At 41.1% G+C, this 277,068-nt stretch overlaps 6 protein-coding genes, 1 long non-coding RNA gene and 1 pseudogene across 11 annotated transcripts; 3 read left to right on the top strand and 5 right to left on the bottom strand.

The window, feature by feature from the left end:
• Positions 1-16,100: 16,100 nt before the first annotated feature.
• On the bottom strand, positions 16,101-39,909 carry LOC110221843 (tryptase alpha/beta-1-like). The gene is made up of 8 exons (XM_078151706.1): positions 39,669-39,909; positions 38,824-38,987; positions 38,640-38,699; positions 18,973-19,033; positions 18,088-18,250; positions 17,313-17,578; positions 16,486-16,649; positions 16,101-16,356 (listed from the first exon to the last, which is right to left on the bottom strand). Exons 1-8 carry the CDS (start codon positions 39,907-39,909, stop codon positions 16,201-16,203), a joined length of 1,275 nt encoding a protein of 424 aa, XP_078007832.1. The 3' UTR covers positions 16,101-16,200.
• Positions 39,910-51,811: 11,902 nt separating this feature from the next.
• LOC110221844 (tryptase-like) lies at positions 51,812-57,517 on the top strand. The gene is made up of 6 exons (XM_021006508.1): positions 51,812-51,850; positions 52,400-52,448; positions 53,294-53,453; positions 54,627-54,883; positions 55,432-55,577; positions 57,353-57,517. Exons 1-6 carry the CDS (start codon positions 51,812-51,814, stop codon positions 57,515-57,517), a joined length of 816 nt encoding a protein of 271 aa, XP_020862167.1.
• A 24,262-nt stretch (positions 57,518-81,779) lies between these two features.
• Positions 81,780-133,805, bottom strand: LOC110221915 (uncharacterized). The gene is made up of 10 exons (XM_078151705.1): positions 133,120-133,805; positions 132,253-132,766; positions 126,166-126,313; positions 121,532-122,453; positions 100,838-100,962; positions 100,650-100,783; positions 100,090-100,182; positions 98,982-99,413; positions 95,604-95,751; positions 81,780-87,647 (listed from the first exon to the last, which is right to left on the bottom strand). The coding sequence occupies exons 2-10, from the start codon at positions 132,679-132,681 to the stop codon at positions 86,734-86,736; spliced, it is 3,345 nt and encodes a 1,114-aa protein (XP_078007831.1). The 5' UTR covers positions 132,682-132,766; positions 133,120-133,805; the 3' UTR covers positions 81,780-86,733.
• A 5,992-nt stretch (positions 133,806-139,797) lies between these two features.
• Positions 139,798-154,845, bottom strand: LOC110221912 (cytochrome c oxidase subunit 5B, mitochondrial-like). Its single transcript, XM_021006631.2, has 2 exons — positions 154,741-154,845; positions 139,798-140,352 (listed from the first exon to the last, which is right to left on the bottom strand). Exons 1-2 carry the CDS (start codon positions 154,843-154,845, stop codon positions 139,930-139,932), a joined length of 528 nt encoding a protein of 175 aa, XP_020862290.1. The 3' UTR covers positions 139,798-139,929.
• Positions 145,079-150,181, bottom strand: LOC110221911 (uncharacterized). Its single transcript, XM_078152592.1, has one exon. It carries the CDS (start codon positions 150,179-150,181, stop codon positions 149,360-149,362), a length of 822 nt encoding a protein of 273 aa, XP_078008718.1. The 3' UTR covers positions 145,079-149,359.
• A 22,009-nt stretch (positions 154,846-176,854) lies between the features above and the next one.
• LOC110221914 (zinc finger and SCAN domain-containing protein 9-like) lies at positions 176,855-200,059 on the bottom strand (annotated as a pseudogene). The gene is made up of 4 exons (XR_013485925.1): positions 199,962-200,059; positions 197,132-197,663; positions 192,892-193,039; positions 176,855-184,741 (listed from the first exon to the last, which is right to left on the bottom strand). The product of XR_013485925.1 is annotated as a zinc finger and SCAN domain-containing protein 9-like (transcript).
• An 82-nt stretch (positions 200,060-200,141) lies between these two features.
• Positions 200,142-222,323, top strand: LOC144456812 (uncharacterized). The gene is made up of 3 exons (XR_013485926.1): positions 200,142-200,254; positions 217,881-217,988; positions 222,098-222,323. It is a non-coding gene; the product is annotated as an uncharacterized LOC144456812 (long non-coding RNA).
• A 24,027-nt stretch (positions 222,324-246,350) lies between these two features.
• UBE2I (ubiquitin conjugating enzyme E2 I) lies at positions 246,351-276,636 on the top strand. 4 transcript variants are annotated; one of them, XM_021006699.2, is made up of 7 exons: positions 246,351-246,514; positions 253,625-253,703; positions 253,904-253,987; positions 256,721-256,793; positions 258,147-258,256; positions 258,416-258,495; positions 262,904-266,616. In XM_021006699.2, exons 2-7 carry the CDS (start codon positions 253,638-253,640, stop codon positions 262,965-262,967), a joined length of 477 nt encoding a protein of 158 aa, XP_020862358.1. In that variant the 5' UTR covers positions 246,351-246,514; positions 253,625-253,637; the 3' UTR covers positions 262,968-266,616. The 4 variants fall into 4 exon arrangements, with proteins under 4 accessions (XP_020862358.1, XP_078008717.1, XP_020862361.1 ...); XM_078152591.1 differs by lacking the exons at positions 246,351-246,514; positions 262,904-266,616 and adding exons at positions 246,903-246,986; positions 276,436-276,636; XM_021006702.2 differs by lacking the exon at positions 246,351-246,514 and adding an exon at positions 246,903-246,986.
• Positions 276,637-277,068: the final 432 nt, after the last annotated feature.

The following is a 277,068-nucleotide window of genomic DNA, read 5'->3' as shown; positions in this document are numbered from 1 at the left end:
TTAGAGGAGATCTCAATTGAAAAAGGGAAAGAGATAAGGGGAATAAGTAGAAGAGGATGGGCTTTGTTAACAGCAGGCCCAGTTCCAGAAACTATACCCTAGCCTTCAGCATTTGAAAGGGGATTAGGATAAAGGCCAAATTCCAATGCAAATTAGGAAAGTAAGATTTAGAGATTATAGGCCCCATATTCCCATAATGTATGTTGGAAAAACAGTTCTACAATTCTATGATTGTAGCAAAACCTCTAATTGACACTGGCGAGGAGGCCTCTGGGTATTTATGGGAACTCTGATAAATTTAAACAAAGAAGACCCGTGATAATTACAGGATTAGGAGGAAAAGAAATCCAAGCCAAACAAGTTACTATACCCATTAAAATAGGACAATTACCTTGTTGAGATTATACTGTAGTAATAGTACCCATTCTTGAATATATAATTGGAATAGACATTTTAAGAGGAATGACTTTGCAATTACGGATGGACAATAGCAATTTGCTGTTAGGGCCCTAACTATAAGGGCAGTGCTAGTAGGAAAATTTAAAATTTTTTTGTGTCTTTACCACCTGTGTCTTTACCACCACCCGTTAAGACCATTACTCTAAAGCAGTACCGTATACCAGAAGGGCAGGAGGAAATCTCTGCTACTATTAAGGAATATGTTGATGTAAGAGTACTGATTCCTACTACTACCGAATGGAATAACCCTGTATGGCCAGTGAAAAAGTCAGATGGGACATGGAGAATGACTGTTGATTATAGGCTATTGAATAAAGCTACTCCTCCTTTGTTTGGGCCAGTACCTGACATCATTACTTTGATTGAAGGTATTCAAAAATATTCAGGGCATTCATGTGCAGTGATAGACTTGGCTATTGCCTTCTTTACCATACCAATAGATGCAGCCCAGTGAGATCAGTTTGCTTTTACTTGGCAAGGGAGACAGTATACATTTACTCACCCACCACAGGGATATTTATGTAGGCCCACTATTTGCCATCTGATGGTGGTGGAACATCTAGATGAGTTGAAAATGAAAGGAGTGCAGATAACTCATTGTATTGTATTGATGACATCTCAATACAAGGTAAAGATTGGCAAAGGGTGGAGGAAAATTTGCATATTGTGTTAGAACATAAGAAAAATAAAGGCTGGGGAATTAACCCAAACAAAATTCAGGGACCTGCACAGGCAGTAAAATTCTTAGGGATTTACTGAAAATAAGTGGCACTTCCTAAGACTGAACAAAAGATAATAAATTTTCTTCCCCCACTAATAAAACTGAGGCCCAGAAATTCATAAGACTTTTTGGATATTGGAGAACACATATTCCCCGTTTAGGACAAATATTGCACCCACTTTATAAGGTGACTAGGAAGAAATATGAATTCAGTTGGGGCAAGGAGGAAGAAAAGGCGTTGGAACAAGCCAAAGCTGCAATCCAAACAGCATTAGATTTATGGCCTATGGAAAAATGGCCCTGTAGAATTACAAGTATCTGTCCAAGAGGGATATGCTGATTCAAGCCCATGGCAAAAAACAACAGTGCAGGAATGTTCCCTTAGGATTTTGGTCAAGAAAGCTGCCTGCCCTCTGCTGGGGGAAATTGTTCCCCTTTGGAACAACAAATTTTAGCCTCACATTGGGCATAGATAGAGATAGAACAATTGACAATTGGCCATAAAGTGGTCTTACAACCCAAAATTCCTATAATGCATTGGATAATGAGCACTCCTGCCTCTCATAAAATAGGACATGCCCAAGAAGCTAATATTATTAAGTGGAAATGGTATATTCACAATAGAGCAAAGACTGGGAAGGGAGGAATTTCTACACTACATGAAAAAGTTTCAGAATTGGGAATGGCACAAAATGAGATACACTGGTGAGAGCCACCAGGAATTCACTGGTAGAATGGGGACAGGGATATGACAGGTTAAATCCTGAAGGAAAAAGACATGTTAGATGAGCTAATAGCTGTGCATTCAGTTAGAAAGAATGAACAAGGGAAAGAATGCCCTGTATTTACAGATTCCTGGGCTGTGGCTAATGGATTAACTACTTGGATGCCCATATGGAATGAAAATGGTTGGCAATTTCATGGGTGGTATATATGGGGGAAAGAACTGTGGCAGGATATATGGGATTGGTTTCATAATACTAACTAACATTTCAGTTTTTCACGTAGATGCACATACTTCACTAACCACCCGGGAATGTGAGTATAATGCACATGTGTATCATTTAGCCAAAATAGCAACAATACATCAAGAAGATCAAGAATATTATTCATTAGCACAATGGGCACATTGACAAGCAGGACACCTCGGAGTCCAAGCCTTACACAGGTGGGCCTTGGACAGGGGAATTTCCCTCCCAATATCTCTATTAAAACTAATACAATCTGAGTATTCCATATGCCATATTCTGGGTATTGGTGGCATGCCCATATAAGAATGCCACTCAGAAAAATAATTGTAGGACTATAGATATCATTACTTTATATTATGGATCCCCTCTACAAATACAAAGTGACAATGGAACATGTTTTAAGGGAAAATAAATAGACCACTATTGTTCATATCATAATATACAATGGATTTATCATATACCAAATTATCCCCAAGCAGCGGGATTAATTGAAAAGATGAATGGGTTATTAAGAGAGAAACTTAGATAACTTGGCAACAGCTCTTATGCGCATCGGAAAGATAATTTATTGGAAGCTTTGCAACAGCTAAACAATAGGCCCCTAAAAGAGAACGATGACCCCTAATATTCACATAAGGATGCAGAGGCCGAAAAATCTAACATTATAATGGTGGGCTTGTGATCCACATGCCACACACCCCTTCTTAGGAACAGCCAGATCTGCTGATTACACTTTACACACTTTAAATCCTGTAGATCTTCCTGTAGGGAAGATAGTTATGGTTTCCACAGGAATAGGAATAAAAATCCCACCTAAGCATTTTGGGCATATACTTCCTCGGTCAAGCTTGGCTGTTAAGGGGATATATATCTTAGGAGGAGATTATGTGGAGGAAATAAAAGTGATCATGCAAAACCTTGGTCTAGAACCATTGGTTTGCTCTATGGGATCTAGAGTGGCACAATTAGTAATTTCCACCTATTTCAAGGAACAATGGGAGCACGTAGCAGAGCCACCTTCAATCACAAGCAGGTATGGAGGATTCAGAAGTACTGATTTAAGAGTAGGATCTAAAGTATGGGTTAAAACATATGCCTCTGAGATACCTCGAGCTGCTACAATAGCAGCTGAAGGCAAGGATGGTACCATGGTAGTGGCATTTGATGGAGATGACAAATTGTATCATTATCCCCCAAACACAATTATTTTTACATGAATAGTGTCTTACAGTTTATCTTGTACTCGTTGGAAGAGCAATGGCACAACGGGAGAAGAATACATTGGTGTGATTGGGAGAAGCAGTGGACCACAAGGAACATCCTCAATCCAGACAGAAACCTGCCACAGGACACGGACTGAATGAGACAGCAGAGCAAATGCCACAACCATACACTTCCTCCAGATATGTGTCCTCCCCGTTAATAATATCACCTGATCAAAAGACTTTATTGAATATTCCCTGCTTTTCCACAGGAAATCCATTCTACAATGTGACATATAATGAAAGCCAGTGTTTTGGGAGCATTTTAATATCCCTAGAAGGGAGGGCCCAAACTGGTCCTTTCACCTATTTATGTTTTAATAATGATAATCTTACAAATTTCTTGCCTAATCTTACACATATACCTTGTGATAATTCTACTCACTCTCCTATTCTATTTAATAGAACTGGTGTCTATATGTATTTACCTACTAATTATTCTTACTGGTTTATACTAAACTGCTTAACTTCTTTCATTTCAGCAAGGTTACGAGCTTTTTCTTTTTACAAGGGAAGCCCTTCTATTGGTTTGTTTTTTTCCATATGGGTGATGCTTGTGGCATGCCCCATAGGAGACAATGATCCCAACAGGATAGGTCAGATCTACAGGCCGACTGAAGGGTTAATGTATAAGATCTTCCCTACCCACATCCCAAGCCAAGGGACAAGGAACTTCCCTAACGTGTTGTTCTGGGATTTGTTTCAACCCAGACCCACCTTGGGGAACTATTCCTTAACCAGATCTTGAGGTAAACATCCAGGGACTTGGCCAGTTCCTGGGTATTGACCCGAGACATTTTTGACATAACAAAGATTGTTCTTGAGGTCAGAGAGTTTAGGCCAAAACTCTCAGGTGCTTAGGATTAATCACTTTTTTCCCTGGCTCCCTGCCTTCTTTGTGTAAGGATGATGAAAAGGATCTTTCTTGGGAAAGTGACTCTGGGAGTCTCCCTTGACAGGACGCTCTGCCGTAGGGACTTTCCCAACAGAGACCCTGACAGCTGTGATACAGGACTCCCCCAGCCAGATGTTCAGGAGTTAGTGTTTCCTCAGACTGGTGATGTATTTCTTCTTCTTTATCTCTCTATCTTTCTGTTAGTAGTCTTTGCATCTAAGATTGCATAATCATATGTAATCACACTTATGTGCATGTATGTTTATGATTATTATCATTATTAAATCATTTATAAGTTAGGAAAAGTGTGAACGTGTCTTTGTGGGTACAGATCCGAACCCAAATTAAATTAAATTAAATTAAAACTGCTGCACAGCCGGTAAAACCTTCCTGTTACACAAGCATAATTATACCAGGAATTGTTGTTCCTGTTTGTCTTTGTTCTTGAAAAGGACCGTGACATCAGGGAGGTGATGTCATGACTTGCAGGTGAACTGGATTTAGGTGAGGGAGGGCTCTGCAAAGTCACAGCTTCACTATCTCCCCTGAAGCCATGCTGGTGCAATAGCAAGATATAGATCAGGACAACTGGAGATGACCCCCATATCAGGAATAATAATGATAAGCAAAGTAATCAGTCTTAAAGGTTGCAAAAGACAAGGCCTTTCCTCCTAGACTATCTCTAAGGATGTGACCCAGGCACAAGGCCTCTCTAGCTGTTGTTCCAATCCATTCTCTGTCACACTGCAGACCCTTACAAAGCTTATACAAGGTTGATTTACAAGTTCACATTTACTCATGGAATGAGTGGGGAGGCTTCTGTGTGGCGTGAGGAGAGCAGGGCCAAGAGGGTACCACCATACCAACACATTCCCCAAACCATGACAAGACCTAAAATTCAAGTTTTGTTCTCTTGCAGCAAGATTGTGCCCCCATTCAAATCCAAGCCAGACCCAGAGGGGAAGAGAAGCAATGTCTGTGTGTGTGTCTGCCTGCTTGTCTTTTAGCCATCTTCCCTTTCAGCCCATCCATCTTTTAGCTCATTTCTCTGTCTTTTTGCCTAGCTCTCAGCTTACTAACATGAAGTCACTTGTGGGTTTCTGCTCAATCCCAGCTATTCCAACAAATTTCTGGATGCTCAGCTATCACCTTTACCCCTGGCATCCCTGGGGATTCTTGCTCCCCTGGAGTCTGCTGCTAACTGCCCTCCAGCTCACCAGGTCTGTTTGACCCATCATCTTCTGTCTGACCTTCCAGTCTATTTGCCCTCTTTACCCAACTCTCTATCCTCCTGTTACAGGCCAAGCCACAAGACTGCAGCTCAGGGCTGCAAATTAGCTGGGAATTACCAATCCTCACTCAGTATTGTCACTAGTGTCAGAGGAGCAGTGAGACTCTAGGGAAAGATTTCACTTGCATAAAGGGAATTTCAAACTTTGTTAAAGAGCCATCATTAGGAACAGAAAGGGCAGTCGAGGGAACAACAAAAATCCAGGGCAATACGTGGGCGTACCTAGCAGTCACTTATTCGCTGGTCAGTTTCTGATCTAGGTACAGAGACTAAGGCCAAGATAGGACAGAAAACCCCAGAGTAGGGGAAGGGGATAATGGGCACAATCTTGGCCTTGGTCATGCTCCATACTCAGCAAGAGGACTGTGACTGAGCACTGCTACAGGTTGGGAAATGGCTCAAGCTATGGGTTTTTAATGTTTCTTTTTAGGATCTATATGGAGGTAAGCAGCGTGAGATAAAAATATGGGGGACTCTGAGGGTCCTCAAATTAAAAGGAAGATGGTAAATAACCACAGGCAACATAGACAGTACAGTGGGGGAAGACAAAGAATATGAAGAGTTGTTCAGAAATGTTAATTACTTCCCCAGAGTTTTGTTTCTGCTTTGTTTTCTTTTGTTTTACAACTACAGGAGAGCCTTGAGATTTTCTCTTGGCTGAGAACAGATTTTTGACAAGGTATCAACTAGAGACACAATGTGCCTTTTCTGGTAGTTTGGTTAGTTTTAATGAACTATTTTCCCTTCCTTTTTACTGTTTGTAATTGGATGTGACTGACTGGTTCATGGCTCCTCACACCAATGGATGGCCCAATGCCTTCACCCCTTCACCTAGAACTCAAAGAATTTGACTAGGGAGCCCTGGGGCAGTAGGACAGAGTTCCAAGAAGAGGTAGCTCAAAGGCAGAGGAGATGAGAGACATAGGGGCAGAGGAGGCTCTGTTCATAGAGAATAAGTTGACCAGCTTCTCCAAAATTTCCCAGACCCGTCTTTTCTAACCTTGATTCAATTTCCCACTATGAATGAGTGAATGAACGAACAAATGAGCAAGTGAATCAATGAATGAATAACAAAGCATCTATTAAGCAACTATCATATGCTAGGCTCTTATTTCTGCACTTATAAAATTCAGAAATGAGAGAGACCTTGTATTCAAGTAGTTTACTTTCTAAAGCGGAGAGTGGAACAATCCATACAGAAAAGTAGCAAACAGAGAAAGGGGTTTTTTGGGCAAGTGACAGAGATTCTAAGCCATAGGGCAATTGATTATTATGTCCTTTCCAAATGCAATCTTACTTTGATTACTATTCTGACAATAAGAGCTAGGAAGCAGCAGTGCGGGATGTGGGGAAGGATACCCATGTGGTAGCAAGGCAGATAGCATGATGCCCTGGTAGGACCAGCTTTCCTGGTGAATAAATGGATAGGACAGGAATCATGGTCTGAGGCTAGCTAAATGGAGTGGGTTAGGTGAGTTTGTACTCACTGAAATTAACAAGAATGTAGTAAGTATCCACTGTGCTAAGCCCAGGGTTACAAAGAAAGGAAAAAAATAGTCTCTATTCTCAAGAAGCTGATAGTGTAATGGTGAAGAAAACATGAAAACAACTATATACAAACAGGATGTATATACAAGGGAGCTCAGCTGTCCTGGGCAGACTTTCAGTGCTAAGTTGCTCAAACTCCCCAGGGAGGGCATGGTTTCTGGAGGTCCAGGCTACAGGGGGCCGTTCCACATGAGGAGCAGTGGGCCATCAGCAGCATAGATTTCAAGATGCCTGGAAAGGTACACATTTCCTGGTGGTTGAGTCAATGATACTAGACTCAACCCTGCCTCCAAATAATGCAAACCATACGTCCATCAGCAAAACAACCAATGTTTATTAAGCCCTTGCTATGTGCCACCCTCCATTTGTGGTGCTAAGCACTGGCCTTAGTGAAACCGGTAGGATTCCAGACCTCGGATCAGATTACCGGTTGTTCTAGGATCTTCTCTCTTCCCTACACACTCTGTCTGGGAGAGCTCGTCTGTTCTTTCACTCTTGTTCTGTCATATCAGTCGTGTCTGACACTTTGTGACCCCTTTTGAGGTTTTCTTGGCAAAGATACTAGAGAGGTTTGCCATTTCCTTCTCCAACTCATTATACAGATGAGGAAACTGAGGCAAACAGGATGCAGTGACTTGCCCAGGGTCTCACATCTAGTAAGTCTTTGAGGTCAGATTTGAACTGAGATTGCGGCCAGATTTTTTTTTTTGGTTTTTTTTTCCTTTTTTTTAGGCAATTGGGGCTAAGTGACTTGCCCAAGGACACACAGCTAGTGTCAAGTGTTTAGGCTGAGGCCGGTTTTGAACTCAAGTCCTCCTGACTTCAGGGCCAGTGCTCTCTACACTGTGCCATCTAGTTGCCCCTGAGGCCAGATTGGAACTTAGGAAGATAAGTCTTCCTGACTCCAGGCTCAGAGTCTGTGCACTGTCGCACCACCTAGCTGCTCATTATTACTCAGTTATAATTCTCAGATCTGTACCTCTCCAGCCAACTTCTCAGAATTTCACTTCTCATTTTGATCCAGCACCTGGATATACCCAGCTTGGTAGATATCCACTTCTAACCCAACTTGTCCAAAATTGAAGCTATGATTTTCCTTTCTAAACTTTCTCCTCTTCCTGTTCTCTTTTGAAGGTTTGTCATAAGAGGGGAAAAACCTTGGAGTTATCCTTGACACTTCTGCCACCTCCCATCAAAGCTATGTCCACAGATCTCTAACATCTCTCTCTTCTTTTCCATTTCCATTGAAGCCAATCTAAAGACAAGCCTTCATTATCCCTTCCCCAGCTTTTATTTATTCTGTTCACCACGTCTGGAATGGGCTCTCCCCCCTCTCCAACCCTACCACATCAGGTGAAATCACCTAAAGATATCTTACACAACAGTAACCACCAAAAAGCATCTGGTACTGGTTAAGAAATAGACAAGTTACTCAACAGAACAGCTAGGTAAGCAAGATCCACTAGCAAACAGTGTAAGATTTTAGGACACCAATTATTGGGATAAAGGTACCCCTGGTCAACAAAAACTACTGGGGAAATTGAAAAGAAGCCCAGCAGAAATTAGATTTAGATCACTATCTTAGAACTTAAACCACAAAATGTTCCAAATCTACATATAACCTGAATATAAAAGATCATGTTAAAAAATTAAAGGTGAGGGGCAGTTCAATGGTGCAGTGGATAGAGCACCGGCCCTGGATTCAGGAGGACCTGAGTTCAAATCCAGCCTCAGACACATAACACTTACTAGTTGTGTGACCCTGGGCAAGTCACTTAACCCCATTGCCTAGCAAAAATTAAAAAAGAAAATTAAAGGTGAGTTGAAGGAAGTACTTTAATCACCTATGCCTAGGGGAAGAAATGTTAAGTAAAAAGGGAGAAAGGAATCATAAAAAAGAAAATGGACAATTTTGATTATTCTAAGCTGGAAAGCTATTTCATGAACAATAACAATGTAGCTAGAATGAGATGAGAAGTAGTTGATTTGGGGTGGGAAAGACTTTTGTTTTAGCTCTCTCTGAGAAAAGTCCAATACCCAACATACATAAACAATTTACACAAATTCCGTACAAACAAGGGCTGTCTACTAATAGGTAGGTGGTCAGAAGATACATATGGGCAGTTTTCAAAGGAGAAATAAAAGCTATCAACCAATTCATGAAAGACTGCTCCAAATAATTAATGGTAAGAGAAATGTAAATTAAAACAACTCTGAAATGTAAACTAAAACATCACTTTGTGCCCATCAGATTGACAAAGATGGAAAAAGGTAAACATGGTAAATGTTGGAGTGGACTGGGAAGACAGGGACACTAAAGCACCATCAGTGAAGCTGTGAGTTCTAACGATTCTGGAAAATAATTTAGAAATATGCTCCAAAGTTAATGGAATTGCATGATTAAGAATGTACCTAAGAAGGTCAAAGACAAAGGGAGATTTTCCCATATTTACAGCAGTACCACTATAAAGGTGAAACCTGGCCCCAGCTAGGGGCTGATTGGCAGGATAAAGTCGGTTATTGTTCAGTCATTTCAGTCGTGTCTGACTCTGTGACCCCATTTGACTCTTTCTTGGCACAGATACAGGAGTGGTTTCCCATTTCCTTCTCCAGGGATAAAGCTAGAGCAAGGCCAAGGACTAACGTTCAGTCTTCCCAAAGAGTTTGTGGTCCCTGCCATAGAGTCCAAGGCCCCATCACAGGGCTTGAGATGGTAAGGGCAGCAGGGAGATGGTATAGAGAAACTGTTCCCCCAGCTGGATCTTCAGGTCCTGAGGATTCAAGGAGCTGTCAATGGAGAGTAAAAGAAGCAGGTCAGAGGCCTAGGGGGGAAAGTGGCTTTAGTGTTGCAAAGCCTGGAGGCAAGCCTTAGTCTGATACCTACTATTTATGTGATACTACTGGGAAAGTCAGCCTGATCTCTTTGAGCTTCAGTTTCCTCATCTATAAAGTCAAGATAAATAATACTCATGCTGCCTACCTCACAGGGAGGGTGAAGAAAGCACTTTCAGTATCTTAAAATAGTATTGCTTATAAGGAGGCACCAAAGGGCAGTGACATAGTTCTCAGCCATTTGGGAGTTAGAAACAAAGACAGATATGAGAGTGAAGGACTTGGAGTGACAGAGAAGGTAAGATGATGATGATGGATCAAAACTATTCTCACTTTCCATTTGGCCTGCCCTTGGCTACCCTCTAGTGGTTGTCTAGCAATGAACAAGCCAGGAAGAGAATTCTGGAGAGAGTTCCAGCCAATGGCCATCTCTAGAAAACAGCTGGAGAAAGGATTAGAGGTTATTGCATACAAAACAAGTGTGAGTGAAAAGGGAGCACCATGGAGAGGGATGAACTTAATCTTTTTTATTGTAAACTTAATCAACAAATCAACAAACATTAAAAAACTGCAATATCAAGGCTGGGGCAGGAAAGGAAAGAGAGAGAGAGAAACCAAATCGTTACACAGTTTGTTAAAAAAAAAAACCACATACACAAATTCTAAAAATATATACATATGTATGTATATATGCAAACATACATATATGCATATGTGTGTATGTAGGTATGCATGGACATGGCATGTTCAGAGTCTTCAGAGACTCTAGTGGGGAAAGCTGTGGCTAGAAAAGTGCAAGTTAGGTGAACATTACATTCCACGGTCCTTAAAATCTTCCTAATCTTCCTGACACATTGCTTGAAACACTATCATCTCTTTCAGTCCCAGATTCTTAACTATTTTTGTGTGGTAGAGCCCTTTGGCATTCTGATGGATCCTATGGAACTCTTCTCAGAACAATGTTTTTAAATGCATAAATATATAAGATTAGAAAAGAAACAAATTATTCTGAAATACAGTTATAAATTTTTTTTTACATTCACAGATGCCATGTTAAGAACCTCTCCTTAGGATGTAAGACCACAAATCACCCTAGAAAGGGTGCTAGTCATTTATTCTCTCAGTTTAATTAGCTTTTAAGATTATTTCCAACAAAGCTTCTAAGGACTTCTTTTGACATAAAGAGAGCAGAGAGATGTTCAAGGTGCTGAAGCCCTGGCAAAGAACTTGGCTCCTGAAAAATAAGAACAGGAATTCCAAATACCAAATTATCCTTCACATCTCTGCCTTAGGTGGACCATCTTCTTTCTGAAACACCTTTTCTACGGCTTCTCTCCCGTCTTGGCTCAGCCACCAAACCCAGGTTAGAAATTAACCTGCTCTTGCAAACAAGATTAGAAGAAAAGTAGAAAATTGGGAAAGAATTTTTACAGCCAGTCTCTCTGATAAGGGCCTCATTTCTAACATATAGAGAGAATTAAGTCAAATTTATAAGAATACAGGTCATTACCGGCTGTGTGACCCTGGGCAAGTCACTTAACCCCAATTGCCTAAAAAAAAAAAGAGTACAAGTCATTCCCCAGTTGATAAATGGCCAAAGGATATGAACAGGCCATTCTCAGGTGAAGAAATTAAAGCCATCAATAGTCATATGAAAAAATGCTCTAAATCACTACTGATTAGAGAAAGGCAAATGAAAAGAACTCTGAGGTACTACATCACACATCAGATTGGCCAACATGATAAAACAGGAAAATGATAAGTATTGGAGAAGATTTGGGAAAATGGGAACACTAATGCATTGTTGGTGGAATTGTGAAATGATCCAACCATTTTGGAGAGCAATTTGGAACTATGCCCGAAGGGCTATAAAAATGTGTATATCCTTTGACCCAGCAATAGCACTTCTAGGTCTATATCCCAAAGAGATCATACAAATGGGAAAAGGACCCACATGTACAAAAATATTTATAGCAGTTCTTTTCATGGTAGCGAAGAATTAGAAATTAAGAGGATGCCCATCAATTGGGGAATGGCAGAACAAGTTGTGATATATGCATGTAATTGAATACTATTATGCTATAAGAAATGAACAGGCTGACTTCAGAAAAATGTGGAAAGACTTGTGTGGTCTGAGGCTAAGTGAAGTGAACAGAAGCAGTAGAATGTTGTACATAATAACAGCCACGCTGCCTGATGACTAATATTGATAAACTTAACCCTTCTCAGTAACACAACGTCAGAACTTGACCCTCCTGTAAAAGGAGAAAAGAACAAATGCAAAGAAGGAAGGGCAGAGCCCTGTCTACACTGGCCACATTTAGGGTGGCCTGGTGTCTGGGGAGACAGGCAGCTGACAACGGGAAGCCACTGCCACCACTACTAGGATTTCCCTCAGAAACAGTAAAACCATGAATTGAATGGTTCATGGTGGTTTTTCAGGGGAGAGAAGTCCTGAAACTCCCATCCCATCAGGAGGAGCACAGGTGTTCATCTTCAGTGCTTGTCACCAGGTACAAAATAATTGGCCAATGATTTTACCCAAAGATTTCTGAGCTATAAGACATAGACAGGAGGGATGCAAAGACTTTAAACACTTTCAGAAAGGTGATTTGTATTTTATTTTTTGAGGGGACAAGATAAATTTGAATTGTGAGTGAAAGGTTTTTCACTTCCTCCCTCTTTTTTACTGGAAAAGAAAATCTTCCCTTTCCTGGGAGACTACATAATTATATAGACAGAATTATTTGGGTAAGTATATGGGTGGATACTTCGGCAAGTAGAAAGCTCCCTGCTTTGCTAATAGTGAACCTGGCACTGGGGTAGATTTGGAGAGTTCAAATGGACAAATCCCGACTCAGTGGCAGTCTTCTGAAGATGAACATTCTGGTCTGGAGAACAGAAGCTCCCAAAGTCACACAATTAGTAAGTACCATAACCAGGACAAGCCCAGGCCATTCTTTGACAATCCATTTAGCTAAGCTCAGAAAACAATGGGCCCAAATCTGTGCCCCTCCAAACTTCTTAGGATATCACTTGGGAAACACACCTATAGTCATAGAGTCTTGGAAAGTCATAGTCAAGAAGGCTTTTAAAGACCCTATATTCCCTAGTATTCTTCTTTACAGATAAGGAAACTGAGGCTCACAAAAGGAGAGGTAACTGGATTAAAGAGACATAGAGAGTAAGTAGTAGAGAGAGGAGTAGAATCCAGGTCATTTGATATCTCATTTAGAGACCTGCCCCTAGCTTTTAAGGCCTTGGGCAACCAGACAGAAGGGAGTGTCTACTGCCAGTAGGACACCTCAATTCTATACCAAACACCATTATTCTCTCAGGTCATCTGGTCCAAATATTATGGGGAGCAAGAATCTCTTCTATGGTGGCCAGGAGAATTAGTGGGGGGGCGGGGCGCAGAACCAAGATGGCAGAGTAAAAGCACTGACTTGCTTGCTCTTCCCCAAACCCCTCCAAATACCTATAAAAAATGGCTCTCAACAAATTCTAATGCAGCAGAACCCACAAAAAGACAGAATGAAACAAATTTAAAACCCAAGAAAGCCTGGATGATGGATTAGAAAGGTATATCACTCAAGGCAGTGAGAGGAGCGCAGGTCAGCATGGGCCCTCAGCCAAGGCAGGCCTCAGAGGACTGAATCACAGGCAGCTGTGGCAGTTTCCAGAATTCTCAACCCACAAATGCCAAAGACAACTTAGAAGGTCAGTGGGAAAAGTCTGTGTCTTTGGTGAGAGAGAGAAGTGCAGCCCCAGCCACAGTCCCCAAGTTTGGTCCCAGGGTGACAGCTGCTTCCTGAACTTCTGGCCCACAGACTGAGGGGAATCGAGCAGCTGCTCAGAGGGAGATTGCAGGGATCTCTCTACCAGTGCAAGATTCTCTTGCTTTGCCCATGCTTGGATCTGAGTCATAGTTCTAGATGGCAGTCCTGGGGCAAAGAAGAGCACAGGTGTGGTAGAGCTTGTAGTGGTGATAGAGAGAGAATCCTCCTCCCAGTTCCAAAACAGAAAATAGTGTTTCTGGTCACTCATAGACCATACCACAGCCAGAAAAGGAGTAAATACCTTGCCCTTGATCATAGCACTTTGGAAGAACTGAAAATTTACAGGTCCCAAGAAGTATCCCTGAAAACAGCTGCACAAAACCCTGGAAGCTTGGAACAGTACATTCTCCACACTGGAAGCAGCCCCCTACCTTAACAAAGAGTTTATAACTCAAGTAATTGGTTGAGATCATGATTAAGCAGTGCAAAAAGAGTCAGAACATAGAATCTACTTTGGTGAAAAAGAAGATCAAAACATACAACCAGAAGACAACAACAAAGTCAAAGCTCCTACATCCAAAGCCTCCAAGAAAAATATGAATTGGTCCCTGGTCAAGGAAGAACTCAAAAAGGATTTTGAGAAGCAAGTAAGAGAAGTAAAGGAAAAACTGAGAAGAGAAAGGAGAGGGATGCTAGAAAATCATGAAAAACAAGTCAAGAGCTTGCTAAAGGAGACCCAAAAAAATGCTGAAGAAAATAACACCTTAAAAAATAGCCTGACCCAAATGGCAAAAGATGTTCAAAAAAGCCAATGAGGAGAAGAATGACTTAAAAAGCAGAATTGGCCAAATGGAAAAGGAAGTCCAAAAGCTCACTGAAGAAAATACTTCCTTAAAAATTAGAATGGAGCAATTGGATGCCAGTGACTTGATGAGAAATCAAGAAATTGTAAAGCAAAACTAAAAGGATGAAAAGATAGAGGACAATGTGAAATATCTCATTGGAAAAACAACTGACATGGAAAACAGATTGAAGAGAGATAATTTTAAAATTATTGGACTATCTGAAAGCCATGATCAAAAAAAAAGAGCCTAGATATCATCTTGCAAGAAATTATCAAGAAAAACTGCCCTGATATTTTAGAACCAGAGAGCAAAATAGAAATTGAAAGAATCCACCCATCACCTCCTGAAAGAGATCCCCAGAGGAAAACTCCTAGGAATATTGTAGCCAAATTCCAGAGTTTCCAGGTCAAGGAGAAAGTATTGCAAGCAGCCAGAAAGAAACAATTCAAGTATGGTGGAAACACAATCAGGATAACTCAAGATATACCAGCTTCTACATTAAGGAAACAGAGGGCATGGAATATAAATATTCTGGAGGGCAAAGAAGATAGGATTACAACCAAGAATCACTTACACAGCAAAACTGAGCATAATCCTTCAGGGGGAAAAAAAATGGTCATTCAGTGAAATAGGAGACTTTCAAGTGTTCTTGACGAAAAGACCAGAGTTAAACATGGTGGCCAGGACTAATAGTCATCTCTTCTCTGCTCAAAGAAATCCAATCAATTATTCTTAATCAATAATTCTATACATTAGACCAGAATGCAGAAAAACCTGGGTTAAAATCCTATCTCTGACACTCAGTAGATATATGACCTTGGACATACCTCTTATGATCCCCAGACCTTGCCTGTAAAATAAGGGGATTGGATACGATGCTGTCTTAAGTTCCTCTATCTCTAAATCTCTAAGTCTGGGACTTCTCAAAGAGATAGTTCATTTCTGTACAGTTGATTAATAAGTGTTTTTATCCTCACTTGAACTAAAACTTGTTTCCCTGTAACTTCCTTCCAAAGGTGCCCATCACTTTGTATTCCTTCCATATAATACCTGCTCCCTTGGCCAGAACAAACCCAAAGAAAACACATTCATTCCAAAGTACAAAAATCACACACAGTTTAATGAGATGGAAGCAATGCCATGCAAACCAGCCCCTTTCCCTCTCTCCTTCTTTGTCCACTCATCATCTCCTGAAATAATCCAAGTGTCCGCACAGAGCAGAAACATGGAACATGAAGTCACCAGAGTTTCACCCCCACTGTATTATATCTTGCACAGGTGAAAACTGAAACTCATACAGGGGAACTCAACCAAGGTCACACAATGAGCTAGTGGTAGAGCAGGACACCTGAAGCCAGGGTCCTGACTCCTAGTCCAGGGAACTTTGCCCTGCACTCTGCAGCTTCTAGAGCACTAAGAAGGCAGGGAAGGAGAGATACCTCAGGGAAGGAGGTGTTTAAAGACAGCAGTATGAGTCTGGTGTGATGGGGAGAAATAAGGAATAGTTCCATTGGTTTCCCAGCAGACGTGGAAGCTGGAATTATGGCTGAAGGTGATGATGTGATGAAGAAAGACAAGGAGGCATTGGGCCACAAGATCACTGGATGAGCTGATTGATCCAATCCACAAAGGCCGCGACACGAGTGAAGACTCCAGGTCTATGGGGAGCAGCACAAATCTCTCCCCAACTCACTATTCCAGCCTGGAACCAGCATCCCTGAACCTTACAGACCAGGGCTCCCCCAGAGTCACCCTGGAAGACAAAAAGAGGCTGTTAGGATGGCCCAAGGGACAGAGAATGCACAAGAGAACAGGACACCTAAGTTCAATCTAGAGTTAGGGGAAGGGCCTCACAGAGGAGCAAACACAGAAAGCCTCTCACCTGACAAGGGCCCCTGCCAGCTTCACCAGCACAGATCATGTCATCAAGAATAATCCTCTCCTCTTCAGGAATGAAGTTATTTTCATGGTATTCCTGGTCACAGGTTACGGCATCCATCACAGGGACCCTCACCTTCTGCAGGGTGAAGGGAGGGGGCAGGTGCTCTAAAGAGAGAAGCAATCATGAAGAATTACTGCGAGCTTAGATCAGAGGCAGGAGAATTCTGGGCACAGTGAGACTCTGGGTCTATAAACAAAGGTGAGGGTACAGAACATCGTGGAGGCCAACATCTGTGCTCTGGGAATAACTGATACTTAGACACCAGGGTCAGCAAAGAAGCATAGTCAGAAGTCGACTGTCAGGACAAAGTAGTCATTTAGAGCTGAGAGTTATTTCAGAGATCACCTAGTTCAAACCCTTCATGTGACAGAGAGAGAAACTGAGGCCCAAAGAGGGAAATGGCACATAGTACATGGACACACAGGTAGAAAGCAGCCAAGTTTGGAACCCTCTAATTCCATATCCAGTGCTCTTTTCACTATAGCCTTTAGCAATGACCTTAGACTGAGCCCCCAGCAGGCTGAGCTCCCAGACACAGGGGGTTCTGGGACACAGCATCACTGCTCTGTATAGCAAAGAAACAGGACTTGTCAAAATAATTTTCCTTAATAAAGAAATCCTAGAAATGTCATCTCTACAACCCTTTCTGCTGTCTTCACCACAGTCCTTGCAATGCCTAGTCTTGGCCTTGATCCTGGCCCTCTACTAACCCTGGGACATCCCAGAGCCCCACACCTCCCACCCACTCCCAGCCTCTCACAGCTCACCTTCAGATCCAATGTTCCCCCAACCAGAGACCCAGCATTCCATGTCTGGAGTGAAGGTCTGGGAGGCTTCAGGGAGCGTGATGGTTTGGACATTCTCATTCAGCTGTACAGGGAACTGGAGTTTTAGCAGGGCAAGGTCAGAGCCTGCCTTGAAACCAGTATACTTAGGGTGAATGATGATCTCTTCCAGGGGCACCAGGTTGTCATCTTCATATAGATTCTGTTGCCTCAACTGGACCATATATTGTGAAGTTTCCTTTCCAGATCTGGAAAAAAGAGGGAGAATAATATTCCTTAGAGGGGGCTACATGGCCCAGTCCAAGTATCCTGAGACCCAGTTGGACCCATCTGTGCCCTCTAGCTTCAACCATGGAACTGGGCATTTGGACCTTCCTGGAACTCCCATAGCCCCCCACCACCCATAACACGGGGAAGTTCCCTAGCTCTCCCTCTGCTAACTCTCCTTCTCTTTCCCCTGGATTTCCCATCTTATCGTAGTAACATTGTGCCATACATCTGTTAGGCACTTTGCAGATGAAAAAGAGATTTTTTTGTCCAATAGCCAAGTGAGGAACTCACGATAGGGATTGGTATCCCCATTTTAGAAAACGAGGCCCAGAGAAGGGAAGAGCCTTGTCCAAGGTCATACACTGTGTTAGTATGTGGCACAGTCTGAACTACAATCCAGATCCTCTTTCTCTGAGACCTGAGGCTCTCTCTGTCCCACCCCCCGATTCATGCCCCCTTGCACCTCTGAGAGGGGGAAGTGATTCACCTAGGAAAGCAGTGGGCAGCTGTCAGGATCCAACTGGGGTCGATGAGAGAGCCCCCACAGATGTGCTTCCACAAACCACCAACACTTTTCCTCAGACTGATCTGCCATGGCCATTCTCCCTCCTGAGCATCATCGCCCCCAACAATCCTAGTCTCCTGCTTGTCTGGATGGAGAAATGGGTGATTGTGCAAGAAGATCCATCAGTGTTGTGAATCCTCGCATCTAGTTCTCATGCCAGGATCTCATACATTGCCAGTGATCATTCCTGGCCTTGAGATTCTCTGCCAAGAGCTGGTTGGCAGCTGACGTGCCATCACCCATCTCCCGGTAAACAAAGTAACAGTAGCTGACATTCTACAGTGTATTAATCGTTTAAATTGCCCTTCCCATGAACTCTGTCCACTGATGATCCCATGTGATCCTTATAACAACTCTGTGGGGATAAATAGTACAGGTATTATCATTTTACAGATGAGGAAACTGAGGCTCCAAATGGGTAAGTATTAGAAACAGAAATAAGATTGCAGTTAGGGCTTTCCTTACCCAAAGTCTGGCACTCTCCACTACAACTTTCTGCCAATCCTTCAAGAAGTCTCTAGGGAGCACCCACTATGTGCCAGTACACTGTGCCATGTGCTCAGAACGCAAGGGCAAAGAATGAAACTACCCCAACTTGGAAGGAGCTCACATTCACACTGGGAGAAGCCAGAGTCTGGTCACCTGGAAACTACCTCTGCCCTAATCAAACCACCCTATCCCTAGGTAAGAGCTGAACCGTTCTCTCCTGGATCCCAGGAAATACTCCCCATGCGGCCACCAATAGGCTGAGCACTGGAAACAGGAATTCCAGGGTGTAGACAATACTTGGATGGGGCTATAACTCACCTTGAATCACAGGGACTGAGTTTCCCAGGAGGGGAAGGGTCAGAAGCAGCAGGAAAATCATCTGGACAGAGAGAAAAGGGAGAGGGCTCGGGTCAACAGAGAAGGGCTCCAGTTGCTAGAGTCTGGGGTGGAGCAAAGTCCTCCAGCCCAACATCTCCATCCAGCTGAGCCTGGGCTGGGTAGCCAAGGTCTGAGAATGGAGCAGGATCCTTACCTTGATCTACTTCTCCAGTTCTGTGCTTCTGCCTTGGTCAGCACCCTACTTATACACCCATAACAGGAAGTTCAAAAAAAAGAGAAGAGCGAGATTGCCCACGGGGGCATTTAGCCCTCCTCTGGGGATTGGAGGGAGAGGTAAGGTGGTGGAGCAAGTGGATTTGGGACACACACAGGTCAACAGCCAGTCAGATCCTGATGTTCTCATCTTCTCCTATTCCGTCCCCACCCCCTTTCTGCTCCTCAGGCCCTCTTCCCCATTTTTCTGGATCATTCAAAGTCTTGGCCTCTGGCACCAATCATAACTAGACCAAAGGTATTTAGGACTCCCTACATGCTCAGACTTTCCCTACCTCTATGTTGCTTTCTTCTCTCCAAGCACTATTCCAGGTATGTTTTGTTAGTATAGTTATCTGTGAGAAGCATGGCATATTGGATAGACAGTTGGCCTTGGTTTCAACACCCACATTTGACTCATATTCAGTGCAGGACCCTGCTGGAGTTCCTTAATCTCAACACCTTGGCATTCTCCAAAACCACAAATTACAGAGCAGGTCCCCATCTGTGCTTACAGGGGGAGTTGACTCACTTGCACTTCCCTATAGACCAATTCATAAATTCGGGAAGTTTTTCAAGTAGATACCTCTGTTTGTTTCTTAGTACCTTCCCTAGATTGTGAGCTCCCCAGGAGGACAGCAGTCCTCTTTTACCTAGGCTTTGCGCATTTCCCAGTTACCATCACATACTTCGTACTCTGCCCAAAATAAACACTAACAAAATAAGCATCAAATGAATTATTAAACGAGTGAGCAAATGAAGTAAGAGGATCATATAATTTCAAAATTTAGAGTGGGCCTCATTTTACGAAGGAGGAACTTGAGGCCCCTAGAGAGAAGGTGGCTCACCTAAGGTCACAGCTGTAATAAGCCAGCATCTGAACTCAGGATCTCTGATTCTATGCGCTCTCTCCACTATGCCTAGCTGCCTTCGCATCCAAACTCTTCATTTTACAGAATAGGAAACTGAGCCCAAGAGATACTAATTGACCTGCCCACAGTGACAAAAGAGTGCTATAAATATTGTTGTACATGTGGGTCCTTTCCCCTTTTTTAAAAATCTCGATCTAGTAGTCCTATTACTGGATCAAAGGATATGCACTATTTCATCGCCCCTTAGCCATAGTTCCAGATTCTGGCACCCATTTCTAAGCATGTTCTTTTATTCTGTTAAAGACTGGATGTTGGATATGAATTTTCTGTGACTGCCTGAGGACGTAATCATGAGCCACTGATACGTTTTATAACTATCGCCAAGGGCAGAAATGTTGTGAATCTGGCCATAGCTACCCCACCAGAATCACAGAACTAGACACCTAGTGTTCAGCAGAAATCTGCCTTCCTATAACTTCTGCCCTTTGGTGCTGGGTCTGCCCTCTGGAACCAAGCAAAACATATCTAATCCCTCCTCCATATTTCAGCCAATTAGATATTTGAAGATGAGGCTCAGGTCCCCATCAAAGACTTCTCTTCTCAGCTCCCTCCTCTGGCCTCCATTCTGTCCCTTGTCTTGCAGTCCAGAACCTGTTCCCAGCTCCCCTTGCTCTTAAAGGTCCAGAAGTAATCAGGAAGTGAGGGAGATGCTTGACGTGTTCATCTGCTCTGAGTGTCAGAATCAGAGAACGTGGGTAGCAGCTGGATTTGTGTTCACAGCTGGAGTGTAGTTGGAGTTTCCAGCTGCAGTAGGAGCTAGCTGCCTTCCAGTGCCTAGGGGATGGGACCAGACAGAGCTTCATCCTCCTTTTGGATTGACAGGGCCTGATAAGGCCTGGCAGCTCCAGCTCCTGACCTGTGAATGCCAGGGTCTGGCCATGGTTTGTACTGTGACTCCCCCATGATTTTATGCAAGGGCCTCTGGGTTTTCTGGAACAAAATGTGTTGAAGAAAGAGTTCAACTCTATGCATTTTTAGAGGGGTGCTGTCTCCAACTTTTGAGGTGAAATGAGAAACTTCAATTGTGGGTTATTGTTCCTTCTATCACCTCTCTCCAATAGCATCCAGAGCACTTAGTACATGGTACTAGGCACCTAATAAATAATCCCTTGTTGACTCCCTACCATTGGTTGGAGGAAAGGAAGATGTCTAGTTCCTTCCAGAAAATGCTACATAGTCATATCTGTTGCTGTGGGTGTAACAACATATTCTTGTACCTACCGTATAGCAATACTTGGGAGCTTTGTGGGATATCTTGGTAATACAATCTAAAAGATTTTAAACTAAAACTATTGAGAATGGACAAGATTTGACTACATTAAAGCTTAAAAGCACACCAAAACTTTGTTTTCTCTATTGTCTTCCACCATTAGAATATAAGCTTTTCAAGACCAGAGACTGACTTTTTTATTTCTTCTACTTGTATCTCTAGTGCATAGGACAGTCTCTGGTAAATAGCATGCATTTAATAAATGTTTGTGTTCTTCGCTTACGGATCTGAACTGTGCTCCGGTCAGACTACATCTGGAGAATAACTAGTTCTGGGCACTACTGTGTAAGAAGCACATTGACGGGCATAAGAATATGCAAAGGAGAAGAGCAAAGATTGTGAAGGGCCTGGACTCTATGTCATATGAGGATCAATCAAAAGGAAATGAAGGCTAATTTAGAGGAATTACAAAGATACAAATTCAGGCTGGATGCCCAGGGCCAGCTGGGTAGCACAGTGGATATAGTGCCGGGCCTGGAGTCAGGAAGGCACAACTTCTTTTGTTCAGATCTGGCCCCAGACACTTGCTAGCTGTGTGATGCTGAGTAAGTCACTTACCCTTGTTTGCCTCAGTTTCCTCATCTGTAAAATGATCTGGAGAAGGAAATGGCATACAACTTTAGTATCTTTGCCAAGAAAACTCCACCTAGAGTAACAAAGAATTGAATATGACTGTAATAATTCCACAACAACAATTTTCTAGTATAGCTTCAGAATCTTCACCCCCTACTTATATAGTAAGCACCAGGAAGGCAGGGCCTGTATCTTACCTAAACTTGGTGTCTTTCCCAGAGCCTAGCATAGTGCTCTCTTACAAATACTCAAATAGATTCAAGATTTCATTGATTCAGGAATTCCTTACAATAGTAAAGCTTGCAGCCTGCCTGCACCTGCCCTGCCTAGGTGATTCCTATCCATGACCTCCCCAAAACGTGCTGCAGAAGGTCCACCTGACATGCTGGAAGCCTTCCTCACTTTCTCCCGATGTTTCAGGGGTACCAGTGGAACATTCTAGCTGACCACCTGGAATCCAACACTCTTGTCCCAGGACTAGCCCATTTTTTCTTCTTGTCATACAATTCTCTGCTAATATCCTTCTTTCCTGTTCTCTGTTCCTCATCAGTAGAAGACTGCAGCTTGCTCCAACTCATCATCCAGCTTTCCACTCCCTTCAGTGGGATACCAATCTTTAGTTCTTCAGAGGCAGGTGGGTTCCAGGTCTTTTCCACCACAGAGAAATACTAGAAAAAATGGACCAGGGAGGTGGGAAAGGAAGGTAGTGGGGACAGGTATAGGGTTGGGAGTCAGGAGACCTGGGCTTTGAGTCTGGATTCTGTTACTAATTCACTGTTATGACTGAACCACTTCTTTCCTTTCTCTGGGCCTCAGTTTCCTCCTGTATAAAATGAAGTAACAGTACCTGCCCTAGCATCTTCACTTGGATGTCACATAGAAAAGCTCATCTAAGCTGTAAAGCATCATAGAGATGGCGTGGCCCCCAAGCCAAACCCAGCTGTTTCCAGGGAACAAGATCCTGCCTGCCTATCCCCTAGATGGCCAAAAGAGGCCACCAATCTGAGGGAACAGCATCCTTTCTTCGAGGACAAGCTGCCACTCCTGGTCTACTCTGCCACCCACTTTATCTCTTTCTCAAGGAGAATCTACAAGGCAATCTTCCATTTAGTTGAATCTTCCTTCTTCTTTGTGCTTTCCTTTCTACCAAGAATGCCATGGAATCATAGACTAAAGGTTGGAAGGCTCCTGAGGGAACACCTAATACAATGCCATCATCTCTATCCTAGAGACGGCTGTGTTAACATTAAAAACTGTTTTTATTCTGACATTAACAAATAGCAAATAAAATGTGCATTTCTTTACAGATAATAGAACAAAAAAAGAACACGGTAACGAAAATGCAGGTTTTTATTACGTACAGTTTTCAGCTTCAATTCTTCGCAGTTACACCCTGCAAGGTGGTTCAGAGAGAAGATGGTCCACCTAAGGCAGAGATGTGAAGGAGGATAATTTGGTCTTTGAAATCCCTGTTCTTATTTTTCAGGGGACAAGTTCTTTGCCAAGGCTTCAGCACCTTGAACATCTCTCTGCTCTCTTTATATCAAGAGGTGTCCGGAGCAGCTTTGTTGGAAATAATCTGATAAACTAATTTACGCTGAGAGAATAAATGACTAGCACCCTTTCCAGGGTGATTTGTGGCCTCACATCCTAAAGTAGAGGTTCTTAACATGGCATCCATGAATGTAAAAAAAAGTACAACTGTATTTCAGAAAAATTTGTTTCTTCTATAATCTTATATATTTATGCATTTAAAAACACTGTTCTGAGAAGAGTTCCATAGGATCCATCAGAATGCCAAAGGGCTGTACCATACAAAAATAATTGAGAACCTGGGCCTGAAAGGGATGATAGCATTTTAAGCAGTGTGTCAGAAGATTAGGAAGATTTTAGGGCTTGGGGCTTGAAATGGAATGTTCATCTCCCATCTAACCTGTACTTTTCCGGCCACATCGTTCCCCACTAGAGTCTCTGAAGCCTCTGAACATACTATGTCCATACATACCTATGTACACACATATACATATTTGCATGTTTGCATATATACATCTATATATGTATATATGCTTACAATTTGTATATATGATTTTTTTAACAAACTGTGTGTAATCGTTTGTTTTGATCTCTCCTCTCTCTTTCTCTTTCTCATTCCCTCCTCGATATTCCAATTTTTTTAATGTTTGTTGATTTGTTGATTAAGTTTACAATAAAAAAGATTAAGTTCATCCCTCTCCATGGTGCTCCCTTTTCACTCACACTTGTTTTGTATGCAATAACCTCTAATCCTTTCTCCAGCTGTTTTCTAGAGATGGCCATTGGCTGGACTGATCTCTCCAGAATTCTCTTCCTGGCTTGTTCATTGCTGCAACACTAGAGGGTAACCAAGGGGGCAAATAAAGTGAGAATAGTTTTGATCCATCATCATCATCTTACCTTCTCTGTCACTTCCAAGTCCTTCACTCTCATATCTGTCTTTGTTTCTAACTCCCAAATGGCTGAGAACTATGTCACTGCCCTTTGGTGCCTCCTTATAAGCAATACTATTGTAAGAAATGAAAGTGCTTTCTTCACCCTCCCTGTGAGGTAGGCAGCATGAGTATTATTTATCTTGACTTTATAGATGAGGAAACTGAAGCTCAAAGAGATCAGGCTGACTTTCCCAGTAGTATCACATAAATAGTAGGTATCAGACTAAGGCTTGCCTCCAGGCTTTGCAACACTAAAGCCACTTTCCCCCCTAGGCCTCTGACTGCTTCTTTTACTCTCCATTGACAGCTCCTTGAATCCTCAGGACCTGAAGATCCAGCTGGGGGAACAGTTTCTCTATACCATCTCCCTGCTGCCCTTACCATCTCAAGCCCTGTGATGGGGCCTTGGACTCTATGGCAGGGACCACAAACTCTTTGGGAAGACTGAACGTTAGTCCTTGGCCTTGCTCTAGCTTTATCCCTGGAAAAGGAAATGGGAAACCACTCCTGTATCTGTGCCAAGAAAGAGTCAAATGGGGTCACAGAGTCAGACACGACTGAAATGACTGAACAATAACCGACTTTATCCTGCCAATCAGCCCTACTGGCCAGGTTTCACCTTTATAGTGGTACTGCTGTAAATATGGGAAAATCTCCCTTTGTCTTTGACCTTCTTAGGTACATTCTTAATCATGCAATTCATTAACTTTGGAGCGTATTTCTAAATTATTTTCCAGAATCGTTAGAACTCACAGCTTCACTGATGGTGCTTTAGTGTCCTGTCTTCCAGTCCACTCCAACATTTACCATGTTACCTTTTTCCATCTTTGTCAATCTGATGGGCACAAAGTGATGTTTTAGTTTACATTTCAGAGTTGTTTTAATTTACATTTCTCTTACCATTAATTATTGGAGCAGTCTTTCATGAATTGGTTGATAGCTTTTATTTCTCCTTTGAAACTGCCCATATGTATCTTCTGACCACCTACCTATTAGTAGACAGCCCTTGTTTGTACGGAATTTGTGTAAATTGTTTATGTATGTTGGTATCGACTTTTCTCAGAGAGAGCTAAAACAAAAGTCTTTCCCACCCCAAATCAACTACTTCTCATCTCATTCTAGCTACATTGTTATTGTTCATGAAATAGCTTTCCAGCTTAGAATAATCAAAATTGTCCATTTTCTTTTTTATGATTACCTTTCTCCCTTTTTACTTAACATTTCTTCCCCTAGGCATAGGTGATTAAAGTACTTCCTTCAACTCACCTTTAATTTTCTTTTTTAATTTTTGCTAGGCAATGGGGTTAAGTGACTTGCCCAGGGTCACACAGCTAGTAAGTGTTATGTGTCTGAGGCTGGATTTGAACTCAGGTCCTCCTGAATCCAGGGCCGGTGCTCTATCCACTGCACCATTGAACTGCCCCTCACCTTTAATTTTTTAACATGATCTTTTATATTCAGGTTATATGTAGATTTGGAACATTTTGTGGTTTAAGTTCTAAGATAGTGATCTAAATCTAATTTCTGCTGGGCTTCTTTTCAATTTCCCCAGTAGTTTTTGTTGACCAGGGATACCTTTATCCCAATAATTGGTGTCCTAAAATCTTACACTGTTTGCTAGTGGATCTTGCTTACCTAGCCTGTTCTGTTGAGTAACTTGTCTATTTCTTAACCAGTACCAGATGCTTTTTGGTGGTTACTGTTGTGTAAGATATCTTTAGGTGATTTCACCTGGTGTGGTAGGGTTGGAGAGGGGGGAGAGTCCATTCCAGACGTGGTGAACAGAATAAATAAAAGCTGGGGAAGGGATAATGAAGGCTTGTCTTTAGATTGGCTGCAATGGAAATGAAAAAGAACAGAGAGATGTCAGAGATTTGTGGACATAGCTTTGATGGGAGGTGGCAGAAGTGTCAAGGATAACTCCAAGGTTTTTCCCCTCTTATGACAAACCTTCAAAAGAGAACAGGAAGAGGAGAAAGTTTAGAAAGGAAAATCATAGCTTCAATTTTGGACAAGTTGGGTTAGAAGTGGACATCTATCCAGCCAAGTGAAATTCTGAGGTGAAGTTGGCTGGAGAGGTATAGATTTGAGAATTATAACTGAGTAATAATGAGCAGCCAGGTGGTGCGACAGTGCACAGACTCTGGGCCGGGAGTCAGGAAGGCTCATCTTCCTGAGTTCAAATTTGGCCTCAGCCTCAGTTCAATTTTGAACTCAGACACTTACCAGATGTGAGACCCTGGGCAAGTCACTGAACCTTGTTCGCCTCAGTTCCTCATCTTTAAAATGAGTTGGAGAAGGAAATGGCAAACCACTCCACTGTCTTTGCCAAGGAAACATCAAATGGGGTCACAAAGAGTCAGACACCAGTGAAAAATGACTGAACAACAACAACAACAACAGATGAGCTCACCAAGAGAGAGTGCATAGGGAAGAGAAACACACCTAGAATAGCCGGTAATCTGATCAGAGGTCTGGAATCTGACCGGTTTCACTAAGGCCAGTGCTTCGCACCACACACACATGGTAGCACATAGCAAGTGCTTAATAATGTGTGCTGTTTCACTGGTAGATGTATGGTTTACATTATTTGGAGGCAGAATGAGTCTACTATCATTGACTCATCCACCAGGGAATTTGGACTTATCCAGACATCTTGATATCTGTCCTGTTAATACCTCCCTGCTCCTCATGTGGAATTGCCCCCTGTAGCCTGAACCTCCAGAAACCATGCCCTCCCTCCCTGGGCAGTTTGAGCAACTTAGCACTGAAATTCTGCCTGGGACAGCTGAGCTCCCATGTATACATGCTGTTTGTACATAGTTGTTTTCATGTTTTCTTCACCATTACAATATCAGCTTCTTGAGAATAGAGACTATTTTTCGCCTTTCTTTGTATCCCTGGGATTAGCAGAGTGGATAGTTACTACATTCTTGTTGATTTAAGTGAGTACACACTCAACCAACCCACTCCACCTAGCTAGCCTCAGACCATGCTTCGTATCCCATCCATTTATTCACCAGGAAACCTGATGCTACCAGGGCATCATGCTGTCTGCCTTGCAAGCACATGGGTATCCTTCCACACATTCTGCCCTGCTTGCTTCCTATCTCTTATGGTCAGAAAAGTCATGAAAGTAAGATTGCTTTTGGAAAGGACATCATGACCAATTGCCCTGTGGCTTAGAACCTCTGTCACTTGCCAAAACAAAACCCCTTTCTCTGTTTACCACTTTCCTATATGGATTGCTCCTCTACCCCTTTAGAACATAAACTACTTGAATACAAGGATTCTCTCATTTCTGAATTCTGTAAGAGCAGAAATGAGAGCCTAGCATATGATAGGTGCTTAATAGATGCTTTCTTATTTATTCATTGATTCACTTGCTCGTTTGATTCATTCATTCACTCATTCATAGTGGGAAATAGAATCAAGGTTAGGAGAAGACATGTCTCCTGGAAATTTTGGAGAAGGTGGTCAACTTATTCTCTGTGAACAGAGCTTCCTCTGCCCCTATGTCTCATCTCCTCTGCCTTTGAGCTACCTCTTCTCTGGGCCTCTGTCCTACTGCCCCAGGGCTCCCTGGTCAAATTCTCTGAGCTCTAGGGGAAGGGGTGAAGGCATTGGGCAATCCATTGGTGTGAGGAGCCATGAACCCATCAGTCACATCCAATTACTTGGGCCTAAGTGGGTACTTAGATGTCCAGTGAGAAATCTCTACCCTTGCATCAACCACCAAAGGATTTCAGGCAGCCTGAGAAATATGTAGAGGATGTAAAAGAAAGTAAAGATATAACAAGTGTTTTATCTACACCCCACTCCACCCGCCGTCCACTAGTCACCACCGTGCCCATCATGTAACTTGGCAGGTGGGCTGCCACTTCCTACTTTTGCCTCTTTCTTACGTGACCCATGGCTACCAACCACCGTCAGTCTGTCTTACCTGAAAAGTGAGCCACTAAAAATCTATCTGTGGCCAGAAGAAAGTTAGCCTATTTTAATTTTGACCCTACATACTGCCAGGTTGTACAAGTCTGAACTAGGCCATCAGAACAGATGATTTCAGCCGTCATTCCACCTCTCTTGTTTTGTCCGCACTGATCTTAGACAAAGAAGTGATCATAATCTGCAGCAAAATCCTTCCACTGGCTTTCACTGAGAAACCCAGGGGTCTCCACTCACTTCTTCTCCCATAAGGTCAGGTTGAGTCTGTGCCTCGGACAGCTTTGGACACTGAATTGCTCTCTACATTCTCTGGGGCTGGATAGCCCTGGAAGATATGGGCTCAGTCTGTATGTACTAGGATGAATTCAATTCAGTTTAGACTGAATAGAATTCATTTTTTTCTTTATTCTGGAGTCCCTGACAACTACTGGATCCCATGTGAGGGCTTTTTTGTTTCTTTTTAAGGGGTAGCTCAAGAATGTTCTAACCTCCAATGTAAAACCCCTGGCTACTTAGTTATTACCATACTAACAAAAGCTAGGCAAATCACAAGCCAGAATCAGTGAAAACATTTAATTGGAACAGAAGTGGAAAGGAAACAAACAATAAAAAAAATTCTAGGGTCAAGAAAGTTGAAAAAAAATCATGAAAAGCAAATGTTGTGGAATTTAAGGACTCAGAAGTATTCTAATTCTTGTCCCAAATTATACTCCTAGCCAGATCCACTGGTTCTCCTTCACTACTTTCTTTTTCCATATAGAGACTGTCTGAGCCATGGAGACATTTCTTTGGGCTCTGTCATCAAAGCTCCCTGCTGCTTGGGGAAATGAACACTAGAACCTAGGGTCTAACAATGTCTCTGGCTAGCTATGCAGGCAAGGTGACTCTCTTGTCTTTGCCTGTCTCCTTCATACCTTCATACCTCAAGACTCATTTACCTTCTCAAGACACAAAATCAGCTCCCTGGGTCTGCTCTCACACCTCCTCCCTTTTCCTTTCCCTGAACTTCAAAAGTCCTCCCTCAAATAGCCTTCTATACCTGATGTCATCGTGGACGCAAGAACTGCTCTGTCTTTTTCTTTCTCCAGTTCTTTTTTTCCAAATACTTTTTATTATTATATATTGTTTTAAATTATTTTCATTCCCCTCGCCTTCTCTGAGAGCTATCCTCTAAAACAAAAAAAAAGGAAAAAAGAAAAACAGTTCATTAAAACCAGCCAAACTGCCAAAAAAAAAAAAGGCATATAATGTCTTTATTTGATATCTTGCCAAAATCTGACCTCAGCCAAGAGAAATTCTCAAGGCTCTTCTCTACTCTTAAAACAAAAAAAAACAGAAACAAAACTCTGGGAAGTAGTTAACATTTGTGAACAACTCTACATATTCTTTCTCTTCTCCCACTCTACTGTCTACCTTGCCTGTGGTTCTTTGCCATCTTCCTTTTAATTTGGGAACCCTCACAGTCCCCCATATTTCTATCCCAGACTGTTTACCTCCATATAGATCCTAAAAAGAAACATTAAAAACCCATAGCTTGAGCCATTTCCCGACCTGTAGCAGTGCTCAGTCACAGTCCTCTTGCTGAGTATGAAGCATGACCAAGGCCAAGACTGTGACTATTATCCCTTTCCCCTTCTCTTGGTTTTTCTGTCCTATTTTGACCCTAGCCTTGGTATCTGTACCTGGTTCAGAAACTGACCAGTGAATGAGTGACTACTAGGTACGCCCATGCATTGCCCTGGATTTTTGTCATTTCCTCCACTGCCCTTTCTGTTACTGATGATGACTCTTTAACAAGGTTTGAAATTCCCTTTATGCAAGTGAAATCTTGCCCTAGGGTCTCACTGCTCCTCTGACACTAGTGACAACACTGAGTGAGGATTGATAATTCCCAGATAATTTATAGCCTTGAGCTGCAGTCTTGTGGCTTGGCCTGTAACAGGAGGATAGAGAGTTGGGTAAAGAGGGCAAATAGACTGGAAGGTCAGACAGAAGATGATGGGTCAAACAGACCTGGTGAGCTGGAGGGCAGTGAGCAGCAGACTCCAGGGGAACAAGAATCCCCAGAGATGTCAGGGGTAAAGGTGATAGCTGAGCATCCAGAAATTCATTGGAATAGCTGAGATTGGCCAGAAGCCCACGAGTGACTTGATGTTAGCAAGCTGAGAACTAGGCAAAAAGACAAGCTGAAAGACAGATGGGCAGAAAGGGAAGCTGACTAAAAGATAAGCAGGCAGGCACACACATAGGCATTCCCTCCCTGCCCCTCTGGGTCTGGCTTGGATTTGAATGGGGGCACAGTCTTGCTACAAGAGAACAAAACTTGAATTTTAGGTCTTGTCATGGTTTGGGGAATGTGTTGGTATGGTGGTACCCTCTTGGCCCTGCTCTCCTCACACCACACAGAAGCCTCCCCACTCATTCCATGAGTAAATGTGAGCTTGTAAATCAACCTTGTATACAGGGGGAGCTTTGTAAGAGTCTGCAGTGTGACAGAGAATGGATTGGAACAACAGCTAGAGAGGCCTTGTGCCTGGGTCACATCCTTAGAGATAGTCTAGGAGGAAAGGCCTTGTCTTTTGTGATTACTTTGCTTATCATTATTATTCCTGACATGCGGGCCATCTCCAGTTGTCCTGATCTAGATCTTGCCATTGCACCAGCATGGCTTCAGAGGAGAAAGTGAGGCTGGTAACTTTGCAGAGCCCTTCCTCACCTAAGTCCAATTCACTTGCACGTCATGACATCACCTCCCTGATGTCACGGTCCTTTTCAAGGAGAAAGGACAAACAACAGTTCCTGATATAATTATGCTTGTGGAGCAATACTTGGGTGCCCCATCACTCATGGGCTCTCAGAAAGCTACCCCCCGAGATGGAGGCACTTTGAGGATTGGCATCAACTCAAAACTGTGGTTCAGGAACTTCCATATTTGAATTTACTTTTACAAGGACGAAGGACACAGTAGTTCATAGAAGAAGACATCTATTCGAGTAGCCTGGAAAATTACAGATTAAAAATTAAAGTCAAGAAAAGATTCCTCCATGAATACATGGGGTGTCCTCTCCCTCACATTATCATGCCCCTGGTTGAGGAAAGTACGCATGTAGAGAACATATGTGATTAGGGAATGTATTTAAAGGGCACACATGTAAGGGAACACAGGAAGCTAGGCTACATGTGTGAAGAAGCTCCCACAGCAGGCCCACCTATGACTAGGTATATTAATGGAAGGCACACATGTAAGGAGAGACATAAGCCCAGAGTGAATGTGTGGCCAGGATAAGTTCTGCATCTAGTACTGTGGAGCTGCTCATGTCCCCTGGGGGTGTTGTTAGGCTGCCCTTTGCTGGACATCACGTTTTCTGGACATACCAGCTTTTCTCGTGTTTGCTGAACTTCTCTTTTCTATCATCTTCCAGGCTTCAGATACTCAGCCTCTTCAGGACCCTTTGCTGCTCTCTGCTTCCACCTCGGGGGGTACAGCAGTTATTCAGCTTCTTCCTGGCAAGGGAGGGCTAACACTCTTTTAGTTCTAGTGGCCACCTTCTCTAGCCAGCAGATTTCCCAGCTTAAGTTAAATATATTCTTTTTACTGCCCTTCTCCTGATTCACACTCAAAGTCCCTGATCTTACCCAATTCTCTGACTTTAGAAAATATCTTTCAATTCTTGTCAAATCCTTTATTGTCAGTTTTCTTCCACAAACTCATTTCAGGGACTCTATCTAGCAAGAACAAATGGGTGTTTTGTGGTGTCTTAGGCAATGAGGTTTCTCCAATACCCATGATGCTCCTTGATTGATATGAAGGTTTAACAAAGTAAAAGCCAAGAGGTCTAAGGGAAGCTCATTATCTATAAGAAACAGTGCATAGAGTGCCAGGCATGGAATCAGTAAGACCTGAGTCCAAATCTGGCCTCAGATACTTACTAGCTGCATGACCCTGGGCAAGTCACTTAACCCTGTTTGCCTCAGTTTCCTCATCTGTCAAATGAGCTGGGGAAGAAATGGCAAACTACTCCAGTATCTATGCTAAGAAAACCCCAAACTGGGCCACAAAGAGTCAGCTATGACTGAAAGTGACTGAATAGTGACAACAGCAACATGCAAAGTGCCCTCAGCTTGGACAGGACCCAGGTTACAAAAAAATTCTTATTACTAGGTAATCAGAACCCTGCCTTTATCTATCTGATACTTTTCCATTTTCCTTGGATTGGGAGAAAGGACATATTTGATTAACTGAATGGTTATATAGTAATATGGGTGGGTCCTTCAGGAAACCCTCCTTTGAGGCCTTGTTGTGGCCTAGAAATGATCTTGGGTTCTTGAAGGCTATGCCAGAAGGGCACAAGCATGAGCAGATTATCCCACTCTGATCACCAGCGGTTGCTCACTTGGTGATGAATTCTTTGTCTTACTCACAAAACAAAAATATAATATGAAATGGCCCTCCATCCTGTGGTGGGTCCCTTTTGCTTCTGCAGTGATAGTGGTAGAAAGGTGGAAGAAGACGGTTGTGTAGCATGCTAAGAATCACATAGTTTTAAAGCCTCCCTGTAAAATTTAACTTTGCTAGTGGTATTTGAAATGTGAGATCCTTGTCTGTCACCAATGTGCTTGCTGACTACTAGAGAAATTGAATCACATCCAGTTAGTGTGGTCAATTGGAAAGAGAGGTGGATTTGCATCCAGAGGACTTGGACCACAATCCTGAATCTCTCATGTGTTACCTACACGACCTTGGGCAAATCTCTTGGCCTGTCACTTCAGCTATAAAATAAAGGCATTGCATTAGGTGCACCGTCAGGTACCTCTCAACCTTTAGTCTATGATTTCATGACATTCTTGGTACAAAGGAAAGCACAAAGAAGAAGGAAGATTCACTTAAGTGGAAGATTGGCTCACGGATTCTCCTTGAAGGAGGAGATAAAGTATGTGGCAGAGTCTTTGTAATTGGATGTGACTGACTGGTTCATGACTCCTCACACCAATGGATGGCCCAATGCCTTCACCCCTTCCCCTAGAGCTCAGAGAATTTGACTAGGGAGCCCTGGGGCAGTAGGACAGAGTTCCAAGGAAGAGGTAGCTCAAAGGCAGAGGAGATGAGACCTAGGGTTAGAGGAGGCTCTGTTCACAGAGAATAAGTTGACCACCTTCTCCAAAATTTCCAGGAGACATGTCTTCTCCTAACCTTGATTCTATTTCCCACTATGAATGGGAATGAATGAATAAATGAGCGAGTGAATCAATGAATGAATATCAAAGCATTTGTTAAGCACGTATCATATACTAGGCTATCATTTCTGCACTTACAGAATTCAGAAATGAAAGATCCCTCGTGTTCAAGTAGTTTATGTACTAAAGCAGGGAGGGGAACAATCCATATAGGAAAGTGGTAAACAGAGAAAGGGGTTTTCTTTTGGCAAGTGACAAGAGATTCTAAGCCATAGGGCAATTGGTCATGACTTTCTTTCCAAAAGCAATCTTACTTTGATTACTGTTCTGACAATAAGAGACAGGAAGCAGCAGTGTGGGATGTGTGGAAGATACCCATGTGGTAGCAAGGCAGATAGCATGATGCCCTGGTAGGACCAGCTTTCCTGGTGAATAAATGGATAGGATAGGAATCATGGTCTGAGGCTAGCTAGATGGAGTGGGTTAGGTGAGTTTGTACTCACTTAAGTCAACAAGAATGTAGTAAGTATCCACTGTGCTAAGCCCAAGGATACAAAGAAAGGCAAAAAAAAAATACTCTCTATTCTGAAGGATCTGATAGTGTAAGGTAAAGAAAACATGAAAACACTATGTATAAACAGGATATATACATGGGAGCTCCGCTGTCATGGGCAGAATTTCAGTGCTAAGTTGATCAAACTGCCCAGGGAGGAAGGCATGGTTTCTGGAGGTCCAGGCTACAGTGGGGCAGTTCCACATGAGGAGCAGGGGGCCATCAGTAGCACAGATATCAAGAGAGGTTTCTGGCATCTGAAAACCAAAAAATGGCAAAGAGTGAACTCCAGTAACAAAGTTTCAGAAATCTTATAAAGCCAGTCAAGACTTTTGAGGATAAGGGCAGAAGCATCAGGAGTCATTTCTAGGTGTCACCTCATACCAAATAAGCCCACCATCACCACCTATTCTACATGAGTCTGTGGAATCTGACAATTTAGGAGTTTCCTGGGAGAACTGATGAGAACACATTGACAGCAGGGTTCTTGCACAAAGGAGAAGACAGAGCAGCATGGTGGCCAAAGAATGCAGAAGTCTGAAATTCAGAGCTGCTTCCTAAGAAGGTCAGGAGGTCTGGTCATAAGACAGGGTCAGAAATGCCTGCCATGCCTGGCTCTGACCCTCTGCCTGTAGGATCTTCCTAGAGAAGAATAGGCTAACTTTGGCACTAGTGTTAAGCAAGCAAACAGAAATAATGTATTGCCAGGATTTCCTCACATGTTGAGTTTAGAGTATTTAGCTGCAGAGAGTGTGTTCCAAGGGCTTTGAAACAAGTAGATGTGTGTCTAAAAGATTTTGCTATGAAAGATGTGAGAATTTAGGGGTTTTAGCTACAGAGGGTACTGTGTTCAGAGACACACCTACTGAGACTTGGGCTGCCCCTGACTTGGTGTTCTGGGGTTGTGCTGCATCTCAGTTGGTGTTCAGAGGGGTTTGCTGCTATGGATACTGCCTGTCTATATCTGTGCATCACCTCTGAGGGCTCAGGGAGTAGAGTCTGAGAGGGGGCAGTAACCACCTCCACTCTCCTGTTATGTGTTCTGTATCATAGAATCTGCTTTTGCAGCAACTTTCCCATGATTTCATTTTATTAACTTTTATTGTTATTGTTCAGTTGTTTCAGTCATGTCCGACTCTTCGTGACCTCTGTGATTAAGGAAGAAAAAATGTGGTTCACATTCATTCCTACAATAAGACACACTCCTAGAGAGAGAAGTGAAGATAGCTTTAATTAAGATCATAATATAGGTACAGAAAAGGTAGATTTACAGCAACATACAATTAGCTATATGACTATAGTCAGGCTAAGAATACAAAGAATAGCAATAATATAAGAAAACATCCCCAATTTGGGGAAGCACCAACACCTGAAGTCCAAGCTGGGGATTCCCTGGGTACAGCCTTCAGGGTCCTGATTGGGAAAGTCCTAGGCAGAGCATCCTCTCCATGGGCGAGAATTCAAAGACGGCTTTCCCTATTAGGATTTAAATAGGGCCTCTAACAGAGGTGCCCATGATTCTAGTAGATGTTTTTACTTGGTCCAGGAACTGGCCAAGTTCCTGGAGCAAGCAAAACATATTAGAATATTAATTAACTTGATATGTCCTGATGAACTGGCCAGGTTCCCAGAGCACATCTTTTCCTGAGAACTGGCTAAATTCTCAGGTCAACATAGATAACCACACTCTGGCTTATAGCCCAATGTTTAGAGTCATACAGGGGACATGGAAGATCTTTCCTTATAAGATTTATCAATCATGACCCCATTTGAGATTTCCTAGGCAAAAGAAACTGGAGTGGTTTGCTATTTCCTTTTCCAGTTCATTTTGCAGATAAGGAAACTGAGGCAAGGATAGTTAAATGACTTGCCCAGGGTCATACAACTAGTAAGGGTCCGAGACCAGATCTGAACCTCTAAAGATGAGTCTTCCTGACTCCATGCACCACCCTCTATCTACGAAAGCCACCTAGCAAAGGGATATTTAATGAGAAGACAAAGAAAGGAAATACCCAGTCTCTCTCCAATCCCTGGGGGCACACTCTGACCACCTTGGGCCCTGAAGAGAGAGGGCTCTAACTTACAGTAACTTCCACATAGTGTTTTCCTCCGCCAAGGTAACTTCAGAATGCTAGGATGAACCCCCGATCCCTTCCTCTAGGCTGCCTTCCATCCTCTTCTATGACAACTCAGGAAGGTGTCTCAGAACTTCACTCCTCACTGGGATTGACTACCCAAAAAATCTGCCATTGACTCTGGCTCCCTGATCTCAAACTCACTCTCCCAAACATTTTGAAGCTCACAAGGTCAGAACCTGACCTTCCTCTAAAAGGAGAAAAGAACAAATGCAAAGAAGGAGGGGCAGAGCCCTGTCTACACTGGCCACATTTAGGATGGCCTGGTGTCTGGGGAGACAGGCAGCTGACAACAGGAAACCACTGCTACCACTACTAGGATCTCCCTCAGAAACAGTAAAACCACGAATTGAATGGTTCATGGTGGTTTTTCAGGGAAGAGAAGGCCTGAAGCTCCCATCCCATCAGGAGGAGCACAGCTATTCATCTTCATTGCTTGCCACCAGAGTACAAAATAATTTGATTTTACCAATGATTTTACCCAAAGATTTCTAAGCTATAAGACATAGACAGGAGGGATGCAATGACTTTAAACGCTTTCAGAAAGGTGGTTTGTATTTTATTTTTTGAGGGGACAAGATAAATTTGAATTGTGGTGAAAGGTTTTTCACTTCCCCTTTCTTTTTTAGTGGAAAAGAAAATGTTCACTTTCCTAGAAGACTACATAGTTATATAGACAGAATTATTTGGGTAAGTATATGGGTGGATACACCAGCAAGTAGAAGGCTCCCTGCTTTACTGATAGCGAACCTGGGACTGGGGCAGATTTGGAGAGTCCAAATGGACACATCCCAACTCAGTGGCAGTCTTCTGAAGACGAACATTCTGGTCTGGAGAATAGAGGTTCCCAAAGTCACACAATTAGTAAGTACCATAACCAGGATGAGCCCAGCCTATTCTTTGACAATCCACTTAGCTAAGTTCAGAAAACAATGGGCCCAAATCTGTGCCTCTCTAAACTTCTTAGGATATCTCTTGGGAAATACACCTATAGTCATAGAGTCTTGGATAGTTATAGTCAAGAAGGCTCTTAAAGACCCTATATTCCCTATTATTCTACTTTATAGATAAGGAAACTGAGGCTCACAAAAGGAGAGGTAACTGGATCAAGGAAACATAGAGAGTTAGTAGTAGAGATAAGACTAGAATCCAGGCCTTCTGATACCTCATTTGGGACCTGCCCCCTAGCTCTTAAGGCCTTGGGCAACCAGAGAGAAGGGAGTGTCTACTGCCAGCAGGATACCTCAATTCTATACCAAACACCATTATTCTCTCAGGTTATCTGGTCCAAACACTATGGGGAGCAAGAATCTTTTCCATGGTGGTCAGGACAAATAGTCATCCCTTCTCTGCTAAAAGACATCCAATCAATTATTCCTGGTGGATAATTCTATACATAGACCTGAATACTGCAAAACCTGGGTTAAAATCCTATCTCTGACAGTCAGTAGATATGTTACCTTGGGCATACCTCTTATCATTCCCAGACCTTGTTTGTAAAGTAAGGTGGTTGGACCGGATGTTGTCTTAAGTTGCTCTATCTCTAAATCTCTAAGCCTGGGACCTCCCAAAGAGACAGTTCATTTCTGTGCAGTTGATTATTAAGAAGTGGTTTTTTCCTTACTTGAACCTAAACCTTGCTTCCCTGTAACTTCCTTCCAAAGGTGCCCATCACTTTGTATTCCTTCCATATAATACTTGCTCCCTCGGCCAGAACCAACCCAAAGAAAACACATTCATTCCAAAGTACAAAAATCACACACAATTTAATGAGATGGAAGCAATGCCATATAAATCAGCCTCTTTCCCTCTCTCCTTCTTTGCCCACTCATTATCTCCTGAAATAATCCAAGTACCCACACAGAGCAGGACCATGGAACATGAAGTCACAAGAGTTTCATCCCCACTGTATTATATCTTGCACAGGGGAAAACTGAAACTCACATGGAGGGACTCGACCAAGGTCGCACAATGAGCCAGTGGTAGAGCAGAACATCAGAAGCCAGGCGTCCTGACTCCTAGTCCAGGGCACTTTGCTCTGTACCCTGCAGCTTCTAGAGCACTCAGAAGGGCAGAGAAGTAGAGATACCACAGGGAAGGAGGTGTTTGAAGAAGGCAGTATGTGTCCGGTGTGATGGGGAGGATTAAGGAATAGTTCCATTGGTTTCCCAGCAGACATGGAGGCCGGAATTATGGCTGAAGGTGATGACATGATGAAGAAAGACAAGGAGGAATTGGACCAGAAGATCACTAGATGTGCTGATTGATCCAATCCACATAGTCTGTGACAGGAGTGCAGACTCCAGGTCTGTGTTGAGCTCCACAGCCAATTCCCCAACTCACTATTCCAGCCTGGAGCCAGGAGCATTGCACCTTACAGACCAGGGCTCCCCCAGAGTCACCCTGGAAGACAAGAGAGAGTCATTTAGGATGGCCCAAGGGACAGAGAATGCACAAGAAAACAGGACTCCTAGGTTCAATCTAGAATTAGAGAAGGGAGCACAAGTAAGAGGAGGCAGCTTCCTACCTGGCAGGAGTCCTTGCCAGGTTCACCAGCACAGATCATGTTATCTAAGATGATCCTCTCAGACTCGGGAATAATAGAATTCTGATGGTATTGCTGGTCACAGGTCAGGGCGTCCATCATGGAAACCTGTACGTTCCTCAGAGTGTAGGGAGGAGGCAGAGGCACTGTAGAGGGAAGAGATAGTGGAACATTTCAGCTGGCTTAAAGAAGAGAACAGAATGCATCTGGGCACAGTGTCTTGCCCTGTAGGATGGGGGTACAGTAGTCTCAAAGGCTAGCATTTGCGCTTTGGAGGGGACTGATACCTGGACACCAGGATCCGCAGAAGAACATAGCCAAAGACAGACTGTCTTTTAGCATGGGACAGTCATTTAGAGCTGGGAGGTATTTTAGAGATCACCTTTCATTTTCTAAGGGAAGACACTGAGGCCCCTTTGGGACCTCTTTTCCCCCTCTGTAGGGGAAATGACTTGTCTACAGTCACACGGGGGTAATCACCCAAGTTTGGATTCATACCTCTGATTCCAAATCCAGTGATCTTTCCTCAAGACCATGAAGCTCCCTCTCAAAAAAACCTCGTGCCTCTGCCCATAGGTCTGAACATCAAGGCACAGGAGTATGGGAGTGAAGGACAAGACGTCTAGAATACAGCATGTCTGCTGCATGCAGGGGGAAACCCAGAATATTCAAAATATTTTTCATTAACAAAGAAACAAGGGGAGTCATCTCCACAGGCTTTTCTGTTCTCCTCACCACAGTCCTTGCAACGCCTAGTCTTGGCCTGATCCCTGGGATGCCCCAGGGCCCTACACCTCCCACCCACCCCCCAGCCTCTCAGAGCTCACCTCCAGATTCAATGTCCCCCCACCCCGTGACCCAGCATTCCATGTCAGGGGTGAAGGTCTGGGAGGCTTCAGGGAGCGAGATGGTTTGGATGGTCCCGGTGAGCTGTACAAGGGCCTGGAGTTTTAGCAGGGCGAGATCAAAGCCCTCACTGGCAGCACTGTAGTTGGGGTGGATGATGACCTTTTCCAGAGGCAGTAAGTGATCATTCTCATATAGATTCTGTTGCCTCAATTGGACCATGTAATTTGAAGTGTAGTTTTTAGTACTGGAGAAAGAGGGAGAATAATATTCCTTAGAGGGGCTATATGACCCAAGAATCCTGAGACCCAGTTGTACCCAACTGCGCCCTCTAGCTTTCAACCATGGAACTGGCCATTTGGACCTTCCTGGAACTCCCATAACACAGCGAAGTTCCCTAGTTCTCCCTCTGCTAACTCTCCTTCTCTTTCCCCTGGATTTCCCATCTTATCACAGTAACAGTACCATACATCTGTTAGGCACTTTGCAAATGAAAAAGGGATTTTTCATCCAATAGCCAACTGAGGAAGTCAAGATAGGGATTGGTATCCCCATTTTGGAAAACTGAGGCCCAGAGAGGGGGAAAGACTTGTCCAAGGTCATACAGTGAGTTAGTATGAGGCATAGTCTGAGCTACAATCCAGCTCCCCTTTCTCTGAGACCTGAGGTTCTCTCGGTCCCACCCCTGATTCATGGTCCCCTGCACCTCTGAGAGGGAGGAAGGTGACTAACCCAGTAAAGCAGTGGGCAGCAGTCAGGATCCAACTGGGGTGGATGAGAGAACCTCCACAGTAATGTATCCAGAAATCATCAAGATTTTTCCTCAGACTGATCTGCCATGGCCATTCTCCCACCTGAGCATCATTGCTGCCAACAATCTTAACCTCGTTCCCATCTGAGTGGAGAGACGAATTGAGTATGCAAGAAGTGAGTGCTGTTAACCCAGTCCTTCCCCCCCCAAGCCTCATACATTGCCAGTGATCACTGAAACTCTCTGCCATGAACTGGCTGGCAGCTGGGATGTCACCTATCTCCCATAATCAAAATAATGGCAGCTGACATTCCTTAAGCCCTTTGAGCCCTGTGGTGCCCTTTCCATGAGTTCTAGCAATACATTATCTCATTTGATCCTTACAACAACCTATAGATTCAGGGGTCACATATGTTATTATTTTACAGATGAGGAAATTGCAACTCAAGAGGGTTAAGTGCCTAGGGCCATTCGTTAAAGTTAGATCTTTCTTGACCTGAAGTTCAACATTCTTTCCATTATATCTTCCTGCCAATCAATTAAGAAGTATTTATTAAGCACCTACTATGTATTGGGCACCGTGCAGGATGTTAGGAATGCAAGTGCAAAGAATGGAACTATCCCAACTTGTAATGAGCTCCCATTCTCCCCTAGCAACTAGCTCTTCCCTGAGCTCATCCCTAGGAAGAGCCAGAACCATTTTCCCCTGATTCCCAAGAGACATTCCCCATGAGGCCATCACAGGTCTGGGCACCAGAAACAAGAAGTCCAAGGGGCAGGAGAGGTTGGATAGAGCCATAACTTACCTTGAACAATGGGGACTGAGTTTCCCAGGAGGGGAAGGGTCAAAAGCAGCAGGCAAAACATCTGGAGAGAGAGAAAGGGGAGAAGACTCAAGTCAACAGTACTTGGGCCCTGGGTTCCAGGATCTGGGATGGACCCTCCAATGCAGAATCTCTGCACAAAGGGGCTGAAACCCAGGCTCTTTTGGCCTGATTGCCAAGGTCTGGGAGGGGAGCAGGATCCTTACCATGACCAGGTTCTCCAGCTCAGTCTTCTTTTCAGTCAGTACCCGATTTAAATACACAAGACCAGTAGTGGGAAATAGAGGAGAGCCCAAGGAACACTCAGCCCTCCTCCACAGGCGCTGGGACGCCTGCTGAGAGGTCAGGTTACTGCCCAATTGGATTCCTGTATTTCATTTTCTCCTATTCTATCCCCATCCCCCTTCTTCTCCTATGACCCTCACCCCAATTTCCCTGTCTGCTTCAAAGTCCCAGCTTCTGGGATAGACTGGGACTAGGCCAAAGGTGTTTAAGGAATCCTATATTTGTCCTGCTCAGATCTCATCTAGCACCTTGTTTTGCATTCATCTATATAATTTTGTGTAACATAATTAAGCATGAAAGCTATAGCATAGTGGCCTTAAAATCAATAAGACCGATGTTCAAAATCTGCCTTTGGCAAATACTCACCGTGTGACCCTAGGCATGCCTGGGTAATTCCTCAGTGCAGTGCTCCAGGGAACTTTCCAAGAATACAAATTGTAGAACACGATCCAATCTGTACTGGTGGATGGACTTGGCATACTTGGAGTTCTATCCTGTGGATGAAATCAGAGATTCAGTCTTCCTCCTCCCCAAAAGATATAGACATATGTTTGTGTGTTAGCCCCTTACTTATACCATGAGCTCCATGAGGGCAAGGACCCTGTCTTATTTAAACATTTCATATTCCCTAGTGTCCAGCACAATGCTCTGCCCGTAGCAGGTACTTAATAAGGACTGAATGAGTGACTGATGAATAAGGTTATAAGATCACAGGATTTCAGAATTTAGTAAAGACCTTAGAAGTCATCTAGTCCATTGTCCTCATTTTATAGCTAGGAGAATTAGAGCCCAGAGAGGGCAGGGTATTTGCCCATGATCACACAACGTGGTCATCCAGCATTTGAACCCAAGGGTTCTTGGTTCTCTATGCACTCTGTCTACTAAACCATACTGCCTCCTTAACTAATCCTGTCACTTTATAGGGCAGAAAATGGAGACCTAGAGGGTTTAATAGACCTATCAAATGTCGTATAATGAATGAATGAAATTACCCATAGAATTTCTAGCAGATCTATCTCACTCTCCCAGGACTATCCTGACCCATCATGATTCTCATCGATTCTATAATGGTCCTTAAAGGAAAATGGCCATGTACCCTAGCACTTAAGCACTACTACATACTAAGCACTTGATGCTTTTTCATTCATTCTTTCGTACATGTGTGAATTCCTTATTGGTTTCCGGCTTTGTGTACTCCATGTATATATGGAATTTTTACCTGTCACTTATTTTGCCACACAATTTGACTAAATGTCTTCCACTTTGGATTAATAGGTCCATTAGCTTTGTAAAAGCACATACATTAGTGGAGACTCCAGACCCAAAGTTTTGTGTGGACTCAAAGTCCAAAGGTGTGCTGGAGCCAGCTCAGACCAGCTAGCTATAGGCTACAGAACTAATCACTAAATTTTCATTACAAGCATTTACACGTCAAAAACTGGCAAATACTATAAATCAGGGCTTGATCTATTGATTTGTGGATTGTCTAGACTTAAGAAAATGATGGAGAAAATGTTAATAATGAAATTTTAAATTAAAGGTGTGTTATGTACACCTTTTTTGAAGAGCTGGTTAATAAACATTAACCAGCACACCCCTGATGCTGACCCACAAAGTTCCTGAAATTTGTAGGACCTACGTGGAAGGGGGCACTGGTGCTGTTGCACAGGTATTATTATCTTCAATTTGCAAGTAAGGAAAATATTCATCTCAAAGGTCACAAAGGGAAATCCTGTCATCCCAGTCTTTGAAAGACTATCACCTTGTGGAATGACATCTCTTTCTGCTGTTTCAATCCAATCCTAGCAGACCCTAGACCCTACAAAACTCTTCCAGGACTTCTATTCTCTATCTCTGTCTGACTCTGTCTCTGTATTCAAAGTTTCATTTCCACATACAGCAGGGATGCTTAATTTTTTCTGTGGCATGGACCCCTTTGGTATATATATTCGGTTTATCAACTCTCATTTCAGAACAATATTTTTAAATGCATAAAATAAAATACAGAGGATTACATTGAAATATAGTCTGTAGTATTTTATAGAGTTAGAAAAAATAATAACAAGATTCATTTGGAAAAACAAAAGGTCCAGAATATCAAAGGAACTAATGAAAAGAAATGCAGGGGAAGGTGGCCTAGCCATTCCAGATCTTAAATTGTATTATAAAGCAGCAATCATCAAAACTGCTTGGTACTGGCTAAGAAATAGAGAGGGATCAGTGGAATAGGTTAAATATGCAAGACACAGTAGTCAATGACTATAGTAATCTATTATTTGATAAACCCAAAGACCCCTGCTTCTGGGATAAGAACCCACTCTTTGAAAAAAACTGCTGGGAAAACTGGAAAAGAGTATGGCAAGAAACTAGGCATAGACCCAAATCTCATACCATATACCAAAATAAAGTCAAAATGGGTTCATGACTTAGATATAAAGGCTGATACCATAAGTAAACTGGGAGAACAAGGAATAGTTTAACTATCAGATCTATGGAGAACAGAAGAATTCATGACCAAACAGGAGATAGAGAACATTATGAAAAGCAAAATGGATAATTTTGATTACATTAAATTGAAAAGTTTTTGCACAAACAAAGCCAATGCAACTAAGATTAGAAGGAAGGTAGAAAATTGGGAAAGAATTTTTACAACCAGTCTCTCTGATAAAGGCCTCATTTCTAAAATATATAGAGAATTAAGACAAATTTATAAGAACACAAGCCATTCCCCAATTGATAAATGGTCAAAGGATATGAACAGACAGTTCTCAGATGAAGAAATTAAAGCCATCTATAGTCATATGAAAAAATGCTCTAAATCATTATTGATTAGAGAAATGCAAATCAAAACAACTCTGAGGTACCACATCACACCTATCAGATTGGCCAACATGACAAAACAGGAAAATGATAAATGTTGGAGGATGTGGGAAAATTGGAACGCTAATACATTGTTGGTGGAGTTGTGAAATGATCCAACCATTTTGGAGAACAATTTGGAACTATGCCCAAAGGGCTACAAAAATGTGCATACCCTTTGATCCAGCAATAGCACTTCTAGGGCTATATCCCAAAGAGATCAGACAAATGGGAAAAGGACCCACATGTACAAAAATATACATAGCAGCTCTTTTTGTGGTGGCAAAGAATTGGAAATTGAGAGGATGCCCATCAATTGGGGAATGGCTGAGCAAGTTGTGGTATATGAATGTAATGGAATACTATTGTGCTATAAGAAATGATGAACAGGCTGACTTCAGAAAAACCTGGAAAGACTTATATGGTCTGATGCTGAGTGAAGTGAGCAGAACCAAGAGGACTTTGAACACAATAACAGCCATGTTATACAATGACTAAGATTGTTAAACTGAACCCATCTCAGCATTACGAGGATCAAAGACATCTCCAGAGGCCTCAGGATGGAAAATGCTGTCCACATCCAAAGAAAGAACTATGGAAGTCGAATCGCTATCACTTATTTTTACCTTCTGTTGAGTTTTGTTTCATCTTTCTGATGGTTCCTCCTATTGGTTTTAATTTTTACTTACAACTTCACTAATGTGAAAATATGTTTAATGGGTATGTAAATGTAAAGCCTATATCAGATTGTGAGCCGTCTTGGGGAGGGTGGGGGGGAGGAAAAGGGAGAAAAATTTTCAACTCAAAAGCATATTGGAAAAAATTAAAAAATTTAAAAAATTTAAAAAAAGAAATATAGTCTGTAGGCATAAAGAATGCTATTATGTACAATATAGCTATGGGTCTGATAACTACAATAATTTCAAAGTAGTGATGAATATAAACAATATTTCCATATATCTCCAAAAACTATAATGTGATATGAAAATATTTATGATTTCTGGTGGTGACAAAGTCACATACAGTGCTAATACTACTGTGGTTTGTTGCCTATGTTCATAATTGAAGGAAATGACAAATGTAAATTAGAGGTTAGTGACAAGTAATTTTCCCATTCGAATTTATGGACCCCTTGAAATCAATCCATAGATCCCTTGGGCAGTCTGTTGGACCCATGTTAAGAAGTAGGGGAAGAAGGGGAAAAGCTCCCTCTCCAGAATGCCAAGTAGATACTTCAATACAAACCTACGTGCACCCAACCCCCACCCTCAACAACCCACAATGCTTGAAAGTCAAGCTTTGTTCATTTGTGATAATATGTTGCGCCCAAGACACTCCATCTCTCTCCTGACTCCATGTATTTTCACTGGCTGCCACCACCCCAACCCCAATACTTGTAAAGCTCTCTCTCTCTTCATTTTTGCCTCCTGGCTTCCCTAGATTCCTCCAAACCTCAGCTAAAATCTCACCCGCAAGAACCCTTTCCCAATCTCCCATAATGCTAGTGCTTTCCCTCTGAGACAACTTCTAACTTATTCGGGATACTTCTTGCTCGTACTTAGCTGTTTGCCTGTTGTCTTCCCCATTAGATCACGAGCTCCTTGAGAATAGGGATTGTTTTTGTTTTTCTGTATATCCTCAGGCCTTAGTATAGTGTCTGGCAAATAGTAATATTTGAGGATTGGAGGGAAGCCAGGAGTTAAGAAGTCCTGATGGCATTCTGGGAGAGGAGAAGAGTGAGAGAAGAGGAGAGCAGAAGAGAGAAGTGGAGGAGAGAGAAAAGAGAGGAGACAAAGAGAGAGGAGAGGAGGATAAAGGACAGGAGAGGAGATAAGAGAAGAGGAGAAAAGTGGAGAAGAGAATAGAAAAGAAAAAAGAAGGGGAGAGGAGGAGAAAGAAGAGGAGAAAAGAGAATAAGAGAGGAGATGACAGGAGGTGAGAGAAGAGGAGAAAATGGAGATGAAAACAGAAAAGAGGAAAGGAGAGGACAGGACAGAGAGGAGGAGAGAGAAGGAGAGAGGAGTAATGGAGAGGAAAGGAGAAGAGAGGAGAGGAGGAGAGAAGAGGGAATGAGAGAGGAGAAGAGAGGTAAGGAAAAGAGAGGAGAGGAGGAATGGGGAGGTTGAAAATCATAAACACTTGTTGATTTTGATGACTCTTCTACATAAACCCCACTCTGAGCATCTATCTGTCTGCCTTTTTACCCATTTTAGTCTATCTGCCTTTCTGCCACTGCTGATCTACTCTTCTATCTGCTTGGATCGCAGCAGCTCCCAGCTCATCCTGGGAACTTTTAGCTGTTCAGCCCCTGCCTCCAGACTGGAAGCTGCACCACAGAAAAAGCAACTTGTAGGTACTGTTTGTTGGGCCTGCAAAGAGGACACCTGGAATCATAGACTTAGTGCCATAAGGACTCATGGCGTCATAGACATTGAGCTAGAAGGGACCTCAAAGCCCAAGTTACAGCCCCCTCACTTTATATATGAGGACACTGAAGCCAAAAGAGGTTAAGTAACTTACCCAAGATCACACAGATAGTGAGTGAAAGAACAAGGATTCAAATTTAGGTCCTCTGGCTCCAAATCATAGATTGTAGAGCTGGAAGGGACACGAGAGGTCCATGGCTCTTTCCGCTGTGCCAAGCTGCTTCCCTTAGCTGATTTCCAAATGAGAATCCAGCTGGAGTCTGCCAGAATGATACCCAAGCATGGAAGGAATAGGTCCCTTTAAAGTAATCCTGATCATGGCATAGATGTCCAGCATGGATCCTGCAGCTGGCTCATGTGGAAGGGCAAGGGTAGACTCATTTGGGAAGGATGGATGAGATATCATAGCCCAGCAACTGACTCTAAGCTTGGGGAGGCGACACCAGGGTCTTACAAGGGCTATCAGAGACCCACAGCAAGCAAGGGGTCCCTGACATCTGTCACTACTTGCCTGGGCACTAGGGTCAATGTTGGAGCACATTTCTGCCTTATGGAAGTGGGTAGCCAAATGTCACTATTAGGTAAACCGTAGTAGGTCTATTGCCACCAAAATCAAATATAACATCCTCTATTTGACTTCTAAAGCTCTTCATGACCCCAGCCCTTCCTGCCTTTCCAATCTTTTTACACCTTATTTCCCTCCCCTTATTCTATGTTTCTGTGACACTGGTGTCCTTAATGTTCCTTTTTTTCCCCTCCCTCCCCACCCTGCACTAGAGAAGGCAGCCATTTCACTACCCTTGATGTTTCATTGGAGTTTATTGAATGTGGATAAAGGAGGCCAGGAGAAGGTGACACGGGTAGACCTATACTTTAGGAAGAATTTCACAGGTAAGTGGAGGGTGGACTGGCATGAAGGATGATTTTAGTCTGAGAGACCAACCAAAAGCCTATTGCAATAGTCCAGGCATAAAGCTGGTGGATCACTGGGCCAGGGTGGTAGCAGTGGCAGAGGAGGAAAGGAGAAATAGACAAGAGAGACAGGAGCTCCAAACTTATTATAATGTATACTGTCTTTCCTGCTTATATTAACTTCAATTTTGCTTCAGGTGAAATGTTTCCACTTCTGGATTACCCAGTGTTAAACAGAAGCCTAGGTGACATACACCTTTATTTCTTTTATTTTTTTTTTTGGTGAAATTTATTTTTTTTTCAAATTTAAATTTTTATTTTTTCCATATGCTTTTGAGTTGAAAATTTTTCTCCCTTTTCCTCCCCCCCACCCTCCCCAAGATGGCACACAATCTGATATAGGCTTTACATTTACATACCCATTAAACATATTTTCACATTAGTGAAGTTGTAAGTAAAAATTAAAACCAATAGGAGGAACCATCAGAAAGATGAAACAAAACTCAGCAGAAGGTAAAAATAAGTGATAGCGATTCGACTTCCATAGTTCTTTCTTTGGATTACACCTTTATTTCTTTAGCCACATAGGAGAGGACACAGCAGACCAGACTTCCTAGTTCCTGATAGCTTCTGCCTGAGATTCTCTGATGCAATCTTTCCAGGTCCTGTATCTCTATATCAACCTCTCTGCTCTTCTCCTCTCCTCTTCTCTCCTCTCCTCTTTACTCTTCCTTTCTGCTCCTCTCATCTCTCTTCTCTTTTTCTCTCCTCTCCTCTCCCTTTCTCTCCTTTCCTGTCTTCTCTCCTCTCTCCTCTTCTCCTTTTCTCTCTCCTCTCCTCTCTCCACTCCACTCCTCCTCGCATTTCATCTCCTCTCTCTTCTCCTCTCCTCTGCTCTCTACTTCTCTCCTCTCCTCTTCTCTCCCTCTCTGCTTCTCTCCTTTCCTGTCTTCTCTCCTTTCTCCTTTTCTCCTTTTCTCTCTCCTTCTCTCCTTTCTCCACTCCACTCCTCCTCACATTTCATCTCCTCTCTCTTCTCTCTTTTTCTCTCCTCTGCTCTCCTCTTCTCTCTGCTTCTCTCCTCTCCTGTCTTATACTTTTGTTCTCTCTTCTCTTCTCTCTTCTTCTCCTTTTCTCTTTTCTTCTCTTTTCTTCTCTTCTCTCTTCTGTTCTCTTCTCCTTTCCACTCTAACTCTCCTCTTTTTTTCTCTCTTCTCCACTTCTCTCCTCTCCTCTCCTTATCTCTACTTCTCTCCCAAAATGCCAGCAAGGCATCTCAACTCCTGGCTTCCTTCCAACCCTCAGAACTTGCCAGAGTTAATAAGGAGGAAGTGGTTAGGAGTCTGTTCAGACACTCCTGGACCTTCCTTAATCCTCTTCCCTTCTCAATTACACATAAAACACAGTGGAAGCTGAATGCAGTCCCTTGATCCAGATTTAGACAAAGGCCATATCCTGTCTCAAGCCATACAGAAAATGAAAGTTGGAGCTGGGATGAGAACCCAGCTCTTCTAGCCCCCAGACTGGAGCTCTGCTTTAGAATAGAAGCATCCATGGGGCAGCTAGGTGATGCAGTGGATAGCACTTTGGCCCTGAAGTTAGGAGGACCTGAGTTCAAATCTGGCCTCAGACCAAACATTTGAGACTTACTAGCTGTGTGACCCTAGGCAAGTCACTTAACTCCAATTGCCTTAAAAAAAATAGAATAGAGGTATCCAGTGCCTGGTTTCCAGAGCATGGGTCAGCAGAAGCTTCTTTTCCCAATGGGCATTTTGGGACTCAGATGGATGATGTGAGAGGAATACAGATCAGTCCCAGACTATAACTTCCTATGACGTCTGGATTCAAATACAAATTTCTCTACTTAGCATTTAAAGCCAACACTGGGTTCACAACCTGGTTCTAACTTAACTTTCCATTCTTTTAAAACATTGCTCCCCTTCATTCACTCTTCAGTCTGGCCAAATTGGCCTTCTTGCTGCCCCTCACACACAGCCCTCCATTTCTGTGACTTTGCACAGATCCTTCCCCATGCCTACCATGCCCTCCCTCTCCACCTTTGCCTCTTAGAACTACTAGTTACCATCAAATTTCAATTCAAATGCCACCTCCTGCAAAAAATCGTTACTGTTCCCTCCCAACTACTGTATCTCACCCTCCAAAATGACCTTATATTTATTTTATAGATACTGTAAAAGCAAAAAAAAAAACCAACTTATTTTGAACATATTTATGTAGGATCATAGATTTAGAGACAATCTAATCTAAAAGTTCTTAATTTTTTTTGTCCCTCTGTCTAGTAAAGCCTATGGACTCCTCAGAATGCTTTGAAATACATAGGATTAAAAAGGAAACCAATTACACTGAAATAGTTATCCAAAAAAAATTTTTAAGTTCACAGGCCCCAGGTTTAGAACCCCTGACCTAATCCAACACTTCCTTTTTACAAAGGAAGAAACTGAGACTGATGTGAGTTTAACTAAGTTGCCCAAGCTCACAGAAGTAATAAGCAAGCAGCAGAGGTGAGATTTGAACCCAGATTCTCTGATATTAAAGCCAATTCTTTTTCAAGGGCACCATGCTACCTCCCTTGTGGTTTACCCTGTAAAATGGAAATTTTCAGGGTAGGGGCTGTTCCATGTATGTGTTTGTATCCCCCAGGGCAGGGGTGGGGAACCTATGGCCTCCTAGTTCCTAAGTGCGGCCCTTTGAATGAATCCAAACTTCATAGAATTCCCCTTAATAAAAGGATTTGTTCTGCAAAACTTGGACTCAGTCAAAAGGCCACACCTGAGGACCTAGAGGGCCTCTTGGCTGCTGGTTCCCCACCCCTGCCCCAGGGCCTGTCATAGCATCCAGTAGGCATGCAATTAAAAAATTTTTTGATTGATACGAATGAAGTAACAGAGCATGCTGGGGTGAGAGGAAGAAGGCAGAAGGAATGCTGAAAGGAGGGGACAGGAAAGGACACGAGGGTGGGTCAAGTGAGGCTGGTGGTGGGGTAGGACAGCATGTTAGCCTCCTATGGCCTCCCAGAGGCACAATCTGATTGGATCGGTCTGTTCGCAGGGGTGCATAGGTGGGATAACTTGGGGGTAGTGACTGGCTTATGGCTGTGGACAGAATCCTAGGGCTGGGTGAAGGGGACAGGGAATCTTCACTATGCCTCAATCCCGCCCCTCTTCTGGAGTCCTTGGGTCTTCTTGCCCATTGTTCTATTTGGGCAAAAGGTAGGAGTGTGCTAGTAAATATTTAACAACCAGCTTCTGGGGAAAAAAAAAGTATGGACAACACATTTTTAAAGTTTAATCTGCATAATTAACACTTTCTGAAGTCTAGACAATCCACACAACAATGAATCATGCCCTGGTTTGTAGCATTTGCTGATTTCCAAGAAGTGAATGCTCATACTGAAAATGCTAATGAGCCGGTTAAAGCTGGCACTTGCCCCTTCCCGGCTGGGAGTGACTTAGCTTTGGCACAAGCCTAGGCCCACTCCTTTGATCACAACCATTAGGGAGATAAGGGCAAAATGGCTGTGACTTTGATGACATGCAAGAAACACTGCAGAATCCACCTTGGCTTTGAGCCTACAAGCAAAATCTAGAACAAAAAAAATGGGGCCAATTCAATTCTATAAACTTCCATTAAGCATTCCCTATATGCAGAGAATTACTGAACTGAGAAAGGAACAAGGATTGGAGTTTAGATAAAGCGCTGTTCTTGCCCTCAGGGAGTTTCCAGTCTAATAGGAGTCTTGATCCTCAGCCGCCTATTCTCCCCAGAACTCCCAGTCAAGGAAGGCTCTCTTTCTTCAGACCCTCTCACGATGACCTAGGAATTCAACACGCCTCAACCCTGGGCCAAACTTCTAGTCCCCCTGGGAACTGCGACCCTTCCTCTTTTGATCTCATTTGTTCAATCAAGGAAGAAGAGGTGGCTGCTTCCAACAATGACAGAGCTAAAGTAGGAGGGGGAAGTCAAGGTGCCAAGGGAACCAAATGATTTTAACTGAGCTATCAGTGAGAGTACAGACTAGGGCCTGAGAGTTCTAGCAAGACTCACTCATGGACATACTCATGTGGAGAGGACTTTTCCCCAGACAGGTAAAGGGAGTAGAAGAACGGGAAGTTCTGTGAGGGGGAGGCCAGTGGAGGCTGGTGGGGAGCCAAAGAAGCAAGCTAGATCCTCATGGCCTTCCAAAGGCTTGGTCTGGCTTGATCCTAATGACTTACAACATGGGGTCTTTCTATAAGAGGTGGGACCTTCCATTCCCAGCCAGTAGCTTGCAACTGATCTTCCCCTGCCTCTCCTCTAGAAACTCTGAAGAATCTATGTGAGTTGGGGAAGGGGGAGGACTTTGGAGACAAGAGCTACAGGGTTCTGTTCAGGGTTGCTGGTAGCAACAAAACTTGGGTGCCCTTTCTGCAGCCCTGCTCCTTTCAAAGTACTGTAGCACCAAGAGAGAACCCAGGGCAATAGGGGCTTCTCATACCCGTTACATTTGGGTGGCAGGTTGGGAGAGGGAGGAAGAGTTAGGATCTTTGGTGTGGTGGTTTGGAAGTCACAGGATAAAATCCATTAAACCCACTGCTTCAGAGGAGGACCCATAGTAGATCCTGGCTCACTCATCTCTGATTCCTCTCCCCCTCCAGATGCTACTGTCTTTACTGTTCTGGGGTCTTCTCCTCTTTGGGGAAAAAGGTAATTATGACTCCAATCAGTTAGGTTAACTCTCAAGGTCTAAGTCCTTGTGCTGAAGGGATATAGATATTGCTCTTCAATTTATAGGAGTAGGCTTCACATCTGGAGCCCAGATGTCCTGCCTCATACATTCTCATCTCACCTAACCCTGCCTCCAATCCCCTAAACACCTGTTCATCTAGGCTCCAGTCCCAACCCCTAGGAACTATCCCTAAACCCTGGGATTTTTCCCAGGACCATGGGCAGTGTTGAGGGGGAAGGGGAGTGGAAGGGGAAAGGTAGACCCATAGGGAGTCCAGAATCCAGAAGAGAGTGGATTAAGAAAAGGAAAAAAGTGTTTAGGCAGACCTGTCCTGTGTCAGTCTTCGCTGGGGGAGGGAGAAGAATGGGAGGAGGAGGAGAAATCAAATCACTCTCATTGTTTCCTGGTTTTATGCTTTTCTAAGCATGTTGGACTTCCAAATCAGAAGACTGGGTTCCAGTTTTGCCACCAACTAGCTGTGTGACCCTGAACACATTCATTCCTCTCACTGGGGCTCAGTTTCCTGAGTACAATAAGGGGATTAGAACAGATGCTAGCCTTAACATCCTGTGTTTTACATCCACTGTCTCATTTCTGAAGTGGGCAAGACAATGATTTTATTTGACAGATTAAAAAATGAGTTACAGAATATGGACATGACTTATCAAAGGGTATATCATGAATCAGGAACCCAGGGTTCCTGATTCCAAGCCTTGTGGTGGGTCCTCTTCAAAGGAAAGGATAGACAGGATGATAGAGAGGGATCAGGGGGAGTGGGGTGGCCTCATGGGCTGCTCTTACAGCTGATAATGTTTGTTGGCAGCAAACGGCATGTCCCCAGAGCCTCGCATAGCGGGGGGCTGGGCTGCCCAGAGGGCCCAGTGGCCATGGCAGGTGAGCGTCCAGGAGCAAGGCCAGCACGTGTGTGGTGGCTCCCTCATTGGCCACCAGTGGGTACTGACTGCTGCCCATTGTGTGTCCAGGTGAGTTGCCCCTTTCCCAGGCAGAGTGGGCAGGGCAAGGGAGGAGAGGGACATGAGCTGCTGGTCCCTAGCAGGAACTGTTCCTACCTAGATAAAGGTATCACTGAATAGGAGGGATGGGAATGACATTATAGAATGATAAAATGTCGGGACTGAGAGGGATGTTAGGGAGCATCAGATCCAACCGTCTCATTTACATTTACCCCTCATTTGAGGGCCACGGATCGGGGACTTGTTCCAGATCACACATACCTATAAGTATTCCATTCCATCTTTTCTTGTCTTCAAACAAAAAAAGGGCAAATTCTGTTCCCCATTATAGACATGCACAATTCCTACTAGAGTTACCAGGAGCCAGGCACAGTGAGGATCAGAGCTTAGCCATCCAACACTCTCATTTATAGAAAAGGGAGCTGAGAACTGGAAAAGTGAAGGGACCCGTCCAAGGTCATACAAGTAGTCAGTATCACAGCAGGAATTTGAAACTGGATCATCTGGCCCCCAGTTCAGTATTCTTCACCTTGTGCTGACAAGCACAGCAGAACTTACATATCCAAGCGAGCATTGTTCCTTTGGGCTACTGACTGAATGTGGTTCTGGGTCCGACTAGATGGAGTCCCGGCCCGGGAGTCAGGTTATCTGCACTCTTGTCCTGGCTTTGCCAGTGACCCTCTGTGTGACCCCTGAGCACGTTATTGTCCTATCTGGGTCTCAGTCTCCCCATCTGTAAAGTGAATGGGTGGGATTTGGTGATATCTTTGGGGCCCTCTAGCCCTGAGATTCTCTGAGTCTTCTCCTTGAAAATGCCCTGAGTGAGCAGCTTTGTGGGAATCCACCTGCAGCCTCCCACAGTGACCACTGGCGAGAGGTCATGCCTCCTTTAGGAGGACAAGTTTATGATCTGTTTGTTATCCATCACCATCATAATTTTAATCACTTACATTGACAAGGGCATTGGAAGGCACTCAAAGCTCTTTCCTCAGCCACCTGCAAGGTAGCTGACCTAAGTGTTACCTATCCCCATTTTACGAGTTACAGGAAACTGAAGCTCATAGAGGGCAGGGGACTTGCAGAAGGTCATATAACAAATAAATATCAGGTCTTGTGACTGCAGACGTGTGCTTTTTTTTGGCCTACTGACTATTTCCTGACTTTGTTACTCTCCTCCGACAGCTCTCTGAAATCCCAGGACCTGCAGATCCAACTGGGGGAGCAGTTCCTCTACACTAAGACCCGCTATTCCACCTTAGTCCCTGTGAGTCAGATACTACTGCACCCTCATTATGATGGGGATGCCCTTCATGGAAAAGACATTGCATTGTTGAAGATCAGACAACCTGTGCCCTTCTCCAAATTCATCCAGCGAATCACCCTGGCCCCACCTGGGACTCAGTGCTGGGTGACCGGCTGGGGGAATATCAGGGAAAATGGTGAGACAGAAGAAGGTAGGGGCTGTGGTTGGAGGGATCCATTCAAACCCTTAGACACAGCACAGGACTCCCCCTGCCCTGACCCCCCACATACACTTCCACATAAGATGTGATATGAGCAGCAGCAGGAAAGGCCTCCTTGGATTCCCCAAAGGAAGACCTCTTCCTCCTAGACCTAGCATAGTGATTACAACTCCATCATTAGCTTCAATACTTTGGGTTAAGATCATCTATTTAAGTATAATCTCCCTGGAAGAAGGACTTGGTATAACAGTAGCAATCTTCAGTACCCTAGTATGAGTTCATTGGTCCCCTAGAAACAACAGAGAGAAAAGGTGAAGGATAATTATGAAACTCAGGCACTCTGAAATCAAGACCTGAGAGAGAAATAAAACATAGGGAAGCAGAAGGTCATCCTCACAGCTTCTGAGCTGGCTCTGTGCCCCTGCTCCAGCATGAGCTCCATCGTGCCAGCTACCCCGAATGCTGGTCATGGAGGACCTTTGCATCGTGAGCCCACGCACCACATCTCCTGCCCTTGCCCACAGTGCCCCTGCCTCAGTCCTATGCACTGCAAGAGACAGACGTGTACATTGTGGACACACAGATGTGCCGAGTCCTCTATGATCCAGAGCCCATTGGGAACGAGATGCTGTGTGCTGGCTATCCGGGGGAGCGTAAGACCTTCTGCAGTGTGAGTCACCCCAAATACCTCTTCACCAGAAAGCTTAGCTCTCATCTTAGTCTACTTACAATGGACCCAGGGGTACTAGGCTGTTACGGCGTTTCCAGCTCCCTGAGGTCTGGGAACAGAGAGACCATCTCTAGGGGGCCCCTGGAGTCCATAGGACCACAGACCACAGAATCTGAATGGAATTTCAAGGTCACCTAGTCCAATCCCTCATTTTTCTGATGGGCTGTGACAGTAAGACTGAGGCTAAGAGAGGGGAAAGGATGCATCCAAGGTCACACAATAACTCAGTGGCTCCAGACAGACTCACACACAGGTCTTTTTATTCCTAGTCCAGAGGTCTAGTCACTTCACCACAGTGCCTCTAACCTTATAATTAATGATGATTAATTAATATCTGCCTAATCTCATTCAAGCCTGTTGTAATACCTCCACTTATATGATGCTTTAACATTTATAGGGTACCTTCCTCACAACTGTCCTGTGAAGCTGATAGAAAGTCTATACCATTTTGCAGATGAGAAAACCTATGCATATACCCCTTCCCTAGCATTGTGGGTAGATGGGTTTGGAAATCAGGAGATGCGAGCTCTAATCCAGATTCTGCCACTAATTTACTGTGGGATTAAGAAAAACAGGATCCCAGTTGAAGAAGGAGAACCAGATAGACTGCAGACCCACTTGGCATTTGGGCTAACTTTATCTTGCCTAACTTGATCTCTCCTCATTGACCCCTAGAGCTTTTAGAGTGGGGTACAATCTCCTCTCCCTGCTATTACACTAGTCCTGGTCTAGATATCCCCTCCTTCTCCTTAGCTCATCTGATGATAGAGAATAAGAATGTCTTTTTTTAATTATTTTAATTAGCACTTAAGGGAAATAAGATAAATCCACATTTATCCATTGTCAGGGAAGCCAGGACAGCTGAACTGTGGAAGGAGGAAGGCTGCAGCTGCTACTAATAATCTTTTGCCCACCCTGAGACTACATGCAGAAGCAGATAAGAAAAAGGAAAGACCAGTCTTTAGGCTGGTGTTTCTAAACTGGTATTATATCACAGCTATTAAAATGACTGCATGGGAAGATGGGAGTGTGAGGTATGAGGATCTCGAGTCCTTTTTTTATTCTCTTGGATCCTGGCTGCCAGAGACTCCAAACACTGAAATGAAGCATAGAATTGATGAATTATAGAACACATGGATCTTACTCTAATAGATCTCTTATCTGTCCAAAATCACTGGGACAGCTTTCTGGGATAGAATCCCTCCCATTTAGCTCCCATCTAACCCAATCCCTTCCACACAAACAAACACCTTCTTGACCCGAATGAAAATCAATGCCTATCCTTCTAGCTATACCTGCCACCCAACTCCTGGTTCTGCTCCCACAGAAAGCTACTGCCTTCCTGGTCCCTCTCACCAGGGTCTGCCTTCTAAGGATTAGAAGTCTCACACATTTTTCAAGACCCTATTCACTTCTGGGAAACATTCCTTATATTTCTTTCCCAGGAGAACTATTCACTGTGGTCCTCACAAGCTTACAATAGCCTATGCACATGCCAAACCAGTCCTACTCTCTTATGCAGTGGGACCCAAATACAATTCTTACAATACTAAGGAAAGTGCCTTCTCTTCAGGGTGACAGCAGGAAGCCCATTCCTCTGTCTGAGCCTTGTTTCCTTCTATACAATTATCTCTTCCCTGTCCATATCAGAAAGGGGTTTGAAGCAGGGTTTTGCAAACTGTGAAACGCTGTTCCTGTCTTCTTCCTTCTCCTAGGGTGACTCTGGAGGCCCTCTTGTCTGTCAACTTAGAAACAGGAGATGGGTCCAGGTGGGTGTGGTGAGCTTCATCAGAAGCTGTGCTGAACCACTACTTCCAGGTGTATACTCCAAGGTTTCCTCCTATGTCCCCTGGATCCGTCAGTATGTACCTCAGCCCTGAGATTCAGTGTGACTTCCACCTGAGCCCTGGTGACCTCAGAATCAAGACACGGTTTTCCAGTTGCTGGTCTTCCTGAGAACAGGATGAAGCAGGAGAAAGGAAAAGGGACAGGGCAAATGGACTATTGATGGGGCGGGTAAGGAGGGGCCCACTGTCTTCTACAAAGTGATTAAACTGTCTACAAAGAAACCTCCTTCTCGGTCAGCTCAATCAGCCATCTCCAGCCAGGTATTTCCTTAATGCTCCCAATGGTGACTTTGAGCCTTATTCAAATGGAAACGCCAGAACTAGTCACCCTTAGACTCCTTCCTCAAATCCCCTGCCTGGGGGATTAGAGTGTCAGGATGGGAAGAGCAAGAGGGCAGAAACAAGTAGGCATGGAAGGTAGACAAGTAGGTTGGACATATTCTTTCAACAAGTCCTCCCTTAATCCTTCCTTTGTGCCTAGCCTTGTGTTTTGCTACTGAAAGAGAACTAACTTCTTCACTGGGCTTTCTTCCTTGATAGTAGATACAGGAAGACCCTCAGAATCACGTTGTCAGACTGGAGGCTGAGAGACAGCTAGGCAGCATAGTAGATAGAACACAATTTGTGGAAATGGGAGGACTTGAATTCAAATCTCACCTCAGACAATTACGTTCTGTGTGATCCAGGGCACAGGGCAGATAGGTGGCACAATGAATACAGTGCCAGTCCTGAAGTCAGAAAGACTCATCTTCCTGAGTTCAAATCTGGCCTCAGACACTTACTAGCTGTGTGACACCCAGACAAATCACTTAACCCTGTTTGCCTCAGTTTCATCACCTATAAAATGAGCTAGAGAAGGAAATGACAAATTACTCCACTGTCTTTATTTTTTTTTATTTTTAGGCAATTGGGGTTAAGTGACTTGCCCAGGGTCACAGAGCTAGTAAGTGTCAAGTGTTTGGTCTGAGGCCAGATTTGAACTCAGGTCCTCCTGACTTCAGGGCCGGTGCTCTGGCCACTTGCTCCAGTATCTTTACCAAGAAAATCCCCGATGGAGTCATAAGGAGTCAGACATGACCGAAATGACTGAATAACAACAAACAACAACAATGACCCCGATCAAGTTATTTAACAGCTCTGTGCCTCAGTTTCCTCATCTGTAAAATCTGGCTGAACATGATGGTCTTTAAGGTCCCTTCCAGCTCCAAATCTATCTATGCACAAGGCTAGTTCTCATCCACCCCCACCGAACCTTGCCTTCTAAGAAACAAGGACCCAATGCCTCTCCTCTGTGCCAATGCCAAGGGCTTTGATCCAACGGAAGTTGCACAAATTAACACAAAAGGTCAGTCCAGGGAGGCATCCTGGATGTTAGAATGGTATCTGGAGGTGTCCCAGAACAAGCATCACACAGAAAGCCTCCACTTGGAACATACACTTCCTGGCATGCTGAGGAAACAGCTGTGATCAGATTTCTAGCATAAGCCAGACCCTTTCCTGTTGCTAGTGGAACAGTCTAATCCCACAAAGGGCTGAGTCTTTACCTGGTCCCTAAACGATGGGGAAGAATTGATTAAAGCAGGGACTATGATACGGATAGTCCACTTGGGGAAATAACCTCGTGAGTACAAGGGATTGTCAGGAGACTAGTTAGTCTGAAGGAGAGGATATAGGTGCAGAAAAGAAAGGGAAGGGGACATTAGGGCACAGTCTAGGGCTAGAATACAACCTAGAATTCCAGTTAACTTGGGGAAGGGGTTTGGGATTAATTTTATCTGTGTCCTTAGGTTAGGCCTTTTGACTGAGTCTTACAGAACAAATCCTTTTATTAAGGGGATTTGTTCTGTGAAGTGTGGATTCAGTCAAAGGGCCACACCCTGAGGACCTAGAGGGCCATACGTGGCCTTGAGACCACCCTTGGGATAAAAGGCCGTTAAATTCATTCATTTATTCAACAAGTATTTATTAAGCACTTGCTCTGTGCTGGGCTCTATACTAAGAGACACATAGACAAAAATGAAAAAGTTCCTGCCTTCCAGGAGCTTACGTTCTATCACAGGTTGTTGTTGCTGCCTGTCCTTCGTTCTGGAAGAGGACCACAACACCAGGAAGGCAATGCCATGACTTGTAAGTGAATTGGATTGAAGTGAGGGAGGGCTGTGCAAAGTCACCAGCCTCACCTTCTCCTCCAGAGCCATCTGGTTCCAGTGGCGAGATACAGAAAGTAAGAAACTGAATTGCCTGGCTCCCAACTGCAGGCCCAAGAGGAGATGGATTGAGGCGTTGAGTCTACAAATCAGTTGAACAGGGCCATGGCTAGGAAAAGCCCATGGAGACAAATGCCAGATCACCAGTCACACCTGTTCCAGTGGGACGGGCAGAGTACTAGTGGAAAGCTGCAGACGGTTTCCCTGACTATGGGTCTCCTCGGTAATCCTTATGTGGATGTCATTCCTGGAATAAAGGCTCAGGGTACTTTATACAGGGTGGTGTTCCTCTTTCATGGCTACATGCTTCCAGACAGAATACTGGGGAAATCTCTCTCTGGAAAGAAGACTTATTTAGTTGCTACCAACCCCTAGTTTAGAAGGCCCTCTAACCCCAATGTATCAGAAGCAAGTTCAATTCAATTCAATTCAACAACAACACTAATTAAACATTTCCTGTGTACCAGGCCCTTTCTTTAGGTGCTAGGAAATACAAAGAGAAATAGGACAAAGACCCTACTCTAATGGAGTTTACAATCTAGAAAGGAGAAAAAGGCATTCTACACATAGCTACAATACAATACATCAGGAATGTACAAACATAATGGTAAGTTATGAAGTGTCATTTCCCCTGGCGGTAATCAAGGAAGGCTTCCTAGAGGAGGTATTATTTGAAGGAAAAAATTAGAAGGAAAAAGTAAAAATAGAAAGTCTATGTCTTCCAGCATTCCATAACCTCTCAAGAGGCCTCTGGTAGCAGTATTTTCTACTTATAATCATAGAATCTTAGAATTTCAAAATTGGAAGAGAACTGAGAGGTCATCTAGTCCAAGCCATATCTGACATCACTGATAAATGGCCATCCATTCTTGAAAACCCCCTATGCCAGAGAACTCACTACCTCGATGTCCTAGACTCAAGGGGCTAATTCCAAAGTTTGAAGAGATAATCATTCTCCCCTACCCATTCTCCCATGTTTAACACTAAATGTCTCTAATGAATAATTATATGATAAACTCTACTTCTACAATACTGAAAAATGAAAACAAAAGCCAATCTACAACCCACATATATTCCAATGTGTTTTACTGAAGTGTGTATTTCAGCTAGTGGATTAAAGATGGACAGCCAATGCAGGGAACATGAAAGCTGCCAGGATCCCCTCAGGTTACTTGCTTCCAGGTGAGGGGTACAATCCACTGGCCTGTTGAGTCCTCCGCCAACCACGCACTATGTAAGCATCAGCATCCATACAATTGTCACAGGGTGAATTTTTGCTTACACAGAGAAAAAGCTACACTTCTCCACAATTTACCAGTAAAAGATTATCTTCATGATTGACCTTGAATATTTGGGAGCGTTAATCGCCCAGGGTATGTGCAACTGAGCTAATGACAGTCTCTTGTGAATTCATGGTTTGTCTTTAAGGCAGCTCAGCTCTGGGATAAATTCAATAACTCCACTGACCCCAAGAACAGGTGGCTCTTATCTTAGGTGGAGGCCCAAGATAAGATTGGGCACTTTTTCAAAATTAGCCTAAGGATAACACACATTCAGCAACCTTAGGAGGCAGCTGCTATCTCAGTAAAGACAGGTTTAGTAACTGATAATTATTCTGAGAATGACCTTGGAAGAAACAGCTATTATCCCAGAGTAAGGGGAGTGAGAGAGCAGAACCTTCTGGGAAAAGTTACAAAAAAAAAAAAAAAAGAATATTGAATGCTTACTATGCAACAGTGGTTATACTTAAAGAAAACTTAAATGCAGGAAAAAAACAAAAATAAAAAAAATAGTTGTTGTAAATGTTTCTTTTGCTTAATGTAATGTAAATGTTTCTTCTACTTAAATAGAAGAGCTTCCCAAAATAGGGAAGGTGTTTCTCCAATGGCTCTTCTCCTTACGAATGTCTCCCTTTTGTTGACCAGAAATCTGGCTCCCTATAATTCTCCATCCTTTTGCCACATTAGCCTCAGTTCTTCCCTCTGGTACCACGTCAAACATGTTTAGTCACTTCTGACCTTTTAAATCCTTGAAGCTGCTATATAACTCTAATTATAAGTTGTAATAACTCTGTTAGGTTCCAGGCTAAACATCCTCAGCTGATCAAATGTGGAGCCCATTTACCCTCCTAGGCTTCCTTCTTTAGAAATGTTCCTTCTTGCCAGTGTTCAATGTCGCAGCCAGAATGGAACACAGTACTCTAAATATGGTCTTCACAAGAAGAGGACTATGGGATTATCACCTCCCTTATGCTGGAGAACTAGAGTTTTATAAGGAATACAGTTCCAGGCCTTAGGCCTCACCGAATCTTGCAGGTTTCCTGGGAATTTCAGCTCCATCTTAGGGTCAAAATATCTTGGCTCCAAGTATTTCTCTTTTAATAAATTTGTAAACAAGCAGGCAGTCAGGAAAGGAGGTAGAAAGATAGCCAGGGGGACAGAGACAAGATGGCGGAGTAAAAGCAGTGACTTGCTTGAGCTCTCCCGCAAACCCCTTCAAATACCTGTAAAAAATGGCTCTAAACAAATTCTAGAGCAGTAGAATCCACAAAAAGACAGAGTGAAACAAATTTCCAACCCCAGACAACCTGGATGGTTGATAGGAAAGGTCTATTGCTCTGGGCTGGGAGAGGAGCATAGTTCAGCATGGGCTAGGGCCAGAGGAAACCTGGAGCAGCCCTCAGAGGACTGAATCACAGGCAGCTGTGGTGGTTTCCAGACTTCTCAACCCACTTTAAAAGTCAGTGGGAAAGGCCTGTTGGACCTGGGTCAGAGAGGAGCGGGGTCCCGCCCTGGCGCTAGAGCAGCCCCAGGGTGGTGGCTACCGTGGCAGCAGTTGCTTCTGGAGCTCTTGGCCCACAGATGGTGTGGGGATCTGGCTGATCAGAGAAGGATTGCAGGGATCTCTTTGCTGATGCTGAGGCAGGATTCTCCTGCTTTGCCTGTGCTTGGATCTGGGTCACAGGCCTGGGTGGCGGTCCTGCGGTGAGGAGGAACACTGGCATGGTGGAGCTGGTGGTGTAGAGCGAATCCTCCTCACAGTTCCAAGGCAGAAAACAGTGCTTGTGGTCACTCACAGAGCAGAGCACAGGCCAGGAAAGGAGTAAACACCTCTCTTTTGATCATAGCATCTTGGAAGAACTGAAAATTTACAGATCCCCAGAAGTATCTCTGAAAACAGCCACACAAAACCCCTGAAGCTTGGGACAGTACACCCTCCATACTGGAAGCAGAGCCCTACCTTAACAAAGAGTTAAAAAGTTAAGTGATTGGCTGGGAACATGAGCAAACAGTGCAAAAAAATCTCAGACTATAGAATCTTACTTTGGTGACAAAGAAGATCAAAACACACAACCAGAAGACAACAAAGTCACAGCTCCTACATCCAAAGCCTCCAAGAAAAAATATGAATTGGTCTCAGGCCATAGAAGAGCTCAAAAAGGATTTTGAGAAGCAAGTAAGAGAAGTAGAGGAAAAACTGAGAAGAGAAAGGAGAGGGACGCAAGAAAATCATGAAAAACAAGTTAACAGCTTGCTAAAGGAGACCCAAAAAAATACTGAAGAAAGTAACACCCTAAAAAACAGACTAACCCAAATGGCAAAAGAGGTCCAAAAAGCCGATGAGGAGAAGAATGCCTTAAAAAGTAGAATTGGCCAAACGGAAAAGGAAGTCCAAAAGCTCACTGAAGAAAATAATTCCTTAAAAGTTAGAATGGAGCAAATGGAAGCTAATGACTGTATGAGATATCAAGAAATTATAAAATAAAACCAAAAGAATGAAAAAGTAGAAAAGAATGTAAAATATCTCATTGGAAAAACAACTGACCTGGAAAATAGATTCAGGAGAGATAATTTTAAAATGATCAGACTACATGAAAACCATGATCACAAAAATAATCTAAACATCATCTTTCAAGAAATTATCACAGAAAACTGCCTTGCTATTCTAGAACCAGAGGGTAAAATAGAAATGGAAAGAATCCATCAATCACCTCCTGAAAAAGATCTCCAACGGAAAACTCCTAGCAATATTATAGCCCAATTCCAGAGTTCCCAGGTCAAGGAGAAAATATTGCAAGCAGCCAGAAAGAAACAATTCAAGTATGGCGGAAACACAATCAGGATAACACAAGATTTAGCAGCTTTTACATTAAGGGACTGAAGGGCTTGGAATATGATATTCTAGAGGGCAAAGGAGCTAGAATTAAAACCAAAGATCACCTACCCACCAAAATTGAGTATAATTCTTCAGGGGGGAAAATGGAAATCCAATTAAATAGAGGACTTTCCAGCATTCTTGATGAAAAGAGCTCGATAGAAAATTTTACTTTCAAATATAAGACTTGGGGCAGCTAGGTGGCACAGTAGATAGAGTTCCTGCCTTAAAGTCAGGAGGACCTGAGTTCAAATATGGCCTCAGACACTTGATACTTACTAGCCGTGTGACCCTGCACAAGTCACTTAACCCCAATTGCCCCATCAAATAGCAAAAAAAAAAATTAAGACTCAAGAGAAGTGTGAAAAGGTAAACAGGAAAGAGAAATAATAAGTTGAATAAAAGTTGAACTGTTTACGTTCCTACATGAAGAGATGATATTTGTAACTCATGTGAGTTGAATATGAAGGGATATCTAAAAAATAAAATTCAGGGGTGAGAGAGGATTATACTGGGAGGAAAAAGTGAGAGGTAGAATGGGGTAAATTATCTCACTTAAAAGAGGTAAGAAAAAGCTTTTACAGTGGAGGGGAAGAGGGGGAGGTGAGAGGGAATGAATGAATCTTACTTTCATTGGATTTGGCTTAAGGAGGGAATAACATACATACTCAGTTGGGTATGGAAATCTATCTTATCCTACAGGAAAATAGGGAGAAGGGGATAAAAAGAGTAGAGATGACAGAAAGGAGGGCAGATTCAGGGAGGGGGTAATCAGAAGCAAATACTTTTGAGGAGGGACAGGGTCAAAGGAGAGAACAGAATAAATAGGGGGCAGGACAGGATGGAGGGAAATATAGTTAGTCTTTCACAACATGACTATTATGGAAGTGTTTTGCATGACTACACATGTATAACCTATATTGAATTGCTTGCCTTCTCAATGAGGGTGGATGGGGAGAGAGGAAGGGAGAGAATTTGGAACTCATAAGTTTTCAAAACAAATGTTAAAAATTGTTTTTACATGCAACTGGGAAATAAGATATATAAGCAAAGGGGCATAGAAATCTATCCTGCCCTACAGGAAAATAGAAGGGGAAGAGGATAAGAGAAGGGGGAAGGGGTGATAGAAGGTAGGACAGATTGGAGGAAGGATATTTAGAATGCACTCCATCTTGGGATAGGGTGAGGGGAGAGATGGGGAGAAAATTTGGAACTCAAAATCTTGTGGAAGTGAACGTTGAAAACTAAAAATAAATAAATTTAAAAAAAAAAAGAAAAGACAGACAGGCAGCTAGACATATGGGGCAAATATGTGGGTAACATGCCAGCCAGATGGCCACTGAACATACAGACAAGTGGACATACTGGCAGGCAGAGGGGCAAGCAGGTAGACTGGCAGAACAGATGGACATGAGAACTGGCAGGCAGCCACAGAGACAAGCAGACAGGCAATCAGCTAATCAGTCAAACAGGCAAACAATTATCTATTTGGACAGACTGTACAATGGGCAGTCAGTCAATCAACGAGTATTTAGTAAGCACCTACTGTATGACAGGCACTGTGCTAAGCACTGAGAATACAAAGAAAAGAAAAAACACAGCCCCTGCTCTCAAGCAATTCAGACATACACAACAGGGAGAAAGAATAAGGAGCAATGGACAAACAGACATATAGACAGGTAGACAGACAGGGAGATGGTCAAGAAGGCACACAGAAAAGTAGTTTTGTTCATGACTCCATGTGCAGCTTTTCAGAGGGTTGGGTTTGTTTCCTAGCACAAATCTTGACTTAACAATCTGAAAGACCGTTAAAAACTAAAGTGTCTCTAGTGTCTGCTTCCAGTTGTCAAGACTGAGTGTATGCTAGGTCCCAGTGTCCCACCTGCAGAGAGATTCCAATTCTGAGAACATTGTTGAGAGAAGTCTGTCAGCTGCCTTCCAGCAGGTAGAGAATACCTCTCAGGGTGAAGACCCGACAGGAGCAGCTCCATGAAAATCAATGGCCCTGTAACTTGTGAGGCATGCACTGCTATTCACATGTGTGTCCTGACCACAGTGTACCTTGCATGATTGCCCTTCTATACGTACACGCTGGCCAAACATGTTCCCTACATATATGCCTTTTCCCACTCGTGGTATATGTATTTGTGGGAGAGTATGTGCCAGGTTAGTGGAAGAAGTTTTCCATTGCTACTTTTCTTAATTTGCTATTTCATTAAAAACCTTTGCTTTGCACTAATTGTGTCTTCTGGCCAACTAATGAAGATAAACATATCAGTGGGGACTCATGAGCTGTGATTTTTTTCAGTAGAATGAGAGGGTAAGGGTACAGACAAGAGGCCCAAACAAGGGAGAACATGATTAGACTCTCTGTCCTGCTCTCTTCATCCTGAGGCTGAGCCAGAGGGTCTCATTCCTCTTGTCTAGGCCAAGTCAAGAGTGCCTCTCCCTGAGAACTAAGGGCTCAAGTGAAAGCCAGCCTGAAATAGGGAACAGGATGCCTGGGTTTAGTAATAGGTTCAATTCCCAACCCTGGATTGGGAAGCAAAAAGCCTAGGTTTGGTAATAGATTTGGCCTAGGGCCTGAGGGCAGGATATCTGGGCTCTGGATAAGCTTCATGTGATGTGCTGGAAGGCAAGATGCCTAGATTCCCTGACAGGTTCATTTTGGGAGACAGAAAACATGATTTGCAAAGTGCTTTTCATACATTATGACATTTGATCTTTCCAGCGATCCTGTGAGACAGGTTTTCTTTTCCTCCATTTTACAACTGAAGAAACAGGCTCAGAAAGATTAAAAGAGTAGCCCATGTTCACACACTAGTGTCAGAAGGTAGAAACCCACATCATCTCACTTTACTAATCTGACTCAGGCCTTCTTCCCCCTCTTCCCCTCCCTCTAAACAATTAGATCATAAGCTTTCTGACGTCTTTGTTACTTACTTTCATTGCATCAACCTTAATCACCTCATCAGTACAAATGAAGGGGTTAGGCCAGCTCATCTCCAAGGTTCCTTCCAGTGCTGACAGTTCTGTGGCTGATTATGCACCTCACCCCAGGCCTTACCCCATGCTAGGCTGTAACTTCCTCAGGACAGGAATAGCATTCCTTCACTTCTGCACTTCATGCATAAATCACAGGATTCAAGATTTAGAGCCAGAAGGGACCTTAGAGGCCATGTACACAAACTCCCCAGTTTTACAGATCAGGAATTAAGGGCAAGAGAGGATAAGTCAATTGCTCAGGGTCACAAAGCTAGAAAGTATCTAAAGCAAGATTTGAACCCAGGACTTCTTTACTCTTAAGTTTAGTGTTCTATCCACAATGCCTCATCCTCCCACTACCATCATCAAATTTTATACAGGGTCCTGCACACAGTAGGTGCTAAATAAATACAGCATGTCCCAAAAGTCTTAGAGCAGTTTTAAGCTGTAATCACTTAAAATAATAATAAGCTTTAGTAGCTTTTAGAAAGCAAAACTGCACCAAGACTTTTGGGACACCCTGTATTTGTCGACTTTAATTGCACTGATTTCCAGGAGCGTGTATTTCACTAACAGAATCCCTAAAAGACCAAGAAAATGAACTATGGCCAGAGCAAATCTCCAAAGTCTCTTTTCCCTGTTTCTCATACTCCTCCACCTCCTACCTTTGCTCCCTAAATGGGGAATATTTATGAAATATTTGGCTGCTTCCCTAAATATGTCTGAGAGAGCCGCAATTCCTCTGGGACATAGTTCACGGCCCCAGGCACTCAATCAAGCCATCAACTGGAACTATTCACAGAATGTAGGTGCCATAAAGCAAACACCAACCCAGGCGCCTCATACCCCAAGGCTCCCGGTCTTCAATCTGTCCCTTGCCCCTTGCCTCCCACATCCGAAACCCAAGCACCCTGCCCTGCAACCATGACCAACAGGAACTGTTCAGAGTTCCCACGCATCCTGAGCCACAGCTGACCCTGGCCCTGACCTGATAGGACTTTATACTGTATTCAGGACTCGGCCTACGGCCTCCCCTCATGCTGTTCCCCTTCCCCTGCCTCCATGCTGAGCCATCAGATCCCAGTGGCTGATGCGGTTTCCACAGATGGACACCTGTGTCTCTTCTCTGAACGTGGACATTGTGAACTTTGCTCAGGTTTTCCCATCAGCTATGGGACTCTGGAGCTAAGTCACCTCTGCCCCATTATTCTGGGCCTGAAATTAATATCCTAACCCTAAAAAATAGTAAGTCTCAAACTGGTATCCCTCCTCTCTTTATATCTCCTACCTACATACCAATCTGGACTCTCCCCAAAAATCATCATGTTATGTTGGATGGATCCCTGGGTAGAGCAGAGGGGTACATTCAGAAATGAAGGGAATATAAAAGGGGGAAAGAAAGGGAATAAGCATTTATATAGAGAGTACTACGTGCCAAGCACTATGCTAAGCACTTTTTACAAATATCATCTTATTTGATCCTCACAACCCTGCAAGATAGGCACTGCTATAATCCTTATTTTACAGTTAAAGATACTGAGGCAGACAGAAGTGAAGTCACTTACCCAGGGTCACCCAGCTAATAAATGTTTGAGGCTGGATTTGAACTCAGCACTCTATCCACTGTGTCGCCTAGCTGCCTTAAAAAAAAAAAAGACAAATGCATTAACAAAAAAAAATTTAAGACAAAAATATTAATCAAAAAATAACAAAAAATATTAACAAAAAAATAAATTCTAGGAGGAAGGGCACAGGGCACAGGACCTGAGTAACACCTGGAAAAAGTGATATTGTCCAAGTTGGACTTTCAGCTGTCCCGTGCATTTCAGGCTTCATTGCCCACAGGCTCCTAGGTTCTTCTGGAGAAATCTCTCATCATATGTTAAATGAAACTTCTGAGAAAGGATTGTGGCCATGGCACATTGGAGCAATGTAGAGAAGGCATTGTAGACCAGCTGGGAAATGATTCAGCTCAATAAATACTTATTAAGTACTTTGCACAAAATTATGGACTGGGCTATATACAAGACTGAAGTGATATGCTTTTCTCTTAAAGATCATACAGTCTAGTTGGTACAGGAGGAAGGAGATGCTTTCATAAAACTCTTGCTTGACCCCATAACTCAGAGGCAGCTAGGGGGTGCAATGGATAGAGTGCCGGAAGTGGAGTCAGGAAGACCTGAGTTCAAATCCTTCCTCAGACACTTATAGCTATGTGACCCAGGGCAAAATTCTTCCACCCTCAGTTTCCTCATCTGAAAAATGGGGATAATAATAGCACCTACCCCATAGTTGTTGTGAGTATTAAAGGAGATAAGATACATAAAGCACTTAGCAAACCTTCAAGCGCTGTATAAATGATAGGATCTATAAAACCTATGATATCTAGATCCTGAAGCCAAGCTGAGGATCTCAATTCACATATCTGAGCTGAGTAAGCATTGAGCCTCATCACCCTGGTCTCTGTGAGCTAGCCTGACACCAGGGTTACATGACAGGTTGAAGTCCCAACATGGATCTAATAGGCGGGAGTCCTAGATTTGGTCCATTGCGGGAAGGAAGAGGTAGGATACCTGAGTTTTGTGATAACTTCACGTAATAGGCGAGGAGGGAAGATGCCTGGACTCTCTGCTAAGTTCATTTGGGTAACAGAGAATATGATGCTTTTCAGTTTATAAAGCGATTTTCATACATTATCATATTTGGCCTTCACAATAACCCTATAACAAAGTTATTATTCAGTCCCATTTTGCAGCTGAAGAATCTGAGGCTAACAAAGATTAAAAGATTTCTCCCAAGCTCAAGCAGTTAGTAAGTGTCAGAAGTAAGATCTGAAACCAAGTTATCTCACTTTACTAATCTGACTCGGCCTCCATCTCCCATTAGATTGTAAATTCCTTAAGGATAGGCTCTGTGTTGTGTGTCTTTTTTGCTCTAGACTCAGTGTCTTCACCTGTAAAAATGCAAGGGTTTGGCCAGGTGATCTCTTAAAGGTCCCTTCCAGCTCTAACAATCTATGATTCTAAGACTGTACTCTTTACTGTTTGCTTGACCCCATCCCTTCAATCAATGACTCAGTCAACAGGCACCTGTCAGATGCCTTGCTAAGTGCTAGGCACACAAACACTAGCAAAAAGAAAGCCAGTCCCTGCCCTCCCTTGCATTCTAATGGGGGAGAGAGGAAAATGCATAAAAGGGAACGAAAAAGGGGAAGAAGACATAGAAGCAAAGTCCAACCAAGATGGTTGGCCAGGGCCCTTCCTCAAAATGGAGGTGCCACGAACTCACCAATGAGAGAAGGAGCTAAAGGGGCAGAGGGATCTTCTGGGATGAGAAGGCAACTGAGGCTGGCAAAGGCCAGAGAGTCAGAAGCAGAGCAGGGAAAGGGATGCTGGGTGGCTAGCCTCAATCTAGCAGCAAGTATTTATTACTAAACTCCAGTGAACTGTACTAAGTCCTAGAGATGCAAGTACAAACAATGAAATCATTTCCTACTCACAAGGATTTATTTTCCAATGAGGGAAACAATAAGTACATATATAAGTGTACACAACTTAAATATTAAGTGAAAAATATGTATATACCCACACATATATGTGTGCATGTATACATGTGTGTGTTTATATATGTGCATATACATATATACATATGCACATATATACATATATACATATGCACATATATACATTTATATATATATATATATATATATATATATATATATATATATATATATATATTTAATATATATATATATATATATATATATATATATATACATTTATATATATATACATACATACATACACACAGTAGCTAAACACAAGGTAGTATGAGAGGGAAGATACATAACAGTTGGGATGCCCAGAAAAGGCATATACAAAATATGGTAAGGAGGGGTGCAGTCCATGCATGGGGAACAGCCAATGTAGAGACACAGAGCCAGGAAATGGAGTGTCCTGTGTGTGAAGAACAGAGAGATCACAGTGTGGGAAGGGCAGTAGTGTCCAGTGAGGCTGAATACATATAGTTGGGGCCAAATTGTGTAGAGCGCTCAAAGCTAAAGAGGGGAATTTATATTTTATCCTAGAGGGATAGGAAGCAACTGGAATTGATTAAGGAATCACATGGTCAGATTTGTGCTTAAGGAAAATTACTCTGGCAGCAAGGGGTAGTAGGATGGACTAGAATGAGGAGAGATTTGAGGCAGAGAAGCTAATTAGACAGCAATAATCTAGGTGAGAGGTGAGGAGGATCTGAACTAAGGTAGTGGCTGGGTGAGTGGAGAGAGAGATGCCATGAAAGTAGAAATGGTAAGATTGGGTGACTGATTGGATTTGTGGGGTGAGGGACAGTGAGGAATCCAGGATGGTGCTGAAACTACAAAATTTGGGATAATGGAAGGATGGTGTGCTTTTAACAAAAATTTTTAAAAGTCTGGAAATGGCGGGGCATTCAGGAAGGGGAAATGAGTTTAGTTTGAGACATGTCAAATTGAAGATGTCTTTGGGACATCCAGTTTGAAATGAGTGATAGGCAACTGGTGATAGAGGATGGAAGCTCAGAGGAGAGACAAGGAGGAGAAAGAGAGAGAGAGGGAAAGGGGGGAAAGAGAGAGAGACAGACAGAGAGAGAGAGAGACAGAGATAGAGGAGATGATGATGATGATGATGATGATGATGATGATGATGGAGATATACACATATATATCAATATATATGAGTATGTATTGAGTGTGTGAATCATAAACACAGAAATGATAGTTAAACCCAATGCAGTTGATGAGTCCTAGAGACAGAGAGAGGGAGTAGGAGAAAGGAGGGGAAGGGAGACAGATTAGAAAAGAGAGCCTTGGGGGACAGCCACACTTAGAAGACATGATATGGATGATTCAGCCAAGGAAACTGAGAATGAGAGGAAATCCATGAGTGGTATCACTAAAACCCAAGGAGAGGGTATGTATCTAGGAGCAGAGGATGGACATGAGTGTCTACTGCAAGAGATGTGTGAGGAAGAATGAAAACTGAGAAAAAACGGTCTTTATCGCCCCCTACTGGACTATAAGCTCCCAAGAGCAGGAATGAAGTTCAATTATTTCTGTCCCTCACTCACAGTTCTTCTGGCTCCCAACCACTACCTAATCCTTTCAATTCCCTCAATTTTCCCCCTTTGGATTATGGGGTAGAGGGCAGCCCACTCCCCCCATGGATCATTTATCTATAAGCCAAATCCATTGTGTCTTTCACAAATTCATAATCAGAATTACATGTCAGATAACAACTCAAGCTACTTAGAGGGCTCACAATGGACCAGTTTGGAGAAGGGAGATTTATATGTCACCAAGATTACCCAAAAAACTTAAATTTAAATGTAAACATCATGAAACAAAAGGCCAAAGCAATACAATAATTATCATCAATATTAACTAACACCAAATCTCCTTGTATCTTTAGTAACCCATTCCCAAAGTCCAAATAATCAGCCTATTTTGAGTCCCAAATGTCTCATGTAGCCTTCTGGTCCCTAGATATCTTCTCTCATACATTCTGGAATGACTTTATCCTCAGGACAGCTAGAAAGGAGGCTTTACTTCTCTGATTTCAAATCACTTGTAGAGGCCCCTAGGTAAATTCTCCCCAAATCTGCCAGTGACAAGACTTAATACAATTTAGTGCACAAAAATCTACAAAAGTCTTTGCACTGAATAAATGCATATTAAATTGAGCTGGTAACAGGATTCAGGGATACAACTGATTCTTTGACAGAAACCTTCCAAGACCTAGAGGTGAACTAGGACCAGTGCACAGCCAAAAAGCCTCCCCCTCCCTCTCATCTCATTATGCCCTTACCACCAGCTCCTGTCATCGAGGACCCAGGAAAGGAGGTGTTGTGTCTCCCAATCCTGCCCCCCTGGACCTGAGGGAATACAAGGATAAGTAGCAGTCTTCAACGAATGATAAGGGTCAAACAGGACAGACTGCTGCCAGTTCTGAATCCAACAAGCAGTAGTGAAATGATCCTGGAACCTAGGTGATCCCAGTTCAATGAAGCAGTTACCATTCGCAGGCCTCCTGCTCTTCAGTCCCCCAACACTCTACCTATCAGAGAACGCAGAATATCAGCTTCCTGTCCTGTCCCTAAACCTATTAGGAAACCCAGCTATACAGTCTCCTGAAGGTATTATAGAACTCAGGCACCTTCTACCCTGCCCTGAGACTCCACGCCAATATTAACTTTTACTACACCCAGGAATCCTGCCTTCCTGCCTTCCTTCTGGGTACTTGTCGTAATACAACTTTTCATGGCCTCATATGATCATAGGATCATACAGGTAGAGCTAGAAGTCTTTAGAGGATATTTAGTCACTCCTTGCCTTTTACCAATGAGGAAGCTGAGTCTCAGGAAAATTAAGTGATTTGCCCTAGGTTGTAAATGTCAGAGATAGGATTTGAACTCATATCTTCTGAGTCCAGAGCTTATGGGGTTTTTTTTCCATAGTACACTGATTCAGTATCCTTATCCACAAAATGAGGAGGTGATCAGGTTTATAACATTGAGGGGCTGCTACCATTTATTACCAGATTCACCAAGTCAAAGAATCTCAGATTGGAAAAGATCTCAGAGGCCATCTAGTAAAAACATTACCTGAAGAAGAATATGGGATTCTTCACCTGATTTCAGGAAGTCTATGAATTCAGATGGAAAAAAATATACATATATATATCTTTATTATTACAACTAAAATTTAACATTTTCTTCCATTATTTAAAAACACTGTTCTGAGAAGGGAATAGTAGGCTTTACCAGACCTCTAAGGGGGTCCATTACACACACATACACACACACACACACCCCCACATGAAGGACTCCTACTCTATGACATACTCAACAAATGGTTATTCAGATTTTTAGTCCTCCAGTGAGGAGGAACATATCATTTCCTGAAGCGATCTATTCTAGTTTTGGGTGGATAGCTCAAATTGTTAGAAAATTTTACATCAAACCTAAATTTGTTATTGTTGTTTTTCAGTTGTTTTAGTTGTGTCAGATTCTTCACGACCCCATATGGAGTTTTCCTGGCAAAAATACTAGAGTGGCTTGCTATTTCCTTCTCCAGTTCATTTTACTGATGAGGAAACTAAGGCAAACAGCATTAAGTGATTTGCCCAAGGTCACAGCTAAGAAGTGTCTGAGGCCAGATTTGGACTCAGGTCTAATTGACTCCAGACCTGGTGCTCTATCCACTGCGCCACCTAGTGGCCAAAAACAATAAATGGAAATTTGCTTCTTTACAATTTCTATCCACTGTTCATAATTCTTCCCTGTGGGCCCAAACAGAATTAATCCATCGATTGATTAATTAGCAAGCATTTATTTAGTGCCTAGCACTACATTAAATGTTAGGTGTACCGATACATAAAAAAGTGGAACAGACTCTGCCCCATGAGGAGGAAAAGGTAGGGAAGAGCTAATAGAGATATCAACAGAGAAATCGACAAGCCATTCTCCATGCAGATAGTGTAGTGACATGCAGACAGCACAAAGTGATTGAAAAAACTCTCTTCATTTCTCCAACCTCCCCTCCAGGCACCCTCTGCGTAGGCTTTAGATCTTCACAGTATCCTGCCCATTCCATGGCAGTCTCCAGTATAATTTTCCTGACTGGCTTACCCCAAATCCCTCTTATTCCAAAAATTCAAGGATCTGAAGTGGCCAGTAAGGAGAGAAAGAGGGAAAGAAAGGTCCAGGAAGAAGATATCTTGACTTTCTCTCCTAATGCTGTCCTTCAGTTTTCTCTAAGAAATAGCCTTGACTTCCAGTTGAGGAGAATAGCACCAGGGGCTCTGCTATCCAGGCCTTAGAATCTGACGTGGAAGATCATTCTTGAAAGGTAAAACATTCCCTGGGACCATTGGGCATTTCCACAATTATCAAGAGAAAGCTGTAGCCAAAGGCCTGGGACACTCTTAGTTCCCATCATTAGGACCTGGGTGACCTACCAGGTCTAGAGCTCATCCTCACCTCTGGAGCCAAGGAAAATAGAGGGGCCCTGGGAGGACCTGGCAGGGAAGAGAGGCCAGGAGAAAAGATGAAGAAACAGAACAGTTGTGGAAATACCTATGGAAGACTGGGAGAGAAAGTGAGTACTTCACTGGTGAGAAGCCATGGGAATAATTCAGACCTCTAAGGACCCTTCCAGCTATAAACCTATGATCCTATGAATTTATGATGGGAGATGGTAACTGAGTAGAGAGAAGAGATTGGAGCCAGCTCTAACACAGCAGAGAGAAGGCTGCTCAGTGTTCTGCCAGTATAATGCAAGATCCAATCTTCGTAGTAGGAAATGGCAGTATAAACCCCAGGTAAATGTGGACAGGCACATCCAACTGGCCAGCCCACCACTCCAATTTGGACTTAGCAGTCATGAATGTGGCAAGCCAATGGACCCCCAGAGTCAGCCTAAGAGACACAGACACAGAGAAATGGAAGGATCAGGGTTATATTGGGGAAGACATTACAAACTTAGATTTGGACAAAAAGGACCACAGGACTGAAGTGGACCTGAGTTCAGAGGCCTAGAACTGAGTTCAGAGGTGGGCAGAGGTCTCCTCAGGACTCAAGAAGGGTTCATTACCAATAGGGCATGCTTAAATGGCCCCAGGGATAGAACCAGAAGGTGACACAGAGGGCTGATACTGGGATATCAATGTCAGAGGACCAAGAGAACAGGAAACAGCATACTTAACAGGTTCCCCTGTGTCCCTGGAGGAAGCCAGGACACAGCCCGCCCTTCCAACTGGTATGTCTGTTGGCTGGAAATATAGAGTTTTGATGATAATTTTACTCGCAGACATCAGAATCTACAATAGGAACACAAACTTGCTGTAAATGGAAGGGAGGCTGTAAATCCACTATAGAAAGAGAGATGGGAGAGATGATACATTCCGGGTGTCTCTGGGTGTACGGATCACATCTGATATGCCTCTGCCCACCCCGTCTTCCCTAAACCCTGAATAAGGGTGGACTCCACAGACAAAGGGCCCTTCCCTTTCTGTTAGTAACTAGCTACAGCACACCACTGTAAATGATCTGTCACAAGCTGAAGTCCCTTAGAAACAACATCTGACTTCAAGAGGAGTAAAGAGGGTGTCCATACTGAAGATAGACTGGAACTAGTGACATCACTCAAAAAAGACCAGTGCCTCTTTCTGCAAGGGATCATGGTCAAGACTCCCTACAAAGTCTGTTCTCTGCCCCATCCCTATCTCAGGAGTGATCCTGTACCAGGAAGGTCCATGACCTTGAGGAGCCCATTATACCATTGGCCTAGGTAAGCAGGAGTCCAATGTGACCTTGGTCACGCAGAGCCCACAGTGAGATTGGCCCATCTAGCTCAGACCTGCAAATGGGGAGGGCCCAAGACAAGAAGAACGAGGCATGATAATGGGTGAGAAAGGTCATGGCCAGGAACAGTGTATACATGAGGTATTCTCCCAGGGGAGCATGGCAACAGCCATAATATGGCAACGGCAGACCTAGCAATGGCAGGAGGGCCAAGCGGTGACCCCCAGGATACTATGTCCTCACCAGAAGTATGTCAGGACAAAATCCCCAGGCTCTGGAATTCAACAACTCTGAGTTCTGTTAACTGATTCTACTTGACCTTCCTTCTTCATGGCTTAGAGGAATGAAGGGATTGCCCACACTGAGAACAGACTCACACTGGTAGCATCACTCGAAAGAAACTGTTGGGAGGACACAGCTCCCAGATACCTCAGGGGACAAACCAGTACTTGGAATAATAGGAAGACTGAAGGAACAAAAGGAAATCATGTCCAGGATCCCCTGCTACAAAGTGCTCTCTCTGCCCCAGCCCTCACCATCTCAGCACTGATCTCAAGCACCAAGAAAGTCTATGACCCAGTAGCTTTGATAAGATAAAGTGAATAGTCCCATTTCTTCCCCTTTCAATGCTTAGAACCCTCACACTTTCTGGTCCTCTGCTATCCTAGGGGAAAGAGGCATTAACTTGCTCACCATGAATGAAGGGTGGAGATCTTATTGACCCATATCAAAAAAGAGCTGAGATCTGGGGCACAATGGATAGAAGACCAGCCCCGGAGTTTAAATCCGGCTTCAGACACTTGACACTTACTAAGCTGTGGAACCCTGGGCAAGTCACTTAACCCCAACTGCCTCACCAAATAAGCAAAAAATAAAATAAAATAAAAAATAAAAATAAGAGCTAAGATCATTTGAATATTTAGTATTTAATTCTGTCTCCCCTCAAAATTACTTATATTGTATCTGTGTACATATTGCTTAATAACCCTTCTGTAAGCTCTTTAAGGGAAAGGACTGTTTTATAGGTGTTTTCTTAACCCCAGCACTATCCATCCCAGTGGCTGACACAAAGCAGATACTTAACACAGGTTTGTTGAATTGAATTCAACAACCCCATAATATGCATTTTTAAATCAGAGCTAAAGAAACAGTGTGGTGGAATCTCAGAGTACAACTAGCAAGTAGGGAAAGAATTCTTGGGCATAGACTTTTCTTCCTCTCCCTGATACTGTTATCATTCCAACCCATTTCTACAGACAATAGACAGTAGACCAGGAAGAGAACTATCAGGAAACCTGGGTTCTGGTATGGCTCTGCTGGTACCCTGCTATGTGACTTTGGGTAAGTCACTTGTCCCTTTACTGAGCCATCAGTGAAGTGGTAGGATTGGAAGATAGTATCTGTAAGGTCTAACACCTCTGTCATATGCTGGCTGTATGACCCTGGACTAGTCAGTGCCCTGGTTCTGATATCTATGTTTCTATGATTCCCCAAGTGACCCTTGTGTAATACCCTTCCTGAGCTCGAGTCTACAGTAGCAATGGCACCTTACTGCCCAACATATTCCATCTAAATTCTCAGCCAAATCCTCTACCGCCAGGCTCTTATCTTTTTCACCCCTCCTTTCATCATTCCCACACCCGGGTTCAGTGCAACGGAGATAATCCCACATCACTTCATTCCCACACAGTGTGTTCATTCTCTCTTGTGTGCCTCTTTCATGTACCTGTCTTCCCCCAGGAATTCCTTACCTTCTCTCCTTACTTTTTATTTCTCCTCCTTGGTCCCGTCTGATGTCCACAAATACTTTCTTCCACTTTTCCTCTTTTTCCCCAAAAACTCAAGATCTACCCCGCCTATAAAACTGACCTAAAACTCACCTGTTGGAGCCCTCCCTGACTTTAGGGGATCCTTTTGCCCTTTGCTCAGGGGCCCTCAGCTTTCTGGAAATGCTGACCGCATACCGACACTGCCCCCCTCCCATTAAATGCCAGTAGGTATAGGATAGAGTAGCCAGCTCCTTTGGAGCCACCCAGTCTCCTCACCATTTACTTCAACCTTGCCCCAGCCTGAGGCCTTACAGTAAAAGTTGTTGGATACGCGGATATGTTGGATCCGGCCAATGCCGAGTAGATGAGCTAGATCCAAGGAGAAAGCATTACTGGCCTTTCCAGCTTCAACAGGACAACCCATCCGGCGGGTGAGGGATATCACTTATACTGGAGACATATGCGGACAGCCTCAACAGACATTGTGACAGACCCCTCGCAGTCCAGCCAGAGCTGCTCCTCCCCCCAGTTTCACCTTGTAGGATACAGGATCTTGGGAGCCGCAGAGAGAAAGGAACAGACAAACATATTCGGGACACAGAGGCAGCTGAATGTGGGGAGTGGCCTCACATGCCCAGTTCCACGCAGGCAGAGGGCACCAGGGTCCAGCAAGGTCACTTCCTCACAGGCAGGTGCTAAACTCAGAATGTAAGTTCCTTGAGGGAAAGAACCATTTCATTTTTGGTTTTGTATCCAGTGCCTAGCACAGGACTTGGTACACAATAGGTGCTTAATAAAGTCATACACACCAGCAATCTAAGTCCAGAAAGAAGATTTATGATTCAACACATTACATAGAGGCCTGGAAAATACTGGTACTCAGAGTAACAGCCTCAAGTTTGAGAGGGCTCTTGGCCCTGATTTACTGATCATGACAGCTACTATAAGGTTGAAAAGGCTAGACCAGAACCCTGGGCAGGAGGGGGGGGATGAGGGGGGAGGGAGAGAAATCTACCTTAGAATCAACCAGTTTAGAGCTGTCCAAGTCAGTCGTGTCTGTTCCACCTGTGTTTATGTGTGCATGCATATGCATACATACACACAGATTTATATATATAATTTAAATATGTCCGAAGAGCTATGATTTCATCACTCCCAATGGGTGCCGTCGGGTGAAGCAGACTATGACTTTACCATGCCTTAATCTTTGCGAGTCAGTGAGAAATCAAAAATTCATCACCTGGGTGCCCAAGTTGCTGGGTATGAGACTTCAAACTTATCTTGGTTCTTAAACAACAGATATAATCCCTCACCAGACCACACTTGAAGCCTTTCAGGTTTGGTGGGACCTGCTATCTATTTTATCTTTTGTAATTGCCTTTATCCTTTATTTGGTTAGGAATATACCACTTGATTATAGGTGTGAAATGTATATGACCTACCTTCTGTATTATAGTCAATCCATCCATAAATCAATAAGACTTTATTATACATTTATCATTTATTCTGTGTTGGGTACTCTGTGTGTGTGTGTGTGTGTGTGTGTGTGTGTGTGTGTGTGTGTGTGTGTGTGTGTGTGTGTAGAGGCAAAAAAGAGTCTAATACATGACCTTTGCTTTTCAGGAGGTTACTGGTTAGTTTGAGACCCGGTTAACCATGAAACAATTAGAGAGCATAAAAGACTGTAAGCATAGGCTGAAGGGTGTGTATCTGAGACTCTTAAGAGCTCAGAGAAGGGAAGAAACAAGAAGGGCTGGAGTAAGTAGAAAGAATTAGGACTTGGGTTAGCTAGGCCCTGAAGGATGGATAAGACCTCAGAAGTGAAGAGGAGAAAGAGCCCAGTAGAGAGAGCGCCTGCTGTGTGAAATGAAGGGGAGTTCTATGATCCGAGATCCCCCAGACATGATTCCTGGGCTGGCATGAATCCTGTATATATTCTTTAGGTGTTTAAATGGGTGAGGCCTGTGCCTCTGTTCACAGCTATGCCAAGCAGTTCCTCTCCAGAGCCCTGCTCCCCAGTCCCCCAGCAGGGAGGGCCAGAAAGGCAGCAGCAAGCTCATAATCTTACCAGGGGTCTATGTAGAATTCAGCTTCCAGCAAGGCCTGTATCTATGCACAGAGGTGTAGCCCCCTTCCTGTGACCACCCACTCTGAGGCAAAGTCCAGACTGGGAAACTGGGACCTTGGGAGAAGGCAGAAGGTTGTTTTTTTCTTTTTTCCCTATTTGCAGACACAAAGGGGAAGATGAAGCTGAGGGTCTGAAATGTTTTCGGTTTCCTGGAAAAAAAAACAAACCCTTTACAGATTCGGCCCTGTCCCTTTTGCTTCTTTGAAACCCCTGGCTATCAATGCTAAGGTTCCCAAATAAACCTGAGTCCTGAGAACTTTTAGCAAGGGTTCACAGGGACAAAAAACAAAAACAAAAACTGACAATGGGAAACGGAGGCATGAAGAACTGGGGTTAAAAGGCACTGATATCACGTTTCTGAGAGAGAGGAGACTTGGCTGCTGTCCGGCGAGAGGTTTATAAATTCTAAGAGCCAAACATGGTCTGCATGAACTACACCCCAGGGTACAGAAAGAACTTATGGATGTGACTGCTGGGCTGCCGTCAGCAATCTCTGAAAAACTGAAGAGTAGATAGGATCTCAGGACTGGAAGCAGGCAGGTTTTTAAAGGAAGAAAAAAAGTTGATTCTTTCAACTACAAACCTGTGATCATTACAATTTCTGACAAACCTTCTAAAGTAAAAAATTAAAGCAAGATTAATTGAAAGGAAGACAATCTGGGAAAAAAAATCTTTGTAATGAATCTCAGTTAAGGGTCTATATATAAAAGATAAATAGACAACCAACATACTGCTTTCATAATAACACCAGAATGTTTAAATTCCTAATACAATAAATATCAACACATAAAATTCACGCAAAGTTTCTTTGGAGGTCCTCAATTTTTATGTGTTAAAAAGGAACAGAGACCAAAAAGTCTAACTACTAAACTACTAAAAAACTAAAGAACTACTAAAAAAAAGTGAACCGAGAACGAATAGTTCTCAGAACAAGAATGGCAAACTATGAACCATAAGGAAGAATTCTCCAAATCCCTTAAATAAGAGCTATACAAATCAAAATGACCCTAACGTTTCGTATCACACTCAGCAAACTGACAAAGATAACAACAAAAGATGGGAACAGTCAATGTTGGAGGAGCCGTGGAAAGATAGGCACATATCTGTGGAGCTATGAATTAGTAAAAACCACTCTGGAAAGCAATTTGAAATTATGTAATTGAAGTGGCTAAACTGTCTATACCCTTTGACCTTAAGATTTCACTCTTGGCATATACCTCCCCACAAAGAGTTATTAGTAAAAAGAAAGGATCCATATTCACAAAAATATAGCAGCTGTCCCCCATGCCAGGAACGTTCTCCTTCCTCATCTATACCTCTTGGCTTCCTTAGCTACCTTCAAGTCCAGCTAAAATCCCTCTTTCTAAAAGAAGCCTTTCCCAGTCTCCCTTAATGCTAGTGACTTCCCTGAGCTGATTATCTCCAATTTATCCTGTATCTATTTTTTGTACAAAAAATTTTGCATGCTGTCTCCCCCATTAGACTATGAGGGTTCTTGAGATCAAGGGCTGTTTGCATAGTGCCTGGCACACAACAGGCCCTTACTAGATGTCTAATAACAGCTTACTGACTGGCTGCCAAAGAACTAGAAGCAATACATGTCCATCTATTAGGGAATAGCTAAACAAATTGTGGTACTGGAATGTTATAGAACAGTACAATGCTGTAAGAAATAAATATGATGACTACAGAGAGACACAACTGGAGACTTTTTCATAAGGATAATGTTTATTTTGATGTCCCCTCCCAAAGTAATCTCCCCACACTTTGAGACAATTATATATCATAATACATCTGTTAAACCCAACACAGAATTTACATTGTTATCAATTAGTCATTCATAGCTGTAAAGGTGTTTTTTTTTTTTAGGATTTACCTGTTGAAGTTCTCTTTCTGAGTTGGTGTGCATATCAAAGTCCTTGAAGAGGGCTTACTCCTGTAGAAATTCTTATAACAACCACGGGAGTTCCAAATGCCCATTTTTAGAGAAAAGTATTAAATAGTATATAGAATTTAGCAGAAGAGTACAATAGCTGTTGGGATGAAGTCCAATTTTCCTTAATTTTTTTATAGATCATATTGAAATTCTGTCTTTTCTCATCTTAGGTGAAAAACTCAAATTGCTGCTCTTTGAAGGTGAGTTTTTTCTACTTATTTGCTTGTAGAGTCACGTTATTCCTGTAGCTCTATAATTAACAATAATAGATCTGTGTGAGTTGAATCTGGGATTGGTTATTGTTAGCATCCAGTGGATTCTGGTGATATGCAGTCTGTCCCATATCCAATAATTCTGAAAATTTTTCTTATGCAACTTCTTTTCTTCATGTATTTTGGAGAGTACAAATGAATGACTAGAAGACTCCATGGTCCCGCTCTCCTAAGCATGTCAGCTGTTACACACTGCTGGGTAAGGTTAAACCTTAATTGCACTCATTTCTAGTCAGTACTGGCTGCAGAAGCTCTCCCACAAACCTGCTGATACAACACAGCTAGAATTCTACCTTCCTCATCCTGAGTTAGCCTTCCCAGTTAATTTTTAGAAACCCTACTTTAGATGCTAGTCCATGTTCCCTGACCCTATCACCCCACCAGCAACGTGACAACTGCCAAAGCAAGCACTTTGTCTGAAGACTCCATGTAAACCCAGGGCCCTAAAAGTGCCATGCCTTTGAGCAGAACCCAAATCCCTCTGCTTATCTGAGCTACCATCCACCATGCTGCCCATGGCTTAAGATGGAGGGGGTGAGGGAGCCAGCCCCCATGGGACTGAATGCTATCTACCCACACTCTTCTCTGCTGAACTTTACTGTATCATAAACCATTTTGACCCATCCAACTTTAATTCATTTGCCACACTCTACCCTAAATTTCCATGACAACAATGATTCTTGAATTACCTAAGCTCCATCCTCCTCCAGTTCTGCAATCTATTTGTAAAGTTGTAAATGAGTCTCATAAGACAAGAGCAAATGTTCCCAATTTTCAAAAAAAAGAGATGAGATTGGAGTCTGCAAGAACAGGACAGAGAGCTTGACTTTTTTTCTTAACAATATTCTAAAACACTATTAAAGAGATAGTTCACAAGCACGGATAACAAGAAAAAGAGATTACTAAAAGCCAGCAACAGCTTTATCAAGAATAAAGAATGGAATCTTGCCAGCCTAAACTCACTGCATCTACTGAAGGTAATTAGACTGGTAGATCAGGGGAATGATGTAGATACAGTTTATCAGAAGTGCTAGATTTGAACAAAGCATTTAGCAAAGGTTCTCACATTATCTTTAGGGACAAGATGGAGAGGTATGGGCTATGTAACAGTACAGGTAAGTGGGTCTGAACAAACCCAAAAAAATAGTCACCAATGGAGCATCACTTCAAAGAGGATCTCCAGTGGACTGTCTCAGCTACCTGTCCTTGACCCTAAGCTCTTCAATATTTCATCAATAACTTGTAAGAAGGCAAAGAAGGTATGTTTGTCACATGGCATAAAGTTCAGAAGAACAGCTAACCTGTTGGATGACAGATTCAGTTTACAAAAAGACCTTTGACAAGACAAATGATGGCTTAAGTCAAATAAGATGAAACTTCATACACATCAAAATAAAGTTCTATACTTTGTTCAAAACCACCAATTTTTCAAGTAGAGGACAGGTAAGCATCAGTTCTCACACACATACACACAAATCTGGAGGTTCCAGTGGACCATAAGTCCAATAAGAGTCGGCACTGTGACAACAGTCAAAAAAACCAATGCTATACTAAGCTTCACTGACAGGATCAGTGTCAATCCAGACAGTAAAAGTTCTGCTGCCCTCGGCTTTAAATGGACCACATCTGGAGTATTATGTTTAATTCTAGATGCCAGCACAGCTTTATCAAAGATAAAAGAATGAAGTCTTGCCAGCCTAAGCACCTCTAATGAAGCCTGCCTCTAATGAAACAAGGAGACACAATAGGTTTTGAAGACATTGACAAGATGTGGCATATCCACAAGAGGGCACCCAAGATCAAAAACTGGAGAAGATGCCCAAGAGGATTTGTTGAAGTAACGGTAATTGTCAAGTATCTGAAGGCCTGTCAAGTGAAAGAAGGATTAGACTTACTCAGCTTGGCCTCAGGGGCAGAATCTGCAGACACATTTACATTTGATGTCAGTAAAAACTTCTAGTTAGGGATGTACAAAAGTGGTAGGGGTTGCCTCTGAAGGTAATGAAACCTCACAGGTTTTCATGGATATTGTAGCAAGAATTCTCAATCAAGTATGGGACTAATCTCTGAGATGCCAAACTCTTAGGCTTCTCTGAGATTTAGGATTGCTTATAGTTTCCAATCTCTTACTTATCCCATGTCTCACCTGTTCTCTCCACAGAAAAACCACATGCCTTGGGAGAAGACCTGGTTGACTCAGCATCTAAAAAATGCTTCATAACATTTTATATCCAAGAACTAGATTAACAGAGCTAAAAATAGGACAGCCTACCCCCTCCAACCCTAAACCCCAGACCTCAGGTCTCACTGTAGACTCCAACTACCACCAATCCCATCTCCAGCAAAAACACCATGGTGGCTCCCTCTAATTCCATAGCTACTCAGGATTTGGCCATAACCCTGTTATGCTTTTAGTCTTTTTCCTTTGGTCCTATGCTTGATACCTGCACATCCTGGACAGGTATTAATGATGTGGACTAACTGGTCTAAAAAGAAATATTTCTAAATCCAGAAATTGCCAACCATTCCAACACAGTCACCATGATGCCATTTCCCTATGTTAGTGGAGGGATGCTTTCCTTATGTCCACTCCCCAAACCCAAATCCAGGACTTATCAGCTGCCACTGCAAGCATGATATCTATTCATCAGTGAGCTAGGTAGTATGCCCAAGTTGAGTTCTACTGGTGTGGTTACTAAATCACCCACTTCCCAATTCCCAGGGCCACGTCCTCCTAATTTCACCAACACATAACAGGAAGGACTGAACAATGGCAAAAGATTCTGATGCCGGGAGACAACTCATGTTTTAAAAAATGAGATCTCAAGGAAAGACTTTCCATTCTATCCAATGCAGGAATAAGGGTAAGGTAAGCAATGAAAAGAACAAAAATATTGAATGGCCAACAAAAATACACATGTGCTTACAATACATATATGCACACAGCATACCCACACTCCTTTCCTCACTAGTAATAGCTTTCATAGCACTGGTTGATCAAAGAGGTAAAAAGTAAAATCCCTTTCCAAGACTGCAGTTGGAAAAGTCTACAGGAGAAAGATGAAGTCATTTAAGCCAAATCCACAGCAACGTGGAAAAATGTGACTTCCAGGAGCAGAGAAGCTAGACAGCGTCTTCTCTACCTTCTCAGGTCAGAAGGGCCGTGTTTCTATAGACTAAGTACCCACTCAAAGAACTGAGCCAGTGACACCCCTTCCAAATCATAGTTTTTCAGCACTGACCTGAGAGAAAACAGAAAATATCTCAAACCACCCACTCCCTGAAGAAAGTAATAAGGAAGTGAGATGTCCCATTGGGCCAGGAAGACATAAAGGTGTGCTCCTCAGGACAAGGACCTCAAGACCTGAGTTTGGTCAAGCTTCAAGATAACTTTTGGCTAAGGGGAGAGGTGAAATAGGGAGGGATCAATAACTGAGATTTGAACTACTTATTAAATTAAACATCCTTTCTACCTGGCTCAAGGCCCAGTCCTCTCTACCTGAACAGAAATAAAAATCTTTGTGAAATCCTATGTTTGTCACTCTTTAGTTCTCCACTCCAATAGCTTTCTGTTTGGACCCTTTAAAAAGAAACTGTCCCCAATTCATCTCAGAGGACTTACCTGTCTATACTGTACAGCCTGAGGAGGGGGCTCTGGGCACCCAAACCTGTCCTAATCCCCTTAAGTACAACCCTCCTTTTCTTGGGACATCAGTTCCTATGAAATGGCAAAAATTATATGCCCTCCCCTCTTAGAAGATAACTATTTACAAAAATAACAGTAAATGCCTTACATGCCAAGTATTAAGAAACTACACGAGTGTATCTATCTCCTTTCTTTCTTGGCATACTAATTAATAGCCCCTCCTCACTGTCAGCCCTCTTCAGAGACATGGAGACTATCTGCATTTATTCCCATGAGAAAAAAATATATATTGGAATCACTCTCCTCATTAGTACTGTTCCTCAGAGACAGGTGTCACTGGAGGTAGGGGATGATCACACCCAGGGGGAGAGTCACTAACAATATCCATGTCACCCTGATGTCAATGACAAACAACAACAAATACAGGAATTCCCTGACAGTGGCTAAAGGAAAGTAAATCTGATGTATCCAATCCACAGTTTCTTGCAGTAACTAAACTCCAGCTCAAGATGTTACATTCCCATTTATTTCACATTCCTTGAATTTCCTAAAAAGTTAAGGGAGGAGGTAAATACTTAATGTTTCCTCCACTTATCACTCCGATTAATCTATCACAAAATAAACCTTATTTCTCATAGGCACATGGCACTCAGGCAAGGACCAAACACAATAAGACAAACATAGATCCTGCCTTGAGAAGCTCATAATTGCTTTATGGGGTTATTATAATCCCAGTATATTTTTCTGAAACTTAACAAAAGTTACAAGTTGTCTGAAGATCTGTCATATTCAGAATATGCATAAGGTCAAAGTTTGGTGTGTACTCTTCGATGTGTCATAAGGCCAGACCAATGCCTGAAGGGTTTCCCACATTCTTTACATGAATAGGGCTTCTCCCCAGTGTGAATTCTCTGATGTTGAGTAAGAGCTGAGCTTTGATTGAAAGCTCTCCCACATTCATTACACTCATAGGGTTTCTCTCCAGTATGAATTCTCTGATGTTGAATAAGGGAAGAGGTCTGATTGAAGGCTTTCCCACATTCTCTACAATGATAGGGTTTATCTCCAGTGTGAATTCTTTGATGCTGAATAAGGTCTGAGCTCCCCCTGAAGGCTTTCCCACATTCACTACACGAATAGGGTTTCTCTCCTGTATGAATTCTTTGATGTTTCCTAAGATCAGAACCACGGCCAAATGCTTTCCCACACTGAGTACATTTGTGGGGTTTCACTCCCATATGACATTTCTGATGTTTTCGAAGTTCTGAGTTCTGCTTGAAGGTTTTCTCACATTCATTACATTCAAAAGGTTTCTTGATAGTCTGATCTCTTTGATGTACACTAGAAGACGAATTCTGGCTAGAGTTTTGGTCATTTGTATTAGATATATGGGGTTTCTCTCCTTTCTGTTGTATAACCAGGTCTGAGCTCAAATGGCAACTACTCAGACTTTCACCATACTCATCACCATTCTCTCCTAGGAGAGTTTTTTCAGAAGGGATGGTCACTAACATAATTCCATCCTGGGAAAGGGATCCGTCTATTTTCTCCATTGTGTCTTCTTGCTTCTCATCTAAAGTGCCTTCACATTCATAGGCTTCTCCAATCGTGGTTCCCTTGGAAATATCCATTGGGAATCTTCCAGATATCCTCTCCTTTGACTCTATTTCTTCAGGAAGTTCCTGCTTTGGAAAGGACCACTTGATACTAGTCTCAAAATCTGAAATGATCAAGAGAAAACACAAATGTCATGAGTGCTGAGAGAAAGAAACCTCCTTAAAGGAATACTGCCAAGGATTCGCATCCCCCCAGCCCTTTATGTACATTACCTGTTGCCGTTATTACAACTCTTTTAATAAGCAGGAACTATGATTTTCCTTATTGTTACATATTAGGAAACTGAGAATAAGAAAGGTGACAAAATCACAGATTTAGAGTGCAATGGGTCCCCAGAAGGCATCTATTCCAACACTCTTTTACAGATTGGGTGGGAGGGCCGCTGACAGAAGACAGGGCAGATGGGGGAAAATGGTAGTCAGAAGTAAAACACTATTGAGGAAGGACAGGATGAAAGGACAGAGAATAGAATTAAACAAGAGAAATAGGATAGAGGGAAATACAATTAGCACTCATAACTGTGAAAAAATTTTTGAAGCAAATTTCTCTAATAAAGGCCTCGTTTCACAAATATATAATTAAGTCAAAATTACAAAAATAAGAACCATCCCCCAATTAATAAATGATCAAAAGATATGAATAGTCAGTTTTCAAATGAAATAATATCAAAACTATCTATAGACATATGAAAAAAATGCTCTAAATCACTAGTGACTGGAGAAATGCAAATTAAAACAATGAGGTACTACACCTCACATTTATTAGGTTGGCTAATAAGACAGAAAAGGAAAATGACAAATGTTGGAGGGGATGTAGGAAAACTGAGACACTAATGCCCTGTTGGTGGAGTTGTGAACCAATTCCACCATTACACAGAGCAATTTGGAACTGCGTCCAAAGGCCTACCAACTGGAGAATTGGATGAACAAGTTGTGACATATGATTATGATGGAATACTACTGTGCTACAAGAAATAATAAGCAAGATGCTCTCAGAAAAACCTGGAAAGACTGACATGAACTGATGCAAAGTGAAATGAGCAGAACCAGGAGAACATTGTATACAGTAACAGCAATACTGTAAGACAAGTAACTACGAATGACTTAGCTATTCTCAACAATACAATGATCCAAGACAACTCTGAAGGACTTATGATGAAAAATGCAATCCATACTCAGAGAAAAGAACTGATAGAGTCTGAATACAGATCAAAGCATATTTTTGTTTACTTTCTTTACTTTTCTTGGGTTTGGGTTTTTTTTTTGGTCTGTTTTCTTTTACAACAAAACTAATATGTAAATGTTTTGCATCATAACACATATATAAGCTACATCAAATTGCTTGTCTTCTCAATGTGGGAGTGGAGAGGGAGGAAGATAATTTGGAACTCAAAATTTTAAAAACAAATGTTGAAAACTGTTTTTACATGTAATTGGGGGAAAATAAAATGCTTAATTAAAAAAATAGGATGGAGGGAAATACACAGTAATCATAACTGTGAATGTGAATGGGATGAACTCACCCATAAAATGGAAACAGATAGCAGAATGTATTACATGATTTAAACAGAAAGGGTGATACCATAAGCAAATTAGGGGAGTAAGGACTAGTTTACCTCTCAGATCCATGGAGAAGGCAAGAATTTATGACCAAACAAGAGACAGAGAAGATATAAAATGCAAAGTTTTGACTACATTAATTTTTTTAAAGTTTGCAAAAAAAAAAATAATGTAGCCAAGATTAAAAGGAAAGCAGAAAACTAGGAGGGCAGGTGTTACAACAAGTTTCTCTGATAAAGGCCTCATTTCTCAAATATATAGGGAACTCAGTCAAATTTAAAAGAATACAAGTCATTCCCCAGTTGATAAAAGGTCAAAGGATATGAACAGGCAGTTTTCAGAAAAAGAAATCAAAGCTATCTGTAGTCTTGAAAAAAATGTTCTAAATTACTATTAAGTACAAAAATGGAAATTAAAACAACTCTGAGGTACTACTTCACACCTATCAGATTGGTTAATATAACAAAAAAGGAAAATGACAAATATTGGAGGGGATATTGGAAAACTGGGACACTAATACACTGTTGGTAGAGTTGTGAACTGATCCAACCACTCTGGAGAGCAATTTGGAACTATGGCCAAAGGGTTATAAAACTGTACATATCCTTTGGCCCAGCAATACCATTTCTAAGTCTGTATCCCAAAAAGTTCAAAGAAAAAAGAAAAGGACTATATGTACAAAAATATTTATAGCAGTTCTTCCATGGTAGCAAAGAAGTGGAAATCGAGAAGATGCCCATCAATTGGGGAATGGCTGAACAAGTTGTGGTATATGACTGTGATAGAAAATTATTGTGCTATAAGAAATGAAAAGCAGAATAGTTTCATAAAAACCTGGAAAAACTTACATAAACTGATGCAAAGTGAAGTGAGCAGAAAAAGGAGAACATTGGACAGGAACAGCAATACTGTATGATGATCAACCGTGAATGGCTTAACTATTCTCAGCAATACAATGAGTCAAAACTATTCCAAATGACTTATGATGAAAAACGCTACGTATGAAAAATGCCATGTCCAGAGAAAGAAGCGATGGAATCTAAATGCAAATGCTTTTTCTTTACTTTATTTTTCTTCAGGATTTGTCTGTGTTTTCTTTTACAACATTACTAATATGGAAATGTTCTGCATGACGACATATGTATAACCTATATCAAATTGCTTGTCTTCTCAATGAGAGGGGAGACAAGGGAGGAAGGGAGAGAATTTGGAATTCAAATTTTTTTTTAAAAGAATGTAAAAAACTTTTTTACATGTAATTGGAAAAAAACTAAATATTATGGTAAAAAAGGGGGGGGGATATGCCTGATTCCTATAAATCTAATCAAAAGGGCTTTAAGTAAAGAAGGGAGAGAGAAAAACTGTTTATTACCACCAAAAGAGAGAGACTCAGTGGTTAACTACAATGTAGGAAGGAGGAGAAATGCCCAGAATGTCACCCCTGCAGTGGCTACACTCTCCTCCTGTAACAAGCAGTGATGGTTTTGGTTCTGGGCTAGCTAAAGCAAGGACTGCCCTATCACAGTCACCTGAAATCCACATAGCCCTCCCTTAAGTCCCCATCTCTGTTTGTCAGCATCTTATCTATCCTTCAAGGCTCAGCTCAAATGCTTCCTCCATCATGATGCCTCCCTGATTCCATGCTCTAGAGATCATCTCTCCCTCCTCTGAACCCCCACAGCACTTGGTTTACACTCTTCCAAGCCAAACAACATGGACTAGCAGATGTGGGAGAGGCCAGATGACTGAGGGCCATCTAGTACAACTTCTTTCTGAAATAATGCAATCCCTGCATTCCATCCCCCTTTCCTATGGCTTTGCCCAGGCTGCCCTCCAGGCTTGGAATGCCTCTTCCTTTCTACATCTTACAATCTCCAACTTCCTTCAATTCCACCTCCAACACTAAGCCCTTCCTGCTATCCCCAGTACCAGCTGTTGCTTCCCTCCTGGAATTTTCTCGTATTTACTTTTCTGGGTACAAATTGGATCCTCTCAGTAGAACGTAAGCTTCTTGAGGGTTGGGGTTATTATGCTCTATTTCAAGTACAGAGCCTTATATAAATATTCTTGAAGTTAGCTGAACTGAATTAAATTCTCTCCAACAAACATTTGTCCAATCTCTGCTTAAAGTACTCCAATAACTACCATCTTACTGTCCTCTCAGGTCATTCATTCCAAAGCTGGACAGCAGTCATCATTAGGAATTTCTTCCCTATAATCAGCCTAAAAATGAAGCCTCTCCAAAACTTCCACTCATTGCCTACAGTTCTGTACTCTGGGGCTTTGATAAAATTTAACCTAATTCCTCTTCCATATAAGAAGCTTTTAGATATTTAAAGACAGTGGCCATGTCTCCCTAGGTGTCTTCTTCTCCAGACTAAACACTCCAGGTTCTTTTGACTGATTTCTCCTGAGGCATGGTTGTGAGTCCATTCAGCATCCTGATCACTTTTTTTAGACTTGCTCTAGCTTGTAAATAGCCTTCTTAAAATATGGCAGCCAGAAACGAACACAGTACTCCATCCAGATGTGGCCTGACCTGGACAGACTAGAGTGAGGCTGTGACATCTCTCATTCTGGTCTCTAGACTTACATTAATTCATGAAGTGTGGCTTTTCCTTCCCGTGCTATCATAGGCAAAAAATTGGTAGCAGGTTCCTCATGATCTTTGCTTAACGAATGCCAATCAGCATCTCTCCATGGGAGGGATGGTTTTTTCTGGCACCATCTCCCCCAAAGGAGGTAGTTACCTTCCAAGACAAAGGATGGTGTTCTTCTGAAACAGATTTGCCAACGGGAGAGGGAGGACTATGGAAATTTGCCCTGCTGAACTCAAATCCATTTTCCCATGGAGGAAAGAAAGGATCTTTCAAATCCCCTTGGGTTATACTAATTCAGTATTTTAAGGATGAAGTTATTTCTGGCCGTAATGAATTCCTATAAGCAGGAGGTACCCTGCAGCCCCTTCCTCCGTGAGAAAGCTATCTGGCCATTCTTGGGAGGAATGAACCAGAAACAGTAGAAAAGACTGGGCCCAAGAACTTGGAAAGAGGAAGAATGCTAGAAAAAATGAAGGGCACTTTGTTGGTAGGCTTAAGTTTCACAGGCCAGTCCTGCTAGACTGCTATCTGACTTTTGGTTACTTTGCTCACAATTAACCTAAGCTGCTAGTAGGTCGAGGGTGATGCACTGGTTATAGCTTTATGACTAGAACAACCAGGCTTCCTATAGGCATCATTCATTGAGATGCAAATTACCATTAGGAGAGACTGTGCGGCAACAGAACAAGCCTTGGGGCTAGCATCAGAGGACCAGGGTTCAAAGACTATTTGTGTTACTTACCACTTGTGTAGTGACCCTGGGCAAGTCAATTATTTCCAAGGACCTCAGATTCCTCATTTGTAAAATAAGAGGTTAGTACTACATCAGGGCTTCTTAAACTGAGGTATGTGAACTTTAAAAAAAAGTTTTTGATAACCTTATTTCAATGTAACTGGTTTCCTTTATAAGCCTACGTATTTGCTGGACATTATTCAGAAAAAAGGCCCATAGTCAAAGGGGTCCATGACCACACAAAGGGTTAGGAACCCCTGGACTATGTGGTTTCTGAGGTCCCTCCAAACCGTAGGTCTCTGATCCAATGAGTTTCTACTCAATTAAACTTTTAAAAATTTACATAGAATTATTTATTCAAAAAGCTAAGAATATAAACATTACTAGAATTACTAATTGCTCTATCATGATATTTTCATTATTATATGCTTTTAAAGCAAGATTTAAGGAAATAGAAATGTGTACTATGCTTTTAACATTTCCAAAGTGCCCTTTAGTTCCATCATCTCATAGTATTTGAATTCTTTCTTTCTTTCTTGTTCCTGGAAGAGCCAGGAGGCCATGTCACTGGATCAAAGACTACACAGTGAGGAGTAAGGTATAAGAGCTACTAGTAGGCTATTGCAGTAAGTCTAGCTATGAGATGAGGAGGGCCTGCACTGGAGTGGTAGCAGTGTTAAAGGAGAGAAGGGGGGCGTACCTGAGAGATGCTGCAAACGTGAAACTGACAGGCATTGGCAAGAACATGGATGTAGGGTAAGATATAGTGAAGAGTAGAGAAGAAACTCTAGGTTGTGAGCGTAAGGGACTGGAAGAATGCTATTGCTGTCTACAGTAATAGGGATGGCAGGAAAAGGGGAAGATTCAGGGGGAAAGATAACAAGTTCCATTTTGGACATAGTGAGTATAAAGTGTCTGTTGTGCATACAGCTTGAGATGTCTGAAAGACAGCTGGAGAGGAGTGACTGGAGGTCAGCAGAAAGTCTGGAGAAGGATAGGTAGATTTGAAAATCTTCAGTACAGAGATGGCAATTAAATCCATGGAAGCTGATGAGATCATCAAGGGAAACAGTAAAGAGGAAGAAAAGAAGAGAGCCCGGGATCCTGAAAGAAGATCCAGCAATAAAGACCAAGAAGGAACAGTCAGAAAAGCAGAAGAATGAGGAGAGAGTGGTGTTTCAAAAATGTAGAGAGAAGAGTATGAAGGACCAGAGAGTGTTCAACAGCATCAAGGACTACAGACAGGCCAATGAGAATGAGACTAAGAAAAGGACATTAGATTTGGCAACTAAGAGTTCATTAGTAACTTTGGAGAGAGCAGTTTCAATGGACTGATAAGGATAAAACCTAAATTGTAAGCAGTTAAGAGAATGAGAAGAAAGTGGAGGCACCTATTACAGACAGCCTTTTTGAGGAGTTTAGCTACAATTCAGAAGAAATATAAGATGGTAATTACCAGGGATGGAAGGATGAATCAAGTTTTTTTTAAAGATAGGGTAGACATGGACTTGTTTGTAGGCACTAGAGAATGAGCCTCTCCTTGAATCTTCAAGATCAGTAATGCTGATTGTATTTATTGGATGTTAGAGAATTCGTCAGCCCACAGATTATCCTCCTGGAGATTAATTCCTCCTACCTTTAACTGGAGATCAATGAATCTATAGATAAGACTAGAAGATAAACACTTTAATTAGCATCTGCTGATGGGCAGTTGCCAGGTAGCTAGTACTCCACAGAACACCAGCACGTCTGGTGTGAGGGCTTACCGAGCCTTTTCAGGGCTGCTCGTCCACCCTTGGTATCCACTTTCACTTGACTCATCTGTGGCTCCAACTACCCAGGCAGAGGGGCTAAACCAGGCTGAAGGACACCAATAGGCCTCAAACTCATCGGTGAGTTAGGGGGATGTCTAAGCATATGAAGACATTCCCCCCCAACAGAATGGGCAGATGAGAACAATCTGTTCCAACGGCCATGAAGGTGGCTGAAGCAAGAGCTGTGGAGCACTCAAGAGTTTGGTCAGGCACTGAAGATGCCAAGGTCATCCACTGCATCCTGGGCCATCACCAGTCTTGACTTTTGTTCTGCCACTGGACTTCAATGACTCAGGAAGAGAGAGTGAGGCTAATGACTTTGTGCAACTCTGCCTCACTTAGGTCCAATTCACTCGAAAGTCAAGATATCACCCACGAAGTCATTAGTCCTCTTCAAAAATGAAGGACAAACAACACTACTCTCCTCCCTTCCCTATCAGATCTACACTGTCCTCTTCTCGAGTCCCTTTGCCCCCTGGTCCTATCATCTCATCTAGCTCAACCTTGAATTGCTCCTATCATCCTCTGCCTTCACTCTCACTCAAGTGTTCCTGAACAATGATGAAGAAAACTGAAATTGTGTTTACTAGGTCCCTTAAAAATTTATGTTACCTAATCTCAACCGGGCTCTCACTGCAGCAAGACAATTCTTTCATACCTTCCCCTAATCAATTCACTATCCCCTGGCCCACCCTACCACCACTACCACCCTCTCTGCCAAGACCTTGCCTCATATTTCACTGAAGAAATCAGGCTGCTTGACAAGTATTCTCCTCACTTCATGTCATGCAGATGATTTCCCCTACTATTGCTTCTTTCACCTCAGTCTCTCATAAGAGGCAGGTCCTTCTCCTTGCCAAGGCAAACCCTACTACATGAACAAGTGATTTCAGTCCATCCCTTCTTCTCCAGTAGCTTATGCCCTGTACCATCCTCACTATTAATCTTCAATGTTTCCTTGTCTATTAGTTGCTTCCTTCTCATATAAAATCATATAGCTCCTGAGATGACTGGTCTTTAAAATAAAAATCCCTTCATGTAATCAGATTTTCAAGTGGGAAGGGACCTGAAAGGCCATTTAGTTCAACCCCTTACTTTACAGATAAGAAAACTGAGGCCTAGACAAGTTACATGACTTGCCCAAAATCACACTGATTAGAACTGGCTAAGCCAGCATTTCAACTGATGTCCTTTGACACCAAATCCTGTACATCACACTACCTCTTAATCACTGAAGACAAGAAACTGAGGAGCCAGACCCTGTTCTAACCCATTTAAAAATAACCCCCACTCCCATCACCGCCTCTTCTCTCCCTTCTTCCCCTCCTTCTGATATTCAGTCTTGCTCCTCACCTCTTTCCTGTAGGAACTGGGGCTCTGGTGACCCACACTTGATCTGGGCGTTCATAGGCTGAAGCTGGACATTCAGTGCATCTTGTGCTGCTCTCAAGGGTGCCATCTTCTCCCAGGCCCCTGCCTCTCTCTGGGTGCTTGATGCAACCTGAAGATAATGAATGATATGTTTGCCTTTGTGAAAGAATCACCAAGGAAGCTAAAACATAAAATATTGAAAGAAAGTACATTCCTTCAGGGATACAGGACAGGGGAGGAAGAACCAGAGTCTTGTTTGTCAGATTCAAACTGGCAGTATTAAGATTCACCATAAAACAACCCAGAAGGCACTTTTTACTACTAATGAATAGTCTACTGCCTTTCGGGAAAATGTCTGACTGGGCACATGAAAGAATTAACCACATAGGAAATTTTTGTTACTGATACACAGGAAATCTCATGAAATTTGTGCTAATGTTATCACAATGTGGATATCTGAACAATTTAGTATTTAGCAAGATGAATGTGCAAGAAAACTTCAAGCAACTGTGGATAAACTCCTCGTACTATTTATCCATTTTTACCAACTGAAAATAAATTATGGGCTTTAAGTTTAACCATTTGTGGACCTACCATATGCATAACATTACTTTAACTTTTAAAAAGTATGAAAAACCATGTTACCACAAAACAATTGTTCTTTTTTTTAATATATCTTATTTTTTTCCCAAATACATGTTAAAACATTTTTAAACTTTTAAAAAAAGTTTTAAGTTCCAAATTCTCTCTCTCCCTCCCCTCCCCCATCCTCCCCAAGACAGTAAGCAATCAGACATAGATTTTATATATAAGAATTATTCTTAAGCACAAAGCCCAAGTGTAGAATGTTAAGGAGAATTTTGAGTATATTAGTACATACTAGCTGAGAAACTTGGGATAATCTGATTACCTCCTTTGTTGTTGTGACAGAAGATAACAGATTGAGAGCTGAAAGAAATCTTAAAAGTTATCTAGTCCAACATTTTACAGGGCGAGGAAACTGAGGACCAGAGAAGTTAAAAGACTTGCTCTAAAAAGAGGAAAATTCATAATTCAAGCCAAGGTCTTCCCAACCCAAATTCAACACACTTTAACTCTACCAGCATCCCTCCCACTCCATGCTTACTTTCAGCCTACATTTCAGTATCACATTTGACCCCCTTCTCTTTGGTTTCCATAATACCACACCATCCTTGTTCTCCTATCTCTCTGACCACTTCTCTATGATGTTCTATGGTTCTTTTCTATACACTTATAAACAGGCTTATCCCAGGATTCAGTTCTTTACCCTCTACCTCTTTTCTATATATACTTTCCCTAGAGATCTCATTCATTTTCAGGTAAATCTGGCAATTAAGTCAACCAGGTCACAAAACTCTCATCCTTTATTTTCTCCCTAATGCCTCATATCTAGTCACTCACTAAGTCCAGTTGATTTTGTCTTTCTATCCACATCACCTTGCATAGTTCCTCACACAAGGAAGATGCTTAATAAATGTTCACTGATTGACTACAGATATTGCTTCCTAAGAATAATCTTAGTAAAACTACTTTTCATAACACACTCTTGCTCAAAAACAAGAACAGAAACAACCACCCTTCACTGGCTCCTCCAATATTACTGAAAAAGTTCAAATCCCTTAGTCTGTCTTGTTAGACCCTGTTCCCTTTCTAATCTCATCTCAAACTATTACCCTATAGGAATCCTCCACCCCAAACTAGTCAACTATTCCCTAAATACTTGTACTAGTTCTCCAAGGATTAATATATTTGTATGTGCCTTTAACCTCCCTTCTGGACTGCAATTACTTACTAGATATTTCTAAGGAAGGACCTGGGGCCCCCCAAGGTCAACAGTCCCCAACTAAACAAGTAAGGTCTTCTCACCCCTAACCCCTTCTATTTCTGTTAATGAAACCAACACCCTCTCAGATGTGCATTGTCTTTGGATATGGCCAACAAGGAAAACAGACATAAATCCTGTTGATCGCATCTCCTCCTTTCCATTCACATTGCTACTAGTTCAGGCTCTCTCTACCTCTCCTCTAGACCAGGACTTCTTAAACTTTTTCCACTCCTGACCCCTTTCTGCATTTCCAGAGCAGTTTGTTAGCTTTGCGTGGCCAGAGGTCATGCGCAGTGCAAAGTGTACACGCTTCGTGTTTAGAACCAAAGCTTCGGTGAAGTTGTGAGATGCACAAGCACTGCCAGAAACATCTCAGATTCATTGTGTGTTTGATTTTTAATTTTTGGTCTTTGTGTGTTCAGAAACCTTTTACTGTCGCCAAATTTTTCAGGCCCTTACATGGGGTCGCAACCCACAGTTTAAGAAACACTGCACTTATGCCTTTTAACCAGTTTCCCTGACTCTAGTCTCCAATCAGATTTTAACTCAGATCTTCCTGACGCTGCAGGTGGCTAGGTGACCCAGAGAATTGAGTGCCAGACTTGGATTCTGGAAGATTCATCTTTCTGAATTCAAATCTGGCCTCAGACATTTACTAGCTGTGTGACCCTGAGCAAGTCACTTAACCCTGTTTGCCTCAGCTTTCTCATCTATAAAATGAGCTGGAGAAGGAAATGGCAAACCACTCCAGTATCTTTGCCAAGAAAACCCTAAATGGGGTCACTAAGGGTTGGACATAACAGAAAGGAATAAATAACAGCAATGAAAACTTCCTGACTCCAGGTCCAGAGATCAATCCACTGCACCACCTAGATGCCCTCCTATATCTTTATTATATTCTAATTCAAATTATAGTTACTGTCCTTTTTTTGCAACTGGATTCTTAGTCCTCAAGGAGGTTACAATGCTAGGCATTTTACTGTTTATTGTTTAGTTTACTGTTTATTGTTTATTATTTTGTGTTTATTGAATTGTGGCTAGTACAATTTTGTCAATTTTTAAATGAGGTCAGAGGAAGTAAGGATTATGTATTTTTTGTAGCCCTCACACTGAATAATACTGATTTAACTACAGTAGGAACTCAAAAAATATTTGTTGAATGATTCCACAAACATATTCTCTACAGCCCCCTACAATTAAGAGGGAATTCTTATATCTCATATCTTCAAGAGCAGTTGAGCAGCTGGCAACAAGAGAATAAAAAAGAGAAAAATACACGAATTAATAGTCCTAGCTAATTACACTAAAGGCTGCTGTTTACTCACTTTCTTGATCAACAAATCAAGACAACCAATATTTATGAAGTGCCCATCATGTGCAAGGCACTGTGCTAAGTGATGGGAATACAGAGGTAGGGAAAAAAAAAAACACCTGCTCTCAAGGAGCTCACTCTCTAATGGAGGAGACAAAGGAACACTCTTTTCCCAAAATAAATTACGTTTGCCCTTTCCCACCTGCTGTCCTGGTTCAAGAAGCTCTCTCTCCAAATCCTCCAGCACAGTTACCACCTCCTCTCCACTCTCTGGATGCTGATCTCTCACCCAGGTCTGCAGGTCCTCTGGCAAAATGGTCAGGAACTGTTCCAGGACCAGAAGCTCTAGAATCTGCTCCTTCGTGTGTATCTCTGGTCTTAGCCACTGATGACAAAGTTCCCAGAGTTTGTTCAGAGCCTCTCGGGGTCCAGGGGTGTCATAATAGCCAAACTGCCTGAACCTCAGGCGGAAGATCTCCTGGGTGGAAGGGCTGTTCCTCTTCTGGCTCCCTTTCTCTCCCCATAGGTAATCCTCTTCTTCTTCCATGTTTACTACCTGAAGTCTCTCTTTCACTGTTGGATTCTGGGGATCCAGGGCTACAGCCTCTCTAGATTCCACAGCCATTTGAGCTTGTTCAAGTTAAGAAATACAAAACAAAACTCCACAAGGATCTATGCCTCAAAGATGTTCCCTTCAAGGACAACCCTAAAGTATAAGAAACCAAAGTTAACAATGAGTTATTAAACTAACAATGCGTTATTAAACTAACAATGCTATTAGAAGACTAAGACAAGTTAAGGAGGGTCCTTCAAAATGATCATTCATTGAACGTAAAATGTGACAGGAAGAGAAACGCTAACGTGTTAACCAAGTAATGCCTAAGCAATTTTGGATATTTGGGAAAATAGAAATAAACACGAAGTTCATACGCCCCCTAGCGGCAAGAAAGCTCACTGAGGATGGACCCCAGAGAGTCCCAGTAATGCCATAGAGCATGCGCATACACCCAGACAGGTTCTTTCTTCCCCCGCCCCCCAGGAATGCAAAATCTCTTCGCCCAACCGCACCCTGCCAGGTCTACTCAATACCCCTCCCCACAACTCCACAACCCCTCCCCTCCCCCCAACGCCAGAGGCCAAGAAACTCAACTGCCAAAATCACAGGCCTCGGGCGAGAGGGTTCTCAAGTGACGCAAGGGCTGCCACTCAACAACACAATCTCTTTGGTCTCCGCTTCCTCGCCTGAGGCAGAAGTGAGTTAGTTATTCCCCAACCCCGCCCCTCCGCCCTCCGTCCGACCCAGTCCGCACCTCCACTTCCAGATTACATTTCCCGGAACCTCCGGTCTGGGTTTCCGCCCTTTCCGGGGTGATTGAGGCCGACGGACCACTGTCAAGCGGTTGCTATGGAGACCAGGTTGAAGGGCACGTGACTCCGAAACAGAGACAAGTGTCCGCCCCGCTAGGGCCTGGGACTAAGTCTAAAAGCGCCGTCTATACAAGGATGCTGGAGGCGAAGCTGCCCTCTGGCTTCTATGGGTGAGGGAGGCTCAAGGCTCAGAGTCCAGCAGAGAAAGGAAGCTGGCGTTAGGTCTCTCGAGAACTTCGCCGCCCGGATTTCTGGGAAATGTAGTCCGGAAAAATGGACGTCCCTCAGCCCCGGAGGCCTTTGGACTCGTAGTCTAAAGACAACTTGTACAATCTTCCATGACATTCTGTGCGAAACAGCAGAGATGAACGCACAACCCCTTCTCCCTCTAACAGAATCCTACTGGCGGGCTCTTAAGTGTTTAATCGAGTCTGGCTCCTCAGCCTAGATGTCCGGGTCCCCAATCTTTTCCTTTCCGAACCTCCCCCTTCCGCCTCCTTACCTCCTTGCCCACAGGGAAGATGGCGGTGGGGATGAAGCCTGGGAGCCCCAGGATGGAGTTTGGCGCCGGGAAATCGGGCTGGTCCCGCGCCGGTGACGTCATCGCGGCGGGTGGGGGGCTTGGGGTCGGCCTGGCTGGGAGGAAGGGGGAGGAGCAGCTGCGGCTGACCCTTGGCTTCGGCCACCTACCGGGAGGTGACCCTCCAGTCCGCGCTGCCCAATTCGTGGGGCTCCCTGTGGGCGCGGGAGCAAAGGTCCTCCCCGGTCTTTGTCGGGGCCCAACCGGCCCTGCAGTCCACCGGCTCTCTCCAGGCCTGGGGGCAGGTGTTTACCCAACCCCGTCTTCAGTCCCTGGGGTTCACTCTTCTGTTCCATTCACCTTTTTTTCTGTCTACCCTCCCCCCGCCCCCTACCAGGCAGCTTTTATACCTATTCCTCTGGGTTACCTTTCGAAATCCAGCAATAACAATAGCTAGTGTTTTAAAATCTGCAAAGAAAGCCCTTTCTAAAGAAATAGTAGCTCTTCTACACCACCACCCTGGACTTATCATCCCCATTTTGCAGATCAGAAAACTCAGACAGACAGAGTTTAAGTGACTTGACCAGGGTGACAAACCAATAAGTGTCTGAGGCTGGATTTGCATGCAGGTTTTCAGGACTCTGGGCACTGTCCATCACCCAGATGCCAGGGGGTAGTTATTAGGGAACACCAGCCCTTTCTCACCATCTGTTTACTTTTTCTTCTTGAGTCTCTTTCCTACCTATTTTCCATATGGCTCTCATAAATCTTGTTATGATTCTATGAAGTTGCCTATTGCTATTTTGATGGAGCCCAGAATTAAGAGGAGGGAGAGGAGAGCAGCATAGATTATCTGGAAATGATGGGGTGCTTGGGTGCCTGTGCTTGGATCCCAATTTCTCCCTGGCCTCTGAAACACTATCCCTGTCAGTTTCCCACCAGCCCACGGACCCTGACTCTGGCAGTACCTCTTGAGTGGGCCCAGTGAGACATACTATCTCTCCCTGTTAGAAGAACAAGCTGACCTCTGTAGAATTTCTCTTGTATGAGCTCAGCTATCTTGTACCAGCAGACCTATCCAATACTGATGCCCACAGGTACCATATATAATCCAGAGGTCAAGCTGTAGATGTCAACTCCTGAAACTATTTTGTTACAAACATAACAAACCAAAAATATACTCTCTAGGAACCCTCTGTTCCCCCCACCCCTTTCCACTAGTGAATCACCTAATTAGCATACTTACTACATAATTCACTACTTTTCCTGTATGAGCTTTAGCATCATTCCTGTTAGGTTGCAAGTTCCTTGAGAATCCTTGCCCACTGTATAGCATAACAATAAATCTTTGCCACCTTGACCCAGAGAATGCTTGAGTTTGTGAATTCATTCCAGAGACCCCATCCTATACTTGAGGGATCAAAATCTCTCAGACCTCAACAGAAATAGGAAATTGCTGGGCTTTTTTAATGGCCTCAAACATCTTGAAATGAAGGGACGTCTTTTATTTCTGATATTTTATTAGTGTTGTGGTGTAGCTTCAAGTCTTGGAACCCCAGAGTTGCCCAGGAATAAAAAGTGATTTATCACAGGTAAGGTGATATTGACTCGATGACTTCAAAGGTACCTTCCAAGCTCCAAATTGATGATCCTATAGATTTGTGTCCTTGGGTTTATCAAACACAGTAACCCAAAGTTACAATTAGGTCCAGTTGGGAACTTTTCCTTATCTTGTTTGTTCCACTGATCTGCTTTTCCATTTTTTAACCTTTACAAAATAGTTTTGATGATTATCATTCTGTAGTAAAACTGGAGGTCCTTGCTTTTTTCACTATTTCCTTTGAGATTATATAGATCTTTTATTGCTCCAAATGAATTTCTGTAGCTCTAAGAAGTGTCTCCTTGATAGTTTGGTTTACATACATCTAAATCTGTAAATTAATTTGGATAGTATCATTTTAATTTATATTGAGCTCAAACGTGAGCAATGAATAATCTTCCTATTATTTTAGTCATTCTTGACAGCAAAGGGTATCATCAATGAAATGTATTATTGAAAAATAGGCAGGCTGCTCACGTGGAGAAAGGGAGAGACCACCCTTTGGATGGCCTTTGTGTTCCACTGGTATCTCCACAATGTCAGAAGGAAGTAAGGCACAGACACAGATGGAAATTTAATGAAATGCCAGATAAAGAGGGGATCCAAGAAAAAAGTTTTAAACATTAATAATTATGTCAAAAAACACAATAATAATGACACAACATACCAAAATTTCTGCGATGCACCTAAAGCAGTCCTTATAGGGAAACTGTTATCCTTACAAATATACATTAACAAAATAGAAAAAGAAAGGATTAATGAAGTAAATATGCATTTTAATTAGAAAGCCAACAAATAAACACACCTAAAATAAACACAAAAGAGGAGATATTAAAAATTAAAAGAAAAATCAGCAACCAAAAAACTATAGAAATGATGAAAACAAAAGCTGATTCTCTGAGAAGACTGATAAAATTGATCAACCTTTAACCAATTTGATTAAAAGATAGAAGGCAGAAAATCACATCAACAAAATAGCAAATGAACAAGGTAAAATCACATTAAAATGGAATGCAATAAAGAGAATAATCAGAACCTACAAAACAGAGTTATGTACTTTTAAAAAACTGAACAAAAAAAAAAAAGAAATAGAGGAATACCTTAAAAATAAAATACCCAGATTAACAGGTGGCCCAATAGAGACATTTAATAACTCAATAGAACCACGTACAAAGGAACTACCAAAGAAAAAACTCCTGGTCCTGATGGATTTGCAAGAGACTTCTATCAGACTTTTTAAAGAACAAATAGTATCCAGATTACACAAATTATTCTGAAAAATTGAATCTTTTCATGAGACAAACACAGTCCTAATACCTAAACCAGGGAAAGATAAAATATAGAAGGAAAATTACAGACCAATATCAATAAAAAATGTTGAATAAAAGTTTTTTTAAAAATCTTGACAGATTTATCAAAAAAACCATTCACTATGACTAAGATGGATTTATACCAGGAATGCAAAGATGCTTCCACGTTAGGCAGAACAATTAACAGTAATTCATAATGTTAAAAACAAAAATATTCAAAAACCACGTGATTATTTCGATAGATGTGGGGAAAGCCTTTGATAAATTAGAACAGTAATTTATGAAGAAAACCCTTCAAAGTACAGGCCTAGAGGGAATGATTTTTTTAATATCAAAAAAGGTGTACTTAAAACCAAAAGCAAATATAATATGCAATGGGAATACATTAGAATTTTTTCCAGTAAATAAAGGAGTAAAGCAAGGGTACCCACTCTCCCCATTATTATTTGATATAATACCAGAAATGCTAGCAATAGTAATAAAACAAGAAAAAGAAATTAAAGATATAAAGAAATATAAAAAGGGAAGATAAATCAGTCCATTTGCTGATGGTAGAATGATTTACTTGGAAAATCCTAAGGTATTGGCAAAGATACTTTTGAGACAACAGCTTTAGCAGAGTTGCGGTCTACAAAATAAATCCTCAAAAATCAGCTGGATTGGGGTACCTAGGTGGCACAGAGGATAGAGCACTGGCCCTTCAGTCAGGAGGACCTGAGCTCAAATCCAGCCTTAGACACTTGACATTTACTAGCTGTGTGACCCTGGGCCAGTCACTTAACCCCAATTGCCTGAAAAAAGAAAAGCCCATAAGAATTCAGAAATTCCCTTTTTTGGCCATAATCTATTGGCTTTCCACCTCTCCTTCTGCCTTCCCACACTAAACCCTCCTCTTTATCCACTTTGTGATCTCCAGTCCCTTGCCCACTTATATTTAGTTTAGCAATTTTAAAATTCATCTCTTCTCTTAACATATAAAAATCAGTATAACTAATCGATACATTAAGAAAATCCAAAAATACATGCAATGTAACACCTACAGACCTCCCACCCACACTGCTATCTTCTTATATCTCTTCATGTGAGTCCCATTTGAGTAGAGTAACTAAACAAACAATACAGCAGAAGAGGGAACTTATAATTGAAAAGCTTCTGTACAGACAACATTAATTCATCTAGGATAAGAAAATCCTAGGGGGGATTCCCTATGGGGGAAAAATCTTTGTATCATATTTCTCTGATAAGGGTTTGGTATCCAAGATCTATAAACAATAAATATATAATTTGTTATATTGGGGAAATCATTTTCCAATAGATAAGTGGTCAAAGGACATAAACAAACAGTTCTCAAAAGAACTGCAAAATATTCACCACCACATGAAAAAATGTTCCAAATCATTCATAAGAGAAATGCAAACCAAAACAACTCTGAGACTTCACCTCATACCCTGCAAATTAGCAAAAAATGACCAAAAATGGCAATAGGGTTGTAGGGGTTGTAGAAAGATAGGCACACTAATACGCTGTTGGTGGAGCTGTGAAATGGTATGACCATTTTGGAAAACAATTTGGAATTATGCCCACAAATAAATAAATAAGGTGACAAAAACGCCCATATCCCTTGAACCAGAGACTCCGTAACTGAGCGTATATCCTAAGGAAGCTGTTGATAAAAAAAAAAAAACCAGTCTCCATATACTCCAAAATATTTGTAGTAGCACTTTTTGTGATAAGTAAGAACTGGAAACAAAGTAGATACCCATCAATTGAGGAATGGCTAAACAAATTATGGTGCGTGAATGTAATGGAACACTACCCGTGCATAAGAAATGATGTGTATGATGACTACAGACAAGCATGGGGAAATCTACGTGAACTGATGCAGAATAAAGTAAGTAGAGCCAAGAAGATAATATACACAGTAACTACAACAATGCAAAGGGAAAGAATGACACAACAAAAAATCAAAAGTAAATGTAACAAAACTATAAAGATCAAGTGGGGCTCGAATGAAAAGATATGAAAACACATCCCCAACCTACCCATTCATGGAGGTAGAAGGTCCACGGGTGTTACACATTGCACGTGTTTTCAGAATTTTCAACTTAACAATCAGTTGTATTGACTTTTTTCCTTTCCAAAAAATACTATTGGTCATATGAGATGGCTCCCTGGGGGTGGGGGGTGAGGGTGGGGAGATGGAAATACATGGGATACTATGGTGATATAAGAAAAAGAAAATATCAATAAAAAGGTTTTTTTAAAGAAGGTACTGCTGAAAGGGCACTTGGAGGAGAATATAACCGACTCTGTTTTGTTCTATAGTTGCCAGAATTGTTTTGCTATGTCTCAGCATGTACTTTAGGGATAGCATAAAGTCAAATGCCAGTCTCCTTCAATACCTCTATCCCCCATCACCATTTTACAAAAGAGGACTCTAGAGGACTTTGAACAGTTCCAGAAACTCATCCTCTGTATCCTATCTAATAAAGCAAGTGTGGTTGCTGTTGTTCAGTTGTGTCCAACTTTTCATGACTTGGTGGACCATACTGTCCCTGGGCTTTTTCTTGACAAAGATTCTGGAGTAGTATGCCATTTCCTTCTCCAGTAAATTAAGGCAAACAGAGGTTAAGTGACTTGCCCAGGGTCACACAGCTAATAGTATCTGAAGTCAAATTTGAACTCAAGTCTTCCTGACTCTATCCAGCTGAGCCATCTAGCTGTCAAGTAATAGGAGGCAAATGTTGATTAAATTAGTCATAAAGAAGATGCTGTGTCCTTTGGTCTACTGTAAATGGCTATATTAAAGGCCACATTCTTTCCTTTGTATCTCTGGGATCTCTGATTTCCCTCTCTCATGGTCTCACTAAGCACCTAATCTCAATATCTTCCACCCCACAAGCTCATGTTTTTCATTGGGATCCCCTCCTACAAATAAGTGATACTCCCCCTTTCATTTCCCATTTCAGTCTCTCATTTTACCACTTCATCCTTTCTCCTGTAGGCCCTCTTCTTCCTGAGAGACCACAGGGGTTATTTTCCTTTCAGTGTTTGCCTTTGGCTTCATTAGAATACACCACATATTAACCTCTATCTTCTTTTTCCTCTCCTTTTATGCATCATCTCATTCTGCAGTTTAATTCCCTCCTTCCCCCAGAAAAAAAAAAAAAAGAAAGAAAAACACACTGATTCACCTATAGATAGGGTATTGTGAGGTTTAGTCCATGGAGTTTTAGCCTGTCTCCACCATGACTTCTATTTAATTTATGCTTTCATGCCTGTCTCCTTGTGCACTTTTAGAAAGAAATCTTTTAATGAACCCTCTATTGTTTTTAAACCTCATAGATGTCTTTATCTTTTTAGTTTTTTCCCCACTTTTTCTGGGGTATTTTTTCCACTCATTACGTATGACTTCCTTGGTTGTTGTAGTCATTTACCTGTGTTTCTGTTGTCTCTGAGGTTTGCAAAGCAAATAATCTGCTCACAACTGGGTTGTTGTTGTTTTTTTTAATGCCTCCAATGCCTGTATCTTATTGAATGTCCATTCCTTTTTTTCAATCATGATTAGGCTACAGAGTATATCACCTTTGTCTGTATCTTGAATACCGTTGCTCTTCCATGTTATTCCACTCCCTTCTGGTAGGTGCAACATAGTCATATATTTCTCTAATTTCCTTTACTTTATATTTGAAGATCTTTCTCCTGGTCTGTTGCAGAATTTGTTGTCACTGGAATTGTTAAACTTAACTATGTGTCTTGGAGTTTGTAGCATGGGGTTTTCATCTTGAGGCAATCTGTGGATTCTTTTAATTGGCACTTTGTTTTCTGTGTTCAGAAGGTCCCAGCTTCTGAACATGAGCCGAGGGTGGAAGGAAGATTGTATTATTACTTGAATTATGGTGGTCAGGTTTTTTGACTCGTCATGATCTTCTGGGAGACCTATAATCCTGAAGTCGTCTACATGTATCCTGTTTTCAAGATCATTGTTTTCTTCTATACAGATGGAGTTGCTTTATTAAAAAAAAATTATTTTCTTCTTCTAGACTGTTCTTCATTTGTGTGTATTTGCGTTCCCAAACAGCTGTCCTCTCCTTTGTTTCTCTGAGGCATGCCACTGTAGACTTTTCTATTCTGCCAATCGTTTCTGCTGCCTAGCCCATAAATTGACTTCATGCTTTGTATTTCTCTCTTGAATCATTTGAGAACATCCTACTTTGGTTCCATGCTTTCTTGGCCATCCATGGGTTCCCCTGCCTCATCACATGTTGATTCATTCTCTCATGTCTTGCAATATTCATTGAAAGACATTCAGAATAATTTAGATGTCCCAGAGGCCATCTTCTTTTCTGTTATCAATATTCTCACTGTTGGTTTTTCTGCTTTTGCTAGAAGTGTTTAATGACATTTTCTTCCTCCTAAGATCTTTTCTAATTTCAGTCCTTTTTTGCCTTATCTTCTCATATTGATCATTTTCTAAATTCTTCCCCATTGATGGTACATCCCTCAAGGGCTAGACCTTAAATCTCTCTCCGCTTCTTCCCGCACTGAGCCTCAGTCTCTGCCCCAGCTGACTTCTGAGGGACAGAATTGGCCTCATATGGATGCCAGTCTCCTCTTCCTTATGCCAGGTGAAACCTCACCCACATGCTGGCACTGTTCCCTAGGTCTCTGGCTGAGTACTGCCGCAGCCCAGCATGCTGCTGCCCAAACCTTCCACTTCCTCCACTCACGGTGGAGAAAGGGCAGAGTACAGCTCATAGAAGGCTGGGGGGAGAGCAGGGCATTGCTAAGGGGATTCCTGAGCACAGGGCTCTGAGTCTTGTTATGCACCTCTTCGAGAATGTGAGGGCTGCTGGGGGAAGGGATGCCAATGAGTTAGGATAGCTTTCTCCTCTGTTAATTCATCAGGTTATGCCTTATCGGAGTTCTTGCCGTCTTAGCCTATTCGGACAGCAGCAATTAGCTTACCCTTTGGAATAATGCTTATGTTGCAGAGGTCTGAGAGGTCCTGAGGATCTAATCCTACATCTTGTGGGTCACATTACAGGAAGTCACAAGAAAAATTAAAATAGGATGAACCACAATGGTGAGCTCCTCCCCAACCCTAATGATGATCTGAAGTATTTGTCTAGACTCATAAGCAAGTGTCCCACCCTTTTCCCCCCAACTGAGGGCCTCTTTTATAGCGCCTACCCAGAACAGGTTACGTGGTCCAAGAGCAAAATAAAAACAAAAACAAAACACCTCCTAGTTATAGCTCTGAGGAGTATGACAACAGAAGGAATGGGAAGAGGTGATCGAGATGAAGAAACTCTCAGCCTTCTGCCCCAAATCCATAGGACTATATATGTACCCTAAATAAGATAAAGGGTGTCCTAGACTATGAGAAAGCTAGTTCTTCAAAATCCCTAATTTTAAACTCTATTCAATTTGCTACTGCATCATATAAAAGCACCAACAGACTACCTGAAGCCTCACTCCCTGGAAATCTCCCTCCCTTCACCCCATCTCAGGCTATAGTTTCCTTATTAAGTCACTTTTACCAGAAGAGGAGTAGGGAAGGATGGGGAGAAGGACAAGGCTAGCTCTTCGCTCCCCCAGTTCTGTTCCTTTTTCCCTTTGTACACTTGTACTACGCTATCAGGCTTCAGTCCCTAAAACTGCCAAACAGAAGAGCACTAAATTCTCTTACAGAAGGCCCAGGTTCTAGTCCCAGTCATGCCACAAAGTCACTGGATTATCTTGGGCAAGTCATTTAACCTTACTAGAAGATTCTCCAGCTATAAAAAGGAAAGGATTGCAATTTACTTCAGATTACTTCTCAAAGCCAACCTTCTAGAATCCCCTGTAAGTCATCTCCATCACAAAAATCTCCTTCCCCACTACCAGGAATAGATCATCCCATTCCACACTCCCCCCGCCCCCGACAAAAAAAAAAAAACCCACTGACTCAGTTAGGGAACCCAAGCCTGAGATCTAATGAAAATCAGAAAGCAAAGAACTCAACAAAATTCTAAGAATTCAAACTGTAGGACTAAAAGAAATAGCTTGGGAGAAGGGATCACTATCAGCAAGTATTTCCCAAATGACAAATATTTGCCAAGTAGTCACTGATTACCTGGTCCTGAATCAACACCCCTTGTGGGATTCATGGAGTTTGGGCAACAGGTCCCAGACCTCACAGTGCTACAAAAGGGAATCACATATTGGAAGTGTTTCCCAGGAAGCCGTGTCTGAGGAATGAAAATGTATGCGATGTATTTGTTGCAGATAAAAACTGCAGAATAAATATCCTTTTCTCTATTTAGGGTATTTAAGAAGTGTTTCTGAATAGGAGAAGGCAAACAAGAAGAAGTCAAGCAGATTGGGAAGGGTTGGAGCAATCTGGGACAGGAATAGTGCTGGTTAATGCACATTTGGGAGCTAGGCTGAGGCTGGTGGGCTCAAAATTCCTTTAAATAATGGGCTGTACTTCCACTTGTCACTCCCCTAACACCTGGTCTCTCAATTCTCACTCCACCACAAACCCCAACAATATAGTGTTATGAAAACACTGGGGCTTTCTTTGCCAGAGGGAAGGGAACTCCTTAACAGTAGGTGAATTTATATGCCTTTGATTCAAGGCTTTGAAATAAAATATCCTGGGGTGACCTCACCTTCTTATTCTTTCTTTTTCCTTTCCTCACCCCAAATTTTTCTTCCCCATGAGATAGTTCCATTGGCTGATAATGAGGGACAATTTCAGCTGCAAATTCTTAGGTCTAACCAATCAATCAACATTTATTAAACATGTGCTACTTCTGAGGCACTCATCTAAGCACTGGGAATACAAAAAAGAGCAAACATAGACCCCTGCCCTCCAGAAACTTGTGGATGGTCATGCCACATATTGGTGTTTATTTTTACATAGGGTGGTGGTCAGAAGTGTAGGACTAGCAAACCAAGGTCAAAGTCCTGTGGTTGCCACAGATCCGAAGAGAATTAAGGATCTGGAAAGCAGTAAGTGAAGGCAGAAAGGGAGCCGTGTCATCTCCTTGGGGTGCAAGAAACCATCAGTGGTATTCACTAATTGTTAATTCTATTGCCTTTTCCAACATTGGGGGTGGTGTGCTATTTTTTTAAAAAATAGGGTTTAGGCCTATCAGAGTGGGGAACTTGGGGCCTTAAAGGCACATGTGGCCCTCTAGGTCCTCAAGTGTGGCCCTTTGACTGAATCCAAATGTCATAGAACAAATCACCTTAATAAAAGCATTTGTTCTGTAAAACTTGATTTCAGACAAAAGGCCACACTCAAGGATCTATAAGGCTACATGTGGCCTTGAGGCCGAAGGTTCCCCACCCCTGGGCCCTAGGTAGACTAAGAGAACCTCCAAAAAGTGAGAGCTTCTTTGGGCAAGGAGCCAGTGCCAAACAATCCCTAGTCAAGACCCGTTAGCTTCCTAAGGGATGATAAGGGACAGTGTGAGCGTATATGCCTGCAGCCCAGGTTACCAGAGCAGCAGGAGCTAGTTCTGGCAGAGCCTGCAGGCAGCGGCAGCGTCCTGATGGATGAAGTTTGGAACGAGTTGGACCATGGATTGAACAATGAGCAAATAAAGACAAGCAGTTCTTGCAGTTCCAGGCCAATTGTGCCCGCAAGATAATAGCGTTGTTTTTTCTATGCTTCAAGCAAGTGCCATTGATTGAAGCTTAAAAACTAGTGCACATACACACACACACACCCCTATGTTTATACCACGGCTGAAGAAATCCCAGTGGAGGAGTGCAGCGTGCAACAGGTGTTATCCAGTCACTGTCTGTAGAAAGGGATTTGAGGCCCCAAATGATTGTTTATTTCAAGAGACAGGTTCACTCTCTGGTAAAGGCTGCAGATTTCGACCAAAAAAAGACACCGATGATCAAGTTGACACTGGCCTTCTTCCTGTTCCTTCAAAAAAGATCCTCCATCTCCTAACATTACGCATTTTCTCTGGCTGCCTACCAGGTCCCTTCTCTGCCTCCTGAATTCCTTCAAGACTCAGCTAAAAAATAACCTGCAGGGAGCTTTTCCCATTCTCCCTTAATGCTTTTATCCTCAGAAATTACCTCCAAGTTATCCTGTAAATATATATATACATATATATATATATATATATATATATATATGTACACATTTGTCGTGTCATCTCTTTTGTTATAGTGTTAGATTCTTGAGGGCAAGAATTTGTTTTAGAATGTTTTGCCTTTCTTTGTATCCCCCATGCTTAGCACTGTTCCTGGCACATAATAAAGCACTGTTTGTTGGCCTGACTTACATGAAGAAACAGCTAGAGGTATTGAGATCCATATTGGGGATCATAAAAATAAAAGTTTCTACTATAGACTACATCTTAGAGCCTAACAGATGCCGCTAGAAGTTGTTGGGGCCTTGTTTGATGCTAACATCAAAGGGACATTGTTGGACTGAGCCTTTGAAGAGATGGTATCCAGCCCCGCTACTGTATTGATGACATGTTAAAGTATCTAATATTGAAAGAGACAGCAATCAGTGTTTTTCCCCTTTGATGAGTTGTGACATTGTCCTTGGTGTGGAATGCCTTCAGCCCAAATGTTAACTTTGGGAGATTTAATAACAAACTATCAAGTGCCTTCTAATTCATCTAGAAGTGACCAACTTGTTCCTCTCTCTATTATAAGGCCAGGGAGAAAACACACCAGTTGTGTGTTTTTCACTGGGACTCCTATTTCTGCCTTAGAGTAGTGTGAGCTGGGCTCAGTCGGTTATTGCCTCTTTGTGTTTGATTTCTGTGGGCTATTTTAATATGCTCAAAAAGCATGTGTTCACTCCATCATTAATAGTATCATTATTGGAGCATCTAGGTGGCGCAGTGGATAGGGCACCTGCCCTAGAGTCAGGAGGACCTGAGTTCAAATCTGGCCTCAGACACATAACGCTCACTAGCAGTGTGACTCTGGACGAGTCACTTAACCCCAATGGTTAGCAATAAACCAAAAAAAAAAAAGAAAGAAAAAAGCATCATTATCAATTATTTGAACCTAGAGACTTTCCTCAGGTATATCAATGATTCAAAAATCCAAGCCATAAATGTGCTTTATTTATTAAATTATAAAAATGTGGATTGACAAAAAAAAAAAAACAGGATGGGTGGAAACGTGGATCTTATTCCTGATCTTATTCAATACAATAAACATTTATTATATTATTTATTATATAGCACTAAGTATATAAAGCAAAAAAATGAAAGAATCCCTGTCTTCAAATAGCTCAACTCTTTGAAAATGGGGCAAATCACAATACACAAATTACTTATTTATAGAAACTTATTTTGACAACTTTTTTTGGTTTGGTACCATAAACACACTACTCTTTTTTAAGGGAATCATGGAAATAGACAAATTAAGTCAATATATGACTTTTTTGTTAAGTACAGAAATGCAATTGCAAAGATTGCTGTTCCTTGAGAGATGACAGTTTTTTCTACTTATTTGCTTATAAAATCATATTCTTGCTGTATCTCTAGAATTAAGAACAATGGGTTTGTGAGATGAATCCGGGATTGGTTCTGCATCCAGGGTTTTCTAGTGATATGCAGTCTGTCCCTTACCCAATAATACTGAGCAATTTTATTATGCAATTTCTTCACATTTTTTTAACAAGAATAGCCTGCAGACTCCATGGTCCTATTCTCCCAGGCATGGCACAGGTTACACAATGCTGAGCAAAGTTAAAGTTTAACTACACACACAGTTCTAGTTAGAACCGGCTGCTGAAACTCTCCCGCAAGCTTGCTCATGCAGCACAGCTAGAATTCCACCTTCCTCATCCAAGTTGGCCTTCCTGGTTAATTTTTAGAAACCCTACTCTAACTGCTGCTGTGTGTTCCCTGACCCTTTCACCCCACCAGCAACGTGACAATTGGCACAGCAGTCATTTTGTCTGAAAACCTTACATAAACCCAGGTCCCCAGAGGTGCTGTGCCTTTGACCAGAGCCCATACCTCCTGTTTGTCTGGACCACTACCCAACATGCTGCCCTAGTATAGCTCAAGATGGTGGGAGCGAGGGAAACCACATGGAACTTCAGCCCTGACTGAATGCCATTCATCTGCCCAAATCCTCCTCTGCTAAGCTTTGCTGTACCATAAGCCATTTTCACCCATCTGACTTTAACTCATTTGCCACAACTCTACCAGAAAGCAATCAATAAGCATTTACTAAGTGTCTACTATGTGCCAGGCACTGTGCAAAGTACTACGGATACAACAAGTGCCAAAAGACAGTCCCTGCTCTCAAGGAGCTTACAACCTAATAGAGGAGACAACATGCAAAGAAATATATACAAAGCCAGTTATCTACAGGACAAAGAGGAGATAAAATTAAGAGAGAAGACACTAGAATTAAGATAGGTTGGGGCAGGCCTCCTGTAGGAGGTGAAATCCTGGTTAGACTTAAAGAAAGTGAAGCCAGATCAGATGCCATTACAACCATGCTGGTGGCCCATCCTTGAGGGAGGTAGCGTGGTTGGACACCCTCCTCCCAATTCCTAATACCACACACCCCTAACATGTTGTGTAGCAGAATATACTGAACAGCAGTAACAGATTCTGGTGTTGGGACTCAATTGAGTTTCAAAAAATGATCTTTTTGACCATTTTGGCCCAAAACAAGGTCTTCCACTTTGCTCAGAACAGGGCTAAGGGTAAACTGTAAAATAGGACACAGAGGAACTGTGGCCAGTGGCCAGTATGGATAAACACATGTTCACAGTAATACATGCACACGGCATACCTATACACCCACTACTCAGTGACACTGGCTTTTAGGGCCAAAGAGAAGATGCAAAGTAGAATCCCTTTCCACCACTGTAGGTGAAAGAGTCTACTAGAAAAATGAAATCACTCAGGCCCAACCCACAGCACGATGGAAAAGAGGAACTTCCTGGGCAGAGACGCCGGACGTCATCTTCTCCGCCTTCTTAGGGGCCAGGAGGGCCCAGAGTGTCTGTAGACTAAGTACCAGGAATTGAGGCAATTAACCCTCTTCTGAATCCTCGTGTTTCAGTGCTGGCCTGCAGGAAAACAGGAAGTAAGATGTCCCATTGGGCCAGGTAGCCTGAAGGGAATGGTTCTCAGGAAGGGGACTTCAAGGCCTGAGTTTGATCATTAGTCAGGATAACTTCTGGCTAAGGGAAGAAGAGGCAGAGGAATCAGTAACTTGGACTAGGACTATTATGCTAAATAGCCTTTGTACCTGGCTCAAGGCCCAGCTCCTTCTCAGAGAGAAATCAAAATCACTGTGAAACCTCTGAAGTTGTCATTCTACAATTCTCCAGGACAATGACTGAATCTTCTGTCCAGTTTGAACCTTCTTTAAAAGAAGTTGTCCCCAATTCATTTCAGAAAACTCACTTGCCTACATTATACATCCTGAGGAGGGGGCACTGACCACCCAAATCTGTCCTGATCCCCTGAAGTGCAGCCCTCATTTTTCTAGGATATCAATTCCACTTTATTTTTTTCTTTTTTAATCTTTATGTTTTTGTTTTTTACACTTTGAGTTCCAAGTTGCCTCCCTCCTTCCTCCCAACCACACATTAGAGAAGGCCAATATTTTATGTAGATGTATATATGGAACCATGTGATACATACATCAGTATATCAGTTCCTTATCTGGAGGTGGATAACATTTTCCTTCATAAGTCTTTCATAGTTGATTTGAATGTTTTCATTACCCAAAACAGCATAAGCATTCACAGTTATTACTCAAACAATATTGTTGTTACAGTGTACAACATACTCTTAGTTATAGTCATTTCACTCTTCATTATTTCATGCAAGACTTTCTGTTTTTCTAAAATCAACCTGTTCATCATTTCTTACAGTGCAGTAGTATTCTATCACAATCATATACCACAACTTATTCAGCCATTAGTTGGCTTTCTTTTCATAATATTCTTGCATTACTCTTATTTTTTTTCCAACTTTCCTTCTGTCTCTCTTATTTGATTTTGAAAGTCCTTTTTAAGTTTCTTCTAAGCACTCTTTTTGGGCTTCTGACCATTTTGCATTTTTCTTTGAAGTTTTCCAAGTAGCTGTTTGTCTTCTTTGAGTTTGTCTTCTTCTGAGTTTGAACCCTGATTTTCTCTATCACCATAGTAGCTATCCATGGTCAGGTTCTTCATCTGTTGTTTATTCACTTTTCTTTTTTAGTTGCTTGTGTTTTCTTGGCTACTAACTTTGTTCGGGTTGGGCTCTGCTCCTGGGGTGTGGGGGGTTATGTCTCAGGCTTCAGGTTTTTTGTGTTCTTGTTTTCAGAGCCCTGAGGGTCTTTGACATTTTGCTTCTTCCAATGTGCTATGATCCAAGGCCAGGTGTGGTCATTGCTCTTCCAGCTTATACCTTGGTTTATGAATAACCTCAGGTACTCCTCTCCATCCCTGAGCCTCAACCAGTGCTCCCACACTGATGTCACCACAAATGTTCTTATTCCTTATGGTCCCGGAAATGCACCACCCGTCTCTCTCCTCCTACAGCCACAAGTGTCAGTCTGTCCCTCTGTCCAGGAACCAAAAACAGGGACTCTGCTGTCCTGTGAGTGACCACAACCAACAGGGCTCCTGCTCCCTCTGCCACAACACTCAAGGTGTGCTTGCTCCTCCTTGCCTGCAGTCTGGGACCATGTCCAGCCAATACACCTGTGCCACGAGCCCAGTGCCAGCAATGAAGGGCTCTGCAACTTTCCCCTGTTCAGCCTCTGAACCCCAACACCTTTGGTGGGGGCGAAAGTTCATGAAGCCTTGGCTTCCTCCTATGTGATGATATCTTCATGTCTTTCTTGGCCATACCACCATGCCTGTAGGCCCAATCTTTCTTAACATCTTCCCCAGTTGTCTTAAGGCTGGATGACTGTTTTACCCCTTGTAATGCCAGAAAATTGAACTGCTTCCATTTGAATTGTCTTAGGAAGATTCTGAAGATCACCTGGCAAAATAAGGTACCAGACAATGAGGTCTTTTCTCGAGATGAACTGCCAAGAATCCAAACTCTACTACAAAGAGTGCAATTCCAATGAGCTGGCCACATAGTATGTTTACCTAAAGACTGTTTTACAGAGAATTCACATGAGGCAAGCACTCACACAGAGGTCAGAAGAAGCAATACAAGGACACTCTCAAGATCTCTCTTTAGAACTTTAGTATTAATTTTGAGACATTGGAAATACTGGCACAGGACTACCCTGCATGGCGTGCCTGCATCCAAGAAGGTGCTGTGCTCCATGACCAAAGCAGAATCACAGTAGCTCAAAAAAAGAAGAATGTGAGATGTGCAATTCCAGAGATACCTCCATCACAAATGTTCAAATAGGCTATTTGTGCCCAATCTGTGGTAGAGACTTCCGAGTTTCTATTGGTCTGATCAGCCACAGTTGGACACACTGCACCTTGACTCTAACATCATGATGTCATTTTGGTCCTCTTTGAAGACAAAGGACAAATATCAACAACAATTATTTCTCACACTCTAAAATTTACTTTGAGGTATTAAGTTATTGGGGGGAGAGGGAGAAGGGATTTGGGAGAGCCAAGTAATTTCCTGCCTTGTTCTGCCATCTTCCCACAATTCCCTGAATTCCACTTTCTTTAAAGTGGCAAAAACCATATATCCTTCCCTCTTAGAAAATAACTATTTACAAAAATAACAATACATGCCAAATAACCAAAAAAAAGTTATGAATATGTCTACTTCTTTTTTCCCCTGGATCTTTTAAATTATATTTTCAGCTCTAAATTCCCTCCCTCACAGCTTCCCCAACTCTTCTTCTCTCTACCGAGAAATCAAGAAAAACAAAATCTGTTGCAAACATGCATAATCAAGGAAAACAGATACTGGCATTAGCCAATTCTAAAAACAAACAAACATAGGCCTTAATCTTTATTTTTGAGTCTATCCTCTATCTGAAGGTGTGTAGCATGTTTCATAAGGAAAACAGATACTGGTATTAGCCAATTCTAAAAACAAACAAACATAGGCCTTAATCTTTATTTTTGAGTCTATCCTCTATCTGAAGGTGTGTAGCATGTTTCATCAGTTCTCTGAATTGTGGTTGATCAAAGCTCCTAAAATCTTCAGTTGTTTATCTTTACAGTATTGTTGTAATTGTATAAATTATCATCCTTGTTCTGCTCACTTCATTTTGCATCATTTCCTACAAGTCTTCTTAGGTTTCTCTGAAATATTCCTTCATTTCTTATAGCATAATAATGTTCCCTCACACTCATGTGCCATAACTTGTTCAACCATTCTCCAACTGATGGACACCCCCTTCAGTTACAATTCTTTGCTACCACAAAAAGAGTTGCCAAATTTTTGTACATATAAGGACTTTTCTTCTTTCTTTGATCTCTTTAGAGGAATAGACCTAGTATCACCATCACTGGGTCAAGGGGTATGCACAGTTTAATAACTGTTGGGGCAGAATCCCAAATTGCTTTAGAACAGCTGAACCTGTTCACAATTCTAGCAATAGTGCATTAATTTCTCACAGCTCCTCCAGCACATATTCTTGAACGAATTTTATATGGCTATTGATAGCTTTGATTTATTTCTCTAAAAACTGCCTGTTCATATCCTTTCATCATTTACCAGTTAGGTAGGGAATGGCTCTTATTCTTATAAATTTGAATCAGTCCTTTATATATTTTAGACATAAGACTTTTATCAGAGAAACTTACTGTAATTTTTTTAACCAGTTCTTTGCTTCTTTTCTAATTTTAGCTGCATTTGGTTTTGTTTGCTTAAAAAAAAAACCCAAAAACAAAAAAAAATCTTATTTAATCAAAATTGCCTTTTACCTCTTGTGAACCTTTTTTATCATGAACTCTTTGCCTATCCATAGATCCGATAGGTAATTTCTTCCCTATTCCTCTAATTTGGGGATTTTTTCTTAATATATGGGTGGTATGATATACCTCGTTTCTGCCACACTACTTTCCAATTTTTCCAACAGTTTTTGTCAAATAGTGAATTCTGGAACTAAAAACTGGGATCTTTGGATTTACCAGACATTAGGCTACTATGCTCATTTGCTTCTGTGTATTGTATACCTAATCTGTTCCACTGACCAACCTATTTCTTACCCAGTACCAACTTGTTTTGATGATTATGGCTTTGTAGTATGGTTTGAGATCTGGTACTGCTAGGCCACCTTCCCACTTATTTTCATTAATTGATTTGATATCCTTGATCTTTTGTTTTTCAGATTAATTCCAGTTTTTTCTAGCTCTATAAAGTAATCCTTTGCTACTTTGATTGTGAAAGCACTGAATAAATTAATTTACATAGTATTATCATTCTTATAATAGCTCAGGCTACCCATCAGCAATCAATATTTATGTAACTATTCAGACCTCTGTTTTTGTAGTGCTTTATAAATGTGTTCATATAGTTCCTGTGTGTGTCTTGACAGACTCCCAAGTAATTCTTCCTTCAGTATTTATTTTAAATGGATTTTTTTTCTATCTCTTCCTATTGGATAAAATGTTTGCATTTTTCTATGGGTAGATGAATCCTATCTTCATCAGGGGTCACAGAGAGAGTCTAATTAAACAGAGGGCCTGGGAATGATTTTGTTATATTTTAATGTCAAAATAATGGAAAGGGAGAGGAAAAGGAATACACTTGAGGGGGAGAGGAAGACAGGAGAAAATGAGAAAGGGGAAAATTATCTCACCTAAGTAGGATATACCAACAAAAGTCCACTCAACAAGGAGGGAGTGTTGGGGCCAAGAGAGCAAGCAACACTTGAATCTCCATATCATCTGAACTGGTCAAAGGAGGGAAGAATATTTATTTGTATATACATAAAAATATATGTGCGTATGTGTATATGTATGTATATGTATAACATATACACCCACACACATTCGTGCGCACGCACACCCACACCCACACACACATACACACACATGAGTTGCTCACAGAAATAAATATCATCCGACACAGAAAGAAGGGAGAAAATGGTTAAGGAAAAGGCAGTGAGTAATAAGAGGGAGGGCAGATTAGGAGAGGGATTGGCAGAAAAAGAAAAAAATTCTTAAAGAGGAGGCAAAAAACAACAAGAAAGCATAAGAAAACAGGATGGAGAAAAATACATAACTAATAATCATAAGTGTGAATGGAAAAAACTCACCCATAAAAGGGACGAGTATAGCAGAATGATTACAAACCAGAATCTAACAAAATGTTGTTTACAAAATACACACTTGAAACAGAAAGCTAAACAGAGAGTTAAAAGGAGAGGCTGGAGGAATTTATTTTTCTTCAGTTGGAGTGAAAAAAGGCAGGGGTGACAATCATGATCTCAGATAAAGCAACAACAAAAACAGACCTAATTAAAAGCTACATTATACCGAAAGGTACCACAGACAATGAATTTATATCAATACTGAACACATATATACCAAATGGCATAGCATCTAAACTCTTAAAGGAAAATTAAATTAATTATATGGGGAAAGAAATTAAACTTAAATAGTGGGGGACTTCAATTTCTACCATGTTAGTCCCAGATAACTCTGACCAAAAAATTTTTTTAAAAAATTGAAAATCTGGATATCGTTTTAGAAAAGCTAGAGATGATAGGCCTCTGGAGAATACTAAATTGGAATAGAAAGGAGTATACCTATTTCTCAGCTGTGTATGGTAATTGTGAAAGTAACATATATTCACAAAAACTTACTGTGTTAAGAACATAAAAAGGCAGAAAATCAGAAATATTAAATTCATCTTTTATGACAATGCAATAAAATTATATTCAATAAATGAACTTTGAAGCAAAGATTAAAAAAGCAATTAGAAATTAAATAACTAAAACCTAAAGAATAGGTGAGTCAAAGAACCATAAAAAAAATGATTTCAATAAGATAATAACAATAAAGAAATAGCACACCAAAATTTGAGGGATGTAGTCAAAGCAGGACTTAGGGGAAATGCTATGTCTTAAATATTTTCATCAATAAAAGAGAAAGCAGATCAACAAATATTGTATGCAAGTAAAACAATTAGGAAACCAACAAATTTAACCCTTTCCCCAATTAAAAACCAAGGAAGAAATCTTCAAAATTAAAGAGAATTAAAGAAGCAAAAATAAAAAACAATCAACTAATAAATAAAACTATGAACTAGGAGGGGAAAAGGAAACAGATAAACCATTAGGTAATTTGATTTAAAAAAACAAAACAGAATTACCAGCATCAAAAAAGGAAAAGGTAAATTCACAACTGATGGGGAAAAAAATTATTAGGAGCTATTCTGCCCGAGTATATGTCAATAAAACTGACAATCTAATATTAACAACTCCCTCATCACCATCATACTCCTTCAGAAAAATGGAAACTAGTCACATTTTTTCCTGTGGGAAAAAAATTGAAATCTCTCTCTTCACATATATCTGTTCCTCAGAGAGATGCCAGTGGAGGTCAGGAAGGAGGTAGGAATAATCAGATACAGAGAGACAATCCACTGACAATATTCATGACACCTTCATATTAGTGGCAAATGACAACAAATATAGGAATTCCTGAAGAGTGGATAAAGGGACAGAGCAAATTTGCTCTAATTCATAGTTCTTGGAGTGACTGAGCTCCAGCTTAGGATATTACATTCCCATTTATTTCAAATTCTTTGAGTTTCCTAAAAAGTAAAGGAAGCAGTAAACAATGTTTACCTCCTCCCCTTCTTTATATAGATTAGTCTATCAGAAAATAAACCTTAATGAAAGTCTCATAGGCACATGATACTCAGGAGAGTACAAAAATAAGAGAAACACAGGCTCTGCCCGTGAGGAGCTCACGATTACTTTAAAGGATTTTGATCCCAGGATACATTTGCTGAGATTTAATAACAGTTACAAAGTTGTCTGAAGATCTGTCATATATAAAATCTGCACAGGGTCAAAGTTTGGTGTGTACTCTTCGATGTGTCATAAGGCCAGACCAATGCCTGAAGGGTTTCCCACATTCTTTACATTCATAGGGCTTCTCTCCAGTATGAATTCTCTGGTGTTGAGTAAGAGCTGAGCGTTGATTGAAGGCTCTCCCACATTCATTACATTCATAGGGTTTTTCTCCAGTATGAATTCTCTGATGTTGAATAAGGGAAGAGTTCTGATTGAAGGCTTTCCCACATTCCCTACAATGATAGGGTTTATCTCCAGTGTGAATTCTTTGATGCTGAATAAGGTCTGAGCTCACCCTGAAAGCTTTCCCACATTCACTACATGAATAGGGTTTCACTCCAGTGTGAATTTTTTGATGTTTCCTAAGATATGAACGTCGGCTGAATGCTTTCCCACACTGAGTACATTTGTGAGGTTTCACCCCTATATGAATTCCCTGATGTTTTCGAAGTTCTGAGTTCTGCTTGAAGGTTTTCTCACATTCATTACATTCATAAGGCCTCTTGACAGTCTGATCTATTTGATGTACACTAGAAGATGAATTCTGTCTGGAGTTTTGGTCATTTGTAGCAGATACATGGGTTTTCTCTCCTGTTGGAATTCTACGTCGTGTAACCAGGTTTGAGTTCAAATGACAACTACACAAACACTCATCATATTTATGGCCATTCTCTCCTAAGGGAATTTTTTCAGAAGGGATGGTCACTACCACAAAATTTCCATCCTGGGAAAGGGATCCTTCTACTTTCTCCACTTTGTTTCCCTGTTGCTTGTCTAGAGTGCCTTCACATTCATTGGCTTCTCCAACCTTGGTTCCCTTGGAAGCATCCACTGGGAATCTTCCAGATAGCCTCCCCTGTGACTCCTCTTCTTCAGAAAGTTCCTGCTTCGGAAGGGTCCACTTGGTACTAGTCTCAAAATCTGAAATGATCAACAGAAAATACAAATGTCATGTGTGTCTCTCAGGAAGCGGAGTGAGTTCCAAGAAGGAACTGGCAGCTTAGTGAAAGCAAGACAGGGGTTTTATAGGGCAAAAGATGCAATTACCTAACAGAATATATGAATATTAAAAAGGGTGTGTCAGGGGATCAGGCAATAGGGGAGGGGTCTCAGCCTCGGTGGAACTGTGCAATTTCCCATAATGCATACAGAAAAACTCACTGGAGGAGAGGAGCATATATGTATGATAATGATATTACAATAAGCCTCTCTATGTCATAAGTTCACCTAAAGGACAGCTTTTGCTATTACTTCACAGGTGCCTACATAGGCCTTATTAGGATTTCATCAATCCCACCCCACAACCACACACAAAAAAGACTATGAAGCAGCAAGGTGGTGCAATGGATAGAGCTCTGGGTCTGAGGTTTGGAAGACCTGAGTTCAAATCCAGTCTCAGACACTTACTAGCTATGTTACTTAGCCTGTCTGCTTCAGTTTCCTCAACTGTAAAATGGGGAAAATAATAGCACCCAACTTTCAGAATTGTGAGGATTAAATAAGATGAAAATACTTGTAAAGCACTTATCACCATACCTGGCACATAGTATTCTTGCAATAAAACTTGTTCTCTCCCCTCCCTTGTTCCCCATACTCTTAATCTCACAATCATCCACGGGTGTTCCATTTCCATGTTGACAAACTCTGAAATTGCCTTATGTTATCACAATCAGCTGTCATTACATATCCACATCTTCTACCTTGCAACTTAACACTTTGTTCTTCATCCTCACTGTGACCTCTAATCCCTCTACCCCTTATGTTTCTCCCAGGCCATCACCTCTGCTCTGGCTACACTCTCCTCCCTTCCCCATCCTGGCAAATACCAAGTCAGCTCTACACTGTCCTCTCCTCTCAAGATCCTTTGCTCCCTTCTCCTATCACAAGATCCTGCCAAACCTTCGCCTTGAATTACATCCTCTCCACCTCCCCTCCTCTGTCTTCACTCTTATTTATGTACTGCTGAATGACGCTGGAGAAAGCTGAAACTGTGTTGACTGAGTCCACTATAAATTTATGTTACATAATCTCAACTGGGCCCTCATTGCAGCAAGACAATCCTTTTATACTTCCCTAAACAATTCACTATCCTGCTCACCACTAACTCTTTCCTCCTAAACCTTTTCAGCAGTCTCACTCTTCCCATGGCTCCTCACCACCAGCTCACAGCCTTATCTCATGTTTCACTGAAAGAATTCAGGCCCTTTGTCGAAAGCCCCCTCTCACTCCTTTCTCCTCATCTCCTAACAGGTTGATGCCTCTCCCAGTTTGCTGTGCTTCAGGCTCTCATGAAGGGTGGCCCTTCTCCTTGCCAAGGCAAACACGTACTCCATGAACAAATTATCTCAGTCTAGCAGATACCCCATCTATCATCCCCACTTTCACTTATCATCCAACTCTCCCCCCATCTACTGCTGCCAACAAGCATGTCCATGTCTCCCCCATCCTCAGAAGACCCTCACTTGGTCCATTTATCCCCACTAGCTATTATCCTACCTCTCTCCTCCCTTTCCTAGCTAAACTCCTTGAGAAGGCCCTCCACAAACATGCCTCTACTTCCTTTCCTCTTTCTCCTAACTCTGCAATCTGGCTTCTGACCTCATCATTCAACTGAAACTGCTCTCTCCAAAGTTACTAATGATTTTTTTAATTGCTACATTTAATGATCTTATACTTCTAGGCCTCTCTGCAGCCTCTGACACTGTCAGACACCCTCTTTTCCTTGATACTCACTTATCCAAGTTTTCCTGACAGTGCTCTCTCCTGATTCTCCCACTACCGATCAGACAACTTCTTCTCAGTCTCCTCTGCTGGATCTTCATCCAGGTCATGCCTGCTAACCCTGAGTGTCCCCCAAGGTTCTATCCTGTGCCCACTCCTCTTCTCCCTATACTATTTCACTTGGTAAACTCATCAACTTCCATGTATTCAATTATCATCTCTATGAAGATGATTCTCAAATCTCCTTATTCTGCCTTAACCTCTTTCCTAAACTCCAGTCCCAAATTTCTAACTGCCTATTAAACATCTCAAACTGAATATCACATAGATGTTGCATCTTAAACTCAACATATCTAAAACTGAATTCGTTATTTCCCCCAAAGAACCCTCTTCCTAACTTCCCTACTCCTGTCAAGGATACCACCTGCCTCTTAGTCACTCAGGCTCAAAATCCACTCTTCATTCTCTCTCACCTCCTCCCTAACATCTTGACAGCATCAAGTCTTGTCATTTCTACCTTGATAACATGTTTGGTATATGCACTGTTCTTTCCAGGTGCAGGCCTCTATCACCTCGCGCCTAGACTATTGTCAAAAGCTTGACAACCGATCTCTGCTCCTTAAGTCTTACCCCATCTCAGGGCATGTCCCACTCAGCTGGCTGAAAGAATGATCTTCCTAAAGCTTGGATCTGACCAGTTTCCAAACTCTGTCTGCATCAGTTTTCTCAAAATAAAATGGGGTATAATAATAACATTGGTTACTTCACAAAGTTGTTGAGGGGGATCACATGAGATAATACGTGTAAAGCTCTTAGTAAAATGCCTGGTTACATAACCAGGGCATAATAAATGCATGTTCCTTCCCCCTTCCATTCTCCTATTCAACAAACTCTCATGGCTCCCTACGGGTTCCAGGATCAAATATAAAATCCTGAGTTGGGCTCTTAAAACCTTTCACAGTGTGGCTTCCTGCCTTCCCAGGCTTCTGGAACTTGTCCCACCTGCACACCTTGGTGATCCAGTGACACGGGCTTCCTTGCTGTTCCACAAACATAACAATGAATTCCCCTCTCCTTGCACTCTCACTGGCCATGTCACCTCCCACCTGACTTCCATGCCTTCCTTCAACATCCCACCTTCTACAAGCAGCTCCTCAACCCCATCAGGCTAGTGCCTTCCCTATGTTGATTATGTCCAGTTTCACCTGTATGTATCTTGTCTGTACACATTTCTTTGCATATTCTGTGCCCCATCAGACTGTGAGCTCCTTGAGAGCAGAGATTGTTTTTCTCCTTTCTTTATATAACCAGTGGCTACCACAATATGTGGCACACAGTAGGGGCTTAATAAATGCTTGCTGATTTATCTTGCTTGTTAACAAAACAAATGTAGTATAACAGCTTTGTAATATTATCAATGAAACCACTTAAGCAACATTTGCCGTGGATAATTGAATCAGGAATGTTATTTTTTCTTATCCTTCAAAAGACACTAGTGTTAAAGATGCTGACAATGTTGATCTTCTAATTTACAAGATCATGAAGCATCTGAAATGACTGGTTGTTAAATGAAAATCCCTTCAAAAATCCCTTCATGGAATCAGATTTTTCAAATGGGAAGGGACCTGAAAGACCATCTAGTCCAACCCCTTACTTTACAGATAAGAAAACTTAGGCCTAGACAAGTTACATGACTTGCCCAAAATCACACTGATTGGAACTGGCTAAGCCAGCATTTCAACTGATGTCCTTTGATACCAAATCCTGTACATCACACTACCTCTTAATCACTAAAGACAAGAAACTGAGGAGCCAGACCCTGTTCTAACCCATTTAAAAATAACCCCCACTCCCATCACCACCTCTTCTCTCCCTTCTTCCCCTCCTTCTGATATTTAGTCTTGCTCCTCACCTCTTTCTTGTAGGAACTGGGGTTCTGGTGACCCAAACTTGATCTGGGCATTCATAGGCTGAAGCTGGATATTCAGTGCATCTTGTGCTGCTCTCAAGGGTGCCATCTTCTCCCAGCCCCCTGCCTCTCTCTGGGTGCTTGATGCAACCTGAAGATAATGAGATATGTTTGCCTTTGAGAAAAAATCACCATGGAAGCTAAAACATAAAATACAGAAAGAAAGTACATTCCTTCAGGGATACAGGACAGGGGAGGAAGAACCAGAGTCTTGTTTGTCAGATTCAAACTGGCTGTATTAAGATTAACAAAAACCATAAACCAATCCAGGAGGCACTTTTTATTAATAATGAATAGTATATTGCCTTTCAGGAAAATAGCTGACTTGGCACATGAAAGAATTAACCACATAGGAAATTTTTGTTACTGATACACAGGAAATCTCAAGAAATTCCATGTGATTACTTGCACAATGAATGATTTAGTATTGAGTACTATGAATGTCAAGAAATCTTGAAACAATTATGAAGATATTCCTATTTATATTTATCCCTTTTTACCAATTAAAAATAAATTATGGGTTTACCTTTTACCATTAATAAAACAGCACATCGATAACATTACTTTAACTTTTAGGAACTGTGAAAACCATGCTGTCACTGAAAAATCATTCTTAAGCATAAATCCTAAGCGTAAAATGTTAGGGAAGATTGAGAGTATAGAACAGCTGGCCGAAAACATCTGATTACCCCCTTTGCTGTTGTGATAGAAGACAATAAAGGAACCTTAACAATTATCTAGTCCAAACACTTCATTTTACAGCATGAGAAAACTGAGGACCAGAGAGGTTAAGAAACTTGGTCTAATAAGCAGAAGAGACAGGATTTAAGCCCAGCTCCTGCGACTTTAAACTTAACACACTTTGCCCTCTACTAGCCTCCCTCCCATGCCATGCTTATGTTCAGTCTTCATCCTCTTTGACCTTTTACCACTTTGATACTGCTGACCTCCTTCTCCTTTTTAAAACTCTGTACTTCAAAAATATTTATAGCAGCTCATTCTGTAATGGCTAAGAACTGGAAATCAAAGGGATACCCACCAACTGGGGAATAGCTAAACAAGCTATGGTATATGATTGTGATAGAATATTATTGTGCTATAAGAAATAATGAGCAGAAAAACCTGGAAAGACTTACATGCAAAGTGAAGTGAACAGAACCAGAAGAACACTCCACACAGTAACAGCAATATTGTTCAATGAAAAACTGTGAATAACTTAGGTATTCTCAGCAACGATCTAAGACAATCCCAAAGGACTAATGATGAAGCATACTTATCTGCCTCCAGAAAAAGAACTGATATTGTTTGAATACAGACTGAAGCATGTTATTTTTCACTTTTTTCTTTCTTTTTCTTTTAATCGAGTCTTCTTATACAAATGACTAATATGGAAATGTTTTACGTCATTGTACATGTATAACCCATATCTGATTGCTTCCCATCTCAAGGAGGGGGGGAGGAAAAAATAGAATTTAAAACTCAAAAGTTAAAAAAAAAACAAACCTGAGGTTTAAAATTGTTTTAATAGGTAGCTGGGGAAAAAAAGATATATTTTTAATATATTTATTTATATATATATATATATATATATATATATATATATATATTAAAGATACATTTTTATATATATTTGAAAATACATATTAAAAAAATTTAAAACTCTGTATTTCCTTGATTTTCATAATACCACGTTATGCTTCTTCTCCTACCTGTCTGACCACTCCTTCTCTAGGTCTTTGTATGTTCCTTTCTCCATTCCCAATGCCTAAAAACAGGCATTCCGTTCTTTTCCCTGTACTCTCCACCGTAAGGTGACAGGGCATAGAGGGCTGGGCCTGCAGTCTGAAAGACCTGAGTCCTAATACAGCTTCAGACATTTACTAGCTGTGTGAACCTGGGCAAGTCACTTAACTTCTCTTTGTCTCAGTTTCCTCAACTGTAAAATGGGCATAATAATATCCCCTAGCTCACAGGGTTGTTGTAAGGAACAAATGAGATCAAATGGGATAATATTTTTAAAGCACTTAGCACAGGACCTGGAACATAACAGGAACTTAATAAATGCTTGTTTCATTCTCTACACTCTCCCTAAGAGACTTCATTCACTTTCAAGTAGACTTGGCAATTATGTCATCAATCAGGTTAAAAACCTCAGTCATCCTTGATTTTCTCCCTAACTCCTACATCCAAAACTCACCAAGTCCTGTTGATTTCTTTTGTCTTTCTATCTACATCACTTAGGGCAGTGCCTCATATATACAAGATGCTTAATAAATGGTTACTAATGGACTATAGAAATTGCTTCCTAAAATGGTACTCCTACCTCCAATCTCCCTTAACTACATCAATAATATGGAGTTACGAAGACTCATCTTCCTGAGTTCAAATCTGGCCTGACTTATTAGCTGTGTTACCCTGAGTAAATCACTTAACCATGTTTGCCTCAGTTTCCTCATCTATAAAATGAGCTGGAGAAGGAAATGGCAAACCACTCCAATATCTTTGCCAAGAAAATCCCAATGGGATCACAAAGAGTCAGACACAACTAAAAAATGACTAAAAACTACCAGAATAATCTTACTAAAAATGCTTTTCCTCACAACACTGCCTTGCTCAACAGAAACCTTCACTGGGTCCCTAATGGTACTAAAAAGAGTCCAAATTCCAGAGATTGTCATGTAAGATGCCGTTGCCTTTGCAGCTTCAAACTATTATCCCACATGAATCCTCCAACTCAAAGTAGTCAACTATGCCATAAATCTTTATGCACGTTCAACTCCCTAAATGAGCAGCACTCACTCTGCTTGCAATGGTACTTCTGCTTGTATGTGTGTATATATGTGTGTGTATCCACACTCTCCCACATATATATATATATATGTGTGTATATATATATATATATATATGCTTATTTATCCCTCAAGAACCAGATCAAGGTTTATGCACTTTCCACAGAAATTTGCCAGACTAATCAACTGGCATTTCACATTTATGGTCTATGGTGGTTCCCAAGTATGAGGGCCCCTTTTAAAGAAAAAAACATACCCCTAGACAGTAGCATATTCATAGAGCACATTTTGCTAGAGCTAAAAATCAAAATGATAGTACAAATATGGACTCACATATACCCCTTGCAACCATTCTAGGAGGCTCCTAGGGGTCCAGAACCCACAGACTGAGAACCAACTTATTTGGGAATGAATATGTGATATAGATTGTAGTTTCTTCTATTATGTATGTTATAGTGCTCAATCTTCAAAGCCTTGAACTCTTAAATTCCCTTCTCTGATCACAATCTAACTCTCCACCTTGCCATTCCTACCAAACTTGCTGCCCACAATCACAATGATGTTCATTCTGTCCCTTCAATCTTCACTGCTGTTCTGTTTCTACCCAGCCTTGACCCCATAGGTCACCTATTTCAATGACATTAGGCATTACTTGAGAATCTTCTACCCCTTTCACTTTCCATACTGACCCATCCCCAACCATGAATAACACTTGGCTAGATCTGAAATACTGTATGCTACTGGAGAAAGTCAAAAAACTGAGGCCAGTGGGTGAGTATGTCCAAAACAACCATGTCAACATCAGGCTGGATCCCTCACTACAACTTACTCCCTATCACATTCCGCACATTTTTTTTACTTTTGCCTGTCCCCAGCTTCACTTCCTACCCCCCTCCCCAGTCATAGATCTCACTTCCTACTTATCCTAAGAAGACTGAGGTCATCTGACCTGAACCTCCTCAACTTCTTTCTTCCTTCTCACTTCAAAACCTCTCTATCACCTATCTTTTCTTCCTCCTAGACCAAAGAAACAGCTGGCCTTCCTCTTTGCCAAGTCTAACTCCACTTATCATTCTGACCCCATCCCCTCTTGCCTCCTCCACGACTTGCTTCCTAACATAATCCTTTCCATAATGGAATCAACAAGATCTGAGGAGGAATCCTGACTCAAACACTTCTAGCTATCCTAGGAAGGTCACTGATTACAGGGTTGCTGTCAGCACTAAATGAGGGGACGGGTGAATAGAGAGCATTTTGCAAAACTTCAAGCAATCAACAAATAGTGGATATTATTATGAAGTTTCACTTTCTCTCAGCAAGCTCTTTCCTCCCACCTACAAACCATGGTTAGCCTCTCTTATCTGAAAAACAAAAGCTTTCTACTGACATTGCTACCTTTTTCAAGTGACCACTCCATGGTCTTTCCTCCTCTTCAGTGTCAAATTTCTAGAAAGAATGAACTACATTCATTCTTTCTTCTTCCTCATCACCAGCTCTTTCATGCTATTCTGGCTTCTCTACTTTCCACTCTAGTGACCACCTTCTAATTTGTCAGCCTTGATCTCTCTGCCACATTTGACACTGGTAACCTGCTCCCCCCTTCCCTCCTCCTTTCTTTCCACCCTACTTGGCTTCCTAAACACTATACTCTTATAGTTTCCTGCTTGCCAATCATCTTCTCTCTCTTTTGATTTCTCTTTTTCCTCTTGCTGTCCTCTAGAGGTAGATATTCTGAAAAACTCTCTCCGTGACTCCCTTCTCTTACTATTTTCTTTCTCCTTTGATAATATTATCCATACCCACAACACCAACTCTGGCCTCTGTGGAAGCAGAGGTATCCCACTGCTATGTCTCTAAACTCTCTCTTGGTCTACAATGATTTGCTAGAGTTCAGAGCTTCTTAAACTTTTTCTACTTGCGACCCATTCAGTGCTTTTGATGACCCACAGGTTAAGAAATGCTGTAAGATGACCTGGGGCACCCCAATGTCAACATGGCCCAAACTAAAGAAAGAAGTTCTGCCCATTCACCCCCAATTCTGTTAATGAGATGAACAACCTCTCAGACACGCAGACTGGAAATTATTGGCATTATCTTTGGATATGGCCAAAAAGGGAGAAAGAAGAGGCATAAATCCTGTTGATCTTTCTCTGAAATCTTTGTCACAACCACCCCATCCTTTTCATTTTCATTTCCACTAGAGCAGGCCCTCACTACCTTTCCTCTGGACTAGTACAATAATCCTCTTAACCAGTTTCCCAGACTCCTATCTCAGCACCTCCAATCACTGCCCAATGAATCACAACAACAACTCTATTCATCTTATTTCCTTCCATAAATAAGCATCAATAGGTCTCCACTACCTCCCTTAACTTTAGAAGCCCACTTCCTAGCTCAAAATGCTTACCCTATCACACAGTACTCACACAAGGAATGCACTAACTTCCCTCCTCTCCCACACCTAGATTCAACCTATCCTTTGAAAGTCTACCTGTTACCCCCTCTTCCAATGTATAGCAACACAAATATCTCCTTTAAGAACTTTTCTTGGCTTCAAGTGCCTCCACCACCACCAGCCAGAAGCAAGCGCCTCCTTTTCTGAACTCTCATAACAATCTGTACCTCTCCTATATCTGTATTACATCTAATTGGGATTATAGTAACTGTCTTATCTTCCCTATCAGATTCTCAATCTTCAAGGAAGTTACAATGATTAGGCACAGAAATGTTTACCGAACTGAATCTACTACCACTGAATTGATTTTTAGAAAACACAAGAAGCAAGGATTGTGTCTTATGCTTTTTTGTAGCCTTCACATGATTAGCAATGCCCTAAATACAGCAATCAATCAGTGTCTGAATGAGTCTATGAACATGATGCCTATATCCTACAGCCTCCTAGGGAAATCCTAATTTCGGGCAGTTTCATATGGTCAAGAACAGTTGAGAAGTTGGTAACAGGAGAGCAAAGAAGAGACAAACACATAGGCTAAGAGTCCTAGCCAGTAAAGTCACACTAAAGATTTGAACTCAGTCACTTTCTTCTCATCACTTTCCTCCTAATCAACAAATAAAGTCAATAAGCATTTATTAAGCATCTACCTGTGTGCCAGGCATTATACTAACTCCTGGGGATGAACCGAAAGGCAAAAAACAGCCCCTACTCTCATGGAGCTCACAATCTAATAGAAAAGACAACTTAACCCCATTTCCCCACAATATACACCTGCCTCTTTCCCACCTGTTGTCCTGGTTCACCAAGCTGTCTCTCCAAATCTTCCAGCACAGTTACCACCTCCTCCCCACTCTCTGGATGTTGATCTCTCACCCAGGTCTGCAGGGCCTCTGGCAAAATGGTCAGGAACTGTTCCAGGACCAGCAGCTCTAGAATCTGCTCCTTCGTGTGTATCTCTGGTCTTAGCCACTGATAACAAAGTTCCTGGAGTTTGCTCAGAGCCTCTCGGGGTCCAGGGGTGTCACTGTAGCCAAACTGCCTGAACTGCAGGCGGGAGATCTCCTGGGTGGAAGGGCTGTTCCTCTTCTGGCTGTCTTTCTTCCCCCATAGGTAATCCTCTTCTTCCTCCACCTTTACTTTTACTACTTGAAGTCTCTCTTTCCAGGCTGGATTCTGAGGATCGAGGGCTTCAGCTTCTCTGGATTCTAGAGCCATTTGAGCTTGTTCAGATTTTTAAAACAACTCTATAGGGGCCTGTGCTTCAGAGGGGTTCCCCTTAGGCTACTCTTCAAGGATACCCCTAAGATATAAGAAACCAGAGTTAATGAGTTACTAAATTAAGAGTGCTATTAGAGATCTTAAACAACTTCATGAAGGTCAGCCAGAGGGGGAATTCATCGAACGTAACTCTGACAAAACTTAAACAAGTAATTCCCAAGCAACTGTGGATATTTTCTCTTTGGGGAAATAGAAATATCATGAATTTCTGGGCCCCTTTGTGGTCACCAGGCCTCACTGAGGTCACACTTCAGGTAGTCCCTGTAATGCCACCAAGCAAGCACAAAAGTCCAACAGCCCACCTCGCGCGCCATAACTCACCTACCCCCCATCCCAGTAATGTATCTTTCCCTCTCCCCGCCAGGCCCCCAATACCATTCAGGGCCCAGGAAACACAACTGCCAAATTCACAGACTTCGTACATAACAGCTCTCAGTTGACACAGCGACCTGCCGTCATCCACAACATCTTTGGTCTCCTCAATTGGTTTGTTCCAGCCCACTGCAGGGATACTCCAACCGCGACCCTCCTCTAACCACAGCGACCCTCTCTGCACCTCTGCTTCCACACTACATATCCCGGAACCTCCAGGCCGGGTTTCCGCCCTTCTCTCGGAGATTGAGACAGACGGACCACTGTCAAGCGGTTGCTATAGTGACGGGCTTGGGCGGCACGTGACTCCACCAGAGTCCATGCTCCGCCCCGGCCTGGCTCAACACAAGAGGGCGTAGGTCTACACTACATGGACCCGCTGCAGCCACTGCTACTACTCAAAAGCTCCACTGAGGCTGGGAGCTCAAGTCTCAGAGTCCAGCACAGAACGGAAGCGGGTCACGTCCCCAGAGAACAGCGCCGCCCAGATTGCTGGGAAACGTAGTCCGGAGGCGAAAATGAACGCCCCAGGCCCCGGAGGCTTCTGGGAAGCGTAGTCCAGCGACAGCTCCTACAAGCGTCCATGACATCCTGTGTGCCCCAGCTGGAGATGTTTAAGCCCTTCTCCCTTTAAGGGAATTGTCCTCCTGGAGCTCTGTGTGTTAAGTGAGTCCTGGTTCCTCCACCTAGAAGAGGGGGGCCCCTCCCCCTCCCGCCTCCTTACCTCCTTGCCCACAGGAAGATGGAGGTGGGGAAAGCCTAGGAGCCCCAGGATGGAGTTTGGCGCCGGGAAATCGGGCTGGGCCCGCGCCGGTGACGTCATTGCGGGGGGGGGGGTCCGGGTCGGCCTGGCTAGAGGAGAATCGGCTGCGGCCGACCGTCCGGCCCTTGGCTTCGGCCACTTCCTTGGAGGTGACCCTCCCGTCCGCGCTGCCCAATTCGCGGGGCTCCCTGTGAGCGCGGGAGCAAAGGTCCGCCCCGGTCTTTGTCGGGGCCCAACCGGCCCTGCAGTCCACCGGCTCTCTCCAGGCCTGGGGGCAAGTGTTTACCTAACCTCGTCTTCAGTCCCTGGGGTTAGTTCTTCTGTTCCATTCGCCTTTTTCTGTCTACCCCCCCTCCCATACCAGGCAGCTTTTATACCTATTCCTCTGGGTTACCTTTTGAAATCCAGCAATAACAATAGCTAGTGTTTTAAAATCTGCAAAGAAAGCCCTTTCTAAAGAAATAGTAGCTCTTCTACACCACCACCCTGGACTTATCATCCCCATTTTACAGATCAGAAAACTCAGGCAGACAGAGTTGAAGTGACAGACCAGTAAGTGTCTGAGGCTGGATTTGCATGCAGGTTTTCAGGGCTCCGGGCACTGTCCATCACCCAGATGCCAGGGGGTAGTTATTAGGGAACACCAGCCTTTCCTCACTGTCTGTTTACTTTTTTCTTCTTGAGTCTCTTTCCTACCTACTTTCTGTTCAGGTTAGAGTTGGGAGAGCTGGTTCAGGTGTGGAAGAATTCACTTAGACCTTCTCTTTAGGCGTTGGTGATGAGTTAAGAGTGAACCCCGAGAATGTTGGGGTGCTACCCGAAATGATGAGGAATACACTTGGGGTCCTAGTGTCCAGAAAGAATGAACTCCGACAGTCTCAAGTTGAAGAAAGGCATTTATTGGGGTGATGTACCCAAGTGGGCTTTTTCCCTTAGGGCAGAGCCCCAGTGGGCTTTACTCCCCATGGAAGGCAGAGCCCAGGCCGCTGGCCCTACTCCCCTAAGGGAACAGAGTGGCCCCTGTTTCCCAGTTGGAGGCTAAGGCGGTTAGCCAGGTCAAAGGTATGGTTTAAATACCATTTTATGGAATAGGGGGAAGGGGACAAGAGAATGGGAGGAGCAAGCATGGCTCCAAGATGCCTGGTAGTCCAGAGCTGATAAGCAAAGAGAGCAGAAGAGAGGAGGGGAAGAGTTGTTCAGCACACAGATAAGTCCACAGTGGGGGCTTCAGTGCACAGTCTTCTTTGATCACTTTTCTGGCTGGTCACATCCTGCATCCTGTGTCCCATCTCATGTCCTGCTTGCCCTATCTGCCTCAAGCATTCTTTTCTGCCTCATCACTTTCCATATGAATCTCCTTATGATTCTGTGTAGTAGCCTATTGCTACTATTATGGAGCCCAGAACTAAAACAGAAGGTAGATTGGCAATGGGAAATTTGCTGGGCTTCCTTTTTTGTTGGTCAGTCATTTCTGAATTTTCGTGACCTGGTGGACCATACAGGGTTTTCTTGGCAAAGATACTGGAATGGTTTGTCATTTCCTTCTCCAGAGGATTGAGGCAAACAGGTTAAGTGACTGGGCACTGTGTGCCCAAGAGTCACACAACTAATAAGTGTCTGAGGTCCAATTTGAACTCAGGTCTTCCTGACTCCAAGTCCAGTGCTCCAACCACTTAGCCACCTAGTTGCCTTCTGGGCATCTTTAATGACCCTAAATTCTTGAAATGAAGGGCTGTCTTTTAAATTCCAATAGTCTATTAATGATGTGGTATGGCTTCAACTTTTAGAACCCCAGAGTTGCCCAGGAATTAAACCTAGTTTATCACCCATAAGGATGATATTGACTTGATGACCTCTAAGGAACATTTCATGTCAAAATTATTAATCTTCTGAATTTGTGTTCTTGCATCTATCAAACACTATAACAGTTCAGTGCAATTGTTTCTCACTTTTCCTTATCTAGTTTTTTCCACCAAACTAAATGTCCATTGTTTAAACTTCACCAAATACTGTTTTATAGTAAAACTTGAGGTTTGTAAATGCTATTATCCTTTCATTCTTGCTTTGTTTCCCATTGTTTCCTTTGAGATTATAGACCTTTTGATCTTCCAAATGAATTTTATTTCTAGTTCTATAATTTATGTCCTTTGCAGTTTGATTGGTGTAGAAGGACATCTGTAAATTAATTTGGCTAGTATTATCATTTTAATTATGTAGGCACATTTCAAGCCTGAACATTGAATGTTTTTCCAATTATTTTAGTCATTCATTGAAGTAAAGGATATCATCGATGGAATGTATTGCTGAAAACCAAGGCTGGCTGGTCATGTGGGAAAAGAGAATGTAATATTATTAGGGGTCAAAGAATAAATCATAGAAACAATAATTATATAGAAAAAAGATGATGATAAACAACATACCAAAATTTCTGAGATGTACCTAAAGCAGTCCTCAGGGGAAAGATTATATCCCATCAAACATACATGAACAAAATAGAAAAAGAGAAGATTTAAAGGTTTAAAAATTAGAAAGCTACCAAATAAACAAACCTCAGATAAACACAAAAGAAGAGATATTGAAAATTAGAGAAGAAATACACAAGAAACAAACCAAAAAAAACTAGAAATGAATCTTTTTTTTATTTTTAGATACTAATAAACTTCATAAACCTTAAGCTAATATGATTTAAAAAAGGGCAGAAAATCAAATCAACAAATTAACAAATGAGGGAGGTAAAATCACAGTAAAACCAGAAGAAATTTTTTAAAATTCTTAGAACTTATCAAAGAGTTGTGATAAGTTGTGACAAAACTGAGATCACAAAAGAAATAAAATACCTTTGAAATATATAAACTATTCAAAATAACAGATAATCAAATAGAGATCTTAAATAATCCAGTATCAGAAAAGGGAAATGAGCTTGCTGTAAAGTAACTACCAAAGGGGGAAAAAAATCCTACTACTTATGGATTCACTGGAGAGCTCTATAAAAATTCTAAAAAAAAAATTGAGACACAAAATTATTACACAAAATATTTTCCAAAAATAGAAAAAGAAAGCACCCTACCAGAATCTTTTTATAAGCCAAATATATGAGACAAATATCTAAACCATGGAAGGATAAAATACATGAGAATTATAGACCAATGTCATTAATATAGATTTTTTAAAAACTTTTAAATAAAATCCTCTCCGACTATGGCACTTTATCCAAGAAATCATTCATTATGATCAAGCTGAATTTTTACTATGGATATAAGGAAAATAACACAATCATATTAAAAACAAAAAGAACCAAAGCTACATCATTATTTTAATAGATGTAGAAAAGGCCTTTAACAAATGGAACAGTAATTTATGCTGAAAAAAAAAAGGAAAGTATAGGCATGGAGAGACTTTTTCAAAAATATTATAAGTATCTAAAACTAAAAGCAAGTTTCTTATGCAAAGGGGAAACAGAACTTTTTCCAAAAAGTATAGAATTAAATCGAGGTTGTCCACGCTTCCCACTATTATTTGATATAGTTCTGGAAATGCTATCAATAACAATAACGAGAGAAAAAAATAAAGGTGTAAAGATACGTCAAGACGAGATAAAACTGCTTATTTGCTGATGATTTCGTAGTTTACTTGGAAAATCTTAGGAAATTAGCAAAGATACTAATAAAAAAATTAATAGCTTTAGCATAGTTGCAGGATACAAAATAGACCCCCCAAAATCAACTGCCTTTCTATATGATAACAATCCAAAAATAATAGAGAAAGAAATTCCATTCCAAATAACTATAAAGTGCATAAAATAATCTGGGAATCAATCTACCAAAAACACGAAAGATTTCTATCAATTCAGTTACAAAATGCTACTTCAAGAAATTTAAAACAAATTAAACAGTTGAAGGAATATCTAGTGCTCATGACTGGGCCATGCCAATGAAATAAAAATAACAATGATACCAAAGTCAATTCATATATTTAGTGCTATACCAATCAATTACCAGAGGTGCTTTTTAGAACTTGATAACATAATCACAAAATTCATTTGAAAAATCCAAAAGATCTAGAATATCAAGGGAAATAATAAAAAGAGGTAGGCACTATGGAGAAAACACTTTATTATATGTTAATATGGTTTGAACCTAGCTTTATGTGGCTAATATTGTTTAACCCAGACTGTTAGGTGGAAGTCATGATAAATAAAGAGACCCTCCCAGGGAGCAGGAAGATCACTGTAAGGAATACTTGAATCCCACCCAGGACTTGTTTTGGGCAGACCCATGTGTTGAATCCCATGTTTTGGGTCCATCCAATATCCTGTGTTTTGGCGTTGCCTAAGTTTTATTGAATGTTCATACTTACCTGCATGCATCTCACACACACACACACACACACACACACACACACACACGAGACTTAACAGAGATTGGGAGAGAATGACCCACACCTGTTTCTGGCTCTCCCCTCTGCTAAACCAACTTCAAAAAATCCTTTCTACAAACCTGTTTAGGTTTCAGGGTTTCCTGTGGACTGACAGGGCAAAGGATGTATAGCACTTCCAAATCTCGAACTATATTAAAAAGCAGTGGTCATCAAAATCATCTGGTATTGGTTAAAAAATAGGTCCAGTATGTCCAAAACAGAGCTCATATTTCCCTCTAAACCTTACCTCCTTCCAACTTTCCCTGTCACTTTAGAGGTAACACCATCCTTCCCATCCTTCAGGCTCATCCAGGATGTCATCCAGGATTCCTTACTATCTCTGAGCTCCAACCCACCCCCATGCGCGCACAGACACACACACACACACACACACACACACACACACACACACACACACATGCACACGCGCGCGCGCACACACACACACACACACGCTGCTGCCTCTGCAACATTTCTTCACTATGTCCCCTTCTATCCTCTGATACTGCCACCACCCTAGTGCAGGCCCTTATCACCTCATGCCTTGATTATTGCAACAGTCTGCCTGCCTCAAGTCTCTCCCCACTCCAATCTATTCTCTATTCAGCCACTAAAGTAATTTTACTAAAATCCAGATCTAATTATGTCTCTCCCCTACTTAGTAAACTCCAGTGGCTTCCTATTGCCCCCAAGAGCAAATGCAAAATGTTCTGTTTAGCATTCAAAGACCTTCATAACCTAGCCCCCTCTTACACCTTATTCCCCAACACAAACCCTTCCATCCAGTGACACTGACTTCCTAGTTATTTCACAATCAAGATATTGCATCCATCTCCGCTCCAAGCATTTTTTCTGTCTGCCCCCCATGCCCAGAATGCTCTCCCTCTTCTGCTCCAACTAGCTTCTTTAAGCCCTAACTAAAATTTCATCTTCCACACAAAGCCTTCCCTAAACCTTCCTAACTCCAGTGCTTTTCCTTTTATAATTCCTTCCTATTTATCCTATATATAACTTGCTTTGCATATGTGTGTTTGTATGTTGTCTTCTTCCATTAGATTGTAAGCTCCTGAAAAGCAGGGGCTCTCTTTTGCTCTGTGTATGTGTATATGTATGTGTATGTTTATGTGTGTGTGTGTGTGTGTGTGTGTGTGTGTGTGTGTCCTCAGACCTTAGCACAATGCCTAGCACATATAGGACTTAAATGTTTATTGAATTCAATTGAGGTAGATCAATGGAACAGACTACACAAGGCAGAATCAGAAACAATGGAACTCAATAATCCAATGTTTGATAAACCAGAAAACAAAAATTACCTAGGAAATAACTCCCCATTTGACAAAAGCTGCTGGAAAAACTTAAAAGCAGTATGGCAGCAAATAGGGTCAGACCAACAACTTACACCATATTCAATAATATATTACAACTAAATAAACTACCTAAATATTAAAAATCTTACCATAAAAAATTTTTCGAAAAAAAGCAGATCATATACCTCTCACAGCTATGGGTAGGAGATGTATTCTTTTTATTATTCTTTTTTTTATTATTATTATGGGAGAGCCAGGGAAATGGCTAATCTTTTATTGAAGGGAAGAAAACATTACAACACATCTCAAGTAAACCAGTCCAGGGACTCAGTGGCTAAACTGGTGGGGTACCAGCTTGTAATGGGTTCCACAGTTAGGGCAACGCTGTATCTCGCCTTTGTGAAGCCAGAACCAGATGACTGCACTGTTGTCCTCTTCACAGACACAGCCCACTATTCGCTTGTCAGTGATGGAAGGGACCAGGTTGGGTTCCTCCTTAGTCCCTGAAGCTGCCTTTGGGGCTAAGATATTGTATGGATCCAAATCATCCCTTGCTGCAATCATAATCTCTCTCTCCAAGCCAGTAGCCTGCTCTTCATCAGAAGGGATACCTCCTCCAGTCGCCATGGAGGGAGCGGCAGCCCAGGCAGGACCACAGGCCCTCAAGGCCTGGACTGTCAGCGCCCAGGTGCCCTGCAGTAACCTTGAAGCCATTGCGTCTGAGACAACTGCAAACCTAGGAGATGTATTCTTAACCAAATAAAGACAAAGGCAATTACAAAAGATCAATTAGATAACGTTACTCACATTAAAAAGTTTATGCACAGACAAAATTAATGCACCCAAATAAGAAAGGAAGCAGTAAAATGGGGTACAAAATCTTTGTATCAAATTTGTCCGACAAGGGTTTTGCATCTAAGATATTTAAACAATTTATATATGTAAATAAACCATTTATGTATATATATATATATATGTGTATATATAGTGTGTGTGTATACACACATACACACATATAAAATCAAAAGCCATTTTCCTAACAGATAAATAGTCAAAGGATATGAAGAAATAGTTCTCAAGAAGACTGCAGAGTATTCACAGTGACATAAAAGAATGCTCCAAATCACTCATAATAAAAGAAAAGGAAAATCAAAATCAAGATTTCACCTCACCCCTTGCAAATTGGCAAAGCTAACAAAAGATGGTGATGGTCAATATGCAAAGGGTTTTGGGAAAAGAGGCACATTGGTACATTTTGATAGAGCTATATAAATCAGTAAAAACCATTTTGGAAAGCAATTAAAAGTAACCAAAATGTCCGTATCATTTGACCTAGAGATTCTATTAATGGGCTTATATATCCTAAGGAGGCCATTGATAAGAAGAAAGTTCTCATATATACCAAAATATTTATACCAGCATTTTTTGTGATAGCAAAGAATTTGAAACAAAGTAGTTGCCTATCAATTAAAGAATAGCTAAACAAATTGTGGCATATAAATGCTTTAGCAAATAATGTATGTGGTGACTACAGAGAAGCATGGAAAGGTCAACATAAACTGATACAAAAATGAAGTAAGCAGAGCCAAGAAAATAGTATACAAAATGATGACAATAATGTAAATAAAACAACTATACACACAGACAGACACACACACACATACACACACACGAGGTGAATGTTGCAAAATTATAAATAACTAGCATGACTTAAGAGACATGAGGAGGTACCCCCAATCTACCCATCTACAGAAGTCGGAGGTACATAAGTGTGGTTGGTGGTGGTTAAGTCTTTTCAGTCTTGTCAGACTCTCTGTGACCCCATTTGGGGTTTTCTTGGCAAAAATACTGGAGCAGTTTGCCATTTCCTTCTCCAGTTCATTTTACAGGTGAGGAGATGGAGGCAAACAGGGTTAAGTGTCCAGGGTCACACAGCTTGTAGGTGTCTGAGGCCAGATTTGAACTCATGAAGATGAGTCTTCCTGACTCCTGGTCTGGTGATCTATCTACTGCACCCACCTAGCTGTCCTGTAAGTGTGACACATTGCACATATTTTCACATATTTTTGATGTATTAATTAGTTATGCTGATTTTTTCCCTCTTTTTTATTTAAAAATATCTGTTATGTTGGATGGCTCTCTAGGAAAGAAAAGGGAGGAATACTAGAGGAAATTATGGTGATATTATAGGTAAAATTATTAATAACAATTTTTAGATAAAATTATTAACTACTGAGTTGTAGGAAAGTTTTTTACTTCATTGTTTGAATCTAGCCTTGCATAACTAGGAACCAGACAGGTATTGCTTAGAGACAAACTAGTTTAATATTTCACTTAGGATTCCAGTTCATACTGACCCCAGAAAACTTCAGGGGATCCACAGATTGGAAGTTCCAGTTCTTTTCTGGTTTCCTAAGAAATGTATTTTAATTAATCTGTATAAAGTTGAATTAATCTATATGTCTTATTTGGAACACATTTATTATGTATTAACAAATCAGCTACCAATTTGCTCCTTTGTTTGAGTACTATATCATATGCAACTCTTAGAGGTTCAGGGGGAGTAAGCCACCTATTTCAGCTCTTCCCTCTGCTGGATGTCTTAATAAACTTCTTCCTAAATTAATTTTGTTCAGGAAAATTTTGTTCTGAACTCACACTGATCAAAATAAAAGACATAAGTAAAAAAAATTATTAAAAAATGAAAAAGCCCTTGCACACTAGATGGACTATGAGTACTAGACAGAGCAAATTGTACATACTCTCCAGAACAGACCTTCATTGGCAAGTACTACCTCCCTCTCTTTTAGACAGATTGAAGGGAGACTGCAGAAGATCAAGAAGATTGTATTTTATCCTACCAACTAGTTTGTTTTGTTTAAGTAGGGGAGTGACGTAGTCAGTTCTGTACCTGAAAATTATTACTTTGACAATTGGATGAAGAACAAACTGAAAAGGGAAGAGACTGGAAGGGAGCCTAGTCAGAATGTTATTACAATTTTTAACTGGGGTGGGGAACATGTGGCCTTCAAGCCCTTGGGTGCAGCCTTTTCACTGAGTCCAAGTTTTACAGAACAAATCTTTTTAGTAAGGAGATTTGTTCTGTGAAGTTGGGATTCAGTCAGAGAGCCAAGACCTATGGGGCCACATGTTGACTGGAGTCCGCAGGTTCTCCACCCATGGTAGGACCAGTGGTTTCCAAACCTTTTTGATTTGCTCTATCAATTTAAAAAAAAAGTTCATTACTAATAAAATTAATGAAAAGAAGTCAAATTGAAAACAAATCTTTGTATCAAATTTCTCAGATAAGGGTTGGGTAGGTATCCAAGATATAAAGTCAACTGACAGAACATATAAGATCAAAAGTTATTCCCCAATGGATAAGTCAGCAGTTTTCAAAGTGTGAGACCTGTCAAGGGGTATGAAAGATTAAAACTATTTTCATAATACTGCTATGATATTTTAATTTCTAATATAATAATGACACATAAAACTCACATCAACTGAAGCTCATTAGGGATCCTCAATAATTTTCAAGAGTGTAAATTAGGTCAACAAGTTTCAGGACCACTACGAAAAGTGATCAAAGGTTAAGAATAAATGTCGTCAAAACAAGATTGCAAACTGTTAACCAAATGGATAATTGCCACAAATCACTTAAACAGGAGAAATATAAATCAAAATGACCTTGAAGTTTCATCTCACACCAGGCAAACTGGCAAAATTAGCAAAAAATGAGAACAGTTGATTTTGGAGGAGTCACAGAAATAATGCATTGTTGGTGGAGCTATGGATTACTATAACCACTCTGGAAAGCAACTGCGAATTATGCAATTAAAGTGACTACACTGTCCATACCCTTTAATCCAGAGGTATATGCTAGGATATACCCCCCCGAAAGTCATTGATAAAAAAGATCCATATACACCAGAATATTTATAGCCAATGTTCCTCATGCCTGCAATTCATTTTCTTTCTTCATCTCCAACTACTCACTTTCTTAGCTACCTTGAAATGCCAGCTTAAATCCCACCTTCTACAAGAAACCTTTCCCAATCCCCCCTTAATGCTACTGCCTTACCTAAATTGATTAGCTCCAGTTTATTCTGTATATATTTTGTCTGTATCTAGAAGCGTTTATGTTGTCTCCTTCATTAGACTGTGCACTCCTTGAGAGCAGGGACTTTTTTTTTTAAATCCCCAAAACTTAGCAGAGTGCCTGGCACATATTAAGCCCTTAATAAATGCCTGTTGACTGTTTATTGACTCACAAACAACTAGAAACAAGGGAGATGTCCATCTGTTGAGGAATAGCCAAACAAATTACGGTACAGGAACATTCTAGAATATCGGTGTACTTTAAGAAACAACAGATATGATGAATACAGAGGCATGGAAGGACTTACATGATCTGATACAAAGTAAACCAGAACCAAGAAACACCATGTAAGATGACTATAACTATGTGAACGGAGAGAACCATAACAACTCTATTTTAAAATGGAAAAATATATTTAGCTTGCAGGCTATACAGAAACAGGTGGCAGGCCAGATTTGGCCCTTGGAGTGTAATTTGCTGCACCCTGCATACGCCAATGAGGTTGTATTGATTCCAGCCAAATTCTAGGTTATATTTTTAAAAGAATGGTTTATGACCATTTAGAAATGAAGGCAGTAATGAGGAGGAGCCAGAATGGCTTCACTAAGAACAAGACATACCTTTTTTAACAAGGGGCAGCAAGGTGGTGCAGGGGAACAGAGTGCCAGTCCTGGAGTCAGGTAGACTTCAGTCTAAATCCAGCCTCTGACATTTACTAGCTGGGTGACCCTAGGCAAGTCATTTGACCCTGTTTGCCTCAGTTTCCTCATCTGTAAAATGAGCTGGAGAAGGAAATGACAAACCACTCCAGTATCTCTGCCAAGAAAACCCAAAAAGGGGTCACAAAGAGTCAGTCATGACTGAAATGACTGGACAACAACAAATGAAGTGAAGGATGGACAGGTAACATAAGTAGATTTCAGTAAATGTTTAACAAAGTGATTCATTTACACAAAAAGAAAGGTAAGAGACTGCATGAGAGCAGTTTGGGGGAGCCCAAAGAAGCTGAATGACCTGACCCAAAGAATAATAATGAATGGGTTACTATCACCTCGGACAGGGACTCACTCCAGGAGAATGTCAGATGCTGTTCAACATCTTTGTTATTGAGTACATACATACTCATTTATCTATCCTCCCTGCCCACCCACCCAGGTGTGACCTTAGGTTACTAGTAAAATAACTTTACTGCTTCTGTGTTCTCACCCCATCTGGGGTATGAGGTATTTGGTAATCAAGTCCAAACTGTTCCAACATTAAAGTTCCTCTGAGGTGACTGCAATTGGGGAACTGTTCTTCATAATGACAACACTTATTTTGCTGTCCCCTCCCAAAGTAATCCCTCCACAGCTTGAGATCATTCTAGAACACACCAAACCCATTCTACTAGCATTTATTAAGCACCTACTATGTGCCAGTTACCATGAATACAAAAACAAACAAAACAGTTCTGCCCTCCAGGAGCCCATTCTTACTCTCCATAGTTTGAATGTATGCTCAGGCTTGACTTGCTTCAGTCCTGCTTTGTGCTGATTGGCACAGCAATGGGTCCGAGGCAAATATGGCCTCTTTTCTTCTGGCCGTTCTACTCAAGATCATTTCTTTGAGGTTTTTTAACTGAATATGATAGCCGTACAGCTGTGTTGCTAACCCTACATGGAATTTACATTGTTATTGATTGTCATTCATAGCTGTAATTTTTTTTCAAGGATTTACCTGTTGAAGTTATTTCTGGGTGCTTTGCCTATCAAAAGTGTCAAGGAAAGCTGGCTTTTTCCAGTAGAGATTCTTAGTTGTAGGTGTTCTGAAAACCCATTTTTAGGGGTAAGGGAACCTTTAATAGTAGGTGCAGTTTAACTAAATAGTGCAAGTGGTCTTGGGCTAAAGTGCAGTTTTCCTTGATTTTTTATATATAAATTTAAACTGCCTGGTCTCATTTTAGGTAAAAAATTGTGTGCAATTCAAATTGGTGTTCCTTGATAGGTGACTGTTTACTGATTATCAGCTTGGAATACCATCTCTTGTTCTGTTAGCAGTCTCATATGCTGTCCATCCCTCTTCCAATGATTCTGAGAAACTTACTTACACAATTACTTTTTTCTTTTTTTCTCTTTTTTTTACATTTTGGGGAGAGTACAATGAAATGGGCAGCAGACTCTATGGCACTATTCTCGAGGGCCTGAAACCTGTCACACAATACTAGTAAAATTAAACCTCAGCTGTACAAAGTTCTAGTTACAGATGGCTGCTGAAACTCTTCCACAAACTTGCTGAGGCTGCAGTTGTAATTCTACCTTTCTCACCCTGAGTTGGCCTTCCTGGTTAATTTTTAGAAACCCCTACTTTTGCTACTGGTCCATGTTCCCTGACCCTATCACCCCAGCAGCAGTGTGACAGCTGCCCCAGCAGGCACTTTATCTGGAGACCTTATATAAACCCAGGCCCTCAGAGGTAATATGCCTCTGACCAGGACTCATATTTGCTTCTCTGAGCCACCACTTGGCAAGCTGCCCTAATCTAGTATGGGGCATAATTTTGGAAGTGAGAGAGCTGACCAGGGACTCCATCTGTGAGTGAATTGCTATTAATCTGCCCAAACCTTTCTATGATGTACTGGGCTGAGTCATAAAACATTTTAATACATCCTGGGGTTGCATTCAGCAGAACTCACCCAAAATTTGCATGACAACAATGATTTTTAAATTTTGTAAGCTGAATATTCCAGTTGTCATCTGTTTGTAAAGTTGGAAATGAGTATCATGGTATAAGAAAAGAGCAAAAAAGAGATAAGATTGGAGTCTACAAAAACCACATGGGAGCTTGACTTATTCCTAACAATATTCTGAAACACTACTAAAGAGAGAGTTTCCAAGCACTGAAAATGAGTAAGATCATTAAAAGCCATTAAAAGCTTTATCAAGAATAAAAAACACAATCTTGCCAGCGTAAGCTCACTGCCTCTATTGAAGGTAACTAGACTTGTAGATCACAGGAATAGTGTAGATGCAATTTACTGGAATTGCTGGATTTGAGCAAAGCATGTAACAATGGTTCTCATGTTATCTTTGGCAACAAGATGGATAGGTAAGAGTTATGTAATAGTAAGTCAAGTGGATCTGACCAACTCAAAGAGGAGCCATTAATGGATCATTAGCTTGGAACGGAAGGTCCATTGGACGGTCTCAGTTATCTGTGCTTTACTTTAAATTCTTCAACATTGTTGTGAATACTTTGTAACAAGACATGGAGGCTATGTTTCTGAAATTTCTAGATGGCAGAGGAATAGCTAACTGTTGGGTGACAAGAGTTAGTTTAGACAGGATGTGATTGTGTTGGAATACTGCTGTGATATAGGAAATGATGAGCTGGTCGATTTAGAAAAAAGCATGAAAAGACTTGGCCATATGAACGAAGATGCTATCCACCTCCAGAGAAAGAGATGACAAGTAGAAATATGCATAGTACTTATATGTATATGAGTGTATATGTGTATGTTTATACATATCTATGTAGGGTTGAGGGTGTGTATCTATATCTATATATATATATATATATATATGTATATGTATATAGGTGTTGAATTGTAGCCTTTCTTTATGGAGGGGGGGAGGAAGGGAGCAAAGAAAAGCTGGGTAGCTTTGAAGACAATGTGTACTATTAATTATATAGGTTTTCTTGAAGTGAAAATTTATAGTTTTGTACTGAATCTTCTCTTATGTTCTGCTATGTACATGGAACTGTTCTCTTTTTTTCTTTTCTCATTTTGCATTTAAGTTTAAAATGAATAAAAAATTTATGAAATAAATAAAAATAAAATATGTATCATACCATTTTATGCCCAGGAGCTAGATTAAATACTTTTTAGGATTAAACTATCCTCTCTCCTATCTCATCCCTAGGCCTCACAGTTCTTATTGTACAGTCCAGCTGCCACCAACCCACCATCAAAACACCATGGTGCTTCCTTCTAGTTCTATAGCGACTGAGGATTGGGGCCACAACCCTTTAATGTTTTAGTCTTTTTATTTTGTCCCACTGCTTCGAATTTTCATGTCCTGGACAGGGACTAATGATATGGCTTAATTGGTCTAAAAGAAATATTTCTACATCCAGAGACTGCTGACCGTTCCATCACAAAATGGCTGATGCCATTTCCCTAAGTTAGTGGAAGGGATGCTTGCCCCTTGTCCATTCTCCACACCTGAGCTCCTGACTGATCAGTTGACACTGTATCCACGCTGGTGGCCTGTCCTAGAGCTGCACAGTTCCTCCAATAACAGTTACCAAAGCATCCTCTTCCAAATTCCCAGGGCTACATCCCCCTATATGGTGTCATAAAGCAGGACGTATTGAAGAGCAGTAACATATTCTGATGTTGGGAAACAATTCAAGTTAAAATACAGACACACACACACATATCCTAAGACTACTTCTTCTACCTTGTTCAAAGAATGGATATAGGTAAGCTTTTATGGGAGGCTATGGAAAGGAGGCCACAAAGGAAAAAAATACTGGATGGCCAACAAAAATAAACATGTGCTCACAACACATACATGCACACAGCATACCGATGCACCCACTCCTCTGTAGCAACAGCTTTCAGGGCACTGACTGATCACAGAAAGGTGCAAAGTAAAATCTCTTTCCAACACTATAGTTGGAAAAGTCTAGAAAGTCACAAATCAGGAGAAAAATGAAGTCAAGCCAAACCTACAGCACTGTGGAAAAATGGGACTTTCAGGGACCAAGAAGCTGAACAGCATCTTCTCTGCCTTCTCAGGGGCCAGAAAGGCCTAAAGTATCCATAGACTAGGTACCTATTCTAAGAACTCTGCCAGTAACTGCTCTTCTAAATCATGGTTTTTCAGCACTAACACGAGAGAAAACAGGAAATACCTTAACCACTCTCTCTAAAGAATATGTAGGGAAGTGAGATGTCCTAAAAGGGCCAGATAGACTGGTGTGTAGTTCTCAGCACAGAGACCTCAAGGCCTGAGTGCTCATGATTCAAGGTGACTTCTGGCTAAGGGAAGAAGGGGGGAGGGGGTGGTAGTGGTAATCATTAACTGACATCAGGACTACTATTACGCTGAACACTCTTTCTACCTGCCTCAGGATCCAGTCTCTTCTTCCCAGATAGAGACCAAAATGACTGTGAACCATAAATAGTTGCCATCCTACTGTCCTCTAGGCCAGTAACTATCTACTTAGACGTTCTTAAAAAGTTTTCCTCAGTACATTTCAGAGAACTCAGATGCCTACATTATACATCCTAAAAAGGGGCACTGACCACCCAAATCTTCACTGATCCCTTGAAGTACGATCTTTATTTTCCTGGGATATGAATTCCATCCTTTCTAAAGAGGCAAAAGCATGTACTCTTCCCCTTACAAGATAACAATTGACAACAGTAACAGTAAATACTTTAAGTAACAAATAAAAAGAAACATAGATTAGTCAATCACAAAAGAAACCTTAAGAAAGGTTTCATAGGCACCAGGAACTCAGTTGACAGCCATACACAGTAATACAAATACAGGCTCTGCCCTTGAGGACCTCACAATTACTTTATGGGATTTTGATCCCCGGCTGAATTTTGTGAGATTAAGTAACAGCAAAGTTGTCTGAAGATTCCTCACATTGAAATTCTCCACACGGTTAAACTCTGGTGTGTACTCTCTGATGTGTCATAAGGCCAGACCTATGCCTGAAGACTTTCCCACATTCTTTACATTCATAGGGCTTCTCTCCAGTATGAATTCTCTGATGTTGAGTAAGAGCTGAGCGTTGATTGAAGGCTCTCCCGCATTCATTACACACATAAGGTTTCTCTCCAGTATGAATTCGCTGATGTTGAATAAGTGAAGAGTTCTGGCTGAAGGCTTTCTCACATTCCCTACAGTGATAGGGTTTTTCTCCAGTATGAATTCTTCGATGTTGAACAAGGTGTGAGCTCCTACGAAAAGCTTCCCCACATTCACTACATTCATAGGGTTTATTTCCAGCGTGAATCCTTTGATGCTGAATAAGGTCTGAGCTCCCCTTGAAGGCTTTCCCACATTCACCACAAGTATAGGGCTTCTCTCCTGTATGAATCCTTTGATGCTTCTTAAGATCAGAGCCTTGACTGAATGCTTTCCCACACTGAGTACATTTGTGGGGTTTCACTCCCATATGAATTCTCTGATGCTTTCTAAGATCTGAGTTCTGTTTAAAAGTTTTCTCACATTTGTTACACTCATAAGGTTTCCTGACAATTTGATTGTTTTGATGCACATCTGAAAATGAATTCTGTCTGGAGTTTTGGTGATTTCTAGCAGATATATGGGGTTTCCGTACTCTATGTATAACTGGATCTGAGTTCAAATAACAACTACTCAGACACTCATACTTATGGCTACTCTCTTCTACGGCAACTTTTTCAGGGATGGTCACTACCATAAAATTTCCATCCTGGGAAAGGGATCTGTCTTTCTCCATTTTGTTTCCCTGCTGCTTGTCTAAAGGGCTTTCACATTCATAGGCTTCTCCAATCTTGGCTCCTTTGGAAACATCCACTGGGAATCTTCCAGATATCCCCTCCTGTAACTCCACTTCTTCAGAAAATTACTGCTTTGGAACAGACCACTTGGTCCTAGTCTCAAAATCTGAAATGATCAACAGAAAATACAAATGTCATGTGTGCTGGAAGAAAGGAACCTTCCTAAAAGGAATATTAACAAGGGTTCACATCTCCAAGTCCTCTGTATACATTATCTGTTGTGGTTATTACAACCATCCTTTGAATAAGCAGGAAGTATGATTATCCTATTTTTACATATTAGGAAAGCAAGGATAAGAGAGGGAGAAGATCAGAGATTTAGAGTGGGAAGGCTCTTTCAAGGCAATCTATTCCAACATCCTCTCTTATAGATGAGGAAACGGGCCAAGAGAGATTAAATGAATAGATAAACATCACATAGTTAGTGGGTTGTGGAGCTGGGACTAAAATGTAGATTCTAAATCCATCACCATTTCAATGAAGTCACATTGCTCTTAGAAAAAGAATAGTCAAAATTTAATTATATGCTGTGCAAGATATGCATGTAGTCTATACATGTTTCAGTGAGCTTTCACAAACAGTATCCCAATCTAGAGGAAATGGTAACAGGAAACAAGACTGAAAACACAGATGCCAAGTGAGGGAGGCAGCAAGAGGTATGTGGCAGAGAGGACAAGGTAGCACAAAAAGTGAACCAGTCTATGACACTAAGAAAGAAGAGACAAATCAGAGAACTGAGGAAGCCAAAGATAGAGGGAATGGTCTCATATATAAAATATTTATAACAGCACTTTTTATTATAACAAAGAACTTGAAGGAAGTGGGAGCCCATCACATGAGGAATAACTGAAGAAACTTCGGTATATGAAAATAAAGGAATATTATTGTGCCATAAGAAATTATCAATATGAAGCACTCAGAAAAGCTTGAGAAGCCTTTTATGAACAACAGTTCATTAAGAATGCAGCAAACTCCAGAGCACAATTTATACGATCACTATCACGTAAATGAAACAGTGTTGAACGATTTCAGAACTCTGAGCAGTGCAGTGATCTGACTTCAGAGGACAGCTGGCAAGACATGTGTCTCTCAGCAGAGCCTGGCAAATTATAGATATGTAATGAGCCCTATATTGTCATGCAAGGCCAATGTATGTGTCTTGCTCATCTGTACATTATAAGTTACAAGGGGGGGTTGGGAGTGAAGGAATTGGGAACTGAGTGTGATGAAAAAAGATTGCTCAGTTGTGTCTGACTCTTCTTGACCTCATGTGGGGTAGATACTGGGTAGTTTGCCATTTCCTTCTCCAGTGGATTAAGACAAACAGAGGTTAAGTGACTTGCCCAGGGTAACACAGCTAATAAGTGTCTGAGGCAAAATTTGAATTCGGGTCTTCCTGACTCCAGGTCCAGCACTCTATCCACTAAACCAGCTAGCTGCCTCTAATTTATGTTACATAACCTCAACTGGGCCCTCACTACACCAAGGCATTCCTTGTGAACCTCCTAAATCAATTCACTATCCCACTCACAGCAGCACCACTTCTAAAACTATTCATCCCTCCTCAAACTTCCAATGACTCCCAGTCCCTAACTCCCTCAACTGAAAACCCCGCCCTATATTTCAATGAAAACATTGAGGCCATTTGTCAAGACCTCCTTCTTTTCCCCTCCCTCTTCCTCTCAGATCAGTCAGAGGTCTTCTACCATTAGCTTTACTCGTGGCTCTCTTGAAGAGACAGCACTTCTACTCACCAAGGCTCACCCCTCTACCTGCTCAAGGGATCCCATTCTTTCCCATCTCCTCCAACAGACTGCCCCCTCTGTCATCCCCACTCCATCACTTTTCTTTATCTTTCCCTGGCTTTAACCTTCCGGCTGCTTCTCTACTGCCTACCAACATGTCCACATCTCTTCTGTCCTCAAAAAGCCTCACTGACATGTCCATTCTCACTAGCTACCACTCTCTATTTTTCCTCCCTTTCCTGGCTAACCTCCCTGAGATGGTTTTTTACACTAGGTGCTTCCACTTCCTTCCCCATCACTCTCTCTCTTTTTACCTCTCTGTAGTCTGGCTTCTGACTTGATCATTCAACTGAAACTGCTTTCTCCTAAGTTACTAACAATCTCTGAATTGTCAAGCCTAATGACCTTTCTGAACTTCATCCTTCTTGAACTCTCTATAGCCTGTGACAATGTCAATCATCCTCTTCTCTTTCACATGCTTCTCTCCAAGTTTCATCCACACTTCTCTCTCCTGGTTTTCCTCCTGACTGTTCCTTCTCAGTCTCCTTCACTGAACATTTGTCCAGGCCATCACTAATTATAGGTGTCCCCCAAGGCTCTGTCCTGTGACCTCTTCTCTTCTCTCTCCATACTATTTCTCTTGGTGATCTTATCAGCTCTCATATACTCAATTATTATCTCTAACTGGATGATTCTCAGATTTAACTAGCCAGCCCTGATCTCTTTCCTGAACTTCAGTAGCTCATTTCCAACTGCCAATTAGACATTTTAAACAAAACGTTCCATAGACATCTTAAGCTCAAAATGTCCAAAATTGGATTCATTATCATTCCCCCTAAATCCTCCATTCTTCCTAACTTCATTGGTACTACCCAAAGCACCCCCTTCCCAGGCTCAAAACCTAGGGGTCATCCTGGACTCTTCATTCTCTCTCACTTTCCTATCAAAAGAGCTATCAGGGGCAGCTAGGTGGCGCAGTGGATAGAGCACCAGTCCTGAAGTCAGGAGGACCTGAGTTCAAATCCGACCTCAACCAAATAGTTGACACTTACTAGCTGTGTGACCCTGGGCAAGTCACTTAACCTCAATTGCCTCACCCCCCCTAAAAAAAGAGCTAACAAGTTCTGTGCTTTTACCTTCCTAACACTTCTAGAATGTGCTTCCTTCTCTCCAATGGCATTGCTATTGCCTGGCACAGGTTTTCATCAGCTCTTGCTTAGACCCTTGCGATAGCTTTATTGTTGATCTCCCTGACCCAAGTCTCTCCCTATTTCAGTCAATCCTCCACTCAGTTGTAAGGTTGATATTCCTAAAGCACATGTCAGACTATTGCAGTATTTTATTCAATAAACACCAGTAGCACTTCTTGGGTAAAATATGAAAACCGTTCATCTAGGCTTTAAAACCTTTAATAACTTGACTTCCTCTTACCTTTTTATTATTCTTTTGTTTATTTTAAATTATTTTTATTAATTTTTAAAATTTTTAATTCTAAATTTGCCCTCTCTCTCTAGTTGAGAAGGCAAGCAATGATACCCATCATACATGTAAAGCTGAAGTCATGCAAAACATTTCCATATTAGACATGTTGGGGGAAAAAAAAAGCAAAAAAAACAAAGGAAGTAGAAAAAATATGCTTCAACAGGCCCTCAGAGGCCATCAGTTCTCTCTCTGGAAGTGGACACTATTTTTCATCACGAGTATTTTGGAATTATCAGAGATCACTGTACTGATCATTAACAACAGCTCATGTCTTCCACAGTTGACTGTGTTATGATATTGCTGTTACTGTGTACAATGTTCTCCTCTTTCCAGGCTTCCTAAATCTTACTTCCCTACACACACAAGAGATCCAGTGACGTGCTGTGCCTCAAGCATAACTATGAATTTCCCACTCCTTGTATTTCTCACTGGCTGTCTCCCATGACTGGAATAGTCTTTTCCCAACCCTGCCTCCTGATTTCCATGCCTTCCTTCATATCCCAGCTAAAATTTTCTACAAGACGCTCTTCTCAATCCCATGATGCTAGTGCCTTCCTTCTGTTGACTATCCCCAATTTACACCATATAACATATATCTTGTTTGTACACAGTTATTTGTATGTTGTCTTCCCATTAGACTGTGAGCTTCTTGAGACTAGGGCCTGTTTTTTGCCTTTCTTTATATAATCAGTACTTAGCACAATGCATGGCACACAGTAGGTGCTTAGTAAATATCCTTGCTAACTTATCTTGATGTCAACAAAGCACAAAACAAATGTTCTATAATAGCTTTGTAATGTCAATAAAAACACTAATGCAAAATTTGCTGGGGATAACTGAACCAGGAACGTAATTTTCTCTTACCCCAGAAAAGTTAAAAATGGTGACAATTCTGACCTTCTAATTTACAAAATAATGTAATACCTGAGATGATTGGGCTTTAAAACAAAAATCTCTCTACAGCTTCATGGAATCATCCATTTTAAATGGGTGAGAACTTAAAAGATGATCTACTCCCACACCCTCACTTGATAGAAAAGAAAACCAAGGCCCAGCCAAGTTACATGATTTGCCCAAAATCACATTGATTGGAATTGTCAAAGCCAGCACTTAAACCAATGTGCTTTGATACCAAATCCTGTATATCACACTACCTCTTAATCATTATTGACAAGAAATTGAGGAGCCAGATGCTATTCTAACTGACAAACAAACCCCACTCTCTTCCTCACCTTCTCTTCACTCCCTTCTTCCTTCCCCTTGCTCCTCACCTCTTTCTCGTAGGAACTGAGGCTCTGGAGACTCACGCTTGATCTGGGCGTTATAGGCTGAAGCTGGACATTCAGTGCATCTTGTGCTGCTCTCAAGGGTGCCATCTTCTCCCAGGCCCCTGCCTCTCTCTGGGTGCTTGATGCAACCTGTGGATAACGAGATATGTTTAGCCTTGTAAAGGAACCACTATGAAAACAAAAGCATCAGTACAGAAAGGAAGCCCAGAGATACAGGACACAGGAGAAAGAATTAGAGTTTTGTTTGTCAGGTTTAAAGAGGCTGTATTAAGATTAACCGTAAAATGACCCAGGAGATTCCTTTTCATTACTAAAAAGTTTTCTCCTTTCAGAAGAAAGGCTGAGGGGGGCAGCTAGGTGGCACAGCGAATAGAGCTCTGGCCTTAGAGTCAGAAGGACCTGAGTTCAAATCCAGCCTCAGACACTTAACACTTACTAGGTGTGTGACCCTGGGCAAGTCACTTAACCCCAATTGCCTCACCAAAAAGCAAAAAAAAAAAAAGGGCTGAATTGGCACATGAAATTTTTGTTGCTGATAAAAAGCAAATCTGAAATTTGAGTTATAAAATTATATTATAGGCTATTTGAACAATGAATGATTTAGTATTTAGTAAGATGAATGTACAAGAAAACTTCAAACAATTATGGAAAAACTTTAATTCTTTATTATATTTATATATATATAATTATATTTATCCATTTTTGCCAATTAAAAACCAATTGTAAGATTACCACAATTAATCAACCAAAAATTATACAATAAAACCAGTGATAGACCTTCCCATATCCATAATGCTACTTTAAATTTTAGAAACTATGAAAAAGCATGTTGTGGCACAGAAATTGTGCTTAGGCATAAACTCTAAGTACAGGCTACTGGAGAGGATTTAGAATACAGAATATACTGACTGAACAGAAGCTGGGAAAACGTGCCTACCTCCCTTGTGGCTATGATAGAAGATAACAGCTGAAAGGAATCTTAAAAGCCATCTAGTCTAACACTTTCATTTTACAGGATGAGGAAACTGAGGACCAGACAATGGTCTTGCTCTAATACAGGACTTGATCTAATAAGAAGAGACACGATTCTGAATCCAAGTCCAATACATTTGATACTCGATTAACCTCCCTCCCACTCCATCTTTATTTTCAGTCTTCATCTTTGACTTTTTATCACATTTGGTACTGATAACTACCTGATAACTTTCTAAAACTCTTTCCTCCTTTGGCTTCAGTAATTCCACACCATTCTTGTTCTCCTACCTTTCTGACCACTCCTTTATGTTCTTCTCTGATTTTTACCTATATACTTATAAATATGCTTTTCCCAGGATTCAGCTTTTGCCCTCTACTCTTTCTCTCTCCACACTCTCCCTCAGAGATCTGATTTACTTTCATGTAGACCGCCAATTAAACCAACCCGTTAAAAAAACTCAGTCGTCCTTGATTTTTTCCCTAACTCCTTATATCTAGTTATTCACCAAGTCCTCTTGAGTTTTCCTTCATAATTTTTTTTCTTTCTAATTTCCCCTGCCCCTGCTGTAATTCAGATTCTGGCCATTCCCCTCACCCCTAGGAGAAGAACTGTCTCATGTCTGCCTTTGTATCCCTATCACCTATCACCAATCCTAGAATACAGAAAGCACTTAAAATATTTGAAATGTTCATGATGGACAACAAAGTTGCTTCCTAAAATGGTCTCCTTGCCTCCAGTCTCCCTTTACTAAGTCAACTAAGCCAACATCGGCACAATTGCATTTTGGTTCAAAAAAACCTTCACTGGCTCCCCAGTGCTACTGATCAAGTCCAAACTCCTTAGCCTGTCATAGAAGATCCTGTTTTGTTTCTAGCTTTATCTTAAACAATAACCTAAATACAAGAATCCACCCCAAACTAGTCAAGGATCCTCTAAATACTGTGTGCAGGTATCTGTCTTCCTACCTTTTTCTGACATTATTACCTCTGCCTTCTGTGTGAGGGTGTGTGTGTGTGTGTGTGTGTGTGTGTGTGTGTGTGTGTGTACACATTCCTGTACATACCAGTTCAAGGTCTTCCAGGAAACATTCTCAGACTAATCCAACTGACATTTCATAGTCCTCTGTATTTGAAAATGTATGATATATCCAGGGATTCTAAAGCATGAGAACCCCTCCTCCTCCTCCTTAGTGTGTGTGTGTGTGTGTGTGTGTGTGTGTGTGTGTGTGTGTGTGGCAACTGGGGTTAAGTGAATTGCCCAGAATCACACAGCTTGTTATGTGTGTGAGGCCGCATTTGAACTCAGGTCTTCCTGACTCCAGGGCTGCTGCTCTTATCAACTGCCCCACCTACCTGCCCCATGAACCTCTTTTTAATATGGAAAAATTATGGACCCCTCTACCACTCACAGGGCACATTTTGCTAGGGCTAAAGATCAAAATTATAATATGAATATGGATTTTCAAACCCTTTGCAACAATTCCAGAAACACCCTGGAGTTCAGATTACCACCTATTTGAGAATTAATCATGTGACACACATTGCATTTTCTTGTGCTGTTACTCAATGCTCATGTGTCATTTAATCTTTCATATGTTTTCATGTTCTAGTATTTGACGGTGAGTGCCATAAAATAACAGGTTCTTAAATATGTACATTGAAGTTACTTGGACAAGTGGAAAGAGAAACCAGGATCTTTTCTATTTCACAAAATTGTTGTTCAGAAATACACTATTAGGGGGCAGCTAGGTGGCGCAATGAATAGAGCTCTGGCCTTGGAGTCAGGAGGACCTGAGTTCAAATCCAACCTTGACACATAACATTCACTAGCTGTGTGACCTTAGGCAAGTCACTTAACCCTGATCCCCTCACCAAAAAGCAAAAAAAAAAAAAAAGAAATATACTATTAAAAGGCGTGATCATCAAAAGTTACAAAAGCAAAACTTTTCTTCTTTTCGCTCTCTCAATCTTCCATAACTTCTATAGTTTCAATCTCGCCATACTTTTCAAAGTAGTCTCTTAAATTACATTCTTCTGTATCTTCTGTAATACCACCAACAATTTTCTTCAGAGTTAGATGTGCACCATGTTTTACAGAATCCTCTCTGGAAACAGCTCTCTTTTCTTCCACTACACGCCCATCAACCTTAGGTGGCCCAGCACAAGCTGCTGCATCTACCTCTTCTACACAAGGATAAGCTGCGAAGCCTCGGGAACTTTTTGTTTGGGGATCTCGCATCACCACACAATCTCTCACAGTGCCAAATTTTTCAAAGTGTTCTCTTAAGCTATCTTCCACAGTTTCAAAGTTCAAGCCACCAATAAACAGTTTTCTCAACTGCTCTGGTTCCTTTGGATCATGAAGCTGCTTCCCCCAACCCCTTGAGGTGAGGGCAGCCAGAGTCAGGCACAGGGAGATCGGGTGCCTGTTTTACCTCCATTATGAGAACGTACCCAGATTACTTCTCTGGTAAAGTGGAAAGAGCACTGGCTTTCAAGACAAAGCACTTGGGCTCAGATCCTGCCTCTGATGGTTACTGCCTAGACAACTCGCTGTCGTACCGCACACAGCTCTGGGCCTGCAGTCAGGAAGACCTGAGTTCAAATCCAGCCTCAGACACTAGCTGTGTGACCCTAGGCAAGTTACTGACCATCTTTGCCTCAGTCTCCTCAACTATAAAATGGGGATAATAATAGCACCTACATCCCGGGGCTGTAGTGAAGGTCAAATGAGACAATAATTGTAGCGGCACATAGTAAGTGGTATATAAATGCTCATGACTTCTTTCATACCCGTACGCACCATTCAGAGGGAAAAACACAACTATCAAAATCACAGGCTTCTAAATTGACACTGGACTCTGGAGGTTTCCCTGAACTCTTAAATAACTGAGGCATTCCTCATTCCAGGAATGATCCCACATTCCCCCCCCACCCCGCCTCCCGACCCCTCCTCCACGGCACAGACCCGGTTCTCACCTACACTTCCCGACTACATTTCCCGGGATGATAGAGACAGACGGACCATAGTCAAGAGGTTGCTATAGTGACGGGCTTGGGCGGCACGTGACTCCACCAGAGTCCATGCTCCGCCCCGGCCTGGCTCAACACAAGAGGGCGTAGGTCTACACTACATGGACCCGCTGCAGCCACTGCTACTACTCAAAAGCTCCACTGAGGCTGGGAGCTCAAGTCTCAGAGTCCAGCGCAGAAAGGAAGCGGGCTTCACGTCCCCAGAGAACAGCGCCGCCCGGATTGCTGGGAAACGTAGTCTGGGGGCGAAAATGAACGCCCCAGGCCCCGGAGGCTTCTGGGAAGCGTAGTCCAGCGACAGCTCCTACAAGCGTCCATGACATCCTGTGTGCCCCAGCTGGAGATGTTTAAGCCCTTCTCCCTTTAAGGGAATTGTCCTCCTGGAGCTCTGTGTGTTAAGTGAGTCCTGGTTCCTCCACCTAGAAGAGGGGGGCCCCTCCCCCTCCCGCCTCCTTACCTCCTTGCCCACAGGAAGATGGAGGTGGGGATAAAGCCTAGGAGCCCCAGGATGGAGTTTGGCGCCGGGAAATCGGGCTGGGCCCGCGCCGGTGACGTCATCGCAAGGTGTGGGGGTGGGGGGCCCGCGTGTGGGCCTGGCTCGAGGAGAATCGGCTGCGGCCGACCGTCCGGCCCTTGGCTTCGGCCACTTCCTTGGAGGTGACCCTCCCGTCCGCGCTGCCCAATTCGCGGGGCTTTCTGTGGGCGCGGGAGCAAAGGTCCGCCCCGGTCTTTGTCGGGGCCCAACCGGCCCTGCAGTCCACCGGCTCTCTCCAGGCCTGGGGGGCAAGTGTTTACCTAACCTCGTCTTCAGTCCCTGGGGTTAGTTCTTCTGTTCCATTCGCCTTTTTCTGTCTACCCCCCCTCCCATACCAGGCAGCTTTTATACCTATTCCTCTGGGTTACCTTTTGAAATCCAGCAATAACAATAGCTAGTGTTTTAAAATCTGCAAAGAAAGCCCTTTCTAAAGAAATAGTAGCTCTTCTACACCACCACCCTGGACTTATCATCCCCATTTTACAGATCAGAAAACTCAGGCAGACAGAGTTGAAGTGACAGACCAGTAAGTGTCTGAGGCTGGATTTGCATGCAGGTTTTCAGGGCTCCGGGCACTGTCCATCACCCAGATGCCAGGGGGTAGTTATTAGGGAACACCAGCCTTTCCTCACTGTCTGTTTACTTTTTTCTTCTTGAGTCTCTTTCCTACCTACTTTCTGTTCAGGTTAGAGTTGGGAGAGCTGGTTCAGGTGTGGAAGAATTCACTTAGACCTTCTCTTTAGGCGTTGGTGATGAGTTAAGAGTGAACCCCGAGAATGTTGGGGTGCTACCCGAAATGATGAGGAATACACTTGGGGTCCTAGTGTCCAGAAAGAATGAACTCCGACAGTCTCCAAGTTGAAGAAAGGCATTTATTGGGGTGATGTACCCAAGTGGGCTTTTTTCCCTTAGGACAGAGCCCCAGTGGCCTCTACTCCCCATGGAAGGCAGAGCCCAGGCCGCTGGCCCTACTCCCCTAAGGGAACAGAGTGGCCCCTGTTTCCCAGTTGGAGGCTAAGGCGGTTAGCCAGGTCAAAGGTATGGTTTAAATACCATTTTATGGAATAGGGGGAAGGGGACAAGAGAATGGGAGGAGCAAGCATGGCTCCAAGATGCCTGGTAGTCCAGAGCTGATAAGCAAAGAGAGCAGAAGAGAGGAGGGGAAGAGTTGTTCAGCACACAGATAAGTCCACAGTGGGGGCTTCAGTGCACAGTCTTCTTTGATCACTTTTCTGGCTGGTCACATCCTGCATCTTGTGTCCCATTTCATGTCCTGCTTGCCCTATCTGCCTCAAGCACTCTTTTCTGCCTCATCACTTTCCATATGAATCTCCTTATGATTTTGTGTAGTAGCCTATTGCTACTATTATGGAGCCCAGAATTAAAACAGAAGGTAGATTGGCAATGGGAAATTTGCTGGGCTTCCTTTTTTGTTGGTCAGTCATTTCTGAATTTTCGTGACCTGGTGGACCATACAGGGTTTTCTTGGCAAAGATACTGGAATGGTTTGTCATTTCCTTCTCCAGAGGATTGAGGCAAACAGGTTAAGTGACTGGGCACTGTGTGCCCAGAGTCACACAGCTAGTAAGTGTCTGAGGACCTATTTGAACTCAGGTCTTCCTGACTGCAGGGCTGGTGCTCTATCCACTGCGCCACCTAGCTGCCCCCAGAAGAAATTTTAAAAAATTTTTTAGAACTTATCAAGGAGTTGTTATGTTAATAAAACTGAGAACACAACACGAATACCTTTGAAATGTAAAAACTATTCATACTGACAGAAAACTAAATAAGGATCTTAAATAATAGAATATCAGAAAAGGAAAATAAACTTGTAAAATAATTACCAAAGTGGAAAAAACATCTTAGTGTGTATGGATTCACTGAAGAATTCTATCAAACTGTTGAGACCCATATTATACAAAATATTCTCCAAAAATAGAGAAGGAAAGCACCCTACCAGAATCTTTTTATAAGACAAATATCTAAGCCGTAAAAGGATAAAATACAGGAGAATTATAGACCAATATCATTAATACGGATTTTTAAAAAACATAAAATCCTCTCAGACTATAGCAATTTATCCAAGAAATCATTCATTATGACCAAGTTGGCTTTTTACTAGGGATATAAGGAAAACAACACAATCATATTAAAAAGAGAAACAACCAAAGCCACATAATTATCTCAATATATGTAGAAAAAGTCTTTAGGGGCAGCTAGGTGGTGGAATCAAGAGGACATGAGTTCAAATCCAGCCTCAGACACTTACTTACTAGCTGTTTGACCCTAGGTAAGTCACTTAACCCCTATGGCCTCAGTTTAAAAAAAAAGCCTTTAAAAAAAATCTAACACTCATTTATGCTTTAAAAAAAAAGGAAATCATAAACATAGTGAAATCTTTTTTAAAAATATATATATATATAAAACTAAAACCAAAAGCAAGTTTCTTATGCAAAGGGGAGACATAGAACATTTCCCAAAAAAATATGTAGATGTAAATCAAGTATATCTACTCTTCCCACTATTATTTGATATAGTTCTGGAAATGCTATCAATAGCAGTAAGGCCAAAAAGTAAATACATAAAGGTGTAAAGATAGTTCAAGAGGAGATAAAATTACTTATTTGCTGCTGATTTGATATTTTACTTGGAAAATCCTAGGGAATTAGCAAAAAATAATAGCTCCAGCAAGCTTGCAGGATACAACCCCTCCCCCAAATCAACTGCATTTCTGTATAATAACAATCCAAGAATAATAAAGAAATTCCATTCCAAATAATTATAAAGTGCATAAAATATCTGGGAATCAATCTACCAAAAAACAGAAAAGACTTCTATCAATCCAATTGCAAAATGCTACTTAAAGAAATTTAAAACAAATTAAATATCTGAAGAAAAATCCAGTGCTAATTACTGAGCCATGCCAATGAAATAAAAGTAACAATAATGCCAAAGCCAATTAATATACTTAATGCTATACTAATCCAATTATCAGAGGTACTTTTTAGAACTTGATAACATAATCACAAAATTCATTTGATAAATCCAAAATATCTAGAATATCAAGAGAAATAATAAAGAGGTAGGGGCTATGGAGAAAACACTTTATTATGTGTTAATATGGTTTGAACCTAGCTTTATGTGGCTAATATTGTTTAACCCAGACTGTTAGGTGGGAGTCATGATATCTAAAGAGACCCTCCCAGGGAGCAGGAAGATCACTGTAAGGAATACTTGAATCCCATCCAGGAGTTGTTTTGGGCAAATCCATGTGTTGAATCCCATGTTTTGGGTCCATCCAATATCCTGTGTTTTGGCGTTGCCTAAGTTTTATTGAATGTTCATACTTACCTGCATGCATCACACACACACACACACACACACACACACACACACACACACGACTTAACAGAGATTGGGAGAGGATGGCCCATACCTGTTTCTGGCTCTCCCCTCTGCCAAACCAACTTCAAAAAATCCTTTCTACAAACCTGTTTAGGTTTCAGGGTTTCTTGTGGACTGACAGGGCAAAGGACAAATAGCACTTCCAAATCTCAAACTATATTAAAAAGCAGTGGTCATTAAAATCATCTGGTATTGGTGAAAAAAAAAGATAGGTCCAGTAGACATCTTTAACTCAATATGTCCAAAACAGAGCTCATATTTCCCCCTAAACCTTCCCTCCTTCCTTCCTTCCTTCCTTCCTTCCTTCCTTCCTTCCTTCCTTCCTTCCTTCCTTCCTTCCTTCCTTCCTTCCTTCCTTCCTTCCTTCCCTATTACTTTAGAGGCAACACCGTCCTTCCCATCCTTCAGGCTCATCCAGATGTCATCCAGGATTCCTTACTATCTCTGAGCTCCAACCCACCCCCATGCGCGCGCGCACACACACACACACACACACACACACACACTGCAGCCTTTGCAACATTTCTTGACTATGTCTCCTTCTATCCTCTGATACTCCACTACCCTAGTGCAGGCCCTTATCACCTCATGCCTTGATTATTGCAATAGTCTGCCTGCCTCAAGTCTCTCCCCACTCCAATCTATCCTCCATTCAGCCACTAAAGTAATTTTACTAAAACCCAGATCTAATTATGTCTCTCCCCTACTTAGTAAACTCCAGTGGCTTCCTATTGCCCCCAAGAGCAAATGCAGAATGTTCTGTCTAGCATTCAATGCCCTTCATAACCTAGCCCCCTCTTACACCTTATTCCCCAACACAAACCCTTCCATCCAGTGACACTGACTTCCTAGATATTTCACAATCAAGGTGCTGCATCCCTCTTAGCCCTAGGCACTTTCTCTGGCTGCCCCCCCATGCCTAGAAGGCTCTCCCTCTTCTACCAACTAGTTTCCTTTGCATCCCAACTAAAATTTCACCTTCTACACAAAGCCTTCCCTAAACCCTCCTAACTCCAGTGCCTTCCTTTTTTTAATTCCTTCCTATTTATCCTGTATATAATTTGCTTTGTATATATGTGTTTGTATGTTGTCTTCTTCCATTAGATTGTAAGCTCCTGAAAAGCAGGGGCTCTCTTTTGCTCTGTGTATGTGTATATGTATGTGTATGTTTATGTGTGTGTGTATATGTGTGTCCTCAGACCTTAGCACGATGCCTAGCACATATAGGACTTAAATGGTTTTTGAATTGAATTGAGGTAAATCAATGGAATAGACTACACAAGGCAGAATAAGAAACAATGGAACTCAATAATCCAATGTTTGACAAACCAGAAAACAAAAATTACCTAGGAAATAACTCCCCATTTGATAAAAGCTGCTGGAAAAACTTGAAAGCAGTACATCATATTCCATAATATAACTAGATACACTACCTTTATATTAAAGAACTTACTATAAAAAAAAATCTGAGAAAAGAAGCAGCTCATATACCTCTTACAGCTATGGATAGGAGATGTATTCTTAGCCAAATAAAGACAAAGGCAATTACAAAAGATAAATTAGATACCTTTGCTTACATTGAAAAGTTTATGCACAGACAAAATTAATGTATCCAAAATAAGAAAGGAAGCAGTAAAGTGGGGGACAAAATCTTTGTATCAAATTTCTCTGACGAGGGTTTGGTATCTAAGATGTATAAACAATTTATATAAATAATTGATGTGTACATATATATATATATATGTATATATACATATGTGTATATATACACACACATATAAAATAAAAAATCAATCTATTTCCCAATATATAAGTAGTCAAAGGGTATGAAGAAATAGTTCTCAAAAGGACTGCAAAGTATTCACAATGACATATAAGAATGCTCCAAATCACTCATAATAAGAGAAAAGGAAAATCAAAATCAAGATTTCACCTCACCCCTTGCAAATTGGCAAAGCTAACAAAAGATGGTGATGGTCAATATGCAAAGGGTTTTGGGAAAAGAGGCACATTGGTACATTTTGATAGAGCTATATAAATCAGTAAAAACCATTTTGGAAAGCAATTAAAGTAACCAAAATGTCTGTATCATTTGACCCAGAGATTCTATTAATGGGCTTATGTATCCTAAGGAGGCCATTGATGAGAAGAAAGTTCTCATATATACCAAAATATTTATACCAGCATTTTTTGTGATAGCAAAGAATTTAAAACAAAGTAGTTGCCTATCAATTCAGGAATAGCTAAACAAATTGTGGTATATAAGTGCTTTAACAAATGATGTGTGTGGTGACTACAGAGAAGCATGGAAAGGTCAACATAAACTGATACAAAAATGAAGTAAGCAGAGCCAAGAAAATAGCATACAAAATGATGACAATAATGTAAATAGAACAACTATACACACAGACAGACACACACACATACCACACACGAGGTGAATGTTGCAAAATTATAAATAACTAGCATGACTTAGAAGAGAGACGAATTACCTCCAATCTGTCCATCTACAGAAGTCAAAAGTATAAGTGTGGTTGTTGGTGGTTAAGGCATTTCAGTCTTGTCAGACTCTCCATGACCTCATTTGGGGTTTTCTTGGCAAAAATACTGGAATGGTTTGCATTTCCTTCTCCAGCTCATTTTACAGGTGAGGAAATGGAGGCAAACAGGGTGAAGTGTCTGAGGCCAGATTTGAACTCATGAAGATGAGTCTTCCTGATTCCAAGTTCAGTACTCTATCCATTGCAACACCTAGCTGCCCTATAAATATGATACACTGCACGTGTTTTCAGATGTTTTTGATGTATTAATTGGTTATGCTGATTTTTTTCTGTTTTTCTCTTTTTTTATTTAAAAAATTCTATTTTGTTGGATGGCTCTTTAGGAAGGAGACAGGAGGGACTGTGGAAGAAACTATGGTGATGTAAGTAAAATTATTAATAGTGATTTTTAGGTAAAATTATTAAGTACTGAGTTGAAGGAAAGATTATTACTTCATTGTTTGAATCTAGCTTTGCATAACTAGGAATTAGACATGTATTGCTTAGAGACAAACTAGTTTAATATTTCACTTAGGATTCCAGTTCATACTGACCCCAGAAAACTTCAGGGAACTCAAAGATTAATGTTTGGAAGTTGCAATTAATTTCTGGTTTCCTAAGAAATACATTTTAATTAATCTATGTAAAGTTTAATTAATCTATATGCCTTATTTGGAACACTTACACTTATTATGTATTAACCAATTAACTACCAATTTGATCCTTTGTTTGAATACCACATAATATGCAACTTTTATAGGTTCAGGGGGAGCAAGCCACCTATTTCAGCTCTTCCCTCTGCTGGATGACTTAATAAACTTCTTTCTAAATTACTTTTGTTCAAGAAAATTTTGTTCTTAACTCACACTGATCAAAACAAAAGACATAAGTAAAAAAATTATTCAAAAGAAAAAGCAAAGAAAGCCCAAGCACATTAGATGGACCCCTATGCTAAACTTATGGGAGGACATGGAAATGAGTCACACAGAAAGGGCAGGCATGGATGGGTTGTGTCCTCCTCTTGACTCTTTCCAGCCTAACAACGTGCTTAAACCATAGTGCTAGAACTAAATATCATCCTCCAGGTGAGCCCTGAGAAAAGCAGTGTACAATGGAACTATCACCTCCCTATAGGTTAATAATTTTTTGATTTTCATGGTGACATAGACATTATTCATGGTTCATAATTTGCTACTGATTTTATTTCATCATTATCCATATATGTAGAACATAAGATTTCTGCTTCTCCACATTTCTCTGTATCTTCTTTTGACCCAGCAGGTAATAAGTTTTTGTACATGTCCCATGTGTGCTGGAAGTAAAATATATATCCTCTGCTTTTCTCATTGAGTGCTCTACCTCCATCTCTTAGATCTAGTTTGTTTGATACTCTTATTCAACTCAGTAACTTCTCATTTATCTTTTGGTGGATTATCATGTTTTCCTATTTGGGATGTCTTACCTCTTCTTGCAAAACTGTGAGGTTTTTTTTTTCCTTTTTTCCTTTATAAATCTTACTGATCAAAATTGTTAGGGATATATATTTAAACTTGCTGTGCTCTCATTTTTAACAGAACTCTTTAGCATATTATATTGTTCTAGATTATTCCTTCAGTATATCCTGATTTAAATTCAACTTTGGCTGATATCATCTGTGCCATTTCTCCATTTCATGAATTAGTGGTAACATGGTAAGTTTCAGACCAGCCTTTTGCTTTGAATCTATACAGACCCTTCTGCATTATCATCTTCTATCTCTTACCTTTCTCAACCAAACTCCTCTTAAAAACTGTCTACAATTTCCTCTTTACTTCTCTCCTCTCACTCCTCAACCCTTTGCAGTCTGGCTTCTAAATTCCATGCTTTAAATTGCACTTTCCAGTCACTAATGATCTCTAAATTACAAGATTTGTTGGTCTTTTCTCAGTCTTCATCCTGCTTGATCTATTTGCTGCATTGGCACAATGGACCCCCTTTTCCTCCTGGATGCTCCCTACTCTCTGGGTTTTCATGACACTACTTTTGACGGGTTCTTTTCCTGACCACTCCTCAGTCTCCTTGGCTGGCTCATCATCTATATCACAACCTCTAACTGTGGTATTGTCCAAGGATTTTGTCCATCCTGACTCAATTCCTTTCTCCATTGGTTGTCTCTTGGTAACCTTATCAGTTTTACCTATCATCTGTAAGCAGATAACACACAGATATAAAGCCCCAATACCTCCACTGAGCTTCAATCTCCCATAACCAATTGACTAACGGACATTTCATAATGGATGTCCCAGACATATCTTAAAGTCAGCATGTCTGAAACAGAACTCATTATCTTTCTTCAAAAACCTTCCCTTCTTAAGTGGGGAAGGTGAGAGGCAATGAGTGAATCTTATTCTCACTGGATTTGGCTGAAGGAGAGAATATCATACACACTCAAATGGGTATGGAAATCTATCTTACCCTACTGGAAAATAGGGAGGAAGGGGATAAGAGAGCTAGGGATGGAGGGGAGAGAGACAAAGGGGAAGGCAGATTGGGTAGGCAGAAGCAAACACTTCTGAGAAGGGACAGGGTCAAAAGAGAGAATAGAATAAACAAGGGGCAAGATAGGATGAAGGGGAATATAGTTAATTTTCCACAACATAACTACTATGGAAGTGTTTTGCATGATTACACATGTATAACCTGTATCGAGTTGCTTGCCTTCTCAATGAGGGTGGGTAGGGAGGGAGGAAGGGAGAAAATTTGTAACCCAGAGTTTTAAAAACAAATGTTAAAAATTGTTTTCACATGGAACTGGGAAATAAGATGTACAGGCAATGGGGTATAGAAATCTATCCTGCCCTACAGAAAAACAGAAGGGAAAAGGGATAAAAGAAGGGAGGGAGAAAGAAGGGAGGGCCAATTAGGGGAAGGGATATTCAGAATGCACGCTGTATGGGGGTAGGGAGAGGGATAAGATGGAGAGAAAATTTGGAACTCAAAATCTTATGAAAGTGAATTTTTAAAATTAAAAATAAATTAATAAGAAAAAATAAAAATAATAATTTTTAAAAAAACCTTCCCTTCTTCCAAACTTTCCTATTTCTGTGGAAGGCACCATCAACCTTCCAGTGTCCCAGTTTGCTAATTTTGGCATTATCCTGGACTCTTCGTACTCCTTTATCCCAAATATCCAATAGGTTCCCAGATCTTGCAGTTTCAACCTTCATAACATCTTTCACATCTGACCCCTTGTCTTTGTTGAACAGATGTTCAACTGATTAGATGTCAAATGTAGTTCAACACCTGAGTTCAGAGCTTTATCATGGATCACATAGGTTATTGCAACAACCTCCTCATTGGTCTCCCTACCTCAAGTCTCTCACTATTCCAGTCCAGTCCTCGAACTGCCACCAAAGTAATTATTCTTAAATAGAGATGTGACCTTGAAACTAATCAAGTCAACTGAAGGGCTTATATTGGCACTACAGTAAAATATAAACTCCTCTGTTTAGCTTGTAAGGCCCTACACAACCTGACCCTAACCTCTCTTTATAACCTCATTGGACATTATTTCCTCTCTCTCTGGATTTCACTTTGAAAGCAAGCAGACAGGCCTTAATTCCTCATAAACAACATAATCTCCTGTCTCTTTGCATCTCATCTCATATGCCTCCTCACTTCAGCTTTATAGAGTTTCTCTCTTCCTCTAAGATAGAGTTTAAGCATCATCTTCTGCCTGAAAACTTTCCTGACCCCTAGTGCCCTTCCTCCCAAACTGCATCGTATTTAATTGCTTTCTAAATATTGGTACTTAATTATTTTATACTTATGTTTACATATTTACATATCTACTTGTCTTTCCCATTAGAATGTAAATTCATTCATTGAACCTGTATCCAGGGTTTTTCTGGTAAATGTTTAACAACCAGCTCTCTAAGGGAAAAAAAATGTGTGCGATACACTTTTAAGTTTAATCTTATTTACATTTTCTTCAATGCTTTGTGTGTGTGTGTTGTTATTTTCATCACTTTCTTACATCTTGACAATTAATAAAACAGTCATTCAAGCCCTGATTTGTAGTTTGCTGATTTCCAAGATATAAATGGTCACATTGAAAATTTAACAGTCTGTTCTCCAGAGGAAGTATGAGCAAGGTCCAGCATACATACAGACTACTGTACCTAGCAAGGTGCTCAGTATATAAATGCTTATTGATCTGTTGGTTCCTGAAAACAATATATGATTGGATTTTGCTTTCAAATCCATTCAGTAATTTTTTTCCTTTGAGAGATCAGCCCATTTGTATTTAGCAGTTTAATTTAAAAATTCAGCCTTTCCTCTGATATTCCTTTATAAGAGAGGGTAAATCTGATCCACAGAGTATCTTTCACTTCCCAGCACACCCAGGAGAATGAAATTTCTGGTTGCTAATGAAAAATTACATTGACAATGAGATTTTAAGGATGTGACCCCAACAGATTTGACTTGGAGTGGCCAGCTACTAACTGAATAAAGATAAGACTTGGGAAGACCTAGAATAGCTCTTTTACAAATGAAAAGGTCAGGAATAAGGCTAAGGACTGACAAAGATAATGGACCCCCCCCAATCCCCACCAGTACTCTTTTCTCCAACCATTAAGGTAAAAATAGGAAGACCTGAGAGTTGAAAAAAGTTGGAAAAGAACCAGCTACAGAGGAATAACTCAGCCCTTGAAAGTTCACTATTCAACTCTTCCCTTGCTCCCCCTGGACAGTAAAGCAAAGCTGAAGAGATTTGTCCTTCTTTGCTCTCCCATCTTGTAGCATAGGCACATGGCCAAAGATCTGTGCTTGCTTGAAGCCCTAAGTTGTGGACCTGATTCAAGTTGTCAAGAAGAGGACAGACAGCTGGGACCCTGCTACTCAGAAGATTGCAGGCCTTAAAGCCAAGACTCCAAGGTAATAAAATTAGGGAGGTTCCTGCCAAACCCAGGATAAGGGTTCTAGGTCTTTTCTAGCAGTGCACTACATTGGAATTGCAGAAAATCTAGAAGCTAGAAGTGATCTAGAAACTAGAAGATCTAAAAGCTAGTTGTGACAACAGCCAGGCAGAGAAGCAGCAGGCATTGAAGACTCCAAGGCCGAAGTCATTAGAATCAAAAGCCACCAGCCCTTAAGACCTCACACCCATGAGACTGACTAAGATGACACAAAAGCAAAATGACGGATTGTGAGAAAACAGGTGCTCTGGAAAGCAGTTTGAAACTACACCTGGAAAGGTATTAAACTGTGCAGCATATCTCTAGAGCCAGACACACCACTACTCGGTCTATACCCCAAAGAGATTATTGCAAAAATTTTCAGGGTCATTACTAGGCACTGCAGGAATAAGCCAGTACAGGATATAGATGAGAGGGACACTGCAGTTTATTTGTCCACTCAAGAGACTGACATATACTCCATCATCAGGTGAGGGACATGTGCATCTTACAAGTCCACAGAAGAGCTGTACAGTCCATAGGACCCAGACAGTTCAGTTAAGATCATGTAGGCACAGTAGGCAGGTTGATAAAGCTGTCTGGGGTATGATCAGATAGGACTCATAGGTAAGATAAGCTACTTATTAAAAAAAATTAAGAGGATGATTAAATTTTTACAAAGACCTTTAGTGTAGCCATTTTATACCAGACCAAATAAAACAATATCTTACCAGTCAGTTAATTAGCAGTTGTTAAGTTCCTGTTGTGTCTGATTCTTTGTGACCTCTGGACCATATTGTCCGTGGGGTTTTCTTGGCAAGGATACTACAGTGGTTTACCATTTCCTTCTCCAGTAGACTAAGGCAAACAGATGTTAAGTGACTTGCCCAGAGTCCCACACTAGTAAGTGTCTGAGGCTGGATGTGAACTCAGGTTTTGCTGACTCTAGGCCCAACACTCTATCCACTGAGCCACCTAACTGCCTCCTTTATTAAGCTTCTACTAACTGCCTTATTAGATAGGATAAAGAGAATGGGGTGTATTCCTGGTACAATTCAAAATCCTGTGGATTTTCTTTTGTAATCTTAAAATGATTGGGGGAAAAGAGGTACTGAAGAAAACATTCAGTACTCATCTGAGGCATCAGGAAGAAAAGCAAAGAAATATAATAGCAAATATAGGACAAAATGAAGTTAGTTGTTCTACCCAAAATCCACTTTCAACAAGATCAAAGAAAGAGAAAAAGATTCATATCCACAAAAATATCCATAGTAATTTTTTTTGTGGTGCCAAAGAATTAGAACCTGAGAAAATGACCAACAATTGGACAATGACTGAGCAAGTTATAGTATATGAATATGATCAATTACTATTATGCTGTAAAAAATGAAGAAGGGGATGGTTTCAGAAAACTGGGAAGACTTGTATGAACTGATACAAGGTAAAGTGAGCAGAATCAGGAAAATAGGGGGCAGATAGGTGGTATAGTGGATAGAGCACTGGACCTGAGTTCAAATCCGGCCTTAGACCAAACACTTGACACTTACTAGCTGTGTGACCCTGGGAAAGTCACTTAACCCCAATTGCCTAAAAAAAAAATCAGGAAAATAATTTATAAAATAACAGCAATATTGTAAAAATCATCAACTTTGAAAGACTTAGTAACACTGATCAACACAATGACCAAACCACAATTTCCAAAGCATCCATGATGAAACATTCTATCTACCTCCAGATAGACAGCTGATAAACTCAGAGCACAAATTAAAGCATATTTTCTTCTTTTTCTTTCTTCCTTTTTATTTTTTTGACATAGATTATGTGGGAATTTGTTTTGCATGACTATATATATTTGTAATGTATGGGTTGTTTTTTGTTTTTTTTTAAACCTCAACAATTGGCACGTGGTGAAGGGGGAGGGACAGAATTCAGAAGTGAAAATGAAATTGAATTTAAAAAAAAAATCAGCAATATCAAAGGCATAAATTCAGTCTGTCAATAAGCATTTATTAAGCACTTAATATATGATAGGTACTCTGCTAAAGGCTGGGAATTCAAATGCAGGCTGAAAGATAGTTCCTGCCCTCAAGGAGCTTATATTCTAATGGGGGAAAATAATATATAAAAGGGAGCTAAAAGAGGAGGGGAAGGTACCCTTAGTATGACATGGTGGCAAAGTCTAGAGAGTCAGAACTAGAACGTGGAAGAGAATTAAGAATGATAAGCTTGGGTCCTTCCCCAAAATGGACGCCTCAGAAGGAACTCACCAATGGAAGGAGGGGACCCTGTGGGTGGAAGGACATTCCAAGGTGAGAAGTCCACAGGTACTGAGGAAAATTCCAGGGTGAAAAGCCAGCAGGGCCTTGATGGCAAAATCCAAAGAGAGTTACCTGTCTCTCAATATGATTTGATTACAAGGACTCTCTACATATGAACTCTTTGTATTGTCTACTTATAACTTCAGGAGTTTTCATTATTGCCACTGATAACCAGTGTTTATTTTTAAAACACCTCAAGGTTATGGGGGAGATGTGCTCTTACTATGCTATTTTATCTTTGCTTTGAGCTAATTGTGTCTTCTGGCTTTCTAGGGACAAGGTAAACCCACAAATGGAGACTCATGACTTAAAATTTTAGGCATGTAGGCCCACAGAATACCTTGAACCTAAAATAATCTTTCTTCTTGGGAACCCAAACTGCAAATGTGAGTCTCCAGAAGTAGCCCACAGGTGCACTACACTTTTTTATTTGTCTTAATAGAAGTGAATGCCATCTTTGTTATTTTTATTATTTATAAACAACCAAACTACTCTAAACAAAATTACTCCTTCCAATACTATTCATTATATAGGTAGGTTTAATTTGAACTGTCTTTATCTGAAGCTTCCTATTGTTAGCAACTGGTTTGTCTTGATTTGAAGAATGTGAATAGTTTAAAGTACTTATCTTTTTGGCTTATAGCCCTGATGGTTGTTCAAAAGCTTTCTTAAAATAAAACGAAAGGTATCTATAAACCTTTCAAAGTCCAGAAGTTTAACAAATGATCTTCTAAACCAAACCAATTGGTGTAGTACAAACAGCAATAGACAAAGTTGATTGTCTTCCTCATTTTGAACCATCCTTTCAACCCTTGGTATGATCCAAATTCAACTAAGTCATAATGAATGATTGGATGAATTGCCATAATTTGATTGATGTTATTTTACTTAAATTTCTAAATCAATATTCACTATTCATCTTGTTTATACTTCTTCCTACATATCTACCTACCTACATACATACATCCTTTTCTGGTTCTGATATTAGGAATATATTTGCCTTGTAAAAGGAATCTTGTAGAGTGTTTTCTTTCTAAATTTTAAAAATAATTTGTGTAGTCCTGGTACTAATTGTTCTTTAAAAATTGTATAGAATTCTCCTGTGAATCCATCATAATCAGGGGTTTTTCCCCACTTTTGGTAGTTATTTTACCAAATTTCCTTTTCTGAGATTGGATAATTTAAGATCTATGTTTGGTCTGTTACTGTGGGTACTTCATATTTTTCAAGATATGTCTCTCTTTTGTGTTCTGTTTTATTGGCACATTACTGTGCATAGTTAGCTCTGATAATTCTTTTTTTCTTCAGGTTTTACTATGCTTTCACCTTGTTCACGTGCTACTTCATTGACTTGATTTTCTGCCATCTTCTCTTTAGTCAGGTTGGCCAAATGTTGTTAATTGGTTTTTTTTTCAAATAAAGTTTTTAGTTTTGTATATCATTGCTGTTGTCTTTTTGGCTTCCAATTTATATATTCTCTAATTTTCAATGTCTCCTTTTTTGGGTTTATTAGCTTTCTAATTTCTAAAAGGCATATTCAGTTCATTAATTAGGCCTCTTCTGTTTTGTTAATAACTATCATTTATATGGTGCTTTAATAAGGTTTCCAAAGAGCTTTACAAATATTATCTCACTTTATCCATACAACAAGATAGATGCTATTATTATTCCCACTTTTAGAGATGAGGAAACTAAGCCACAGAAAGGTTAAATAACTGCCTCAGGGTCACACAGCTACTAAGTGCCTGAGGACAGATTTTAACTCAGAACTTCCTGACTCCAAGTCCAATGCATCTCCTGACTTCCTAGTAATGTATGTTTTTAGGGACAGAATTTCCCCCCTAAGGAATGCTGCAACCCAGAACTTTTGGTATGCTGTTTCATCATTATTGTTACCTTTCACATAATTATTTTTTCTAGAATATTATCTTTGACCCATTATTTAAGATTTCATCATTGTCTCCATTTGTGTTTCTGCCTTTTGCAAATGCTCCCCATTTGACTCATTTGTATTTCAGTATGGTCTATAAAGGATGTATTTCCTATTTCAGCCATTTTATGTTGACTTGAAATATTTCTGTGCCCTAATGTGGGGTCAGTTTTTTTAAAAGTTCCATGTGGTGCTGGGAAATACATATATTCTTTAGCATTCCTATTTAGAAGATACCATAAAACATTCAACTATAGTTTCTCTAGCAATTTATTCAAATTTACATATTCCATTTTGCTTATCTTTGTTAAGATTTATTCAAAACCAAGAGGAATAGTAGAATCTTTTGCTCTTTCATGTCTTCTTGATATTCAGGGGTTTTTTCCTGTACAAAATTAGATGCTAAAGCATTGGGAGCACATTACTCCAATAGGGATACTGGCTTGCTTTGTATGGTTCCTTTCAGCATAATGTGGCTTACTTGTTTATGACATAAATTTTGGTTTTGGTTTATCTCATAGAATGATTAAGGCTCCAGATTCCTTGAGTTTACTTGACGCTTAATAAATTTTGTTCTATCCTCCTCTCATTTTTATTCTGTATCTTTGATTTTTTAGATGTTTCTTATAAGCAACAGATTTTGGGGCTTTGTTTTCTTATCCAATCTGTCACGCTTATTTTATTAATTATTGAATCCATTTGCATTTAAACTTGTGAAAGGTTTATATTTTCTTTCATTTATTTCTAATTTTCTTTTAAACTAGGATTTTTTATTGTTGTCTTCCCCTGCAAAGGCAGCAAGCCATTACCACTTTTGCAAATGCTGCCTTTCTCCCCAGCATATACCCCCAAGAAGTCACTGATAAAAAGGATCCATATACACCAGAATATTTATAGCCAATGTTCCTCATGCCTGCAATTCTCTTTCTTCATCACCAACTACTCACTTTCTTAGCTACCTTGAAATGCCAGCTTAAATCCACCTTCTACAAGAAACCTTTCCCAATCCCCCTTAATGCTACTGCCTTACCTAAATTGATTAGCTCATTTATTCTGTATATATTTTGTCTGTATCTAGAAGCGTTTATGTTGTCTCCTTCATTAGACTGTGCACTCCTTGAGAGCAGGGACTTTTTTTTTTAAATCCCCAAAACTTAGCAGAGTGCCTGACACATATTAAGCCCTTAATAAATGCCTGTTGACTGTTTATTGACTCACAAACAACTAGAAACAAGGGAGATGTCCATCTGTTGAGGAACAGCCAAACAAATTACGGTACAGGAACATTCTAGAATATCGGTGTACTTTAAGAAACAACAGATATGATGAATACAGAGGCATGGAAGGACTTACATGATCTGATACAAAGTAAACCAGAACCAAGAAACACCATGTAAGATGACTATAACTAAGTGAATGGAGAGAACCATAACAACTCTATTTTAAAATGGAAAAATATATTTAGCTTGCAGGCTATACAGAAACAGGTGGCAGGCCAGATTTGGCCCTTGGAGTGTAATTTGCTGCACCCTGCATACGCCAATGAGGTTGTATTGATTCCAGCCAAATTCTAGGTTATATTTTTAAAAGAATGGTTTATGACCATTTAGAAATGAAGGCAGTAATGAGGAGGAGCCAGAATGGCTTCACTAAGAACAAGACATACCTTTTATAACAAGGGGCAGCAAGGTGGTGCAGGGGAACAGAGTGCCAGTCCTGGAGTCAGGTAGACTTCAGTCTAAATCCAGCCTCTGACATTTACTAGCTGGGTGACCCTAGGCAAGTCATTTGACCCTGTTTGCCTCAGTTTCCTCATCTGTAAAATGAGCTGGAGAAGGAAATGACAAACCACTCCAGTAACTCTGCCAAGAAAACCCAAAAAGGGGTCACAAAGAGTCAGTCATGACTGAAATGACTGGACAACAACAAATGAAGTGAAGGATGGACAGGTAACATAAGTAGATTTCAGTAAATGTTTAACAAAGTGATTCATTTACACAAAAAGAAAGGTAAGAGACTGCATGAGAGCAGTTTGGGGGAGCCCAAAGAAGCTGAATGACCTGACCCAAAGAATAATAATGAATGGGTTACTATCACCTCGGACAGGGACTCACTCCAGGAGAATGTCAGATGCTGTTCAACATCTTTGTTATTGAGTACATACATACTCATTTATCTATCCTCCCTGCCCACCCACCCAGGTGTGACCTTAGGTTACTAGTAAAATAACTTTACTGCTTCTGTGTTCTCACCCCATCTGGGGTATGAGGTATTTGGTAATCAAGTCCAAACTGTTCCAACATTAAAGTTCCTCTGAGGTGACTGCAATTGGGGAACTGTTCTTCATAATGACAACACTTATTTTGCTGTCCCCTCCCAAAGTAATCCCTCCACAGCTTGAGATCATTCTAGAACACACCAAACCCATTCTACTAGCATTTATTAAGCACCTACTATGTGCCAGTTACCATGAATACAAAAACAAACAAAACAGTTCTGCCCTCCAGAAGCCTATTCTTACTCTCCATAGTTTGAATGTATGCTCAGGCTTGATTTGCTTCAGTCCTGCTTTGTGCTGATTGGCACAGCAATGGGTCCGAGGCAAAGGTGGCCTCTTTTCTTCTGGCCGTTCTACTCAAGGTCATTTCTTTGAGGTTTTTTAACTGAATATGATAGCCGTACAGCTGTGTTGCTAACCCTACATGGAATTTACATTGTTATTGATTGTCATTCATAGCTGTAATTTTTTTTTAAGGATTTACTTGTTGAAGTTGTTTCTGAGGAGCTTTTCATATCAAATTCTCAAAGGAGGCTTGCTTTTTCCAGTAGAGATTCTTAGTTGTAGGTGTTCTGAAAACCCATTTTTAGGGGTAAGGGAACCTTTAATAGTAGGTGCAGTTTAATTGAATAGTACAAGAGGTCTTAAAGTACAATTTCCCCTGATTTGTGACATATAAATTCAAACTCTGTCTGGTCTCATCTTAGGTGAAAAATTGTGTGCAATTCAAATTGGTGTTCCTTGATAGGTGACTGTTTACTGATTCTCTGCTTGGAAAATCATCTCTTGTTCTGTTAGCAGTCTCATATGCTGTCCATCCCTCTTCCAATGATTCTGAGAAACTTACTTACACAATTACTTTTTTCTTTTTTTCTCTTTTTTTTACATTTTGGGAGAGTACAATGAAATGGGCAGCAGACTCTATGGCACTATTCTCGAGGGCCTGAAACCTGTCACACAATACTAGTAAAATTAAACCTCAACTGTACAAAGTTCTAGTTAGAACTGGCTGCTGAAACTCTTCCACAAACTTGCTGAGGCTGCAGTTGTAATTCTACCTCTCTCACCCTGAGTTGGCCTTCCTGGTTAATTTTTAGAAACCCCTACTTTTGCTACTGGTCCATGTTCCCTGACCCTATCACCCCAACAGCAATGTGACAGCTGCCCCAGCAGGCACTTTATCTGGAGACCTTATATAAACTCAGGCAATCAGAGGTAGTATGCCTTTGACTAGGACTCACATTTGCTCATCTGGGCCACTACTTGGCAAGCTGCCCTAGTATGGGGCATAATTTTGGAGGTGCGGGGGATGACCTGGGACTCCATCTGTGAGTAAATTGCTATTAATCTGCCCAAACCTTTCTATGATGTGCTGGCCTGAGTCATAAAACATTTTAATTCATCCCAGGGTGCATTCACCAGAACTCACCATAAATCTGCATGACAACAATGACTTTTAAATTATCTAAGATCAGTCTTCCAGTTGTCATCTGTTTGTAAAGTTGGAAATGAGTGTCATGGGATAAGAAAAGAGCAAATGTGCCTGATTTTCAAAAAAGAGATGAGATTGGAGTCTGCAAAAACCACACTGGGATTTGCACAAACAAAGCCAATGCAACCAAGATTAGAAGGAAAGTAGAAAATTGGGAAAGAATTTTTACAACCAGTGCCTCTGATAAGGGCCTCATTTCTTTTTTTTTTTTTTGGTTAGGCAATGGGGTTAAGTGACTTGCCCAGGGTCACACAGCTAGTGTTATGTATCTGAGGCTGGATTTGAACTCAGGTGCTTCTGAATCCAGGGCCAGTGCTCTATCCACTGCACCACCTAGCTGCCCCACATCATTTCTAAAATATATAGAGAATTAAGTCAAATCTATAAGAATACAAGTCATTCCCCAACTGATAAATGGTCAAAGGATATGAACAGGCAGTTTTCAGATGAAGAAATTAAAGCCATCTATAGTCATATGAAAAAATGTTCTATATCACTATTGATTAGAGAAATGCAAATCAAAACAACTCTGAGGTACCACATAACACCTATAAGACTAGCCAACATGACAAAACAGGAAAATGATAAATGTTGGAGAAGATGTGGGGAAATTGGAACACTAATGCATTGTTGGTGGAGTTGTGAAATGATCCAACCCGTTTTGGAGAGCAAATTGGAACTATGCCCAAAGGGCTATAAAAATGTGCATACCCTTTGACCCAGCAATAGCACTTCTAGGGCTGTATCCCAAAGAGATCATAGAAATGTACAAAAATGTACACATGTACAAAAATATTTATAGCAGCTCTTTTTGTGGTGGCAAAGAATTGGAAATTGAGAGGATTCCCATCAACTGAGGAATGGCTAAACAAGTTGTGGTACATGAATGTAATGGAATACTATTATGCTATGAGAGATGATGAGCAGACAGACTTCAGAAAAACCTGGAAAAAGACTTCTATGGACTGATGGTGAGTGAAGTGAGCAGAACCAGGAGAATGTTGCACACAGTAACAGCCACGTTGTGTAATGACTAACTTTGATAGACTTAGCCCTTTTCAGCAATGCAAGGATCTAAGACATCTCCAAAGGCCTCATGATGGAAAATGCTATCCACATCCAAAGAAAGAACTATGGAATTTGAATGCAGATTGAAGCATGCTATTTGCTCTTTTTTTTCTTCTGTTTTATTTTGTTTTCTCTTTCTTGTGGTTCCTCCTATTGGTTCTAATTCTTCCTTACAACATGACTAATGTGAAAATATGTTTAATAGGAATGTATATGTATAGTCTGTATCAGATTTTGTACTGTCTTGGGGAGGGAGGTGGGGACAAATTAAAACTCAAAAGCTTATGGAAGTGATTTCTGATAAATCAAAATAAATTAATAAAAAAAGGGGAAAAAAAACCACACTGGGAGATTGACTTATTCCTAACAATATTCTAAAACACTATTAAACAGATAGTTTGCAAGCCCTGAGAATGAGAAGCAAAGATCACTAAAAGCCAGAATAGCTTTATCAGGAATAAAAAATAGGGGCAGCTAGGTGGCGCAGTGGATAGACTACTGGCCCTGAAGTCAGGAGGACCTGAGTTCAAATCCAGCCTCAAACACATGATACTCACTAGCTGTGTGACTGTGGGCAAGTCATTTAACCCCAATTGCCTCACTTAAAAAAAAAGAGAGAGAGAGAGAATAAAGAATAGAATTTTGCCAGGTTAAGCTCACAGCCTCTATTGAAGGTAACTAGACCTGTAGAACAGGGGAAGGCTATAGATGCAATTTACTGGAATTGCTGGATTTGAGCAAAGCATGGAACAATGGTTCTCATGTTATCTTTGGTAATAAGATGGAGAGGTAAAAGCTATGTAATGGTACAGTGAAGTGGATCTGACTGACCCAAAGAGTAGCCATTAATGGATCATTAGCTTGGAAGAGGATGTCCATTGGCCTGTCTCAGTTATCTGTCCTTGGTCTTAAATTCTTCAACATTGTCAATACTTTGTAACAACACACAGAGGCTGTGTTTCTCAATTTGTAGATGGCAGAGGAATAGCTAACTGCTGGGTGACAGGAATTAGTTTACAAAAAACAGCAGTCAAAAAAGCCAAAGCTACACTAAACTTCACTGATGGGATCAGCACCAACCAGGAGAGAAAAGATTCTGCTGCACTTGAATCTAGCTGGACCAGATCTGGAATATTCTGTTCAATTCTAGCTGCCAGCATAGCTTTATCAAAGATAAAGAATGAAATCCTGCCAGCCTAAGCTCACTGCCTTTACTGAGGTTTGGAGGACCTAGACAAGATGTGGCATGTCCAGAAGAGGGCAGTAAGACAGAAGACTGGAGAAGATGCCCATGAAGATCTGCTGAAGTAATGTGATAATTGTCTTCCAGTATCTGAAGGTCTGTCGTGTGGAAGAAGGATTGGATTTACTCAGCTTGGCCTCAGGGGCAGAATCTGTAGACACATTTACATTTGATGTCACTACAAACCTCCTAACATTAGAGATATACCAAAGTAGAAGGGGCTGCCTCAGACTAAAAGTCCTCAGTGCTTGTCATGGATATGGTAGTGAGGATTCTCAGCCAAATCTACAGAAGATTACTTTCTGAGATGCCAAACTCTTAGGCTCATGAATTCTATGACTTCTCTAAGATTTATAGGCTCCTCGCCTCTTTCAGTCTCTAGTCCTACCCTTACCTCATGGCTCACCTATTCTCTTCACAACAAAAACTCACATGCCTTTGGATGAGAGGCCTGGCCAGTCCAGGTTCACCCACTATCTAAAATATGTATCATATTGGAGCAATATTTATCGTTCATGGGTAGGCAAAGCCAATATAACAAAAAATGACAATTTTACCTAATCTATTTATTCAAAGTTATCCCAATCAAATTACTAAAAAATTATCTGAGTTAGAAAAAATAATAACAAAATTCATTTGGAATAACAAAATATCAGGAATTTCAAAAAAAAAAAGGAAAAAAGAGGTAAAGGAAGGAGATTCAGCAATATCACACCTTAAACTATAAGGTGAAAACACTGTTAAAGAATAAAATGGATAATTTTGATTATTTTGATTTAAGAATTTGTTGTATAAATAAAACAAATGTAGCCAAGAATAGATGGAATGCAGAAAATTGGGAAAAAATTTTGATGGATAATATCTTAGGATGTGATTGTGTTGGAATACTGCTGTGATATAGGAAATGATGAGCTGGTTTAGAAAACTACATGGAAAGACCTGGCCCTATGAAGGAAGATGCTATCCACCTCCAGAGAAAGAGATGACAAGTGGAAATATGCATAGTACCGTCTTCCTTATATGTGTATGAGCATATATGTGTGTGTTTATAGATATCTATGCAGGGTTGTATGTGTGTATCTATATCTATATATACATATATGTAATATGTATATTGGTATTGAATTGTAGCCTTTCTTCGGGGGGGGAAGGGGAAAAAAAAGTAAAAAGTACACAGCAGAGAACAAAAGAAAATCTACAAGGAAGCAAAGAAAAGCTGGGTAGCTTTGAAGACAATGTGTACTATTAATTATATAGGTTTTCTTGAAGTGAAAATTTATAGTTTTGTACTGAATCTTATGTTCTGCTGTGTACATGGAACCATTCTCTTTTTTTTCTCATTTTGTATTTAAGTTTAAAATGAATGAAAAATTTATGAAATAAATAAAAATAAAATATGTATCATACCATTTTATGCCCAGGAGCTAGATTAAATACTTTTTAGGATTAAACTATCCTCTCTCCTATCTCATCCCTAGGCCTCACAGTTCTTATTGTACAGTCCAGCTGCCACCAACCCACCATCAAAACACCATGGTGCTTCCTTCTAATTCTACAGCAACTGAGGATTGGGGCCACAACGCTTTTAGGGTTTTAGTCTTTTTATTTTGGCCCACTGCTTCGAATTTTCATGTCCTGGACAGGGACTAATGATATGGCTTAATTGGTCTAAAAGAAATATTTCTACATCCAGAGACGGCTGACCATTCCATCACAAAATGGCTGATGCCATTTCCCTAGGTTAGTGGAAGGGATGCTTGCCCCTTGTCTATTCTCCACACTGAGCTCCTGACTGATCAGTTGCCACTGCATCCACGCTGGTGGCCTATCCTTGAGCTGCATAGCTTGTCTAAGCTATGCTCTGTTGGTACGGTTAGCAAAGTACTTTCTTTCAAATTCCCAAGGCTATATCCCCCTATCTGGTGTCATAAAGCAGGATGTATTGAAGAGCAGTAATGTATTCTGATGTTAGGAGACAATGCAAGGTAAATCTATCTCTCTATCTGTATCTATATCTACATAGATAGATAGATATATCCCAAGACAAGTTCTTCTACCTTGTTCAGAGTAAGGATATGCGTAAACCTTTATGGGAGGTTGTGGAAAGGAGGCCACACTGGGTGGCCAACAAAAATAAACATGTGCTCACAACACATACATGCACACAGCATACCGATGCACCCACTCCTCTGTAGCAACAGCTTTCAGGGCACTGACTGATCACAGAAATGTTCAAAGTAAAATCTCTTTCCAACACTATAGTTGGAAAAGTCTAGAGAGTCACAAATCAGGAAAAAAATGAAGTCACTCAAGCCAAACCCACAACATCGTAGAAAATTGGGACCTCCAGGGACCAAGAAGCTGAACAGCATCTTCTCTGCCTTCTCAGGGGCCAGAAGGGCCTAAAGTATCCAAAGACTAGGTACCTATTCTAAGAACTCTGCCAGTAACTGCTCTTCTAAATCATGGTTTTTCAGCACTAACACGAGAGAAAACAGGAAATACCTTAACCACTCTCTCTAAAGAATATGTAGGGAAGTGAGATGTCCTAAAAGGGCCAGATAGACTGGTGTGTAGTTCTCAGCACAGAGACCTCAAGGCCTGAGTGCTCATGATTCAAGGTGACTTCTGGCTAAGGGAAGAAGGGGGTGGTAGTGGTAATCATTAACCGACATCAGGACTATTATTATGCTGAACACTCTTTCTACCTGCCTCAGGATCCAGTCTCTTCTTCCCAGATACAGGTCAAAATGACTGTGAACCATATATAGTTGCCATCCTACTGTCCTCTAGGCCAGTAACTATCTACTTAGATGTCCTTAAAAAGTTGTCCCCAATTCATCTCAGAGAACTCATATACATCCTAAAGAAGGGGCACTGACCACCCAAATCTTCACTGATCCTTTGACATACAATCTTCATTTTCCCGGAATATTAATTCCATCCTTTCTAAAGAGGCAAAAATCATATACCCTCCCCCTTAGAAGATAACTATTGACAACAGTACAGTAAATACTTTAAATAACAAATAGCAAGAAACATAGATTAGTCAATCACAAAAGTAACCCTAAGAAAGGTATCATAGGCACATGGAACTCAGGTGACAGCCATACACAGTAGTACAAACACAGGCTCTGCCCTTGAGGACCTCATGCATTTTCTGAGACTTAGAAGCAGCAAAGCTGCCAGGAGATTCCTCATATTCAAAATCTGCACAAGGTTAAACTCTGGTGTGTACTCTCTGATGCTTCATAAGGGCTGACCTATGCCTGAAGGGTTTCCCACATTCTTTACATTCATAGGGCTTCTCTCCAGTGTGAATCCTCTGATGTTGAATAAGAGATGAGCTTTGACTGAAGGTTCTCCCACATTCATTACACCCATAGGGTTTCTCTCCAGTATGAATTCTCTGATGTTGATTAAAGGAAGAGCTGTGATTGAAGGCTTTCCCACATTCCCTACAGTGATAGGGTTTTTCTCCAGTATGAATTCTTCGATGTTGAACAAGATGTGAGCTCCTACGAAAAGCTTCCCCACATTCACTACATTCATAGGGTTTATTTCCAGTGTGAATTCTCTGATGCTGAATAAGGTCTGAGCTTCCCCTGAAGGCTTTCCCACATTCATCACATGTATAGGGCTTCTCTCCTGTATGAATTCTTTGATGCTTCCTAAGAACAGAGCTTTGACTGAATGCTTTCCCACACTGAGTACATTTGTGGGGTTTCACTCCCATATGAATTCTCTGATGTTTTCTAAGATCTGAGCTCTGCTTAAAGGTTTTCTCACATTCATTACATTCATAAGGTTTCAAGACAATTTGATTCTTTTGATGCACATTAGAAGATGAATTCTGTCTGGAGTTTTGGTCATTTGTAGCAGATACATGGGTTTTCTCTCCTGTTGGAATTCTACGTCGTGTAACCAGGTCTGATTTCAAATGACAACTACACAAACACTCATCATATCTATGGCCATTCTCTCCTAAGGGAATTTTTTCAGAAGGGATGGTCACTACCACAAAATTTCCATCCTGGGAAAGGGATCCTTCTACTTTCTCCACTTTGTTTCCCTGTTGCTTGTCTAGAGTGCCTTCACATTCATTGGCTTCTCCAACCTTGGTTCCCTTGGAAGCATCCACTGGGAATCTTCCAGATAGCCTCTCTGTGACTCCTCTTCTTCAGAAAGTTCCTGCTTTGGAAGGGTCCACTTGGTACTAGTCTCAAAATCTGAAATGATCAATAGAAAATACAAATGTCATGCATGCTGGAAGAAAGGAATCTTCTTAAAAGGAATATTAGGGGCAGCTAGGTGGCGCAGTGGATAGAGCACCAGCCCTGGAGTCAGGAGGATCTAAGTTTAAATCTGGCGTCAGACATATAACACTTACTAGCTATGTGACCCTGGGCAAGTCACTTAACCCCATTGCCTAGTCAAAAAAAAAAAGAATATTAACAAGGGTTCACATCTCCAAGTCCTTTATATACATTATGTGTTGTGATTATTTTGAATAATCAGGAAGTATGATTATCCTATTTTTACATATTAGGAAAGCAAGGATGAGAGAGGGGAGAAGATCAGAGATTTAGAGTGGGAAGGCTCTTTCAAGGCAATCTATTCCAACATCCTCTCTTATAGGTGAGGAAACAGTCCAAGAGAGATTAAATGAATAGATAAACATCACATGGTTAGTGGGTTGTGGAACTGGAACTAAAATCCAGATTCTAAATCCATCACCATTTCAATGAAGTCACATTGCTCTTAGAAAAAGAAAAGTCAAAATTAAATTAATATGTTGTGCGAGATATGCATGCAGTCTATACATGTTTCAGTGAGCTTTCACAAACAGTATCCCAATCTAGAGGAAACGGTAACAGGAAACAAGACTGAAAACACAGATGCCAAGTGAGGGAGGCAGGCAAGAGGTATGTGGCAGAGAGGACAAGGTAGCACAAAAAGTGAACCAGTCTATGACACTAAGAAAGAAGAGACAAATCAGAGAACTGAGGAAGCCAAAGATAGAGGGAATGGTCTCATATACAAAATATTTATAACAGCACTTTTTATTATAACAAAGAACTTGAAGGAAGTGGGAGCCCATCACATGAGGAATCACTGAAGTAACTTCGGTATATGAAAATAAAGGAATATTATTGTGCCATAAGAAATTATCAATATGAAGCACTCAGAAAAGCTTGAGAAGCCTTTTATGAACAACAGTTCATTAAGAATGCAGCAAACTCCAGAGCACAATTTACATGATCACTATCACGTAAAGGAAACAGTGTTGGATAATTTCAGAACTCTGAGCAGTGCAGTGATCTGACTTCAGAGGACAGCTGGAAAGACATGTGTCTCTCAGCAGAGGGCTGGTAAATTATAGATATGCAATGAGCCCTATATTGTCATGCAAGGCCAATGTATGTATCTTGCTCATCTGTACATTATAAGTTACAAGGGGGGGTTGGGAGTGAAGGAATTGGGAACTGAGTGTGATGAAAAAAAGATTATCAACAAAACATTTTAAAAGAAGGGGGAAAATATGGATGAGCCAAACAGGAACAACATTACAAACTAGTACTACAAACTGGAGACTGGGGAAAATGAGCTTTCATTAAGGGTGGGAAATATGAAGAGATGATGTACAGATAGGGACTGAACAGGTGGGTGGTAAGAATAATGGAAGTTTTCATTCTGGTGACCTAGACCATTTTTCGTATACTGACTTTCCAAACTTTGCCACTGTCACAACCTGGATCTTCCCTCAGTGCTAAAGTGGAACTTCCATCCACTCCTACTCCAGAACTCTTCTCACCCTGGAATATCTGTCTACCACACCAGCTCCCTTTTTCCACTCATGAGTTCCTCTTAGAGCCTCTGTTATGGGGAGAGGCCCAGACCAGCCAAGCCTCACTCCTGTCTTGGCTCTGCTCTTGACTTTCTGGACTCTGCCACCACGCTTCAGCTGCCATTTAATCCTGGAACAACCCTCCACCATGCTAGCTTCCTTCTCTCATTGGTGAGTTCCTCCAAAGGCTTTCCAGACCTGGAAACCATGCCCCAGTGGGCCCCTCTCCCTACTCTTCTGTCTTGGCTTCCCCCTTCCCTCTCACCCCATGCAACATAAGCTCCTTGAACACAGGGAGAGTCTTTCTTTTTGCTTGTATTTGTCTCCCCAGGCCTTAGCACAGTGCCTGGCACATAATAAGAGTTTCACAAATGCTCGTTTGCCATGTCAGTGGGGTTAGGCAAAAGGGGACATGAGTAGTAAGAAAAAGTAAAGGGACATCACAGTTCTGTACCTTAAGAACCCATCCATAAAATTCTTTCAGTTCTGCGATCCATGTTATGCTCATGGGGTTCAAAAGCTACCACTGCATGAGCAGGGATGGGGATCTAACAAGGACCACTATGAATACAGATACCTGATTTCTTGTAAATCTAATCAAAGCAGTTTTAAGTGGAAAAAGAAGAGAAAGAAAACTGCTTATTAATTATTAGAGACCAGAAAGGTTAACTACAATATAAGAAAGAGCAGAAATACCCAGAATATCATAGGAAACAAAAATCCAAAAGAGGAGGGGGAAAAACACGATGGCCTCCAATGTCTATGCACAAATGCAAAACATGTGGGTGAGCAAGGCAGATTACAGTCCCTACCACCAGGAGATAATTTGACCTCCCAGATACCACTGATGTGATTTGGGGTTGCTAAGAACCCCAAAATGTCAGGGTACAAGGCGGAGTTGCCTAGAAAGAATTCATACACTCAAACTGCAAAGTTGAATGTAACCCTAGTAGAACAGGGTGAAGTTTCTAGTGAACCTGCAAACTAATGTGGATTGAGGCTGATGCTTATATACAAAACAGATAGTGAAAGGATCTGGTTGGGATTAAGGAATGGCAAATTGTCTAGGGTGCCTCAAGTGCAACTGTGAAAGGAATGTCCAGTAAGCTAATCAGGTGATCTAGGTGGGCTGGGATGGGCCAGGTGCCTTGGATGGAGGCACCAGTGATCTTGGTTGCTGAAATGTATGGGAAAATTGAGGGACTGAGTTGCTTTCAAAGACATGATCTTTTCCTTTTAGGAGTCCAGGTCCCAACACCCCATTACCACTGAAGCTTGGCTGGATGAGACCAAGGCCTGCAACAGGCTCTGCAAGGTCTAACTTATCTGAAAGCAACAAGACAGAGAAAAGACAGAATATCATGTTATGTTAACAAAGTACACTTGGGTGAGGAACTCCAGAAACGAACAAGGGAAACATGATGCAGAGGAGCCTAAAATCATGTAAAAAAAAAGCTCCTCTTTTTTAAAACTGAAGAGATTAAGAAATAATAGTTCTCTTAGCCTAAAAACACCAATTTCCAAACTCCCTGTTTGAAGAGGGGTTAGATGAAAGACAAGTTTGAGGCAGGCTAGGGAAAAGGATTAAGGGTGGTAACCAAAATTTAGAACAGGAACAACTCTTAACTAGGCTACTGACCCATCACTCGCAAATAGTGCCAGGACCTGACCCTCTCCACTGAGAAGGGATTAAGATACATAGGGCAGGGAGGGCTCACGGGATTCCTTCAACTGACCCCAAGAGATAACCTAAGGGGAGTGTCCCACAAAGGATGAATGATGACTATTGCTTTAGAATGTTAATCCCCAAGCTGAATTTTAATCTACATTTTTTTCATTGTGCCAGATTTCTATAAATGTTATCCCAAATCTTCTTGGGCTAAAGAGTTTTGTTGGGGACACTGGGAACTATGCCAGTTTAGACATCTCTCTCTGCAAGCCAAAAGTAGCTTGGTTATTATATTCAATAGTAAATTGTTTCTTGAAGATTTGTGCCAAAAACATAGTATTAATATTTTTCTTCAGTAGAGACAGAGAAACAGCATTGATATTGTCAATGGAATCTACTACAGACTACCTGGGCAGAAAGAGTGAAATGAGCAGTTTGGGAAATAGATCAAAAGTCTAGAATGAGGTAGTTTTAACAGGGAATTTCATTTGTTCAGACACTTGCTGGAATCTTTCTCTTTTCCTCCCCTCCTCTGCCCTCTTCTGTCCCTCTCTTCCCATTTCTCCCTTTCTCTCCCTGACTCCCAAGTCAATAAGAATTTATTAAGGGTCCTCGAAGTAGAATGCATGGTGCTAAATGCTGGGGTGACAAATACAAGCAGACAAAAGACAGTCCCTGCTCTCAAGAAGTTTACTTCTAATGGGGGAAGAGAATACATAAAAGGAAATTGCAGGAGAGAGGAGAGGAGCTCAAGGTATCTTCCCCATTGTGACCCTTGGGCAAACCAGACCAGCTTTACTCCTTTCTCTTCTCTTGAATCCCTTGCCCTCTTATCCTATCACTGACCTGTCCAAGAACTGTTCCACCCGCCATCCTCTGCCTTCACTCCCACTGCAGAATGAAGGTGGAGAGAAGCACGAAACTACGCTGCGTGGGACCATTACAAATTTACTTTTGTTATTATTGTTCAGGTGTGTCTGACTCTTTATGAACCCATGTGGGGTAGATACTGGGGTAGTTTGCCATTTCCTTCTCCAGTGGATTAAGACAAACAGAGGTTAAGTGATTTGCCCAAGGTCACAGTATCTGAGACAAGATCTGAACTCAGGTCTTCCTGACTCCAGGCCCAGCACTCCATCCACTAAACCAGCTAGCTGCCTCTAATTTATGTTACATAACCTCAACTGGGCCCTCACTACACCAAGGCATTCCTTGTGAACCTCCTAAATCAATTCACTATCCCACTCACAGCAGCACCACTTCTAAAACTATTCATCCCTCCTCAAACTTCCAATGACTCCCAGTCCCTAACTCCCTCAACTGAAAACCCCGCCCTATATTTCAATGAAAATACTGAGGCCATTTGTCAAGACCTCCTTCTTTTCCCCTCCCTCTTCCTCTCAGATCACTCAGTGGTCTTCTGCCATTACCTTTACTCGTGGCTCTCTTGAAGAGATAGTGCTTCTACTCACCAAGGCTCACCCCTCTACCTGCTCAAGGGATCCCATTCTTTCCCGTCTCCTCCAACAGACTGCCCCCTCTGTCATCCCCACTCCATCACTTTTCTTTATCTTTCCCTGGCTTTAACCTTCCGGCTGCTTCTCTACTGCCTACCAACATGTCCACATCTCTTCTGTCCTCAAAAAACCTCACTGACATGTCCATTCTCACTAGCTACCACTCTCTATTTTTCCTCCCTTTCCTGGCTAACCTCCCTGAGATGGTTTTTTACACTAAGTGCTTCCACTTCCTTCCCCATCACTCTCTCTCTTTTTACCTCTCTGTAGTCTGGCTTCTGACTTGATCATTCAACTGAAACTGCTTTCTCCTAAGTTACTAACAATCTCTGAATTGTCAAGTCTAATGACCTTTCTCAACCTTCATCCTTCTTGAACTCTCTATAGCCTGTGACAGTGTCAATCACCCTTTTCTCTTTCATATGCTTCTCTCCAGGTTTCATCCACACTTCTCTCTCCTGGTTTTCCTCCTGACTGTTCCTTCTCAGTCTCCTTCATTAAACATTTGTCCAGGACATCACTAATTATAGGTGTCCCCCAAGGCTCTGTCCTGTGACTTCTTCTCTTCTCCCTCTATACTCACTCCCATATATTCAATTATCATCTCTGATTGGATGATTCTCAGATCTACCTAGCCAGCCCTAATCTCTTTTTTTTTCTTTTGGCTAGGGCTAAATGACTTGCCCAGGGTCACAAAGCTAATAAGTGTCATCCACCTAACTGCCCCCACCTAATCTCTTTACTGACCTTCAGTATCTCATCTGCAACTGCCTATCAGACATCTCAAACCAAATGTTCCATAGACATCTTAAGCTCAAAATATCCAAAACTGAATTCATTATCATTCCCCCTCAATCCTCCCTTCTTCCCAACTTCATTTCTACGTGAGAAATAATTCATTTGGACCTACTCCATTCCAATCACTATCAATCAATTTGATATGATTCCACAGGGGTGGTGATTATACATTCTGTATATCAAGTCTCAGAGCTGTGAACTACAAATTGTAAATTTACTTGTTTAATCACAGGAAGCTAACTAGAGGCCTCCACCCTTGTTTTTCCTTGTCATGGTGACCAAGCCCAGTGTGGCAGAAGTAACTCAATTATATGGAAAGTCTTCCAATTCATTTTTGTATCTCTTGATCATTCTCTCTTGTCCAACACAGGCAGGTGACCATCTTATGAGTATTTATTCAATAGAGATGTCCCATGCTCCATCCAATCTATGACCCCCCTGTTAATATATCAAGTTCTGGCCCACAAGCGCAAGGTCTATCAACCAATGAGACTGTGTACTTTACCATGCCTCTTTTGCGTATTTGGTAATCAAGCCCTATGAAAACAAGGTCCCGGAAGAAGGGGGCATCGCAGATTATGAGGAAAATCCTAAGTCCACTTCATTAGAGGGGACCATGGACCCTTTAATAAAGTACTATTGGCTGACAGATCTGTCTCAGTCTCTTTTAATACAGGTTGGACAATTTTAATTCCACAACTACTACCCAAAGCACTCCCTTCCCAGACTCAAAACCTAGGGGTCATCCTGGACTCCTCACTCTCTCTCACCTCCCTATCAAAAGAACTATCAAGTCCTGTGCTTTTTAACCTTCCTAACACCTCTAGTATGTGCTTCCTTCTCTCCAGTGGCATTGCTATTAGCCTGGCACAGTTTATCATCAGCTCATGCCTAGACTACTGCAATAGCCTTATAGTTGATCTCCCTGCCCCAAGTCCCTTCCTATTTCAGTCAATCCTCCACTCAGTTGTAAGGCTGTATGTCTGACTATTTCACTATTTATTTAATAAACTCCAGTGGCCCTTCCTGGATGAAATATGAAAATCATTTATCTGGCTTTTAAAACCTTCAATAACTTGGCTTCCTCTTACCTTTCTAGTATTCTTTTTTATTTATTTTTAATTTTTTTAATTAATTTTTTAAATTTTCAGTTCTAAATACTGTCTCTCCCTCTAGTTGAGAAGGCAAGCAATGATACCCATCATACATGTAAAGCTGAAGTCATGCAAAACATTTCCATATTAGACATGTTGGGGGAAAAAAAAAGCAAAAAAAACAAAGGAAGTAGAAAAAATATGCTTCAACAGGCCCTCAGAGGCCATCAGTTCTCTCTCTGGAAGTGGACACTATTTTTCATCACGAGTATTTTGGAATTATCAGAGATCACTGTACTGATCATTAACAACAGCTCATGTCTTCCACAGTTGACTGTGTTATGATATTGCTGTTACTGTGTACAATGTTCTCCTCTTTCCAGGCTTCCTAAATCTTACTTCCCTGCACACACAAGAGATCCAGTGACGTGCTGTGCCTCAAGCATAACTATGAATTTCCCACTCCTTGTATTTCTCACTGGCTGTCTCCCATGACTGGAATAGTCTTTTCCCAACCCTGCCTCCTGATTTCCATGCCTTCCTTCAAATCCCAGCTAAAATTTTCTACAAGACGCTCTTCTCAATCCCATGATGCTAGTGCCTTCCTTCTGTTGACTATCCCCAATTTACACCATATAACATATATCTTGTTTGTACACAGTTATTTGCATGTTGTCTTTACCATTAGACTGAGAGCTTCTTGAGACTACGGACTGTTTTTTGCCTTTCTTTATATAATCAGTACTTAGCCCAATGTGTGGCACACAGCAGGCGCTTAGTAAATGCTTGCTAACTTATCTTGATGTCAAAAAAGCACAAAGCAAATGTAGCTTGTAAAGCTGTCAATAAAAACAGTAAAGCAAAATTTCCTGGGGATAATTGAACCAGGAATGTAATTTTCTCTTATCCCTGAAAAGTTAAAGATGGTGACAATTCTGACTTTCTAATTTGCAAAATAATATAACACCTGAAATGACTGGGCTTTAAAATAAGAAGCTCTCTACAGCTTCATGGAATCACCCATTCTAAATGGGAAGGGATTTGAAAGATGATCTACTCTAACTCTCTCACTTTACAGAAGAGAAAACCAAGGCCCAGACAAGTTACATCATTGGCCAAAATGACATTGATTGGAATTGTCAAAGTCAGCACTTAAACCAATGTCCTTTGATACCAAATCCTGTATATCACACTACCTCTTAATGATTGTTGACAAGAAATTGAGGAGCCAAATGCTATTCTTTTTTTTTTTCTGAGGCCCAGGGTCATACAGCTAGTATGTATCATGTGTCTGAGGCCAAATTTGAACTCAGGTCCTCCTGACTCCAAGGGCATTGCTCTATCGACTGCATCACCTAGCTGCCCCCCACAGTTGCTATTCTGATAGATAAACAAGCCCCATTCTCTTCCCGACCTTCTCTTTACTCCCTTCTCCCTTCCACTTGCTCCTCACCTCTTTCTTGTAGGAACTGAGGCTCTGGAGACTCACGCTTGATCTGGGCATTCATAGGCTGAATCTGGACATTCAGTGCATCTTGTGCTGCTCTCAAGGGTGCCATCTTCTCCCAGGCCCCTGCCTCCCTCTGTGTGCTTAATGCAACCTGTAGATGACAAGATATGTTTAACCTTGTAAAGGAACCACTATGAAAACAAAAACATCAATATAGAAAGGAATCCCAGAGATACAGGACTGAGGAGAAAGAACTAGAGTTTTGTTTGTCAGGTTTAAAAAGGCTGTATTAAGATTAACCATAAAATGACCCAGGAGGTTCCTTTTCATTATTAAACAGTTTTCTCTTTTCAGAAGAACGGTTGAATTGGCACATGAAAGAATTAACTACAACAGAAATTTTTGTTGTTGATAAAAAGGAAATCTGAAATTTAAGTTAATTATATTATATGGCTATTTGAACAATGAATGATTTAGTATTTAGTAAGATGAATATACAAGAAAACTTCAAACAATTGTAGAAAAACTCCTATTTATATTTATCCATTTTTACCCATTAAAAATAAATTGTAGGGGCAGCTAGGTGGCGCAGTGGATAGACATGGGCCCTGGAGTAAGGAGCATCTAACTTCAAATTCAGTCTCAGACCAGACAAATGACATTTACTAGCTATGTGACTATGTGACTAGCAAGTCACTTAACCCCAACTGCCTCACCAAAAAAAAGTTAGATTACAACAGTTAACCAAAAATTATACAATAAAACCACCACAGCTATAATGTTACTTTAACTTTTAGAAACTATGAAAAATCATGTTGTGGCACAGTAACTGCTCTTAAGCATAAAGTCCAAGTAAAGTCTATTAGAGCAGATTTAGAATACAGAATAAACTGACTGAACAAAAGCTGGGAAAATGTGCCTACCTCCCTTGTGGCTATGATAGAAGATAACAGCTGAAAGGAATCTTAAAAGCCATCTAGTCTAACACTTTCATTTTACAGGATGAGGAAACTGAGGACCAGACAATGGTCTTGCTCTAATACATGACTTGCTCTAATAAGAAGAGACACGATTCAAGACACGATTCTGAATCCAAGTCCAATACATTTGATACTCGATTAACCTCCCTCCCACTCCATCTATATTTTCAGTCTTCATCTTCTTTGACTTTTTACCACATTTGGTACTGATAACTACCTGATAACTTTCTAAAACTCTTTTCCTCCTTTGGCTTCAGTACCCAACACCATTCTTGTTCTCCTACCTTTCTGACCATTCCTCTATGTTCTTCTCTGGTTCTTTTCTATATACTTATAAATATGCTTATCCTAGGATTCAGCTTTTGTCCTCTATTCTTTCTCTCTCCACAACTGTCCTTCAGAGATCTCATTTACTTTCATATAGACTGGCAATTAAATCAACCAGTTAAAAAAAGTCAGTTGTCCTTGATTTTTTCCCTAATTCCTTATATCTAGTCATTCACCAAGTCCTCTTCAGTCTTCCTTCCTAACACTTTCTTTTCCTTTCTAATTTCCCCTGCCCCATCGTAATTCCGATTCTGGTCATTCCCCTCACCCCTAGGAGAGGAACTCTCTCATTTCTGCTTTTGCATCCCCATCACCTAGCACCAATCCTGGAATACAGAAAGCACTTAAAATACTTGAAATGCTCAATGATGGACAAGGTAAGTTGCTTCCTAAAATGATCTCCCTTTACTAAGTCAACACACCAACATCACCAGAAATGCATTTTGGTTCAGAAAAACCACTGGCTCCCCAGTGGTACTGATCAAGTCCAAACCCCTTAGCCTGTCATGGAAGACCCTGTTTTGTTTCTAGCCTTATCTTAAGCAATAACCTAAATACAAGAATCCACCCCAAACTAGTCAAGGATCCTGTAATTACTGTATGCAGGTATCAGTCTTCCTACCTTTGCTCACACTATTAGTTTTGCCTGTAATGTGGTGTGTATATTTGTATACACATAAATATATATATTCTCCTGTAAGAAGCAGTTTAAGGTCTTAATCACCTTCCATGAAATATTCTCAGACTAATTCGACTGACATCTCTTAGTCCTCTGAGTTTGAAAATGTATAGCCTATACAGGGGTTCCAAAGTATTAGAACCCCTTTTTAATAGAAGAAAATTATGGACCCCTCTACCACTCACAGGGCACATTTTGCTGGGGCTAAAGATCAAAATGATAATATGAATAAGGATTTTCAAACCCTTTGCAACAATTCCAGAAACACCCTGGAGTTCAGATTACCACTTATTTGAGAATTAATCATGTGACACACATTGTATTTTCTTGTGCTATTACTCAATGCTCATGTGTCATTTAATCTTTCATATGTTTTCATGTTCTCACATTTGACTGTGAGTGCCATAAAATAACAGGTTCTTAAATATGTACATTGAAGTTACTTGGACAAGTGAAAAGGGAAACCAAGATCTTTTCTATTTCTAATACTCTGACTTCATGAATCCTCAACCTCCTCCTCAATTTCAATCACATTCATCCCCATTCTATTTTATTTAGCCACCAGGTTAGATGAATCATGCCTTAGGCCTCAGGAACAGGCCTAACTCCAAAGTCTGCAACTCTTAAATTTCCTTCTCTGATCACAATCTAACTCTCCACCTTGCTGCCCACAATCACAATGATGTTCTTCCTGTCCCTTCAACCTTCACTGCTGTTGTGGCTCTACCCAGCCTTGACCCCATAAGTCAGCTATTTCAATGACATTAGGTGTCACCTGAGAATTTTTTACCCCTTTCACTTTCCATACTGACCCATCCCCAACCCTGAATAACACTTGGCTAGACCTGAAATATTGTATGCTACTGGAGAAAGTCAAAAAACTGTGGCCATTGGGTGAATACATCCAAAACAACCATGTCAACATCAGTCTGGGTCCCTCACTATGACTTACTCCCTATACTATTTCCCACATTTTTTTTACTTTTGCCCATCCCCAACTTCACTTCCTACCCCCCTCCCCAATCATAGATCTCATTTCCTACTTATCCTGAGAAGACTGAGGTCATCTGACCTGAACCTCCTCAACTTCTTTCTTCCTTCTCACTTCAAAACCTCTCTATCACCTATCTTTTCTTCCTCCTAGACCAAAGAAACAGCTGGCCTTCCTCTTTGCCAAGTCTAACTCCACTTATCATTTTGACCCTATCCTCTCTTGCCTCCTCCAGGATTTAGTTCCCAACATAATCTTTCCATAATGGAATCAACAAGATCTGAGGAGGAATCCTGACTCAGACACTTCTAGCTATCCTAGGAAGGTCACTGATTACAGGGTTGCTGTCAGCACTAAATGAGGGGACAGGTGAATAGAGAGCATTTTGCAAAACTTCAAGCAATCAACAAATAGTGGCCATTATTATGAAGTTTCACTTTCTCTCAGCAAGCTCTTTCCTCCCACCTACAAATCATGGTTAGCCTCTCTTATCTGAAAAACAAAAGCTTTCTACTGACATTGCTACCTTTTTCACGTGACCACTCCATGGTCTTTCCTCCTCTTCAGTGTCAAATTTCTAGAAAGAATGAACTACATTCATTCTTTCTTCTTCCTCATCACCAGCTCTTTCATGCTATTCTGGCTTCTCTACTTTCCACTCTAGTGACCACCTTCTAATTTGTCAGCCTTGATCTCTCTGTAGCATTTGTCACTGGTCACCCCTTCCCTCCTCCTTTCTTTCCACCCTACTTGGCTTCCTAGACACGCTATTCTTACAGTTTCCTGTGTGCCAATCACCTTCTCTCTCTCCTTTGATTTCTCTTCTTCCTTCCACTATTCCACTCTCTTTTGGATCAGGGCTGGGCAGACTATGGCCTGTACTTGGAGCTAATATTAGTTTTTACATTTTTAAATACAATAGCACTTTGTTTAAAAATGTCTAAGCCATAGTTCATCTTGGGCTTACAAAAGCAAGCAGAGGGCTGTAGCTTGACAACACTTGCTCAAAATGTAAGACTGCTCCTCCAGAGGCTCTGACCTTGGTCCTCAGCTTTTGCTACTTCCTCTCATTTGCTGAATCTATCCACTCCTCTGTCCCTCCACTAGTATTTGTTAAGCATGTATTATGTGCCAGACACTATACTAAGTGCTGGGGATGAAATGAAAGGCAAAAAACAGTGCCTGCTCTCAAGGAGCTCACAATCTAATAGAAAAGACAAGCTAACCCCATTTCCCCATAATAAATCACATCTGCCTCTTTCCCACCTGTTGTCCTGGTTCAAGAAGCTGTCTTTCCAAATCCTCCAGCACAGTTACCACCTCCTCTCCACTCTCTGGATGCTGATCTCTCACCCAGGTCTGCAGGTCCTCTGGCAAAATGGTCAGGAACTGTTCCAGGACCAGCAGCTCTAGAATCTGCTCCTTCGTGTGTATCTCTGGTCTTAGCCACTGATGACAAAGTTCCTGGAGTTTGCTCAGAGCCTCTCGGGGTCCAGGGGTGTCACTGTAGCCAAACTGCCTGAACTGCAGGCGGGAGATCTCCTGGGTGGAAGGACTGTTCCTCTTCTGGCTGTCTTTCTTTCCCCATACACAATCCTCTAATTTCTCTACCTTTACTACTTGAAGTTTCTCTTTCCCTGTTGGATTCTGGGGATTCAGTGCTGCAGTCTCTCTAGATTCTAGAGCCATTTGAGCTTATATAAGTTGTTTTGGGTTTTGCTTTTTTTTTTTAAGTAGGCACTCCAGAGAGGTCTATGCCTCAAAGAAATTCGTCTTGAGCAGCTCTTCAAGGAAACCCCTAAGATAAGAAACCACTGTTAATACAGAGTAATAACGAAGCGGGCTGAGTTCCAAGAAGAACTAGCAATTTATCAGAGGAAGAGGGGGATTTTTAAATGGGCAAAAGATGCAATTACATAACAGAATATATGAATATTAAAAAGACAGAAGCAGTTTGTTAAGGGATTAGGTAATGGGGAAGGGTCCCTCAGTGGAACTACACATCCAATTACCCACAATGCATACAGAAAAACCCACTGGGGGGCATGTATGTATGATAATGATATTATAATAAGCCTCTTTATGTCATAAGTTCACCTAAAGGACAACTTTTGCTATTACTTTGCACGTGACTACTTAGGGAAAATTCTTTCTGTTGTTTTGGGGGTCTATATCCTGCTCGAGGATCCTGGTAGTACTACTTTCTGATTGGCTGGCTATTACGGCACTATCCAAGATTAGATGGATGTGGTTGTGGTTCAGCACATGTTTTTTGTTAGAAATATGAGGAATGGGTTTGGGGGCAGTGGCTAGCTAGAGACAGTGGCTAGCATTCCATCACATGGAAACGCCTGCTGTTATAGTGAGACAGTGAGACATATATGAGGGAGTTAGGATATTGAGTTGACGGGGGAGGGGCAGGAGCAGTGCCTAGCTAGGAGCAGTGGGCCTGCTGTTCAATGAGGCCTATGATTGAGTCTGGAGGACTTTGGTGTGGTTAAAGCCAGGTTGTATAGTTAAATCAGGACATGCCTGCTATTCAGTGGCACTCATAAGGAAGTTAGAATATTCGGGCTGGGGGCAGCTTTATTAGGATTCCATCAATAATAAATGCTATTTAAGAATTTAGACAAATGAATGAATGCCAGTCAGAAGGATAATTCATTGTAAAACGTAACAGGAAGAAACACTTAAAGGTAACACTAAAAAATGTTAACCAAATAATTCCTAAGCAATTCTGGATCTTTTCTCTGTTGTGATATACAAATAACAGTGAGCCATAATATAGTGATTTTTTTATGTTTAATAGGAATGTATATGTAAAGCCTATATCAGATTGAGCACCGTCTTGGGGAGGGAGGGGAAGTAACATTTAAAACTCAAAAGCTTATGGAAGTGATTGTTGATAAATCAAAATAAATTAATAAAAAAAATTTTAAACAGAATATAAAGATATTTTTCATTATAAAAATAGCAGCACTTTAAGAAGAGGGATAGCATTTGATAAACGGAGGCCCAAATAGGAAAAGTCACTTGCCAAAGTAAAACAAAATGATTGATGGAACCAAAAGGATCCAGATTACTTCTCTGGTAAAGTAAATGGAAACAGCACTAGCTTTCAAGACAAAGCACTTGGGCTCAGATCCTGCCTCTGATGGTTACTGCCTAGACAACTCGCTGTCGAACCCCACACAGCTCTGGGCCTGCAGTCAGGAAGACCCGAGTTCAAATCCAGTCTCAGACACTAGCTGTGTGACCCTGGGCAAGTTCCTGACCATCTTTGCCTCAGTCTCCTCAACTATAAAATGGGAATAATAATAGCACCTACATCCCAGGGCTGTAGTGAAGGTCAAATGAGACAATAATTGTAGCGGCACATAGTAGGTGGTATATAAATGCTCATGACTTCTTTCATACCCGTACGCACCATTCAGAGGCAAAAACACAACTGTCAAAATCACAGGCTTCTAAATTGACACTGGACTCTGGAGGTTTCTCTGAACTCTTAAGTAATTGAGGCATTCCTCACTCCAGGGATGATCCCACATCGCCCCCCCCCAACCCCGCCTCCCGATCCCTCCTCCACGGCCCAGACCCGGTTCTCACCTACACTTCCGGACTACAGAGGGACCATAGTCAAGAGGTTGCTATAGTGACGGGTTTGGGCGGCACGTGACTCCACCAGAGTCCATGCTCCGCCCCGGCCTGGCTCAACACAAGAGGGCGTAGGTCTACACTACACGGCCCCGCTGCAGCCACTGCTACTATTCAAAAGCTCCACTGAGTCAGGGAGCTCAAGGCTCAGAGTCCAGCACGGAAAAGAAGCGGGCTTCACGTCCCCAGAGAACAGCGCCGCCCGGATTGCTGGGAAACGAAATCCGGGGGCGAAAATGAACGCCCCAGGCCCCGGAGGCTTCTGGGAAGCGTAGTCCAGCGACAGCTCCTACAAGCGTCCATGACATCCTGTGTTCCCCGGCTGGAGATGCTTAAGCCCTTTCCCCTCTAAGGGAACTGTCCTCCTGGAGCTCTGTGTGTTAAGTGAGTCCTGGTTCCTCCACCTAGAAGAGGGCGGCCCCTCCCCCTCCCGCCTCCTTACCTCCTTACGCCCTTACGCCCACAAGAAGATGGCGGTGGGGATGAAGCCTAGGAGCCCCAGGATGGCGTTTGTTGCCGGAAATCGGGCTGGCCCGCTCCGGTGACGTCATCGCGGGGGGGAAGGGCGCTCGAAGTCAGCTTGGCTCAGAGGAAGGGGGAGGAGAAGCAGCCACAGCAGGGGCTGCTCTTCTGGCTCTTGGCTTGGGCCACTTTCTTCAGGACACCTTCCCATCCGTGCTGCCCAACCCTTGAGGCTCCCTGTGGGCGGTGTAGCAAAGGTGTTGCGGTGTCCAGGTGTGTCGCAAAGTCTTCTCAAAAGAATTCACAGACTCAGACCATCCCCAAACCAAGCCGAGGCATTTATTGGGTGTTATGCTTTCAGGGGGCTAGACTCCTGAATGTATGGTACTAAGCCCTTCCGTGTCATAAGTTAACCTAAGGATAGTTCCTTGCCGTTAGTAAGTCCTCTTTGGCTTTTTGCAGCCAGACATCCAGCTTCGCAGCTTGTTGGTGCTGCTTTTTTATTGGCTAGCTATTGTGGTCTTGTCTAAAACCAGGTGGATGGGGTTGAGTTCCTGGATACGCCTGCCGTTCTAGTGAGGCATATGAGGAAGGTGGGATATTGGGGCTGGGGTGGTGGGCAGTGGTAGCCAGCTGGGGGCAGTGGCTAGTATTCCATCAAAGGTATGATTCTTTGTCGGGGCCCAACCTGCCCTGCCGTCCATGGCCCTCTCCGGGCTTAGGGGTGGGAGGGCAGGTGTTTACCCAACCCCGTTCTCTGTTCCATTCACCGTTTTCTCTGTCTACCCTCCCCCCAACCCAGTACCAGGCAGCTTTTATACCTATTCCTCTGGGTTACCTTTCGAAATCTAGCAATTACAATAGCTAGTGTTTTAAAAACTGCAAAGAATGCCCTTTCTGAAGAAACAGTATCTCTTCTATACCACCACCCTGGCATGTGGGTACTGTTATTATCCCCATTTTGTAAATAAGAAAACTCAGGCAGAGTTTAAGTGACTTGCCCAGGGTGACAGACCAGTAAGTGTCTGAGGCTGGATTTGTATTCAGGTTTTCCGGACTCTGGGCAGTGTCCATCACTCAGCTGCCAGGGGGTAGTTATGAGGGAACAACCAGCCCTTTCCTCATCTTCTGTTTATTTTTTCTTCTTGAGTCTCCTTCCTACCTGCTTTCCATATGGCTTTCATGAATCTCCTTATGATTCTGTGAAGTGGGCTATTGCTATTTTGATGGAGCCCAGGATTAAGAGGAGGGAGAGGAGAGTAGCATAGATTGGGAATGGGAAATGTGCTGAGCTTCTTTAATGACCCCAAACTTCTTGAAATGAAGGGACATCTTTTAATTCCAATATTCTACTAGTAACGTGGTATGGCTTAAAGTTTTAGAACCTCAGAGTTGCCCAGGAATTAAAACTCATTTTGACTTGATGATCTTAGAGGTACCTTCCATCTCCAAATTAATGATCTTATAAATTTGTGTTCTTGGGCATATCAAACACTGTAATCCAAGGTTACAAATGAAGTCAGTTGTTTCTGACTTTTCCTTACTTAGTATGGTCCACTGATCTAATTTTCCATTTTAAAAATTGTACTAAATAATTTTGATGATTTCTGCTTTATAGCAAACTTTGAGATCTGGAAATGCTACTATCCCTTCTTTCCTACTTTTTAAAAATGATTTCTTTTGACAGTATAGGCCATGTGTTCCTCCAAATGAATTTTATTATCTTATCTAGTTCTATAAAGTATCCCCTTGTTAGTTTGCTTGGTGTAGAACTAACTAAACTAATTTAGGTAGTATCATCATTTTAATTCTGTTGGCACAGTTTAACAATAAGCAGTGAATTCAGTTAGCCATTCTTGGGAGTAAAGGATATCATCAATGAAATGTATTATCAAAAAACAACTTGGCCTTGTGCCAAAAGCAAGGTATTACCACTGGACTGCCCTTCTGGTTCATTGGTATCTTCACAATGGCATAAGGAAGTGTGGAACTCTCCCCTTCCCCAACACACAGGCTAGGTGGATCCTCATGTTAAACTTATGGGAAGACATGCGAGTCACACAGGGAAGGGTAGGCATGGATGAGTAGCATCCTCCTCTGGACTCTTTCCGCCTTATCAATATCCTTGGTGGTCCTAGAACCAAACATAATCCTCCAGGTAAGCCCTCAGAAAATATACAGTGTGACTATCACCTCCCTAAAAAGTTATTATTCGCTACTTTTTTTTTACTATTTACTACTATTTCATTGCTATGTTTTAAAGTTCATTATTAAGTTATTATTGTCATTATTTTGTTGTTCAGTATTTTTCAATCATGTCCAATTCTCCATGACCCCATATGAGGTTTTCTTGTCAAAGATACTGAAGTGGTTTGCCACTTCTTCCTTTAGCTCATTTTACAGATGATTAAATTGAAGCAAACAGGGTTAAGTGACGTGTCCAGGTCATGCAGTTAGTACAGTGTCTGAGGCAAGATTTGAACTCATGAAGATGAGTATTCCTGACTGCAAGCCTGGCACTGTATCCATTGTGCCACCTAGTTTGCTCCTTAGCATTATTTACCACTGGCTTTATTTCAATATGACTCATAAACGCAGAATAAAAACTCTCTGGTATTCTATATTCTTCCATCTTTGTGACCCAGCAGGTAATTAATTTTTGTACATGGCCCAGAGGCACTTGAAGTAAAATATATATCCTTTCCTTTTCCCATTGAGTTCTCTTTGTCTATTAAATTTAGCCTTTTTGATACTTTTATTTAAATCAGTTATCTCTTACTTATCTTTCGATGAATTATCCTGTTCTTAGGGAAGAATTTTGGATTTTTTAACCTATTTCTTCTTGCAAGACTGTGAGGTTTTTTCCTTTATAAATTTTCCCACAAAATTGTTAGGGATGTATATTTACAATTTCTGTGCTCTCATTTTTAACAGAACTATTTAGCATATTATATTGTTCTAGATTATTCCTTCAGTATGTCTTGATTTTAATTCAACTTTGGCTGATATCATCTGTACCACTCCTGCATGAATTAGCAGTAGCATGGTAAGTTTCAGACCAACCTTTTGGTTTGAACCTATGCAGATTTTTCTGCATTATCATCTTTTATTTCTTACCTTTATCAACCAAACTCCTTTTAAAAACTGTCTACAATTTGTTCTCCACTTCTTTCCTCTCACTCCTCGACCCTTTGCAATCTGGCTTCTAAACCTCATGCCTCAAAATGCACTTTCTAGTCACTAATGATCTCTTAACTACCAGATTTGTTGGTCTTTTCCGGGTCCTCGTCCTGCTTGACCTGTTTGCTGCATTGGTACAGCAGACCCCTTTTCCTCCTCGATGCTCCCTACTCTCTGGGTTTTCATGACACTATTCTTAATTGGTTCTCTTCCTGACCACTCTTCAGTCTCTTTGGTTGGCCCATCATCTATATCACAACCCATAATTGTGGCGTTGCCCAAGGATTTTGTTTATCCTGACTAAATTCCCTTCTCCACTGGGGGTCTCTTGGTAACCTCATCAGTTCCCTTTGGTTTAACTATCATCTCTAAGCAGATAACACACAGATGGAAAGCCCCCTGAGCTTCAATTCCCCCATAACGAATTGCCTTTTGGACATTTCAAACTGGATATTCTCAGAGACATCTTAAAATCAACATGGCAGAAATGTGTTAAGAATTGATTTGTAAGAGTGGTATTTCAACAATTGTCATAACTAACTCCATTTTGTTTTATAGTCACCATTTTGCCATGTATTGCCTCAGGAGTTCGCAGAATCAGCTTACATCAAGCTTACTTCCTCCAGTATTTCCTTTCTACCTCAGTTTGCTACAAAATATTTTTGATAGCCCAAGGCAGTATGTCCTTTTCTTGATCTTGTCTCACAAAGGATATATGGTACTCTTTGTAACCAGTGATAAGCATCCTCTTTTGTTGTAACAAGTACACTTTTCCTCTCTACTTTGACCACCCTTTTCTATAACTCTCACCTTTCCTCTTTCCCTCACCTAAGGAATGGCTCCCTGAATGGTAGAATGATATAAATATTACTAGTTGAATTATAAGAGATGAATGTCCATCAGCAGCTGCTGAAGTGTGTTTCACTCTGAGGGCTTTCCTGTTTCTTGTGCTGTCTGGTTGGCCTGAGCTTGCCAATGAATCTAAAGAAAACTCATGCAATAATTTTAACAACCCCAGGAAGTGATTAGGCTATTCAGACTCTTCCAGATCTTCATCTCTGGGAACTTTCCAGCAAGCAAGCACCAGAATAGTTTACATATTCTAGAGATGAGGAAGTAGAAAAGTGATACAGTTTCAGTCCAAAACCTTTGTGTTCTAAATTGAGAGATCTACTGGGCAGGTTAGTGTTTTGTGAATTTTTATTCTGTATTGTTTGTATTGATGGGGTGCCTTGGTGCTTGTGTTTGAGTGCTTGTACTTTCTCCCTAGCCTCAGAAATGCTATCCCTGACAGTTTCTCCCCAGCCCAAGGACACTGTGCCTAGCATGGGCCTCAGCACGACCCTTATCTCTATCCCTGGTACAGCTACACAGAGCTGGACTGCTCAGGCCCCAGCCCTCAGATCATGTCTCTGAAAGCCTCCCAATTCCTTAGTAAGTTCCTGTCTTGTAAGAAAGCTTTCCCTTGTTGCAGAACATTCTCTCATCAAGACAGAGGGAGAGGGGTGCTTTGCCCAGCCCAAGGAGTTTTGTCCTTGGCCAGCCCAAGGACTCTTCCTCCTGCCAGACTCCAAAGATCCATACCTCTGTCATCTCCCTCCCTGTCTGGTATACTCCCTGTACTTTCCCATCCATAGCCCCCAAAGACACCTGCACCTTTGGATTACCTCATCAGTGTCCCTGGCATTACTTTCCCATGCTCTTTTCCATATAAACCCTAGCTGCATTCTCAGTCTCTCCCAGGATCCTTTAAGAATCCTTGCCTGCTGAAAAGCGTAACAATGAACTTTGCCACCTTGGCTTACAGAAAGCTTGAGTCTGTGAATTCATTCCAGACCACCCATCCTGTATTCCAATCTTTGAGGGGTCACAACCTCTCAACCTCTTACACAGCAACAGTATGACTGTCTCTTGCACCTGAAAAACCTCCTAAACTATTCAACTAAGGCAGAAATCAGCCAGATAGCCACCTCAGTCTCCTGATGTTAAGAGTGAGAGGGAGAGGGAGAAAGGGATTGTGATTCAGGACTTGAAATCAAAGTCTTGGCTCAGGAAACTCATTTCAACAGGAAGGCAAGCAAATACCCAAGTTACAACTAGGATTCTTCCAAACCCTGTGCCTTTTCACCTTCTTCTCAAATAAACAAGAGACTTGCCTGTCTACTTATCATTTGTAATTACTATATATATATTGTCCTGATCACCCTTCCTGTCTATATTCTCCATTAAATATCTGAAGTAAATCTCTAGTATTCAGTGGGATCCCTATTAGTAGTGATAAAAAAGCTAACGTAAGGCTCAATTCTATTTTGAGTAATCAGTCTTCATTACGGAATCCAGGCTGGTCAAACTTCCAGAATGGAACCCCCTCACGTCCATTTTCTGTTTTAACTAATTGGAAAAAAAATTTCAGGAAGGGTTGCTCTGAGTTCATACTTGTTGAACTCTGTAAACCTAAATGGTCAACCTATATCTGTTCTACTGAAACATCCATGGCCACTACATAATATCTTACTTAGATCATACAACTACAAATTTTGAAGGGTAAAATAGATATTCAGTTGCCAAAGCAAATGAGTTATTAGTTTATTTGGGCAGACCCTGAAGAACATGAATTTTGTTTAACAAATTATAAAAAATTAATGTATCTAAAGAAAATTTATGCAACAAATTGAACTCATTACCTTTTCCCCAAAACCTTCCCCTCTTCCAGACATTCCTGTTTCTATGGAATGCATCACCATTCCTCCTATCTCCCAGGTTCATAACTTTGACATTATCCTAGTTCTATTCTTCCTTACCCCACATATCCAGTCAGTTGCCAAATCTTGCAATTTCTACCTTCATAACATCTTTCACATCTGACCCCAATGTCTCCACTTACACAATAGTTCAATTGATTGGATGACAACTAATTTGGTCAGCACCTCAATTCAGACCCTTATTACCTCTTACAGCTGCCTCAAGTATCCTGCTACTCCAGGCAATCCTATATTGCTGCCAAAATAATTTTTTCTTAGAGATCTCTATTTGTGACTCTTCCTGCAGTGGCTTCCTATTGCCTCCAAGGTGATATGTAAACTCCTCTCTTTAGTTTTTGTAAACCTACACAATCTGCCCCTAACCTATATTTCCAGCCTCATTGGACATTGATCCCCTTTTCTCACTCTGCAATCCAGAAAACTGGCTTTCTCATGATTCCTAACATGTTTTGTATTGGACATCCCACATGCCTGGAATGTACTCCCTCCTCGCTTCATCCTCATAGAGGCCCTCTCTACATTTAAGATATAGCCCAAACACCATTTTTTGCACGAAACTTTTCCTGACCCCTAGTGCACTCCCTCCCAAACTCTATCTAATTCTTTGGATATGTATCCAAAGTTTGTATATGGATATGTATGTGAAAACAAGATACTATTGGGGCAGCTAGGTGGCGCAATGGATAGAGCACCAGCCCTGGAGTCAGGAGGACCTGACTTCAAATCCGGCCTCAGACACATAACACTCACTAGCTTTGTGACTCTGGGCAAGTCACTTAACCCCAAATGCCTCACCCAAAAAAAAAAAAAAGATACTATTGGAAGCTACTTTCAAATCTATTCAGTAATTTTTTATTTTGAGAAATCAGCCCACTTATATGGACATTGCAATTTTAAAACTCATCTATTCTTTTGACATTTCTTTAAGGTAGGGAATTGATCTGATCAAATAAGTCTCCTCTACTTCCCACCCCCAACTATAACCCCCATCAGTGAAATTTTTGTTGTTCAGTCCTGTCTAATTCTTTGTGACCCCATTTTAGGGTTTTCTTGGCAAAGATACTGTAGTAGTTTGCCATTTAACTCATTTAACAGATGATGAAACTGAGGCAGACAGGCTTAAGTGACTTGCCCAGGGTCATACAGCTAGTAAGTGGTTGAGCACAGATTTGAACTCAAATCTTCCTGACTCCAGGCCAGGCACTCTGTCCAAAATGCCACCTTCCTGCCCTGATGATTAAATTACCAGCTGTAAAGGGGAAAAGGTGAAAGACTATGAGATTTAAAGATGTGGTCCATTTCTACCTTATCTTTATTCAGATCATTTTTTTCTTTTAAATAGTATTTTATTTTTTCCAACTACAATTGATTATAAAATCAATTATAAAAATTCTTCTTTTTTAAATAAAATTTTGAGTTCCAAATTTTCTCTCTGCCCACCCTCCTAAGACAGTAAGCAATTTGATTTAGCTTATATATGTACAGTCATATAAAATATATTTCCATATTAGTCGTGTGGTGAAAGAAGAACCAGAGAAAAAGGAACTACAAAAAAAATACAGTGAAAATAGTGTGCTTTGATTTTCATTCAGATTCCATCAGTTCTTTCTCTGGATGTGGATAGCATTTTTCATTATTACGCCTTTGGGATTGTCTTGGATCATTTTATTGCTGAGAATAGCTAAATCATTCAGTTCATCATACAATATTGCTCTTACTGTAGACAATGTTCTTCTGGTTCTGCTCATTTCACTTTGCATCAGTTCATGCATCAGTTTCCAGGTTTTTCTGAAATCCACTTGCTCATCATTTCTTACAGAACCATAGTATTCCATTGCATTCATATAACACACCTTGTTCAGGCATTCTCCAATTGATGGGCATCTCCTCAATTTCAAATTCTTTGCCAGCACAAAAAGAGCTTCTATCAATGTTTTTGTACATGTAGGTCCATTTCCCTTTTTTATGCTCTCTTTGGATACAGACCTAGTAGTGTTATTGCTGGATCAAAGGATATGCACAGTTTTATAGCCCATTGGCCATAGTTCCAAATTGCTCTCCAGAATGGTTGGATCTGTTCACAACTCCACCAACAATGTATTAGTATCTCAATTTCTCCATATCTTCTCCAACATTTGCCAGTTTTCTTTTATTAAGATAAGATCTTGAGTATCTCATTTAAATATGAAAGGATTTATTAATGAGGCTAAAGACTGCCCAAGAAGACATGCCCCCTGTGTTCTTTTCTACAGCCATTAATTAATGTCTTTAAACTAGAAGGACTGAGAGTTAGAAAGGGGAAAACTAGTCCCACCAGAAATTGAAGTTTGGGGAAAACTTGAGAAGAGAACCAGTGATGGGGAAGAACTCAGCCCTTAAAGTTTTTTCCTTTTCCTTCACCCTTTTTGGAGAATGAAGCAAGGCTGAGATTTCTCTGTCTTCTCTTTCCATTGTCAGTTGCATCTTGTAACAAGATCACTGGGGCAGCTAGGTGGCATAGTGGATATGTTGCGGTCTAAGAGGTTGAGAGGTTGTGACCCCTCAAACACCGGGGTACAGGACAGGTCGTCTGGAATGAATTCACAAACTCAAGCATTCTTTAATCCAAGGTGGCAAAGTTTTTTGTTACGCTTTTCAGCGGGCAAGGATTCTTAAAGGATCCTGGGAGAGACTGAGAATGCAGCTAGGGTTTATATGGAAAAGAGCATGGGAGAGTAATGCCAGGGACACTGATGAGGTAATCCAAAGGTGCAGGTGTCTTTGGGGGTTATGGATGGGAAAGTACAGGGAGTACACTGGACAGGAAGGGGGATGGATCTTTGGAGTCTGGCAGGAGGAAGAGTCCTTGGGCAGGTCAAGGACACCCCTCTCCCTCTGTCTTGATGAGAGAATGCTCTGCAGCAAAGGAAAGCTTTCTCACAACTAAAGAATTGGGAGGCTTCCAGATACAGATCTGAGGGCTGGGGCCTGAGCAGCCAGATAAGGGTCATGCTGAGGCCCATGCATGAATAACTGCTAGGCACAGTGTCCTTGGGCTGGGGAGAAACTGTCAGGGATAGTGTTTCTGAGACGAGGGAGAAGCTGGGGTACAAGTACAAGCACAAGCACCCAAACACAAGCACCAAAGCACCCCATCAGATAGAGCACTGGGCCTGGAGTCAGGAAGACTTATCTTCTTGAGTTCAAATCTAGCCTCAGACACTTATATAAGTTGTATGACCCTGAGCAAGTCACTTAACCTTTGTTTCCCTCAGTTTTCTCATTTGTAAAATGAACTAGAGAAGGAAGGGGCAAACCATTCCAGTGTCTTTGCCAAGAAAACCCCAAATGGGGTCATAAAGAGTTGGACAAGACTGGAGTGACTTAACAATCAACAACAAAACAGGAACCTGTGGTCATAAAAGGCATGTACTTGCATGAAGCCTGAAGCTATTGGAGCAGACTAAAGTTAGAGAGAAGAGAGAGCCTAATGTCTGGGATGGTGACATAGATCCTCAGGAGAAAGCAAGAGTGAGAGCCAAGACTCCAAGGGAACAGAGCGAGGGAGGTTTTTGCTCATCCTAACCTAGGGTAAAGGTTCTAGCTTGTTCCAGAAAAATGCATAACAGTGCTCTAGGTCAGAATTCCAGAAGATCTAGAAGATAAAGCTGCTGATGACAACAGCTAGGCAAAGAAGCAACTTCCATTGAACAAAGCAAGACCTTAGTCAGTGGGAGTTATATAAGGACATCAAAGGCTAGGATTCAGTCTGTGTAGGAGGCAAAATGCCTTCATTAAGCACTAACTATAGGCCAGGTGCCATTCTAAGTGTTGTGAATATAAATATAAAAACAGGCTTTTAAAAAGCCCATTGTGTTTCAAAATAGAACTAACTTGACATTACCCTGTAAACCCAAATCACTCTGGTTTTCATTAAATGGCCAAGAATAGCCCCCAGCCCTAACCTCTTCCTTTGGATGGATTAAAATTAATGTAAATAGCAATTGTTTTCTGTTCTGGCCAGAAACTTTGAGGGTCTTTTCCTCCCAGATTGATTTTTTTTTTTGTAAATTAGGCCATCTTTTGTCTCTATTCTTACCTTTCCCTTAGTTGTTGAATAAGCTTTGCCTCAGACCAACTGAGACCTGGGAAAGGCCTTAATTTAGAAAGGCCAAGGTCATCGACTGTATCCCAGGCCATCACCAGTCTTCTTGACTTTTGTCTTGCCACTAGACTTTAATGACTGTGGAGGAGAGAGTGAGGCTGACAGCTTTGCTCAGCTCTGCCTCACTTAAATCTAATTCACTTGCACTGTCCAGACATCACCCTCATGTTGTCATTAGTCCTTTTCAAGAATGAAGGACAAACAACAACTTGGGAACCTTCTCTCATGAACTCCAGAGGTGTCCATTATTGCTGCTAACACAATGTGTACTTTGAGACACCCAAGTTTATGCGGACAGTGTTTTGTTGCTACTGTCCTTAATATTAACATTTTAATATTAATGACTTTGCTTTGAGATAAGTGTGTCTTCTGGAAACACATCTATGGAGACTCATGAAATAGTTTTAGGAATACAGACCCACGGAGTCCTTTAAACATAAGGTAGTCTTTCCTCTTCTTGGACACAACTTGCGAATGTGAGTTGCCAGAGGTGGCCCAGAGGAAAACTATACTTATGTTATTGTTTGTCTTAACAGAAGACAATGCCATATTCATTATTCTTGTTAATCATAAATCCATACAACCAAACAACACTAAATAAGATTTCTCAGTCTTATACTATTCATTAAATAGGTTTATTTAATTCTGAACATCCTCTTTATATGAAAATTCTTAGATTTAGTAACTTATCTTGATTTGAAGAATGTGAATTGTTTTAAGTACTTATATTTTTGGCTAGATGGTTATTCAAAAACTTCTTTGAAATAATAGATGGTTTTAGAATGTACTTACAAATCTTTTAAAGTCCAAATGTTTAACAAATGACCATCTGAACCAAAGCAGATGGTGTAGTGTAAATAGCAGTAGATTTGAAGTCGGAGGACACAGGTTTGAATCTCCATTCAGCTATTTACCTGTGTGACCTTGAACAAATAACTTAATCCTTTTGCCATTACCTTTAAAATGTGGGGCTAGACTCAGAAGTGGGGAAAAGGGAGCTCTTTTTTTTTTAATTTTCACATTAGTCATGTTATTAGAAAGAGGAACCACAAAAAAGAAGAAACAAAAAAAAAGAGAGAGAGCAAGAGAGCAAATAGTATGCTTCGACCTGCATTCAGACTCCAAAGTTTTTTCTCCACATGTGGATAGCATTTTCCATCGTGAGTCTTTTGGAGTTGTCTTAGATCCTTGCATTGCTGAGAAGAACCAAATCTATCAAAGTCAGTCATCGCACAGTGTGGCTGTTACTGTGTACAAAGTTCTCCCGGTTCCGCTCATTTCACTCATCATCAGTTCATATAAGTCTTTTCAGGTTTTCTGAAGTCCACCTGCTCATTACTTCTTATAGAACAATAGTATTCCATTACATTCATATAACACAACTTGTTCAGCCATTCCCCAGTTGATGGACATCCCCTCAATTTCCAATTCTTTGCCACCACAGAAAGAGCTGCTATAAATATTTTTGTACATGTGAGTCCTTTTCCCTTTTTTATGATCTCTTTGAGATATAGACCTAGTAGTAGCATTGCTGAACCAAAGAGTATGCACAGTTTGGTTGGGCATAGTTCCTCCCCAGAATGGTTGGATCAGCTCACAACTCTACCAATAATGCATTAATGTTCCAATTTTCCCACATCTTCTCCAACATTTATCATTTTCCTTTTCTGTCATATTAGCCAATCTGATAGGTGTGAGGTGGTACCTCAGAGTTGTTTTAATTTGCATTTCTCTAATCAATAATGATTTACAGCATTTTTTCATATGACTATAGTTAGCTTTAATTTCTTCATCTGAAATCTGCCTTCATATCCTTTGACCATTTATCAGTTGGGGAATGACTTGTATTCTTATAAATCTGACTCAGTTCTCTATATATTTGAGAAATGAGGCCCTTATCAGAAACACAGGCTATAAAAATTGTTTCCCAGCTTTCTGCTTTCCATCTAATCTTGGTTGCATTGCTTTTGTTTGTGTGAAACCTTTTTAATTTAATGTAATCAAAATTATCCATTTTGCATTTCATTACATTCTCTATCTCTTGCTTGATCATAAATTCTTCCCTTCCATAGATCTGACAGGTAAACTATTCCTTGCTCTCCCAGTTTGCTTATGGTATCACCCTTTCTGTCTAAATCATATGCCCATTTTGACCGTATGTTGGCATAGGGTGTGAGGTGTTGATCTGTGTGTAGTTTCTGCCATACTATTTTCCTAGCCATTTTTGTCAAATAGTGAGCTCTTATCCCAGAAGCTGGAGTTTTTGGGTTTATCAAACAGTAGATTACTGTAGTCATTGACTACTGTGTCTTGTATGCCTAACCTCTTCCATTGATCCACCACTCTGTTTCTTAGCCAGTACCAAATAGTTTTGATGATTGCTGCTTTATAACGTAGTTTTAGATCTGGTACAGCTAGGTAGTCCACGTTTCTTAATTTTTTATATCATATTCTAATTTCTGTTAAATAACTACTAGATAGAAAAGTGCACCTAGTTGCCCTTGATAATCTGTCAGTCACCAGACCCAGATGAAACATGCTAGGTTACTGACAGAACTGGCAGATGTAGTTGCTAAACACCTACATTTGGAACTGTAAACCCCATTTTCTGGGAAGTCCTAAAGTTTTTTTTTCCTTCCCCAGCCTTTACTGCCCTTGTGCATTAGTCTTCTCTCCTACAGACCTTATATTTTACTTAATATCTGGTCAGACCCTCTTCCCCATATTATAACCTTGAGGTACAGCTCTTTTCCAAAGTGGGGCTTCCAGCCAATCAAGGAACTCTACCTGGCTATATGATCCTTAGGATTAAATTTCTGTAAACAGGTAGCACTTCCATAAGCATATATTGTATTCAGTAACGAATCCCTGGAACACTGCTCCATCCCCTGCCAGAGAGGCTAGAAGTACAGCATAGCAAACTGAGTGTTGTTAGACCTGGAGTCTTGAAGTCTTAGTCCATAGTATACTTCTCCCACTTCCCTGATCCCTTATAGGCCAATCCCCAAATTAGGAGGCCATTTTTACAAGCAGTCAAAAGACGTTTGACCTCTATGAATGAGCTCCAGTTTCTTTTTATTTGTTTTTATTTGGATTTTTTTGTTTGTTTGTTTGTTTTTTGCTTTTTGATGAGGCAGTTGGGGTTGAGTAACTTGCCCAAGGTCACACAGCTAGTAAGTGCCAAGTGTCTGAGGCCAAATTTGAACTCAGGTCCTCCTGACTCCAAGGCCAGAGCTTTATTCACTGTGCCACCTAGCTGCCCCCCAGTTTCTTTTTAAAATGGAAAGAGAAGAGAGAGGGAACAGCATTTATATAGGGCGTACTATACGCCTAGCACTGTGCTAAGCTCTTTGCAAATATCTTATTTCACCCCCACAACAACCCTACAAGATAAGTTCTGTTCTCTTATTATCTCCATTTTATCCCTGAGGAAACAGAGGTATCCATGGTCACACTGTGAATGTCTCAGGCTGGATTTGAACTTAAGTCTTCCTGACTCCTGGCCCAGTATCCATTGCAGCACCTAGTTGCTTAAGAAAAGGAATATATCCTGAACTATTATAAATAACCTCCTTTCCTTCCAAATACGTAAGTGTCGTATTTGGGGAACATACCCACGTGTAGGCCCTGTCCTGTTCATTCCCTGCTCTCCAGGCACAGGCTCCATCTATGTCTAGATGATTCAATAAATGTGAAAGTAATCTAACTTTTTATTTGGAACATTTAATTCAAAAGGAAAGGCTATGTGATTTAACTGGAAATTCTCAGGGGCATGAGGAAGTGGGGCAAGGGATGGGACCAGAATTCCAAGGGAATAGGGTACATAGGGTCCAATCTCAGCCACCTTCAAGACAAGGATAAAAGGACAAAGTTGCAACTGGAATCCAGGGGGAGTCTCGGTTGACAGAGGAAGAGAGTCCATGATGGTGCTGCAGGAGCTGATCCTTGGACTCGGGGCATTGATTGGCCAAGCTCCCACCACTCCCCACGACATCATTCCATGAAAGGCAGGTTAGGGACGCTGAGGAGAACCAAATGTTTTATTGAGAGGTGTATTATCTTCCTCAAATGAATCCGATTGGTTTCTCCTCTTTGATGTCACAGGCAGGAAGGAGCCAGTCATCCAGCTGCTAGAGATGGATGTTTCTGGGCAGATTCCAGAAAAGGGAGGAGGAACCAAGCAAGGAAGGAAGCATAGCTAAGGCAGGGAACCTGTTAGGGGGGGAAAAAAACAACCACAACTAGGTTTCCCAAAGCAGAGACTTTTCTGTACCACAACAGCCACCAAGATCAGTCCAAGCTTTATTAAACATGCATAGCAAAAAAAAATAATAATTATATATATATATATATATATATATATATATATATATATATATATATATACACATACACACACACACACACACACACACACATATACACATAAAATCAGTGTTGGAAAGGCATCAGACAGAGACTCAAAGCTTATGAGGCAGTAGAAAATTCACAACACTGGAGAGAGACCCTACAAATACGGACAGGAAGGAGGCCAAATCTTATTAGATATCAGAGAAGTGATGCCATTTTATTTTTGTCTTTGTATCCTCAGCACCCAGCCCTGTGTCTGGCACATACCAGGCACTCAGTAAATGCTTGCTGATTGATTTATGGGGGAAGACTCTGAATGCAGCAAATGTAGGAAGTCCTTTGGCTTAAATTCACACAGAAAATTAATGCCAGAATTCCTATGGTTTATGAATAAATGTGGAAAATGCTTTAGGGTGGGCCCAAATCTTATTGATATCAGAAATTTCCACAGGATATAAACTTTTTGAACACAATAAATGTGAAAAGATCTTTGTCAGAAGTCACACAAGAATAATAAACACAAGAAAATACGGATCAGGGAAAGTCAATACATATAATGAATATGGAGAAAATTATAAAGCAGTTAGTAAAAAAAGAAAAAATTGTATAAGAAACAATAATTGATTGTAATTATAAACAGACCACAATTGTAAAATAACCATAGTGTATCTTTTTTTTCTGTTTTCAGTTAGTAATCTGTTTTGTGTAGGTCTACATCACTGTGTGAGCCCCAGGTGGACAAGAAATGTTCTTTTTTTTTTTGAAACTTATAAAATTTAATCAAAGAAATTGAGTTTCAAAGGAGGGGAAAACATTGGCAAGCAAATCAATAACAGGCCAGTGTATGACAATGAAGGTAACAAGAAATAACTAACATGGGCTTAAAACTAAGCCAAAAATTAAACCAACAAGCATTTATTAAGTATTAGTGCCAGCGCTATATCAGAAGATTCCCACAGTTACAGAGTGAGCAGAGGAAGGGAAGCCAGAAGGAGTGGTGTAGTGTTAGTATGAGTCATGGGCAACTATGACAGGGCAGGTTATGGGGGCCAAAAGAGTTACAGTAGAGTACAATCTAAAGATCACTGCCTGCAGACCTATTCTGGTAGGAAGGAAAAGTCAGTAAGTCAAATCAACAGGCTAAGTCCTACCCTCATGCATCTTCATTAGTTGTCCTCCATGCCTGGAATCATCTCCCTCCTCAGCTTCACTTCCTGAATTCCTTGTCTTCCTTCACGTCTCAATTAAAATCCCACCTTCTGCAGGAAGCCTTTCTTATTCTTCCATAATGCTTTTACCTTCCCTCTGACGTTGCCTCCAAATTATCATGTCTATCTTGTTTATACACAGCTGTTTGCATGTTTTCTCACCCATTAGAATGTAAGTACCTTGCAGGTGTGGGGATTCCAAAATTGTCCAATCCGGCAAGAAAAACCACCGAGGCAGAACTCTAAGCCAATAGCACTTTACTAAAGGGTCCATGGCTCACTCTAATGAAGTGGACCTCGGATCTTCCTCATGATCTGAGATGCCCCCTTCCTCCAGGGCCTTAGTTTTATAGTGCTTGATACCCAAACAATACAGAGGAAGCAGACCAAAAATACAGAATCTCATTGGTTGATAGACCTTGCTCTTGACCCTCTAGGAGGGTCTACACAAAATAAAGAATCCTATTGGTTGACAAACAGGCTAATGAGCAGACCTTGACAGACTTATCTTGACCTTTCAGAAGGTCCTGATGAGCACATCCACGGAGAGGTAGAAAGGCAGGCCCCAGCAACCAGGGCCCCTTATTGGTCAAGTACTCGTGGTTATCTCCCCATGCTGGGCAACAGAGGGATGAAAAGGGATGGAGGGGTAACAAAAATAGCTGGGAGACTTTCCATGTAATTGAGTCATCTCCACCATACTGAGCTTGGTCGTCATAACAAGGAAAAACAAGGGTGAAGGTCCTCTAGTTAGCTTCCTATGATTAAGCAAGTGAACTTACAATCAGAAGTTCACAGCTGTGGGGCCTAAAATCAGAACTTATAATCACTTCCCTACGGAATCATATTAAACTGATTAATACTGATTGGCATAAAATAGGGGTCCAATAAAAAAGGGTCCAATTAATCATCTATCACAAATGCAGGGACTATTTTTGCCTTTCTTTGTATCCCCAGCGCTTAGCACAGTGGTTGGCATATCCTAATTGCTTAATCTTTCTTGATTTGACTTGATTTGGATGTCAGGCCAAACTGGATAATTTGGGCAAGGTTCATAGTTTAAGCAAATAGACTAGGGTTGATGTCCAGATGTTCAAGTAGGCAAGAGGACAGAGACTTTCCCCCTTGATGTACAGGCTGGGGATGGGGTGGGGAAGTGGGGCACGAGGAACTGTCCAGAAATGCATAAGTAATAGTTTGCATTAAGAGGGTGAGAACATTTGTAACAGCGGAACTGACTAATAAATTAGCTATTGGATGTCCAGTCATCAGAGCATATACAGGGGGCTTGGAGGATTGGCCTCCATTGGTGAATACTCCCTTACACACTGTCTTGGGAATTGGAACAGGTAGGCAGGCCCACACAATAGTACAATTAGAATATAATTGTGAAACTGAGAATAGTTATTGTTTACTCTATGCCCTGGTTTTAAACAGTTTTAAACTTTTAAGGTTTTAAACATCCTGTTGTCAGTAGATAAGAATTAGAAAGTTTTTCAAAAAGAGATAGTGATCTGAGGATTTTCTTGCAAGTTCAATATAAGTCATTGGGATGATAATGGCAACCAAAAAAGGTAATATAATCTTAAATTGAATTTAGAGAGGTGTAGTGTCTAGAAACTAGAGAAATGAAAATCCTACTCTATTTAGTCATGTCAGACCACATATAGAGGATGGGGTTTAGTCTGTGGGTACCATATTTTAGTAAGACCATTGATAAGCTGGAAAGAGTCCAAAGAGTATCAACCAGAATGGTGAAGGACCTCAACATCATGCCAAGTGAGGACTGGTTGAAGGAACTGGATATACTCAGGCTGAATGAAGAACAGAAAGCTTTGGGGGAGACATGATAGATTGTTTCACATAACTGAAGGTCTATTACGTGGAAAAGATTAAATTTGTTCTGCTTGGCCTGAGCAGAGGACAAAGAATAATGAGTGAAGTTCCAAAGAGGCAGATTTAAACTTGATGTAAGACAAGCTTCCTAACAATTAGAATGACTGAAAAGTAGAACAGGCTACCTTGGGAGGTAATGGGTTCTTCCTCATTCAAAAAAGCCTAGAATGGTACTTGTCAAGCCTGTAACGATATGAATTGGAGGGGCCCAAACCCCATTTAATAAAATGAATATTCTATAACTATTGCCTGTTGATTACGTGATGACAAAATCTTTTAATTGGTTGCTGAGCCAGCATTAAATATGTATAGAAGAGAGCATGAGACTAAATTTCTCTATTCCCTGACTTCAATCAAAGCAAAAACTGCTATGGGCCTTCTGATGGGGAAGGAGTTTGGGGCCCTCCTCACCCAGGCCACTGCCACATGACCTGTGAATGCCTGGACCTGTCCTTGCTGCCTGCTGTGTAAGTTCTTTCTGTTCTTTTATAACAACAACAACAAAGATACATAACAGTAACAATAGCCAGCATTTATATAGTGTTTTAAAATTCACAGAGCTTTACAAATATCTCATTTATCCTCACAACAACATTATTGCTATTATTATAATGATCCTAGTGCTATTGTTATAATACAGATAAGGAAATTATAATACAGATAAGGAAACCCACAGAGGTTAAGTGAATTGCCTAGGGTCTCACAGCTTCTGAGGGGTCTTATAGTATCTGAGGCTGTACTTGATATATCTTGAGGCTGCAATCTGGATGCTGGCTGGGGGCGATTAGAGACAGAACAACCTTTTGTGTTTGGAAAAGTGAGTAGAACCAGTAGAGCTTGTCAGAAGCCCTGAAAAGTATTCTATTTGAATCAGCCCAACAGTTCATATCAACTTGGCTCCCTAGATGTTTTGCCCTTTGCAAGGAATCAACTCATCCATCAGCTATGCCACACCTGGAAGTAAACTTAGTGATGAGAGGAATATCTGTACCTACCTATTTAAATATGAACCAACTCCTCCCCAGAAGTATAGAGGGGAAAGCATGCCCAGGCTCATGCTCTAACGTTTCAGCAAATAGCCCTTTGTAAAAGTTATTTGGTTTTAATTATTTCCCAATGATATCAAGGATATCAATTGATTAATTGATAGTGGGAGCACTAATCACTGGATTAATCAATGATATATAATTGGAACTGGCAATTGGTATGGGTGGAATGCATCAGAATGGGGCACAAGTCAACAGCATTAGAAAGGCACCCCAGTTCATCAGAGTACCCCTACAATTCTGAAGAAGTAGCCACCAGCTGGGGTCCTGACTGGTCAGTGATATCAGGAGAGAAACAAAAGACATTCTAGTTTGGGGGGTGGGCAGCTAGGTGGTGCAGTAGATAGAGCTCTGACCTTGGAGTGAGGAGGACCTGAGTTCCAATTCAACCTCAAACACTTGATACTTACTAGCTATGTGACCGTGGGCAAGTCACTTAACCCCATTGCCTCACCAAAAAAAAAAATAAATCCTAGGGAAAGTGGGTGTATGCATATTTAATGGAGGGAGTGTTGGTGCATGACTTTTCGTTCAAGGCAGCCTCTGAAGCTGAGATGCAACAAAGTATGGATCAATTCTTTGCTGCTTGTGCTAATTTTGGCCTAATAATTGGCACAAAGAAAACATAGATGCTCCACCAGCCAGCACCACACCATCCATACATGGAACCATCAGTTATAGCAAATGGAGTTTTGGATACTGTGGATAAGTTCACTTACCTTGGCAGTATGCTCTCCAGGGATGTACACATTGATAATGAAGTCGATGCACACGTTGCCAGAGCTAGCTGTATGTTTGGGAAGCGTTGAAGGAAAGTGTGGGAGAGAAAAGGTGTTAGACTGACTACCAAACTGAAGGGCTACAGAGCCATTGTGCTGACCTTGTTGTTGTATGCCTGTGAAACCTGGACGGGATACCAGTACCATGCCAGGAAATTCAATCACTTCCATTTGAATTATCTTAGGAGGATTCTGAAGATCACCTGGCAGGATAAGATGGCAGACGCTGAGGTTCTTTCTCCATTCAAACTCTACCGCAGAGAGCTCAGCTCCAATGAGCTGGCCATGTTGTTCAAATGCCAAATATATGTTTGTCTTCAAAACTATCTTACGGTGAACTCACAGACGCTCCCATGGAGGTCAGAAGCGATACAAGGACACTCTTGAGGTCTCTCTGAAGAACTTTTGAATTGATTGTGAGACATGGGAGACATGGGCAAAAGGGGGAAGGTTTAGAGGGGAAGATGAGGTCATTTTTGGATGTGCTGAGTTTAAGATGTCATCCAGTCTGGGACGTCTAATAGGCAGTTGGAGAGGTAAATCTGGAGGTTAGGGCTAGATATTTAGACCGGAGGATCATCTGCATAGAGATGATAATCTCTATCCATGGGAGCTGATGAGATCACTAAATGAAATAGTATAGAGAGAGAAGAGGAACCAGGACAGAGCCTTTGGGGGGCAAATACCTTCAGTGGGCATGATCATATATCTGCATCCCCTCAGCCTACAGATCTCTTCTGTCCTTAAAAAAAAAATCAACAGCAACAACAAAATTATTCAGTCTTTCCCTTGATCTTGCCACTGGTTAAGTCTCCTTCCCTTCACTGTGAAAGGTTAGAAAAAGTTGCCTACTCTTGCCACCTTCCCATTCTAATGACCCACTCATTTCTCAACCAACCCCTGGTTTCCTTCCCTACCACTATAAGGAAACAGCTCAGTTCCAAAAATTCAAAGAACAAGCATTTATCAAATACTACATACCAGACACTGTACTAAGTAAGCACTGGGAATATAAAAGCAAAAACATGTCCCTTTCCTCAAGAAACTCACATTTTAATGGAGGAGACAAATACAAATAATATATGTATAAGATACATAACAGTATAAATGAAAGGTAACCTCAGAGGCAAGGCATGAGAGGTGGCAGGTTTGGGGCGGGGACTAGATTTCTTGTAGAAGGTGGGATTTGAGCTGAATCTTGATTTCAGCCAAACTGGCAGCAAACGGTCCAGTTCCAAACCTGCATTCCTATAGTATAGAGATATCTGAAACCACCATCAAATATAGTAAATAAAAACCCTTTTGGTGGTGACAGAGACATCTTCTGGGAAGAAATATGACCAATACTTGCCCAAGGTCTCTATAATTTATCCCCTGGGAGATTTTTGTTTGTTTCCAAAAAGAGCAGTACATTGGGAATGGGAGATAGGAACTGATTACCATTTCCTTTTTATATCCTGAAAAAACAAATGTGGAACAGTATGTAGGATGCCAGAACACTATGTAGATCTATTTGGTGAAAACTTTCTCAGCCTTGTTGTTCTCAGCAATTTCATACAAGCCAAACAAGTTTCAGAAATCATTGTAGTTTAAGCTGGGAATAAAGGTTTGTCATATAAAATTGTCGAAGGTAATGAAATGATCATTGGGTTTAGAATCAGAAGATCTCTAGATTCAAATCTCATCTCTGTCACTACTTTATAATCATGTTGAAGTTACTTAAACTCTCTGGGCTTCAGTTTCCTTATTTGTAAAATGGGGGATTTGGACTAGAGGATCTTTCAGCTCTAAATCTATGCTGCATGATCCATTTGTGTAATGGCTCTTTCAGGGTCATTCCAAAAATATCAGCATGCATGATGTGTTACATCTCCTAAATGTGGTCGATTTTAACATTTTAAATTGAACATTTTACGAGGGAGCTGTAATGGAAGCAATATCCTAACCCTACTACCCCCATGCAAGTTACTCTAGTTTTTCCTTAAAAGGTATTAAGAAACTCTCCTTGAGATTTTACTGGCTTAGAGGATTAAAAGGACAGAGAGTTGGCATTACTTTTTGGTTAAATGTACAAAATAATTATGAAGAGGATCTGACCTCATTCTAAGACTTGCCTAGTATACCAACCACAGCTGGTAATACAGAGGGAGGGGGAACACTCAGCTGAATTAACTCTTGGTTGCCCTCAATGTATAATTCCTTCCTCCGTGAATATACTTCCTCTTTTATAACTAAGTAAATCTCCTTTTGTTAACTATAAAATGACCTATGAGTGTCTCATTGTGTTCCAATATTAAACAAGCTATCAGAGGACTGGATTAAGTCAGGCCTAGGCTAGAAGAAATGGCATCGTCATATAGTATGATCTCAAAGTGGGGAATGGGCAGTTCAGGGGAAAGTAAATTTGGATTGCCTTCTATGCTTCTGGTGGTACTTTTGGTAATGCTTCTAGAAATGGTGATTGCTTATGGTGGGGTTTCCCTCATCCTCATCCTAGATATTAGAGAGTAAACTTTAGCAATGTGAAACCAACATATCATTAAAAATTATACCTAAAAGAAAAAAACTGCAGCAAACCACTGGTGGTTTAATTATTTCTTATATTTGGAGGCAATAACTGACTGAAGGCCCATCAGCTGGCAGTTTTAGGTCTGATCCCCTTGAGTACATTTTGGGACCAGCCTGAAAAACTCTGCTGAAGGAATCATTTGGGACTTTTTATGTAACGTGGGATTTTTTTTTCTTTTAAAGGTGTTAAAACTCTTCTTGAGATATGATTGGCTCAGAGATTAAAGGTTCAAGCTAGTGACATGATTTCCTGATCACCAGAATACAAAACAAGAGCTCCAGCCTCAATCTAAAACAGAGGTTCTTAAACCTTCTTGTGATATGGACCTTTTTGCAATCTGATCAAGCCTATGAATCTCTTCTCAGAATGTTTTTAAATGCATAAAATAATAAATAATAAAATAATAAAAGGAAACTAATTATATTGAAATACAGTTATTAAAATACTTTTTTTAAAAAGTTCACAGACCTCAGGTGAAGAATCCTTAAGCTTGCCTAGCACACCATGATGGGCAACTCAGAGGCAGAGGAGCTTCCTTCCCTGAATTAACGTGTAATCCTTATCGAATATTCTTTCTTTATTATGGTTAAGTAAATCTTGTTAACTGTAGAACAATCTTTGAATATCTCATTTCCAACAACAAACCCAAATTGCTAGGGGACTGGTCTGACTCAGGTGTAGGTAAGAATGGGAGTCATTCTTTAGCTTAAAAAAAACAAGATTCTAAAGATGTAATTCCAGGTAGTGCCACAGACCAATGGGAGAAGGATTTTGAGGCAGAGGATACAGCAGAAAATAGCTTTACCATATCAGCCTACCTTTGGAGATCTACATCTTGAACAACACCTTGTTGCTTTAGAAATATATCCATTACTGATAGGGAGTGAAATGGCCAAAACGGGAAGAACTATTTATATTTTATAACAACAACCTTATAAAAATGAACATCCTTGAGAATTCTTAAATCAGATCCATATAGTGACCAACTATGATTCCAGAAAACTGATGAAGAATGCTATTCACATCCTGACAAAGAGGTCACATGCTAAATATGAAAGAGACATTTTTGGACATAGCCAATATGAGAATTTGTTTTGCTTGACTATGTGTATCTGTTACAAAGGTGTGGGGGTTTTTTTTCACCCAAGAAAAGGGATGCTGGAAGGAGTTGGAAGACAGGAGAAATAAATGCTTGATATTTTAAAATTTTTTTAAAGATATTTAATATTTTTCACTAATTACATGTAAAAACAATTTTAACATTCATTTTTAAAATTTTTGAGTTCCAAATTCTCTCTTCCCCTCCCTCCTTCCCTTCCACCCTCCTTGAGAAGGCAAGCAATTTGATATAGGTTATACATGTACAATAATGCAGAACATATTTTGGTGTGTCACGCAGTGAAAGAAAACACAACGTCCTCCCCCAAAAGAGAAAAATAAAGTTTAAAAAAAGTATGCTTCAATCTACATTCAGACTCCATCAGTTCTTTCTCTGGAGGTGGATAGCATTTTTCATCACAAGTCCTTTGGAACTGTCTTGGATCATAAGTTTCATGAGAATACCTGTCATTCACAATTGACTGTTATACAATATTGCTGTTACTATGTACAATGTTCCCCTAGTTCTGCTCATTTCACTTTGCTTCAGTTCATGTAAATATTTCCAGGTTTTTTTCTGAGAGCATCCTGCTTCTTGTTGGTTTACAGCACAACAGTATTCCATCATAATCATTTACCACAATTTATTCAGCCATTCCCCAATTGATGGGCATCCTCTCAATTTCCAATTCTTTGTCACCACCAAAAGAGCTGCTATAAATATTTCTGTACAAATAGTTCCTTTTCCTTTTTTATTTCCTTGAGATATAGACCTAGTAGTGGTGTTGCTGGGTTAAAGGTTACATGTGGTTTTATAGCCCTTTAGGCATAGTTCCAAATTGCTCTCTAAAATGGTTAGATCAGTTCACAACTCCACCAACAGTGCATTAGTGTCTCAAACTTCCCACATCCCCTCCAACATTTGCCATTTTCCTTTTCTGTCATATCAACCAATCTGGTAAGTATGAGGTGATACCTCAGAATTGTTTTAATTTGCATTTTTCTAATCCATAATGATTTAAGGCATTTTTCATACTACTAGAAATAGCTTTGATTACTTCATCTGAAAACTTCCTGGTCATACCTTTTGACTATTTATCGGTTGGAGAATGACTTGTATTATACATCTGACTCCATTTTCTATATATTTGAGAAATGAGATCTTTATGAAACTTGCTATAAAATTTTTACAGTTATGATTATTGTATATTTCCCTCCATCCTATTCCCCACCCCCTGCTCCATTTATCCTACTCTCTCCTTTCACTCTGTCCATTCTCAAAGTTGTTTTGCCTCTGACTACTGCCTCTCCCAATCTGTACTCTTTTCTGTCACCCCTCCCCCACTTCTCTTATCCCCTTTCCTTCCTACTTTCTTTTAGGGTAAGATAGATTACCCAGCTGACTGTGTATGTTATTCTCTCAGCCAATTCCAATGAGAATTCAAGCACTCCTCCATCTTCTCCACTGTGAAAGCTCTTTTGTGTCCCTGTTATGTCAGATAATTTACCCCCTTCTACCTCTCTCTTCCCTCTTCTCCCAGTGCATTCCTCTTTCTCACCCTTTAATGTTTTTAGATATCATCTCATATAGTTAACTCACATACATGCCCTTTGTCTACTTATATTCCTTTTAACTGCCCTAATAATGGTAATGTTCTTAGGAGTTACAAGTAGCATCTTCCCATATAGAAATATACACAGTTTAACCGTGTTGAATCCCTTACGATTTCTCTTTCCTGTTTACCTTTTTATGCTTCTCCTGAGTCTTGTATTTGAAAGTCAGATTTTCTATTCAGGTCTGGTCTTTTCATCAGGCATGCTTGAAAATCCTCTATTTCACTAAATATCCATTTTTCCCCTGAAGGATTATACTGTTTTGCTGGGTAGGTGACTCTGGGCTGTAATCCTAGTTCCTTTTGCCTCTGGAATATCATATTCCAAACCCTCTGATCCTTTAATGTAGAAGCTGCTAAATCTTGTGTAATCCTGATGGTGGCTCCATGATATTTGAATTGTTCTTTCCTGGCTGCTTGTAATGGGAGCTCTGGAATTTGGCTATAATATTCCTGGTTTTTTTTCATTTTGGGATCTCTTTGGTTCTAGACTATCAGGGCAGTTTTCCTTGATAATTTCTTAAAAGATAATGTCTAGGCTCTATTTTTGATCATGGCTTTTAGGTAGTACAATAATTGTTAAATTATCTCTCCTTTTGGAACTGTCTTGGATCATTGTATTGCTGAGAAGAGCTATGTCTATCATAGTTAATCACTGCATAACATTGTTACTGTGTACAGTGTTCTGGTTCTGCTCTTAGTGTTATTTTCTTCAGTATTTTTTGTGCCTCCTTTACCAACCTGTTGATTCTTTTTTCTTTTTTTTTTTTGTATAACTATTACTTCTTTTCCCAATTTTTTAACTCTACTTCTCTTATTTGAATTTTAAAATCCTTTTTGAGGTCTTCTAAGGAATTCTTTTTTTTTTTTGTTTTTATTGTTTTAGGCAATGGGGTTAAGTGACTTGCCCAGGGTCACACAGCTAGTAAGTGTTATGCGTCTGAGGCCGCATTTGAACTCAGGTCATCCTGAATCCAGGGCCGGTACTCTATGCACAGTGCCACCTAGCTGCCACCAAGGAATTCTTTTCGGATCTGAGATGAATTCACATTTTTCTTTAAGGATTTGGATGTAGCAGTGTTGACTTTGTTGTCTTCTGAGTTTGTGTTTTGATCTTCCCTGTCACCATAGTGACTTTCTATGGTCAGGTTCTTTTTTCGTTATTTGCTCATTTTTCTAGCCTATTTCTTGACTTTTAACTCTGTGTTAGAATGGGACTGTGCTCCTGGAGTGAAGGAGGTACTATTCCAAGCTTCAGAGTTTCTTTTTGTGTAGCTAGTTTCAGAGTTAGTTCTGGGAGGGTCTGTAAATTTTCAGTCCTTCCAAGGTGGTATGATCTAAGAAGTGTGTTTACTATACTCCTGGCCTGTGCTGTATGATTCACCACAAACATTCTTTTCCACCCTAGAACCAGGGTCCCCTGCTCCTCTGTGGTCAAAAACTCTGCTTTGCTACTGCTTCTCCTCAACCTGGGACTGTGACCCAGGATTGAGGCCTTGATGAGTGTGGGCAATGCAACTGAGTCTTGCACCCAGAGCCAGCAAAGGGACCCCTGGAAATTCCTTCTGACCTTCTGTCCAACCCCCTTATTTTCTGTAGACTGAGAGGTCCAGAAGCCAATGCTGCTGATTCAGTTGCCCCCAAGGCCTGCTATTCACTCACCTGCACTGGACTGTGTTCTACTCTTACCCTTGTACTTCAAGACTAATGCTCTTTTATTATATCAAACTGTGTATCTGTAGATATAAAATCCATTCAAAAGTGCCCAAGGAGAGGAAAAAAATCATCTCTTTTCATGGCTTTACAACCTTATATAAGTGGCATTCCAAAGTCCCCAAAGCCAAGACTCCTTCACAAGATTTGTAAGTCTGGATGTGTCAGAAACTCTCAAAGATGTCACCCACACAAACATACTCACAGAGCACATGGCTGGGCAGAGGGAGGAGAATGTTCTATGGTATAATCATTATTGCCAAGCAATCATTTAGTACCAGTGTATTTAGAGTGACAGGTGTGAACCCTCCTTTGAATAGATTGCTACATACCCAGCACTCATGAGACTATGAGAGTTAACATTCCTGTTATAGCCACTTGGGCAATTTAGATTGTGAAGTGATAAAATGTTTAGAGACTGCCTGAGGGAACAGAGTATCTTGATTTGGATTTAGGAAAGTGGTCACAGAATTGTTTCAACTGTCTAAAACAACACACTCATTTTTATGTCAAACACATTCATTTTAAATACCACATGGACAATAATCCACAGTATTTGTTGATTGTGGAATAAAACAACAAAAATCAGAATGAGAGAATTATAGAATTGGGAGAAACCATAGGGATCAATCAGTAATCAAAATACTGATAGGCAGCATGGCATAATGGATCATGTGCTGGACTGAGTCAGGAAGCCTTGAGTTCAAATCCTGCCTCTGATACTTATTAGCTATTTGATCCCAAGCAAGTTACTCAACCTTTGAGCTTCAGTTTTCTCATCTATAAAATGAGGGGTTGGATTAGATAGCCTCTAGAATTTCTTCCAGCTCCAAATCTATGATTAAGTGCCTATTATGGATCCCTCATTTTACATGTAGGGGACCTATGCTAAGATACTCCCAACCATGATACCTTGTTGCTCTCCAATGATCATTTATTCCAGAGACTGAGTGATAACAGTTTAGGAAAGAGAATGAAAGACTGACAGAGCACTATTAAGGATTGCCTTTTCTCTCTCATTCAGGGGACCAATATCTATCACCATTTTTTTTATTGTTGAAGAATTCTGAGAGAATACAAACTGCTTTGGGTGACAGGGAGGAGAAAAGGAGGATGATAGAGAAACCACAAGAGGATAAAGCAGTAATGAAATAGTACATGGCAAAACTGAATCAGATGTTCATCCCTTCTTCCTTTTTGCCCCTGAGATTTGGACATTACCTTCCTTCCTTGCCATGAAGGGGTATGGGATGCCTGATCAGTACCACATGAAGGGAGGCAAAATAGATTGCTATGCAAGCAATCAGCAACTGATTTGGGGAATTATGACTTGGCAATGATGTATCAACCTGAATTCAAAAGAAAACAGTGAATATAGCAAAGTGACGGTCTTTAAACAGGGCAAGTGAGCTGCAGCTCGGGGTGCTACACAGAGTATCCCAGGAGTGGGCTGAGAACATGTTTTATATAGGGTCCTAAGACAGAGCGCTACAAGTGGGAGGGGTCAGGCAGAGGGAATGGCCAGGTAGCAGGTAGGTGGGGTTTGGGGCATCTCACAGAGGCAGGGAGTGATAATGTCTACAGCCTCAGGCAATTTATGGGTCTGGGAATGGGGACAAGGTTAGATTCAGTCCCCTTAGTCTGACAGAGGCCACACAGCTTGAGACATTCTTTTTTTTTTTTCCCAGCTAGGCAATGGGGTTAAGTGACTTGCCCAGAGTCAAACAGCTAGTAAGTGTTATGTTGTCAAGGCCAGATTTGAACTCAGGTCCTCCTGAATCCAGGGCTGGTGCGCTATCCACTATGCCACCTAGCTGCCCTTTTGAGACATTCTTTCTATCCAACCATTCAGGTGCTGGACACAGGGAAAGAAAGCCACAGCACTCGGGCTACTGAACCTATATACCTATCTTTGGGGACCAGAGGCAATATCAGCAAAGCTGGATCATACACTGTTAGTCAACCAATCTGGAAGTAGCATGTGAGGAGCCAAGTCTGGGAGTGGGGTTGAGGTGAGGGGCAGGTGGAGAATGAGCCAGAATAGTTTCCCCAAAAACCTCTTCCTTGAAAAAAAGGCCAGGAAAACAGGTCAAATCCTCAGTCCTACTTTGCATTTTCCTAGCTCTCCTGCTTATAGTCCTTGATCCTGAGAGAGGTCCCATATTCACAATCCCTTCCATGACCTTTTGCAGCAGGTGGTTCAGATCTATTCCCTAGGTACCCCAAAGAAGTGGAAGAAGGTTTGGACACTATTGGGTAAAGCACTCCACAAGAGCCACACATACAGCTTCTTTGCAATTTTACTTTGTCTAATAAAGTATAGGGCCACAAAAAAAGTTGATTGCCTGTGAGCTATCAATATCGATAAGGGTTGACAGAGCAGGAGGCCTTCGGTTACTTGCACAGGCTCACAAAAGGGATCTTTTGCATGGAGCCGGTGGCTAGAGTAGCTTGTCATCTGGTCAGTCAAATTATAAACTACATATATACCTGCTAGCCTTTTTGTAGGCTTACAGAAAGCAGGATACGAGCCAGTATAGCTGGCTATTGCTGTTGCAGCATTTTATATTATCTGGGATAGCCACCAAGGATATATACAACTTGTACCAAATGTTCCATACATGTGGAATCAACTGAGGCCCAGTGAAGGGAAGAGACACTCTCTCTTTGTATGTGTGTGTGTATGTATGTATGTATGTGTGTGTATATGTGTGTGTGTATACATATATAGATACATATATACATAAACATTAAAAATTTTTAAAAAAAAATAATCATCATACTGGAGATTCAGAGCTTCTTCCAAAGTCCTAACTTGAAGTTCGGTTCTTCTTCAGAAGGACATTTCTGAGAATGAGATTGCATTAAGTTTCCTTATCCTGGTCAAACCCCAACCTAAGCTTGCAAGTAATTTAATCTAAGGTATAGGAGTCCCATTATGTTCTGCTCAGGCTGGGGTGCAGACAGATTCTTCTGTCTAGATAGTGGTCTGCTATGGTTGGGGGGGAGGGTCCCTGATAGAAGAGGTATTTCCTCTGTCTGGAGATGAAATGATATCATCCTCTATTGGAAGGGTTTAAAAATTATGCACCTTAACCCCAAAATGAGCTCTCAGTTCCAAACTGTTAGCTCCCATGCATGCATGCCACCAGCTTTGAAAGAAATAAAATGATAGACACAACCTAATCATGTTTGTCTTTCTTAGACCAAACTCAGGAGGTTGACAACACACACACACACACATATATACATACAGAGAGACATATACACACATATGTATTTTATATAAAATGAATGAGCATCATATATGTGATCAGTCACCTTGACCACTATCTCCCCTCAGATCCTACAAGACGTAGCCCAGCATCTCAAACCCAAGAGCCTTGGGAGCAGCCATGCTTCTGATGAGGATAGGATCTGGACCCCAAAAAGCCATTGAACTTTCTCACACATTTCAGCAACCACGTCCCTGGTGTTTCCTTGAGGCATCCGATCTATCCCAGTATGATCCTTTTAACTGCCCTTTTATTGTGGCCTTCATTGTCTGCACCTGGCCCACCCCACACTACCTGCCACTCATTGATTCCATCCAGATCATCTCACAGTCTTTCTGTATAAAAATACCAATCTTTCCCCCACAAATTGCACAGATTCTTAGAATCTGGCTTGCTCATACAGGAATCTCACTCACCCAACTGACGTCATGATAAACTCACTACTTGGACTGAAAGAAGGCTTGAGTAGTCGAATTCTTTCAAGGCAGATCTCCTGCCCTGTACCCTTGAATTTTGGGGTTCCTAGCACCCCAAACCACATCACTTCTAGCCCGATGGCCTCCCCTCAACCATCATCCGTGGAGGCATCCCCCATGGAAACGCAGCCCGGAAACTGCTCCTTCAGGGGCTACAGTCATTGTTACTGAAGACCAAGAAATGAGAGTTCTTGTGACCCAAGTCCCTGACATTGTCTAATGGCTCAACATCAAAAACTGATATGATTTTATCAGTGGAAATGACATTAAAGAAGCATTCCTAACTGTTCTGCTGCTGCACCCTAAGAACCAGGGGACTTTCCATCCCACCTCCAACTGAAACATTTCACATGTGTTTTCTTCGCACTTGGACTGTGAGCTTCTTGAGAGCAAGGACTGTCTTGCTTTTCTATTTGCATCCCCAGCATTTATCACTGTGCTTCGTGCATTGTGAGCACTTAATAAATGCTTCATTCACCAGCAATAATGAGTTAATGGCCTTGCTTCTTTACCTGCCACTGAACTTCAGTCAGTCTTAGCTGTGAATTTATGATCACCTCAAAATGAGCCCTTTTCACAGCTACAAGGAGTAAGCCTGCTATCTGGATACGCTTGTCACACATGCATGATAGACCAACTTACACATCCTGAACACTCACCTGACAGGTCCTAAGACTCCTCTGCACACCTGCAGTCTTAACCACTTAGCAAGTTCTGGCAAGTTCAGCCCAGACTCTAGCCCAGGGCTTCTTAAACTTTTTCTACTTGCGACCCATTTTCACCCAATAAATTTCCTATATACCTGACTTCAAGTATATAGATATATAAAATAGGTATACAAATCCAACATTTACTGATAATAAGTCATAAAGAATTTTATTTTAAAACAATTTTTGGTATACATGTAATGTTACCATTTATTAAAGACAAAAGCAAATTTGCATATTGATGAGATGGACTGCTTGTTTATTTTTACATAAAGAATTAAATCTTGGCCAAATATTTGATACTACAGGATGTAAAGCATCTTTAACATTTTTCAGAGTTGACTGATATTTTGATTTTATAATTGTCGGTGCTAAAAATTCTACTTCACATAAATACGTAGGATAAAGTGGCAGAAGTCTGTTTAGGGCTATTTCAGAAATCGTTGAAAATTCTGTCCTAATCCCAAGCCAAAATTCATTTAGCAATTTTTTTAGGAAACTCAAGTTTTAAACCTGTGTCGTTTGATAATTTGGCAAATTCTTCTTGAACTTTTAATGACAGATAACTGATGCTTTTTATTTCAATTGAGCATGGTTTATGAACCCAACCTAGTTTTTTAGAATCGAAACTTGGAGGGAAGTATTTCTGAAACTGTTTCTCTAGGCACTTCAGATAATCAATTATAACTCTTATAAATAAATCTTTGGGAAATTTATTTTCAATTATAAAATCATCTATAGCTGTAAACATTTCTAAAGAACCATTTTCCACCCTATTTTTCCATATGTTAACTTCTTAGTAAAACTTTTAATTTTATTTTTTATTATAAGTATGTTATAATTTTTTTCCTTGAAGTGACATGTTGAAATCATTAAGTTTTTTGAAAATATCCAACAAATAACACAGTTTTGAAAGCCATAAGTCATTATGAAAAAAAAACTAACAAAATCAGATTTTGGCTCAGTCAAAATTATAACAACTTCATCTTTCAATTTCAATAATTGTTTAAATTTCACCTTCTTGAGAGGCACAATTCTATATATATATATATATATATATATATATATATATAGGCAATTTAGGTGTATTACAACCTGGTAGTGGAGACTCTGCCTCATTGTCATCAGTATTTTTACCTCTTCTGTCTAAATTCAGCCACTTATCCATAACTGAAAAATATTTGTCTTAAAATATAAATATTGCTAGTAATTTCTCAAATAAATACTAGCTATAGTTTATAAAATTACATTTGTTTATGCTTAATTTTAAAAACTGATGTTTAGGGGCAGCTAGGTGGCACAGTGGATAGAGCACCGACCCTGAAGTCAGAAGGACCTGAGTTCAAATCCAGCCTCAGACCAAACACTTGATACTTACTAGCTGTGTGACCCTGAGCAAGTCACTTAACCCCAATTGCCTAAAACAAAAAAAAAAACTGATGTTCACACTTAACATACACTTACAGCAGTGATGGTAGAGAAATATTATTAAAGGGCTCTTATCTTTACTTGCTTTAATTAGACACTTATGTTTCTGTAAAAGAAAGAGATAACAGCAATTTATAAAAGCAAACATTCTAACACAATACAATCCAAAGATATATTAAACTGATACATACATGCTGATGAATGATGGTAGGAAAATATTAAAAGTATTTTCTGTAATTAAACTATTATGTTTCTGTAAGAGCAGAAAACTTTGTATGTACAGTAAAAACACTGCAATTCATAACATACGATAGTCTTGAACCTGAGCAGAGGTGTTTCTGGCAGTGTTTGTTGGCCTTGTGTGGTATGACAGCATGCACAGTGCAAAGTGCACATGTTATGTATTCAGAAACCTCCTATTGTTTCTAAATTTTTCGCGACCCCCATATACAGTGACATGTCCCCATGTAGAGTCATGATCCACAGTTTAAAAAGTGCTGCTCTAAAATTTAAAATTCAAAATCTTATGAAAGTGAATGTTGAAAACTAAAAATAAATAATAAAAAAAAAAGCTGCTCTAGGCAGAGGTGAAGGAAGCAGAAGCAGTAGAACAAACAGCTAGAGTAAGTCTCACAAGGGAACTTCTCTCTCCTCTTGGCAAAGGGAACTTGAAGTGCAGAACGACATACCTTTTCATACATGCCCACTGACTATATTTGTTATAAGGGAGAGAAGTGAAGCTAGTAAGAAGCAACAGAGATGCAAAAAAGATGGAGGGTACCAAAAAAACACCCATTAAAAAAAAGTTCCTAAGGGGATACAAATGATTGCTTTATTACTTCCATGTCATATTTAACATATATTTTAAAAACACAGCTAATGTGAAAATTTGTTTTGTAGGACTATACATATTTGTAAGAATAATAATTTGTGTTTTTTGCCTTCTCATTCTGATAGGGAAGGGAGAGAATTTGGAACTAAAAAGAATTTTTAAAATACACTAAAAAAAAGTATTTAACAATTCATGGTTTCACGTGATCCTCTTGTTCTAAATGTATTGGAATATTTGTGTTTGCTAATGATTAGGATTATAATTTTAAAAAAGAAAGGAAATAAAAGGGGAAAAGATTTATTGGTCTTCCCAAGAAGGCCTTTAGTTTACTGGTCCCCAAACAAGGTTTGTGTTCCCTTGGGCCTGACATATCACAAGATCCCTATGGCTCCATCTCTTTGGGGAGGTGGGAAAAGATAGGGCTTTACTCCTGAGGAGGTCAAAGGTCAAATGGAGGTCAAAGACAGGGAAACGTACTGTAAGTCTCCCAGAACCCAGTATAATGTTCTGACCTCTGTATAAACACACACACTTACAGTAATACTCATGGTAACAAAGAACTAAAAACAAAGGACCACATTTCACAATGCCCACAGTAACATAAAGGAAAACAACACCGAAAGACAGCAGAATTCTAATCAATGGAGTAACCAGTCACAGGTCCAACAGTGACAAATGCCACCCCAAACAGTACCTACCTCTTCTGGGTCTAGAGTCAGGAAAACCTAAGTTCAAATCAGGCCTCAGACACTTATGTGAGAAATAACTCAGACTCAGGAGAGATGAAGTTAAAAGCCCAATTTATTACACTGTTGTGACCAAGAGTGTCCTGTGGACTAGGACACATTGTACCAAAGCAGGAGTTCACTAAAGTCCCTCCTCTGTTTCCTCATTGGCTGAGTACTCCAGAGTGTACAACTTTCCAGTACACCTATTACACATCTACTCCTTGACCTGTCACTTCTCCTTCATACATCCCATGTTCAGAAAATGGTGTCTCAGCCCCTCTTGGAGGTGGAGAAGCTAATATTTATAAGCCTATTAAGCATGCACACGCCAAGCAAAGCTTAACCTTTGTCCTACTTACTAACTTCTATCAGCAAAACAAGATAAGACCAGCTTTATCCTACTTTACCTAGTTACTTTTAGCGATTGTTTCAATTTTATGGAATCTTCTGGTCTGATTAACTAACTTCTATCTGCCAAACAAGAAACCTACTGTATCCTGTTTTACTTAGTTACTTCTCTAGCTGTTTGCTCCAAATTTATGGGAACAAACATTTTCGTTATCTTTCTCACTTACTAGCTGTGTGACCCTGGGTAAGTCACTTAACCTCTGTCTGCCTGTTTCCTAATCTGTAAAATGGAGATAATACTAGTACCTACTTCCCAAGGTTGTTGAGAACCTCCAATGAGATAATATCTATAAAGTGCTGAGCATAGCTCCTGGAACACACTAGGCACTATATTTTTATTATTATTATCATCACGATCATCATGATCACTATTACTATTATTATTATCTCCCACAAAGTAGCACGAGGCATATGTCATCAGACATATCCTATCAGTTTTGCTTAATTTCATTTCTTTGTTCCAAGGGAAGGTTCTATATTTTTAAAAAGCAAAAGATCTTTGAAACAATCTTCTCATTTGACAAATAAAGAAACTGAAGCCCAAAGACGTAAAGTGATTTTTCCTAATGCTACACTGATAAGTGGTTAAACCAGGGATTTGAACCTTGGACCTCCAACTGCAAATCCAGTGCTATTTCCCCTCTCACTACGTGGAAAACATTACACTGGACATTCAAAAAAATATTATTGTTGTTGGGATAGGGATTGAATATGTGATTTCACTGATAGAGAGAACTTCTACCATTCTAGATCTGCACTTTCTCTGAAGTTTATGGTATTAGGTTCCCATAGTATAGAGAGGCTAATGACTTCTTTCGGGCACAAAGTCACTATGGGTCAGAAGCAGCACCTGAACCCAAATCTTTCTGCCTCCGGGGTCAACTCTCTATCCACTATACCATGCTGCTTCTCATCAGTAAATAATAATGACGTGATTTCTATAGTACTTAAAAGTCAACCCTGTGAATTAGGAACTACAAGGACTATCATCATTTTGCGGATGAGGCACTTTAGACTCAAAGAATAACTTGCACATGGTCACATGGCCAGTGTCAAAGTCTCTAGCCATTCACCTCCCCAAGTCTATGGCTTTTAAAACTGTACCACATTGCCTCTCTTGAAGTTAACACCCTAATGAAGCTCCTAACTGAAAAGCCTATAAACAGATGGAAAGGTGGCCTCTCTTCTAGAACGTCACCCACATTCTTTGTTTCCTTCCAAGGACTAGAAATCTCATCTCTTTGCTCCTTCTTTTCCTAAGCAGGCTGCACCACATGACAGTGCCCTTCTTTGAGCAGACTTCAACACATTTCATATTCCTGCAGATCAGTTATAATTTAGGCCAAGGGAAACGGCTTTCTACATGATATGGCAGCTTCCCTCTGCTGAAGTCTTCAAGGAGTGCTGAGGGGCTTTCTTGGTCAGATCTCCTAAGGTCTCTGGCTTTGTGAGTTCCCTTCATGAACTATGCCTCCATCCATTCCCAGTCAACACCAGAGAGCATCAATGACCTGTGATTTGACACTAGGCCAGGTTTTATCCCAGGGAGCTTTGTCTCATTGGGCACCAGCAAATTACCTGGATCTGTTCCCAGAAACTTCACTCAGTCAGGTCAGCAATGACTGGGATGAAGGCTTAGATGGAATGTTTATCAGATTTGTGGAAGGCATTCAGCTGAAAGGGCTAGTTAATCCATTGCATGACAGAATCAAGGTCTCAAAATATCATAGCAGACTAGAGGAGCGTAATGAATCTAATAAGAACATTTAAAAATCCGCTGAATGTCAGGATGGGGGCGGGGCATTGCTAAACAAAAGTTCATGTGAAATAAGATCTGGGTTTTTCTTAGTAAATTGTAAATGCAATAGAAGTCAATGGTGCAATACAGTAGACAAACAAACCCTCATGATACTCTGGGTTAGAAACAGTATCCAGAAAGGATATTATAATCCCAATTGTCCTCTGTCCAGGTCAGAACACATCTAGAACACATCTTGTGCTCAGGTCTAGCACCACATTTTAAGGCATTAACAAGCTAGAGCAAGTCCAAAGGAAGGTGATCAGGACGGCAAGGATGCCTGAAACCAAATCACATGAGGATACGCTTACCGTGCAAAAGAGAAGACAGAGGTATACGATAGCTGGCTTCTTGTATATGAAAGGTTGTTATGTGGAAGAAAGATCAGGTAAATGTCTCCATTTTCAAAAGAAATAAGAATGATGCCTGCAAACTATAAGCTAGTAAGTTTGACTTTGATTCCTAAAAACAGAATTATAGTATGTATTAAAGAGATAGTAAATATTTAGAAAAGGAAATGTTCATCACAGATATATAGCCAAGATTCATCAAGAGCATGTCACATATTTGTAATTATGAAAGTATTGTCTAAGCATAGCACCCAATGCCACAATACCCCGGAACACAGTGCATGAAGGGAATTCAGAGAGCCAGAGACTTCAGGAGGACTGACCAGGAAAGTTTATCCACACTCCTTTTCGGGACAAAGGCAAAGCAATAATAATAATATTAATATTCTTTCTGTAAGCCAGGGCCCCTCTCCCATTGATGCACAGTGTCTGTTGGGGAAAGAAGGTACAAACTTATAAAACCACATCAAGGAGGCACATGCATAAGGAACATGTTAGTGGGGTAACTCAATTCTAGACTCTGGGCCATGTCTTTTATCGTCCTCAGGTTCAGCCCAAATAACAATTCCCTGATGGGTGGGGCTGATCCATTCAAGTTATTCATCTTCTGTACTAATGTTACACACTTTCAGCAAAAGCAGAAAGTGTGGAATCTGCAGAGCTTTGTTAGATTGGCTCCCTTAGCTGAGCTCTGAGGGGTTTCCACCTCTTAAGCAACAGATGGCAATGCAGAGAAAAGTAAAATTAATGTTTTTTCTTCCTCCACTCAAAGATTCCAAGCGGCAAAGATATCTTTTCTTCCTGTATCAGGTGACGGTGCAAGTTCTGAGCTCTTTATCCAGCCCCAACTAGAGATCTCTTCTAAGTCAGCTTTGCTTTGCTTTCTGCTCTGCCCTATGCTCAGCTATTCTGCTATTCCAAAGCAGGGTCTTTCAGTGAGATAATTCACTTCTATCTTCTGACAACAATCCAAAGTCCATATTCCTGCCATTTATAACATAACTAAGCAATAGATTTGTTCCATAGTTACTGTTAGTTCTAAGAATCAGTTTCCCTGGCTACATTAACTCCAAAATCCACGTTTATCATATGAAAATTAAATACTAGAACATATCATTTTTACACTAAGTGCCTTTTCTGTACAAGCCTGTGTTTTAGGTGTTTTCTCTCAAAACTGTTCCTGTTTCTGCCCCTTTCCATCAGCAAAACTATTCACATCTGAAAGGGATTCTGCCCTACATGATGAAATCATTAAAATTGTCTATATCCTTTGATCTGGTGATCTCACTTCTAGGCATATTTTCTAAGAAGGTCAAAGACAAAAAAGGGGTTTTATACACACACACGCACACACACACTTTTTCATAGCAGCACTTTGTGATTAAAAAAAAACCAGAAAATAAAATGGATGCTCACCAATTGATGAGTGGCTGAACTGTAGTATACAACGAAATATTATGGTACCATAAGAAATGACAAATGAGAAATTTAGCAAAAAAATTTTGGACCACGCCTGGGATTTCATAGGAGAAACTTCCAATGAAGACATTCTCTCCTACAATACTTACTCTGTGACTTACAGTATTAGAATTGAAAATGACAACTATGAAGACTCCAGAGAAACATAGGAAGAATTATATACACTGACAGAGTAATGAAGCAGAACAAGGAGCATATATAGAATAACTATGATAAGATGAACACAGGCAACACAAAAAAGCACCGATACTAAGACTAAGTTCTAGAAAACATGCAATGAAATATCTCTCACTAGAGAGCTGTCTAGAATGCTGAAAAGTTAAATAACTTGGACACGACCATGGCATGACAGTATGTGTCAGGCAAAAGACTTGAAAACAGGCCTCTTGATGCTAAGGTTAGACCTTTATCCCATGTGTCATGCTACTTCATAAATGTAGCTCCAGCTTCGACATATCAATAAGAGGCAGAGATACGTGGAGCAAGGAAAAAACTTGCTAGAGGGGAAGTTACCTCAGAAGTTACCCAAGTTCCATGCATGACCCTGACCTTAAAAAAAGCAGGTGGAAAGGACAGGGAGGAAGCCATTGAAAACTGGGAGATATCCAAGAGAAGACATTTAGGAGCAGCTGCTGAAAAATGAGCCATGAGAACAAGCTTGAGGGTCAGGCCAGTATGAAGCAGAGCCGTGGCAAGGTACCCAGATTGCAGGTGGCAGGGATGGGACTGATGTCCAGTGAAAGGAGGAGAGCCCTCTAGGGCAGTGAGAGAGACCCTTAGTCCACTTGATGGCACTTGGCTGTTTCTTCTCTGTTTATCCCCACTACCACCCCCAAGAAGAAGCCACCCTCTTGGAGCTCTTCTACATCTAATTGAAAGCTACAAATCTCCTTTCCAGATACCAATGAAAGTAGACCAGTGTGAACAAACTTGTTTATTCCTTACTTGCTACTTTAAATTTAGATTTTAAAATTTTACTTACAAAATATACTAGCCAGTGATTCTTACCCTGCTTGATTATGTACGCAGCCTGGAAGGGACAGAGATCTAACTTATTGCTATTTTGTAAACAAGACTATAAAGTCAATCTAGAGTTTGCTATTGCAAACTGGCTAGGGTTTTGGAGCCACCCACTTAACAGAAATGAGTATTTACCAAGTAATTGTAACAAATGTTCTGAAAGAAAGAAAAATGTTTTTCTCTGGGAATATAATTATAAGAAATACAAGCCAGTATGGGTCCAGAGGCAGGAAGAACAAGTGAGGTGGACAGCCATTTTCCTTCCCCCAGAAAACTGAATACTTGGTTTTCCCTAGGAGGGAAATGAGTTACCAGGCAAAACCAGCACCTTGAAGGGAAAGCAAGGGAGTGTCTCCCTAGGTCCTCTTCCTCACAAGTGATGGTAGCCTTCTTCTTTGCCCACCAGTGCTACCTGGTGGTTGTGTGTAATAAACTGGATATGAAACTATACACTTAGCTTGAAAAAATGAATTTCACAAATACAAAATGCAGCAGTCTAAACAGTAGTCAGGATGAAAAAGAAGTCTGGAGGTCTTGGACTACAAACTTAATATGAGAAGTAGTAATACTGCAGTTTAAAAAACGAATGCAATCTTATGTGAGAGAGCATCAGAGACTATTCTTGCCGTTAACAGATACGATCAGCACAATTTCAATTTGTCTTCAAGTCCTAGGGTGCCACCTGTTATCTGGATGTAGGGACTGTGTTAGCCAGGCCATGTGAGCTCTACTTGAAGGAGGCATTTCCAGAATGCCTACTGGAGGCTAGACAAAGATCTTTCAAAACAGACAAGATAACAAGAAGATGAAGGACAGTAGAGTAGGGAAAAGAGGAGAAGAAAATGAAGCCAAGAGGCTTCTCCTCACTCACTGACGTCAAAAAGAGGTTTCCCTTCAGGTATTTCTGACTCATGCTGGGATTAACCCAGCAGGAGTGGCAGTGATGTCAGCACATGGAGATAGGGGGAGATTTGTCCACTTGTTCCCAAATGAGAAACTCATGTATCCAAGGCACTGAAAGTAAACAATACCCCCCCCCAAAGAAACCTCTGGCTCCTTTGCCAGGAAGTCTTTGAACCCAATGGAAAGGGATATGCCACTTGCTGGGCACATGAACTCCAGCAACTTCCCATGAAGGAAGTGACATGTTTCTTTGCTATGTTGAAGATGGGATGGGGAAGAAGAGGAGAGGTAGATTTGCAGTTTTGAAACTCTAGGGACTCTGGAGTTGGTGTTTTCGGGGTAAAAGATATAATGAGAGCTTGCTGTAGCATGTTAACCCTTTGTTGTTTACCTTGCCTTTTGTTTTTAAAATCATCTTTTACTTTACTTTTATGTCATGTATTTCATTTGGTGTTAATTGTGGTGGAAGGTCAACAGAAATTCTTCTGTGTCAGGCACTGTGATAAACACTGTGAATCCAGAGGCAAAAGTGAAGCAGTCCCAGTTTTGATTGAGTTTCTAAGCTAATGAGGAAGAGACTATGTACCTGGGTAGATGTTACCCTGCAGTATAGGCCTAGGGGGTCCGAGTGAGAGGAGGGGAAAGGGGGGATTCCAAGGACAATCCAGAGACACATATTCAGTCCCTGAGACAGTCCAGAGCTCTAGATGGGCTGAGGGAACAATGAGACTAGATGTGTGATAGAGAAGGGCCTTCAGTTGGTTGGAGACACATTTTGAGAGAGAGGACATGAAGAAAGGGAGGTCAGGAGAACTGAATATAAACTTTTTAATGGCTGTGAGCTCCAGGCTTGGGGAGGCCCTGTGACCTGTGCCAAGTATGTCACCTAACACTGACTCGGCACAGGGGACATGGCAGTCCTGAAGAAAAAACTAATGCAGCCTTGGAGGAAGCAAGGTTACATTGGTATTTATGTAATACATACAAAGTAGATACAGTGTAACCTTAGGGAAGGCAGGCCCTCTGAGAAATGGACCTGAAAGGTTTCCTGCTGGGGGTTGAGCTTAATCTTGAAGAAAACTAGGATTTCCAGGAGGTGGAAATGAGAGAGATCGTTCCAGACCGAGGGACAGCCAAAGCAAAGATACGGAGACAGGAGATGGGAGCACTGGGTGTGAGGATCAACAAGTAGGCCTGGGTGGCTAGATTGTAGAATGAGTGAGTAATATGTAAAAGAGACTAGGGAGTTAGAAAGTGGCCAGGTTTTAAAGAATTTGTTTGATCTGAGTGCTAATAAGGAACCAGTAGAATTTACTGAGTAGGGAGTGGGAGTACCATACCATGTGTTGGATGGATTGAAGTGGGGAGAGGTTTAAGGAAGAGAGAACAATGAGGAGATTATTGCAATAGCCGGTTGAAAAGTCATGAGGACACACTCATGAAAGATATAGAGACAGAAATGACAAGGTTTGTCAACTGAATGAATGTCAGTGACAGGGAGGAGTAAAGGATGATCACAAGTTTGTAAGGCTTGAGACTGAAAGGAAGGTGATGTACTCAACATAAAAAGGGAAGGTGAAGAGTTCAGTTTTGGATGGGTTAAGTTTGAGGGCCATCCAATTACTGATGTCCAAAAGGCAACTGGTGATGCAGGACTGGAACCAAGGCAGAAAGCTGTCCTAGGGGAGAGGCAGCAGGTGCTCAGCAGGTCAGGCTCAACCATCACAGTGGAGACAGCTCAACACACATGGCCCAAGATTCTTAGGAACAGTGCCCCTTGACCACTTTTCCTGCTTCTAGCAGCTCAGCTTCCACCACCAAAGGGGCAACCCTTGTGGAGACAGAACATCTCGACCACTGCTGAGATGCAACAGCCTCTAAAGACCCAAAAAAGAAAGTTCTTGTCACCAAAGTCCACAGCACTAGCAAATGGTTCAGTTTCAGTCATAGATATGGTTTTAACAGAAAGGACATCAAAGGATAATGCATTACTACCTGCTTCACTTCTGTACTCCAAGGACACCTGCACCCTTCTATTTGATTTAAACCTGAAACCTCATTTAAAGAAAAGATTATACCCCAGAACTTATTACAGGCACTTAATAAAGGCTTTTCAATCATTCAAATAGTTGAAGGACAGTCATAGGGAGGAGAGATTGGACTTGTTCTGCTTGCCTCTGGATGGTTGACCTAGAAGCCAAGATCAGAATTTACAGAGGCAGGTTTTGACTCAGCATAAGAAAGAATTTCCCACACAGTCTGAGCTTTCCAAAAGTGGGTTGCCTTAAGGGGATGGAGGTGGGACTAATTAGTTTCTTGTTTCTGTAGGTGTTGGGAAGGTGAATGACTACTTCCTTGGGATGTTATAAATGGGATTCATGGGCCAGGTACTGGTTGCGTCACTGTAAATGGCTTATGTAGTCCCTTTCAACTTGAAATATTGTTCCAGGATTTTGGGAAATAACTATAGTACAAAAGAGATCATGTCCTATACTGACTTTGCATATGTTTTGTAATTCATTTATCTGTGTACATAGTATTCTCCACTTCCCTGAAAGAGAATGCAAGCTTCTCAGAGGCAGAGATAGTTTTGTTTCCTGTTTTCATTTCCCCAGCATCCCGCCTAGTACAAAGTGGGTGCTAGATAAGTGCTTGTGGTATGAATACAGACTTATTTTTAAGGTATGAACAGGAAAGGATCACCTGTGAAACCATGAGGAAGTTAGAGGCAATAAGGTGGTGTAGTGGATAGAATACTGGGCCTGGAGTCAGAAAGATGTGAGTTTAAATCCAGCCTCAGATAAATCCTAGATGTGTGACCCTGGCAAGTCATATAACCTCTATTTGCCTCAGTTTCCTCATCTGTAAAATGGGGATAATAACAGCACCTACCTCCCAGGGCTGTTGTGAGTCTCAAATGAGATACTAAAGTGCTTAGCACAGGAGCTATATAAATGCCAGCTATTATTACTGTAAGTTTCTTATTCTTGCTTAGTAAGAGATGTATGAGGGCAGATGGGTAGGCCAGATTCAATGTGAATTCATCAAATATTTATTAAGCAATGTACCACACAACATGCTGGAAATAAAAAGGTCTAGGTAAATCTTGATGTGGCCCATACTCTGTACTCATTCTCTCAAACCTCACTCAGACTAGCCAGTTGGGTCTCTATATCTCCTCTCAGGTTTTAGGAGGCAACGCTGAGGGGCTGGAAGTGACTTTCTAGTATTATTGTCATGCTCCTAAGTAGGGTGTTCAGGAAAAATTGGCACCTCTGGTGTGAGGGCTTACCAAGCCCACTTCAGGGCTGCTCAACCATGTTTAGTGTCTACCTGTCACCCAACTTTCACTTGTAGCTCCAAGATGATGCCAAATGCAGAGTACTACACTCCAGTAAAACTCTCTTGGCAGATGGGCTAAACCAGATTGAGAGTAACCAACAGGCCTCAAACCCATTGGTGGATTAGGGGGATATCTACCCCAAGCATGCACAAGTCAAGATATCACCTGTGATGTCATTAATCCTCTTCCAAAATGAAGGGCAAACACTACTTCATTGATTGTTGGCTTAATCAGCTTATAGAAATAGATGTTTACTGAGATTGTATAAGAACAGTTTGTATAAACACCCCATCTCACCCCAAACCAGGGGTATACTTCCACACAGTAAATTCAGAGTTCAGAGGAAAGTGGACTTAACCTTAGAAAACACATTGGCAATGAGTTAACTCATCTCTTGAGGGCTAGAACACCTTTTCTCCCATTTGTGGAGTCTTCAGTAAGGTCCTCTGAAGGAGGATGCAGTTTTCTGCTGGGCTCCTTAAAAAGTCATGAAGCTTTTTTTTCCCAGAGAATCTAGTTTGTCCTCAACTCCTGAGGAAGATACTAACAGCAACTGCTATTCCAGGAACACTAGCAGGAGACCAGAGAACTTCATATCCTCCAACCTTTTGAAGATGGAAAGAGACAGAGAGAGATGGAAAAAGACAGAGGCTTTGCCCAGACAAGCAATTCCCTCTTAGGGACTTAGCTGGAACTCCTTGTACCCCTGAGCTGGCCTGTTACTCAAATGCTGAAATCCTAACTGGCTTGCTATTTTATACAGACTCACCTTGAAAGGCAATTTAACTAATCCCAAATATTTCCTCAGTCAATGACTTTCACTCCTTCCAAATCGCTTAAGTACTTTGTGTACAGACTCAAACATTTACCACCCCACTCCCTTATGATGGTCAAGTTAACTAGGCTCTGAGAATTCATAAAGTCTCGTTATACAGAAGAAAAAGCCAAAGTCCTAAGGATTTTCCCTAGCCTGATTACTGGGAATAGAAAGGGCCCTTTCTTTCTAAAAGAGCTGTCCCTTAAGCCTTTAGACTTCTAGTTGAAAGCCAGCTGTGCCAAATCTTTTTTTAAGCGGTGCATCTTAGCACCACTAGGCTCCAGCTGAAGCCAAAAGCTGAAATCTATCAGTAAGTAAGCATATATCAAGAATCTATTAAGAGCCTATATAAACCATAAACTCAGTTTGTTAGAAGCCACAAGATAATCAGAGAAAGTCAAGTGGTAGGAATTTGTATCAGCAGAGACTATATACCATGTCCAGAAATGCACCAAAGTCTATACACTTGGCAGAGGCTGAATGCCATCAGGATGCCAGTTGAGAAGAGGCCCTGTAGGAACAATGCTATAAAAGTACCAGAGAACATCATTATTAGTTCAAAACTGTAAATTTATCCTGTGTGTCCACTGGCCTACTTGTCTACTTTTCCCAATCATCATGTATATATTTGTGAGTGTGTGCATCCATTTATGAGGGAAATGTTTTATTACTACTTTTCTTTCCATGTAACTTCATTAAATAACTTTGATTTGAACTAGTTGTATGGCTGATAAGTAAACACATAAGTGAGAGTGTGTGAGCTATGATTTCTGCATCTGATTGAGAGCAGCTACAGACCTACAGAGTACCCTTGGATATGGGATACCAAGTTTGGAAGGCCCTACTTAAGAGCTGAGAGGTGCTGCCAGGTGATATGTAAAGAAAGAAAATGAAACAGTTTCTGACCTTAAGAAGCTCACAATCTACTTGAGAAGAAGCTATTGTTATTCAGTTGTGGAGGTCTCTTTGTGACCCAATTTGTGGTGTTCTTGGCAAACATACTGCAGTGGTTTGCCATTTCCTTCTTCAGCTCATTTTACAGATAAGGAAACTGAGGCAGACAGGGTTAACACAGCTAGTAAGTGTCTGAGGCCAGATGTGAACTCAGCACAATGAGTCTTCCTGACTCCAGGCCCAGTACTCTATCCACTATGCCACCTAGCTGCCCCAGGGGAGGGGGCTTTGTGTCCACAAACAAGATTAATATAAAGTAGAATAGCATAAGAGCAAAGGAATAACTTCAGTTGAACTAATCTAAGAAAATTTGGGGTGGTACAGAAGAGGGGACATCTTAGCTGAAGAATAGATTTTTGGCAGACTGAGAAGGTTAAAATATATTCCAGTTACAGAGAAACAGCCAACACTTAGCCACAGATGAAAGATAGACTGAAACTGTATTATGGACAACGGTTTGTATTTCATTGTATAGGCAACAGGGAGCCACAGATGTAAAAAATTACCTCTAAGGTCCTTTCCAGCTCTGAAGGTCTATCACTTCCTAATTAGGGGATCAGAGGAAGGATTCTTGGAGGAGACTGCATTTTAGCTGGGTCTTGAAAGCCGGGATGAGAAAAGTATTTCTAAGGTCTCTTCTACTCTTTTGAAATAGACTTCTCAGTAAATGTGTTATACATCTTAAGTTGCTTCTTAATAAATGCTGAACGATGTGACCTTTTCAATCATATATTTGGAGTGTCCCCAACTTAGTGTTCTAATGTAGTGAAAATAAAGAGACCCAAGAAAAGCGCTGGGGCCCCCACAGGTAAGGCAGGAGATGACCTTGGGAGTTGGAGGATCTGAATTCGAAAGTGACTCTGTATCTTATAGCCTGAGTGACCTTGGACAAGGGCCTTGACCTCTCTGCGCCTGGGGGGGCCTCCACCGTCCAATGGAAGGGATGCCTTCCAAGGTCCCTGGCAGCTTCTAGGGCTACGAGCCTACAGTTCGTGGGTCCTCAGGGCGGGTGCGGACGAGGGGGGAGCCAATGCCCGAGCCTCGCAGGAAACGCGGCCTGGCTGGGCCTAGGCCAGGACGGGGGCTCTCGAAGGCTCCCCGGCTTGCTCTGGACTCCAGAGGAGGAAAGCTCACTACACACGGGAGGGAGGGCCTCGAGTTAGGCCCGGGGAGGAAGGCCGCTCGAGGTTCGCCCACTAAATTCCTCCCCCGCCCTAGCCCCGGGTCCTTCGTTCTCGCCCTTCCCCCACACTGTAGCCCGCCCCTCCCCCATTCTGTCCTGGCCCCTGCTGTCACTTAGGGACCGTCTACAATTCTGCTTCCGTCTGTCCTGCAGGAGCCGGAGTTTTGTACCGAACCCTCTCATTGGTTGAATCTGAGGTAAGTTCCGCCTATTCCTCCAAAGTGACCAATCCAGAACGGTTTCAGAGGTCTCTGAGCTTGTGGGGGTCATCCGGATACTGAGATGCTCGGGTTAATCTGTAGGCCTCAGCGGACTTTTCCCCAAGGTCCTTGGTTCTGTCTGACTAGGGGACCTCGGGGACTGGCAGCCTTGAGGTCCCTCTCCGAGCATCTGAAGAGCCTTTGGGATTTCCTTCGCCCCATTTTTGGTATTCCTTCTACGCATATCTTCAGATGAACGAACTCATTCCGAAAGGTAGTTTGTAGATGGTCCCTAATATTAGGGACGCGGCTCCTTTAAGTGTACAGGTAGCTAAGTCCCTGCCTGTGGAAGAAATCGCTCCTCGGGGGTCCCTACGCCCGAAGTTCGTACCCCGTCGCGTTCCCTGGGGAGGCGAACCGGTCTAGCCAGTGCGGCCGGTGGGACTTCGAAGGCACGGGCGAGAAGGGGAGGGGGAAGGGGAGTCGCGGGAGCGGCGGGGGTGGTGGCGGCGGCGGCGCGCGGGCGCAGGCGGGCGGCGGGGCAGCCCGCGGCTCCCTCCCCCCTCCCCCCGCCCCGCCCCGCGCCGCGCCGCGCCGGGGTCCTGCCGTCTTGGGTCCGGCTGCGCGCGGAGCGGGCTCCGGAGGGAAAGTCCCGAGACAAAGGGAAGCGCCGCCGTAGCCAGCGACCATCCGGGCACCTTCTGCCTCGATCCGGGACACTTGCCGGGGGCCGCGGCCGCGCTGAGGTGAGGCGATCCCCTCTGGGCCGGGTCGGGCCGAGCTGGGCCCGGCGGCGGCGGCGGCAACAGCAGCAGCAGCGCCGTTTCTCTCCTCCCTCTTCCTCCTCCCTCCTGGCGAGGCCCGGCGAGGCCCCGCTCCCTCCTCTTCTCCGTCCCCGCTTGAGGCTGCGGCCATCGGGGCGGGACCTGGCCTGGGAAATGGAGCGGGGCTGACCGGGCTTCTGGACCCAAGAGCCCGGCTGGGAGCTGGGACGCTTCTCTCTCCGGGGACTGGGCCGGGCCACCTCGGCGAGTCTGTCCGCCCCTGAGGAGGCATGGGTGGGGGGTGGGGGTGCAGTCCGGCCATTGTCCATTCATTCCTCCTGGGAATCGCCCAGGCCCCCGAAGGGCCCCTCTAAGTAGGTGGACAGGGAGGACGCATCTCCCACTCCATCCTCGGGGAGGAAGAGTCATCCTAGCTGAGGGATCCCCGACAGAAGGGGCCAGGAGCTTATCTTGTTCAAGACTCTTTTGCAGATAGGGAAACTGAGGCTCAGGGAGGTGAAAGGGACTGGCCCAAGGTCACACGTCCAGACTGAGTCACCTCTCCCTCTTTTGGCTGCCCGATTTTTTGCATTAAATCCTCCTAGCAGAGAGATGGAGAGACTTGGGAGAGGCATACCAGGTATTTAGGGGTTTTTGAGCTGGGAAAGGAGTAGGTAAAAATATCTCAGGGAACTGTCCTAGGGATGTGGCGGCTTTCTTAAAAACGGTATTAAAAGGATGCTCGAAACTACTACCAGAATTGTTCAACGATGTTTTCCAAGCACCCCTCCCCCACTCCATCTTTTCCCAACAATTTTGATTGATTAGACTTCTGGAGCGATGGAACACTTCAGCATATTACAGGGGTTTTGTGCACTGCGGAGGAACTTTTAGGCTCCCAGAATTGAGTTTTTCCCCAAATATGGATCCAATGTCCCGGTAGTAGCACTGCCACCAAAATAATATCCACGTGAAACTTTAGTGAGAGGCTAAGGATGGGTGTATTATAGTCCAAAATCCCATGTGATATTACTGATAAAACTTTAAAAATTATTTAGAGGTAGAGAAAAACTTAATTGGATTATTTAGCTTTTCAGTGATAGCAGTGGAATTCCGATTGCTTCCTCTTTTGCCCCACCTCCGGAAAGAAAAAGTAATAATCTATCAGGTCTTTGAAAGACAGACACAGCCAAAATGTGATTGGTTGGATTAAGAGACCATGGGACACTAATTTTTAAATTTTTTTTTAAGTATTCTAATCTCTGGGCTTAATTTTATTATTAACAACTCTTTGATTGTTATTGAGAGAAGTTAGCAAGAGGGAAAACTGGATTGCCATTTTATCTCTTTAAAGTGTTGGCTATAAACCTTACCCCCTACATACTCATGCTTTTTTGAGAGTGTGAACAGTTAATCTTCTCTACCTTTATCCTTGAATTGTCTTCACTTTTTAAAGAAAAACGCCCATTCCCTCTTACATTCTTGGCAGTGTTTCAGAGATACTCCTATCCCTTTAGGAAGAGTGAAAGGAAAGTCCAACTTTTTGGTGTTGTGAGGGGGAAGACAAAGTTGGTAAGAATACACATGTACAATAAGTCCACCAAAAAAAGACTTTTACAATTATTTCTTTGGTTCATGGGCACAGTTAGCATTCTCAAACATACAGAAAATTTTAAACAGCACATAGAAATAAGACTGTCGGTCCTTTTTTTGGTTTTAGTGGCTTAAGATCAAAACAAAACATTGCTAAGACCGAAAGTTTTCCTGAAGTACACTAATCCCAGATGATGGGGCACATTAAAAAAATTTTTTGTTTTTATTTTTCAGTATCACTGTTAATAGTGTTATGTGTTATGGGAATGATTAGAGCAAAGTTGCATATGAAATGAAATTAGAAATTCAGGTCATGATTTTAACTTTTTTTTTTTAATTTAAGCTTTTACTATACTTAAAAGGAATGGTGGCTTAAAAACATCTTAAATGTCTCATTAATAGGGAAAATGCTGTTAGGATCTGATGTGAAGAAGGACTTTTCTAGGATTTAACTGACTTTTGAATTCATTACAAATTTGTTGTGGTTTTATTACAAAAAATATATCACATACCATACATAGTCTTGAATGATTAGGAGATAGATACTTTAGAATGGTTTCGGTTTCTAGTTCTGAATTGTTAAACAGATGTGCCAGAACTTAGTTTCACTAAGTGATGGATCTGATAGTTACTGTTATGTACCTGAGGGTTATAGAAGGTGTAATGGGAATATGAAGCATTTTAAGTGTGATTCAGGCTATCATGTAAAGATCAAGTCATTATCAAAGGGAGTGTAAGGAAGAAACAAAATTGCAGGGTTTCAGTTTAGCTTGGTGTACTTTAAGGAGTGTTTTTACCTTGTCTCTGAAAACTTGATAAGGTTATTGCTGTTTCTTCATGACTTAATTTTTATGCTTTTAAACTACTAGGAACACTTGGGTAGTCCATTAAGTGCTTAGTTTCCAAAGTTAGACCAATTTTAAAGTGGGATCTGGTTTCTTAAAAGGTAATATCTAACTTTTCCCTGATTAAACAGAGAATCCTGGAATTGGAAGGGACTTCATACAGTTCTTACAGGTATACATCTAAGCCCTCTTTAGTAGCATTTCTAAGAATATCAGGAAGTACTTTGTCTAGTTTCCAGATATACTAAAGGGGAACAGGCAATTTAGGCTAAGACTAAGGGTTGGAATTGAGAGATTACTTTATCCAACAACCCCTTGCCTTCATTCAAGCTATAAATAATTTCAGGAAGAAAAGCCAGTATATAATTTGATTTTTTTTTTAATGTATAGGTAGTTAGGCTTGTATTATAGAACAGAAGTAAGTAGTTCTTGCCCAAGATACCTGTGGAATCAGAAGCAGGCGTAGCTCTTCCATTCTCCTATCTCTTATAAAATCATAGAATCTAGAGCAGGAAGGGACTTTAGAAATCATCTAATCCAATGCTCTCATTTTACAAATAGTGAAATTGATACCCAGACTGGTTGAGTGACTGGCTCAAAGTCCTTCAGGTAGTAAGCCACAAAGCCTGGACTTAGCTCAGATCCTTTGATTCCAAAAATCATTTGCATTTTTCCTTTTTTTCTTCATAGTTATACTTTATGCTTGCTTGTAAACATTGCTTATTCCTATTGATAGTACTCACAGCTATGAAGGTTTGACCTCTGCACTACTAGATAGAACAGTGGTCTAAGAACCAAAAGATCTGTTTTGATTTCAAGCTCTTGCTGGATGACCTTGAACATCACTTCAATCTTTCTATGTTTTGTTATCTTTGAACTGGTTGTGTGGGTCTGGTCTCGCTCCCCCCCCCATCCCCTAGGGATGTTAAAAGGATCAAATGAATCTTTCTGAGTTTATTAAGCACTCTGAGCTCTTGCAGCCGTTTACAGATTAAGGTGGTTCAGAATTATTATTAAAACAGAGATGCTGCTGAGTTTTAGGTTTTGTTTTGTTTTTAAGTGAGAACCCTCATTCATGGCCTTTCAGAAGTAAGTGGTAACTTCTTTGGTGTTACATTCAACTGTATATTGCCTTCATTAACTTACTTTGAATCCAGTTATGCAAGACTGAATGAATGACTTATATTTGTGAGGAGGGTGTTAGGGCAGGGCAGAAAAGGAATTGATCCATACATGGGAAAGAAATGTACTGGCTAAAATTCTAGAAGGGTACTGTTTTTTGCTTTGGGGATTTTTTTCTTAATAATAAACATTAAGCATGTAATATATATAAAGCACTATGTTAATCGTTAAGGAAGACCTAAAAATTACATGATTCTTGTCCTTAAGGAGTTCATAGTCTTTTTACATTTTTTTCCCCAGTTACCTGTACACAAAATAATTAACACTTTTTAATAAATGTTGAGTTCCAAATAATTTGATATAGACTATACTTGTGTAGTCATGCAAAACATTTCCATATTAGCCAAGTTGCAAAAGAAAACAAAGATAAAAAAAACAACAAAGTTTTAAAAAAATGCCTTAATCTGTATTCTGACTCTCATCAATTCTTTCTCTGGAGGTGGATAGCATTTTTCTCCATAAGCCCTTTGGAACTGTCTTGGATCATTGTGTTGACCAGAGTAGCCAAGTCTTTTACAGTTGATCATCATACAGTATTGTTTTTGTGTACAATGTTCCCCTGGTTCAGCTTACTTCACTTTGCATCAGTTCATGTAAGTCCTTCTAGGTTTTTCTGAAACCATCCTCTTCATCATTTCTTATAGTACAATAGTATTCCATCACAGTCATAGTACAACTTGTTCAGCCATTCCCCAATTGATGGGCATCCCTTCAATTTCCAATTCTTTGTCACCACAAAGAGCTATTATATTTTTGTACATATAGGTCTGGAGGAGTACTGTTGCTAAAAACATTAATTCTGTCCAAGCTTGATGTTTTATCATTTGGATGCATTTTTAATGAAGTGGGAGGGACTAAAAAGTTTAAGGATAAAGCTGTTAGTCTGTAGTAAACACACACAAGCAAATCCTTGAAATCTAGTTCTTTTGGTAGTTTGTTTGAAGATATTTAATTGGAGGGTGTTTTTTCTCTGGTTTTCCTGGGCTGATAAGATATATATGAGTACCTTTCTTGCCACATGATGCATTGTCTTAGACTGTTTTACTGTGTATTGGCTGGGAGAGAGTGGTGAAATTCAAGTAATCAGCATTGTTTAGCTCTTGTCAAGAGTGGATTGGAGGGGGTGGGGTGTCCATAATTGGGTAGAGAGAAGTATTTAAGCCACTACTAAGTGACTGTTTATAATATATGAGGTTTTCACTTTTCTTTACTGGGCCTTCCTTCTGTTGTTAGAGTTAGTGCCGAAAGCATCACTGTGAGTAATTTTCCCTGGATTCTAGTACCTATCTTAAAGATATGTTGTGCTTTATATGGGGCATTTCTTTTCACTGGAGCTGGGTGGGTTTTTTTTAACATTTCATGAGACTCAGAAGTGAATAAAGTAGATAGTTGTACTAATTTATGCTGCAGAATTGACATTGCTACCTTTTCTTTGAAGGAAACAATATATCCATACTGCTGAGGATATTCTCTTAGTAGTACATCTAATACATAATACTACAATCTAGGTTTTGTAGTCCTGCTTTTAAGTGAAATATTCCTTTGCCTTCATACTAGTACTTGGTATATATTTGGGTGTCCATCTGAGTAGCTCTTTTATATCCACGTGGACACTGACGCCCTCTGAGGTTTGTGGAGCTGGTAGTTAGCACTGTTTTATAGATGAGGAAAGTGGGGCTTGGGTTTAGTCACTTCTCTAATCCAATCCAATTCTCTCCCCATCCACATTTCACAGAATATCTGTGTGGATTTGACAAATACACAGAGTACACAGGCTGGTAGGAGCTTGAGTTTCATCTTTCCTTTGTTCTTTCCACTTTGTAAAGTGGCTAATGAGAAGAAAAAGATCTGCCAGATGGGGGAGAGAGAGCAAGGTGTCCAGATAATCTAGTTAATTGTATTTAGTGTCTATCTACCATCACAGTCCCCTTTTTCTTCTCTCTTGGATGTCTCTTTTTCTTTCTTTCTGAATAAGGGAACTTTAGGTTTCATCCACAATTAACAGCCTAAAGTTCTTTATTCTTTGAATGTGCCTTTTTTCACTCAGGACCTGTATTTGAATTCTGGGCCTCAGGACAGGATTCCCATACTCTTTTTGTTAGCTGTAAAATAAGCAGTTCTCTCTTCTGGACAAGAACTCCATAATGATATGGTTGGTATCTGGGCTGTATGACTGCCAAAGTAGTTGCTGCCTAGCTTCAGCAGCTTAGGAGCAAACACTGAAATCAGTGGTACAAGTTCCAAATTCATATGATGCCACAGGCCAACATCCATCCCTTTTATGCTTTAACCTTTCCAACATTACTCCTTTGCTGTTTTGCCCTTGTCATTATAGTGAGATTGTGCTACTGGTCAGCTTCAGTTTTGACGGTTTAAATAGAGTTGTATTTGTTAAATTCTTATTGTGTTGTAAGGCAATGCACTAGGCTCTGGGGTTAGAAGGACAAGATAAAAACAATCCTGCCTTCAAGGAGCTTATATTCCACTCATAAGGGGAGGATTGAGATTTGAGGAATATGGGTGAGGATTATAACAGTACTTTTGTGCTTTTGACCCTTTAAGAAGGCTAATGGGAGGGAGGGAGGGGGAGAGAGAGAGAGAGAGAGAGAGAGAGAGAGAGAGTGTGTGTGTGTGTATAAGTAACAGGGTAGAGTGAAAGATCTGGAAATAATACTTATAACTATGGGCCAAATCTTAATTCTTCTGTGAGGTCTTCTTTTGGCAGCTGCTTTAGTTTTGTCAATATAGGGAGCACTAATTTTCTCCTAGTGTAGTACAAACACCAAACACTGGGTGGAGTTATCTTGCCAGCATTACAATCCCTTGAGTATTAATTTGATTCCTTTAGTAATCTGTGCTTTCTTGAGGCAAAATGTAATGGATGAAAATTTTTAGGCTTCCCCTGACTCCCCCCAAAAAAGTGGTGGTAGGGAGAAGGGTGTAAAATTAAGTGCTGACGACTGTCTTGATCTAACACTGTCTCTTTCACATTTGTACTAGAGGGACTTTGAATATGTCTGGAATAGCCCTCAGCAGACTTGCACAGGAGCGGAAAGCTTGGAGAAAAGATCATCCTTTTGTAAGTACAATACAATTTCTTTGTAACATGCAAAGTGTAATTTAGCTTTTTCTTAATTGAACTTTAGCTAGGAACTGTTTATTCAGGTGTGTGACTATGTGCCAAACTGGTTGATCTAGTTAATAGGATTTGTTTCCAGAGCATTTGAAGTGAGATCTTTGGTTGATGCTTTCGTTTTTGTTTCTGTTTTTTAAACTTAGGGCTTTGTAGCAGTACCTACGAAAAATCCAGATGGCACAATGAATCTCATGAACTGGGAATGTGCCATTCCAGGGAAGAAAGGGGTAAGATTTCTCAGTAGCTTGCCTTTTCTACCTGCCTTACACTTCAGCAGGGGCTGCATATAGGTTGGAATTGACCTATGGAATGCAAAGTAAAGTCACAACTTTCTGATATAACCTTTTCCAAAACAAACTGGCTGTTTGTTTTCCCATTTGCTTATGCTTTCAAGGTACTGCTAGTGCTTTGGCTATCCATCCACTTAAACTTCTAGGTATTTACATGTAAGTAGGCCATTTTAGCTTCTGGTTAGAATATTGGCCCAGTAGGGTTGTTAAGTAATTTTAATTCCTTTACTAGGCTAGATCACTTTTGTTCCTGTGCTAGAGACAGCAACTTTAATCCTGGACAGCCTTCTTCAAAGCTTCTTTAGATGGCTCAGTATAACCCATTCTTGTGCTGGAAGAATAATACAAAATATGTGTTCACAGTGGGCTAAGATTGCCGTTGTCACATATAGAGAGAGTGTGTCTGCATATTGGTAACCATATCACTTTATATTTTCATGGCAGTGAGTAGAAGGAAACACCATGACACTCAACTGCTAACTTATTTTTTTCAACAGAATTTCCAGAGTAAGGCTTTGGTGGATAATTTGGAGAAGAGCCTTATACATGAATAAAATGATTGATCAGGACCTAGAAGGAAAGATTACAAGAACTATTTAGCATGAAAGAACTCTGGGGGAAATAACAGTATCTGAATTTTTGTTTAAGTGTATATGTATTTTAGAAACTGGGGTGTTTTTGTCTTTTAAATACCTCCTTAGCCTAAGATGAGGCAAAATAGATTTATGTAATTCCAAAAGAGACTTTTGCAGATTTTATGATCACAAATAGGAAATAGGAATCTCTTTGCTAGAAACTTTTGGAACTGAGACAAATGATGGTTTGTGTAGTTCAAGTGTTAGGCATGAAGTGATTTAATTCTCTGAATCCCATGAAAAGAATCATGGGTATCCTCATTGACTTCAAATACTTGGAGACATTACTTGTTTCAGTTAATCAGCAAACATTTATTAAATTCCTGTTTTGTGCTAGGCATCCATCTAGATGCTGGAGATAAAAATACAAAGCATGAAAGAATTCTTGCTGTCAGGGAACTTAAAGTAATTCTGTGGTGGTCAACATTTCAGACTCTTTTGAACTAAAGAATATGTACTAGATTACCAAAACCTTTTTCACCTAAATGGTCAGAGTAGCTACTTGAGCAGGTCTCTTTGCTCAGGCATATAATTTCAAGAAAGACAGTGTTGCATTCCAGCCAGTCCATTCAACCATTCTTTTCACCTCCCTTGCCCCCCCCCAAAAAAAACTATTTTGAATGGCCTACTTAGATTTGTCTTTACAAAAAGCAGCTTCTTACTCCTTTATTTTGTGAATAATCATAGGGAGATGTATAAAGTGTCTGGCCTTCCACAATTCAGCCATTGTCTGATACCCTGCTTCCAAGATAAGGCAGATGCATTTCACAGAGAGAAAGCTGGCAAAGTGTGGTATTTTATAAAGTAAAAATACAGTTGTGGTTGTAGTTTTTTGTACTAGAACCCTGAAATTCATCTGAATTGGAGCAGGGAATACAGCCTCTGGACTTTTTGGGTTTTTTGGTTTGTTTCGGTTTGGGGGGGGGGGTGTTGGTGAGGCAGTTGAGTTTAAGTGATTTGCCCAGAGTCACACAGTGAATGTTATGTGTCAGAGACTGGATTTGAACTCAGGTCGTCCTGACTCCAGGGCCAGCGCTTTATCTACTTCACCACCTAGCTGCCTCATGCAGCCTCTGTTTTGACACCCCAAAATCTCCTACTCACCTAAGATGAGCAACAAAGAAACTGTATCTAATTGAAATCGAGGGGGAAGCTTGGGTAGCAAAATGTAGCCACATATATTGTAAACTTTTATACTCCTTTACCCTTCTTTGCCAAAACACTATTCCTGGAATTTAGAACTATAAGGAACTATCAAAGACTTTTAGTCCAGGTTCTTTCTTTCATACCATTGCTTTCAGTGCTTTTCTGATAGATGAATGCAAAGCAGAGATCACCACATCCCATCATCTGCGAATCTTAATTGTGATTTTTTTTTCCCCCTAAAGTATAGGTCTGACCTTGTTGCCCTTTTCCTCAGTAAACTCCAGTAGCCTCCTGTTAACTTCCAGGATCAAATATAAAATCTTGGCATTTAAAGCTTTTTGCTACCAGGTCTGTTCCTCCCATTCCAGCCTTCTTTCATTCTGCTATATAATACAGCCATACTGTCATTTGAACACCACACTCCACATTTCCATGCCTAGAATGTACCCCCAACTTCTGATTCTTAGAATCCCTGAATTCCTTTAAGCTTTAGCTCAAACGCCACTTACTTTAGAAGGCCTTTTTTGATTCCCTTCAGCTGCTGATGTCATCTCCTCTAAAGTTACCTTCTATCTGCTCTGCGTTTATCTTGTGTGTGCTGATCTTTATATGTTGTCTTCCCTCATTGGAATGTAAGCTTCCAGGGTGGGGACTATGTTTTGTATCCTTGGCCCTTAGCACAGAGTAAGTGCTCTCAGTAAATGCCTGTTGATTAATTGACCAATTGAAATTGTTTGTGTATTTATTAGGTTATTTTGTTTAAAGTGACTATATGGATACTGGACAGATCTGGGGTGTATAGTAGACATCAGTAATCATCCTCCCTGTTTCTACTTATCATACAAAAGAGGCAAATGACATGCCTAACTTTGGTTTAATTCCCTGGCAGACACCATGGGAAGGAGGTTTATTTAAACTACGGATGCTTTTTAAGGATGATTATCCATCTTCACCACCAAAATGTAAGTACAGTAAAGTCTAAGGCAGGTCTTCGTAACAGTTTCTACTGCAGTACCCAAAGGCCTCCTGAGATCATGTGATTGCTGAAGCCCTTGTGCCTACCAAAGGAGAATTATTTAGCCATTAAGAGAAGCTGAATGTGTAATTGAGATGAATATGACTAACTTGAGATTCACTCTGATTACTAGCTCAAATGCCTCATAGCCACAGTTTGAACTGCAGAAGTTTATGTTCTGTGTGCACCAAGGCTGTTAGGTCTTGGCCTGGAGTTTGCAGAGCATTACCTGCTCAAAATAGCCCTTTTTGTGCCTGGGGATTTTATTGGCCAGGTTCAGAAATTCTTCTTAATTCATTGCACAAACCTCATTTGTATCTTCAGTTGTTCGTATCTTGGATAATGTACAGTCCTCTAAACAGAGGATAAGTTTGGGGAAAAGATGCAATGACATTTGAAATTCAGGATCCTTAAAAACCTTAGCATTCTGATATAAAATTCATGGCCAATTGTTTGCAGCAAAAATTGTTGATGTGAGTGAATCTTCAGAAATACTTTCCTGGAGATTTCCTGGGAAAAGTGGATGATTTTTATTCTAAATTGGTGATATATTCCCCACCAATTAAAAACCCAGAATATGGATTTTTCACTGAACAGATGGGCTTAGATGGCTTTAGATCAGGTTGGCCAAGTCCTATAGTGCCATTGACAGTTCCATACCTACCCATGTAATCATAGGATGTTTGAACTTAAAAAGGATGTTAGAGATGTAGAAACTGAGAGACAGTAAGTGATTATTTGCCCAAGGTTACACAATATAGTAAGTAGCAGATCTAGGAGTCGAACCAGATTGCAAAATCAGTGTTGCTTTAACTATACTATACTCCAGTCACCATGGTCTCTGGCTGCTTTGGAAAGGTGTGCTAGATCACAAAAACAGGGGTGGGAAAGAGTTCATCTTGGTTCCACTAATCCCCTTAATAAAAGGGAACAGATGAATGGGATTGCTAGTCTGTGCTATCTCCTTTCCCAGAATTTCTGGACTTCTTTGTAGCTTTGTTCTTCAAATTAGAAAGGAAGTTTTTTTTTCTTTTTTCCCTCTTTCCAGACCACGATCATAGTTTGTAATTTTGTCTAAAAAGCTATTAGCATTTTCTTCATAGTTTAGCAAGGTCTCTGGGGATTTACTGTTATATTAGTTAGTATATTAGGGATTTGTTGGGGAAGGGGGGCCTACTAAATGTAAAATAGACTCAAGATGTGGTAACTACTGGTAGGCCTCAGAAGTACCTATTTCTTAGAAAATGCATTGAAACTCTACATTTTAATTCAGCTTGCTTTCTTTCCCACTATTTTCTAGGTAAATTTGAACCACCGTTATTTCACCCAAATGTGTATCCTTCAGGCACAGTGTGTCTGTCCATCTTAGAGGAAGATAAGGATTGGAGGCCAGCAATCACAATTAAACAGGTAGGGAAATCTTCCCAGCTGGAGAGTTGGCAAAAAGACTTTTTGTAATCTTGAATAAACCAAGACATTGAAGCTACTTTTGCAGAACTAGAAGTTTTTACTTTTTAAAAAAAATGTTTTTGAAAAGTCTTAACTCAACTTTTCTTGTCTCCTGTATAGATCTTGTTAGGAATACAGGAACTTCTAAATGAACCAAATATTCAAGACCCAGCTCAAGCAGAGGCTTACACAATTTACTGGTTGGTAGTTCATTCTGTTGTTTTTATTGTATATCATTTGTTTCTTTAGACTTGTGTGCTTTTGATGAAAAGCCTGTTCCTTAAAAAAAAAAAGTGCCTTGTATGGCAGTCTTGACTGTAGAGAGCTAACTAAACGTTAATGTGATGTGCTTCATATGAGAATAAGCTATTTGAACGATTGACTAAAACTACACATTTATTGCGGAAGAAGGTTCCCTTTGGAATTTTGCTTTGAGCTACTGTAGAAACCTGAGAATAGGTGGGGTGAATCAATCAGTTTGTTTGATGGTGAGCAATAGTAATACCAACTCTTTTGCCACCTGTAGCCTTCCTTAAATTTAGAGGGAAAGGGACTCTGTTGCTTAGCATATTGACTTACGTACACACCTACTTTGTCATGTAGAAGAGCTAGTGATGTGCATAAAGGACCTTGCTGAGGAACAGAATAGCTATATTTGTGTGACAAGAGTGTGACACAAAAAAGTGTCATCTTTTTGTGGACGTAGAAAAAAACCTGAGGGTCTTGGGCATTATCATTTTGATGATGGCTGTGCAACTTTAGTTCCTCACTCACTTTTACCTTTTAACTTGCCAATTAACTTTAGTCATCATCTGCTTTGACTATGTTATGTCAGCATTTAATTACAGCAGGGTCCATTTCTACATAATTTTCCACCATCTTTGGTTGTGGAGGACTGGTATGATTTACACAGAATCCCAAATCAGATGTTAAACTTATTTTATCAAGCAGAGTGAAAGGAAAAGCACACTTTGTGCAGAGAAGTGATCTGCCCAATCTGTGCCTGGGCCAAGGGTCTCGGGATCTTTCCACTCTGCTTCTGGAATTGCAGAGGTATTGAATCTTCAGTTGCTCTTTGAAGAGGGCAGGTTATAAGATTTTTCTTAGCTCTCGGCTTTCCATGCCTGTTGAGTTTGAACATCTGTCTTACCTTTTTTCCTTCACACAAGGCCATGTGTAGAAGTTACCTGGGTTTGGGAAGCAGCTAAGACGGGAGGAAGGGAGCAAGGAATGTAAGAAAAGCAGACAATTGTTTCAACCTTGGCGTGAGTGAAATAGTAAATTGCCTCATCCCTTAAATATCCTCCTTGGGAGGAGGCAAGGATGGGTGCATTTTCTGTGGCTAAAATTAGATAAAAGATGTGCAAGTACTCATTATAGTATAAAGCCTTATTTATCCAGATGGAAATGGGGTTGTCACTGATGAGTAATGTGACATATTAGCCACCTCTCATTGGGAGACAAAATGACTTTTCTGTGCCTGTGGTCTAACTCTTAGAGCAGTGAGGGAGAGCAGATAAAGTTTGTTTAGAATGCACTTTTTGAAGGAAAAGAGGGAATTTGAAAGTTGAGGTTGATAACCTGGAGTCACATGCAGATATTAACATAAAAATTCTTGAGTAATGTAATTCTTCACATGACTAAGTGAAGAAAGAAAAGTAAATCTCGTTTTTAAAATGGGTAATCGTTCATATTTGGGAACCAGGTACAAGTATACACATCAAGCAAATACATTATGACATTTTGGAGGCGTAGAAATGACTGGAGAATGAGGTTGCTTATGTAATTTTGCAAGAATACTCACCATAAGATTACTTTTAAAAATAAGTTCCCTTTTTGTATTTACTCAATTTGTAGAATTTAGAGAGGTAATCTATTTAAGGTAGTATTTCAATAGAGTTATGGCTCTATTCTAGGGGGAGGCTATAAATACTGAAGTAGAGCCAGATGAACACATGACCTTTTATACGCATGGAACAGGTGAGCTGGGGTAGAATTAGTGCTGGCACATCACAAAATGGTGTTCATTCAACTTGGCGAGGGTGTATCTTCTTATAGAAAATCAACCTTCTTGAGAACACAAACATGTTACTTTTATTTGGAAGCTAAACTTAAGCTTTGGCTCTTAGATTTTATTTTAAAGTTGTTAACTTAGAAAACTTGGCCCTTTCATTACCGTTTCATGAAAAGCTAAACTAATCTGTGATTGGTTCTAGGTCATGGGCATAACCCAGATGCTCTTGGCTCTCTTGAAACAGGCCCTTTGAAGGGCCAGTAGAGCAGCCTGCCACGTCTCTAGGAAAAGAGGGTCCAAAAGTCAATGTGGACAAGTCAGCACTTCAAGGGGCATTTTTGTGTCTTTTGGGTTGGCAGGAAATTTGGGCTTTGGGGTAAGGTCTTGTGCAAAAGAATAAAGACCCTAGTTAAGGATTGGAAACCAATTGTTAAAAAAAATAGCATTTGGCATTAAAAAAAATTCTTAGGTGATACAGCATCCTTAGGAAGATATTTTGGTTTTGATTTCACAGGATTTTTTAAATTATATAGCTCAGTAGGAAAGTTGGATAGTAATTCATATTTCCTCCCTCTAATCTAGGAGGTAAAAGTTAGACTGGTATATGACTCCTGTATCTTAAGTGATCAGGGGACTTAGTGCTGGGCAAAATTCTAAGAAAGCCACCAGTTTCTTTGCTCAGGTCCCTTCTGCCAGGAAATTACTGAGGGGAGAGATACATTGTGTGTATGTATACGTACTGAACTAGCCAAAATTGTTGGCACAGTGTATTTCTGCCAGGTAATAGTGATGCAAGCTTCTTAATGTCTGTTATTTAGTGGTGAGTTCAGGAGAGAAATTCTATAAATATTACCTTCCTCAGTCAGTTCCCAAGATGTTTTCTGTTTCTTGCAGCAATCTCCTCCTCATCCAAATATAAAATTGCCCACCCTTACTATATTACCAAACTTCTAAAGCAGTTAGGACCACAGGATTATAAGTTCAGAACTGGAAGAACCTTTTTAGAGGTCCTTTAGTCCAGTCCCTTCCTTTGACAGATAAAGAAATTGAGGCTTAGAGAAATGAAATGAGTTGTCCAAAGTTACACAGGAAGTAGGTGTCAGAGGTGGGATTCAAATTCAGGTCCTGTGATTCCAGGGTCAGCCCTCTTTTCCGCTATGGCCTATCGATTATTTTCATTTATGACTACGGTCCAAGATTTTCCGTCTGTTTGTGGTTGTGTGAGTGCTGACCGCTTTTCCCTTTTGAAAATTAGAAGTATCTGCCTCTCCCACTCTAACATCCTAAAGGACAGGTAAATATAACTTCAAGGACTTAAGCCAGGGGTGGAGAACCTGCAGCCTGGAGGCCACAAGACACCTTCTAGGTCCTTGGATGTGGCCTTTTGATTGAGTCCAAATTTTACAGAAGAAATCCTTTTATTAAAGGGATTTGTTCTGTGAAGTTTAGATTCAGTCAAAGGGCCACACTTGAGGACCTACAGGGCTACATGTGGCCTCGAGGCCACAGGTTCCCCACCCCTTGGTTAGGCTTTGACCGTGAAAAAAAGAGTTACAAAGGAATACGTAAGAAACAAAAGAAATCAAAAGCTATTTGTGGCTTGTTTAAAGAATTAGAAATTAAAATTAAAGGAGCTATCTAAAATGTGAATATTTCAAGACTGAAACTTAACAATGTCAACCAGAATTTTGCTCATGCTTTCCAGTTGTATACCACTCTCCTGACTCTATAATTAATGGTTTTAATTTTTCCTGTCTCTAAGCCAGTCAGTGTATACTATCCTAGATGGTTGTCTTTTGTAATGGAAACCAAGAGATTTGAATGCATGAAAACTTGAGTGTGTGATAATTAAAAGGGGTATATGATTTTGTTAGTGTAGGAAGTGCTGTCACATGCTGACAATCAATGCCTTCTCTTTTCCTTCCCATCCTCTGTTTTGCCCAAGTTCCTGAGAAGGCAATGTAGAATTGATTGTTTTTCCTCCTGCCTCTCAGCTGATAACTTTTCTCCTACATTGTTAACCTACTCATTGAGCAGAGTTCAAATGGTAAGCTCTTCCCAAATGCCTCCTGTAAAAATGATTCATCCCTCTCACCCACCTTTCTACTCCTGTCATCAGGATTTACTGATGTTCATTTATAGGTTTCCATTTATAATTAGCTACTGCTCTGCCTCTGTCTTAACTTTTCTTCATATAATAGCTGGCTTTGGAGTTGGAGGACCTAGTTCAGATCCTGTTTCTGTCATTAAACTACCCATGGGCAAGTCACAACCTCTCTGGGCCTCATTCTCCTCATCTGTAAAGTGAGGAGGTTAGATTAGATGACCTTTTATAATTCTTCTGCCTCTCGTGGTCCTCTAAGGGCATTCACCTACTTATTATTTCTGAAACGATCTTCATCTGACTTGGCTGTTTCCCTCTGTATTCTTTCCTTGTCCTGGGCTAAGTATTCTTTCTTCATGGATTCTGTGTACAACTTGTCTGAGATCTACTATGCAAAGCCAAACATTCATGGTAGTAGGAGCTGGTTTATCTAACATGCGTTTCTTTCTCTTTCTCTTTATCTCTCTCTTTTTTTTTTTTTAAACCTCAGCCAAAACAGAGTGGAATATGAGAAAAGGGTTCGAGCACAAGCCAAGAAGTTTGCACCCTCATAAACATCGATCTTGTGGCATCTTAAAAAGGAAGGGATTGGTTTGGCAAGAACTTGTTTACAAAATTTTTGCAAAATCTAATGTTGCTATGTACAATGACTATTCACTTAGGGGAGGGGGTTGTGTGTGTGCCATTTTCCATTTTCGCCACTTGTATACAGTTCTGAATTCGCTGAATTGCCCCCAGTTTTTTCATACAGGGTCTCTTCCTTCAGTCTTTTGTATTTTTGATTGTTATGTAAAACTTGCTTTTATTTTAATATTGATGTCAGTATTTCAACTGCTGTAAAATTATAAACTTTTATACTTCTATAAATTCCCTAGTATCTAGTTTCATTTGCTCTCTGATGCAGGCATGCTTACAAATGTTTAGAATTCTATTTAGCCTCTAGCTGGCTGTATGAAAAAGGAAGTTCATCACCTCTCCCTTTCCCTACCCTTAATTTGTTTATCTATCTTTCAGAGACTAGGTTACATTGCTTACACGCCCCAGAGATCCAAAGTCAGCCAGCATCTTGTTTCTGCATCACTTCCTTGTGTTTATATGGCGTTTTGTCTGTGTTGCTGTTTAGAGTAAATAAACTGTTTATATAAAGGTTTTTGTTTCATTATCTTCTTCATTAAAATGAGTGCAAAGAGGAGGCTCCTAGTTTAGACTTTGTCTTCAAGCTAACATAGCCACCCTTCTGTTACCTGCTCTGTAAAGACCTCTGTGTATAGACTTTTCTCACTAGCCCTGCAAACTAGGGCCAGCCTGGGAGCATTCCAATTGTTTGTTTGGCTTCTTGGTGACCTAGGAAGCCCTGATTGGCTCTTATACCTTGTCCATCTCCTTTTGTAAATACTGCTATGTTAAAAAAATATATATATATCTGTATGTATAAGGGTTTTTTGTTATTGTTGGGGTTGATTTTTTTTTTTGTTCTTTTCTTCCCTACCTTTGGGGCTATTCACTATTGGACTTATTTTAAACCTGGTTAATCTGAATTGGTTTGAACTCTCCCTTTTTAAACATCCAACTAAGAGATTGGTGAGTACATGGCCCATTGCCCTGCTGAAATGCAGAGCTTCAGTGGTTCCAAGAGGCATTTTGATAATTAAGTTCTAAGTACTAAATGCCAGACCAAAACTAAGACTAAACTAAGGTCTAAGAGATTTAAAAGACTGGATATAAAGCAATAACTGAGTAAGCCAGTCTGAAAGCTGGGTATACCTGGCTAGGGACCCAAACCTAGATTAACCAGATAATAATACACTTGTGCTGTGTACTTTAATTCACTGGTAACAAATGAGCTTTCCTCTTATTGAAAATGGCATCCTTCTACTCCAAAGAGATCTGTTTCGACAGTGGGATGGAGTTGATGACTTGGATAATGTTCCCTTTTTAATATATTTGCAAAAGAATCTCAGTTCTTAGAGGTGAGCACCATAGTGTGGAAATCACTCTTTGTGAAAGGAATGACCTCATTCTTCATCTCTCTGTAGGGAGGATCTGGGGAGAAAGTGATTCACTATTAGTGCCCTCTCACAGTAACCATACTCTTCCTGTTTTTCTTTGTTTGAAAATGTATTGACTAGCTTTGCAAACAGGTTGGAGGTTTGATCCTAAGTCACATGCTTCTGGTATCAATGGCTGTCTTAGAATCACTTGCATGTTCTTCATTGCGTGCTCTTGTAGGCAGTCTTTCCAGAGATTCCCCTAGAGTAGGCTTTTAAACCATGTAGGTCACAGGCATTCACTCCAGCTGCACGCTTTGCCTCCAGTGGTTCAGTCCACAAGTGAAATCTGCATGTGTGTCCAACACATAGAGCTGTGGGGCGCAGACAGATGCTTTTTCAGCAGGTAGTTAACTTTCTATGTATCTAGGGAATAACACTTGTATGCGCTTAGTGGTTTCTGTTGCATGAGACTCCAACTGGGCACCTGAGTATTGTTTCTGGCACATGCCCTGTAACCCCAGTTGTACACTGAGAATGTAGTGAATCATAGTCAGTAAGCATCTAAGGGGCCTTTTCATTTGGCTCTTAAGCTTCCTGAAATTGTTTCCTATTAAATAAGGTCATTCTAATTTTCAAAATTACCTTTAATTTATTGAACAGGAGACTTGGGTGGGGGGGGAGCCTTTTTTTGCCCTCTCCACCTCCCTCAACCCCAGATGACAGAGTATGACTTTGGGGGTGGGGTGGGAGGGGAACTGCCAAGCAGTCTCTGCTCCAGACTTTCAATAGCTGGTTTGCTGAGCCTTTGTCAGTCGTGAAAGATGACTCTCACTGCTGTTCCATGCACTGATGTGTGGTGATTAAATTAAGGACTGATGTTTGAGGTGGGCCTTCAAAAGAAATATAACTTTAGGCATTTCAGCAGCTTGGAGTCAAATCTCACGTTAGCTTTGGCTATCAGATTCTGACAGTTTTGGCAAAATATGTGTTAGAAGTAGATAGGAATTAAGAGGTGGTGGGGAGCACCCAGTGTTTGTTTAAAAAAAAAAACATTCCTCCCTGATACTGGGGATGTAGGAATTCTTAGTATTTTAGGTTTTCAAGAGCATCAGATGGTGGAATTGACCAGAGCTTTTATCAGAGCTGTGAGGATAGTGAATAACTTGATTCCAAGTTAGAGAAACCACTTTTAAGAATTATGTTAAATCCATTGCTCCTTATGGAAAAAGACCTTTCTTAGATCAGGGTTCTCACATTTAAACAAGCTAGAAACTGAATCTAGCTCTTTAAACCCTCTGATCACTGTAATGATTGAACATGAAGTTGAGCTGCCTGGTGTCCATAAGCAAGGGAGTCATTCATCTGAAACATTGTCAGTCTGGCTCCAGAGGGACTACCAGACCAGTGTCTAGTTCACATAATATTGCTGCCTTCCCTTACAGAGATCCCATTTATTGGGGGGGGCGGGGAAACTAATTGAAAAGAACATGCATGGGCTTCATATGTTCTCCATGTAGGGAAAGACTGCTTCTGGCCCAAATTAAACTAAACAGGATACGGGATAATATTTTTATTTTTAACAACACAATGGTAGGATATTTCCCATCTAAAACCCCTAGGCTAGACTCCTTCTAGCATGTCATCATCTAGAACTTGGTTCAATTCGAGGTTAATTTTTAAGACTTTTAGGATTTTCATTCACTTCCAACTCCATTTGAGGTACGAGTGCCTTGTTTGCTTGCTTAATATATTTTGTATTGTTCACTAGTTCCTCAGTTTGATATTTGCAATTTATTTATAATGCAAAGAATATGACATGGGTAATTCAGCTGGATTGTATATTTGTAGCCTGCTCCCAGAATGTCTTATTTTGTAATGACTGAACTAAATCTAGTAATAGTTAAACATGTATATGGTTAATATATATGGAAATACAATATATTTTATAGTTAAAGTATTCTAAAGTAATTGATGTTTCTAGCAAATTGTAGTGATTTAAGGCTAATGAAATGTTTCTTTTGTACCACAATTCTTGACTTAACAAAGATGTGAATCTTGTAATTCGAGGACTATGAAATTTGATCATCCTGTTTTTAAATGTAAGGAAAAAGATTGTGTTCCCAGCATGAGAATCCTATAGTAAGGAATTGTGGGAAATAGGTAACCACTGTATCTGAGAATCCTCTCATTAAAAAAATTTCCATAAAATTGATATGTAGGATGTTTCCTTTTCATGCACTGCCCTTGTCGTTCTCCTGGGTGGTAATGAGCTTTGGAAGGTTGAGACTGGTGTTGGTATCCTTTGCCTCAAGGGGCCTTCTCCCATCCATTTGCCTTGGACTCTTGAGTTGCATACTTCAGCACTTGCCTGACCCAGGAATTCTGGGAGGAGCTCCATGGTAAGAAGAGATTTGGTTGTGAGGATATAACTCTCTCAGTGTCTTAGGGACATCAGCTAAATTAATGCCTCCCTTTTAGGTTTATGCTTCAGTGTTCCTAGGCAGATACAAAACTTGGAGTTAAGTACATATAGTAAACACATTGATTTGCCTTGATAGGATTCTGCACAGGATTTAGGGGATTGGTATGTATCACCTCTTTAGGGGAAAGGAACAATTAGGCAGAGCTAAAGGGCATTGGCGCTTCTTTTAGGATCATAGGGTCATGGATTTAGAGCTGGAAGGGACCTTAGAGGCCATTGAATCCAACTCCAATATTGTATAGATAGGAAACTGAAACTCAAAGAGGCAAATTGCAGAGGGTCACTCAATAATAAGCATTTGAGGCAGGATTTAAATTCCGGTCTTGGCTCTAGATGTGTTAACTCTATGAAGAGCCAGGCTATTTGAGGCGTTAGACTGTTTCTTGCTCCTGGGCTTTGTTTTTCCTAATGCCTTTCAAAGAAGACTCCCTATGTGGGTAGGGTAAAAGGAACCTTTCAAGACCTGCTGGCCAGTCATAACGTTTAAATTGTCTTTTGGCCCAGTGTTATATGAACAAAGCTCATGTACGAGGTATATGATCTGGACAGTGATGATGCCCATCTCTGCTCTGCTCTTCAGAGTTGTTTCAGAAATCAGTCCTGCCCTGTAAGAGCTGAGTGACGTCCTTTATATGTTCCCGTCAGGTCCTGTTGTGGATCTTCAGTACCTCGGACGTGTAAAGCCTTACACATCAGGTATTAGCCAACACTTTTGCCAGAGTCCCTTAGCAGATCTGGCCAAATTTCAGGTAGTTTTTGTTCAGTTTCTCTCTCAAGGCAGTGTATTTCAGTGGAAAGAATACTGGATTTGGAGATGAAGAACCTGGGTTCAAATTCCAGCTCTGCTTTTTATTGCCTGCATGATCCTGGGCAAGTAAGTCATTTAGACCTCTTTGAGGCTTTGCTTGCTCCTCTGCAAAATGAGGAAAAGATCCACTTGTGGTCACGCGTCAGCCTCCAGACCTCTAGCACCCCGCCCCAGCCCTTTCCTAATTTGGTAGCAGTATTTTATTATGAGGGCTCCCAGGTAAGCTATCTAGGTTCCTGGAACCTTTTGGGGGTTCCTCTCAACTACAGAGTTAAGTGTTAAAACTCAGTATAGGGTGTTGAGGAATGTGGCCTGATTTGATTTCTCAAGTCACAAGCATAGAAGGGCTTTTGAGTACAGGTTGGGTAGAAGAGAATCCTCTTTCTTCACCTTAGCGCAAGACAGTAAATGTTAATTGATCATTGAACTCCTTTTCTGATAGAACTTGGTAGCTTAAAAATGGAAACTAAGAATAAGCAGAAGGCTCTGTCTTCTCTGTAGCATGGTGATGGATGAACACTGTATTAAGAAAAATAAGCCTGCTGGGGGGCATAAATGGCCATATTTGGGGAAGATTACAGGGGACCTAGGAGCTTGTGAAGGACACCTGGGACATCACTGCGGGGGGGGGGGGGCACCGAGAGGGAGATACACAAAGCTGGTTTTTATAACATTTAATGCTTCTTAAAAGCTGCCAAGTATGTTACTGCTGATAACAAATAGCTAAATATGGGGTGGCTGAACAAGAGCTACTTGCTGGGCTTAGGGTTTTTGTTTTTTTGTTTTGAATTTTATTTTGTATATGTTTGGAAGAGGAAGAAGGGATTTTTTTCTTTTTCTTTTTTAGCCAAAGACAAGGTTTATTAAAGATGAGCCACATAGGCCAGACCTGTAAGGAATCTGAAAATTTGTGACACTCGTAAAGATGAGCGGGCGTGAGGAGATCTCAGCTGTGGGGAACTGTTTTTAACACATGGTCAGAGGAGAACCAGAACCTAAGTCCCTATAGGTACTACCAATTGAACTGAGATCAGACTTGCAGTAGAAGAACAAAAAGGAACTAAAAATAGTAGGACAACAAGAATTACCCTCTGGATGCAGGACCTCTTGGCATGCAGTGTTTACACATCTATTCCAGCCTGGTACAAGAGAGACACCTAGCTCTTGGGGATGGGGAGGGAGATGGGAAGAATGATGTTAACAACATGGCACCTGAACCCAGTCTCCCTCCTCAGATAGCCTTTAACCACTGAAGACAACCCTCAGTGGCAGACCTCAAACGAGGGCATTGTTGGCCTAGTGCCTTTCAGAACTTGGTTTCTGAGTGCCCTAGTAAAGACTAGATCTGTGTGCATTACACCTTCATCTGAACTCTCCTGAAGTCCATCAGAAGCTGATTTAGGAGAATGGCTTTCAAGCGCCCTGTTCAGATCTGTCTTTCTAAACCCCTTTCAGAAGTGCCAGGCTCAGTTTCTCCTCTGCACACCTCTCCAGTCTTGCTTAATCTTAAAGTTGATTTGAGGTTTCAGTCTATGCAGATATACTCGCTGCAGGGTGAGGGAGAAAATATTCAGAGAAAATGGGCGGCCTTTGAGATTTGCTGCTCATCAGCCTTCGTGTCTGGCAGTTCTCAACTGCCCCTAAACCTGGCTTTCCGCTTGTACGATGCCTCCAGTTCCAGATTGTCTTCCTGCCTTTGCTAAAGGGTATCTGATTTAATGGTAACATCCATTATTTGTCAGAGGAATGTGCACCCCTTCTCCACGCAGCCCACCCCATGCAACTCTTTTGTTATAATCTAAAAGGCAAGATGGCCGATCTTGAAGTTGTAGGGGAGAATTAGAACAAACCCTAACCACCTGCCCTCCTCTGGGACCAGGCTTGGTCCTGTACCTGAAACATGGCGACTTGTAGCTGGTGCCAGAAAAGACAGTCACGTGAATCCAAAGCTTGGCACCAGCAGTACATCGAGCTTGGGGTTGCTATGGTGATGGGCCTGATGATTTGGAGAGAGCATAGCTGATTTTGACCAGTTCATTCGATAAAGTGTGAGAACAGCAGCTGCTTGTGCTCAGTTGCTGTTCTTCTTGCCTTGCGAGTTGCCCACCCACATGCCTGAGGTGAGTAGTGTTTTTCCTTGAGTGTGTCGAAGAATTCTGGACTCTTGGAACTGTAGGGGACCTCAGAGGTCACCTAGTCCAACCTGCCACCCACTGTGAGAGGTGTTTGTTCAGTCTGTTCCGATTCTTCCAATAACAGGAAACTTACTTCTTAGCCAAAGCAGACCGTCCCATTCTTGGGTTCAGTCCTTTCTGCTGTTGCTGGAATGCAGGCTTTATTTACTGCTAATTAGCTTTTTGCTCTTCTCCTTTCTGTACCAGTTTCCTCATTTTGAGTAGATTACTCATAAGGTCCTTTCCAGTACCAGCAGTCTGTGATCTTGGCTATCTTTGAAGCTGGCCTTCCTAAAGAATGCTCTTCTTGAGTCACTGCACATGTACGTGTACACACACACACACACACACACACACACACACACACACACACACACTCCCAAGATTATCTTGGATGAAGATTCTAAGGGATAATTTGGATGATGACCCAGAAATTTCCCTGCATGGCATCAGCTTGACTTAGAATGCCTCCAGTTCTCAACTGGAAAAAAAAATGGGGAAGTGTTTTGGGCATTGATATCTAAAATCTTGCAATGGTGGGCAGGGAAAAGGTACAGTGCTGGAGACCATGCAACCTGGCTGTTGAATATGGCCTTATCTGGCAACTTTGACCTCCCCTTTCCTAGCACATGGAGCATATTAGAGCCAGGCTCAACCATTGGAAGTAGCTAAGACATGCTTTGGCTACGTTCAACCAAGTACCGACTTCACCTCCCAGAAGTCAGGAGAGATTCTGTAAAACTACAGTCTAGTCTTGTTCAACCCTCTCCTGGCCTTCAAACTCACCTTTGCCTCTTCCCCTCCTGCAGCAAGTCTTCTCATGGGATGCAACAGGAAGAGCAAAATTTGAAATACCTTAGATTTCAAGCTGGGGGAAGCCTACAGATATGGAAATGGAGGCCTGGAGAGGTGTAGGTCTTGCCCAAGGCAGCCTAGGCATGGCAAAACTAGTTTCAAATTCATATTGTCTGATTCTAAACCTAGCCCAGCACTTGGATTATGCTATTCCTCAAAGCTCTAAGTGTCCTAAGCTTTAGTTCCAAAATGCCAGAATCCTCCCAGTGGCACAGAACTGGGAAAAGAGTTTTGGACTGGGAATTGGGAAGTCTGGCTTCTGCTCCTGACTGTCCCAGACAGGTTGCACGTGACCTTTCTTTTCTGGGCCTCAGTCTTCTATGTAAAATGAGAAGGTTAGATTACATGACCTCTAAGGTCCCTTCTAGTTCTTTGGTCTGTGATGCTGCCTTTCTGAAACTTATCAGCACCTAAAGAGCAGAGACCAGGGTTTGGAGACTTGGACACAACAACCAGCATATCCTCTTCCTAGTCAAATTAGTAAACAATTATATTAATCTCCTGAGATTTGTTAGGCAGTAGGGACACAAAATCAAAACAGTTCTGGCCCTCACAGCTCACAGTCTATTAGGGGAGACAACTTGTAGACAGGTAAGTAAATACAAGGTAATTTGGGGGGTCACCAGCAGCTAGAGGCTCAGGGAAGTTTTCCGGTAAGAGGAGTTCGTTGAGTTTTGAAAGGAGCTAGGCTGTGAGGGAAGAGCACCTCCTAGGAATAGAAGGTCTGGACCAGAGAGATGGAGGATCTGTGGGGAAAGACAAGAAGGCCAGTTTAACTTGACCAAGAGTGTATGAGGGGCAGTAAGGAGTCATAAGCCTGGAAGCAGATTGGAACCAGTTTGTGAACTGCTTTAAATGCCAAATGCTGTAGTTTATGTTTGATCCTAGATCAAATTTTTGATCACATATTTGATACAGGGCTATGTGGAAGAGAGTATTGAGACCCTCCCTCCCCCAAAAACCAAACCTGATGTGTTTGTTCATTGGTTTGTAAATGAACCTAATATTTTTTGGCTAGGGCCCCCAGCTTCTTGCCTTAACTCTACAATAAGCCTGGCTCTGGTCCCTTATGACCCTGAAGGATGACAATTAGGGCTGAGTGGAAAGGACCAGTAATCTGATAATGAAGGCACTAGAGGCCACTACTGGCAGTTAATAAAGGGGGCCTGAAGAATAGGGTACCTTCACAGAATTTCTTCCACTGAGTAGGATGTTTTTCTGGCTCCCCCATGTCTCGACCAAGCATGATCCATCAGTTGTGCTTGAACAGGCAGCTGATCCCAGACTGATCAGGAGGAAAGGAGGGGAAAACAAGGGGAATAGGTGTGACTACATTCTACTGCCTCCATGATGCCCCTTCTCAAAAAAAAAAAAACCAAAAATGGGTTGGTTACAAGTCTGAAAATGGGGGCCTCGTCATTAAGTTGTTTTTGAGTCATGTCTGACTCTCTTTCCCCACAACACAGAGATAAACTAGGGCAGGGATTATTATCCCCATTTTACAGATGAGGAAACTGAGACTGGGGGAGGGGAATCACTGTATTCTCACAGGTGTATCATCTAGTTGTACCCATAACTGAATCAGAATAACTTCTACAGTATCTCTCCGCTAAAGAAGGCCCCGTTACTTCCTTGAGCAGTGACTTTTCTCCATGGCTCCAAGTTCCACTCTCTGGGGCGAAGAACAACAATAATAAAAATAATAATAGCTAATATTTATGTAGCAACTGCTATGTGCCAGGCACTATGCTAAATGCTTTACAAGTTTACAGTAATTCTAATCCTCTCTTCCCCATGGCAGCCCTTGAAATACTCAAATGCAGCCTTCATGAACCCCTTAAAGCCCTTTGCTCCTTCAGCTGATCCTCATATGGACTTGGTCCCCTCTCCAGACTCATGCCCACCTTCTCGATGCATTCCATTTCATTGATGTACCTTGCAAAATGTTGTACTCAAAACTGATGATCATACTTTAGGTAGGGCGTGATCAAGGCCAAAAATACAGGAAAAAAGAAAGGAAGCAGGCATTTATTAAGTGCCTACTGTATGCTAGGCACTACAGTAAATGCTTTAAACATTTTATCTCATATTTAATCCTCACAGCACCCTGGGGGATAGGTGGTCTTATCCCTGTTTTACAGATGAAGAAACAGAGGCAAAGTGACAGAGGTCACACACCTAGTAAGTGTCTTGAGGCTAGATTTGAACTCAGATCTTCCTGACTCCAGGTTCAGTGCTTTATCCACAGAGCCACTTAGCAGCTCTTTCAATTTCTTCATTCTTGATACTCTGACTCTCACTGTAGTCTAGAATAACATCAGCCTTTTGGCTTAAGGGTCACACAATCAGTTCATATTGAGCTTTCGATCCATTAAAATCCCGGGATTTTTTTCTTTTAGTAACTACCTCGTACAGCCGGTTTTGTTTTAATCCAAATGTAGGATTTTGCATTTGTCTTAAATTTCCTCTTAACAAATTTGACCCAGGAGTGTTGCCTGTTAGAATCACTGATTCTGTCATCCCATCTTAGTTAAATGCTCATGGCTTTCTGTCATTTTCAAATATGATAAGCATGCCATCTGGTCCAACATTCAACTCACTGATTAAAAGGTTGAACCCAGAGCCAATAGCATGTTCTAGACTTTCCTCTAAATTGGCACTGATCCATTAACAACAGTGTTTTGGTTACAAGTGTCAGAGCCAGGATTTGAATCCAGCACTTTCGATCCAATATGACATATTGCCTCTTATCTGCATAATGGACATAATATTTGCCTTGACTCGCTGTCGTATTAGAAATTCAACAACCTCTCCCTTTTTAACCTCTACTCTCCCTACTCCTGCCACCATCATCAGAGTGGAGGCTGAGTCAGACTCTGGGCTGCTGCCTGATTTTTCTGTCAAGCTATTGCTTGGATTCTTCTCTGGGCACATACTTTTCTTCCTGGCTGTGGGTGCTTCCCATGCCCTCAGGATCCAAGACCCTATGCAAATTGCTGTGCCTGGTGCTTCCAGCATCTCTATCCCCAACCGTTCTGGCACCTCACCCTCCTTGCCTAGAGACACAGGCCACTCAGACTCCAAGCAGATCCCAACTGATGAACTCCCTGACAACCTAGGGTCTGCAGCTTCCAAACCTCAACCTTTCCCTAAATGCAGGTACCCTCCAGCCCCTCAAACTATCTCCATCCGTCTCAGGTACAGAAGATAGTCTGGCTGCCATTTAGCAACTCTGAATGGCCCAGAGTTGGAGAAGAAACTTGGCCACATCCTTATCAGTTTTTTTCCCCCTTGCCTGCCCTTCAAGTCTGAGGACAACAGACTTAGTATTTGTTCTCCCAGCTAGGTCGGTAGAAGAGTGAGAAACAATGGCCCTCAGTATGTAAGAGAAGCTGCCAGATATAGCTAGTCATTGTTATGAATCTAGGAACCATCCAGGAAAGTTCTGTTTTTAAAGAAAAGAAAGAGGGATGTTTTTTGGGGATGTTTTTGCAAAAGCAACAACTTTTGCCAGGATTAGGAGTGTGGGTGTGGCGATGGAATCTTATCAGCAAAAGGAGAGAATGCTAGAACCTAGAGAGAGCAGAGAGAAGTCCAGTATCAGCTGGTGAAAGAGTTCAAGGGCATTACGAAATCCTTGATGTGGAATAATAACACTAGTAATCACTGACTCATAATGTCTTAAGGTTTGCAAAAATCTTTATGTACATTACCTTATTTGGCCTTCACAGCGACTCTGTAAGGTAAGCATTGAAGTTATTATCCAGTTCTACAGAAGAGGAAAAAGGCTGAGATACTTGCCTGGTAGGGTCACAGCTATTAAGAGTCTGCAGGTAGAATTCAAACCTGGGTCTTCTGACCGGCACCTAAAACAAGTGTCAAACTCTTAGCCCAAAAGCCACCTATAAAACTCCCCCCAGTGCAGCCTGAACCAGATTAAACTGTAATTAGGAAATGTTTAACAAAATGAAAATACAACACAACATAGATAATGTTAATTTGTGGTTTTCTAAGTCAATAGGCAGCTAGCAGGTATCACTTTCTATTTTGAGTTTGACATTACACTAATGAGACCTCTCTGGAAAGAGCATCAGATTTATCAGCTAAGATCATAGTTTATAGGCTCAGATTTAAGTCTTGAAAGGATCATAAAGACCACTGAGACTAACTCCTTCATTTATACATGAGGAAGCAGACCCAGAAGGGTGACTTACCCAAGACCACATAGCTATTCAAAAAAAGAGCCAGTGTTTGAACTCCCATGTCCCCTTAACTCCAGGTTTTTTTCAGGACTCTATCTTCTAACCTATTTGGAAATCCTCTTCTGGGGATGTGGGAAAATTGGAACACTAGCATTGTTGGTGGAGTTGTGAACTGATCAAACCATTCTGCAGAACAATTTGGAACTATGCCCTAACGTTGATAAAACTTCATGTATACCCTTTGACACAGCAATACCACTACTAGGTCTGTATCCCAAAGAAAAGGGAAAAGGACTTTTTCTCCAAAAAAAAATATTTATAGCAGCTACTTTTGTGGTGGCAGAGAATAGGATGTCCATCAATTGGGGAGTGGCTGAACAAGTTGTAGTGTTTAATTGTCATGGAATTCTGTTGTGCTGTAAGAAATGATGAGCAGGATGGTTTCAGAAAAAAACCTGAGAATACTTACATGAACTGTTGCAAAGTGAAGTGAGCAGAACCAGAAGGACATTGTACACAATAACTTCAATATTGTAACAATGTGATCAACTGTGAACGACTTTGGTACTCTGATTAAGACAATGATTCAAGACAATTCCCAAGGATCCATGGTGAAAAATGCTATCTGCTTCCAGAGAAAGAACTGATGGGGGAAAAGGACCCACATGTGCAAAAATATTCATAGCAGCTCTTTTTGTGGTGGCAAAGAATTGGAAATTGAGAGGATGCCCATCAATTGGGGAATGGCTGAACAAATTGTGGTATATGAATATAATGGCATACTATTGTGCTATAAGAAATGATGAACAGGCTGACTTCAGAAAAACCTGGAAAGACTTGTACGGTCTGATGCTGAGTGAAATGAGCAGAACCAAGAGAACTTTGTACAGAATAACAGCCATGTTGTGCGATGACTAATATTGATAAACTTAACCCTGCTCAGCAATACAAGGGTCTAAGACATCTCTAGAGGCCTCATGATGGAAAATGCTATCCACATCCAAAGAAAGAACTGTGAAAGTTGAATTGCTATTTTTTTTTCTCTTCTGTTGAGTTTTGTTTCTTCTTTCTGATGGTTCCTCCTATTGGTTTTAATTTTTACTTACAACACCACTAATGTGAAAATATGTTTAATAGGAATGTAAATGTATAGCCTATATCAGATTGTGTGCCATCTTGGGGAGGTTTGGTGGGAAGGGGGAGAAAAATTTTAAACTCAAAAGCATATGGAAGTGATTATTGATAAATCAAAATAAACTAATAAAATTTTTTTAAGAATTAGAAATAAGAAAGAACTGATGAACTTAGAGTGCAGATACTTTTATTACTTTATTTTTCTTGCTTTTTTTCCTTGCTCGAGGCTGATATGGAAATTAGAAAAAAAAATTCTCCTTTGCTACTTATTACCTGTGACCTAAAACAAGGTACTTTTCTTTCTTCTCTGGGACTTTTCTCCGCAAAAAAAAAATTGAATGGGTTGGATTAGTTGAACTCTTAACATCCCTTCCAGCTCCGGAGCCTTGGTGAGCCAAACAACACTTGGAGTGGAACTGGAACCAGCCCCAGAGGAATGAGAGTATGGCTCCTAGATCTTGCTCACCTGGAGCTGATGGGGGGAGGGGGAGAAGGGAGAGGTATTAAGCCATTTGTGGGCTGTTTTTTCATTTTGCATTGACCCTTTCCATATAATAAAAATGCCTTTGACACTTTATTTTGTGTGTTGAGTGTACATGTTGGAACAGTTAGACTATCCAGGACTCTGGTAAGGTATCAGCTGGTAAGCAGAGAAAATCCTATGTTACACCCGAAATTCAGGTAGACTGCCACCAGATGGATTCCTCCCTTCCATGCCTCTGCCAAACTACAGTGGATGTATATTCAGGGAGTCATTAGAGAAATTAAAGGAGTCACTTAAAACTTTAAGGGAATTTAGGGAATCATCTGTTCTAATTCTCTCATTTTACAGTTAAGAAAACTGGGGCTCAGAGAAAGAGGGACTTGTCCAAGGTCGCATTGGTAACAGGTGATACACTATGATTCCACCCCATTATTGTCTTGGCTTACTTCACATACACCCCACCTCAATGAAAAATATACAACGATAGTAATAGTAATAATTCTAATAACATAATAGTGGTCTCTA

This window comes from Phascolarctos cinereus, unplaced genomic scaffold (assembly GCF_003287225.1).
Source record: "Phascolarctos cinereus isolate Bilbo 61053 unplaced genomic scaffold, phaCin_HiC Scaffold_4;HRSCAF=312, whole genome shotgun sequence".
Lineage (NCBI taxonomy): Eukaryota > Metazoa > Chordata > Mammalia > Diprotodontia > Phascolarctidae > Phascolarctos > Phascolarctos cinereus.
This window is presented reverse-complemented; position numbering and strand designations above follow the sequence as displayed.

Bases quoted from the DNA above. Each gene is read 5' to 3' on its own strand.
- LOC110221843 (XM_078151706.1), bottom strand. From the start codon at position 39,909: ATGGTCCAATTGAGGCAACAGAATCTATATGAGAATGATCACTTACTG. The intron at 38,988-39,668 runs GTGAGCTCTGAG...TTCCCTCTACAG, and splicing joins GGGGGACATTGAATCTGGAG to TGCCTCTGCCTCCTCCCTAC. The intron at 17,579-18,087 runs GTGAATCACTTC...TCTTTTTTCCAG, and splicing joins GCTGCCCACTGCTTTCCTAG to ATCTGGAAAGGAAACTTCAC.
- LOC110221844 (XM_021006508.1), top strand. From the start codon at position 51,812: ATGGACATACTCATGTGGAGAGGACTTTTCCCCAGACAG. The intron at 52,449-53,293 runs GTAATTATGACT...GTTTGTTGGCAG, and splicing joins TCTCCTCTTTGGGGAAAAAG to CAAACGGCATGTCCCCAGAG. The intron at 55,578-57,352 runs GTGAGTCACCCC...TCCTTCTCCTAG, and splicing joins AGCGTAAGACCTTCTGCAGT to GGTGACTCTGGAGGCCCTCT.
- LOC110221915 (XM_078151705.1), bottom strand. From the start codon at position 132,681: ATGGCTCTAGAATCCAGAGAAGCTGAAGCCCTCGATCCTCAGAATCCA. The intron at 126,314-132,252 runs GTGGGAAAGAGG...CATTATCTTCAG, and splicing joins TTGGTGAACCAGGACAACAG to GTTGCATCAAGCACCCAGAG. The intron at 95,752-98,981 runs GTGGGAAAGGGC...CATTATCTTCAG, and splicing joins TTCTTGAACCAGGACAGCAG to GTTGCATCAAGCACCCAGAG.
- LOC110221911 (XM_078152592.1), bottom strand. From the start codon at position 150,181: ATGGAGAAAGACAGATCCCTTTCCCAGGATGGAAATTTTATGGTAGTG.
- LOC110221912 (XM_021006631.2), bottom strand. From the start codon at position 154,845: ATGGCACCCTTGAGAGCAGCACAAGATGCACTGAATGTCCAGCTTCAG. The intron at 140,353-154,740 runs GTGAGGAGCAAG...TATTTGGTTAAG, and splicing joins TCAGTTCCTACGAGAAAGAG to AATACATCTCCTAGGTTTGC.
- UBE2I (XM_078152591.1), top strand. From the start codon at position 253,638: ATGTCTGGAATAGCCCTCAGCAGACTTGCACAGGAGCGGAAAGCTTGG. The intron at 253,988-256,720 runs GTAAGATTTCTC...ATTCCCTGGCAG, and splicing joins CCATTCCAGGGAAGAAAGGG to ACACCATGGGAAGGAGGTTT. The intron at 258,496-276,435 runs GTTGGTAGTTCA...CATCCCTTCCAG, and splicing joins GAGGCTTACACAATTTACTG to CTCCGGAGCCTTGGTGAGCC.